Raw genomic sequence first — 251,975 nt, 5'->3', positions numbered from 1 at the left:
AGACAAGGAAGGACACTACATAATGATCAAGGGATCAATCCAAGAAGAAGAGATAACAACTATAAATATATATGCACCCAACATAGGAGCACCTCAATACATAAGGCAACTGCTAACAGCTATAAAAGAGGAAATTGACAGTAACACAATAATAGTGGGGGACTTCAACACCTCACTTACACCAATGGACAGAAAATCCAAACTGAAATTTAATAAGGAAACAGAAGCTTTAAATGACACAATAGACCAGATAGATTTAATTGTTATTTATAGGACATTCCATCCAAAAACAGCAGATTACACCTTCTTCTCAAGTGCACACGGAACATTCTCCAGGATAGATCACATCTTGGCTCACAAATCAAGCCTCATAAGTTTAAGAAAATTGAAACCATATCAAGCATCTTTTCTGACCACAACGCTATGAGACTAGAAATGAATTACAGGGGAAAAAACGTAAAAAACACAAACAAATGGAGGCTAAACAATACGTTACTAAATAACCAAGAGATCACTGAAGAAATGAAAGAGGAAATCAAAAAATACCTAGAGACAAATGACAATGAAAACACGACGATCCAAAACCTATGGGATGCAGCAAAATCAGTTCTAAGAAGGAAGTTTATAGCTATACAAGCCTACCTCAAGAAACAAGCTAAATCTCAAATAATTAATCTAACCTTACACCTAAAGGAACTAGAGAAAGAAGAACAAACAAAACCCAAAGTTAGCAGAAGAAAAGAAATCATAAAGATCAGAGCAGAAATAAATGAAATAGAAACAAAACAACAATAGCAAAGATCAATAAAACTAAAAGCTGGTTCTTTGAGAAGATAAACAAAATTGATAAACCATTAGCGAGACTCATCAAGAAAAAGAGGGACAGAACTCAAATCAATAAAATTAGAAATGAAAAAGGAGAAGTTACAACAGACACCACAGAAATACAGAGCATCCTAAGAGACTACTACAAGCAACTCTGTGCCAATAAAATGGACAACCTGGAAGAAATGGACAGATTCTTAGAAAGGTATAACCTTCCAAGACTGAACCAGGAAGAAACAGAAAATAAGAACAGACCAATCATAAGTAATGAAATTAAAACTGTGATTAAAAATCTTCCAACAAACAAAAGTCCAGGACCAGATGGCTTCACAGGTGAATTCTGTCAAACATTTAGAGAAGAGCCAACACCCATCCTTCTCAAAGTCTTCCAAAAAATTGCGGAGGGAGGAACACTCCCAAACTCATTCTATGAGGCCACCATCACCTTGATACCAAAACCAGACAAAGATACTACAAAAAAGAAAATTACAGACCAATATCACTGATGAATATAGGTACAAAAATCATCAACAAAATACTAGCAACAGAATCCAACAACACATTAATAGGATCATACACCATGATCAAGTGGGATTTATCCCAGGGATGCAAGGATTCTTCAGTATATGCAAATCAATCAATGTGATACACCATATTAACAAATTGAAGAAGAAAAACCATATGATCATCTCAATAGATGCAGAGAAAGCTTTTGACAAAATTCAACACCCATTTATGATAAAAACTCTCCAGAATGTGGGCATAGATGGAACCTATCTCAACATAATAAAGGCCATATACGACAAACCCACAGCAAACAACATCATTCTCAATGGTGAAAAACTGAAAGCATTTCCTCTAAGATCAGGAACGAGACAAGGATGTCCACTCTCACCACTATTATTCAACATAGTTTTGGTAGTCCTAGCCATGGCAATCAGACAAGAAAAAGAAATAAAAGGAATACAAATTGGAAAACAATGAGTAAAACTGTCACTGTTTGCAGATGATATGATACTATACATAGAGAATCCTAAAGATGCCACCAGAAAACTACTAGAGCTAATCAATGAATTTGGTAAAGTTGCAGGATACAAAATTAATGCACAGAAATCTTTTGCATTCCTATACACCAGTGATGAAAAATCTGAAAGAGAAATTAAGGAAACACTCCCATTTACCATGGCAACAAAAAGAATAAAATACCTAGGAATAAACCTACCCAGGGAGACAAAAGATCTGTATGCAGAAAACTATAAGACACTGATGAAAGAAATTAAAGATGATACAAACAATTGGAGAGATACACCATGTTCTTGGATTGGAAGAATCAATATTGTGAAAATGACTATACTACCCAAAGCAATCTACAGATTCCATGCAATCCCTATCAAACTACCAGTGGCATTTTTCACAGAAGTAGAACAAAAAATTTCACAATTTGTATGGAAACACAAAAGACCCCAAATAGCCAAGGAAATCTTGAGAAAGAAAAATGCAGCTGGAGGAATCAGGCTCCCTGACTTCAGGCTATACTACAAAGCTACAGTAATCAAGACAATATGGTACTGGCACAAAAACAGAACCATAGATGAATGGAACAAGATAGAAAGCCCAGAGGCAAACCCATGCACCTATGGTCAACTAATCTATGACAAAGGAGGCCAGGATATACAATGGAGAAAAGACAGTCTCTTCAATAAGTGGTGCTTGGAAAACTGGACAGCTACATGTAAAAGAATGAAATTAGAACACTCCCTAACACCATACACAAAAATAAACTCAAAATGGTTTAGAGACCCAAGCGTAGGTCCGGACACTATAAAACTCTTAGAGGAAAACATAGGCAGAGCACTCTGTGACATAAATCACAGCAAGATCTTTTTTGACCCACCTCCTAGAGAAATGGAAATAAAAGCAAAAATAAACAAATGGGACCTAATGAAACTTCAAAGCTTTTGCACAGCAAAGGAAAATATAAACAAGACCAAAAGACAACCCTCAGAATGGGAGAAAATATTTGCAAATGAAGCAACTGACAAAGGATTAATCTCCAAAATTTACAAGCAGCTCATGCAGCTCAATAACTAAAAAACAAACAACCCAATCCAAAAATGGGCAGAAGACCTAAATAGACATTTCTCCAAAGAAGATATACAGACTGCCAACAAACACATGAAAGAATGCTCAACATCATTAATCATTAGAGAAATGCAAATCAAAACTACAATGAGATATCATCTCACACCAGTCAGAATGGCCATCATCAAAAAATCTAGAAACAATAAATGCAGGAGAGGGTGTGGAGAAAAGGGAACACTCTTGCTCTGCTGGTGGGAATGTGAATTGGTACAGCCACTATGGAGAACAGTATGGCGGTTCCTTAAAAACTACAAATACAACTACCATATGACCCAGCAATCCCGCTACTGGGCATATGCCCTGAGAAAACCATAATTCAAAAAAGAGTCATGTACCAAAATGTTCATTGCAGCTCTATTTACAATAGCCAGGAGATGGAAACAACCTAAGTGTCCATCATCGGATGAAGGGATAAAGAAGATGTGGCACATATATACAATGGAATATTACTCAACCATAAAAAGAAACGAAATTGAGCTATTTGTAATGAGGTGGATGGACCTAGAGTCTGTCATACAGAGTGAAGTAAGTCAGAAAGAGAAAGACAAATACCGTATGCTAACACATGTATATGGAATTTAAGGAAGAAAAGGTCATGAAGAACCTAGGGGTAAGACAGGAATAAAGACACAGACCTACTAGAGAATGGACTTGAGGATATGGGGTGGGGGAAGGGGAAGCTGGGACAAAGAGAGAGAGTGGCATGGACATATATACACTACCAAATGTAAAATAGATAGGTAGTGGGAAGCAGCCGCACAGCACAGGGAGATCAGCTCGGTGCTTTGTGACCACCTAGAGGGGTGGGAGGGAGGGAGATGCAAGAGGGAAGAGATATGGGAACATATGTATATGTATAATTGATTCACTTTGTTATAAAGCAGAAAGTAACACACCATTGTAAAGTAATTATACTCCAATAAAGATGTAAAAAATAAATAAATAAATGTTGAAAATTCCAAAAAAAAAGAAAAATTGTACAGATTAACAGGTTTGCAGAGCCGAAATTGAGACACAGATGTAGAGAACAAATGTATGGACACCAAGGGGGGAAAGCAGCGGGGGTTGGGGTTGTGTTGTGATGAATTGGGCGATTGGGATTGACATGTATACATTGATGTGTATAAAATTGATGACTAATAAGAACCTGCTGTATAAAAAAATAAATTAAAAAATTTTTAAAAAAGAAAACAAAGACTAAAAGCTCAGTAACAACCTATTTGTCCATCTGGACGGGTTTGGGTTCTATTATGGTACAACCACAGGCAGCTAGTGAAAAGAATGAGGCAGCTCTGTATCAGTGATAGATAAGGAAAAGAGATAGATAAGGAAAAAGCAAGGTGCAGCCCAATGTCACCACGCACAATGAGTGGGTTTCTTATTTGTTTGGTTTAAGAGATATGGGGATATATGTATATGTATAGCTGATGCACTTTGTTATAAAGCAGAAACTAACACACCATTGTAAAGCAATTATACTCCAGTAAAGATGTTAAAAAAAAAAAAAAGAAAATGATTCATGGAAAGAAACTAAGGATTAGCTGGATTTGATGGGATTTAGAGTGGCAAGAGAGAGAAGAAGCAGGAGAAAGCACAGGGGGAGTTTAGAAAACAGTAAGGGAGTCTGGTTTGGCTGGAAGAAAGTGTAGAGTGGAATGGTGGGAGAGATTGCTAGAAAGTTAGGACCATTAGGAGATCCTAAATTCTGCCACATCTTTAATAGGAAGCAACATAATTGGAGCCCTGTTTTAGTACAAATAACCTGGCAATGGACACTAGGACAGAGTCAGATGGGCAGAAAGTAGAAGCAAAGAGACCTGTTAGGAGGCATTGAGCAGAATCTAGGCAGGATGTGATTATGACCTGAACCAGCACCATCTTTCTGCAGAAATGAGAATTCCAGAGGGAAAAAATTGGTAGCATGCCATCAGCATTCATAATCAGCACTCACCTCCATGTTTCTACTGCTCCTTCCACTCCTCTGGCTCCACAGTCTGTGATGAAGGAGCCAGCATGGCAGAGCCATTGGGCAAGAGAACACAGATGGCCAAGTTACGGACCCAGCCGCCAACAAGGTGTTCTGCTAAAAGTCATCCCGGAAAACAGTACACTCTTGCAAGTCAGCTAAAGTATTTTAATTACCAACTCTTAGTAATAACTATTACCAAAATTTATTCTATATACCCTTTAAAAATTAAGTCAAGGAACACTTCCCCTATCCGGCAGTGTCACACCACATCAATATCAAATATATAAAAGCTAAATTTACTTTTTTTTGAAGGTGAGCCAAAATCACCATAAATGAGTCTTTGGTGCCCCCTTGTGGAATGTTTAGTGTGAGCTTTGAAATATTTACCCTCCTCCACACAGAAACAATAATGGGTATTTTATTTCCATCTTTTAATATATTATACTATTTTTAAGAGACACAATTTAAAATAAATCCATATAAGTAACTTAATGCAAACCAGGAACATAAGAGATCAAATGTAGAAATGTTCAGTAGTTTTTTCAGTCATAAATTTTTGACGGTTTTGCTTTGTGTCGTAAATTGAGGAAAGGTAATTTAAAAAACTTAGCTTTACGCAGTGCTACATAAGTATCAAAAATGTTTTCTCGGGCTTCCCTGGTGGCGCAGTGGTTAAGAGTCCGCCTGCCGATGCAGGGGACGCGGGTTCGTGCCCCGGTCCGGGAAGATCCCACATGCCGCAGAGCGGCTGGGCCTGTGAGCCATGGCCGCTGAGCCTGCGCGTCTGGAGCCTGTGCTCCGCAACGGGAGAGGCCACAACAGTGAGAGGCCCGCGTACAGCAAAAAAAAAAAAAAAAAAAGTTTTCTCAGTAGTACTTCTACCATTAAATTATTGATAAGAATTCCATAAGACCTTATTAAGCCTTTAAAATAGCTGGAATAGATTTTAAAATCTATTATTTTCGCCCGTAGAAATGCTATAATAAAATGATCAGATAGCTCTTAAAGTGTTGTTTCACTTTATATGACTTATCACAAGTTTATCACCATTTTTTTCCAAACTAGGGGGTCAAAATAAAAACATATCCGTCATTCCTGGAATCAAGTAGAAGTCAAATAGAATATTCTTGCCCACTTGCTAGCAAGGCTGCAAGGGGGGCACACAATAGGGGAAAATGACAGAGACTGTTATCCTAAATCAGTAGAAGGTAAAGAATTTATTGGTTTTCCCCAGAATTAATACTAATTATTTTCCTAATGTCTTCATTAAGAAGTGAAACAGAAGAATAAAGTGCCAAATTTAATCATCCTTCTTGTTTTGGAATCTTCTTGGGAACTGAGTAGTCCCATCAAGAAATGATCGGTGAGCTTCTTCTTCTTACTTACTCTCACACAATAATCAGAACCTATAAGAATGTAGTCATTACTGGAATGTGGTAATACTTATTCTTGTCTTCATGCCTTGTATCTTTAGATTACACAGACCTTGGGATGGAACCAGTGGCCTTCCTCTGGAACTGAGTTCTCAAGATAATTGTATTCATGCAGTTCATTTAGTTTATCAAATGAGATAGTTGTTTAAGCCACTCATGAGCTAAGGAACTACTCTATTCAGGCATAATTGTTCTAACTTAGAATTTTTTTCCTGGTATACCAAAAGATTTTTCTTAAATGGCAAAACAATCTTCCATTAAAGACATGGTAATTATATGCATCTTGAATTTATCAACAAGGGTTCTGCAAAGAGTTTTGTCACATACAAGTGGCAGACTACCTCTGCTAGAATCCTGGCTCCCCACACTTGCTATCTGTGTGATTTTAGATTATTTAACCTGATTCTTGGTTTCCTGATAAAAAAAAGGAATGATAACTGCATTATAGAGTTGCTTTGAGGAATAAATGAGTTAACTCATGTAAAGGACTTAGAACAGTGCCTGGACATAGCAAATGCTCAATTAATTGTTTGTTGAATTTTTTTTCCAACCAAACAATTTTCACAAGCAGGTTAGAGGTTGACTTTACAGTTTCATTCAGCATAGTGTTAATGATATCAAGATCACATGCTCTATCCCCACAAATGTTATTTCACTTTATTGTATTCACATACAGCCAAACGTGTAGTAACACTGATTGGTGTTAACAGGGTAATTTCACAATACATCATTTCTTTTAACTTCCCTTATTTATAGTTAAAGAAATATACTCAGAATCAATAAGTGACTTGCATAAGGGCACAGCTAGTAAGTAGTTCAGGATACCAACCCAGGCTTTTTGATTCTTGGCCTAGTATTCCTTGCATTACACCCTAACTAGTTAAAGAAAAATCAGCTAAAAGAGTGAGTAGACCAAACAAATCTATTGATTAGATTACACGTTTAAAATCAATTTAAGAAATCATTTAGATTCTACTTTTTCATGTAATCAAGCATTAATCAATGAAATCAAGCATTAAAAATTAACAAATTATTAGGATAGCGTTATAATGGTTTACTTGGATAAAAAGTTAACACTGATAGCACTAAAAAAAATCCACTCATTCAATAAATATTTACTGAGCACCTGCTGCTTGCCTGGTACCAGGCTAGGTGTTAGGGATACAACGGTATTTAAATCAAATATGACAGGCCTTCACAGAGCTTACAGTCTCATGAGGAAAGAAAATTAAAAAACAAGTTAAAGTGAAACTAAGTGCCACGACAGAGGAAGCACAGGACGCTATTGGAACATACGGCTAGGGTAGCTGCACCAGCCAGTTACTATAATACATAATAATTTACAACAATTAGAATAATGATGATTATTTTCTGGATATCTGGAGACTTTAATAAAGTTATTCATGAATACCATATGATTTTCTTCCAGTTAACCTACCTACCTCTTGAACTCATCACATATGTAAAACCTACCAATAAGAAGCTTGGAATTAGCTTCACTCATTAACTTTTGAATTTCTACTCTGATCTTTTGTCTTCAGAAAGTTTTATTTTTATTGTAAACTCATTTAAATATGTGGTATTAAGTCCTTATACTATTTCACTCATATTGACTTTATTACAATACTCATCCCAATTTAAAGCCAGAAATTTTTTTTTTAATTGAACTTCCATCGTTTAACAGTTCCTTCAGTAGAGAGGAACACATGTCGATTATTGATTTCTAAAACTAAATGTGGTAAAATCTTCTTTTTCACCACCAGAGTGAAATAAAATACTACTTTCTTAATGGACTGAGCAACCATAAGATGACAAATGTGACACACTGAGAGGGCAATGTGACTGCAACATACAAAGTGCCTCCTCATGGACCAGAGGTAGGGTTCCAGATTTCTACATTGCACTACTGACAATTTCATGTGTAACAAGGTAAAGGAAACTTACGTGTGACTTATGGGTGTTTATTACCTAAGACTCTCATGGTGAATAACCACATATATCTAATAATTTACTTTTTACATCTTAATTATCAATATTAAGTAAATTTTATTTAACCAGAAGTCTGCCCAAATATGACATTAATTAAATTAAGAGAAAGATTGAGATTATAAATTCAACAGAACTTCTGAAAACATTTTATTTACATTTCATTTCAGTCAAATATTCAAAGATTTTGAAATCTATAAGGCCATCTATCTCAAGTTCAGAATTTTTAATACTATTTGGAAAACTACTTTTGAAAAGTAATCGAAGAACATTTCAACACATAGTGATGAAATGCACAATTTTTAAATGTTACATGAAACAGTTAAATACATATATATAACACTGAAAATTCTTTATTTAAAAACACTAAATTATTAAAATGAGTAAAAATGACATTGTAAAATAAGATTTTTTCAAAGCTCACTACTTTAAAGAAAACATACAATGACATGGATCACAATATATACAAAGTAGGAAATAAATCATCATCTGTCATTGATGGGAAGACTTGCATGCTTTCAAAATATTCATAATTTTAAGCCAAACAAAATGTTGCTTAGAGGGAATCCTTCTTTTATATGTGAAGTCTCTTTAGAGGCGTTTTAAATTCCTCTTACTCTGGGCACTTCCTGGAAGAGCATCTTTTCTATTTCTTGGCTTTGCTGCTCCTCTACTACATTCTTCAGACCCATGATAAGCACACAAACATAACACACAAAAGTCAAAACCACAGGCTGTGCTGCTACATAGTCCCCTTTTCTTATAAGGCTGGTACTTAGCAGGGGATTGGCACCTTGGGCAAGGTTTTAATGCTTCATCAATAAAAAGTGTTTTGGCAACCTGTAGTAAAAGCACACAAACTAAATCTTCCATTTTCGCATAGAGAATTGCTTTATTTCAAACTCTGTAAATATTTAATAATTATGATACTCACCTTAACATATTCTTCCTGTTTACTACTTAAGTGAGTAACAGAAGAACTCGCTATAGGTGTCAAAACTTCTCCCCAGGGAGAAAATGTTGAAACTTGTTCTTTCTGAAAACCTGGTGTCCTAGCCTGTGCTTGCACAGATCTTAAAGCTGATCGATTTAAAAGATGGAGCCGAGTGGCAGCATCATCAACATTTAATATAGCCCCCTGTGGTAAAAGACAAGAGGGGTCAACACTGTAATATCAAAAGTTCCAGGACAGCTTTCTGATGCACATGTATTTAAATGTTTGGAAGTGGTTTTACACTACTGGAATTTTCTCCCTAAACCTTTCCTTTTTAGAAAAAAAGGGAAAAAAAAGAAAAAACCCTCTCATCTAGCATTTAAAAGTCAAAGAAAAAGAAAAAGAAAAAATTAAGACAATAAATGCTAGCTTTAAGTTTGCATGCTTGGTTATTTTTCTGTTTAGAGCATGGGTTTGCAAACTTTTCCTGAAAAGGACCAGATAGTTACAAGCTACTTAATTGTTGTTTTAGCAAACACAGCTATGGATATATGTAAATGAAAAGAGCAGGGCTGTGTTCCAATAAAACTTACTTTAAAAACACAGGTGATGGACAGGATTTGGCCCACAGATCAGAGTTTACCAAGTCCCCTTTTAGGCCAAGGTGTAAGAGGAGGTGAATCAAAGCTTACTATGGGACATCATGGAATTCTTTGAAGGTTTCTTACCTTAGCCGCATGTCAGAAAAATAATGGGCCTGGTTAGACCATGAAACCCAATTTGTTTGGCTGGTTTATACAAATACCAGATACTTGCAATGCTTGATTAATTTTTACACTTGAGTTTTAAACAGCTTTGATATTTTAAAAGAAGAAAAAAAAAGTCTCTTATTTGAACTGGATTTCCACATTACTCAAATATTTAGCCAAGAAATATTTTCAATGAATAATCCTTATAGCCTTCTATTTTGTTAAGGTTGGGAATGAGAAAAAATAGTAAGTTTTTTTTTTAACAAATTGGCATTTGTAACCAATTATCAAATTAAAATGTACTACAGGTGAATTTCCTTAAGTGTCCAACTATAATTGTGTTTCCTCTCCCTTGATAGTCTCCTTTTGCCAGAGTTGGCTCCTAAATGGGGAGAGTTAAAAATATGAGAAATGACAGTAGGATAAGTATAGGAATGAAGTTAGCTGGCCATGAAAAATTATGCCATTAACAGTTTAACAACATATGCATAAGTGTGATGGATGAATATTGGTTTTCAGAAATTAGAATTAATACCGTTGAACTTATTCAAGGACTCAATACATCTCTTAATGTTACACTTTATAAATGATTTGCAGCCTAAGCTAGAAGCGTATGACACAAGAGCATACTAAAAGAAGACACCCACTGGATTTCGATGCAGTTGGCAAACACAGTGATGCTGCATGCACCAAAAAATGAATAGAGATATGTTGTTGAAGCAAATTTCATCCACAGAAGAAACATTCATTCATTTAACAAACATTCATAAAACATCTACTAGGTGTCGAGTGAATAAAACAGTCGAATCCCTACCCTGTTGGAGCTTAAAATGTGTGCTACTATCTCTGAACAGTATAAGGTCAAGCAGTCAACAAAGGCACACATTCATGAGCACCAACATTTTTCAAAATATAATCTCCATCACGTTACCAGAATAAAGTTAAATGTGACAGGGGAGTCACCTTACTGATGTTCATTTCCATGATTATAAGAAAACAGTGAAGACTACAGTAAATTAAGAAATTCAATGGAAAAAGTGTGATATTCTGATTTTAATGGTCATTCTCACTGCTGCAAAGCAAACAGATTAAATAGAGATCCTATCACACATAGCTGGTGTGTGCGTTTTAATTTTTACATATAAAGGGCTTTCAGTGACACTATACAAGTATGAGGAAAACCACCAAACAACTGTGTTTTATAATTTTTCTGTTTTGGTTAATGATATACATTAGGATAGTTCAGGTAGAAAGCAACCAGTCCATTTCAGAAGAGGAGGGCAAAAGGCATCTGGAAGGATGTCTCTGAGGAAAAGAGGGAACAGGTAGAATACCTGATACATTCAGAGTTAAGAGGAGATTTCCAGTTCTGGCGGATAACAGGAGATGAGTCAGGGATCTGTATAGAGAAACAATAAGCAAAAAAAAAAAAAAAGAAGAAGAAAAGAAAGAAAGAAAGAAACTGGGCAATTATTAACTCTGAGGAAAAAAGGTATAACAGGTATAATCATACTGTACTACATGTCACAGCTGTCAAAAAGTCATAAGAATCTCAACGCAGTCTTAATAATGTCAGCACCTAATTCTAATTTGCTCCCAAACAATGGTGTAGTTACATTCATAAGATAGGAGAAAGGACTTCAGAGGGAGAGGTGGGTAGATAGGTAGTGGTGAGAGGTTAGAGAACTCACCTAGTCCCTCTATAGAAAAAAACAAAAGAAGAAACAGCAGTAAAGGCATGCCATTCAGAAATATGGAGGTAAATATCAAAAGGAACAACTAAAAAGTGATTGCCTCGATGGGGCAAGAATCAAGAGTAGGAAGGGCAGGAGAATATGTGCTTTCTTATAAGCCTTAAAGTGCAATTTGATGTTTTAAACCATGTACTGTGTCTACTGAAAAAAAAATTTAAAGCAAATCAGAATAAAGGAAAATACTCAAGTAAGGAAAAAGTACAGTCCTTTAAGAAACCAAGTTAAAAAAAAAATTAGTGGCTAGGATATGAGGTTAGAATGCTTTATCTAGAACTACCCAAAGGCTTACCAATACAACATGTTTCTTCCACATAGGATGTAAAGAGTACATGGAGCTAAAAGTTTAATATTAATGGGTACTTGCTTAAAAATGTGCTTTTGGTCTGTCCTTAGCATGTAGGGAGCCACTCTAAAAAGATAAGTTAAGAAGGAAATTTATATCTTCAGTATTATAAGCTCCCAGAGCCAGCAGCTGCAGCAGTAGCCTAGAGCTGTGAGTCAGTCGTGAAGGATTATTATAGGTGAGAAGGTAAAACGTTTCTTCAAATAAAATAGAAAGTCAATACTTTAGTTAATAGCGGTCCCTAATATTTCCTTGGAATGAGAAACTCCCCAATCTGTATCTATGTGTTCATATTAGTTTATACCATGCTTCATCTCAGTTATTATATTTCACCAAATTATAAATTTACTTATGTTATTAAACACTTTTTACTAGAACAAGAATAAGAAAGTTAATTCTCAGAGTTTCTTTTGGTATTGATGCCTAAGAAAGGTCTAAAAGTTGAATATACAGTAAATATGGGTGCCAGAGTCATCAGATACCTGTTATACAAAGTAGTATCCCCAGAAAGAATTAATCAGCTTCTGTAAAACTTTTCTTGTAACTTCAAAGCTGGACCTCAAATCTTCAAGAGAGCACAAGTTTATGATGTCTTACAAGTACCAATCTGCCATGCTCACTCACCTCCAGGCCTCCATATATGCTATTCCCTCTGCTGAAACACTTTCCCTAACTCGTTATTCAGCTCTCAGCTGAGATGCATTTTTTCCTCCTCTTGATCCCCACTCCTTTTAAATGTTCAATAGAGAGAACTCTGGGCTTCCTCTAACACACCTGTACGGTAATCCCCTGTTTGTAACTATCACTCACTGGGTATCACCCACTGGCACTGGGTATGAGTGCCAGGAAAGCAAGGGATCACGTCACAAATGTTCACATTGTAATCTGAGCAACTGCATGTAGTATCTACTCAAAAGACTGGATGGGAAAATGCTATAAGGATGTCTAACTATGAATAGGGTCCAGCATATCCTATTCAAATGGTATTCAAATACTGCTAACAGCATACACACTTAACAACAAAACCCAGTAAGATGTTCTTGATGTCAGTTAAGCTACTCCACTGATGCACTGGGTAGAGATGGAGTTTGGGAAAAATAAAGAGTTTATGAGTGCATGAGTTCCCTGGTGGCCTAGTGGTTAGGATTCCAGGCTTTCACTGCCGTGGCCCAGGCTCAATCCCTGAGATTCCACAAGCCACGTGGCACAGCCAAAAACAAACAAAAAAAGAGTTTATGAGTCAATGTTGGTAAATGGAAAGGTTAAAAGATAGCAGGAAAACCAAATGAGGTTGTCCAGCTATATGGGATTATTAGATATTTATACAAATCCATTTTAGAATAGTATTATATACATTACCTCAGTATCTGTTTTCAGTTGTGTGATATGAAATTTCCTCCTCTGATTTGCTTTTTTATCTTGAATAATAATTTCACGCCAATTTTTGCTCACTTTCCAAATACTGTAACAAAAAGATCAGTCCTTATATTGTATATATTCCACAGAATTAATATTTTTCATACATGACAATAAGAAAAAATCATTTTAAAGATTTTGGATAGTTTATTTAAAGCTAAAATTTTACATTAAAAATATGACTTGATCTGCATAGTTGTGAAAGAATACCTATTAAAATATGCCAGCATCATATTGACAGATTACTATCTCATAAATGGTTAAGGAAAAAACAAAGTTTCATATAAACCCAAATGAGTCCACTGCGAGGCTGATTAAGAGGATTTAACTTAGACATGACACTAAGATTAAAAATTTGGAACATGACATGCAGCAAATGATTATCAACCGTAGTGCAAGAGATTCTATAAATTTCTCCTATTATTGTATTTAACAAATTTCTGTCACTTTGATTAAATAAACACAAAAGCAATCAGTCCTTTATTGGAAGTACTAAGTGCCAAATACAGTTGATCCCTGAACAACATGGGTTTGAATTCTGTGGATCGGATCCACTTACAGGTGGATTTTTTCAGTAGTAAATACTACACAGACTGGTTGGTTGAATCCAGGGATGCCGAACCGCGGATACGGAGGAAACTCGGATATGGAGAGCTGACTATAAATTATACAAAGATTTTTAGACTGCATGGCAGAGGGTCAGCGCCCCTAATCTCTGGCTGTTCAAGGGTCAGCTGTAATAAACATTATTGTGGGTAGCACTACAAAGTTCCTATTTTATAAACCAAAGTTTATAAGACTAAAGCAGCTAAAGAAAAACACAATTTATGTCTAGTGATTGCTTATTTATCAATAACTTGGACTACATTCATTATTAAAGAAAAGCTAATCCTGCAACTGTTAATATGGTCTTTTTTTATTACTTTAACTTAACAAATCACTCAAAGTGAATGAGGTCAGGAGAAGGTTATGGAGGGCCCCAGGTTACAGTTGAGTTGTCAACACTACTATTCTTCCAGTTACCGTGGCCACTTCAATTGCCATTGCCTCTCCTTAAGCCGATACATGTGCCTTATATCAGATAGATGGAGAGATATAGGCAGAAAGTCACTCATTAATGGGGAAGAAATGAAATACATGTTTGGGTATTTGCCTCAGCTATTTCAACTTACCGTAATTTCTCATATTACCAAGAATAAGCGCTGCCAAGATTATACATGCACTCTGCAATACAAATACTATAAATCTAGAGGGATGGCAGCAAAGGCAATTATTGAAATATGACTGAATATCATTTGTTCCTACAAGCGAGCAGAGTCACCCAAGTTTTAATTCTAACTGGTCTGTATCCAAATACTCCAGCATATAAAAATAAAATTCCTATGTCGCAGCCATCTCCTTATTTTTTTAAACAAGTAATTTATCTCATTTGAACATTTTTTTAAAGGCACATGTATGTAGGCCATTAATCTGCTTATCATCCTACTTGGGTTACACCAAAGACATTCCTGATCAAGGCTATTCTGAAAGGACTTAAACCTTAATAAGAGTTTTGGGAAAATATGGACTTAGAAATCAGAGGGCTCAGCTGTAGACCTGGATCTGTTTCTGTCTCCTTGAGTGACCATTGGCAGATCACTTCTCTGGAGCTCAGTTTTCTCATCTGCAAAATACATGATAGGACTAGACATTTCAGAAGACTTCCAGCTATGAGATTCTACGATTCTCTACAATAGCCTACACTTAATTTATGGGGAAAAGGTGAAGAAGGGTTTTAATAGAAGCAGGGGCCATAAAAGAGTAAGGATTCTATGAACCCAACTCTTCACACATACCTATGGAAAAAGAGGCTCACTAACTCTCTTGCATGTCCTTCCCCAACCATGATCTTACAAAAATCCTGTTCCACATGGCTTCCCTCCTTCCTGGTCACGGCATTCCCAAGGGCCTTGTCTTCTGATAGTCCTGCACTTCGCAAAATTGCCAGTATAAACACAGTTTCTCTTTAGTCTTGTAACTCTAGTTCCTACCCTCAATACTCCTATATATGTGACTTCGTTTCTCTTTACTTATGAAGCGACATTCAATATACTGAAATTTCTGTGAAATTTCTGAGACACTGAAGAATTTCACTAAACCACCTTTGACAAAATATAAAGTATCCAAGATAGAGATGCTAAAACAAAATTTCAAAAAAAAGTACTCAACTAACAGAAAAGCTTTCCAACTTAAAAAAAAAAGTGATAAAAGGCAGTTTTATTTCAGAAAAAAAAAATTTCTTACCTGCATAGGCTTTCTGCAGCCAAGGAATCTAAAACCATAGCAAGAACATGCTTTAAGTTTCTGTATTTTAATTCTGTTAAGATGTCCAGTTTTTCTATACCCATTTTCTTGCCAATCAGGCCTGCAAGTACACGCTGTAGTACAGCTATTTTCCCCCCGTCCCTTTCTTCTAACAGTTCACGTGCACCGCTTTGCTGGAGTCTTTTCCTTTTGCTTTTCATAAAGAGCTCATGCACTAACTGCAAGGCTGGGGTCTTTGATAAATTCTTAAAGCTTAAACTCAAATCCCCACTCTTATTGTCACTGCTTGGCTGACTCTCTGAGATGTCTGAAGTGGCCACTGGTGTTGATTCAGAGCCAGAGAGGTTGGGCTGCTTTTCTTCTTCTGTCTCAGATTGTGAGCCTTGCTCCCTAAGGGTGGACAGTCTTCTTAATCTTCCAAGACGCCTTGATCTTCTTACCGTGTCCCTGACTTTGAGAGTTCCCTTATGTTTCTGAAGCAGTTCTTGGAAAGAGCCCTCTTGGTCAGTGAGGGAATCTTCTGATTTATCCAAGCAAAGTGAGTTAAAGCCACTGTCTTCAGGTGTTGAAATATTGCGTCTCACTTCACCTAAAGGAGAAAGCCTTTGACTTACATTAAATTTAACATTTGCTACAAGATTACTTATTGGAGTCACAAATATGTCCTCATCTGTTCCACAAGTTGTTCCACTGACCGAAGAGCCCAGAAGTTCAGGATATGTATTCTCATCATTAATGCACAGACTGCTGTCGCTAAAGTCATGTGTGATAGAGTCTTTAAAACTATTGCCTTGAATTGGAGATATACATTCAACTTCAAATAGGCTACAGTTATCTTTGGAATCATCAACTGTGGACGTCTTCTGTTGAGAAAAATTAAGTCTCAATTTTTGACTGCTGGAAGTCGCTTCTTCTGTTTTCAAAGTGCTAGTAACTAAAGAACTAAAATTATTTTGCCTTGGGAAACCTGAAGCACTGCTTGGAATATTTTTTTCTAAATTGGGAACTTGGCTTGTACTACTTTCGAGAGAACTATTTTGTGATTCAAAGTCCCCCTTTAGAAGAGAGAAAGATACATCCAATCTTCTGCGTAGTAAAAAATTTTTTCCACTGACTTTAGGAGTTTCACAAAGGTCTGGGGTTTTATCCTTTTCCTTCCTGGGGAAGACAAATCTCTTTCTTTGAGTGGGAGACTCTAAACTATGTGTTAAGGCCAGACTTGAAGTTTCAGGATGTTCACGGATTAAAGTTGAGCCTCTTTCTTTCTTTCCAAATGATTCTTTATCTGTATTATCAAAGCTGCACGATTTTAACAGCTCACTGTAGCCACTATCTTGAAATGAAGATGTGGAACAAAAGTCTCCAAAGCTGGACGACTTGATGTTGACAATAGGAGAGTCCACCTCATTTCCTGCTCCAGTGCCAGCTTGACCTGAATGCCTTTCTGACATCTTCAAAATCTCTGTTTCTACAAAGTGAAAACAAATTTTATTCTTCCTTTGAAATGAACAGTCTGGCGGCTTACACCAAAATACATTACTTGTTATGAGCACAAATAATAATGGAAAATTGTATGGCAATAAAAAAGTTACTTTAAAAAACAAATTACTCTACACTATACTCATGTGTCTCTTACATAAAACAATGTTTTAACATCGCGAAGACCAAAATTTCCAGGAAATAAATATTCACAGATTACCTGACTAAGCATAGCCTAGGCACCATGCACAAATATTTTCTTGAACTACACTTGAGAAAAAAAAAAATCTCATGGCATCATTTTTAGATGATTTTATTACTTTATGACTTTTACAGCGCTAAAGTACATTATTGTAGTTTTAATATTCTAGCTTATTTGTGCTGACCTATATTTTGTCAGTTGGATATTTCCTTTTGATATTTTGCGATGTAAATAAAGCTGCTTAAAAAAAAAACTATATGCTGATTTTTAAACATGTATTTGGGAAATGTGTCACGTAAGTGCTGCCACTAGACTAAACTGCAATATGGCTAAACAACTCTAGGATAATGTCATTTATACTTGTAACACGGGCCTGTCTCAGAAACTCAGTCCTCCTGACCATTCACAAGGTCTAAATTGGCAGACTTTCACCTTTGCAAAGACTCTTTGGCTCACTAATAAATTACTAACACATTCTTGAGTTAGCCAAAATGAACCCCTGCCCCACAGATACACGGCCATGTCAAACCTGGCAAGTTATACTCATTCATGCCTCATCTTCTAAATATTTTCTATTTGGGGGAAACCCACCCTTTATAATATTCTTGAAATTGCAAATAAAGAATTCAAGTATATTCCTTAAAGAAGAAATGTGATTCAGTTATTATATTTGTAAGGAATGACACTAGGAAATACTTCACTCATTTGTTTTTAAGGAAATACTTTACTCTTTCACCTTTTCAACTCTATCATTGCATTCCTTCTTTGTGGAAACTTGAATTACATCTTAGCTCAAAGTATAAGAAGAAAAGATAAGAAAGTTATCATAGCATATATTTCTGCAGACTATTCAAGGGACACTAAGAAAATTGTCATTCTTTCAAAGTTTTCTCCAGGCCAAGTACACGATTCTTCTCTATTAAAAAGATCCTGGGAAGATGTATTTTAGTTGAGTATAATGGGAAAGTAATTTATTTATGCTTAAGTTACATCAGTTAAATATGTAAATGAATGAGCTTAAAAAAATTGCTACAATAACCACAAAACCAAATAGTTTCTTTATGGTGTAATGATCATTAGGAGATCATTATTACTGGGCAAAGTATCTAGGTGTTTTTCAGTCTTTAAAACCTATATTCCATTTTGGTAAATCTCACACATGTTCTCTTCTGATTTAGATTCCCTCAGATTGTGACAATCACTGCTCTCTTCCGTACATGCTTACCAGCCAAAATTATCAAACTTTGCTTTCTATAATTCATATTTTATTTTTAAACAATTTGTTTTCAAAATATTAAGTTAATAAGATAGAATGTGTTTTCAAATTACACCTCCATCCACGAATATTTCCCCCTCTCTGAGAATCACTCTATTAAGTTAACAGTTTTCACTCATTTGGTAAAGTTAGGTCCCAGCCTTTTTTTTTAAAGTTGCAACAAATGTAACTATTCTGCTACTTCACCACTAGGTGTCTCACCATGCTAGAATTTGGGAATCTGAGAGGCAAATTGTTAGAAACAAGAGTAGGGGTGCAGAGATCATCCTCTCCCTGCTAAAAACCATAAACCGGTTGCTTTAAACATACAAAAAACTTCCTAATTTTTTCTGTTCATCTACACATTTGAAGTTGCTTCCACCGTGCTTTCTCTGATGTCATCATTTTTTTCACCTTTCATCATTTTCAACCCAAGACATTGGTCTCAAACAAAATGTGGTTATTCAAACTTTAAATTTAAAATTATTTATGCAAAATCGTGGAACGCCTGTTGACTTGTTCAATTTTACTGATTCAACAGTTCACTGATGAATCAAACAAGCCTCTTCAATATTCGTTTTTTAAAACCAGACTCCTGATAAGGATTGAGAACACTTATCTCTATAGCGCTCTTAAAAAAAAAAAAAACTGATTAACTCAATGAAGTACTTACAATATGATAACAAATTATAACCAAATTTCCTTCATTTGTTAAAGTGTAAAATCTTACCATCAGTAAAGCTTGAGTTCTTAGACGTCAACGTTATGTAGGCTTCCAAAAAAGGAAATTTCTCACTCTGCCTTTAAAATTCGTGCCAAAGTAACACCACTTAAAGAGAAAATTTTAATTTGAACAATTCATTAAAACGTGCAGTAGCACGATACCGGCTAAAATTTGTATACGTGAAGTACATGCTACAGGGATTAGTTCTAACACTTGAAAAGGCCTAAATCATTTTGAATTTCCTCCAGCTTTCCGGACAACAGTAATTTTAATATCTTTGTTTTCTCCAGCTAGCCTTGGAATGGAGGAAACTTCCCAAATTGGGGTTTCTGAGATGCAGTGTAAGCTGCAGCGCGGTCATCTCCTCCCCCAGGAGCAGTCGGCGGGTGGGTGGTTAACGGTCTCCGCAAGGCGTCAATCGGGCCTCTCGTCCCTCCGCGGACCCTCCCCAGGCCAGGCTGTCGGAGGGAGGCCCGGCCTGGCCCCAGGGCCCAGGAAGCCACCCACGGGCTGAGGGAGGATGGGCCGTCTCCTGGAGCAGAGCGAGGGGAAAGTGAACGGCGTCGGGGCGCCTCTCTAGTCCCGGCACCCAGGAAGCAGAGCGAGAGCGGTCGCGGGGCCAGGGAAGCCCGGAGGCCACCCAGCCCGCACACACCTGGCGTCCCCCGCTCCCGCCCACCTGGAGACCCGGGGCGGCCGCACCCACGGGGTCGACGGGCGGGCAAGGACCGAGGCGGCTGCCTCTGGAGCGCAGGGGAGGAGCCGCGGCCTCGCCTTCAGCGACGCCAGGCTATGGCAACCCCCACGCCAGCTTCGTGTGGGGCCGCCACGTTTCCCTCCTTCGGTTTGAACGGCCCGCCCTGAGTAACCGCTGCGCGCCGCCCCGCGCCGCCCCTTCCTCTCGCTCCGCGGCGCCCCAGCCGGCGGCCCCGCGACCCGCAGGGCCCCGGCCCAGCCTCCGCCCGAGGAAGTCTGTACTCGCTTTCCCATCCCTCCATGCCCACACCCCTCCGAGGCTCCATGAGGGCTTCCTAATTTGATAGGCTCTTCTCCCCTCCCCATTTTAACTTTGGGGAACACTGTATAGAAAAGTTAACAGGTCCTACAGTGGGATGCTATTAAAAATAATGTAGGAAAACATTCACTTGAAAATGTTTCCGGAAATGAAATCAAGCGTGAAAAGCAGGTTACAAACAGAATGACTCATTTTAGGTTAGAAGTTCAGCTATACACAGGATAAAGTCTGAAAGGTTTGACTAACTTGGTTACAGCGTCTCTAGACATCATTATGCTTGTTTTTTTAGGCATCTAAAAAGGGATGTTTTATGTGCCAGGCTCCATCCTTCTGCTCTTGGCAACTTCTTCCTAATTCTTTTTTTCTGGCTTCTTTTCCTCTACTTACTCCCTAAATGGGCGTCCTACCCAACATTTTTCTTACTTTACCATTCTGTGCTTACATAATTCTCATTCAGAGTTAAAAGGATTACTTTAAAGCCAGTAACAGCCACTGCTACCACTCTCCTCCGACAGAACATTTCTCCATGTGGATGCCCCACAGTTATCCTAAATGCCATATATCCAAAATCAAACTCACTAACAATGATTAAGCTCTGACTATGTGCCAATTATTGGGCTAGGTACTGGGAATACAAAGATGGAATGGCGCAGTTACTGCCCTGAAGGGCTCACTGGTGTAAGTGCTATAGTAGAGGAATGGTAGTAACACAAAAGAAAAGGGATCAACTAAATCTACAGCGGAAGAGTGGGCAGAGCTACCTTTATATAGACTGTGATATGAGGTGGATTTTGATGGAAGGGTAGCATCTTTAAAGACAGATAACAGGTGATTCTAAACTTGAAACAAAATGTACCAGCAGGAAAATTGAAACAGTTGGGCACATTAGAGAAACTACAAATAATTTGTTACAGCTGGAAACTAAGACTGGTTTGAGGAAAGGGCAAAGAAAATTCTTGACAAGGGGAAGAAGCTAAGCCGTGGAGAGTTTTGGATGCACATTAAGAGTCTGAAGTTTATCCTACGCGCGAGCTTTCTCTAGTTGCAGTGAGCGGGGGCTACTTTTCGTTGCAGTGCGCAGGCTTCTCATTGCGGTGGCTTCTCTTGTTGCAGAGCACAGGCTCTAGACACGCGGGCTCAGTAGTTGTGGCTCGTGGGCTCTAGAGCGCAGACTCAGTAGTTTTGGCGCACAGGCTTAGCTGCTCCGCAACATGTGGGATCTTCCCGGACCAGGGCTCGAACCCCTGTCCCCCACTGGCAGGCGGATTCTTAACCGCTGCACCCCCAGGGAAGTCCCAGGCAATGTAGGACATTTTAGAAGGACCACTCTGGTGGCAGAATGGAAGACAGAAGGAAGAGAGGTGAGGGTGGCTTAGGAAACTACTGCATTACTCTGGAAGATAATGGGGGTGGAGAAGAACCTACACCTGATTCAGTTGGCTGAATGAACTGCATGCAGCAGGGGGTGAGGAGCGAAGAGTACAGGTTTGGGAGAAAAGATGAATTTAGTGCGAGGTTGTTACGTTTGTGGTACCTGTAGGACTTAAGGCAAGGAATTGGTGAATTACACATTCTTCAAGATGGCACCTCCCTGAAACCTCCCTCACACGTTCAGATAGAATGAGTAGTGTCCTTTCTAGGTCCTCAAACCAGTCTCTATTACAATCAAGCCTCTATTTTGCCACTCCCTGCCCAGCACTTGCAAGCCTCCTCTCCTGAATTTTCTCCATATAATTTATCACCTTATAAAATACTGTATTATTTACTTACTTTGTGTAAGGTCTGCTCCCCACTCCACTGTAAACAGGGCAGGGGATTTTGCCTATGGTTAAATAAAAGCCACACGACCCCAAAACACGATTAAACATTGCCCTTTTCTCTTTCTCTAGTAATTTTTCTTTAGATATTTTGTTACAACTGAAGAGTAAAAGAATGTATCATAACTCCCTTCTATTCACTCGAAGAATAATTTTACACCCCTCCCCACCCCAAAAATGGCAAAAAGACACCTAGTTACATGTAGCTTGCCCTAGCTTTACTCATATACCGCAAATTTAAGCCACTGAGCTATATTTTCCTATTCTTTACACATCACAGTCTTTGGCCTTTTCCCTTCCCTTTCTGGATTGGGTGTAATCTCATTACTGACCTCAGAATTCTAAAACCCATATGTTTTCCACAGAGCTAACACTTCTTTTGGAGACCATCCAGGAAAACATACTGAAAGGGTTTTCCATCACCATGATAGTCAAGCTATGCAGGTATACTTAAATGAGTATGATCAAGAAAAAGGAAAACAGATACTCAGGGGGAAAATAGTAACTTGCATCTCCATAACCATATTATTGCAATGTAAGCATTTAAAAACACTAGTATCCAAGTTGGCAAAACAAATGCCCTCATTAAGAGAGAGCAATGCGATGATGTCCGGCACATAGCAAATGCTCAAGAAAAGTTAGCTGTCACCATTGATAACAGCGTCCACAGACCATGCTCCAAAATGATCCTAAAATTACTGGTTCCTGCTGATAGGAAAGAGAATGTTGCATTGGGAACTAGCCTCGACATGAACTCTTGTTGAAATACTGGATCTCCTTGCTATAACTTGTCTTTACCCTGACCCTCTGTAGGGTTCCAGGACCCATTTGTATTCTACATGTGTTGATTCATTCTGATCTCCACAAACTGTGTTATGTACCAGCATCATCTTGATAACCTCAAGCTGCATAGTCAGAACCCAGGTCAGTTTGCAATGATTAAAGTTACACTTTCTGGATCACTCCATAATCTTTCTCTTATCATGACAATGGTTTTACCTAGTATTTCTTGAGTGAAGCTAATTTTGACTGTTCTATTGGATTACCTCTTCCCTTTGGCTAAGAGGAGGGGTATTTCGTAAGAGAGCTGATGATTAAAATATTTATGTTCTATCTTAGCCTATCTGTGGAGAAAGAAGCAGGACAGTCCACTGTGTTTCCTGAAAATTTAAAAATCGGCAGCTAGGAAGACTGAGAAAATCGAGTTAAATCTCTCAGGCTGGTCTGTGGAGGTGCAACCAGTTGGAATTCCTTCTGGAAGTGAAAGGTGAGGCTCAAGGTTCCCAAGTTGCTGGATGGAAGACCGAAAAGCGGTATAGCCTGCTTAATAAAAACCAAAGGAGTGCATGTTGGGCAGAAAGAAACCTGCTTCTCAGATTAACTAAAATAGTTATTAACAACTGGTTAGTTTCTAAATTTTAATAACTTCATTTTCTTCTCTCTCGTGATATAAGTAAAATACCTGCTGTGAAAGAAGCAAACAAATGCAAATGTTGTGAACCCAACTGTTACTAGTCTCACTAAAATTTTGATCTTTGAAAGAACACGCCTCCACTGGACAAGTCGTTTTGTTCTTCTGGGGAGGAATTAATACATGGGATGAAAGGAGGGTCAATGGACAGCTACCACTACCTAAATCCCTTAGCTTTAAGTGGGAGTAATTGGCATAGCTGCCCGCAAGCCCACCTGTGCTTTAAAACGAGTAAAAGGAGGGGATTACAGGGATGACGGGAGCCTAGGAGAGAAAGGGGCGAAAAGCAAAAACGAAATGATTCTAAGGAAGGATAGGGGCGGCTGCTCCACTGCCCCGGCACAGGTATCAAACGACTGGAAATGCATAATCTGAAAAGTGCTTTTCTACGTGGAAATCAGCGGTGGAGCCGATTCTTCTACGTTCCTCGGAGTAACGGTCAGCCTAGGATTCCACGAGCACTTCACTTGGGTTTCTCTTCTAACCCTCTGCCCTTCTGGAAAAGTGTTACTTTCTACCGACTTCATATGTCAGAGAAACAAACCTCCTTCGACTTGAGGAGCTTCTAAAACGCTTTACTTCCCTGAAAAGTGAAAACAGGTGAGACCGAAACAAGCACTTTTGTCCGGAGTCTGAAATACAGAAAAAGCAGCAGCTGGGCTTCCCTGGTGGCGCAGTGGTTGAGAGTCCGCCTGCCGATGCAGGGGACACGGGTTCGTGCCCCGGTCCGGGAAGATCCCACATGCTGCGGAGCGGCTGTGCCCGTGAGCCATGGCCGCTGAGCCTGCGCGTCCGTAGCCTGTGCTCCGCAACGGGAGAGGCCACAGCAGTGAGAGGCCCGCGTACCGCAAAAAAACCACAAAAAAACAAACTAAAAAAAACAAACCAGCTTCACCACCGGTACTCAATTCGGCTTTCTCTGCCACACCTGGGGCGGAAGGGGCGGGGACTCCGCTTGCGTCATAAGCCAGCGCCGGAAGTTGGCTGCCATACAGCGGCGAGGCGGAATCTGTTCGGAGAAGCAGGGAAGTTTCTCCGTGTTGCGTGGGTAGGTAATTGGCGGATTGGGGGGGGTGGGTATTTGGGCCAAAACTGGAAAGACGCTAGGGGCTAAACAGGTCTGGTGTGGGGTTAGAGTCGGGAGAGACTGGGGATAGAGTCGATGCTGTTAGGCCTTTGCCTCTTTAGCTGTTGGGTTGTTTGCCTCTTTAGCTGTTGGCGTTTTAGCTGTTGGGAGTTATTTCTTTGTTCTTCCCTTATCTTCGGTTCGCATGTTCTCCTGTTGAGGGATACAGTTTTTTGGCAATCTCTTGCTAAAGTTTGGAACTTGTGTTAAATGAAGACGCGAGCTTTGCAGTCAGATCTAAATCTCTGACTCTTAACAGATGAATAATCCTGCCCAAATTAACTTCTTTAAACCCCAGTTCCTTCATCTGTAAAATAAGAGTAATACCTCCTAGAATTGTTGTAAAGATTATAATGAAATAGCATGCATAATTGAAATGATGTATGTAAAGTGTTTATTACTGTGTCCAGTTTGGGGGTAAATGCACAATACGTTGTTTTTTTTGTTTCGTTCCTTAGACCCACCTATAGGATTTGAAAAAAGCACAGATTAGGAATTGGGACCTTTTTAGCTTTCTCCGAGAAACATGAGGCCTGGTTAGATTTGTGAGGACGCCATTTGAGATATTAAATATTTGAGTCTGTGATTTCAGGGACAACAATGGACACCCAGAAGGACGTTCAACCCCCAAAGCAGCAGCCAATGATATATATCTGTGGAGGTAAGAGTAACGCAAAAGTAAGAGTATTTCACCTCAGTTTTAAAAAAATTTTTGCATTTATCTTTGGCTTAAATGAGTCATCTTTAAAGTTAGAAAGCAGAACAACTTTAACAATCTTTAAAAAAATCCTCTTATTAAGATTTCATTTTCTTTCCTAGGAAAAATGCATTGTCTGCCACTCTTTTTCTTTCTCCCTTAATATGTTGGTAATGGCAACATACCCTTGAGACTGAGTATACTATACTTTAGTGCTTTGGGTGAAAAGTATGCTTAAGATAATTTGCTCGTCTGTAATATTTCTCTTTTAGGCATTGAATAAACGTGTTTTGTTTCTAGAATGTCACACAGAAAATGAAATAAAATCAAGGGATCCAATCCGTTGCAGAGAATGTGGATACAGAATAATGTACAAGAAAAGGACTAAAAGATGTATCCTTCTAACTAAGCTTTATGACTATGAGATAAGAGGAAGTGAAAAATAATGCATGGTTTGATAGTCAAAGACTAATTTCTGGTAAAAATGGTAACAACTTGGATTACTTACCAAAAAAACAAAAGGCATGATTAGCACTTTCATGGACCAGTACTCCAACGTATAGACATATACTAAATAATCTAAATACTAGTTGATTTTGGCTTTCATAAGTGTATTTTTTCAGGGATTCTGTATATAAGTACTCATTCTTGAGCTTCAGTTTATGGGCAAACTAAATGATACAAGGAGAAATACAGATATTGAGTTTGTATGCTACCTAATGGAATAAGTGAGGCTTACAAATTAGCTGAAAGACTGAGAGTAAATTGTTATGTAATAACTACCAGTGTTTTTTAGATCACTAAATTATCACTTTTAACACTGCTTTAGTGTTTCTTGGTGCATTGGTCTCGTATCATGAGGGGGGCTAATAATTAAAATAGTTTATTTTTTTAGTTCATTTCTAATTATCATAGTAAATAGTGAACTTCATTCTTTTGTGCATTTTAGATTAAATAACTAGCTTATTGCAAAGAGAAAGTGACTTGGAAGTATTAAATTTTTAATATAATTTTGATGTACTTATTTTGTCCTTAACTCAGTTTTTGTATAGTGGTGGTTTTTGATGCTCGATGAAAGATGAAATACAGAGGAATGTCTTCATTTGGATTTGGATTTGCTATTAATGTTGTCATATAGCTTTTGATTAGTGTACTTTATGAATACAACTATATACACATGATTTCATTTTAAAAACCATATTGTATTTAGGTATCTATTAATAGCTTATATAAAGATATTTTTGTTCAGTTACATGGTTTGTAATTTAATTTTATCGTATATGTAATCTGACACACAATGAAGGTTAAAAGTGATTCCCCAAACTACACTTTAATCAAAACCTAGAATCATCTGGGGCCCTTGTTAAAAATGAAGTTTGCTAGGGCCCTTTAAAGGTCTGATTAAGTAAGTTCCTAGGAAACCACTGTTTTACATCACCAATTGTTTGTAAACTCTCCAGCCTCATTTTGTATAGAGTATACCAACGCACTTACTATCAGTGTGCATACCTTATTTTGAGTTATAATTTATTTGTTAACTTGGCATAGGCCTTTCTGTATTTGTATATAATGCTTGACTGTTTTTTAAATCTTTGGCAAGGGAAAAGAAACTTTAATGATTGCTTTCTCTAAGGCAAAATCAACCCCAAGTAAAGTGGATGAAGCAGACTATTAAGGCAGGTGCAGTTTCCCATGTGTAATCATTCATTAAGGTAAAAAACTCTGCTTTCAGGATATAGAAAAAATAGGAGTTGGTTTACACTAAATTGGATGAATGTTTAAAGCTTTTGCCTTGATAGGGATATGGATGCTCAGATACTCCATCTGTTCCAGGATTCGATTAGATATATTTCAACTTTGTTAATAGTTTTGTGTGTCTCGCACATTGAAAGTATTAACTGTGCAACTGTGCCGTTTAAAAAAGAAAACAAAACATTGTTTCTACTACCATCCTCAAATATTAAGTTCTGTAACTTTATTATGTGCTATACAAAGTACTACCATACTCAAGATTTTTCTTTTTAACATCTTTATTGGGGTATAATTGCTTTACAATGGTGTGTTAGTTTCTGCTTTATAACAAAGTGAATCAGTTATACATATACATATGTTCCCATATGTCTTCCCTCTTGCGTTTCCCTCCCTCCCACCCCATACTCAAGATTTTTAAAGAGTGCTTCCTTGGTCCAGGTTTTCCTGGACTGTGGCTTTCATAATTTTGTAATTCTGCATGTTCCTTTTTTTTTGCGCTATGCGGGCCTCTCACTGTTGTGGCCTCTCCCGTTGCGGAGCGCAGCCTCACTGGCCATGGCTCACGGGCGCAGCCGCTCTGCGGCACGTGGGATCTTCCCAGGCCAGGGCACGAACCCATGTCCCCTGCATCGACAGGCAGACTCTCAACCACTGCGCCACCAGGGAAGCCCTGCCATGTTCCTTCTTCAGCTGGTCCTTTTTGTACAAGAGTCCCAATAAATATCTCTTTATGACAGCCTCCTGAACCACAACTCATTGGGTAATGTTGCTCTTAACTATTCTAATTTCATCATAGGTCCTTTTTGTATCAGTAGTTTAATTGAATACTATTATTTGGTTAACTAGACAGTGGTTTAATGGGAAAAGTATTAACCACTGGAACTCAAGACCATCGTTTCAGTTACCTCTTCGTGTCCCCATCATCTATAAAATGGATGTAATTTTACCTCTTGCCTACCTGGACAGTTTTAGGAAAAGGTAAAATAGATATAAAATTGCTTTTAAAAGATCCTTTTGAATAGTACTCTATAAATATAAAAATCAGTAAATCTGAGCTTGAAGCTAATACATAACTTGTCCCCTACTAAACTGCTTACCAATGGCTGTAGACACGCAGGTCCATCAAAAATATCAATACACGGAAATTGGTTCAAATCCAGCGCTGCTACTCAATTACTGGCCAGTTTATTTCTTTTGACTTCAGCTTGTCAAAGTCAAGGAATTAATGATAGTTCAGTGCTTTTAGACTCTGAAGCTATCCTCAGAGATTGAAGTTAATGACATTCAAAACCAGTAGATGAAATCATAAATGACCAATTTTAAGAAGATTAAAATATCACATAAAGTGAGAAAGTGTAAACTGAGAACACGTAAAAACAAGTTGCCTCCTTACGTGTACAAATACATGCACATCCATCCACCCTCCACCCTCCACCCTCTGCCCAAACTTAAAAGATTACTGGATCTGTTCTGTGGGAACGGACAATATAGGGACGGGATGGTGGGAAGCCAGTTAGGGGCCACCTGTAACAGTTCAGGCTAAGAGTAATGGTGGCTGGGCCAGGGTAGGCGTAGAGGGAGTGAGAAGTAGCTGGTTGTGAGATATGTTTTGAAGTTGAATAGGACTTGTGAATTGGTTAGTACTTAAGAGCACAGTAAACAGTATGGACTTTGGCAAAAGGCTTTGGGTCCGTATTCCCAGAGTGTCCCTTGTTCTATGTCAGTGACTACCAAGATTCACTTTCCTTATTTGTAAAATGGGCATGAAATAATAGCACCTATGTCAAAGGTTTGCTGCAAGATAAAATTAAATACTCCATAAAAACTCTTAATCTAATAACTGTTAACACCATTACAGAAAGTATTAGCATTTTCTGCACAGGTGCTTGTATCAGTCTTAGGATTAGTCTCAGTTACTGGTCTTGCTGTTTTCCATACTCTTTAGCTTGCTCATTGTAGAGTCCTAACCGCTGGACCACTAGGGAATTCCCAGCTTGCTCATTGTAAAATAGAAATTGCACAGCACTGTCTTGCTGAAAATTCTTAGTAGCTTCCCATTTTGATAAAACGAAAACTATTGGGAATAGTATATTTGGGAATAGTATATTTGGTAATAGTATAGACTCCTTTCCTGCCTCTGTCACCACTTCAACCCACCTCTCAATCTTGGTTTTAAGGAGATGTTTGCAGTTCCTTAAGCAGATAACGGACCTTTTTGCCTGTGCTCCTGCCTTTCTCTCTGCCTGAAATGACCTGTCTTGTGTTCTTCCCCAGTGTCAGAATGTCATCTAGTTTTCTGTATTACTGTGGGGAAGTCCAAAACTATTCTTCCTAATGTTTTGTATGTGACCTGTTTTCGCTCTAGAAACTTAGAATTTTCTTTGCCAGTGTCCTGAAATTTTGCAGTTTGTGCCTTGGTATGGGTCTGTTTTCCTTCCCTGTTTTGGTCACTTGGTGGGTGCTTTCAGTCTGGAAACTCAAGCTCTTCAATTCTGGAAATTTTTCTTAAATTGATAACTTCCTACCCTCAGTATTCTCTCTAGATCTTTTAAATCTAATATTAGACCTAACTTTTTCATCTTTTTCGATTTCCTTTTTTTTCTTTATCTGCTCTGTGAAAGATTTCTTCAACTTTACTTTCTAATCCATCTATTAATTATTGGACGCAATATCTTTATGAAGATGATAGTGGTAATTTTCATTTGCCTGCATAGTCTATTTCCTTTGAGTTAGTTTTTATCCTGCTTGTTTATCCAGCATAATTGTATATGTACATAATTGTAACCAGAAAAAAAACCAAAGTGTGCGTGAAAAGAAAATTACAGGGCACGTGGAATTGCAACTCTTATTTCTCGGCTAACGTTCTTCTGTTCGAGTGAAGCTGGGTCTGCAAGGCCAATCAGCCGGATGGCAAACCGGAGACTAGCCTGTCATCACGCAGAGGCCCTAATCCCCGCCCCCGGCGGTCCGCCGCAAGCCCTCGGGTGCCACAGTGGGGTGAGTGGGGCGGGGCGACACGCCCCTCCTTGGTTACGAGCCGCGCGACTGGTGGTGTGTGGCTGCGGCTTCCGCAAGGCTTGGGGTCTGAACCAGGTGAGTATCTGCAGGCCAGGAGTAAACTACGTATCTCCATCGCAATCCCTTCCTCTGGGAGCCGGGGTGGAAGACGGACCCGGAGGAGCAAATGCACTATCGGACTGCAGTTGGAGGGATGTCCTTGTCGGCCGGGGCAACAGCCTGGGGGCCTTGTGTTTCTCGGGGCTGACGGTGGCGGATGTTGGGGCAGAGCGGCAACGCGGAGGTGGTGGTGCGGCGGGGAGGTTCCCGGGCTCTGGCGGCGGCCACCGGTCCTTGTGAACAAAGCAGAGGAATGGGGAGAAGTTTCGTAGAGTCCTAAAGTGCCCCTTGACAGTTGCGGGTTGGCTGTAGAACTCCCGGATCTCAGGCAGTCCCTGACCCGCGCTGTACATAGAAACCGTTGCTACTGCTGGAGGATGCCGTTTCCTTCCGGTCTCTGGCTGCAGGTGGCGCCCAGCCCTGTGGATGCTGGAAAGAACGTGCCTAGGTGGAAGAAAACCATTTTTCGTGTTACTAGCCCATTGCAGTTTGTGCTGGAGGTATTACTGATATACTGATTAGGAAATATGGGAAATGGATGTGGGTTAGGACGGTGGAGAAGAAATTAACGCCAATTAGGACCAAAGTTTTTTCTAATCAGAGGCAAAGAAATTGCAAACAGATGTGGAAGAGTTCTAACTAGAGCAAACAAAGTATTGTATGACTTGTTTTTTGGAGTTTGAGAGTTAACGTTTAGTGGTCTTGAGAATCTCTCCTACCCACCCCCCCCCAAGTGGTAGTTTTCAAAAAGGATTCTCAGAAACGTTGAAACAGTGTTCAGAATAAAATTCGCTTGATTAGGTAAGAGGTGTCTTTATCATTTCAAATGTTTTTCACCATATTTTATTCAAATCATAAAATCTCAGGGGCTTCAGGATTCCATTGGCAGGCAGATTCTTAACCACCACGGCACCAGGGAAGTCGGTATATAGTAATTTAGCCCGATGAATGTTAACTGTTCTTATCAGGGAGAGAGAATTTACAATGAGTAGCTTCCTCCTTAGAAGAAATACTCCATCTCCTTTTCTATAGAAATGAAAAATAAATATTACAGAAGTACCTAGATGGTTCCTACTATCCAAATTGAGTATTAATGTATATATTAGATTCATAACTATTTTCCTACACTATATTTCAGCCATGACTGCCAAAGATTATCCATCATTGTGGGGCTTTGGAACAACAAAAACATTTAAAATACCTGTTGAACATTTGGATTTCAAGTATATTGAAAAATGTTCAGATGTTAAACACTTGGAAAAAATTCTTTGTGTGCTCAGGTAAGCGTTTAAAAATCATATCATGTTTCAGTTTGCCAATTTTAATTATATTGTTGACTTCTAAAATTCAAAGCTACATTAGAAATTTTGGAGCAGATTTTCCAATATTGAAATTGTTGTTTTTGTCCATGTTGGGTTCCAAAATAGTGGTTTCAATCCTGTGGTTAGTTTGGCGGGTTCTGGCTAGATCTACTTCCAGCACAAGACTTAGGCTAATTAGTATCCAAGAGGGCATTTTTCTTGCTTCCTGGCACTTTCTAGGAACCGGTAAAGCAGCCGTTAGGAGGCACCTGCGTATGCTGATAAAGTGCTTTGGCCCTCTCCCACTTCACACTATCTGCCAGCAAAGGTGGGTGACTCACTGGGAGCCGTCGCATGGGGGATGGGGTGGGGGGGACCCCGGAAGTCAGGGAATCAAGGCCTTTTCTGGGTAAGAGCCCTGTGGCTGTGATTGTCAAACTTTAATATTTGCCAAACATGGTGGTTAGAAAATGCAAATTTGAGGGCCCCACTCCTAGAGATTCTGCTTCAGGAAATCATGAGTGGAGCCCAGGAACGTGTTTTTAACGAGCACACTGGCTGATCATGCAGGTGGTCAAGGGAACTCTACAAGAAACACTGCCCTGTGGCCTACCAACCTGTGCCACCTGTTTGGGGTTTTTTGAGGGATTTTCATTTGGAAGATCGCCTCATTACTGCAGAAGCACTTGTGAGCACAAACTGCCCATTTCCGGGACATCAGTAGTATTCCTTTTGCTCGGCAGTGGTTCTCTCTTTTCTTTCCTCTGATGCCCTTCCTTACTGCTGTGTCCTTTCCTTTTTCTTTCTTTTTTTCCTTTTTCTTTCTTATCACCTTTAGCCTCCTGTCCTTCCTAAGCATCCCTGCTTGTCCCCAGCCAGTGTTGATGTAATAGCCTCATCATATCATTGTTTTCCCTCTCGCTTTTCTCAACATATAAGAACGTTTTCATTTTTATTTGATTAAAGACTAAAAGAAAATGGGAAGTTTATGGGATGAAAGAGTTTGAAAGACGTTTTATGAATAGCCTAATTAAATTGTATTGACTTGGGATTATTTTTTTAATTTACTTTGAAAATGGGATTTATTTTTATTTTTCTAAAAATTTAGAAGTAAACAGATTCACAAGAAATGGGGAAAAGATTGATTTTCCTTAAAAAAAAAAAAAGCAGAAGAGAACACATGTCTCTGTATAACTAAGGAAGGAATTCTGTTCCTTGAGTGGTTGAATTTAGAGGTGTGTTGTTCTAAACTGTTCTTCTGCCATTTTCTTCCTATCCCTTTGGGGGGAAAAAGAAAATGAGCTAGAACAGTAACTCCTCATTGGAAAGTAAGTCCAAAGTCTCACTCTTTGCCTGTCTCTAATAATGAATCTCCATTTATAAGTTTAAAATTACCTTATATGCAAAATGAACATATGTGTGCTAAAGAGGAGAGAAAATGTTCCCTATTCAACTTTTAAAGTGTGTGATGGAAATTGATGTCTTCTTTGGAGCTCCTTTTTCCCCCTTCATCGCAGTACTCCATAGATTAGCATGTGAAAGTGGAGGTTGCTCTAATTGAGAACGGTGAGGAGAAGGCAGCAGCTCAGCCTTCATCCTCGTTCAGGGCAGACTGTGAGATCTCTGTGGAACCCCTGGGCTCTATGGAACCCAGCTTGCAAACCACTGGTCTATATGATCTCTAAATGAAGTGGTAACTCTAAAATTCTGAATTTTTTAAAAGGTCTGGTGAGGAAGGATATTATCCTGAACTTACTGAATTTTGTGAAAAGCGCCTTTCAGGCTTGGCTCCTGGAAGTAGAGCTTTGAGGAGAGAGAAACCTGCAGCGACAGCAGCCAATTTCACAGCAGAAGAATGGGAAAAAATTGACGGTGATATAAAGGTATAGAGTAACATCACTTTTTGTGACATTGTCGTGGATATATATCTACTTTACTTATCTGAAATCCTAGGCTTCCTTTTTTTGTCAGTAAAGGGCTTTTAGTAGTAATTACTTAGGTGGTACTGGTTGCTTTTTACACCAAGGAGAATATTGTGAATGTGTGTGTGTGTGCGTGTGTGCGTGCGTGTATGTATGTCTGTGGATTTGTTGGTGGAGGGTGGGGAGGGCATGCTCATGTATTTTATTTATTTTATTTTTTTAACATAAATTTATTTATTTATTTGTTTTTGGCTGAGTTGGATCTTTGTTGCTGTGCGCAGGCTTTCTCTAGTTGCAGTGAGCTGGGGCTACTCTTCGTTGTGGTGTGCGACCTTCTCATTGCAGTGGCTTCTCTTGTTGCGGTGCGGGGACTCTAGGCGTGCAGACTTCAGTATTTGTGGCACATGGGCTCAGTAGTTGTGGCTCGCGGGCTCTAGAGCGCAGACTCGGTAGTTGTGGCGCGTAGGCTTAGTTGCTTTGCGGCATGTGGGATCTTCCCGGACCAGGAATTGAGCCCGTGTCTCCTGCATTGGCAGGCAGATCTTTAACCACTGCACCACCAGGGAAGCCCTGCACATGTATTTTAAATGACTGAATAATATCCCATCCTATGAAAGGAACATAATTCAGTCAGCATCTATAAATAGTGTTATGTTTGTTCATAATTTTTTTGTACCATCCTGGTTGTTTCCTTGGGATAAATTATTAGAATTCAAATTACTTGATCAAAGGCTCTAAATATTTTTAAGGCTGTTGAAACACATTTCTGTGTTCTCAGGAAGTTGTACCTTTGTACTCTCCCACCAGCAGTGTGTAAAAATGCTTACTTCAGGTACTCTTCACTGGAAACTGTAATCATTCTTTACATTTTAAAGTCAATTAAACAGTTAAAAAATGATAGTACGTAGTGTATTGTTTGTTTACTAGTATCGTTAAATTTTTAAAAATCTGTCACTTGAATTTCATATTTTGTTAATGACCTGTTTGTGTCTTTACTGATTTCTTTTAATCAGCTTTATTGTTATTATTCACATTCAATAAAAATTAGCTATTTTATAAAACAAACAAATGTATGCAACAAAGCAGAAACAGACTCACAGACATAGAGAACAAAATAGTGGTTACCAGTGGGGAGAGGGAGGAAGGAGGGGCAGGATAGGGGTAAGGGATTAAGAGATACAAACTACTGTATATAAAATAAATAAGCAACAAGGGTGTACAGCACAGGGAAACAGAGCAATTCTTTTGTAATAACTTTAAATGGAGTATAATCTATAAAAATATTTAATCACTATGTTGTATACCTGAAACTAACATAATACTGTATATTAACTATACTTCAATTTTTTAAAAATTAGCGATTTTATGGTAATTTCACTGAGTTTTGACAAACTGCATTTGCTGTGGAATATTTCCATTATCCCTAAAAGTTTTGTTTTGCCCCTTTGCAGTCAGTGCTGACTCCATACCCTGGCTCCGGGCAACTGCTGAACTGCTTCCTATCATTATAGATTTGCCTTTTCTAGACTTTCATATAAATATAATTATATAGTATATCTTCTTTCATGTCTGGGTTCTTTCACTTAGCATGATGCTTTTGAGATTCATCTATGTTGTTGCATGTGTCCACAGTTCATTCCTTTTAATTGCTGAGTAGTAGTGAATTGTATGGATATCTCACAGTTTAACCATTTACCCATTGATGAACAAATGCCAAAATGTTTTCCAAAGTGGCAATCAATCCTGCCAATAATGGATAAAAGTTCCAGTTGCTCTATATTGTGGTCCATACTTAGTATTGTCAGTTTTGTTAATTTTAGCTATTCTATTAGGTATATAGTGGTATCTCATTGTGGTTTTCATTTGCGTTTCTCTAATAACTAATGATGTTGAATGGCTTTTCATGTCCTTATTTGTCATCCATATATCTTCTTTTGTAGAGTGTCTTTAAATCCTTTGCCCATTAAAAGAAATAGATTTTTCGTGTTCTTATTGAGTTGTAAAATACACGTCTTTCATGTATTTTACACACAAAGATACATCTTTGCAAATATTTTCTGATATTGTGTGGCTTGCCTTTTCATTTTTTTAACAGTACCTTCGAAAGAGCAAAAGTTTTTACTTTTGATGAAACCGATTTTTCTTTTTATAGTTTGTGCTTTTGTGTCCTATTAAGAAATCTTTGTCTAATTCAAGATCCCTAAATTTTCTCCTATGATTCTTCTAGAAAGTTTATAGTTTTAGCTCTTAAATATATGTCTAAGATCTGTTTCATTTTTTAAACACACACACAAATATATACATACATACACATACATATATTTGTACATACTAATATGGATATCCAAAAGTTCACGTGTCATTTAATGGAAGATTATCCTCTCCTCATTGAAATTCTTGGTACCATTATCAAAAATCAACTGACCATGTATGTTTAAGTCTATTTCTGAACTCCTTCTATTCTGTTCATCAATCTAAATGTGTGTCTTTACACCAATACTCCATTGTCTTGATTACAGTAAGTCTATTTTTTAATTTTAATTTTATCAACATATTGGAGTATAGTTGATTTACAGTGTTGTGTTAGTTTCAGGTGTACAGCAAAGTGATTCAGTTATACATTTTTATATATATTCTTTTTCAGATTCGTTCCCATATATGCACTAAGTCTTGAAATCAGATAGTGCGAGTCCTCCAACTCTGTTCTTCATTTTCAGAGCTGTTTTGGGTGTTCCAGGTCCTTTGCTCGCGAATTTCTCTCTTTTTTTTTTTTAACCTCTTTATTGGGGTAAAATTGCTTTACAGTGGTGTGTTAGTTTCTCCTTTATTACAGAGTGAATCAGTTATACGTATACATATGTTCCCATATCTCTTCCCTCTTGCGTCTCCCTCCCTCCCACACTCCCTATCCCACCCATCCAGGTGGTCACAAAGCACCGAGCTGATCTCCCTGTGCTATGCAGCTGCTTCCCACTAGCTATCTATTTTACGTTTGGTAGTGTATATATGTCCATGCCTCTCTCTCGCTTTGTCACAGCTCACCCTTCCCCCTCCCCATATCCTCAAGTCCGTTCTCTAGTAGGTCTGTGTCTTTATTCCTGTCTTACCGCTCGGTTCTTCATGACATTTTTTTTTTTCTTAAATTCCATATATATGTGTTAGCGAACGGTACTTGTCTTTCTCTTTCTGACTTACTTCACTCTGTATGACAGACTCTAGGTCTATCCACCTCATTACAAATAGCTCAATTTCATTTCTCTTTATGGCTGAGTAATATTCCATTGTATATATGTGCCACATCTCCTTTATCCATTCATCCAAAGATGGGCACTTAGGTTGTTTCCATCTCTGGGCTATTGTAAATAGAGCTGCAATGAGCATTTTGGTACATGACTCTTTTTGAATTATGGTTTTCTCAGGGTATATGCCCAGTAGTGGGATTGCTGGGTCATATGTTAGTTCTATTTGTAGTTTTTTAAGGAATCTCCATACTATTCTCCATAGTGGCTGTACCAATTCACATTCCCACCAGCAGAGCAAGAGTGTTCCCATTTCTCCACACCCTCTCCAGCATTTATTGTTTCTAGATTTTTTGATGATGGCCATTCTGACTGGTGTGAGATGATATCTCATTGTAGTTTTGATTTGCATTTCTCTAATGATTAATGATGTTGAGCATTCTTTGATGTGTTTGTTGGCAGTCTGTATATATTCTTTGGAGAAATGTCTATTTAGGTCTTCTGCCCATTTTTGGATTGGGTTGTTTGTTTTTTTGTTATTGAGCTGCATGAGCTGCTTGTAAATTTTGGAGATTAATCCTTTGTCAGTTGCTTCATTTGCAAATATTTTCTCCCATTCTGAGGGTTGTCTTTTGGTCTTGTTTAGGGTTTCCTTTGCTGTGCAAAAGCTTTGAAGTTTCATTAGGTCCCATTTGTTTATTTTTGCTTTTATTTCCATTTCTCTAGGAGGTGGGTCAAAAAGGATCTTGCTGTGATTTATGTCATAGAGTGTTCTGCCTGTATCTTCCTCTAAGAGTTTGATAGTTTCTGGTCATATATTAAGGTCTTTAATCCATTTTGAGCTTATTTTTGTGTATGGTGTTAGGGAGTGATCTAATCTCATACTTTTACATGTACTTGTCCAGTTTTCGCAGCACCACTTATTGAAGAGGCTGTCCTTTCTCCACTGTATATTCCTGCCTCCTTTATCAAAAATAAGGTGACCATATGTGCGTGGGTTTATCTCTGAGCTTTCTATCCTGTTCCATTGATCTATCTTTCTGCTTTTGTGCCAGTACCATACTGTCTTGACTACTGTAGCTTCGTAGTACAGTCTGAAGTCAGGGAGCCTGATTCCTCCAGCTTCATTTTTTTGTTCTCAAGTTTGCTTTGGCTATTTGGGATCTTTTGTGTTTCCATACAAATTGTGAAAAATTTTTTTCTAGTTCTGTGAAAAATGCCAGTGGTAATTTGAAGGGATTGCATTGAATCTGTAGATTGCATTGGGTAGTAGAGTCATTTTCACAATGTTGATTCTTCCAATCCAAGAACATGGTATATCTCTCCATCTATTTGTATCATCTTTAATTTCTTTCATCAGTGTCTTATAATTTTCTGCATACAGGTCTTTTGTCTCCTTGGGTAGGTTTATTCCTAGGTATTTTATTCTTTTTGTTGCAGTGGTAAATGGGAGTGTTTTCTTGATTTCACTTTCAGATTTTTCATCATTAGTATATAGAAATGCCAGAGATTTCTGTGCATTAATTTTATATCCTGCAACTTTACCAAATTCATTGATTAACTCTAGTAGTTTTTTGGTAGCATCTTTAGGATTCTTTATGTATAGTATCATGTCATCTGCAAACAGTGACAGCTTTACTTCTTCTTTTCCAATTTGGATTCCATTTATTTCCTTTTCTTCTCTGATTGCTGTGGCTAAAACTTCCCAAACTATGTTGAATAAGAGTGGTGAGAGTGGGCAACCTTGTCTTGTTCCTGATCTTAGTGGAAATGCTTTCAGTTTTTCACCATTGAGGACGATGTTGGCTGTGGGTTTGTCATATATGGCCTTTATCATATTGAGGAAAGTTCCCTTTATGCCTACTTCTGCAGGGTTTTTATTATAAATGGGTGTTGAATTTTGTCAAAAGCTTTCTCTGCATCTATTGAGATGATCATATGGTTTTTCTCCTTCAATGTGTTAATATGGTTTATCACATTGATTGATTTGTGTATATTGAAGAATCCTTGCATTCCTGGAGTAAAACCCACTTGATCATGGTGTATGATCCTTTTAATGTGCTGTTGGATTCTGTTTGCTAGTATTTTGTTGACGATTTTTGAATCTATGTTCACCAGTGATATTGGCCTGTAGTTTTCTTTCTTTGTGACATCCTTGTCTGGTTTTGGTATCAAAGTGATGGAGGCTTCGTAGAATGAATTTGGGAGTGTTCCTCCCTCTGCTATATTTTGGAAGAGTTTGACAAGGATAGGTGTTAGCTCTTCTCTAAATGTTTGATAGAATTCACCTGTGAAGCCATCTGGTCCTGGGCTTTTGTTTGTTGGAAGATTTTCAATCACAGTTTCAATTACAGTGCTTGTGATTGGTCTGTTCATATTTTCTATTTCTTCCTGATTCAGTCTTGGCAGGTTGTGCATTTCTAAGAATTTGTCCATTTCTTCCAGGTTGTCCATTTTATTGGCATAGAGTTGCTTGTAGTAATCTCTCATGTGATCCTTTGTATTTCTCATGATCCTTTGTATTTCTGCAGTGTCAGTTGTTACTTCTCCTTTTTCATTTCTAATTCTATTGATTTGAATCTTCTCCCTTTTTTCTTTGATGACTCTGGCTAATGGTTTATCAATTTTGTTTATCTTCTCAAAGAACCAGCTTTTAGTTTTAGTGATCTTTGCAATCGTTTCCTTCATTTCTTTTTCATTTATTTCTGATCTGATTTTTATGATTTCTTTCCTTCTGCTAACTTTGGGGTTTTTTTGTTCTTCTTTCTCTAATTGCTTTAGGTGCAAGGTTAGGTTGTTTATTCGAGATGTTTCCTGTTTCTTAAGGTGGGCTTGTATTGCTATAAACTTCCCTCTTAGAACTGCTTTTGCTGCTTTCCGTAGGTTTTGGGTCGTTGTGTCTCCATTGTCATTTGTTTCTAGGTATTTTTTTTCCCCCCCAATACGTGGGCCTCTCACGGTTGTGGCCTCTCCCGTTGCAGAGCACAGGCTCCGGACGCGCAGGCCCAGCGGCCATGGCTTACGGGCCCAGCCGCTCCGAGGCACGTGGGATCTTCCCGGACTGGTGCGCGAACCCGCGTCCCCTGCATTGGCAGGCGGACTCTCAACCACTGTGCCACCAGGGAAGCCCTCTAGGTATTTTTGATTTCCTCTTTGATTTCTTCAGTGATCACTTCGTTATTAAGTAGTGTATTGTTTAGCCTCCATGTGTTTGTATTTTTTACAGATCTTTTCCTGTAATTGATATCTAGTCTCATAGTGTTGTGGTCACAAAAGATACTTGATACCATATTAATTTTCTTAAAATAACCAAGGCTTGATTTGTGACCCAAGATATGATCTATCCTGGAGAATGTTCCATGAGCACTTGAGAAAAATGTGTATTCTGTTGTTTTTGGTTGGAGTGTCCTATAAATATCAATAAAGTCCATCTTGTTTAATGTATCATTTAAAGCTTGTGTTTCCTTATTTATTTTCATTTTGGATGATCTGTTCATTGGTGAAAGTGGGGTGTTAAAGTCCCCTTCTATGAATGTGTTACTGTTGATTTCCCCTTTTATGGCTGTTAGTATTTGCCTTATGTATTGAGGTGCTCCTATATGTTGGGTGCATAAATATTTACAATTGTTATATCTTCTTCTTGGATCGATCCCTTGATCATTATATAGTGTCCTTCTTTGTCCCTTGTAATAGTCTTTATTTTAAAGTCTATTTTGTCTGATATGAGAATTGCTACTCCAGCTTTCTTTTGGTTTCCATTTGCATGGAATATCTTTTTCCATCCCCTTACTTTCAGTCTGTATGTGTCTCTAGGTCTGAAGTGGATCTCTTGTAGACAGCATATATATGGGTCTTGTTTTTGTATCCATTCAGCCAATCTGTGTCTTTTGGTGGGAGCATTTAGTCCATTTACATTTAAGGTAATTATCGATATGTATGTTCCTATTCCCATTTTCTAAATTGTTTTGGGTTCGTTATTGTAATTCTTTTCCTTCTCTTGTGTTTCTTGCCTAGAGAAGTTCCTTTAGCATTTGTTGTAAAGCTGGTTTGGTGGTGCTGAACTCTCTCAACTTTTGCTTGTCTGTAAAGGTTTTAATTTCTCCATCAAATCTGAATGAGATCCTTGCTGGGTAGAGTAATCTTGGTTGCAGGTTTTTCTCCTTCATCACTTTAAATGTGTCCTGCCACTCCCTTCTGGCTTGCAGAGTTTCTGCTGAAAGATCAGCTGTTAACCTTATGGGGATTCCCTTGTGTGTTATTTGTTGTTTTTCCCTTGCTGCTTTTAATATGCTTTCTTTGTTTTTAATTTTTGACAGTTTGATTAATATGTGTCTTGGCGTATTTCTCCTTGGATTTATCCTGTATGGGACTCTCTGTGCTTCCTGGACTTGATTAACTATTTCCTTTCCCCTATTAGGGAAGTTTTCAACTATAATCTCTTCAAATATTTTTCTCAGTCCCTTTCTTTTTCTCTTCTTCTTCTGGAACCCCTATAATTCGAATGTCGGTGCATTTAATGTTGTCCCAGAGGTCTCTGAGACTGTCCTCACTTCTTTTTATTCTGGTTTCTTTATTCTGGTTTGCAGTAGTTATTTCCACTATTTTATCTTCCAGGTCACTTATCCTATCTTCTGTCTCAGTTTTTCTGCTATTGATCCCATCTAGAGTATTTTTCATTTCATTTATTGTGTTGTTCATTGTTGTTTGTTTCATCTTTAGTTCTTCTAGGTCCTTGTTAAATGTTTCTTGCATTTTGTCTATTCTGTTTCCAAGATTTTGGATCATCTTTACTATCATTATTCTGAATTCTTTTTCAGGTAGACTGCCTATTTCCTTTTATTTGTTAGGTCTGGTGGGTTTTTATCTTGTTCCTTCATTTGTGGTGAGTTTTTCTGTCTTCTCATTTTGCTTATCTTACTGTGTTTGGGGTCTCCTTTTTGCAGGCTGCAGGTTCGTAGTTCCCGTTGTTTTTGGTGTCTGTCACCAGTGGCTAAGGTTGGTTCAGTGGGTTGTGTAGGCTTCCTGGTGGAGGGAACTAGTGCCTGTGTTCTGGTGGATGAGGCTGGATCTTGTCTTTCTGGTGGGTAGGTCCACGTCTGGTGGTGTGTTTTGGGGTGTCTGTGGACTTATTATGATTTTAGACAGCCTCTCTGCTAATGGGTGGGGTTGTGTTCCTCTTTTGCTAGTTATTTGGCATAGGGTGTCCAGCACTGTAGCTTGCTGGTCGTTGAGTGAAGTTGGGTCCTGGCGTTGAGATGAGGATCTCTGGGAGATTTTCGCTGTTTGATATTATGTGGAGCTGGGAGGTCTCTTGTTGACCAGTGTCCTGAAGTTGGCTCTCCCAGCTCAGAGGCACAGCACTGACTCCTGGCTGCAGCACCAAGAGCCTTTCCTCCACTCGGCTTTCGCGCCACCGTAGTCTCGAAGCTCCTGCCACTGCTCCTCAGGCCGGGTTCCTGTGGGAGCTGCTTGCCAATTTCTACAAAATAGCTTGCTTGTATTTGAGTTGGGATTGTGTTGAATTTGTGGATCAATTTTGGAGGAATTGATATCTTAACAATATTGAGATTTCTGATCCATGAACATATATTTTTTCTGTTCACATAGGTCTTTAATGAAGCAGTGTCTCATAGTTTTCAGTGTATACTTCTTATTTTTAATGAAATTTATTTCTAAGTATCTAATATATTTTATGCTACTGTAAAAGTTAATGTTTTAATTTAAATTTTTTTTGCTCATTCTTAGTCACTTCAGTTATGAAATTTTATTGGTTTATATAAAATTTATTATCTTAACCATTTTTTTTTTTGCGGTACGCGGGCCTCTCCCTGTTGTGACTCTCCCGTTGCGGAGTACAGGCTCTGGATGCGCAGGCTCAGCGGCCATGTCTCACAGGCCTAGCCGCTCCACGGCATGTGGGATGTTCCCGGACGGGGGCACGAACCTGTGTCCCATGCATCGGCAGGCGGACTCTCAACCACTGCGCCACCAGGGAAGCCCCTATCTTAACCATTTTTAAGTGTACAGTTCATTAGTGTTAAGTATATTCATATTGTGCAACCAATCTCAAAAACTTTTTCATCTTCCAAAACTGAAGTTCTCTACCCATTAAATAACAACTCTCCAATCCCACCCCCACCACCAGCCCCTGGCAACCACCATTCTACTTTCTGTTTTATTTCTTTTTTGATCCGTTTACATTCTTTTTTATTTTTTTATTGCAGTATAGTTGATTTACAATGTTGTGTCAGCATCAGGTGTACAGCACAGTGATTCAGTTATACATACATATATATCTATCTTTTTTCTGATTCTTTTCCCTTATAGGTTATTACAAAATATTGAGTATAGTTCCCTGTGCTACACAGTAGGTCCTTGTTGATTATTTTATATATAGTAGTGTATATATATTAATCCCAAACTCCTAATTTATCCCTCCCCCCCTTCCCTTTTGATAACCGTAAGTTTGTTTTCTATGTCTGTGGGCCTATTTCTGTTTTGTTTATAAGTTCATTTATATCATTTTTTTTGGATTCCATATATAAACAGTATCATATGATGTTTGTCTTTCTCTGTCTGGCTTTTCACTTAGTATAATCATCTCTAGTCCATCCATGTTGCTGCAGATGGCATCATTTCATTCTTTTTTATGGCTGAGTAATATTCTGCTGAATAAATATACCACATCTTCCTTATCCATTCACCTGTTGATAGACATTAAGGTTGCTTGCATGTCTTGGCTATTGTAAACAGTGCTGCAATGAACATTGGGGTGCATATATCTTTTCCAATTACGGTTTTATCCAGATGTATGCTCAGGAGTGGGATTGCAGTATCATATGGTAACTCTATTTTTAGTTTTATAAGGAACCTCTATACTGTTCTCCATAGTGGCTGCACCAATTTACATTCCCACCAACAGTGTAGGAGAGTTCCTTTTTCTCCACACCCTCTCCAACATTTATTATTTGTAGACTTTTTGACGATGGCCATTCTGACCAATGTGAGGTGATACTTTATTGTAGTTTTGATTTGCATTTCTCTAATAATTAGTGACGTTGAGCATCTTTTCATGTGCCTTTTGGCCTTCTGTATGTCTTCTTTGGAGAAATGTCTCTTTAGATCTTCTGCCCATTTTTTTGATTTTATATATATATATATATATAACTGTATTAGCTGTTTGTATATTTTGGAGATTAATCTTTTGTCATTTGCATCATTTGCAAATATTTTCTCCTATTCTGTAGGTGTTCCTTTCGTTTTGTTTGTGGTTTCCCTTGCTGTGCAAAAGCTTTTAAGTTTAATTAGGTACCATTTGTTTATTTTTGTCTTTATTTCCATTATTCTAGGAGATGCATCTAAAAAGATATTGCTGCAATTTATGTCAAAGAGTGTTCTGCCTATGTTTTCCTCTAGGAGTTTTAAAGTATCCAGTCTTAAATCTATTTTTATTTATTTATTTATTTATTTTTTTTTTTGCGGTACGCGGGCCTCTCACTGTTGTGGCCTCTCCCGTTGCGGAGCACAGGCTCCGGACGCGCAGGCTCAGCGGCCATGGCTCACGGGCCTAGCCACTCCACGGCATGTGGGATCTTCCCGGACCGGGGCACGAACCCATCCATGTTCCCTGCATCGGCAGGTGGACTCTCAACCACTGCGCCACCAGGGAAGCCCTTTAATTTATTTTTGTATGTGGTGGGAGAGAATGTTCTAATTTCATTCTTTTACATGTGGCTGTCCAGTTTTCCCAGCACCACTTATTGAAGAGTCTGTCTTTTCTCCGTTGTGTATTCTTGCCTCCTTTGTCATAGATTAATGACCTAGGTGTTTGGGTTTATTTCTCGGCTGTCTATCCTGTTCCGTTGATCTATATTTCTGTTTTTTGTGCCAGTACCATACTGTTTTGATTATTGTAGCTTTATAGCATAGTCTGAAGTCAGGAAGCCTGATTCCTCCAGCTTCATTTTTCTCTCTCAGGATTGCTTTTGGCTCTTTGAGGTCTTTTGTGTTTCCATACAAATGTAAAATTTTTTGTTCTAGTTCTGTGAGAAATGCCATTGGTAATTTGATAGGGATTGCATTGAATGTGTAAATTGCCTTGGGTAATATAGTCATTTTGACAATGTTGATTCTTCTAATCCAAGAACATGGTATATCTTTCCATCTCTTTGTGTCATCATCGATTTCTTTCATCAGCCTCTTATAGATTTTGGAGTACAGAGCATTTGCCTCCTTGGGTAGGTTTATTCCTAGGTATTTTATTCTTTTTTATGTGATGATAAATGGGATTGTTTCCTTAATTTTTCTTTCTGATCTTTTGTTGTTAATGTATAGAAATGCAACAGATTTCTGTGTGTTAAGTTTGTATCCTGCGACTTTACCAAATTCATCGATGAGCTTTAATAGTTTTCTGGTAGCATCTTTAGGATCTTCTATGTATAATAAGTATCATGTCATCTGCAAATTGTGACAGTTTAACAACTTCTTTTCCAGTTTGGATGCCTTTTATTTCTTTTTCTTCTCTGATTGCTGTGGCTAGGACTTCAAAAACTGTTGAATAAAAGTGGCGAGATTGGACATCCTTTTCTTCTTCCTGTTCCTGTATGATGTTAGCTGTGAGTTTGTCATTTATGGCCTGTGTTATGTGGAGGTATGTTCCCTCTTTGCCCATTTTCTGGAGAGTTTTTATCATAAATGGATGTTGAATTTTATCAAAAGCTTTTTCTGCATCTATTGACCATTCTACTTTCTGTTTCTTTGAGTTTGGCTAATCTAGATACCTCATACCAGTAGAATTTTAATTTCAATTTCTACTTGTACATTGCAAGCTTATAGTTATCTAAAATTGGCCTTTTTATATTGACTGTGTATCCTGTGTCTTGTTTAATTCAAACTAACACATTCGTTCTAGTAGCTTTTTTTGTAGATTCCTTGGATTTTCTTTATGGAAGATTATGGCATCTGTGAATATTGAAAGATTTTCTTCTTTTCCATACTGGCTGCCTTTTATTCCTTTTACTTGCCTTATTCCATTGGCTTGGACCTCTAGTACAATGTTGAAATGAGAGCAGCTATCTTTGTCTTGTTCCCAATCTTAGGTGAAATCATCCAGCCTTTCATTATGTTACTTTCAGATTTGTATAGATGTCCTATATCAGGTTGAGGAAGTTCCCTTCTGTTCCATGTTTGATGGATGGAGAATTTTTATCATGAATGGATATTGAATTTTGTGAAATGCTTTTCCTGCATTTATTGAGATGAACATATGGTTTTCTTAGTAGTCTGTTAATAAGGTAATTTATGTACACTGTTTTTGAGTGTTATAGTAACCTTGCATTCCAGGATAAACCCTACTCATCATGATGTATCTTTTTCATATGGATTGGATTGCTAAAATTTTGTCAAGGACTTTTTGTGTCTATGGATCATGAGAGATATTGGCCTGTAGTTTTCTTGTAATGTCATTGTCTAGTTTCTTAGCAGGGTACTGTTGACCTCAGAGTGAGTTGGAAAGTATTCTCTCTTCTGTTTCCTAGAAAAGCTTGTGTATAATTGATATTATTTCTTCCTTAAATGTTTTCTAGAATTTACCATTGATGCCATCTGGGCCTCAAGTTTTCTTTATTGGTAAGGTTTTAACTACCAATTAAGTTTAATTTAATTCAGTTTCTTTAGTAGACTCAGGGCTATTCGGGTTATCTTCAGAGCTTTCTCTCTGTCCAGATCTCTCCTCTCAGAAATCTTGCCTCCTCAGTTCTTGCAATCTTGGTCTCCCCAAAGTCTGACCTCCGTTCTTCTAAATTCATTGAGACCCAAGACTATTTCCTTTCCCTATGCTGTAGCCTGGAAACACTAGGCAGTCAGTTTGGAGCAAACGTAGGGTTTACCTCATTTGTTTTCCTTCTTTCAAGAATTACTGTCCTGTGCCACCTGTTGTCCAGCGTCTGAAAACTATTGTTTCATATATCGGGTTTTCTAAAGTTTAGGCAGGAGGGTAAATTTAGCCCCTGTTACTTTGTCAGAGCCAGAGCTCCTTTATTGACTTTTCTATTGATATGTTTCTTATTTATTTGTAAGAGTTCTTTCCTACATATTTTAATTTTTCCCTCAATTTGTTAATTTGCCTTATAAGTTTTGTGTGTGATGTTTATTTATTTTTATGTAACCACACCTCTTGATTTTATCCTTTATGATCTTTACATTTGTTTTATACTTAGGAAGACTCTGTCTCCACCAGATACATATTTACCTATATCGTCTCATAGTTCCTTTGTGGCTTCATTTTGCTTAAGAAATATATATATTTTTAAACAGACTCTGGGAAAACAAATTTTTTTGGTTTTACTTTATTTTATTCAGTGTATTTTTTTCTGAGGTAAATCATACACTTGAAAACAATTTTAAGTTATGTGTATTCTCTAACTCAGAATGCTAATTTTTAAAAACTTTCAGCTTTCTCATTTTGTCATTTTATTGACTTGAGTTTGAAAATTTGGTAATTAATTTACAGGTTAAAATAGCAGTTTTTGTCCAGCGTTCTTTGGCTTTATTTTCTGAGGGGTAAACAGCCGTTTTAATTGCAGGGCCTGTTTGTTCTTTCTCGGTCAATTCTTAAGTTAGTTTCCTTCTCATCTCCTTTCCTTCATACTTTTTCCCTTGTTTTTCTTTTTCTCTTCCTGTTTCTCCTGTTTGCCTCCTTTTCATCCTCCCTGCCTCCTATATGGGTAGGACAGTTAATATAGTTTATCCTAGCCCCTGTTTGAAGAGTGTCTGACAAATATTAGACCCTCACTATATATCTGCTGAATAATAAATAATAGAATTTCACAGATAATAAGGAAATATCTTACTCAGTTTTTCTGGCCTCTGTGACGATTCAGTTTAATAAACATTATTGTGAACCTAGTATGTGCCAGACACTGTGCTGGGTTTTTTTGTTTGTTTTAAGTACTTCACCTTTTCTTGTATCTAAGTTAAGTTTTTCAGGGAATTTGTTTATTTTATCTAACTTGCAAAGTTATTGGTATAAATTTGTCTAAAACATCCCCTTATTTTTTTAATATCTGTAGAATTATTAGTGACGTACCTCTTTTATCCCTGATACTAGTAATTTGTATTTTTTCCTTTCACTTTCTTTTGACTAGTCTTGCTAAGTGTTTGTCAGTTGTATTAATTTATTTCCAGAAAAACTAGTTTTGGGCTTCCCTGGTGGCGCAGTGGTTGAGAGTCCGCCTGCCGATGCAGGGGACATGGGTTCGTGCCCCGGTCTGGGAAGATCCCACATGCCGCGGAGCGGCTGGGCCTGCCAGCCGTGGCCGCTGGGCCTGCACGTCCGGAGCCTGTGCTCCGCAATGGGAGAGGCCACAACAGTGAGAGGCCCACTTACCACAAAAAAAACAAAAAACAAAACAAAACAAAAAAACTAGTTTTGAATGTTGATTTTCTTTATTTTTCTATTATCTGTTTTACAGATTCCTACTTTTATTTTTTAATATTTTTATTTCCTTCTACCTACTTTGGCTTTAATGTGTTTTCTCTCTCTTCATTAGTTTTTTAAGGTAGAAGCTTAAATAATTGGATCTTAAGCCTTTTTTCTTGTTTAAAGTTGTATATTTCCCTCTAATACTTTATCTGAATCCTACAAATTATATGTCATATTTTCATTATCACTTAGTTCAAATTATTTTCCAATTTCCCATCTGATTTCCTTTTTTAACCCATGATCTCTTTATAAGTGTATTGTTTAATTTCCAATTACTTGGGGATAATTTAAATACTTATTATTACTGAATTCTAGTTTAGGTCTGTTGTGGTCAGATACCATACTTTGTATAATTTCACCCCTCAATAAATTTCATCAAATTTATTGAGACCTTTTTTGGCCTATGTTCCATGTGGTCTTGAAAATAACATAGAAGTTTTTAATATTGATTAGGTCAAGTTGGTTAATGTTCACATCTGCTATAACATTACTGATTCTCTTTTTGTCCACGTTTTCCCTGTGTCCATTCTACTGTTAATCAAATAGATTCATTTTGGATACTGAGTTTTTCATTTTCAGGATTTCCATTAAATCTTTTTAAAGTTTCCATTCTTCTCCCAAAGTTCTCAGTTGTTCATGCATGTTGTCCACCCTCCTTACATATTTACTGTAGCTGTTTTTAAGTCCCTATTTGTTACTTCCAACATCCATCCACTCTATGAGTCTGCTTCTGTTGACTGTGGGTAATGTTTTTCTGCTTCTTTGTCTTTCTTGTTATTTGTATATTTTATACTGACCACTGTATATTAAAAAAATCAGTGGAATCTGAAGTAATTAATATTTAACTACAGAAAGCATGTTCCTTTTGTCAAACTGCTAGAGTTGGAGACTGGGTCAATCTAATCTGTATGTTAGGTTGCAGCTGATGTGCTAAGGTTCTTGATATTAAGACATAGGCTCTGCCCTCAAGGAACTTACAGTGTGGTAAGAGGGACAAACAATAAATAGAGGATTTAAAATCTATGCTAAACACAGAGGAGGAACACTTTTAGCCCAACCAGGAAGTTCAGAGAAAGCTTGCTGGAAGGGATGATGAAAAAGATCTTGTAAGATAAATAAAGTAGGAAGGGCACCAATGAATGTAGGAAGGGCACCAATGAATATACTGAACAATACTGAACTGTACACTTAAAAATAGTTGAGATGATACATTTTATGTTATTGTATATTTTCCTACAGTTGAAAAAAAAAACCAAGAGGGTAAGAAGGGCATTTCAGGTAGGGAAAATGGCATGATCAAATTGTCACCTAAAAATTGACCCACAGTAAACTATGATGATGTACAGTCCTTTCTAATGCCTGGTTAATTATTTCAAACTGTATATTTACCTTCTTTTTTCCTCTCTTCTTCTTAGAGTTGGGTATCAGAAATTAAAAAAGAAGATGATAAAATACACTTTCAAGAAAATGAAACATTTCCAGCAATGGAAGATAATTTGCCTCCAGTTCGTGGTTCAACCAGCCATCTTCATGTTGCCAAGGTAGGCCTTTTTGGTGTGGGGTGTGAGTGGTAGGGGGAGAAAGTTGTTGTTTATTAAGAACATTATCTTGGTTTAATCAGTGTAGCCGAAGTGTGATGTCCTGTAGGCAGCTGGGGATTTTTTTTCAGGTGATCGTGTGTCATCACCTTCTGGAGTAGGCCTCACCTGGAGATCAAAATCAAACATTTTCATTTGAAGGCTTGCATCTTGGGTTTACCACCTTCCTCATTTTTTCTTTTGCTGTTTTGTCTCTTCTACTCTGACAAGTTTTGATGAGTACTTAAGATCCAATTCAGTGTGTAAGAGTTTCAGGGAGTAATTTCATGTATCCAATAGAGGTATAGAGGGAGTAGTTTATTACACAATTAAGTATGATTTAAAGCGTTAAACAGATGAATTAATCTGTTTAACCCATTAAACATGGATTTCAAGCAGTTATAGATGTCATTTCTCTGTTTAGTGCATTTCTCCCCCCATCTCCAGCCCCTCATTTTTATTCCACTGAGATTGGTCCCTATTTTGCCATGCAGATCTCTCCTTGGTAACCCATGGCTTCCATAGAGAAGGGGCCTGTTGGAGTTCCAGGTTCACTTAACTTCAAGTTAAAATTGAGCTTCTTGGCATCCACCTGACCCTGATATTATAGAACCCAGCCCTTGTCTCCAGTGGGCTTTTGCTTGGATCACACATTCCATTCCCTCTGCCCTCCTTTTTTTTTGTTTTCTTTTATTCCTATCATCTTTAAGAGGATGCTTACCTAAGTCTCTTCATTTCGGGTTGAGTCATTCTTGTTTTTCTCGTCTCTTCTTTGAGTCCCCAGTTTTATTCGAAAAACATTCATAGCCTTTTCATCACTCTGCTCCTTGGTAATTTACCTTCCTGGGTCTTTTATTCATTAGCAATTACTCAGGTAACTGAGGTACAAAGTAAGTAAGTAAGTATAGGAAGGCTACTACTGTCTGTAATCAATGAATTCGTATTTATTGAACACTCATTATGTGTTAAGTCTGTGTCCTGAAACTATAACAACAAAAAACATTTGGTCTCTGTCCTCAAAGAGCTTATAGTCCAGTAGGAATAGACAGACTAGTAGTACAGTGGTTCTCAAAGTATGGCCCGTGGATGCTGATTGTCCCAGAGATCCTTCTAGGGGATCCAGAAAGTCAATGTTATTTTAAAAAATAATGCTGATGCTTTTGTCTCTTTCACTCGGTTGACATTTGCACTGAGGGTAAACCTGCTGGTGCCTTACCATGAATCATGGCAGTGGCACCAACTGGACTAGTGGTCATTGTTTTCTCCACTGCTGTGCACTCATAGTAAAAAATTCCAATTTAACTTAAAAGTTTGATGAAACAATAAAACTTTTTTTGTCATTAAATCTTGAATCTTGAGGACATATCTTTTTAACATTCTGTGTGTACCAAATGTAAAATAGATAGCTTGTGGGAAGCAGCCACATAGCACAGGGAGATCAGCTCCGTGCTTTGTGTCCACCTAGAGGGGTGGGAGGGAGTCGCAAGAGGGAGGAGATATGGGGATATATGTATATGTATAGCTGCTTCACTTTGTTATACAGCAGAAACTAACACACCATTGTAAAGCAAGTATACTTCAATAAAGATGTTAAAAAAATATTCTGTGTGACAAAATGAGGAGTACACAGAAGGCACTTCACTGTGAAATGAAATATGATGGTTATCATAAGAAAAAGCACTTGTGTGATTGACTGCCAGCCGAATTAGCAACTCTTTCCTGGAACAATTTTTACTTGAAGAAATGACTGACAGACAAGCTATAGTTATTCAGAGTTGAGTTTCTGGCAGACATTTTCTTGGAAATAGTGCAATGGTCTATCACTTCAAAGAAATCAATGAACAGTATTTGTTGCCAGTGCTAAAACCTGAGCTTTCAGGTAAAATTCAGAGTATTTCATATTATTGGGGGCTCTCAAATACCTACTTGTGACAAAAAAAATTTCCCCTTAAGGGAGACGCTTAGTGACTTTTATGATGAGCTCCATGAGGATTTTTTTTTTTTTTTACTTTTAAACAATTGAGATATAGTTGATGTACAATATTATACAAGTTACAGGTGTTATAACAGTGATTCACAGTTTTTAAAGGTTATACTCCATCTATAGTTATAAAATATTGGCCATATTCGCTGTGTTGTACAGTATATCCTTGTAGCTAATTTATTTTATACATAATACTTTGTACCTCTTAATCTCCTACTCTGGTTTTGCCCCTCCCCCTCCCCTCTCCCCATTGGTAACCACTAGTTTGTTCTCTGTATCTATGAGTCTGTTTCCTTTTTGTTATATTCACTAGTTTAGTTTTTAGATTCCACATATAAGTGATATCATATAGTATTTGTCTTCCTCTGTCTGACTTATTTCACCTAGCATAATACCCTCCAAGTCCATCCATGTTGTTGCAAATGGTAAAATTTCATTCTTTTTTATGTTTGTATACACTACTTCTTCTTTATCCATTCATTTGTTGATAGACACTTAAGTTGCTTCCAGATCTTGGCAATTGTAAATAATGCTGCTGTGTACATTGGGGTGCATGCATCTCTTTGAATTAGTGTTTGCATTTTATTCAAATATATACCCTGGAGTGGAATTGCTTGATTGTAGGGTAGTTCTATTTTTAGTTTTTTTAGAAACTGCCATACTGTTTTCCACAGTGGATGCACCAACAGTGTACAAGGATTCCCTTTTCTTCACATCCTCTCTAATATTTGTTATTTATGGTCTTTTTGATGATAGCCATTCTGACAGGTGTGAGGTGATATCTCGTGGTTTTAATTTTTATTTCCCTGACGATTAGTGATGTTGAGCATCTTTGCGTGTGCCTGTCGGTGAACTCCATGAGGATTTTAACAGATATGATTTTTTAATTGTATAATGAAATGTAGGAATATTTGGAAGATCTGTGTAACTCCTAATGACCAGTGGTACAAAATCGTGCCATCGGGCCAAAATGACCCATTCAAATGGTTTCAAATTATGACTTTTAAGAAATCATTTGAGAAACTATTTGTGAGCTGTTGTTTGCTTTCCTCCCATTCCCTTCAAGGTGCTTGCAGTGGACATGTGACGTGGGTTGAGCCACTTAGTAGCACCAAGCTAGTGCTTGGTCAGTGATGGGCCCATAACTGAAGCTAGCCAATCAGAGTCCTTCCCTGGGATTTCTCTAACTAAAGATGGAGAGAAGAGTCACTCTCCTTTTCCTTTCTGATTGGGAGGCCTGTGAGGTTATAATCCCAGACTGTGTGTGGCCACATTTGCAACTACATAGAAAAAGCAAGCAGACAGCAGGGAAAACAAAATCAGGGAGAGAGAAGCAGAGACTTCTGGGGGAGAGAAGGAGAAAAGGGGAGAGAGGGAGAGCTGTAGAAAGAGGGTATATGAACCCTTTATCCAGAAATACCCCTGCCATTTCATCAGTTTGGTTACATAAGCCAATAATTTATTCTTTTTAACTAAAATTAATTCAAGTTGGGTGTCTGTCATTGCAAGCAAAACAGCTCTGTCTAACACAGCAAAGTAGTTATTCTTATTTCTTCAATGCCTAGGTTTTAAAAGAATGAATGATAGTTTAGTACTTTTCTATTATAAGAAAAATCAATAATAATCACATTTCACACATATAAGTTTTAAAATTTTATATATGTACTTAAAGTCCTGCCCATCACTCTCATAATTAACTACAAATTTAAAATTACTTTTTAACCTACTGTATATTAGTATGTTAAAAAAATTATAATACTGGAGTTGTAACGTCAAGGGTACCTATTTTTCTTACCCATTCAATTTGTGTACCTTAATCCAGTGCTATACATTTATAGGAAAATCTGCTAATCTTATATTAAATATCTCATAAAACATAATTTTTTCTTTCAGGAAAAAAATTCTAAAAGTAGACCAGCTAAAAAGAAAATTCCGAGGGATTATGCAGAGTGGGATAAGTATGTTTTATATTTCTGTATATAAAAATTCTCTACCATAAAATACTGTAATAAATTCTTTATTGTTTTAAACCTGAACATATCAAATATCGTTATGTCAGTAGAGTACTAAGAGTATTTGGATTAAGCACTCTTGATTTTGTTTTTTCATTAAATAAAAAACTATTGCATCCTTTTATTTATAAGGGTAACCAAAAATAACTAATGTAATACTTATAGCCATCCAAAATAAAAAATAACAAATTTTTAAATTAAGAGAAATTGGTCACAATTTTAATACCAAAGTTCCACACAGTTTACGTCTGATTAATATTTAAGTTCTCACTAAATTCCATGTTTTCTAGGAAACAATAGAGATGACTTCTAATACAAACCTATCATATATTTTTGGAATATTATTTCTAAAGGCACGGTGATACAAATACAAGAATATCAATAATAAATTTTACTCTCGTTTGTATTGAGCTTTTTTTTCTAGTTTTATTATTCTTTCATTTAAGATTTGACGTGGAAAAGGAATGTGCGAAAATTGATGAAGATTACAAAGAAAAAACTGTAGTAAACAACAAGTTGTATTTGTCTAAAATTGAGACAAGACTAGATACAGCAGGTAATTGGGGGAAAATAAGAATAATTTAGTAGTCTCTAAATTTTTTGAAATACAATAAAAGCTGTTGACCCAAAGACATTCTCTTTTAAGTGCTGCAGATTTCCATGAAAAATTTATGGATTTTCTCCTAGAGCTTACCACCTCTAACAAATTCCATTCTATCCTTTAACTTCTTAATTTTATGAGTAAGAGTTACGATATTTAAATTTAGTTAGACTTAAAAATATATATGTAAACCTATTTTTTTTACTGTAATTCATTTTTCATTCCCTTTTTCAAATCATCTTTTTCCTCCAAATCCCTCAAATTTTTTTCTTTTTGCCTCAAAACAAAAAGATGGAGCAGGTTGTTTTCACTTGAAGTCCACAGGTGTATAGTACCATTAAAGTAAAACAAAACAATTATTCAAAAAATCTAAACCTTCAAAAATTCTGATAAACTAAAAAAAAGAAAAGAAATATCTCTAAACTTAGGAAACTTTTATCTTCTTTTATTTATTTTATAATTTTCTGCTTCTGTTAAAATAAGCATTCTTGGATTTAAATTTGTTAAAGTTATACTAAGTTATGTTTTTACTTATAGCAGGTAACATTTATTTCTAGGTCTAACTGAGAAGGAAAAGGATTTTCTTGCTATTCATGAAAAGGAGAAAGGTAACGAAGCTTTTAACACAGGAGATTATGAAGAGGCTGTGATGTATTATACTCGGTGAGCAGATTTTCGTTGTGGTTTATACTTGCCATTTATTTATTTATGTTTTAATTTATTTATTTTATTTTTTTGGCTGTGTTGGGTCTTCATTGCTGTGCGCAGGCTTTCTCTAGTTGTGGCAAGTGGGGCCTACTCTTCGTTGTGGTGCACGGGCTTCTCATTGCAGTGGCTTCTCTCATCGTGGAGCACGGTCTCTAGGCACACGGGCTTCAGTAGTTGTGGCTTGAGGGCTCTAGAGAGCAGGCTCAGTAGTTGTGGTGCACAGATTTAGTTGCTCTGCGGCATGTGGGATCTTCCTGGACCAGGGCTCGAACCCATGTCCCCTGCATTGGCAGGCGGATTCTTAACCACTGCACCATCAGGAAAGCGCAAAACTTGCCATTTAAAAAAATGATAGTGTTTAAATTTAATTGTTGAAATGATGTAAATAAGCTAAATAATCAGTGTCAGAACCACTTAAGATATTGTACTTGTGATTTATCATAAATTCACTTGCGTTTGCCTTGTTTTCTCAATAATTTCCTTAAACCTCCAAGCTCCCACTTCATCCCCACTTTTGACAGAGGTTCTAACTTTACTGTTTTACAGAGAAAATAGAAGCTGTCTGAATGGAACTCGACAGAAAGTTCGTATAGCATAGAGGTTAAGAACTCAGGTTCTATAGTCAGACTGCCTGGATCCTAGTACTTATGGTGCTACCTCCCACCACAGGGCCTTTGCATATGCTGGGTCCTCCATCTAGCATACTTTCCCCTCTTCTCATGATTTAGTTAATTCTGACTTATTCTTCAGATCTCAGCCCATGTCTCACTTCTTTGGGGAAGTCTGCCTTTACTTTTCAGACTAGGTTAAACCTCCACCCTACTCAGTTTAACCCCCCCCCCCCAATTTACATACCCATATAGTAATCTTAACTCTACTTTGTTGGAGGTACAATTCAAGTGTGTGTGATTTGGCACTAACTGGACTGTAAGCTCTGCAAGAATATAGCCCACTTGTCATTTTTTTAATATCATTGTATCCCTAATACCCAGCAGAGTACCTGGTTCATAGTAGATGTTCATTGTACGCTTGCATGAACTTATGAAGCTCTTACAGTCTATGAAAAGTAAACTAATTTCCTAAAATATTGTTAGAGACAAACTGTGCTTATACAACCACTAATGCTATCTTAGAGCTAAGCTCTGTACGATCTTGCTTCCACCTTTGGAAAGAAAATTTTTTTTTAATGTTGTTGGTGTCTGTAAAGAAGTTTGCTCAACTGTTTAAGTGAACATACAAAGTAAAGAGGATATTGAGGTATCATTCATTCAGTACAGCCTCCCCTGTTCAGGCAGGTGGATGTCAGCTCTGGAATTTTGTTTGTCTTTTTGTAGATTTCCACCAGTGGAGAATCTCTTGCCTATTACAGGGAACAAACTTTTCTTGTCTTCCTCTTTGAAGAAATCACAGAGGTGCAGAATTAAAGCAGCATATTGCAATGGTTAAGGGAACTCAAATTGCCACTTTTCTGGCCTTGGGTAGATTCTTCACCTCTCTTACCTCAGTCTTCTCAGTGCGATGAGACTATAACTGTGCCTACCTCAGAGCAGCTGTGAGGATTAAATAAAACAACATGCTGAAAGGCAGGGTAACACGATGGTAAAGAGAACAGGTGCTGGAGTAGACAGTTGGGATTTAAATCCTGACTCTACCATTTCCAAGCTTGTGGCCTTGGGCATGTTACTTAACCTTTCCGTTACATCTATTTTCTCATCTGTAAAATCTAAGAGCAGTAATGCCTCCTCCGTGGATTATAATGAGGATTAAATGAGTTGACTGTTTAGTGCCTGGCATGTGGGAAGTACTCAGTGTCAGGTACTCGTGTTATTTATTCTTACATGTATTTTCCATGTTTGGTCTCTACCCAACTGTGTAATTTCTTTATATTCATCTTTAATGATCTTAGTAAATTGACACTTTTTGTGACTTTCCCATTTTTTTTTCTGGATTTAGAAAATTTAGTGCATCGATACCCTTATGTTTCCTATATCTAGGAATACATTATTTTACAGCATTCCAAATCAGTTTTTTAAGCAACAGCCAGGTAGGTTTTAAATTCTTTTCATTAATTATTTTGCATTCATACCCTTAATGTAGCAAAATTTACTCTCTTAAGGTCTGTATTCTTCAATTACTACTACTCTTTTGTTTCCTTCAATTAAATTCCTTTGATAAAATTATCATTTCCTTAGATTTAAATTTACTTTTAGATTACAGACTAATTTGTATCTGTTAACACAATAACAGCTTAATAAAGGATATTAGTTGTGGTTGGTTGCTCCTTTTTTTTTGTGCTAGAAACTTGTCCCTAAAGAGTAAAAAAAATACGTATTTGATATTTGATGTTAACTAGGTTTTTAAGAGATCTGTGGGTATTTAAGTGATCATGTCACTTCTAAAGCCGGAGTCAACTTTAAATCTCTTAACTGGATATTTAAGCTTCTGTCCAAACATTGATTTAATATGTTTATAGAATTGTATGTTATTATTTTTGATGATGCAAGCCATATTCGTTTGCTAGAGCTGCCATACAAACTGTCACAGACTGAGTGGCTTAAACAACAGAAATGTATTTTCTCACAGCTCTGGAGGTTAGAAGTCTGAGATCAAAGTGTCTGTAGGGTTGGTTTCTTCTGATGCCTCTCTCCTTGGCTTGTAGATGGCCATCTTCTCTCTGTGTCTTCAAGTGAGCTTTCCTCTGTGCATGTCTGTGTCCTAATCTCGTCTTCTTATAATGACACCAGTCATATTGGATTAGGGAACACCCTCGTGACCTCACGTTAACTTAATTATCTCTTTAAAGACTATCTCCAAGTATAGTTACATTCTGAGGTGCTGGGGGTTAAGATTTCAACATATGAATTTGCGGAGACACAATTGCACCCATAACACGAGCTGTGATTGTTTTACTTACAACTTTAGATGAGTTTCTCTATCTTATGTTTTCCTGTCATCTGCTTGTTGCCATTAAGTGTTTCTTTTACAGGAGCATATCAGTGCTTCCCACGGTAGCAGCCTATAACAATCGTGCTCAAGCAGAACTCAAATTACAGAACTGGAATAGTGCTTTTCAGGATTGTGAAAAGGTCTTGGAGTTAGAACCTGGCAACTTAAAGGGTAAAAGTGTTTATAGAATACCTTTAAATTTGCAACAGGATCTGTTAAAGACCATTTGTAGACACTTATATTTACACTAAAAATATTTCAGATAAACTCAAATTTCTATATGTGAATCATTACCTTCCTCAAGTTACTTTTAATTTCAAGTTTAACTTGGAATTTAAGTTCCTAATTATTTGCATTGAAGTAGCTAATAATCCCAGATGACTGATTGAATAAAGTGTTCATGTGTTTTAAAAGAAATATCTCATGCTTGCATTTGAATTGTGGTTTGTGTTTTTTTCTTTCAATTTTTTTTTTATTGTGGTAAAATTGACATAACATAAAATTTACCACCTTAATCATTTTTAAGTGAATAGTTCGGTGGTATTAAGTACATTCATATTGTTGTGCAGTCATCACTACCATCCATCTCCAGAACTTTTTAAATCTGAAAGTGCACCCATTAAACCGCAACTCTCTATTCTCTCCACCCACCCCAGCCTCTGGCAACCACCAGTCTACTTTCTGTCTCTGTGATTTTATTATTTTAGGTATGTCATATGAATGAAATCATACAGTATTTATCTTTTTGTGACTGGCTTATTGAACTGTATCTTTTTATTCAAAAATAAATTTAAGTATAATTTAATATAGATTTAAAAATATGTATTAATATAATACAATAAGTCCACACCAGAGCTCTAGAACTTTCTACCAGCTGCTTTGTGGGCTTTTCCACCTAGATGTCCATAGACATTTTAAATTAAATGTGTCTAAAACTGACTACGTCTTTCCACCAACACCTGTCCTCTGTTCTGATTTCCTGTCTCAGTGACTGCACCACCTTGCTGTGGTCCGAGCCTGAAGTATGCAAGTCAGACTCCACTCTCCTTTTCTGTTATCAGGGAGTCATTCCAAAAGGAAGTGGCATAAATTATAACAGACTCATTCTATTTCTTTAAATACTTACAGATTCAGATAAATATAACCACTTAATTTTTCTTCACATGCCTACAAACATGGATGGGCAGAAACCATGGTTGTGCTGAGGGTGGATCCCGGTGCATCAGACTGACTGTCATCATAATGGATTGCTCTCCTTTCCCCAGTAGAGTTCTCCCATGCCTGTATGTTGTCTCTATCACAGAGTACCAGTGGGCTCCCAGCTTTAGGCAGGTGCCTGGTAAAGGTTTTACGATCTCCTGATGGGCCCACACCATCACTGTGCCAGGCCCTGTGCCATGTAGTACATGTATTAACTCCATTAATTTTCACAACAGCTCAGTAAATGTGCAGGTACTATTATTAGCACACTCATTTTACAAAAGGACACTGAGGCATAGAGAGATTGAACAACTCACCTAAGATCACACTGCTAGTAAGTGACAGAGCCAGGACTCAACACTGGATGAGACATCAGGAGCCCACATTCAACCACTGTGCTACTCTTCTGCCAGTAGAATGGCCTTCTGTTTTCATTCTTCCTTGATTGAATAATTCCTTAAGCACCAGAATCTTCACTATTTAAAAAAAAATTTGACAGAGCCACTATGGCCATCATTATGGCCATAAAGCATTGAAAAGTCTTAGGTTTTCTTAAGTGGATAAATATCTTCCTGTTCAAAATTTTATTTTTTACTCAAAAAATAATTGCTCTGAATGCAATGTGGTATTTGATTACATCCTGGAACAGAAAAAGGACATTAGTGGAGAAATTGGTGAAATCCAAAGAAAGCCTGTAGTTTAGTTGACAGTATTGTACCAATGTTATTTTCTTAGTTTTGGCAAAAATACCGTAGTTACATATAAGATGTTAGCATTAGTGAAAGCTGGGTGAAGGTATATGAGAACTATCTGTATTAGCTTTGCAACTTTATGTGAATCTAAAGTATTTTCCAAAGTAAAAAGTCTTTAAAAATGGTAATTGTTATATCATGAATATTTCTTTATGGACAATCCCTTCTAAAATCTGAGTAGTAATAGTAAAAGCTAAACTTGTACTTACGCTACAATTTTGATTACACTTATGATAAAATGATTTATCCTCTAGATTTTCGTGGCTCATTCTAGGACTAAAATCAAACTAGTGAAATTTATGTTTTAAAATAGCATATTGGGACTTCCCTGGCAGTCCAGTGGTTAAGACTTCACATTCCAATGCAGGGGGTGTGGGTTCAATGCCTGGTTGGGAAGCTAAGATCCTACATGCCTGTGGCCAAAAAACCAAAACATAAAACAGAAGCATTATTGTAACAAATTCCATAAAGACTTTAAAAATGGTCCACATGAAAAAAAAAAAAATCTAAAATAAAAAAATAGAAGTGTATTAAATCAGATATAAATATCTCACTTTTCAGAATTACCAAGACTGATTCTTTTCAAAATCATGTCTAACTACACAAAATTCTCTCATTATATAATTAATAACAATTGGACTAGGAAGGCATTCATTTCAGTATTAAAAAATGATCAAATTAGATATTGTAACCTATAAAAAAAAAAAAAAAAACCCTGATACAAATTGCTAAAGTATTCAATTTCTGAACCTAGTTGACATAATCACCAGGATTCCTTCAGTTCCCTGTGCTATAGAGATTTCACTAACAGCCCAGATTCTGGGTCAGGTGCTGGTCAGTAATGTACTAAATTTAAAGGAGGGGTTTTCTAAATGTTCATAAAGTGGAAATAATACTAGTGATGATTATAAGGAGGAACGTGTTACTGTTTAGTGAAGACCTTCCCATTATTGTAGCACAGCATGGTGTTTCTGAGGGGTGAGGTACCGAGTCTCTCAGCCCTTGGAGGAGCTGGCAGGGACTGGAGCACCCAGAGGGCCAGGTCGTTGGAAGTTGGTGTAGTTTGCACAATTGCATTCTAAACTGTTCTATGTTACATATGTACTTACACTTGAAAAGTGTGTTATAACCATAATGCCATATGTTAAAGTATGTCTTTTATTTTGGTAAATTTTCAGCTCTTCTGCGCCGTGCCACTACGTATAAACATCAAAACAAGCTCCAGGAAGCTATAAAAGATTTGAATAAAGTACTGACTGTTGAACCTGATAATGAGTTGGCCAAAGTAAGTACAGAAAGTGATACCTCACCTAATTCTATAGTTTGCTATTTCTGTATTTATGTTAAAATGATATCAGTCTTGCTGGAAAAATGATGTCGAGGATTAGGACACAGCTTTAAGAAATAGGTATGAGGAGCTTCAAGATGGTGGAAGAGTAAGATGTGGAGATCACCTTCCTTCCCACAGATACATCAGAAATACATCTACATGTGGAACAACTCCTACAGAACACCTACTGAGCGCTGACAGAAGAACCCAGACCTCCCAAAAGGCAAGAAACTCCCCACGTACCTGGGTAGGGCAAAATAGAAAAGAAAAAGCAGAGACAAAAGAATAGGGAAGGGACCTGCACCAGTGGGAGGGGGCTGTGAAGGAGGAAAGCTTTCCACACACTAGGAAGCCCCTTCGTGGACGGAGACTGCACGTGGCGGAGGGGGGAAGCTTCGGGGCCACGGAGAAGAGCGCAGCAACAGGGGTGTGGAGGGCAAAGCAGAGACATTCCTGCACAGAGGATCGGTGCTGACCCGCACTCACCAGCCCGAGAGGCTTGTCTTCTCACCTGCCGGGGCGGGCGGGGGCTGGGAGCTGAGGCTCTGGCTTCGGAGGTCAGATCCCAGGGAGAGGACTGGGGTTGGCTGTGTGAACATAGCCTGAAGGGGGCTACTGCACCACAGCTAGCTGGGAGGGAGTCTGGGGGGAAAAGTCTGGAACTGCCGAAGAGGCAAGAGACTTTTTCTTGCCTCGTTCTGTGGTGCGCAAGGAGAGGGGATTCAGAGCACTGCCGAAACAAGCTCCAGAGGTGGGCATGAGCCGTGGCTATCAGCATGGACCGCAGAGACGGGCATGAAATGCTAAGGCTGCTGCTGCAGCCACCAAGAAGCCTGTGTGCAAGCATAGGTCACTATCCACACCTCCCCTCCTGGGAGCCTGTGCAGCCTGCCACTACCAGGGTCCTGTGATCCAGGGACAACTTCCCCAGGAGAACACATGGCACGCCTCAGGCTGTTGCAACATCACACCGGCCTCTGCCACCGCAGGCTTGCCCCACATTCCGTACCCGGCCTGCCCCCGGCCTTAGGGAGCCAGAGCCCCCTAATCAGATGCTCCTTTAACCCCGTCCTGTCTGAGCGGGAACAGAAGCCCTCAGGCGACTTACACGCAGAGGCAGGGCCAAATCCAAAGCTGAACCCCAGGAGCTGTGCAAACAAAGAAGAGAAAGGGAAATCTCTCCCAGCAGCCTCAGGAGCAGAGGATTAAATCTCCACAATCAACTTGATGTACCCTGCATCTGTGGAATACCTGAATAGACAACGAATCATCCCAAATTGAGGGAGTGGACTTTGGAAGCAATGATATATATATATATATATTTTTTTCCTTTTTCTCTTTTTGTGAGTGTGTATGTGTATGCTTCTGTGATTTTGTCTGTATAGCTTTGCTTTTACCATTTGTCCTAGGGTTCTGTCTGTCCGTTTTTTGGGGGTTTTTTTAGTATAGTTTTTAGCATCTGTTATCATTGGTGGAACTGTTCTTTGGTTTGGTTGCTCTCTTCTTTCTTTCTATTTTACTATTCTCAAATTTTGTTTTTATTTTTAAAAATTATTCTTTATTTTATAACTTTATTTTATTTATTTTTTACTTCCCTTCTTTCTTTTTTTCTCCCTTTTATTCTGAGCTGTGTGGATGACAGGGTCTTGGTGACCAGGCTGGGAGTCAGGCCTGTGCCTCTGAGGTGGGAGAGCTGAGTTCAGGACATTGGTCCACCACAGACCTCCCAGCTCCATGTAATATCAAACAGCAAAAATATCCCAGAAATCTCCATCTCAACGCCAAGACCCAGCTCCACTCAACGACCAGCAAGCAACAGTGCTGTACACCCTATGCCAAACAACTAGCAAGGCAGGAACACAACCCCACCCTTCAGCAGAAAGGCTGCCTAAAATCATAATCAGATCATAGAAAATGCAAAACACACCACCAGACACAGACCTGCCCACCAGAAAGACAAGATCCAGCCTCATCCACCGGAACACAGGCACCAGTCCCCTCCACAGGGAAGCCTACACAACCCACTGAGCCAACCATAGCCAGTGGGGGTAGACGCCAAAAACAATGGGAACTACAAACCTGCAGCCTGCGAAAAGGAGACCCCAAACACAGTAAGTTAAGCAAAATGAGAAGACAGAGAAACACACATCAGATGAAGGAGCAAGGTAAAAACCCACCAGACCAAATAAATGAAGAGGAAATAGGCAGTCTACCTGAAAAAGAATTCAGAATAATGATAGTAAAGGTGATCCAAAATCTTGGAAATAGAATGGAGAAAATACAACAAACGTTTAACAAGGACCTAGAAGAACTAAAGAGCAAACAAACAATGATGAACAACACAATGAATGAAATAAAAATTCTCTAGAAGGAATCAATAGCAGAATAACTGAAGAAGAAGAACAGATAAGTGACCTGGAAGATAAAATAGTGGAAATAACTACTGCAGAGCAGAATAAAGAAAAAAGAATGGAAAGAATTGAGGACAGTCTCAGAGACCTCTGGGACAACATTAAACGCACCAACATTCGAATTATACGGGTCCCTGAAAAAGAAGAGAAAAAGAAAGAAAATATTTGATGAGATTATAGTTGAAAACTTCCCTAACATGGGAAAGAAAATAGTCAACTCCAGGAAGCGCAGAGTCCCATACAGGATAAATCCAAGGAGAAACATGCCAAGACACGTATTAATCAAACTATCAAAATTTAAATACAGAGAAAAAATATGAAGAGCATCAAGGGAAAAACAACAACATACAAGGGACTCCCCATAAGGTTAACAGCTGATCTTTCAGCAGAAACTGTGCAAGCCAGAAGGGAGTGGCAGGACATATTTAAAGTGATGAAAGGGAAAAACCTACACCCAAGATTACTCTACCCAGCAAGGATCTCATTCAGATTCAACAGAGAAATTAAAACCTTTACAGACAAACAGAACCTAAGAGAATACAGCACCACCAAACAAGCTTTACAACAAATGCTCAAGGAACTTTTCTAGGCAGGAAACACAGGAGAAGGAAAAGACCTACAATAACAAACGACAAAAATTTAGAAAATGTTAATAGGAACATACACATCAATAATTACCTTAAATGTAAATGGATTAAAGGCTCCAACCAAAAGAAACAGACTGGCTGAATGTATACAAAAACAAGACCCGTACTTACGCTGTCTACAAGAGACCCATTTCAGACCTAAGGACACATACAGACTGAAAGGGGATGGAAAAAGATATTTCATGAAAATGGAAATCAAAAGTAAGCTGGAGTAGCAATTCTCATATCAGACAAAATATAATTTAAAGTAAAGACTATTACCAGAGACAAAGAAGGACACTACATAATGATCAAGGGCTCAATACAAGAAGAAGATATGACAATTGTAAATATTTATGCACCCAACATAGGAGCACCTCAATACATAAGGCAAATGCTAACAGCCATAAAAGGGGAAATTGACAGTAACACAATCATAGTAGGGGACGTTAACACCCCACTTTCACCAATGGACAGATCATCCAAAATGAAAATAAATAACGTAACACAAGCTTTAAATGATACATTAAACAAGATGGACCTAATTGATATTTATAGGACATTCCATCCCAAAACAACAGAATACACTTTCTTCTCAAGTGCTCATGGAACATTCTCCAGGATAGATCATATCTTGGGTCACAAATCAAGGCTTGGTGAATTTAAGAAAATTTAAATCGTATCAAGTATCTTTTCCGACCACAATGCTGTGATACTAGATATTAATTACAGGAAAAGATCTGTAAAAATACAAACACATGGAGGCTAAACAATACACTGCTTAATAACCAAGAGATCACTGAAGAAATCAAAGTGGAAATCAAAAAATACCTAGAAACAAAGGACAATGAAAACATTATGACACTAAACCTATGGGATGTAGCAAAATCAGTACTAAGAGGGAAGTTTATAGCGATACAATACTACCTTAAGAGAAATAAGAAACGTCTCAAAGAAACAACCTAACTTTACACCTAAAGCAATTAGAGAAAGAAGAACCAAAACCCCCAAAGTTAGCAGAAGGAAAGAAATCATAAAGATCAGATCAGAAATAAATGAAGGAAAAAATAGCAAAAATCAATAAAATTAAAAGCTGGTTCTTTGAGAAGAAAAACAAAATTGATAAACCATTAGCCAGACTCATCAAGAAAAAAAGGGAGAAGACTCAAATCAATAGAATTAGAAATGAAAAAGGAGAAGTAACAGCTGACACTGCAGAAATACAAAGGATCATGAGAGATTACTACAAGCAATGCTATGCCAATAAAATGGACAACCTGGAAGAACTGGACAAATTCTTAGAAAAGCACAACCTTCTGAGACTGAAACAGGGAGAAATAGAAAATATGAAGAGACCAATCACAAGCACAGAAATTGAAACTGATTAAAACTCTTGCAACAAACAAAAGCCCAGGACCACATGGCTTCACAAAAAAATTCTATCAAACATTTATAGAAGAGCTAACACCTATCCTTGTCAAACTCTTCCAAAATATAGCAGAGGGAGGAACACTCTCAAACTCATTCTACGAGGCCACCATCACCCTGATACCAAAACCAGACAAAGAAGTCACAAAACTACAGGCCAATATCACTGATAAACATAGATTCAAAAATCGTCAACAAAATACTAGCAAACAGAATCCAACATCACATTAAACGGATTGTACACCATGATCCCGTGGGGTTTATCTCAGGAATGCAAGGAAACTTCAATATATGCAAATTAATCAATGTGATACACCATATTAACAAATTGAATAAAAACCATATGATCATCTCAATAGATGCAGAAAAAGCTTTCAACAAAATTTAGCACCCATTTATGATAAAAACCCTCCAGAAAGTAGGCATACATGGAACTTACTTCAGCATAATAAAGGCCATATATGACAAACCCACGGCCAACATCATACTCAGTGGTGAAAAACTGTAACCATTTCCACTAAGATCAGGAACAAGACAAGGATGCCCACTCTTACCACTATTATTCAACATAGTTTTGGAAGTTTTAGCCACAGCAAGCAGAGAAGAAAAAGAAATAAAAGGAATCCATATCGGAAAAGAAGTAAAGCTGTCACTGTTTGCAGTTGATATGATACTATACATAGAGAATCCTAAAGATGCTACTGAAAAACTACTACAGGTAATCAATGAATTTGGTAAAATAGCAGGATGTAAAATTAATGCACAGAAATCTCTTGCATTCCTTTACACTAATGATGAAAAATTTGAAAGTGAAATTATGGAAACACTCCCATGTACCATTGCAACAAAAAGAATAACACACCTAGGAACAAACCTACCTAAGAAGACAAAAGACCTGTATGCAGAAAACTATAACACACTGATGAAAGAAATTAAAGATGATACAAATAGATGGAGAGATATACCATGTTCTTGGATTGGAAGAATCAACATTGCGAAAATGACTATACTACCCAAAGCAATCTACGGATTCAGTGCAACCCCTATCACACTACCACTGGCATATTTTCACAGAACTGGAACAAAAAATTGCATAATTTGTATGAGAACACAAAAGATCCCGTATAGCCAAAGCAATCTTGAGAAAGAAAAATGGACCTGGAGGAATCAGGCTCCCTGACTTCAGACTATACTACAAAGCTACAGCAATCAAGACAGTATTGTACTGGCACAAAAACAGAAATATAGATCAATGGAACAGGATAGAAAGCCCAGAGATAAACCTAAGCACATATGGTCACCTTATTTTTGATAAAGGAGGCAAGAATATACAATGGAGAAAAGACAGCCTCTTCAATAAATGGTGCTGGGAAAACTGGACAGCTACATGTAAAAGGATGAAATTAGAACACTCCCTAACACCACAAAAATAAGCTCAAAATGGATTAAAGACCTAAATGTAAGGCCAGACACTCTAAAACTCCTAGAGGAAAACATAAGCAGAGCACTCTATGACATAAATCACAGCAAGATCCTTTTTGACCCAGCTCCTAGAGAAATGGAAATAAAAACAAAAATAAACAAATGGGACCTAATGAAACTTAAAAGCTTTTGAACAGCAAAGGAAAACATAAACAGCACGAAAAGACAGCCCTCAGAATGAGAGAAAATATTTGCAAATGAAGCAACTGACAAAGGATTAATTTCCAAAATTTACAAGCAGCTCTTGCAGCTCAATATCAAAAAAACATACAGCCCAATCCACAAATGGGCAGAAGACCTAAATAGACATTTCTCCAAAGAAGATATACAGATGGCCAAGAAGCACATGAGAAGCTGCTCAACATCACTAATTATTAGAGAAATGCAAATCAAAACTGCAGTGAGGTATCACTTCACACCAGTTAGAATGAACTTCATCAAAAAATCTATAAACAACAAATGCTGGAGAGGGTGTGGAGAAAAGGGAACCCTCTTGCACTGTTGGAGGGAGTGGAAACTGATACAGCCACTATGGAGAACAGTATGGAGGTTCCTTAAAAAACTAAAAATAGAACTACCATACGACCCAGCAATCCCACTACTGGACATATACCCTGAGAAAACCATAATTCAAAAAATAGTCATGTACCACAATGTTCATTGCAGCTCTATTTACAGTAGCTAGGACATGGAAGCAACGTAAGTGTCCATCGACAGATGAATGGATAAAGAAGATGTGGCACATATAAACAGTGGCATATTACTCAGCCACAAAAAGAAACGAAATTGAGTTATTTGTAGTGAGGTGGATGCAGAGAATGGACTTGAGGACACGGGGAGGGGGAAGGGGAAGCTGGGACAAAGTGAGAGAGTGGCATGGACATATATACACTACCGAATGTAAAACCGATAGCTCACGGGAAGTAGCCACATAGCACAGGGAGATCAGCTTGGTGCTTCGTGACCACCTAGAGGAGTGGGATAGGGAGGGTGGGAGGGAGTCGCAAGAGGGAAGAGATATGGGGATATATTTATATGTATAGCTGATTCACTTGTTTATAAAGCAGAAACTAACATACCATTGTAAAGCAATTATACTCCAATAAAGATGTTAAAAAAAAAAAAAGAGAGGTACATCTCAGATATTCCCAGTGTTAACGTCTATTTGAAGTGGAAGAAAGCTGGCTCTTAAATTGTCCAAAATCATAAACCTACTCCTGAAGGACAAATAATTTTCTCTTTCCTGAAGCTTTGTAGGCAGTTCTTTTCTTTGAGCCAAGTTCAATTTATTATGCAAATGGTGTAGAACTTTCCTAGGTAGGATTAAGCAGGAGCTTGATGGCCATAAAAGAGTGTTTATTCCTTAATTTGCGTGGTAACCATAGCATCCCTAACAGTAAACTGACTCAGATATGCACTTAGGGGATCTGTATTCAATCCTAAGGAGTGGAGGTAAGTGTCAAGAGCTGTGAAGGGCCTGAGAGTTTACCCTACATGTAAATTAGCAAGGTGGCCTAGAAGAATATACAAGATTCCTGGGTCAGGCACAAAAGACTTTGCTACTCATGGCATGGCAAGCTGATGAGCTTGAAGCTCATGTCCGTTACCCTGGCCACCAAGTTCCGTGTGGGCGGCAGAATGCCCAGATAGGGCATTCTCTATTTCCCAGGGCTGTTGTCAGTACAAACATCCTTAAAAATATAATCTAGGTCCCTTTCACCAAGTGCAGATACAGCAGGAACACAGCTGTCAGTGAACCAGAAAGCAGGCCCTCACCAGAAACCAAATCTGCTAGCACCTTAAACTTGGACTTCCCAGTCTTCAGAACTGAGAAATAAATTCCTGTTGTTATAAATCAAAGAAAAAAAAAAGTCTAGAACAAAGGTGGTTTAGCTCCTCTGCTTACAATATATTCAGAAATATGGGAAACCCCTGGAGAACTGTCTTCCACCAATAAGTTGTCACTGTTTCCACATACCTTTCAGGTTATCTAACTCTTTCTGAGAGGCAGCTGATGTCCCTACTGTATCAGCTGCATTTATCAAGTCAGCATTTCAGTGGATTAGGTTTAGGGTGCAGCTTAGGAACACATCTTCACCCCATAGTATTTCCTTTTTATAATGGTATGTTCATTAAAAAGTTAGCATTTTAATATTCTAAAAAAAAATTGAAACAAGGAAAACCACTTTTAATTTTACTATCCAACGTAAGTTCATGTTTACGTATTAACTTTAGACCTTAACCAAATGCATTTTTACCTTAACCATATGTAAAGATTAACTCAGAGCGGATCATATACCTTAATATAAGACTTGGAGTATGAAAGTTCTAGAAGAAGACGTAAGAGAAAATCTTTATGACCTTGGATGAGACAAATATTCCTTAGGTGTGACACAGAGGCATAATCTATAAAAAGTTGATAATTGGGCTTCATCAGAATTAAAAAGTTTTTATTTATTCTATCAGAAGAATAAAAAGACAAGCCATAGACTGGGGGAAAATATTTGCAATCATGTATCCAACAAAGGGCTTGTGTCCTGAATATATACAGAACTTTAAAAACTCAAGAAAACAAACAGGTTGATGAAAAATAAGCAAGATATTTGATCAGACACGTCACCAAAAGTTATGTGAATGGAAAATAAGCACATGAAAAGATGCTCAATGTCATTAGTCATTAGAGAAACATAAAATCACAAGAGATACCACTACAAACCTGTTAGACAGCTAAAATGAAAATGATTGACCATACTAAGTTTTGGTGGGCATGTGGGAGAACTGAAACTTGGGAATATAAAATGATCCCACTGCTTTGGAATACAGGTAAAAAGTTAAACAAAACAATCATACGCCTACCGCATGACCCAGTCATTCCACTCCGAGTATTCACCAAGAAAAATACAAGCATATGTCCATACAAAGATTTAAGCACGAATGTTTATAATGGCTTCATTTATAATTGCCAAAAACTGAAAATAGCCTAAAATGTCCATCAATAGGTGAATGGATAAACAAATCGTTTTATAAGCATATAATAGAATACTACTGAACAATAAAAGGGAATGAACTAATAGGTTCATAAGACGACATGGATAAATTTCAAAATAATTATGCTAAGTGAAAGAAGCCAGACAAAAAGAGTACATGTATTATGATTCTACTTATATAAAAAACTGGAAAATACAAACTAATCTATCGTAACAGAAAGAACAGTGGTTGCAGGGATGAGCAAAAGGGAATCATAACAAAAAGATAGGAAGAAGCGTTTTGTGAATGATGGATATGTTTATTATTACATCAAAATCTATTAAAACTTGTGCTCTTTAAGTATGTGCAGTTTATGTCAATTATACCTCAGTAAGGTGTTAAAGATGAGGAAGGAAGCAAAATGGTTTGATATATTTTTTTAAATTTCTAGTTGGCATAAAATATTAAAGAACTTTCAACATGACTCTTAAAAAAACATGTATAGTATGGTTTAATTTGTATAAAACTGGACACCTCTGTTTGTATATGCATACAAATATATCCAGGAAGATGATCATCAGAATGTCAGTAGTTTATCTGAGTGGCAGGATTTCAGATGATTTTTTTCTTCCTTCTTTTATACTTGTTATGCTTTAAGTTTTTTACAGTGGACATGTATAGTTCTAATCAGACAAAGCAGTGAAGTTGTTTGAAAAGAAAAATAAAGACCACCATAAGAAGCTTTATCTTAGTTATCTTTATTCACTTTTTAATATCTTGATATTCTTACTTGCAAGAATGGTTATACTTTTTACTAAAGGTAAAAGTTTTCTTTAATGTGGCGATTATGTTTCAGAAAACCTTGTTAGAGGTTGAAAGAGATCTGAAAAATTCTGAACCTGCATCTGAGACTCAAACCAAAGGGAAAAGGATGGTTATTCAGGAAGTAGAAAACTCAGAAGATGAAAATGAAAAGGACAGTGGAAGAAAACATGAAGATGGCATTGGAGATAACAGTAAGACATCTTTTCTCTTTGGTTTATGCAAAAAAAAAAAAAAAACCAACCCTATCTTGTTATATGATGAGCGGGCTCAAATTTTCTCTTTGTACAGAAATTCTTAGTCTACCAAATTTTTCTAGCCTTTACCTTGTAAGTCTACAAGCAGGTTTTTCCTTCATCTTTTTCTTAACACAGCTCATTTCTTTTTATTTTTTTTTCTTATTGCGGTATAATTGACTTATAATATTATGTTAGTTTCAGGTGTACAACATAATGATTCAATATTTGTATGTATTGTGAAATTATCACCACGATAAGTCTAAATCTTTTTCTTGGGGCTTCCCTGGTGGCGCAGTGGTTGAGAGTCCGCCTGCCGATGCAGGGGACACAGGTTCGTGCCCCGGTCTGGGAAGATCCCACATGCCGTGGAGTGGCTAGGCCCGTGAGCCTAGCCTGGCTGGGCCTGCGCGTCCAGAGCCTTGCCCTGGGCCTGTGCGTCCAGAGCCTGTGCCCTGCAAAGGGAGAGGCCACAACAGTGAGAGGCCCGCATACCGTAAAAAAAATCTTTTTCTTAATACAATCTCCCAAACCCATTTTCCTTCATAATCTGACATCTTTTCTAGTGCTCAATTTAATTCCTGATTATCACCTTTAAACACAAATGGCTGCCTCTGTGACACCAACCATTTGCAAGTTAACTTTATGTCCATCTCTTAGATGATTGTTTTATATATAGCTACTTGGTTGCAAACAAATATGTTGGCTTCAAAGGGGTTGTTTGCCTAAAAATGAATGCACTGTTGGAATTCCCTGTAGCTATGCGTGCCTCTCAATTTTTTAAAAAAATATGCAATTTCACTTTTGATGTAATTTAAAAAAAAAGAATCTAGACTATATAAAGCTTAATCTTCATAATATAAGACAATGAAAATTACATCAACTTTAAGGGGAAAAAATCTGCCTTTTCATTTGACCGGGGGGAAAAGTTTTTCTTTTTTCTTGAGAGCCCCTGAGCAACTGAAGGGGAAATGTCAGCTCTGAAAATCATTCACAGGTAAAAACCAACTTTAAGTAATTTGACAGAATATTTTATTTTAGGGAAATATAAAATGTTCAAGTCATTCAACTTTAAAGAAAGAACAAGGAGTATAAGTTTGTTTTCATTCGTGGCAAAATATATAGTGTAAAATATATACATCAGCTTAAAATATGATCAGTTAAGCTAGGATAAAGAAAAAAGCACAGAAAAGAAGGGGGAAAGAGATGAGGCAGAGTAGAGCACCCAAGAAAGATGGAAAAGAAAGTGAGAGCATCAAAGGGATAAAAAGGAGAGTTTAAGGTAAGCAGATTTTCAAGGATTGAGGCTCACCTTTTTTTTCTTAAATAAATTTATTTATTTATTTATTTTTGGCTGTGTTGGGTCTTTGTTGCTGCATGCGGGCTTTCTTTAGTTGCGGCGAGCGTGGGCTCCTCTTCATTGCGGTGCGTGGGCTTTTCATTGTGGTGGCTTCTCTTGTTGCCAAGCACGGGCTCTAGGCACGCAGGCTTCAGTAGTTGTGGCACACGGGCTCAGTAATTGTGGCTTGCCGGCTCCAGAGCGCAGGCTCAGTAGTTGCCGCGCACGGGTTCAGCGGCTCCACGGCATGTGGGATCTTCCCGGACCAGGGATTGAACCCATGTCCCTCGCATTGGCAGGCGGATTCTTAACCACTGCGCCACCCAGGGAAGTCCCGATTGACGCTCACCTTTAAGCAAGTTCTGGGAGCAAATGTTTTTCTTATGTTTATATTTAGCTTAAGATAATTAGCCAAGCATCTTACAATTAAAGGAAATCATTTAAAATCTTATCTGGAACAAGATATAATATAAACTGTATCAATTGCCACTATTTTTAAATTATTTTTTAAAATTTACATATAGTAAAAATGGACTTTTTGGTATACAGTTCTAACACGTGTATAATTTCATGTAACAGCCACCACCGTCAGGATCCAGAACAATTTTATCACAAATTGTTGGCTAAAAGGAAGGCAAAAAAGAACACCTCTTTTTGCTTTCCTTTTAGCCAAACCCTTCTATCACCCCAAGCCTTGGTAGCCGTTGATCTATTCTCTGTTCCTGTAGTTTCACCTTTTCCAGAATGTCATATAAATGGAATCAGAGAGTATATAACCTTTTGAGACTAGCTTCCTGCACTTAGTGTAATGTCACTGAGATTCATTCATGTAGTTGCATGTATCTTTGATTTATTCCTTTTTATTACTGAGTAATACACCATTATATGGATATACTGCAGCTTGTTTATCCTTTCATTTGTTGAAGGACATTTGGGTTTTCTCCAGTATTTGGTATTTATGAATAGAGCTGCTATTAATATTCATGCACAGGTTTTTGGGTGAACGTACGTTTTCATTTCTCTGGGGTAAATACCAAGAGTGGGACTGCTGGGTCATATGGCAAGTGTATGTTTAACTTTATAAAAAATCTCCAGACTGTTTTTCCAGAATGGTGGTACCATTTTTCAATCCATTAGCAACACATGAGAGTTCTAGCTGTTTCACATTCTTGCCAGCATTTGGTATTTTATTTAAAAAATTTTTTTAGCCATTTAGGTGTATAGTGGTTTCTCACTGTGGTTTTAATTTGCATTTTACTATTGGCTAGTGATGTTGAACATTTTTTCTTGTGCTTATTTGCCATGTCTATATCACTTTTGGTAAAGTATCTGTTGAAATTATTCCACCAGTTTTTTTTTTTTTTTTTTTTTTTTGCTTTACACGGGCTTCTCACTGCTGCGGCCCCTCCCATTGCGGAGCACAGGCTCCGGACGCGCAGGCTCAGCGGCCACGGCTCACGGGCCCAGCCGCTCCGCGGCATGTGGGATCCCCCCGGACCGGGGCACGAACCCGTGTCCCCTGCATCGGCAGGCGGACTCCCAACCACTGCGCCACCAGGGAAGCCCTCCACCAGTTTTTAAAGTTGGGTTGTTGATTTCTTACTGTTGAATTTTGAGAGTTCTTTTCATATTTTTGATACAAGTCCTTTATTAGATATGAGATCTGCAAATATTTTTTCCCTATTTGTAGCTTGTTTTTTCTCATTCTTTTATCAGTGTCTTTCACAGAAAAAAAGGGTATTAGTTTGATTAGAGTCCAGTTTATCAAAATTTTTTAATGGGCTGGTGATTTGGTGTCATATCTTAATGCTTTGACTAAGCTAAAATCATGAGGATTTTCTCCTGTTTTCCTTTAAAAGTTCCATAGTTTTATACTTATGTACCATTCTGAGTTAATTTTTTTATTGAGATATAACTGACATATAACATTCTATTAGTTTCAGGTGTACAACATGATTCAATAGTTGTATATATTGTGAAGTAATTGCCACAATAAGTCTAGTTAAAAACCATCACCATAATAGTTAAAAAAATTTTTTCTTGTGATGAGAACTTTTAAGATCTCTTTTAGCAAGTTTCAAATATATAATAGAGTATTATTAACTCTAGTCACTATGCTGTACATTACATCCCCATGACTTATTTTATAACTGGAAGTTTGTGCCTTTTGACTCCCTTCACCCATTGCACACATGTGCACATGTACACACACACACAGAAACACACACACACACACACACACACACAGATATGCCTCTGGCAACTATCAGTCTGTTCTCTATGAGTTCGGTTTGGTTTTTCTTTTTAGATTCCACATATAAATGAGATCATGTGGTGTTTATCTTTCTCTCTCTGACTTATTTCACTTAGCCATACTGAGTTAATTTTTCTATGAAGTGTGAGGATTAGATTGAGTTTCACTTTTTTGCATATGGATGTCCAATTGTTCCAAAACCATTTGATGAAAACTATCCTTACTCCTTTGAACTGCCTTTGCACCTTTGTAAAAAAATCAGTTGGCCATATTTGTGTAGCCAATAGAATCTAACGCTGGGTTCAGTTCTTCTCCACTGACCTATGTGTCTGTCCCTTTGTCAATACCACACTATCTCGAGTGCTGTAGTTTTATAGTAAGTCTTAAAATCAGGTAGTGTGATTCCTTCAGCTTTATTTTTTTTTTCAAAATAGTTTGGCTATTCTAGTTCCTTTGCCTTTCACATAGTTTTAAAATCAGGTGTTTTTCAATTGTATTTTATTTTTCACATGCTGCATTCCTCCAACTTCTCTTAATATTCAAGTATATTCCTTTATTACATAAAATCACTTAACAGTCACGTATATTTGATGACTATTTTACCACAAGCCTGTTTGTTATATTACTAAAATCTATATTTCTACTCACTGCAAAACACAAGGAATTTCCCACTGTATATCGCTATAGTATATAGTAGAGTATAATTGGACAGCAAATATGAGGTAGTTAAATCAGTTCTTTTATACCTAAAAAAAGTCATGCTGGGAATTTGATTGGAACTGCATTGAATTTATAAATCAATATAGGGAAGAAATGACTATATGAATTTTTAACTATATGGATTTTTCCAATCCATGAATGTGGTATATCTCTCCATGAACATGGTATATCTCTCCACTTATTTAGGTCTTCTTTGATTTTTTTCATTAGTGTTTTTTAAGTTTTCAGCACACAGATACTGCACATACTTTGACAAATTTATACTTACGTATTTAGATTTTTTGGAGCTATTGTAAAGAATATTTTTTTAATTTCAGAAAATTGAAAATTGAATTGTTCATTGCTAGAATATGAAAATTCATTTATTTTAAAAAATATGTTGACCTTGTATCTTGCAGTCTTGCTAACTCACTGATAAGTTCCAGGATTCTTTTTGTAGACTCCTTGGAATTCTTTTCATAGACAATTACATGGTCTGCAGATAAGAACAGTTTTATTTTTCTAATTTCCAATCTATACCTCTTTTCTTTCTTTTTCTTACTTTATTGAACTGGCTAAGGGCTATGGTGTTGAATAAACATGGTGAGAGTGAACAACCATGAGCTTTGTTCTTAATCTTAGAGGGCAAGCATTCAGTCTTCCGTCATTAAGTTTTCTGTTAACTGTGGGTTTTTGAGAGATGGGCTTCATCAAATTAAGGAAGTAACTTTCTATTTCTACATGACTGTGACTTTTAATCTCAAATTGATGTGAACTTTTCATCTCAAATTGATGTAAACTTTTCAAATACTTTTTCTGCAGAAATTGATTTGATCATGTGGTTTTTCTTCTGTAATCTGTTAGTATATTGGATTATGTTGATTGATTTTCAAAAGTTGAGCTAGCCTTGAATTCTTGGGATAAACCCCATCAATCATCATGTATTATTCTTTTCAGGATTTTGTCTGTTATTATCTTGTTGAGGATTTTTGCATCTATGTTCATGAGAGACATTGGACTATAGTTTTTCTTTTTTTTTGTATTGTACATGTCTGGTTTTGGTATCAGGATAATGGCAACGTCAGAAAAGTTGGGAGCTGGAATGTGCTTCCACCACTTCTGTTTTCTAAAAGAGATTGTGTAGAATTGATATTACTTCTTTTAAAATTTGGTAGAATTTGCCAGTGAAATCATCTGGGCCTGGAGGTTCTTTTGTGAAAGATTTAAAATTACAAATTTAATTTCTTTAGTAGACATACAACTGTTTAGGTTATCTGTGTTTTTCTTCAGTGAATCCTGAGTTTAGTAGTTTCAAAAAAATTGGTCCATTTCATCCAAGTTGTTGAATTTATAAGCACAGTTCATAGTACTCCCTTATTATAGCTTTAATGTCTGATTGACCTGTAGTGATATCCTCTCTTCCTGAGAGTGGCAATTTGTGTTTTCTCTCTTTTTTGTTTGTCAGTCTAGTTCGAGGTTTATCAATGTTATTGATTTTTTCAAATGTTTCATTGATTTTTCTCTGCCTTTTTAAAAAATATCTTTATTGGAGTATAATTGCTTTACAATGCTGTGTTAGTTTCTCCTTTATAACACAGTGAATCAGCTATACATATACATATATCCCCATATCTCTTCCCTCTTGCATCTCCCTCCCACCCTCCCTATCCCACCCCTCTAAGTGGTCACAAAGCACAGAGTTGATCTCCCTGTGCTATGCGGCTGCTATCCACTAGCTATTGATTTTATATTTGGTAGTATATATATGTCCATGCCACTCTCTCACTTTGTCCCAGCTTACCCTTACCCCTCCCCATGTCCTCAAATCCATTCTCTAGTAGGGCTGCGTCTTTATTCCTGTCCTACCCCTAGGTTCTTCATAACCTTTTTTTTTTTTTTAGATTCCATATATATGTGTTAGCATATGGTATTTGTTTTTCTGTTTCTGACTTACTTCACTCTGTATGACAGACTCTAGGTCCATCCACTTCACTACAAGTAACTCAATTTTGTTTCTTTTTATGGCTGAGTAATATTCCATTGTATATATGTGTCACATCTTGTTTATCCATTCATCTGTCGATGGACACTTAGGTTGCTTCCAAGTCCTGGCTATTGTAAATAGAGCTGCAATGAACACTGTGGTACATGACTCTTTTTGAAATACGGTTTTCTCAGGGTTTATGCCCAGTAGTGGGATTGCTGGGTCATATGGTAGTTCTATTTTTAGTTTTTTAACGAACCTCCATACTGTTCTCCATAGTGGCTGTATTAATTTACATTCCCACCAACAGTGCAAGAGGGTTCCCTTTTCTCCACCCCCTCTCCAGCATTTATTGTTTGTAGATTTTTCGATGATGGCCATTCTGACTGGTGTGAGGTGATACCTCATGGTAGTTTTGATTTGCATTACTCTGATGATTACTGATGTTGAGCATTCTTTCATGTGTTTGTTGGCAGTCTGTATATCTTCTTTGGAGAAATGTCTATTTAGGTCCTGCCCATTTTTGGATTGGGTTGCTTGTTTTTCTGATATTCAGCTGCATGAGCTGCTTGTAAATTTTAGAGATTAATCCTTTGTCATTTGCTTCATTAGCAAATATTTTCTCCCATTCTGAGGGTTGTCTTTTGGTCTTGTTTATGTTTTCCTTTGCTGTGCAAAAGCTTTTAAGTTTCATTAGGCCCCATGTGTTTATTTTTGTTTTTATTTCCATTTCTTTAGGAGATGGGTCAAAAAGGATCTTGCTGTGATTTATGTCATAGAGTGTTCTGCCTATGTTTTCCTCTAAGAGTTTTATAGTGTCTAGCCTTACATTTGGGTCTTTAATCCATTTTGAGTTTATTTTTGTGTATGGTGTTAGGGAGTGTTCTAATTTCATTTATTTTTACATGTAGCTGCCCAGTTTCCCAGCACCACTTATTGAAGAGGCTGTCTTTTCTCCATTGTATATTCTTGCCTCCTTTATGAAAGATAAGGTCACCATATGTGCATGGGTTTATCTCTGGGCTTTCTATCTTGTTCCATTGATCTATATTTCTGTTTTCGTGCCAGTACCATACTCTCTTATTTACCGTAGCTTTGTAGTATAGTCTGAAGTCAGGGAGCCTGATTCCTCCAGCTCCGTTTTTCTTTCTCAAAATTGCTTTGGCTATTTGGGGTCTTTTGTGTTTCCATACAAATTGTGCAATTTTTTTTTCAGGTTCTGTGAAAAATGCCAGTGGTAGTTTGATAGGAATTGCATTGAATCTGTAGATTGCTTTGGTAGTATAGTCATTTTCACAATATTGATTCTTCCAATCCAAGAACATGGTATATCTCTACATCTATTTGTATCATCTTTAATTTCTTTCATCAGTGTCTTATAGTTTTCTGCACACAGGTCTTTTCTCTCCTTAAGTAAGTTTATTCCTAGGTGTTTTATTCTTTTGTTGCCATGGTAAATGGGAATGTTTCCTTAGATTTTTCATTAGCGTATAGGAATGCAAGAGATTTCTGTGCATTAATTTTATATCCTGCTACTTTACCAAACTCATCGATTTGCTCTAGCAGTTTTCTGGTAGCATCTTTAGGATTCTCTACGTATAGTATCATGTCATCTGCAAACAGTGAAAGCTTTACTTCTTCTTTACCCATATGGATTCCTTTTATTTCTTCTCTGATTGCTGTGGCTAAAACTCCAAAACTATGAATAATAGTGGTGAGGGTGGGCAACCTTGTCTTGTTCCAGATCTTAGTGGAAATGGTTTCAGTTCTTCACCATTGAGGACGACGTTGGCTGTGGGTTTGTCATGTATGGCCTTTGTTATGTTGAGATAAGTTCCATCTATGCTTACTTTTGGAGGGTTTTTTATCATAAATGGGTGTTGAATTTTGTCGATAGCTTTTTCTGCATCTGTTGAGATGGTCCTATGGTTTTTCTCCTTCAATTTGTTAATATGGTGTATCACATTGATTGATTTGTGTATATAGAAGAATCCTTGCATTCCTGGGATAACCCCACTTGATCATGGTGTATGATACTTTTGTATGTGTATGATCATGGTGTATGACACTTTTAATGTGCTGTTGGATTCTGTTTGCTAGTATTTTGTTGAGGATTTTTGCATCTGTGTTCATCAGTGATATTGGCCTGTAGTTTTCTTTCTTTGTGACATCTTTGTGACGTTTTGGTTTTGGTATCAGGATGATGGTGGCCTTGTAGAATGAGTTTGGGAGTGTTCTTCCCTCAGGAGAATAGGTGTTACCTCTTCTATAAATGTTTGATAGAATTTTCCTGTGAAGCCATCTGGTCCTGGGCTTTTGTTTGTTGGAAGATTTTTAATCACAGTTTCAATTACAGTGCTTGTGATTGGTCTGTTTATATTTTCTGTTTCTGCCTGGTTCAGTCTCAGAAGGTTGTGCTTTTCTAAGAATTTGTCCATTTCTTCCAGGTTGTCCATTTTATTGGCATAGAGTTGCTTGTAGTAATCTCTCATGATCCTTTGTATTTCTGCAGTGTCAGTTGTTACTTCCCCTTTTTCATTTCTAATTCTATCGATTTTAGTGTTCTCCCTTTTTTTCTAGATGAGTCTTGCTAATGGTTTATCAATTTTGTTTATTTTCTCAAAGAACCAGCTTTTAGTTTTATTGATCTTTGCTATCGTTTCCTTCATTTCTTTTTCATTTATTTCTGATCTGATCTTTATGATTTCTTTCCTTCTGCTAATTTTGGGGGTATTTTGTTCTTCTTTCTCTAATCTCTTTAGGTGTAAAGTTAGCTAGTTTATTTGAGATGCTTCTTGTTTCTTAAGGTAGTATTGTATTACTATAAACTTCCCTCTTAGTACTGATTTTGCTGCATCCCATAGGTTTAGTGTCATCGTGTTTTCATTGTCATTTGTTTCTAGGTTTGTTTTTTTTTTTTTTTTTTGCAATAAGTGGGCCTCTCACTGTCGCGGCCCCTCCCGTTGTGGAGCACAGGCTCTGGATGCACATGCCCAGCGGCCATGGCTCGTGGACCCAGCCGCTCCACGGCATGTGGGATCTTCCTAGACCAGAGCACGAACCCATGTCCCCTGCATCTGCAGGCGGACTCCCAACCACTGCGCCACCAGGGAAGCCCGTTTCTAGGTATTTTTTTGATTTCCACTTTGATTTCTTCAGTGATCTCTTGGTTATTAAGCAGTGTATTGTTTAGCCTCCATGTGTTTGTATTTTTTACAGATTTTTTCCTGTAATTGATATCTAGTCTCATAGCATTTTGGTCGGAAAATTTACTTGATATGATTTCAATTTTCTTAAATTTACCAAGGTTTGATTTGTGACCCAGGGTATGATCTATCCTGGAGAATGTTCCATGAGCACTTGAGAAGAAAGTTTATTCTCTTGTTTTTGATAGGAATGTCCTATAAATATCAATTAAGCCCATCTTGTTTAATGTATCATTTAATGCTTGTGTTTCCTTATTTATTTTCATTTTGGATGATCTGTCCATTGGTGAAAGTGGGGTGTTAAAGTCCCCTACTATGATTGTGTTACTGTCGATTTCCCCTTTTATGGCTGTTAGTATTTGCCTTATGTATTGAGGTGCTCCTATGTTGGGTGCATAAATATTTACAATTGTTATATCTTCTTCTTGGATTGAGCCCTTGATCATTATGTAGTGTCCTTCTTTGTCTCTTGTAATAGTCTTTATTTTAAAGTCTATTTTGTCTGATATGAGAATTGCTACTCCAGCTTACTTTTGATTTCCATTTGCCTGGAAGATATTTTTCCATGCCCTCACTTTCAGTCTGTATGTGTCCCTAGGTCTGAAGTAGGTCTCTTGTAGACAGCATATATACGGGTTTTGTTTTTTTATCCATTCAGCCAGTCTGTATCTTTTGGTTGGAGCATTTAATCCATTTACATTTAAGGTAATTAGTGATATGTTTGTTCCTATTACCATTTTCTAAAATTTGCGTTTGTTAGTGTAGGTCTTTCCCTTCTCCTGTGTTTCCTGCCTAGAGAAGTTCCTTGACCATTTGTTGTAAGGCTGGTTTGGTGGTGCGGAATTCTCTTAGCTTTTGCTTGTCTGTAAAGGTTTTAATTTCTCCATCAAATCTAAATGAGATTCTTGCTAGGTAGAGTAATCTTGATTGTAGTTTTTTCCCTTTCATCACTTTAAATATGTCCTGTCACTCCTTTCTGGCTTGAAGAGTTTCTGCTGAAAGATTAGCTGTTAACCTTATGGGGAGTCCCTTGTATGTTATTTGCTGCTTTTCCCTTGCTGCTTTTAATATTTTTGCTTTGTATTTAATTTTTGATAGTTTGATTAATATGTGTCTTGGCATGTTTCTCCTTGCCTTTATCCTGTATCGGACTCTCTGCACTCCCTGGACTTGATTTACTATTTCCTTTCCCACGTTAGGGAAGTTTCAACTATAATGTCTTCAGGTATTTTCTCAGTCCCTTTCTTTTTCTTTTGTTCTCCTGGGACCCCTATAATTTGAATGTTGATGTGTTTAATGTTGTCCCATAGGTCTCTGAGACTGTCCTCAATTCTTTTCATTTTTTTTTTCTTTATTCTGCTCTGAAGTAGTTATTTCCACTATTTTATCTTCCATGTTACTTATCCATTCTTCTTCCTCAGTTATTCTACTATTGATTCCTTCTAGAGAATTTTAAGTTCATTTATTGTGTTGTTCATCATTGTTTGTTTGCTCTTTAGTTCTTCTAGGTCCTTGTTAAACATTTCTTGTATTTTCTCCATTCCATTTCCAATATTTTGGATCATCTTTAGTATCATTACTCTGAATTCTTTTTCAGGTCGACTGCCTATTTCTTCTTCATTTGTTTGCTCTGGTGGGTTTTTTACCTTGCTCCTTCATGTGCTGTGTGTTTCTCTGTCTTCTCATTTTGCTTAACTTATTGTGTTCAGGGTCTCCTTTTCGCAGGCTGCCGGTTCGTAATTCCCATTGTTTTTGGTGTCTGCCCTCAGTGGCTAAGGTTGGTTCAGTGGGTTGTTTAGGCTTCCTGGTGAAGGGGACTGGTGCCTGTGTTCTGGTGGATGAGGCTGGAACTTGTCTTTCTCGTGGGCAGCTCTGCGTCTGGTGGTGTGTTTTGGTGTGTCTGTGACCTTATTATGATTTTAGGCAGCCTTTCTGGTAGTGGGTGGCGTTGTGTTACATCTTGCTAGTTTCTTGGCATAGGGTGTCCAGCACTGGAGTTTGCTGGTCGTTGAGTGGAGCTGGGTCTTGGCGCTGAGATGGAGATCTCTGGGTGATTTTTGCCATTTGATATTACATGGAGCTGGGAGGTCTGTGGTGGACCAATGTCCTGAACTCGGCTCTCCCACCTCAGAGGCACAGGCCTGATGCCCGGCCAGGGCACCAAGACACTGTCATCCACACGGCTCAGAATAAAAGGGAGAATAAAGGAAAGAAAGAAAGTGATATAAAATCAAGTTGTAAAATAAAAAATAATTATTAAAAATAAAAAAATTTAAAAAGTAAAAAAAAGCAAAGAAAGAATAGAGCAACCAAACCAGAAAATAAATCCAGCAATGATAAAAGTGCTAAAAACCATGCTTAAAAAAAAAAAACAAAAGGGCAGACGGAACCCTAGGACAAATGGTAAAAGCAAAGCTATACAGACAAAATCACACAAAGATGCATACACATACACACTCACAAAAAGAGAAAAAGGAAATACATATGTGTATATATATATATATATATCATTGCTTCCGAAGTCCACTGCCTCAATTTGGGATGATTCGTTGTCATTTCAGGTATTCCACAGATGCAGGGTACATCAGGTTGATTGTGGAAATTTAATCCACTGCTCCTGAGGCTGCTGGGAGAGATTTCCCTTTCTCTTCTTTGTTTGCACAGCTCCTGGGGTTCACCTTTGGATTTGGCCCCGCCTCTGCGTGTAGGTTGCCTGAGGGCATCTGTTCTTCGCTCATACAGGATGGGGTTAAAGGAGCAGCTGATTGGGGGGTCTGGCTCACTCAGGCCAGGGGAACAGATGGGTACAGAATGTGGGGCGATCCTGTGGCAGCAGAGGCTGGCATGACGTTGCAACAGCCTGAGTCGTGCCGTGTGTTCCCCCAGGGAAGTTGTCCCTGGATCATGGGACCCTGGCAGTTGCGGGCTGCACAGGCTTCTAGGAGGGGAGGTGTGGATAGTGACCCGTGGTTGCACACAGGCTTCTTGGTGGCTGCAGTAGCAGCCTTAGTGTCTCATGCCCATCTCTTGGGTCTGCACTGATAGCCATGGCTCACACCCATCTCTGGAGCTTGTTTCGGCAGTGCTCTGAATCCCCTCTCCTTGTGCACCGTGAAACAACAAGGCAAGAAAAAGTCTCTTGCCTCTTTGGCAGTTCCAGACTTTCCCCCCCAGACTCCTTCCCGGCTAGCTGTGGCACACTAGCCCCCTTCAGGCTGTGTTCATGCTGCCAACCCCAGTCCTCTCCCTGGGATCTGACCTCTGCAGCAGGATCCTCAGCTCCCAGCCCTCACCCGTCTTGGCGGGTGAGCAGACAAGCCTCTCGGGCTGGTGACAGCTGGTTGGCACTGATCCTCTGTGCGGGAATCTGTCTGCTTTGCCTTCTGCACCCCTGTTGCTGCGCTCTCCTCTGTGGTTCCGAAGCTTCCCCCCGTCACCCCCGTCTTTGCCAGTGACGAGGCTTCCTAGTGTGTGGAAACCTTTCCTCCTTTACAGCTCCGTCCCACTGGTGCAGGTCCCATCCCTATTTTTTGTCTCTGTTTTTTCTTTTGCCCTACCCAGGTATGTGGGGAGTTTCTTGCCTTTTGGGAGGTCTAAGGTCTTCTACCAGCGTTCAGTAGGTGTCCTGTAGGAGTTGTTCCACATGTAGATGTATTTCTGATGTATTTGTGGGTGGGAAGGTGATCTCCACGTCTTAGTCTTTCACCATCTTGAAGTTCTCCTCACTTCCCTGCTTTTTTATATTTTTCAGTTTCATTGATTTCTGCTCTTTATCATTTCCTTCTTTTTGTTTGTTATGGGTTTATTTTTCTTCTCTTTCTCTAAGATAGTTTCTCAAATGGAAGCTTAGAATGTTGATTTGAAACTTTTTTCCCTAACATAAGCATTTGATGCTATGCTTTCTTCTAAGTGTGGCATTAGCTGCATCCCATACATTTTGATATGTTGTATTCTCATTGTCATTCAACTGGAAATATTTTCTAATTTCCTTCAAGGCTCCCTCTTTGACCCATATGGCATATTTAATTTCCAAATTTTTGAGACATCAGTAATCTTTCTGTTATTGATTTAAAGTTTACCTCCATGTTATACAGTAGAAACTAACACACCATTGTAAAGGAGTTATACTCCAATAAAGATGTTAAATTTTTTTTAAATAAAAAAATTTTAAAAAGAATGGAAATAAAAAAATAAAAATAAAAACCCGTAAGGTTTACCTCCGTTAAGGTCAGAGAATACACTTTGTGTTACATTATTACTTTCAAATTTGTTGAGGCTTTTTTTTATGACATAGGATGTATTATTTCTTGATGCAGATTCCACGTGCCCTTGAAAAGAATGTTATTCTGCTGTTTTTTGGTGGAGTGTTTTATAAATGTCAATTAAATTAAGTTGGTTGATGGTGCTGCTTAGTTCTTTATCCTTGCTGATTTTGTTTACTTGTTATATTCCTTACTTTTATATTCCTTATTGAGGAGTATTGTTGTCTACAGTTGTGGATTTGTCCATTTCTCTTTTTAGTTGTACCAGTTTTTGCTTCATGTGTCTTGAGGCTCTGTTAGAAATATTCACGTTTAGGATTTCTGTGACTTGTTGGTCAGTTGATCCTTTTATCATTATATAATGTTTCTCTATCTTTGGTAATTTTACTTGCTTTTAAGTCTTCTTTGTCTGACAGTAATATAGCTATTTCAGCTCTCTTGGGATTAATATTTTCACAGTATATATTTTCCTAGGCTTTTACTTTAACCTACCTATATAATTAAGGTGGTTTTCTATTAGACAGTAAATAGTTGGGTCTTGTTTTTAATCTTACTATCTCTTGTCTTATAACTGGTATATGTACACCATTTACAATTAATTATTGATGTTTGTAGTAGGTCTAACATTGTATTATTTGTTTTTCTGTTTCTTCCCTTTGTTTTTTTTCAACTTTTTTTCTTTTATACCTTCTTTTGAGTTATTTAAATATTGTTTAGTTTTACATTTTAAAATATTGATTGTGTTTTTTACTGTATTTCTTTGTACATTCTTTTAATGGTCCCACTAGGAATTTATATATACATACTTAACTTTCCACATTTTACTTAGAATTAATATTTTACCACTTCCAGTGGAATGTAAAAAAAAAAATCTTACCACCAAATCAGTCCCTTTATCCACTGTCTTTATGTTGTAGTTATCATATGTGTTATATCTACGTTCATTGGTATTCCCATTAGACAATGTTATGCTTTCTGCTTTCAGCCTCTCTACATTTTTTAAAGAATTTAAGAGGAGAAAAAAGACAGTCCTTTATTTACTCAGATATTTATCATTTCTACTGTTCTTCCTTCATTCCTAATGGTACATGTTTCTTCCTGCTATCATCTCCTTTACACATGAAGTATTTCCTTTAGCATTTCTTTTAAAGAATGTCTGCTAGAGATGAATTCTCTTAGTTTTCCTTCACTGAGGATGTCTTTATTTCACCTTCATTTCTGAAGGATATTTTTGCGGGATATAGAATTATGGTTTGACAGTCCTTTGTTTCAGCGTTTTAAACATTTTGCCCTGCTGCCTTCTATCCTTCATGATTCTGATGAGAAATCCATTGTTATTCAAATTGTTGTTCCCCTATATTTGATGCATTGTTTTCCTCTGGATGCTTTCAAGACTTTTTCCTTTGTTTTTATTTTTATTTTTTTTATTTTTATTTTTTTGCGGTACGCAGGCCTCTCACTGTTGCAGCCTCTCCTGTTGTGGAGCACAGGCTCCGGACACGCAGGCTCAGCAGCCATGGCTCACGGGCCCAGCCGCTCCGCGGCATGTGGGATCTTCCCAGACTGGGGCATGAACCCGTGTCCCCTGCATCGGCAGGTGGACTCTCAACCACTGCGCCACCAGGGAAGCCCTGTTTTTATTTTTTAGCAGTTTGATTATCATATGTCTTGATGTGCATTTCTTTGAATTTATCCTTTTCGAGTATGCTGAGATTCTTGAATCTATAAGTTCATGTCTTTGCCACATTTGTGAAGTTGTCAGCCCTAAGTTTTTCAAATTTTTTTCTGGACAACACTATTTTTCCTTTCCTACTGGGACTATTATGACACAATTGTTAGACCATTTGGTATTGTCCTACAAGACTTTGAGGCTCTGTTCTTTCTTTCCCCCAGTTACTTTTCCTCTCTCTTGTTAAGATTGAGAAATTTCTCTTGATCTATATATTCAAGTTCACTGACCTTTTCCTCTCATCTCAATTGTATTATTGTAGCCGTTTGGTGAATTTTTTTATCTTGGTTATTGTATTTTTCCATTGTAATGTTTCCATTTGGTTCTTTTTTTTTTTAAATCTTCTATTTTTCAGCAAAACTTTTTAATCTTTCTATTCATTTTAAGAGTGTTTGCCTGTATTTCTTGGAGCATGGTTAGTATGGCCACTTTAAAGTCTTTGAGAATTCATAACATCTGGTTATCCAGGGTTTAGTATTACTTAATTGCTTTTTTCTTTGCCACATGTTGAGATTTTCTTTCTTCTTCACTTGTAAGGAATTTTGTACTGTATATTAGCAATTTTTAATATTATTATATGTGATTTTCAGTTTTGTTTAAATCTGATGGGGAACTTTTACTTTAAAGCAGTTAATCAATCTGGTTAGTTTTGGGTAACAGTTCTCCTACCTGACTTCCGTGGACTATGGTTCTAATGTCAGTTTAGTTTCAAAACCTTCGCAGCACTATTTGGATCTGTCCCACTTGTGCACCACCCCATGACCAACTGGGGCCTGGGTAATGGTTTCCCCCGGAATTCACTTCTCAAAATTTTTGGTAGGATGTTTAAGGTCAAATTTATGCACATGGATCACCTGGTGGGTAAGCTCATTTCAGTTACAATTTTATGCAATTGTTTTCTTAAGTTCCCTCCTCTCTGTGATTCTTCCCTACTCCTTCTGGATGCCAGATGTTTTCCTTCCTCTTCCTTTGGCTAGAAAGCCACACTTTAATTCTACTGTACACTTCCCATGACTATGTGCCTCCAGTAGTGAGCAGCAAGAGGAAAGAGAAAAAAAAAAAAAGCAATGGGGATATCCTTAGGACCACAGTTTCTCTGACCAGAGATGAGTTCCTCTCCCTCAAAGTTTTAGCTATCTACTTGGCTGCTACTGCAGCTGCTGAAGGATTGCCTGGGAGCTGGGATTGGAGAGAAAGGAAAAACAAAACAAATAAACAAACAAATAGAAATAGGGAATTTCCCCATAGGGACCAACTATTTCTTTTTTTTCTTAAGATAAATAATAAAGGGGACCTCCTAAAGCTCTTTTTCTCCATACCCAGTGCAGTTTTGGGTTTTAAACTGACTTTGACCCAGGCTAGGAGATATCAGAGGAAAGAAAAATGAGAAACTCACTGCTGTTTGGGAGGTATTTCCAATTCTAGTTCCTTTCCCCAATCAGCCTGCTACCATTTACTTTTCAGTGTCCTCATATAACTGCTCCATGAATTCTGTCCCAGGTTTTTAATTGTATTCAGTGTGAGAGACAGGGTGGATTATGTTTACTCCACCTTGACAGGAATTGCTCTTCTCACTACTTTTTTTTTTGGGGGGGGGGACAATTAGCACACTTGAAGAACTGTGAAAGTGCTTTACTTATATTATTTCACTTAATCCTCAAGGAAGCTATAATATCCATACTTTTATAGATTAGGAAACAGAAGCTTAGAAAGGTTATTTGCCACATTTGCATAGGTTATAAGTCATATGGTTAGGATATGGCCCCAAATCTGTGAGATTCCAAAGTGTATCTCTTAAACATGGTTATTAGATACCAACTAAGGAAGTACAGGTTCTATAAAACCCAGGCTGAATATCACCGGGCTACACTGTAAAAGAAACAGATATAATTTGGTGTTTGTCCACTCTTGTGCTGACGCTGTACTAAGAACTCTTATCAGAGGTTGAACATATGTTGAGAAACAAGTGGGTTAATGACTAATATGATCATTTTTGATTAAAGAATGGGCAGAGGAACTCAATAGACATTTTTCCAGAGAAGACATTTATATGGCCAACAGGTACATGAAAAGGTGCTCAACATCACTAATCATCAGGGAAATGCAAAGCAAAACCACAATGAGATATCACCTCACACCTATTTGAATGGCCGTCAACAAGAAGACGAGATCACAAATGTCAGTAAGGATATGGAGAAAAGGGAACTCTTGTACTATTGGTGGGAATATAACCACTATGGAAAACAGTATGGAGGTTCCTCAAAAAATTAAAAAATAGAACTACCATATGATCCTGCCATCCCACTTCTGGGTATATGTCCAAAAGAAATGAAATCACTATCTCGAAGAGATATCCATTGTTCATTGCAGCATTATTCCCAATAACCAAGATATGGAAACAATCTAAGTGTCCACCAAAGGATGAATAAGTAAAGAAAGTGTGATACAAACACACACACAACACAGACACTCACATGAACATTATTCAGCCATAATAAAGAAGAAAATCCTGCCATTTGTGACAACATGGAGGGAACTTGAGGGTATTGTACTAAGTGACATAAGTCAGACAGAGAAAAATACTCTGATCTCACTTACGGTGTGGAATTTTAAAAAGCCAAATTCATAATAATAGAGAGTAGAATGGTGGTTTCTAGGGCGGAGGGGTTGGAGGTATTGGGGAGAAGTTGGTCAAAGGGTATAAACTTCCAGTTATAAGATGAATAAGTTCTGGGGATTCAGTATAGCATGATGACTATAGTTAACAATACTGTATTATATACTTGAAAGATGCTAAGACAGTCGATCTTAAATATTTTTATTACAAAAGTAATAGTAGTTCTGTGATGGATGTATTAAGTAACCTTATCGTGGTAATCATTCTGCAGTATATATGTGTATCACATCACCATACCGTACAACTTAAACAGTGTTATGTGTCAACTGCATCTCAGTAAACATACTAAAATGCCCTCTTCACAAATAGAGATAAACAGCAAAGGGCTAATCAAAAATTAGTAATACATATGGTTCCATGATTAAAACTCTGAGTTAGTATTACTGTAGTGTAATATCACTTAACAGATTGTTATGTTTCTCTCTGAATTAGGTGGTTATCCCTAAGGTAAGTCCCATAGGGAAGCAATATTCCCATTCAGATTTCCAAGCAGGCAGAGCTTTAAGAGAACCATTTCTGATCCTGTCACTCATGCCCGCCCCCCCCCATAATTATTTTGTAGATTAGGGAATATATAAAAGTATGCAAGATTCAGAAAACAAAAATGTCTTGATGAGGAAGGATATAAATTTTAAGACCAGTTAGTTCCCTTTTATTAGAAGCAGATCAAGATTAGGTAGGTTAAATGGCTGGAAGCTCGAAGTAGTGCTTTTAAGATGAAGTAAGAACAATGGGACTATATTATGTTCATTTTTACCAAGTTCCATTGTTAGATAATATGTAAAACGAGGTCCTGGAGCCTTGGACAAGACAGGAGAAATCCAAGTCACTTTTAGGAAAATAATGTGAAAGCCCAGAGGGAGGTTATCAAACTGGAATCTTTGCCTGTGGTTCCCCTCCCACCACATTCCAAGAAAGAATTCTTAGTCATTATGGGGTATGATGCAGGGAGCCCTGAAGACCATGGGAAAATGCAGCAATTAGTGTTACTGCTGATTGATACTGCTGATACTGCTGCTTCCCTGTGGGCTCCACCTGGGTTGGCCAGGCCCAGGTCATCCAGACTGAGGTACAACATAACCAATGGGTTTAATCTAACAGCTGACAGTTACTGAGCACCTACTCTGTGTCAGGTACTGAGATAAGACAATTGATAGGCTTTCTTCACCTGTCCTTTTGAGGGCTGCTATGAAGAAATACCTGTCCTCGCCAGGCTGACTGGATCTGGGATTTGAGTTCATGGGCTTTCTTGGAAACCTCCCTATTTGTGTTTTCCTTCCCTAGTAGAGAATATTTAGAAGTGGCCATCAGAGGAAAGTAAGCCTCTAGACTCCCTTGTAGTGTTGTTGCTTATTCTCCACTTAAAAATGAAATATAAGAAAATTAAACAGTCATTGACAAACAGAAGAATAAAATGTAAATATTCCTCTTGTCCTAGAATTGGTGGGATCAGGAGGTTGGAAGGGTGGGGATTTCAAAGAGTTAAAACAACAGACAAAATCATAAAGAGAAAGATGAATTATTTTGATTATGTAAAAATTAAAAACTTGTATAAGACACATGCCATAAAAAAATAAAAGGCAAATGACAAATTAGTAAAATGGCAAAGGGTTTATGACCTTAAATATGAAGAGCTTTTACAAAACAATAAGACCAAGTTAAAGAGCCTAGTACCAAAATGAACAAAGCATAGGAACAGAGAAATCACTAATGAAGAAATTAAATGATCAATACTTTTTTTTTTTTCTGCGGTACGCGTGCCTGTCACTGTTGTGGCCTCTCCTGTTGTGGAGCACAGGCTCTGGACACGCAGGCTCAGCAGCCATGGCTCATGGGCCCAGCCGCTCCGCAGCATGTGGGATCTTCCCAGACCGGGGCACAAACCTGCGTCCCCTGCATCCGCAGGCGGACTCTCAACCACTGTGCCACCAGGGAAGCCCCGATCAATACAGTTTTGTATTGCTAATAAAAAGATGAAAGTTAAATATAGATTTTTTTTTCTCCCATCAAATTGACTGAGATGGGAAAAAAAAAAGTATTCTTTGTTGTCAGTGGTAAGGTAAAATAAGGATTCTTTTTAAAAACTTGAGATATAATTCATATATCATAACATTCATCCTTTACAAATTCAGTAGATTTTAGTATACTTACAAGGTTGTACAATCATCACGACTGTCTAATTCCAGAACATTTTTATCATCACAAAAAGAAATCCCATTCCCATTAGCAGTCACTCCCATCTCCCTTTCCCCTGGCAACTACTGATCCACTTTCTGTCTCTACAGATTTGCTTATTCTGAATATCTCATGTAAATGGAATCATACAATATGTGGCCTTTTGTGTCTGGCTTCTCACTCAGCATAATGTTTTCAAGGTTTATCCATGTTGAAGTGTTGAAGTATGTATCAGTACTTCATTCCTTTTTTATTCTTCCAGTTTTATTAATATATAATTGACATTAGCACTGTATAAAGTTTAAGGCATACAGCATAATGATTTTCCTTACATACATCATGAAATGATTATCACAGTAAGTTTAGAAAGCATCCATCATCTCATATAGATGCAACATTTTTAAAATAGAAAAAAAAATTTTTCCTTATGATGAGAACTCTTAGGATTTATTCTCTTAACAACTTTCATATATAAAAGCGTTAATTATGTTTATCATGTTGTACATTACATCCCTAGTACTTATTTACCTTGTAACTGGAAATTTGTACCTTTTGACTGCCTTCATCCATTTCCCCCTCCCCTCATTCCCTACTTCTGGTAACCACAAATCTGATCTTTTTTTCTATGAGCTTGTTTATTTGATTTCGAAGTATAATTGACTGACAACATGTTAGTTCCTGCTACACAACTTAGTGATTTTGTATTTCTATACATTTCAAAATGATCACCACAGTAAGTCTATATGATCTGTCACCATATGAAGATATTACATAATTATTGACTACATTCTCCATACTGTACATTTCATACCTGTGACTCATTTATTTTTGCAAGTGGAAGTTTTTACTTAATGTCCCTCACCTTTTTCTCTCTTTCCCTCAGCCCGTTCCCCTCCAGCAACCATCTGTTTGTTCTCTGTATCTATGACTCTGTTTCTGTTTTATGTTTGTTCGTTTGTTTTGTTTTTATATTCCACATATAAGTGAAATCATACAGTATTTGTTTTTCTCTGTCTGACTTATTTCACTAAGCATAATACCCTCTACATCTATCCATGTTGTCACAAATGGCAAGATTGCATTCTTTTTTATGGCTGAGTAATATTCTATTATATATTTTATGTACATTTATTTATATATGTATGCTACATCTTCTTTATCCATTCATCTATTAGTGGTTTGCTTCCATATTTTGGCTATTGTAAATAATGCTGCAATGAACATAGAGGTCTGTATATCTTTTCTAATTAGTGTTTTTGTTTTCTTCAGATAAACACCCAGGAGTGGAATTGTTGGATTGTATGGTAGTTCTGTTTTTAATTTTTTGAGGAATCTCCATACTGTTTTCCATACTGGCTGTACCAATTCACATTCCCACCAAGAGTGTACAAGGGTTACACTTTCTCCACGTCCTCACTAACACTTATTATTTGTTGTCTTTTTGATAACAGCCATTCTGACAGGTGTGAGGTGATAGCTCTTTGTCGTTTTAATCTCTGATGATTAACGATTTTGAGCATCTTTTCATGTGCCTGTTGGCCATCTGTGTGTCTTCTTTGGAAAAATGTTTATTCAGATGCTATGCCCATTTTTTAACTGGGTTGTTTGGGTTTTTTTGCTATGAGTTATATGAGTTGTTTGTATATTTTGAATACTAGCTCATCAGATATATGGTTTACAAATATCTTCTCCCATTCAGTAGGTGGCCTTTTCATTTTTTCATAGTTTCCTTTGCTGTGCAAAAACTTTTTAGTTTGATGTAGTCCCATTTGTTTGTTTTTACTTTTGTTTCCCTTGTCTGAGGAGACATATCCAAAAAAATATTACTAAGACCAGTGTCTTAGTACTTCACTCCTTGTTATGGAAAATAATATTCTTACATTGATAATATCACATTTTCTTTATTCATTAATCAGTTGATGGACATTTGGGTTGTTTCCACTTTTTTGCTATTATGAATAATGCTTTTGTGAACATTCATGTACAAGTATTTTTGGTTTGTGTTTATGCATGTACATATGTTTTTAATTTTGGGGGGTATATACTTAAAAGCAGAATACTGGGTTATATGGTAACTCTATGTTTAACTTCCAGAGGAACTGCAAGACTGTTTTCCAAAGTGTTTATACCATTTTATATTCTTACCAGCAACATATAAGGATTCCAATTCCTCCACATTCTTGCAAACACTTGTTATGGTTTGCCTCTTTGAGTATAACCATCCTAATGGGTGTAAAGTGGTAACTCCTTAAGGTTTTGATTTGGATTTCCCTAATGACTTATTATGTTGACCGTTTTCCATGTGCTTATTAGCCATTTGTATATCTTGTTTGGAGAAATGTTTATTCAAGTCCTTTGCCCATTTTCAAATTAGGTTGTCTTTTTATTGTTGCATTGTAACCATTATTTTTGTATTCTGGATATTAAACCCTTATCAGATACTTGATTTGCACATAATTTCTCCCATTCTATGGGTTTTTTAACTTTCTTGATAATATCCTCTGATGCACAAAAGTTTTTAATTTTGATGAAGTCCAATTTATCTACTTTTGTTACTTATACCTTTGGTGTCATATATAAAAATCCACTATTAGGACTTCCCTGGCAGTCCAGTGGTTAAGACTCCATGCTCCCAATGCAGGGGGCATGGGTTTGATCCCTGGTCAGGGAACTAAGATCCTACATGCCACGTGGTGTGGCAAAAAAAAATCCACTGTTAAATCCAAGGTCATGTAGATTTACTCCTATGTTTTCTTCTAAGAGTGCTACGGTTTTAGCTCTTATATTTAGGTCATTGATTTATTTTGATTAGTTGAGGTAGGAAGGAGTCCAACTTAGCTTTGATTTTTTGTTTTTGTTGTTGTTTTTTGACATGTAGAAATCTAGTTGTCCTAACACCATTTGTTAAGGAAACTATTCTTTCCTCATTGAATGGACTTGGCACCTTTGTCCAAAATCAGTTGGCCATATCCACACACTTATGGTCAATTAATCTACAACAAAGGAGGCAAGAATATATAATGGAGAAAAGACAGTCTCTTCAATAAGTGGTACTGGGAAAACTGGACAGCTCCATGTAAAAGAATGAAATTAGAACATTTTCTAACACCATATACAAAAATAAACTCAAAATGGATTAAAGACCTAAATGTAAGACCAGGAACCATAAAACTCCTGAAGAAAATGTAGGCCAAACATCCTTTGACATAAGTTGTAGCAATAGTTTTTTGGATCTGTCTCCTCAGGCAAAGGAAGCAAAAGCGAAAATAAACAAATGGGACCTAATTAAACTAAAAAGCTTTTGCACAGCAAAGGAAACCACCAACAAAACAAAAAGACAACCTATTGAATGGGAGAAGATATTTGTAAATGATAAGATCAATAAGGGGTTAATATCCAACATATATAAACAGCTCCAACAACCCAGGTCAAAACAACGACTCGATTAAAAAATGGGCAGAAGACCTGAATAGACATTTTTCCAAAGGAGATATACAAATGGCCAACAGGCACATGAAAAGATGACCAACATCATTAATCATCAGAGAAATGCAAATCAAAACCACAATGAGAGGGCTTCCCTGGTAGCGCAGTGGTAGAGAGTCCGCCTGCAGATGCAGGGGACACGGGTTCGTGCCCCGGTCCCGGAGGATCCCACATGCTGCGGAGCGGCTGGGCCCATGAGCCGTGGCTGCTGAGCCTGCACGTCCAGAGCTTGTGCTCCACAGCGGGAGAGGCCCGCCTACCGCAAAAAAAATACAAATAAAATAAAATAAAAAATGGTCAGGGGAAAAAAAAAACCCACAATGAGATATCACCTCACATCTGTCAGAATGGCTATCACCAAAAAGACCGCAAAGAGCAAATGTTGGCAAGGATGTGGAGAAAATGTAACCCTGTGCACTGTTGGCGGGAATGTAAATTGGTATAGCCACTGTGGAAGACGGTATGAGGGTTTCTCACAAAACTAAAAATAGAACTACCATATGATCCAGCAATTCCATTGCAGGGTATATATTCAAATAAAATGAAAACAAATACTGTATGCTAACACATATATATGGAATCTAAAAAAAAATTGGTTATGAAGAACCTAGGGGCAGGACAGGAATAAAGATGCAGACGTAGAGAATGGACTTGAGGACATGGGGAGGGGGAAGGGTAAGCTGGAATGAAGTGAGAGAGTGGCATGGACATATATACACTACCAAATGTAAAATAGATAGCTAGTGGGAAGCAGCTGCATAGCACAGGGAGATCAGCTCGGTGCTTTGTGACCACTTAGAGGGGTGGGATAGGGAGCGTGGGAGGGAGACACAAGAGGGAGGAGATATGGGGATATATGTATATGTATAGCTGATTCACTTTGTTATAAAGCAGAAACTAACACACTATTGTAAAGCAATTATACTCCAATAAAGATGTTAAAAAAAAGAAAACACTAATTTGAAAAGATATATGCACCCCAGTGTTCATAGCAGCATTATTTACAATAGCTAGGATATGGAAGCAACTTGTGTCCATCAACAGATGAATGGATAAAGAAAATGTAACACACACACACACTGCACTACTACTCAGTCTTAAAAAAAGAGTGAAATTTTGCCATTTGCAACAACATGGATGGAATTGGAGGGTATTATGCTTAGTGAAATAAGTCAGAGAAAGAGAAATACTATATGATAAAACTTATATGTGGAATTTAAAAAATAAAATAAAATAGTGGATATAACAAAAAAGAAACAGACTTACAGACATAGAGAACAAACCAGAGGGGAGAGGAAAGCAGGGAGGGACAAGGTAGGGGTATTGGATTAAGTGGTACAAACTACTATGTGTAAAATAAATAAGCTACAAGGGTATATTATACAGCACAGGGAATATAGCCAATATTTTATAATAACTATAAATGGAATATAACCTTTAAAAATTGTGAATCAATATTTTGTACATCTAAAACATATAATATTGTAAATCAACTATACCTCAAAAAAAATAATAAAGGTGTATTAAAACAAACAAACAAACAAAAAAACTACCTGACTGACATGGTCCAAAGCTGTGGTTTTTAGATGTTTCATTGATTTGCATTTGATAAAAATTCAAACATATTTTACCCTAAGAAAACAATCACATGGCCATAGATGCATGGGTTTATTTCTGGACTCTCTATTTCATTGGTTTATATGTCTATCCTTATGTCGTACCACGCTGTTTTGATTACTGTAGCTTTCCATAAGTTTTGAAGTCTGAAGTGTAAGTCCTTTGATTTTGTTCTCTTTTTCAAGATTGTTTTGGCTATTCTAGGCCCCTTGAAATTCCACATGAATTTGAGGATCAGCTTTTCCATTTCTGCCCAAAAGGCTGTGGAGTTTTGATAGGGATTATGTTGAATCTGTAGACTGCTTTGTATAGTATTAATATTTTAACAACATTAAGTCTTCCTATCTATGATCAAGAGATGTTTTTCCATTTATTTAATTTCTATTTTTTAAAGGATCTTTTTTTTTTAGATGTTGGGGGTAGGAGTTTATTAATTAATTTATTTTTGCTGTGTTGGTGTTGGGTCTTCGTTTCTGTGCGAGGGCTTTCTCTAGTTGTGGCAAGCGGGGGCCACTCTTCATCATGGTGTGCGGGCCTCTCACTATCACGGCCTCTCTTGTCGCGGAGCACAGCCTCCAGACGCGCAGGCTCAGTAGTTGTGGCTCACGGGCCTAGTTGCTCTGCGGCATGTGGGATCTTCCCAGACCAGGGGTTGAACCTGTGTCCCCTGCATTAGCAGGCAGATTCTCAACCACTGCGCCACCAGGGAAGCCCTATTTAATTTCTTTCAGCAATATTTATTATACAAGTCTTTCACTGCCTTGGTTAAGTTTATTCCTAAATATTTTATTCCTTTGGATGCTACTGTAAATGTAATTATTTTCGTAATTTCCTTTCAGGATTTTTCATTGCTAATTTATAGAAACAACTGATTTTTGTATGTTGATCTTGTACTCTGAAATCACTGAATTTGCTTATTAGCTCTAGTAGTGGTTTGTGTGTGTGTGTGTATTCTTTGGGAATATATGTACATTTATATATATATAGGTATAGATAGATAATCTATATATAATCATGTCATCTATGACATAATCATGTCATCTCTGTAGATAATCATGTCATCTATGAATAGAGATAGTTTTACTTTTTCTTTTCAATATATATGCCTTTTATTTCTTTTTCTTGTCTAATTGATCAGGCTACAACTTCCAGTACAATGTTGAGTAGCTGCAGTGAAAACAGCATCTTTGTCTTATTCCTGAGCTTCAGGGGAAAGCTTTCAGGATTTCACTATTGAGTATGATGTTAGCTGTTTTTCATAAAAGTACTTTATCATGTTGAGAAATTTTACTTCTCTTCTTAGTTTTCTGAGTGTTTTTATCATGAAGGGGTGTTGGATTTTGTCAAGTTCCTTTTCAATGTCAGTTATGACCGTGTCAGTTTTTCCCCTTGTCCTTTAATGTCATCTGTTGCACAGATTGATTTTCTACTGTTGAACTACTCTTCCATTCCTGAGATAAATCCCACTTGGTCATGATGTATAATCCTTTTAACAGTTTGCTAGTATTTCATTGAGGATTTTTGTATCTACCAGCTACCCAAACCACCCCACCCCAGGGTACTGAAGTCTTTGTGGTCTTCAGATCTAATGATTTTCTTTAATCCTTATGCAGTCAAAACTCTTGGCCATTCCTTCCTTTGATATTGGTTACTGTTTACTCCTTTCTCCCTGAAATACTCTTTCTTCTTGGTTTCTGAGGCAGTACACCCTCCTGTTTTCTCTCTCATTTCTAGGTACTCCTCCATCTCCACTGGAGATTCTGATCATCCTTTAAGCGTTTTGCTTTTGTTTTTGTTGTTGTTTTTGTTTTTGCGGTATGCAGGCCTCTCACTGTTTAGGCCTCTCCCGTTGCAGAGCACAGGCTCCAGACATGCAGGCTCAGTGGCCATGGCTTACGGGCCCAGCCGCTCCGTGGCATGTGGGATCTTCCTGGACCGGGGCACAAACCCGTGTCCCCTGCATCTGCAGGCGGACTCTCAACCACTGTGCCACCAGGGAAGCCCCCCTTTAAGTTTTTTATTTCTTAGGATCCTTTGGAAGATCTCGGTGACTCCATTCACACTCAAACTTCAGTGATCCTTTTTTTGCCAGCAATTCCCAAGTCAATGTCTCTAGATAAGGCCTCCTCTGACCTACATTTGGAGCTACCTCCTGAACAAGTCCTCTGGAATGTCCCACAGGTAGTTAAATACCCAACAGGACTCACAGGTCTTTCATGTTCAGGCCTCTGCTTACCTTTGCAGGAAAATGTTAAGGGGCATTTCAGTCTTAAGGAAAGAGGTACAGCGTTCATTTCATTTGAATCTCAGTTATGTTGGTTTCTAGCTCTTCATGCTTGAGAGAATTCCTTAGCTTCTTCCATGTGTTTCTCTTGCTTCATTTGTAATGTGGGGACAATACTTGGTATGAAGATTAACGATAATGAAAATGATAATGTATGTAAAGGTCTTGACCCATGTTAAGTTCTAAATAAATGGCAGCTATTTAGTAATAGTATTGGTCAGACATACAAGGGAATAGAAAATAATATTAGCTGTCTATCGTTTCTACTGACACTGACTTAAGCTTCCATCCATTTTTATGCTGGGTGGGACTTGAGCAGCAGATTCCAGATGAAGAGTACTGGAGCCTTGCTCTGGGTCCCATTTGGGGATTTATCTCTATAATAAGATCATCTTTTTATTGTTAAGCCCCTTTTGGTAAGTGATCCAAAACTGGATGTTATTCTGCTGTATAGAAAGCTGTATTTATTAATTAGTGTGTTTTTATACTCATTGCTTGCCTTAAGGTGATCATCCATCCACTGATTTTTATTTAAGTACTAGTGGTTTTCTACTTCCTCTGTCTTTGTGCTTCAAATTCTGGCTTTACCATTCATGAAACAGAATGGGAAATAGATTCATTAAAAATCAGATTAGAATTTGTTACAAGAGAAAGCTGGGAAGTTTCTGCATTTAGTGCTTTGAAATGATGAATTGCTTTGTTTTAAATATTAAGACACCCATCAATGAAATATTTATGCATCATTTGCCTATTTAAATATCAATTCAATAATCAATTATTTAAGCTCTGATAAGTACCTGAAATCTTTCAATCAAGATCAAAGGAACTTTTAAGTTTGAATAAGGTATTGTACTGGAAATTTTACTGTCTTTTTAAGGTTCACTTTAAAAACCAGGTGCCTGTTTTATGTGAGTTCTTTGCTAAAATCATTTTTAAATGGCTTAAAAATCACTTGGACTTTTTTTTTTTTTCAAATTATCTTCTCCCAGTCCCTTAACATAAGGAAAGGGTGCCCTAACTTTGGGTGCAATTATTGTATTCAAGTTTTAGTAACTTCATTCATTCATTTCTAAACTGTAAATGGAAGAAAAGTACATATTTTGTAAGACCTACCTCGATACGTATGCGTTGATGAAGGGAATGATTTTGAAATGCCGCTTTTCACGTCCCAAGCTCTTCAGCGTTTGAAGAGTTAAATCCGGGGTTGGCTTCCGTCCCTAGCCCGGGAAGCCACTAGGGCTCGGAGCGCGACCTCTGCTGTTAACCCTCTGGGCCAACCGGCCCCCCAGAGGCGCCGGAACCGCCGGATTCCGCCCGAGGGGCGGGCCCACTCTGCCTGGCTTCTCCCGCGACCCCGCCCCTGCGCCGGCACCGCCGCGGCCTCCCTGGTAGTTGCTCGCGATGATGCAAACACTCACTTCCCGCATCCACTCCCCACAGAGGCCGCGGAGCCGGCGCCTGCCGGGCGCGCCGCCGAGCCGCGCGCCATGGGCAACATCCAGAAGAAGCTGACTGGCAAGAGCGAGGGCGGCAGGCGGCCGCAGAGGGGCGCGCCGCGGCGGGGCCGGGCGCCGGAGGCCGGCGCGGACAAGCGGGACCGGCCGCGGGCCCCGGCGACGGCGGGCGGCTCCAATGGGCACCCGGGCGGCGGGCGGCGCTCGGGGGGCCCCGCGGCCAGCGCGTCCCCTGGTCCCGGCGCGTCCCCCGGACCTGGCGCGCCGCCGGCGCCGGCGCCCGCCGCCCCAGTCGGCCCCGCCGGCCTGAAGAGCCAGGGCAACGAGCTCTTTAAAAACGGGCAGTTCGCTGAGGCGGCTCTCAGGTACTCGGCGGTGATCGCGCAGCTGGAGCCTGCAGGTGAGTGAGCTTCGCCCACGGGGTCCCTGGCCCCTCGGGCTGCGGCTCGCGGGACCTAAAGGGGCCAACGCGGGAGAGGCGCGGGCCACCTCCCGATTGACAGGCGCTCGCCCTGTAGGTTCCTTCCCAGTAACCGAGGGCAGGGCGGGAGCGACTCCACCTCCGGGAGCTGTACCTTGGAACGCGTAGCGTGTGCCCGGGCGGGGCACGGTTGACGCGGTCCCTTACGGGCTTGGCCTCTCTGGCCACTGCGGGCACAGGGAGGTCCTCGGAGCTGCATTAGCAGCGGGGTGTAGGACTGCAGTGCCGCGGGAGACCTCAGTTGTCTGTTGAACTGTGATTTCGCTAATGGATTTTAACTGTATTTAATTAAATGTGATTTTAGGAAGTGGAAATGCAGATGATCTAAGTATCTTATATTCAAATAGAGCAGCATGTTACCTAAAAGACGGAAATTGCAGTGGCTGCATTCAAGATTGTAACAGGTAAACTGCCCGTTTTCAGCTTTGTCAAGAGATTATCATTTCACTGTGATGAATGCAGTATTTAATATACTAAATTTTCTGCATAAGAGTCTAAGACATTTAAGATGTGTTAATTGGTTAATACATAAAACTTGTAAATCCTTTCACATATATGAAGACAATTATAGAAGATTGTGCAAACTTTTTTCACTTCCACTGCTATCACCTTAATTCATACTCTTTTTCACATCAGTCTCAGAGTACTGGAGAAGCCTTCTAACTAGTCTCTCTGCTTCCTCCAATCCACTGTGGCATCAGAATAGCTTTTCCTGAAGCATTATTTTGTGCAGACTGTTTCAGCGGGTGTTCAGTGGCTCAGTATGGTCTTCTAGATAATTATAACCTCCTCTGTCACCACACTGCCCCCCAAAAAAGCTTTCTGCTCCCATTTGGTTCATATCTATAATGCCCTCTGTACATCTTTGCTTTTCAGAAATCCTCCCTCTTCAGCTTCCCCATCCTCTCTGCTTTCCTGATCACCTCGGGCTCCCTGGTCATCTGCATGGCTGTAATGCTTGCACTGTCACTCTCACACCTGTAGGTACTTATGTCATCCACTGCATTGGATTTTAAGCTCCCTGAGGTCAAGAATCATGTATTATAGGGTTGCATCCCTCAAGCACATTAGTCACCCATGGTACTCAACAAGTTACATGCTGAGATGGATGAATATATTTACATGAATAAAAAGTATCATTTTACCATTAAATAATAAGCCTGCTTCAGGAGCCCTTTGGAAAGAAGCTACTATTAGTGCATCTAAAAAATAAGAAGCCATATGTACTGGTTTAACCTTCACAGTTTTGGTTTACTCCTGTAGTCTGGTATAATTGTTAATATCATCCCCTTTCACTCTCAGAAGCCCTAGTTTGGACAGTAGCATGTGTGGACACCTTGATTATAAGGTAAACAGTTTTTTTTTCCATTGATAGTATCAGTTTATTGATATGGATAAAATCTTGCTGGTATCTGTGCCTGCAGTTTAAAAAGAAGGCCGTGAGCTGCTTGGATTTTTTGCCGATTTTACATTCATATTTAAAATCAATAATATTTATATTCACATTGGTCTGACTCTAGACCCCACCTACTGCTGTGCTATCTCACACTAGCTAATTGTTAGGTTTTCAGGATCTTGTGAGTTGGTTGAAGTCAAGTTGGTAGTTGAAATCTGCCATGGTTGGAGTACTACTAATACCATGAAAATTGGCAAATGACCCAAACCTGGGCCTCTTTACTCAGGAGAGCCGGTTGTTAAACATTTACCGCTGCCCATAACTAACAACAAGACCACGTGTATTTGCAGATTATCAGACACGTTGTGATTTGCAGCTAAGAACCTTCCAGTTCAAGTGTGTGATGGTAATATATTACCCTTCAGACTTGTCTGAGGTCTTCCTTCAGTGAGTGAGTTCAGGACTTTAGTTACAAACAGTGGACTCACTTTATCCTTAAGTGAGAGTAAGGTGGCAGACATTTTCTTGCTAAAATGTGTTGTTTCAGTGTAGACCCAGGAGGAAGTCACAGAGGAGACTCTGGGGTCAGGAGTGGGGGTGGGCACTAGAATGGAGGTTTGCCCTGGAGGAGAGCGGGAAATTGCCTGCAGGGGAGGGAGGGAGGGAGGGAGGTGGGTGGTGGTTTAGGTAAGGTGTCCTTAGTTAAAAGCTGTGTTCTAGGCTGAGGAATCTGGTTCTGCTGGTCAGTACTGACCTTTCTAGAAGCCGACCTACTTAGATGTTTTCTTTGATACCTGGTGTATGAGTCTCAGCATAAGGAGCATGGTGTGATTTTACGCCAAAGCAGCGATTCTCAAACTCATTTCAGTGCCAGGGAAACCATGATTTACTTATGTGAACATGTTGAACTATGGCTGTACTTAAATATGTATAAACTAGGAACCAATTATTAGCAGAAGGATGTCTGTTTTCTCTTCACCTGAAAAAGATTACATACATTTTAAAGGGAGCCTATTTTTTAGTTTTTCAGTTAATTATCTTTGCTCCTTGGAGAGTTGTTTCCTGTTGCAGGAGCGCTTATTACAAAACAAGTGGTAGCAGGATTCAAACAGCGGAAAAAGAAAAACTGCCCAGGGCAAAGTTTAAAATAAGGGAGAGGGGGAACCTATGAAATAACTTTGTATGCATTTTTGGGGGAAAGTCTTTGATTTTAAGTGTCTACACTCCTGGGGCCTACTCTGAAGCACTTCCCTTGAGCTCTTTCCCAGGGGCTTATGGAGAGCAGCTGCTGGGAGCATGAGGCTGTTTGAGGAGCTCAGTGGCTGCAGGCCCTGCCCTCTCCTCCCCTCAGCATCTCCAGGTTTCTAGGTTAGGCTTCCAGGTGAAGCATGAAACAGGGTTATGACACCTAAGAAAAGTTTAAAACCAAATGATTTTAAACAATAAAACAATTTCTAGAAATAATTCTAGAATTATTTCTAGAAATTCTAGAGTTATTTCTAGAAATTACTTGTCATTCTCATAATTGCTTATCAGCTAAAAGAAAAATCTTCACTGTTCCCATCTGTCAGAGAATCTTTTTGGGTTATCTAAACCACATCAAAAATCTTTCAGCTGATTTTCCATTGAGGGTATTCTGACAGAATCAAGACGAATGAATGTTGCCTAGTAATTCTCTGCTTTTTCTCATCTTTGTTGCTCACAGACGGACTTGAAATTAGAAGACGATTTAAGAGTCTTAACTGTGTTAACTTGAATAGTAAGCTTTTGTAAACTCTGGTTTAAAAGTGCTCTGTGTTTGTTTTTATGAATGGATGTGCTTTTTTTTTTTTTTCTTTTTTTCTTCTAGTGGAATTCTCACTTAAAAGCTCACATTCATTTTCAGGATTGCGGTTAAAGAGAAAAAACCTTGCATTTACTTGGCTGGGCAATGCTAAAAATTAAATGCATCATCTCATTCAGTTTTAGATTCCACGCCTACCTCAGGTCTCTCTTGTGGATAAATAGCACCTTGGGTGTTGGAAGTCTTTGGTAAAATGGGGGTAGTCTTGTGTTTGTGACCTGTATTTATAATCACTGTGTAGTTAATATTCCCTAAGCATTTAACTAAGGTAGATTTAAGGCAGTGGTACAGATGCCCAGAAACCTGTTTTCTAGTGTTTGAGTGTTTTTAATAGACTTTAATTTTATTTTTAAAATAACTTTTACTGGTCACGAGTAATACATACCTATTATACAAAAAAGTCTTAAAACCCAGTACAACGCAAAGAAGATCATTAAAATCATCCCCAATCCTAACACTTAGGCAAAGCAAAATTGGTTATTTTTCAAAGAAATGAAGCTAATTAGGTTTAATGACATTTCTAGAACAAATTCTATGATACACAGCTGAGGAACACACCCAGTTGAGTATCTGTACGATGTAGAGCAGCGGTCCCCAGCCGTTTTGGCACGAGGGACCAGTTTCGCGGAAGACAACTTTTCCTCGGATTGGGGGGATGGTTCAGGAAGTAATGCAAGGGGCTGCGAAGTTGGGGAGCGGCAGATGAAGCTTCACTTGCTCACCCACCGTTCACCTCCTGCTGTGCAGCCCGGCTCCTAACAGGCCGTGGACCGGTACCGGTCCGTGGCCCAGGGATTGGGGATCCCTGAATGGCAGGTGACTCTGAGTTCCTTTATCTGTGGTGCTCTTGTTTCTGTTCGTGGTAGAAAGAGTGTAGGCCCTGCAGGTTCATTTGGGAGGGGTTTGCCGAGTCCCTCCAGTGGCCTGGCAGTGATCCAGGCACTGGGATACAGTGGTGATCAGCTCCCGCAACGCCAGTGCTTTCCTGCAGCTTAAATTCAGAAGAACGGGCACGTGGGCAGACTGCTCCCTGTGTCTCTCCGTTTCCTCACCTGCAACATGAACATGTTACTATTTACCTTGCAGGCTTGTTGTGACATTAGATGAGAATGTCTGCAGAGACTAGCAATGGCAGATGTTGTCGGAGCTTCCTCCTTCCAGATCACTGTAGACAGGTATAGACAGCAGATCTCTAGGACTGTTGGGGAAAAAGTCAAGAAGCCCTCACTTGTGCTTTTCCTGAAGCAAGTTAAATGTCTGATATATAAACTGCTCATGCATAAGAATTACCAGAAGAGCAAACCTTTATCCCCGCTGTGGGCAGTCTGGCACGGAGATTTGTTAGTGGCTTATTAGCTCTTCATAGGATCTCTGCACGGAGTTCTTCTTTACAGTTTCAGCTGATTTTGTTAAAACTAAGAGTACAATAGTTTTCATTCATAAATACAATCTTTTGATTGTATTCTTTGTTTCAGAATATAATGAAGTGCCTTAAGTAGTGAGGTAGCTTTAAGCAGTTACTTCAGACAAAACCAAGGAACATAACCTTGAAATACATCTCTAGTGATATTGGAAATGCTTCATAGACTAAAAAGTACAAGGTGAAAATTCATGACTTACAAGAAATCATTGGGTACTTACTCCCTTGATTTCCTCGGGTCTATGTTTGAAGCCCTTTGGCAGCAAGTAAATCATAATCAGCTGTATTAAGTTTTGGAGAGCTTATTTTCAAAATGCAGTGTAGGTTTTGTGGTTCTGTGCTAAGTGCCTTATTAAATACATAGGTGCAATAAAAATTTTCCTTTTAATCTGTCAATAACAAGAACCTGGTGAAAGCCTACTCTGTGCTTGGTGCCATGATGGGCTCTGCTAGTACACAGGGGAGTGGGAGGGAGGGCACCAGCTGCTGTCGGGGAGTTCAGTCTCACCGGGGGAAAGAGCAGATGCCAAAGGGCTTCGATACTGTTTTAAAAGAAAGGAGGTAACCACAGATTTGATTGCTCTGCTACTCTGGGTTTGCCTTTCTGGTATGTTGCCAGATCCCCAAGGTAAAATATCAGATATGAATGCATGTGAGAGTCCAGTCCTATCGGATACATTCAGTTAGCGTAAGTAAGGGAGTAATTTTCAAAACAAATGACAGTGTAATATTTCTGTCTCCTTTAGGGCTCTGGAACTTCGTCCATTCTCAATCAAGCCTCTTCTTCGACGAGCAATGGCCTATGAAGCTTTAGAGCAGTATCAGAAAGCTTATGTGGATTATAAAACAGTGTTGCAAATAGACTGCGGAATCCAGATAGCAAATGACAGTGTTAACAGGTAACCTGATCAGAGGCAGCCGCCTGAGGTCTAGTTGTTTTCTAATGGAATGAGATTTTATTTTCCTCCCCTCCTTCAAGAACGATGTCAAAGTGTAGACGTGTTCTTCGTTATTGGCATTACATGAATGATTGTCTTCTTTCATTCCTTCAAAACCAAATGGTTTTGATGGATATCTTCATGGGCCTGCTAGATATTTGTGTTATGTGCCCTTTAAATAGACACTCACCTAGGATGAGTATTAACTTAAAATGGCAAAATAGCACAGAATTTAGTTCTAATTTATATTATGACCTATTTACCCCCTGGGTGAGAATGGGAAGGTAAGAATTTCCAGACTTCATAAATTGCTTTCAGGTGAACTTTGAAAATTACTACTTGGATAACATTTCTAGGTATGTAGAATATTTTCTGGTCCCATTTGTCCAAAGTGTAATTTCTTCCAAGTATGTGTATATTACACTGAGCCTTGTGTTGGTCTAGTGTACCATGCCCCACTCCCCACAAAAAGACAGAAAGGGAAAAAAAAAAATGACATAGCCTCTGTCTTTAAGTAAACTAGAACATAGCTAGGGGGAACAACTTAACATAAGACAGATTCTCCCCAAGTGTGAACATTAGTGAGGTGGGGATCACAGAGAGGTGAGGCTGCCTTTGTCTGTGTGGGCCACAGTTGTTGGAGAGGTGAAGGGCGTTGAGAGACCACGAGGGGACCTTGAACAAAGCTATGGAAAATGAGAATGGCAGGTTTCGGATTAATTCCTTTTTTGAGATCCTGCCTTACCTCCCCACGTGGTCCCACTGTACTTTGGAGAAAAACTCTTGGAAAGATTCGTGTGGAGAGTGGGCTTGGTGCTTCGACTCTGTGGTCGCTCAGGACCTGTCTGGTCCCAGCCTGTCCGGAAGTAAAGGGTAGATATTGGTTATTGGATCTGAGTGGGACCAGATGGAACCGTGGGCATTCACGGCTTGGTCTCCATCCTGTAAAATCAGGCGTGTCACTGAGAGCTCTCCAAGCCTTTTCTCCTGCTGCACAGCTGCCTTGCTGCACGTCATCTGCTGCCTCCTCATATGTGTCTGAAGGCTCTTCTTCCCCCTTTTTGTCTGGTTAATTCCTTCTTGTCCCGAAGAAGAGGACTTTCCCTGATCCACCATCTCCCCAGCACACGTGCCCTTCAGGCTCCTTTCCTACCACCTATGCCTTCTTTCCATATTGTTTGTAAATTCTCTGCCTTCTCTTTTTGTAAAGTTCTTTTTCTCTTATTCTTCTAGGAGTTCCTGGAGGTCGGGGTTGTGTTTTATCTGTCTCTGTAGTTGCGGTACTTTGTACAGTAGGCATCCTCAGTAAAATTGTGTGGAATGAATGCATTCTCCAACAGACAGAGCGTGGCTCACCCATGCTGTGGAATTCTGCTCTTAATTTGCCCATCCTCTGTGTGGGAGTCTCCGAGATGGTTGGGGAAAGTAGGATCTTTTCCCAGGGTTAGGGGTTCTCATGAAACAAAGAAGCATCTGACAGAGAGACAGGGGGCCTGTTGAGGAGGTGTTTTAGGAAATCTGGTTCATAATGATAGGCTGAATGGTCTGAAGGGAGGAATTTATGTCTGAAAGACTGGGCATTCACATTTCTGAACCTTCTGCATTATACTTTGTTAAAATATTGAAGTAAAATTCACGTAACAGCTAAATTAACTATTTTAAGGTGTACAGTTTAGCGGCCTTAAGTACACTCACAGTGTTGTGCAGCCACCACCTTTAACTAGTTCCAAAATATTTCATCCCCAAAGGGAAACTCTGTCCCCCTTAAGCAGCCACTCCTCATTCTCCCTTTCCAAGCACCTGATCTGCTGTCTCTGTGGATTTACCCTTTCTGGATAGTTCATATAAATAGAATCATACAATATGTACCTTTGGTGTCTGGCTTATTTCACTTAGCATAATGTTTTCAAGGTTGGTCCGCGGTGTGGCATGTGTGTTGACGTTATTTCTTTTTATGACTGAATAATATTCTGTTGCATGGATGTATCACATTGTGTTTATCCATTCATCCGTTGATGGACCTTTCCGCTGTTTGCACCGATTGGCTGTTGTGAATAGTGCTGCTCTGAACATTCACGTGCAAGGTTTTGTTTGCATACGTGTTTTCAGTTCCTTTTGGCGTACACCTAGGCATGGAATTGCTGGGTCATATGGTAATTCTGTTTAGCTTTTTGAGGATTGTATTGTAATCTTTATATGTACTCAAGAAGGTTCTTTTACACAAATTGACGTTTAAGACTCATTCATTTTTTTTAATTGAATGGCTCTTGCTGATACATCATTTTAAAGATGAGGAGGCTTTGTCTGGTTTTGCCATATATATCTTCTATAAAATATCCATTTAGAAAATTTCACTATACCTTTTCATGAATCTCATATTTATGCTTGCTTTGCCACCAAAGCCACAGCAGCTTTTTTTTTTTCTTAAATTTAAACATCTGTGCCTATTTTGTATGTGTCTTCCATTAACCATATCCCTCCCCAGGAATCTTACGTGTTACATTTCCCTGCATATACTTATTTATTCCCAGGCAACACATCATCTCTTTTCAGCTGCTTCTTCCTTACCTCTCTGCTGGTAATACAAGTTTTGCTTGAAAATTCTTTTTTTCTAAAATTTTCTTTCTTTTTCTTCTGCTATTGTGGGTGGTTATACATTAATTTTTTCAAATTTATTTTTTACACTAAAATATATGAGATGTGGTTATCATAGCCAAAGATCACTATTGAAATTTCAGTTTATGAAATTGCAGGGAAAGTGTATGTATTACATTTGCCTCTATATAGATATAAAATTTTTTTCACAGAAAAAGTACTACTGAGCTAACTAATTGGAATGCATTCTACTAATTACCAGTAACTTTATCAGTCTTGGGGACCACCTTTTTTAAATTATTTATTTATTTTTAACATCTTTATTGGAGTACAATTGCTTTACAATGGTGTGTTAGTTTCTGCTTTATAACAAAGTGAATCAGCTATACATATACATATATCCCCATATCTCCTCCCTCTTGAGTCTCCCACCCTCCCTATCCCACCTCTCTAGGTGGTCACAAAGCACCGAGCTGATCTCCTTGTGCTATACAGCTGCTTCCCACTAGCTAGCTGTTTTACATATGGTAGTGTATATATATCCGTGCCACTCTCTCACTTCATCCCAGCTTACCCTTCTCCCTCCCCGTGTCCTCAAGTCCATTCTCTACTTCTGCATCTTTATTCCTGTCCTGCCCCCAGGTTCTTCAGAAGCTTTTCTTTTTTTTTTTTTTTAATTTAGATTCCATATATGTGTGTTAGCATATGGTATTTGTTTTCCTCTTTCTGACTTACTTCACTCTGTATGACAGACTCTAGGTCCATCTACCTCACTACAAATAATTCAATTTTGTTTCTTTTTATGGCTGAGTAATATTCCATTGTATATATGGAATATTTTATCCACATCATCTTTATCCATTCATCTGTCAGTGGACACTTACGTTGTTTCCGTGTCGTGGCTATTGTAAATAGAGCTGCAGTGAACATTGGGGTACATGACTCTTTTTGAATTATGGTTTTCTCAGGATATATGCCCAGTAGTGGGATTGCTGTGTCATATGGCAGTTCTATTTTTAGTTTTTTGAGGAACCTCCGTACTGTTCTCCATAGTGGCTGTATCAATTTACATTCCCACCAACAGTGCAAGAGGGTTCCCTTTTCTCCACACCCTCTCCAGCATTTGTTGTTTGTAGATTTTTTGATGATGGCCATTCTGACTGGTGTGAGGTGATACCTCATTGTAGTTTTGATTTGCATTTCTCTAATGATTAGTGATGTTGAGCATCCTTTCATGTGTTTGTTGGCAATCTGTATATCTTCTTTGGAGAAATGTCTGTTTTTTTTAATTTTTATTTTTATTTCCAGTTCTCTAGGAGGTGGGTCAAAAAGGATCTTGCTGTGATTTATGTCATAGGACTGTTCTGCCTGTGTTTTCCTCTAAGAGTTTTATAGTGCCTGCCTGGCCTTACATTTAGGTCTTTAATCCATTTTGAGTTTATTTTTGTGTATGGTGTTAGGGAGTATTCTAATTTCATTCTTTTACATGTAGCTGTCCAGTTTTCCCAGAACCACTTATTAAAGAGGCTGTCTTTTCTCCATTGTATATTCTTGCCTCCTTTATCAAAAATAAGGTGACATAGGTGCGTGGGTTTATCTCTGGGTTTTCTATCCTGTTCCATTGATCTGTATTTCTGTTTTTGTGCCAGTACCATGCTCTCTTTGATTACTGTAGCTTGGTAGTATAGTCTGAAGTCAGGGAGCCTGATTCCTCCAGCTCCATTTTTCTTTCTTAAGATTCCTTTGGCTATTCGGGGTCTTTTGTGTTTCCATACGAATTGTGCAATTTTTTGTCCTAGTGCTGTGAAAAATAACATTGGTAGTTTGATAGGGATTGCATTGAATCTGTAGATTGCTTTGGGTAGTATAGTCATTTTCACAATGTTGATTCTTCCAATCCAAGAACATAGTATATCTCTCCATCTGTTTGTATCATTAATTTCTTTCATCAGTGTCTAATAGTCTTCTGCATACAAGTCTTTTGTCTCCTTAGGTAGGTTTATTCCTAGGTATTTTATTCTTTTTGTTGCAGTGGTAAATAGGAGTGTTTCCTTAATTTCTCTTTCAGATTTTTCATCATTAGTGTATAGCAATGCCAGAGATTTCTGTGCATTAATTTTGTATCCTGCTACTTTACCAAATTCATTGATTAGCTCTAGTAGTTTTCTGGTAGCATCTTTAGGATTCTCTATGTATAGTAGCATGTCATCTGCAAACAGTGACAGCTTTACTTCTTTTCTGGTTTGGATTCCTTTTATTTCTTGTTCTTCTCTGATTGCTGTGGCTAAAACTTCCAAAACTATGTTGAATAACAGTGGTGAGAGTGGGCAACGTTGTCTTCTTCCTGATCTTAGTGGAAATAGTTTCAGTTTTTCACTACTGAGGATGATGTTGGCTGTGGATTTGTCATATATGGCCTTTATTATGCTGAGGTAAGTTCCATCTGTGCCTACTTCCCAGAGCGTTTTTATCATAAATGGGTGTTGAATTTTGTTGAAAGCTTTTTCTGCATCTATTGAGATGATCATATGGTTTTTATTCATTTTGTTAATATGGTTTATCACATTGTTTGATTTGTGTATATTGAAGAATCCTTGCATTCCTGGGATAAACCCCACTTGATCATGGTGTATGATACTTTTTTGTTGTTTGTTTGTTTGTTTGTTTTTTTGCTGTACGCGGGCCTCTCACTGTTGTGGCCTCTCCCGTTGCAGAGCACAGGCTCCAGACGCGCAGGCTCAGTGGCCATGGCTCACGGGCCTAGCCGCTCCGCGGCATGAGGGATCTTCCCGGACCAGGGCAAGAACCCGTGTCCCCTGCATTGGCAGGTGGACTCTCAACCACTGCGCCGCCAGGGAAACCCAAGTGTATGATACTTTTAATGTGCTGTTGGATTCTGTTTGCTTATATTTTGTTGAGGATTTTTGCATCTGTGTTCATCAGTGATATTGGCCTGTAGTTTTCTTTCTTTGTGACATCTTTGTCTGGTTTTGGTATCAGGGTGATGGTGAACTGGTAGAATGAGTTTGGGAGTGTTCCTCCCTCTGCTATATTTTGGAAGAGTTTGAGAAGGCTAGGTGTTAGCTCTCCTATAAATATTTGATAGAATTCGCCTGTGAAGCCATCTGATCCTGGGCTTTTGTTTGTTGGAAGATTTTTGATCACAGTCTCAGTTTCAGTGCATGTGATTGGTCTGTTTATATCTTCTGTTTCTTTCTGGTTTAGTCTCAGAGGGTTGTGCTTCTCTAAGAATTTGTCCATTTCTTCCAGGTTGTTCATTTTATTGGCATATAGTTGCTTGTAGTGATCTCTCATGATCTTTTGTATTTCTGCGGTGTCAGTTGTTACTTCTCCTTTTTCACTTCTAATTCTATTGACTTGAGCCTTCTCCCTTTTTTTCTTGATGAGTCTGACTAATGGTTTAACAATTTTGCTTATCATCTCAAAGAACCAGCTTTTAGTTTTATTGATCTTTGCCATTGTTTCCTTCATTTCTTTTTCATTTATTTCTGATCTGATATTTATGATTTCTTTCCTTCTGCTAACTTTGTGGGGGTTTTTGTTCTTCTTTCTCTAATTGCTTTAGGTGTAAGATTAGGTTGTTGGAGATGTTTCTTGTTTCTTGAGGTAGGATTGTATTGCTATGAACTTCCCTCTTAGAACTGATTTTGCTGCATCCCATAGGTTCTGGGTCATCGTGCTTTCATTGTCATTTGTTTCTAGGTATTTTTTGATTTCCACTTTGATTTCTTCAGTGATCTCTTGGTTATTAAGTAGTATACTGTTTAGCCTCCATGTGTTTGTATTCTTTACAGATTTTTTCCTGTAATTAATATCTAGTCTCATAGTATTGTGGTCAGAAAAGACACTTCGTGCAATTTCAATTTTCTTAAATTTACCAAGCCTTGATTTGTGACCCAAGATATGATCTATCCTGGAGAATGTTCCATGAGCACTTGAGAAGAAAGTGTATTCTGTTGTTTTGGGATGGAATGTCCTATAAATATCAATTAAGTCCATCTTGTTTAATGTATCATTTAAAGCTGTGTTTCCTTATTTATTTTCATTTTGGATGATCTGTCCATTGGTGAAAGTGGGGTGTTAAAGTCCCCTACTATGATTGTGTTACTGTTGATTTCCCCTTTTATGGCTGTTAGCATTTGCCTTATGTATTGAGGTGCTCCTATGTTGGGTGCATAAATATTTACAATTGTTATATCTTCTTCTTGGATTGAGCCCTTGATCATTATGTAGTGTCCTTCTTTGTCTCTTGTAACAGTCTTTATTTTAAAGTCTATTTTGTCTGAGATGAGAATTGCTGCTCCAGTTTTCTTTGGATTTCCACTTGCATGGAATATCTTTTTCCATCCCCTTTCAGTCTGCATGTGCCCCTAGGTCTGAAATGGGTCTCTTGTAGACAGCATATATATGGATCTGTTTTGGTATCCATTCAGCCAGTCTGTGTCTTTTGGTTGGAGCATTTCATCCATTTACATTTAAGGTAGTTATCAATATGTATGTTTCTATTACCCATTGTTTTCGGTTTGTTATTGTACGTCTTTTCCTTTCCTTGTGTTGCCTGCCTAGAGAAGTTCCTTTAGTATTTGTTGTAAAGGTCATTTGGTGGTGCTAAATTCTCTCAGGTTTTGCTTGTCTGTAAAGGTTTTAATTTCTCTGTCGAATCTGAATGAGATCCTTGCTGGGTAGAGTAATCTTGGTTGTAGGTTTTTCCCTTTCATCACTTTAGATATGTCCTGCCACTCCTTTCTGGCTTGCAGAGTTTCTGCTGAAAGATCAGCTGTTAACCTTATGGGGAGTCCCTTGTATGTTATTTGTTGTTTTTCCCTTGTTGCTTTTAATATTTTTCTTTGTATTTAATTTTTGATAGTTTGATTAATGTGTGTCTTGGCATGTTTCTCCTTGGATTTATCCTGTATGGGACTCTGTGTGCTTCCTGGACTTGATTAACTATTTCCTTTCCCATATTAGGGACGTTTTCAACTATAATCTCTTCAAATATTTTCCCAGTCCCCTTCTTTTTCTTTTCCTCTTCTGGGACCCCTATAATTCAAATGTTTGTGCATTTAATGTTGTCCCAGAGGTCTCTGAGACTGTCCTCAATTCTTTTCATTCTTTTTTCTTTATTCTGCTCTGCGGTGGTTATTTCCATCAATTTATTTTCCAGGTCACTTATCTGTTCTTCTGCCTCAGTTATTCTGCTATTGATTCCTTCTAGAGAATTTTTATTTCATTTATTGTGTTGTTCATCATTGTTTGTTTGCTCTTTAGTTCTTCTAGGTCCTTGTTAAACGTTTCTTGTATTTTCTCCATTCTATTTCCAAGATTTTGGATCATCTTTACTCTCATTACTCTGAATTCCTTTTCAGATAGACTGCCTATTTCCTCTTCATTTGTTTGGTCTGGTGGGTTTTTACCTTGCTCCTTCATCTGCTGTGTGTTTCTCTGTCTTCTCATTTTGCTTAACTTACTGTGTTTGGGGTCTCCTTTTTGCAGGCTGCAGGTTCGTAGTTCCCGTTGTTTTTGGTGTCTGCCCCCAGTGGCTAAGGTTGGCTCAGTGGGTTGTGTAGGCTTCCCTGTGGAGGTGACTAGTGCCTGTGTTCTGGTGGATGAGGCTGGATCTTGTCTTTCTGGTGGGTAGGAACCACCTTTTTTTTGAAACCAGATTTTTCCCATTGTTTTAAAATCTAAGTATGATATTTTGTAAGTTTAAGTTTAAGTTTAAGAGAAAGTGATAATCAGGGATGTTATCTCAATATTATGATAGCCATTAGCAAATGTCATTAATACAAGGGCCCTCGTAGTAGACTGCAATATCCTATTCTTTCATCTTTATGCATATGAAAACAAAAAGAGTGAATAATTTTAGAGATGTAAAAAAACACAAGGTAAAGAGTATCTTAACCACAGGTAAATGTTTCCAGAAGAAGCACTATTCCATGTAACTGCTGCTCCTCATCGCTTTTAACAGCCAGTGTTATATACCTGTGTTTCGTATACACTTTGGGCATAGAAATTCCAAAGTAATTCTGATTATTCTCAAGAGTAGTACGTTATCAATTTCGTAATTATATGAAATGTTATGCAGGGGATATTTCTTCTAGGCCTCCTAACTTTCAGTTTTATACTTCACTTTTTTAAAAATTAAAATTTTATTGCATATATATTAAAAATTTTTTAAACTAATTAGAAATGTCTTAATTTTTTCTTGTGATGCAAAAAGGATCTAAAGTTACATAGTTTGGGGCAATTTTTTTTTTTTTTTTTTGTGGTGCGCAGGCCTCTCACTGTCGTGGCCTCTCCCGTTGCAGAGCACAGGCTCCGGACGTGCAGGCTCAGCAGCCATGGCTCACGGGCCCAGCCGCTTCGCGGCATGTGGGATCCTCCCGGACCGGGGCACAAATCCGTGTCCCCTGCATCGGCAGGCAGACTCCCAACCACTGCGCCACCAGGGAAGCCCTGGGGCAATTTTTAAGAGTCCTTTTTAAGACTGTTTATGTGGATAGCAAATGGCTTGATTGTATGCTTTCTACAGGGGAGTACAGAAATGCATCGCATTTGTACATTTTACTCTTGATATGACCTCCAGTAATGTAGAAAGCAAATTGCATGATCAACAGAGGAATCTGATTTTCTTTTTAGGATAACAAAAATCCTAATGGCCCTGGATGGACCAAGCTGGCGGGAGAAGCTGTCGCCCATTCCTGCTGTGCCCACTTCCGCACAGTTGCGAGCTTGGCGGCCTGTGGCAGAGACGCTGCCAGACCAAGTGGGAGGTTCCTGCAGCCATCACCAACCGGGCATCACAGGTAGGGGAAGCCTACACTTATTTCTTTTGACGGTTATCGGGAGCTGTGCATGTATTTTCACAGTAAAGCAGAAGGATAAGTGCCTGAACTCAGGCGTCTGCTATGGGTTTAAGTTAAGACCCTGTTCTCCCTCTTTCTAACTGCAGTCTTAGGAAGTTGCCACATACCTCCAGTGTTTGTATATGAAAGGGGGAAATATGAGGTAACTGTCTCATGGAGTTATTCTCAGGAATAAATGGAGAGTTGCATATGAAATACTTAGCACATGTGCTGACTGTGTAAGCTTATAGTAGCCTCTTAATAAACGTTAAGTCAGCATTATTATTAAAAATAAGAAAAAAGAATTGAGTAGCATATAGTTCTCTACACACCATGTATGTGGCAAGGCTAGTTTAATGAGATTGATGTTTTTGAAATAATCAAGCAAAATAAAGCCCTACGAATCACCCTGGCTACTGTGATGAGATTCAGTTATAGAAAGCCAAGGAAGGAAGAGATAGGGGCATTAAGAAACTACCATAATAATCCAGTCAAGAGATAAGGGTGGCTTGAATAAAGAGGGTAGTAGAAGAGGTAGTGAGAATTATTAGATTCTAGTTACAATTTAAAGGTAAAGCTGACTAGTTGGATGTGGGAGAAGAGCTACAAATAATTTCAGGGTTTCTGTCTTGAGAAAGTAGAAGGATGGAAGTGCCATTTATTAGATGGGAAAACCGCAGAAAAATTAGATTTGGAACAATCAAGAGCTCAATTGTGGACACATCAAGTTCAGAAAACCTACTAGACATTCAAAAGAACTTAGAGTTTGAGAGGGGAGGAGGTTGTATTGACATATAAACTTGGAAGCAGGCAGGTTATAAATGATATTTCAAGTTATGAGGTTAGATGAGATCACCAAGGTTTTACAAAGTATAATTGAGAGATCTAAAGATTAAGTCTTAGGGAATGCCATCATTTATTATAAGAACTTCTATGTACTTCCATATGAATTTTATAAATCTCACCATGCAGAAATTCTAGAATGTCAAAGATGCAAGGCTTTAATTTAAAACATTGTTTGGTTGTTTACATTTAAGGTTGCGGATAGGGCTATATAACATCTGACTTTGGTTTTACAAAGCAGAGAGGGAGTAGGAACAAAAATTGTTACTCTGTAGTAGCACCTTTCTCCCATCCTGTGGAGTGTTTTGGGGAACATGCCCAGGAAGATCTCTATTAAGTAACAACAAGAAAGTATACATTTTTTTCAGGCTGTGCCACCATGCCAAGGGAAGGGACCAGAGCCTCACAAATCATGAAACGACTGACAGAAGTTGGGGTCACATGGATCCTTGTAATTTAATCCTAATTTTCTTATAAAATAAACTATAGGTTTAAAAAAAAAAAAAAGCCCTACAACATATATCTAGCAGTACCTCCTTCTGCCTTGTATCGTAGTTGTTCACATCCATACATACATCCTCACAGTGCTTATCTCAGAACTTTGTGCAGAGTGTTTAATGTGGCTTCACGCTTGCCTTCTGCTTGAAAGCTGGCTGAGGCTCCATTTCTCCTGCCTGCTTAGCAACCCCATGTGTGTCTGTGTCGAGCTTCATCTTGCAGACGTGCTGAGCCATGATGTCCCAATGGCTCACCCTTTTCATTGCCTAGAAGGAAGATGCCGGGAACTTCTGCCAAGGCTTTTAGATGGTTCAGCAGTCCTGGGGAAAACATGGAGATCTCTAGCTTCTAGAATCCATTATGAATGGGGCCTGGCACAAAGCGTTTACTCAGTAAAGGGTAGCTATTCATTACTAATAACTTGCATATACTAACCATACTATAGATATGTGATAGTGAATCATAAGCACAAGAATAATCAGCTCTTTCTGTTCATATTTGTGTACTAATTATTAGTGAGACTGGATACCAAAGGCTTAAAAACAATGTAGGAAGAAAAGCTTGAGGAAAGTTTTTCAGCAACTTGGAAGAAAAAAAATCCTCTGTAATATTCTGTTTTAGAGCTTAGATGTACCAAGATTTATGGGGACTGTCATTTGGCCACATAGTGTGAGTTCTTTTGAAACATGAACCATTAGGCAGAAATATTCTGTAATTTGAAATAAAGGATGAAAAGTTAATATGTCATGCCATTTGTGCAGAGGGACAAATAAGATTATTTTTTACATTCCAAGTTTATACTATAAATTCAGTACATCTATCAAGATTTTTAGATCACAGAATTTAAAGGCATATTTTAAAATTGTTATGCAATTTTATTTTATATCAAGATACTCCATAGAGTAAAGTTATTACATAGATTTAAAACTTTAAATTTTAACATTTTATGTATGTTAGAAAACTTTGGTTGCAAGTAACAGAATATCTGTTGACTTATAACTGTAAGGAATAGTTTTGGCTCAAGTAACTGAAAGGGCCCAGACAGGCTCTAAAATCAGGCACAACTTGTCAGGGCTCAGGCTCTGGCCAGAAATAATAGAAATGTAGCGGTTTTAGACTTCATGTCTGCACATATCAATGTCCAAAAGGAGAGAGGCACCATTGCTTTTGGTGGCATTAATTTAAGAATGAGGAGATATGTTGCCCCAAAGACCCAGCTTTTTTAGCCTGTTATTCTGTTGGCTGAGCTCTGTTGGTATTTATTCTAATGGGTCATGTGCCCATTGCTGAACCCCTCCCTGTAATGAAGAAATGCCATGCCATGAGTTCCCGATCAGTGGGGTCAGCTTCCCCTGGACACATGGGCTGAGTAGGAGAGGAGTGATAGCTGAATGAATGTTGAGGTACCCTTAGGAAGAAGGAAATGGATCCTGAGTGAGGAGTCAGCCATGCTCACTGCAAGATAATAGGCAATAGTAATAGTTGGGACTCTGATCGCAGATAACAGAAAACCCAACCATTAATGTCTTAAGCAAAAGAGGTTGTTTATTGGCACCCCTTGTGGAAAAGGCCACAAGTAGGATAGCTGCAGGGATGACTGGATTCGGCACTCAGAGGTTATTCGTTAGCTGTCTGTCTTGGCCTCTCTCTTGCTCTGTTGGCCCCATTCTCAGACAGATTCTCCCCTTGCATCGCACGATGGCAAAATAGCTCCTCCTTTTATCCTCATGTTCTACGGCAAAGAGCAAGAATTACCTTACCAGAAGCTGCCACTAAAATCTTATTGTAGCTCATTGGCTCTCATAGGTCCATTCCTGACCAATTAGATTATTGTGGCCAAGGGAACATAGTGTGCTGGTTAGTAAAACAAAGATTACTCCGAAAGGTAGGGCTAGGGTGGGATTTGCTTTACTTAAACCTTAGAAGCAGAGAGTGGAGGAGGTGTGATTCCAAGGAAACTCGGACTGTTGGAAGGTGTCTAATTCAGGCTTTAATGGGTTTGTTTGTTCACTTTTCATGAAATAGTTACTACACCAAACACTAGATATTTCTATCTCCAGCAGAGAAAAGAAGGCGTGCCAATATGGATAGAAGGATAGAATCACTTGTATTTTATTTTCTAATTTGAAAAAATAGTGTCATAATTGTATAATCATTTTTACTTATAGCCAATTTATCTTTTTAATTTGTATACAACGTTTTGTTCCATTTAGACTTCAGCTCTGTATGGTTTGTGGTCACTTAACTTACAGTTTTGTAAAGGTGCTTATATGAATACTTGCTCTTTTTTGTGTGTGTCCCATAGATGAAGAAATGTTTAAAACCCTTAAAGAAGAAGGAAATCAATGTGTAAAGGACAAAAACTATAAAGATGCCCTTAGTAAATACAGTGAATGCTTAAAAATTAACAAGGAATGTGCCATTTATACAAACAGGCAAGTTCTTTGTAACTTTCTATATTTCTTATGTTCATAGTTTTGATGAAAAAATTATAGATAAATTACTTGCCAAAGTTTATTCCCATGATTCTGAGACTCTATATAGCAAATTGTTTTAAATGAGTGTTTTTTAAAGAGGTGGGGCTATCGGAGAGATTGAAAACATGATGTGTCTCGGAGCTGGGAGGTCTGACGTGGACTGCGTTAGGTTCCCGCGTGGCCATGGCTGCCCTGGCTGGTGCTGCTTTGATTCTCCGTGGTGTGTGGCCTCGCCGCGGCTCGTGAGGAGGCCTCAGCGCGGTCCTCCAGAGTGGGAGCAGGAATCAGCTGCTTTCAAACTAGTGTCTTAAGGGCCCCTTTTCTCTTGAAGTGCTAAGGGAAGGGCCCAGCATCTTCTAATGTGTAGTAGGAATGGGCAGATTTTTCCAGAATGCTGCTCAGGTGCCATGTTTAACACATGGTAAGAAAGATAGTTAACCTAGAATATGGTGATTTGGGGATTTTTAGGGTGTAGATGGAGTCTGCAGTGACAAGGAAGAATAAGGTATGGTTCCTAAAGAATAGGGGCTCAGCATGGGTTCTCCTAGCCATTTCAGAAAAAGCTTTTAAACTTAATCTCTCACTGCTTTGTTTTTGTACATGTTTTCCTCTTTTGGCAGCCTTTTTTGTGAAAGATTCTGTCACTGAACCCAACAGGTACTTTTCTGCCCTTCTCCTGTTCAGCCTCGGTGGCCTTGGGCATCACTGGCCACTCAGTTTTTCCTGGAGACCACCTCTCCTCTTGGCTGCGGTGCAGACAGCTCACTTGCCTGGCTCTCCCCTTCTCACTTTTCTTTTTTCTTTCCCTGGTGTTCTCGGGCTTCTAAAGGCATAGATCCCTTGTCTGCTCTAATGTTCTCTGGGCCATTTAATCCTCTCCCCAGCTCCATTTACCACCTTCCAATTATGTCCCCCAAATCTTTGTCTCTGAGCCCCGGACCTGAGCACCTCCCTCCCTTGTGCACTCATGGTGGGTTATCATCCCTGACCCACGCCTCCCTCTCCAGTCTGTCAGCAGCTCAGATGTCCTACCTTCTAAATTCCTCTTGGGCGTGAGCCTTTCTGTCCACCCTCACCGTCAGCCCCTCCTCTGGCTGACACCGGCTCTCCCTGGACGTCTGCAGTGCCCTCCCAGGTATCCCCGCACAGTCATGTTCCCTCTGATTCTCCATGCTGCAGCTGGAGCGATCTTCCTAAAACATGGTGAACAGATCAGCCTCTGCTTACAAACCCATTACTGGACTACCATTAACCTTGGGATAAAGCTCAGCCTCCTGCCGGGACCTTTCTGATCTGGCCTCCCACTCTTCCCAGCCTCATCACCACCATAGCGCTCTTTTCTTAGTCCATCAAGAGCACCGTGTTCTCTGTCACCGTAGGACTTTGCACGTGCTGTGCCCTCCCTACATATTAAATCTCAGCCCAGTGCCTTCGCACTGGATAATTCTCAATTTGTACTCTGGGCTTCAACTTAAACGTCACTTCTTCTGGGAAGTCTTCCCTGACTATTCCTCCCCTTGCTTCAGCTCCACCAAATGTGATGAGAGTCTCAGCTGTGTGCTACCAGAGCATCCTCTACAGATTTTATTGTGTTTGCTTCTTTTGACTGTCTCTTCCCCTAGACTGCAGCCTCCTTGAGGGCCGGGACTGTTTTGATTGCGGTTGTATCCCCAGGGCCCTAATTTCAAGTATTGCAAGAAAATGCCATAATTGGAGGAAAATGTTAGGTTTCAATTGCAGCAGCTGTGGTATAGAAACGGACTTATTTATCTATTTTCTGATTTCTGTTAGTTGTCCAAGTTTATAGATATGTTGTTTTTACTTCCATAATGCTGAGTTCCATTACATACCAGAGCCCTCTGTTACTTGAAGCTGGGCCAGTTTGAAGAGGCAAAGCAGGACTGTGACCAGGCGCTTCAGATAGATCTCGGGAATGTGAAGGCATGCTATAGACGAGCTCTTGCTTACAAAGGACTCAAGGTGAGGAAATCTTCGTTTTAATATATAAATGTCAGCTCTGAACAGATCATGTGGTTTTCATGAACATAAATTGTGGGCTCAAGGAATGGCAGTGACATTATCCTGGGATTTAATCCCAGTTCTGTACTCAGCAGTCCCAAAACCTTGGAAGGTGCCTCAGATTTCCCCGGACTATAATGTGGAGCTAGATAATTTCTAAGATTCCTTCCAGCTCAAAAACGATGATTTATTTCCTGATTTTCTAAGGAGTGTTGTTAGTTATAATAGGTCCACTTTAAAGGACAGGAAGGTTTGTTTGAATTACTGAAGGCCATCATCACCGCCACTGGATTCCTCTAGCAGGGGACTGGGGTTGTCTGTAGGGTGGGAGGGAGGTATCAGACGGAGAATGTGTTCACCCCATGGACGTTGGTAGAGACATGGCAGAGGCTGGGAAGTTTGTTGTGATTTGGGCTGTAAACTGGCCGGTGGTCAGTGTGAGGCTATAGGATGGCATTCTTCTCTAAGAAAACCACACCATTATTTTCAAGGAAAGTATTGTATAATTACATTTTTCTTTATGATGATTCTTCTGTGTGGAAAACTTGAGTGAATGTTCACATTTGTAGAAAATAACATGACAAGGAAAAATCAGAACATACTGGGAAATGGCATTTCCTGAAATGGTATTTTTAAAGAATCAAGTTGATTAAGGTTTAATACAATGAAATTCACACATTGTCAGTGTACAGGTCATTGACTTTTTTTTTCCTCTTTAAAGTTTTTTTTAACTGAGATATAATTGACATTTTATATCAGTATCAGGTGTACAACATAGTGATTTGGTATTTGTATATACTGTGAAATGATCACAATATGTGTAGTTCACCACACATAGTTACAAATTTTTTGTGTGTGACGAGAACTTTTAAGATTTATTCTCTTAGAGACTCTCCAATATACAATACACGATTACTATCTCGAATCACCATGCTGTTTACATCTCCATGACTTATTTTATAACTGGAATTTTGTACCTTTTGAGGGTCTTCAACCTTTCCCACCCATCCTCCACACCCCAACTCCCACCTTGCCTCTGGAAACCACCATTCTGTTCTTGATGTTTCTGTGAGTTCAGGTGGTGGGTTTTTTTGTTGGTGGTGGGTTTTTTTGGGTTTTTTGGATTCCACATGTAAGTGAGATCATAAGGTAATTGTCTTTCTCTGTATGACTAATTTTACTTAGCATGATGCCTTCAAAGTCCATCATGTTGTCACAAATGGCGGAACTTCCTTCTTTTTTATGGCTAAATAATATTCCATTGTGTAGATATACCACATTTACTTTCTCTCCATTCACTGTTGGACACTTAGGTTGCTATTGTAAATAATGCTGCAGTGAGCATGGGAGTATCTTTTCAAGTTAGTGTTTTCGTTTTCTTTGGATAAGTACAGGTTTCTGTCTCAGGTGGCTGAGCAGTACAGTGTGATACGGGAGGGTGTACAGCAGGAGGGAGAGATTGAGGGAGGAGTGTTGACCTTATTGAGTTTGAGAGAGTTCCTGTAATTCCCTGCCCATCACTGACAGGGAAATATCTAAAAATATATTCCATAAAACCTAGGTTTTGTTGAGAGAGGGTGGTCATGTTTTTGTGTCCTGTATCAAATGAGTACGACCTGTGTGCACTGAGTGCTCAGGCTTTTCTAGGTCCTAGATCCCCTCAGGCTGCAGTGGAGCCACACCTCTACCCCTGACCAGGGGGGCCATGCAGCTGCCCTCCCTTTCCTCCCCTCCCCCGCCCTTCTAAGTTTGTTATATAGCACACAGATGAACAGGCAAGTGAAGAGGTGTGTAGGACGAGGTCCAGAAATGTCTTGAGCGCAGGAGCTTCTGTCCCCATGGAACTGGGCTGCGTCACCCTCCCAGCATGTGGATGCCCCACTCACCAGCCCAGCAGCTCCACAGCTGCACTGTGTCCTGTATTCACAGTGTGTTCACTGTATTCCCAGGGCCCAGGCGACCTGACCAGTCCCCTCCCCTTTCTTTTGTTAGCAACATACTCATTTGTAAACCTCATGTAAAGATTTCCTAGGTGGTGTGTGGCACCATGAATTAAAAGAGGCTTCTTGAAAATTTACTCAACTGTTTTTGAACTTGATGGATTTGGGTCCGTGAGGTACTCATGATCTGCATGACTCATGAGTTTATATCCAGACCCTTAGAACAGGTTTATCCCATACTGGCTGCCTGACTCTTTGAACTTGTTTACTTGATTCAAAGTCAGAAGTTGTACCTAATGAAAGACCGGAATTTTATACTTGCTTGGAATGAATTCTAGAAATTGTATTATGATGCAGAAAGATAATCCCAATTTTTAGTAATGCTATCCCACTGGAGTATGAGGCTGGCATCTTTCCTGGTTTGACTTCTTATAACTTGATCTGTATACCCTGTAGTTTATGTGCCAAGTGAATTTAATTTCAGGATCTTCAAAGGCTACCACTGCTTATAAAACGCATCAGAACTCACACCTGGATTGGCTTCCTCTGTGTGACTGGTGAGGAAGTGGCACAGAGGCTCACAGGGAGCTGGGGCCCTGCCTGTGCTTTCTCAGATATTTTGTTCGTTTTCTAGCTTGCTTTATTTTTATTTTTTCTGTGTGCCAGGTTTGAAAAATATAGGGCTTTCCTTAATGTTCTTCATAAGAAAAGATAATTGAACATTTTGCTTTTACTTACAATTTATATCTTCTGTCGAGTGCCACTCACGTGCTAGGCCTTGGGAGCATAGAGGTGGTAAGACATAGTGCCTGCCTTAGGGAATTCACAGCCAACCGGGGATGCTATCAGGCCAAAAGTATCAAAAACAGTAATATCGTCTGAAATAATTGCTGTTATTGGAGTTTAAGCACATTTATTAATAGTAAATGTTATCACTAACACGTGATTATACTTTACCTTTTTTTTTTTTTTGAGGCCTGATAAGGTCATTAGCAACTTTTAACGTCCTCGTTTTTGCTGGAGCCGCACTTTTCTCTCTGTGTGAGCTCTGCTCTGCCCCCCACTCTGCATGGCTGGCTTCCCTTCAGGTCCTTTGTTCTCTGACACCCGTGTCAAAGGAGACTCTTTCCCCTCGTTAGCATCCGTCTCCATCCTTGCTTCTCTTAATTGCATAAATGACAGTGCACGCTTACTTTATTTATTCATTTGTTCACTTGTTTTCTTACTGTTTCCCCTCATAAGACGTAAGCTTCCACGAGGGCCAGGGCCCCGGCTGTCCTTTCCCTCATGGTGTCCTAGCCCCGGCCCACGGAGGGGCCGGATCTGGTCTGATGCTGTGTTGACCCGGCACCCCGGCCCCTCCTCTGCCACCGCCTCCCTGCTCCATGGCCATCCCCGTGCCTCCTGCTGTCGGGCCCTCTCTTCACACTTGCCTGCCTCTGTTTAACATTTATCAAAGTGTATTTCTTGCTTTCTTAGGTTTCTTCCAACCAGACAGATTGGTCTTTAGGCACAGTTGTTCCTTGAATGGATGAAAAAATAGTCATGTCAACTCCTTGCCGGTGGCCTTCTATTTCCAAGGCTGCAGCTCACAAATCTCCATTTTCAGGCCTCTCACTTGAGCTCCACAACTGTCTTATCATTCACCTTCTGCTCATTGCTGCTTGCATCATCTCAAAGATTATCTTTCTATGCCTCAGTTTCCTCATCTTTAAATGGGGACAGTAACAGTATTTATAGGGCTATTGTGGGACTAAAATAAGAATACTTGCAAAATGTTGAGACGGGTAAGAGTTAGCTATTATTACTCCCTCAGCTTGCCCCGCTGCCCCCCCTTCTTGCCTTTCAGTATGATTCCGTGCCTGGAACACCTAGGATGGAAATACAGTGTCATTTGCCTTTTGTAGCAGGTTTTCCAACTGTGCTGTTGTGGCAAAGTGCTATGTGGAGATTGTTGTTAATAGCGCTGATGTACTACAGTTTGTAAATAATTTACCTTTTTAAAAAATACGTTAGAGCAGGTTTAAGGTTATCCCTTTTAAACACATCACTCTTGCTCTAGTATGTTGCTGGGTGGAGTGGGAAGGGCCGCGGCATTACAGCTCGTCCCCCAGGAGTGTCACGTAACCACCAGCTTATTTTACCTGTGCTTCAGCGTCCAGTGCATGCTGTTATTATATGTCGTGAGTACTTGAGAGGTGACACGTCATTGGAATTCCTGGCCTCCTCACAGAATTAATTTTGGCTTAATCAAAACACGGGTCTAGTCTGTAGTTCTAGAATGTGGCTTGTCACAGCAGACTGTGATTCTGCGGTGTCCGTCTCTGCCAGCAGGTTCTGTGCAGTGTCTGGTTAAGCGTAGATCCCTTCTCCTTCCCCTCAACCTCTCCAGTGTATTGCCTGACTCTTTATGGAGGAATAATGGTTGACTCTAGGCTGTTTGAGCAGTAGGCAACCAGAAGGGTGTTACAGAACAGGGCATCATGGTAACAGCTAACACTGGCCCAGCTCTTTCTAAGGCTAAGCCACTCCCATGTTATTTTATTAATGAGCTGATTACTCGGCACAACCTCGTGAAAACTAGAGTAGAATCTCTTTTCATCCTTACTTTCAAGATGAGAGAACTGAAGCTCAGAAAGCTGAAGTGGGATCTTGCTCAAGCTTTCATTACTAGTAGGTGCTGATGTGAGTCTGTTCGCTCTTTCATCTATTCATTCAGCAGACCACAAATGCCTGTGTGTGCCAGGGACTATGAAAGCTGTGGTGGTACAGAACTTAATTTGCCTTCTAACCCCAGATTCCGTGCTCACTCTTCTGTAGAGGATGGCCACTGTGTTGTGGGCTACAATATTTTAGCCCAAGACTTATCTCATAGGCCTAACTTTACTACTGTGGTACTAATGGAACCCACTACACACACTCTTGTGTACTCATCTCACCAATTTCACTCCCACCTGGGCTCATCTGTGCCCCTTCTCCTTTTATGTATGAAAATTATTTTCTCTGCCTTCCTGCTTTCAGAATTATCAGAAAAGTTTAAACGATCTCCATAAAGTTCTCCTACTAGACCCAAATATTATTGAGGCAAAAATGGAACTGGAGGAGGTAACCAGAACCCTGAATGTTCAGGAGAATGCAGCATTATTCAACAAAGAAAAGGAGAGAAGGAAAATTGAGATTGAAGAGGTATGTGTATTTGATTATCTCTGAAAGTACTCTTTTGGAGATCCTATACTCATATGGGATTCTGAGGTCATATTCCTATGACTTTAAAAATTTTCATGTTTTTATTCTGATGATCAATGAAGACATTTTAACAAATTAATGACAAGATTTTTCTTTTGTTGTGACAATTAGCCATTGCATTTCCCAGCTTGGGTCCAAGGACCCTTGGGTGTCTGCATTCTTCCTTTCTGTGCTCCCCTCCCCTGGTACCACCTGGCCTGTGGTTTTATTGCTTCCACTCCAGGTTGCCCTGCCAGCCTGTGGCCGCTGAGCTTTGCTTCCTGGTCGACCCAGGGAACCCTACAGGACTGATTCAATTTCAGTGGTCCTGCACGCCACACCCCATAGAGGGTTCGTGATTGATTTAGACTTTTTTAGTAAACTTGTAAACAAGACCGGCCTCATTAGGGGTCCTGGACTACCCTAGAATCAGACCTACCTTTGTGATTTCAGACAACTCAATGCGTTGTGCTGTAGCCTTTTGTTTTGCCTTTAGTGAAGAATGTCAGCTCTTGGATTCCTGTGTATTCATGAATACTATATCAGCTACCTATCATCTTACATTTCTACTAAGAGTTAGAGGCTAATATGTGAAAGAAGCTAGGGAGTTTTTTCCCTCTAAGGAGGGAAGGAAAAAGCTGTTTTAAGAGAAGTGAAAAATGTAAGTTGACTTCTCTATCAAATGTAACGAAACAAGTAAATGTAAAATTTATCATGAAGAAGAGATATAAAGCTGTTACAGGTCTTCTTCCATGCAGCAGCTTTTACTTGTGGAAAATTATAAAATTTCACTGTCATATTCTCAGTGTCAAAATTTTTTTTAAACTTTAAAAATGAATGCTTTTATGAATGGATACTTTAAAAGTTCTCTTCCTAAAAAAAAAGATTTTATGATTATTACAAGTTATATATTTTTCACTTAGAACGACTAAACTACAGTCCACTTGTGTTTTTCAGTTCCTTCCCGTTTTTTTTTTTTTTTTTTTTTTTTTTTTTGCAGTACGTGGGCCTCTCACTGTTGTGGCCTCTCCTGCTGCGGAGCACAGGCTCCGGACGTGCAGGCTCAGTGGCCATGGTTCACAGGCCTAGCTGCTCCGCGGCATGTGGGATCCTCCCGGACCGGGGCACGAACCCGTGTCCCCTGCATCGGCAGGTGGAGTCTCAACCACTGCGCCACCAGGGAAGCCCCCTTCCCGTTTTAATGAAGGTAACTTGGGGTGTGTGCAGTGGCCGTTGTGTCACAGTGTAATCTGTCTCCCCCTGAAGGTGAATGAAGGCCAGAAAGAGGAGCCTGAAAGGACCTCGGAGGACGTCTCCACTGACTCCCATGCTTCTGAGACGGGGGACACAAGCAACGGGCCACGAGAATTCTATGAGAAACTACCAATCCCCAAACCTAACAATGCCTACGAATTTGGCCAGGTTATAAACGCAGTCAGTACTAGGAAAGATAAAGAAGCCTGTGCACACCTGTTAGCCATCACTGAACCGAAAGACTTGCCAGTGTTGTTGAGCAACAAACTTGAAGGGGATACATTCCTGCTCCTCATCCAGTCTCTGAAAAATAATCTTATTGATAAAGATCCTTCTTTGGTATATCAGCATCTTTTATATCTGAGTAAAGCAGAAAGGTTTAAAGTAAGTGTCAAACTATGTTATTCATGGAGATTGATTTTTTTAGGGTTTTTATAACAACTTTAAAATGCCAGTTTGTATGCTAATATAATTTTTCTCCTTCTTTCAGATGATGTTGACACTGATTAGCAAGGGCCAAAAGGAGCAGATTAAACAGCTCTTTGATGACCTCTCAGACACACCAAACAAACATTTTACTTTAGAAGACGTGCAGGCCCTCAAAAGGCAGTATGAGCTTTAAATAAAGATTATTGTTAGATTTCTTCCATGCATATATGTGTCCCAGTAATGCTAATGAGATGGTATTGTAATAGAGTTGCATGGATAAAACCTGGCTTAGAAAAGATCCCTTGGTCTGGACTATAAACTATTTTACTTATTTTTATACATAGAACACATATATTCTACAATCTGCTTTTTATTAGTTGTAAATATTTTCTTATGTACCAGAGCTAACATCTTTATATTTAATAATAAGTATATCTGGAACTCGTTAAGATGCATTTTAATTTATATTATACATTTTCTTTTAATAACTGACTTGTTAAAATTTTGAGTTAAATTACACTTCTTTGGGTATGAAGGAGTCCTGTTAAGTTTGATAGAAATGTATTTCTTTACAGTTCATTTTTAAAAGTGAAAATCATTAAGTGATTATTACATCACTTTTATTTCCTGCTAAGATATATATAAATCCCATTTTATACTACTTGTGGATTACAGGCCTCTAAGATGAAATGTAACACTTAAGTCTATAATATGAAATGATTATTAAATAAATTGTGATTATTAATTTAGAGCTATAAGAGGAACTTATTTTTTTCTAATATGGAAGCATTACCTAATAATTAAGAACAAAAATTGCCTGAAATTCTACTACTTTTTACTAGATTTTTAAAGGCAAGTTTCCCTTATGTGTTGCTTATATAAGCAATAACGAAACAACCACAATATAAAAGCAACTAAGCCTGCATTTCTATTTGAATTGTCACTCCCACACTTCCCCCAAACATTTTAAATGACTTCTCCCTCTTTTTTTCTTTTTTTCCCCCCTCCTTTAAGCATAATCATATTTATTCCCTTCCTGCAAAAGGGAAAGTGAAGAACTCTTTATATTGAGGGCTCCCTTGTTAACTGGGTCAGAGTAAAGGTGTTTCTTACGATAAAACCTTCAGGTCTCTATCAGTGTGCTGTCATTTATTCCTGTAGTCTTTAGTCAGGTTTCTTCTTCTGAAGCATTTTCTTGCTCTTTAGAAGAGCAGACGAAAGATGACTATCACATTCATTATTACCATATCCATTATTATCTAATATTTAATAATTAAAGAATATTTAAAGTATTGTGGGTAAATGGTTTCAAACTGTGCCATTTTTTAAAAAAACTATTCTTTCCTAAGCTCATAAATGAAAATCTGCTGTGATGGGTATTTAACTCTAGTCTTCAAGCAAATGAACAAAACAGTCTTCTCCTTTTGAATGATACTAAGTTTCTGTGCAAGTACATGATGGAGTGTGTTAGTAACTTTACAGTAGAAACATAAAAAGGAAACGTTCTCTTTTGTTGACAGTTACATACCCAGTACTAGCTGCATGGGGCAGCCTCTCCCGTGGAGGAGGTGGTAAGCAGTGAGCAAGTGCCGGGCTGTCCCAACTGTTGGGTTCACACCTGGAGAAACTTGTTTCTCCCCAGCCGGAGTCCTGAGGGAGGACCTCCATGACTGAAGGAAGGGAAGAGAAAGTGAAGGAAGCAGATAAGAACATCAAGGGCATTAAAGGAGCACAGTTCCTGCAGACAGCTTCAGGACTTCAGCAGGAAGTCTGCCCACAAGCCTCTGGGAGTACCCTACTTAGGGATCTCCCCACTGGGTCCGTGGGCATCCCCAACACCCCAAGTGCTAAACCCACACCTCCTGCCATTCTGTGACCAGATCCTTCTGCATGCTCCTGAGTGCTGCAGCAGTGAGAGCAGGCGCAGTAGTTGGAGTATTCTCAGAAGGATGGACCAGGGTCTGTGGGTAAGGGAGAAATTGCAACTGGAGCTATAACACCACCTTCTGGAAGACAAAAGAGAGGTTTCCAGCAGCCGGTCTGATGAATTCTAAGAATAAGGAGAAACATAAAAGGTTAAGGATTCTGCCACAAGGCAGAACAAGAAGAGTGGAGCGGGTCTACCCATTCAGAAACTGAGGAAACCCCTCATATAGCAACACCAATGATTAGTATCCCAACTGAAGGCAACCAGTAAAGATTTAAGGAGGTGCCTGCTACTTCAAATGCAAAAACAGCAACACAAAAATACAAGGAACATGAAAAATCAAAATATGTCACCTCCAAAAGATACCAGTAATCCTCCAACAATCGAGCTCAAAGCGACAGAATACTCTGATGTAGCTGATAAAGAGATCAGAATAGCTGTTCTGAAGAAACTCTTCTGAAGAAGCTGTTCTGAGGTGAGCTACAAGAAAACTCAGAAAGACAGCTTCATGACAATAGGAAGGAAAATACGTGAACAAAATTAACTCTTTACCAAAAAATAACAAAAAAGAACTAAACAGAAATTCTGGTGAATGAGATGAAGAATGCACTGGAGAGCCTCTGCAGTAGCTCAGAGCAGATGGAAGACAGAATAAATGACTTAGGGGATGAGAATTTTGAAATAAATCAGAATAAAAAAGAGCAAAGAAAGCATGCATGCTCTATGGGACTTGAGACAGAGAGCAAATATCAATACTAGAAGAATTGGGGATCCAGAGGGAGAAGGAGACAGAAAGTTTACTTAAATAATAGCTGAAAACTTCCCAAATCTGGGGAGACTTGGACATCCAAATTCACAAAGCTAATAGATCACCCTGTTATCTAAATGTGAAAATACCTTCTCCAAGACACGTTGTAATGAAACTACCAAAAATCAAAGATAAAGAGTTCTAAAGGCAGCCAGGGGGGAAAAAAAAGTGTAACCTACGAAGGTACATCCATTGGGCTATCAACAGGTTTCTCACCAAAACCCCTGCAGGCTAGGAGAGAGTGGGATTACATATTCAGAGCATTGAAAGATTAAAAACTCCCAGCCAAGAATATTCTATCTAGCAAAGTTATTCTTCAGATATGAAGGAAAAATAAAGACTTTCTCAAGACAAACAAAAGCTGAGGGAGTTTCTCACCATTAGACCTGCCTTGCAAGAAATGTTGAAAGGAGTTCTTCAAGCTGACATGAAAAGAGGCTCATCAATGACATGAAAACACCTTTATACCTGTAAAGGTGAAAAATACATGCTCAAATTTAGAAAATTCTAATTCTATAATAAGACGGTGTATTAGCCACCAATTACAGATAAAGGTTAAAAGAAAAGAGTATTAAAAGTAACTATAGCTACTATAATTAAATATACAACATAAAAAGATAGATTGTGACATCAAAAATGTAAAAGGGGGGCTAGTGAAGGGAGGAGTCTTCATAGGTGAATGAAGGTGCTGTCAGTGTAAAATGGACTGTTTCATCTATGAGCTGTTTTAGCTAAGCCTCATGGTAACCACAAAGCAAAAGTATAGGGCAGATTCATGAAAGATTTCAGAAAGGGAAAACAGCATATCACCATGGAAAATCACCAGTTTACCAAGATGAAACAAAAGGAAAAAGAAACATAAGGAAAAAACAAAAACAAAGGGGAAAGAAACAATGGAAATAGAAACCAGAAAGCAATCAATAAGATGGCAATAGTAAGTCCGTACATATCAATAATTACTCTGAATGTATGGATTGAATTCAGTTAAAAGGCACAGAGTGGCTGGATTGATTAAAAAAACAAGACCCAACTATATGTTTCCTTCAGGAGACTCACTTCAGCTTTAAAGACACACAGGCTCAAAATGAAGGGATGGAAGAAGATATTCCATGCAAGTGGAAACCACAAAAAGTGGGGATAACCATACTAATATCAGACAAAATAGACCTTAAGCCAAAAACAATAACAAGAAGCAAAGAAAGTCATTATGTAATGATAAAGGGGGTCAGTAAGCAAGAATTTATAACAATCATAAAGATGTATGGGCTCAACGTAGGAACAACTAAATACATGACTAAGTGGGATTTATCCTTGGGATACAAGAATGGTTCAACACATGTGAGTTAATAAATCTAATATACCATATTAACAGAATGAAAGAAATAAATCACATGATGATCTCAATAGATGCAGAAAAAAGCATATAGCAAAATGCAACATCCTTTCATGATAAAAACCTGCAACAGATTGGATATGGAAGAAACATAACCTCAACATAATATAGGCCATACGTGACAAGCCCACAGCAAACATACTCAAGAGTGAAAAATTGAAAGCTTTTCCTCTAAGGAACAAGGATGCACACTCTCTCACAATTCTTATTCAATACTAGTATCATTAGTTCTCACTAGAGCAACTAGGCAAGACAAAGAAAAGGCATCCAAATAGGAAAGGAAGAAGTAAAATCTTCATTATTTGCAGATAGACGATATGATTTTATATACAGTCAGCCCTCTGTATCCATGGCTTGAATTCTGGGGTTGACTGAATCTACAGATTTAGAATCCATGAGAGGTTTATATAAGGGACTTGTGCATCTGTGAATTTTGGTATTGGTGGGGATTCCAGAAACCAGTCCCCCACAGATACCAAGGGACGACCATATAGAAAATCCCAAAGTTTCAACCAAAAAAACTCTTAGAACTAATCAACAAATTTAGTAAATTTGCAGGATACAAAATCATCATACAGAGATCAGTTGCATTTCTGTACACTAACAATGAAACACCTGAAAAATAAAACTATCCCACTCACAATAGCATCAAAAGCAAAATACCAGGAATAAATTTACTCAAGGAAATGAAGGATCTGTACAACGAAAACTACAAGACTTTGTTTAAAGAAATCAAAGATGATGGGCTTCCCTGGTGGCGCAGTGGTTGAGAATCCACCTGCAGGGGACACGGGTTCGAGCCCTGGTCCGGGAAGATCCCACATGCTGTGGAGCAACTAAGCCCATGTGCCACAACTACTGAGCCTGTGCTCTAGAGCCCGCGAGCCACAACTACTGAGCCTAGAGCCCATGTTCTGCAACAAGAGAGGCCACCGCAATGAGAAGCCTGCGCACCACAACGAAGAGTAGCCCCTGCTCACTGCAACTCAATAAAACCTGTGCACAGCAACAAAGACCCAACACAGCCCAAAATAAATTAATTTTAAAAAAAGGAAATCAAAGATGACTCAAACAAATGGAAAGATACCCCACACTCATGAATTGGAATAATTAATATTGTTAAAATGTCCATATTACCCAAAGCCATCTATAGATTCAGTGCAATCCCTATCAAAATTCAAATGGCATTTTTGACAGAAATAGAAAAAGAAATCCTAAAAATTTGTATGGAGCCACAAAAGACCCCTATAACCAAAGCAATTATGAGAGAGAAGAGCAAAGCTGGAGGCATCACACTTTCTGACTTCAAACTATACAATAAACCACAATAATTAAAACAGTATGGTACTGGCATAAAAATAGACACAGACCAATGGAACAGAATAGAGACCCCAGAATTAAACCTCCACATATATGCCAACTAATATTAGACAAGGGAACCATAAACACCCAATGGGGAAAGGGTAGTCTCTTCAACAAATGGTATTGGGAAAACTGGGTAAACAAATGCAGAAAAAAGAAATTGGACTCCTCTTATACCACTCAGAAAAATTAACTAAAAATAGATCAAGGACTTATAAGACCTGATACTTTAAAGTGCCCATCAACTGATGAATAGATAAAGAAGATATGGAATATATATACTCAAAGGAATATCATTCAGCTATGAGAATGAAGGAAATCCTGTCATTTGTGACAACGTGGATGGACCTTGAGGGTATTATACTAAGTGACATAAGTCAGAGACAAATACTGTGTGATACCACCTATATGTGGAATCTTAAAGCTGAATTCATAAAAACAGTGTAAAATGGTGCATGTCAGGGGGTTAGGGGTGGGGGAATAGATGTTGTTTAAGGGTCCAAACTAACAACTAGTAGATAAATAAGTCCTGGAGATCTAACACAGCGCAGTGATTATAGATAACAATATTGTATTATAAACATCAAACTTGCTAAGAGACTAGACCTTAATTAGTCCCACCACAAAGAAGAAATGATAATTATGTGATGTGATAAAGGTGCTAGCTAGCAGTACCACAGCAATCATACTGTAGTATAGAAATGTATCAAGTAACATGTAGTACACCGTAAACTTATACAATGTTATATGTCAAATATATTTCAATGTAAAAATAATTGCAGGTGATATTTTTTTTAGCTTCACTTTGTGCCAGGCACTGTGCCTAGTTTATCATACATTGTCTAGTTTAATCCTAATAACAACTCTGTTACAGATGAGGAAACCATGGCACAGAGAAAATTAAAAACAGAAAATTTAAGTTAAATTAAATCCTTATGAATTAACAAGGATTACAAATGCAGCAAATGGCCAGTCCAAGATTCAAACCTGGGCAGTCTTTCTTTTGAACTCATATGCACTGTGCTGTGTAAAGGAAAATTTTAAATATATGAATGGAATAATGAGTAAGGTGCCTGGCCTTTAAGAATTACAGCTTAGTAGAGGCAATAGATATGTAAATTTACCAACTTTGGTACCCCAATAGAGGTATTTAGAGTGATTATGCAGGGCAAGAGGAGTGCCCAGCCCTGCTGTGAGAAGGTTAGGAAAGGTTTCAAGGAGTTAATGTTGCAGCTCGAGTTTGCCATTTGGATGCGAGAAAACGATGTGCCAGGCAGAGGAGACACAAAGGCATCAAGACGCATAGTGATGGTGCGTGTTGAATGAGAGGGTGAAATATCTGGACCTGTTTGGGGAACTGCATTTCACCTTAGTACTAGTGGAGCCTAAGCTTTGTGTGATAAAGCCTGAAGGAATTAGAATTGGATATAGCTGCATGCTGCACATGAAATGGTAGTGATATCAGAGTTTTAATTATACAAATAGTTCTTTTCCTAGTCAGGCATTACCACTCTTAACCAGTACCTGGTTTTCTTCCCCTTCTGGGCATACCCAAAACGGTACTTTTCAGCCTCTTTGTGATTGGCTGGAGCCAGGTGACCTCTTCTGCCAATAGGGTAGAGCAGGGGTCCCCAACCCCTGGGCCGCGGACCCGTGGTGGTCCGCGCCTGGTAGGAACCGGGCTGCACAGCAGGAGGTGAGCGGCGGGCGAGCGAGTGAGGCTTCACTGCCGCTCCCCACCGATCCCCGTCACTCACACTCAGCACGCCTGGCTCATCCTCTCCGTTCGCTCACGTTACCGCCGAACCACCCCCGTCGGTGGAAAAACTGTCTTCCACGAAACGGGTCCCTGGTGCCAAGAAAGTTGGGGACCGCTGGGGTACAGGTAAAAGCTGTCCGTCACTTCTGGGCCAGAGTATGCACGAGCTGGCACAAAGCCCTCACACAGCCTTTTCCCTCGCTGCAGTGACTGAGGCGGCCTCATGTTCCAGTTAGTGGGTCACAAGATGATGACCCCTCCAACAGCCTGGTGCTTTGAGTGTGGGCCTGAAGCAGAGGCCTGCTAATCTGCCCTGGACGGAGAGCCTAAAGAGGAAAGAAGCTTTTTTGTGTTGGGCCACTGAGATTTTGGATTGTTTGTAATTATATCCAAAGACTTAACCTCTCACAGTCTGTTTCTGTATCTCTTCCACCTTAAGTCCTTAAATCTTCCATGAGTTCCTGGTCTGTAAAGCCAACTTCAAATGGTTCATCTCCACCTGGATGTCTCATTACTACAAATGTAATGTCCCCCAAACTAAACTCTGTTCCCTCAAACTTAGGCTTCACTTGTTTAGTGAAAGTTACCAGCATTCATACACTGGCCTCGGCCAGGAACTTTGGCTTCATCCTAGACTTTCCTTGCTCTCTCAAACTCCACATCCAATACTTCATCCAGGCAACTTGTTTCATTACCGAGTATGGCGCACTCACTCAACACTGTCTGCTTTCAGGGCTTCCCTGGTGGCACAGTGGTTAAGAATCCACCTGCCAATGCAGGGGACACTGGTTCAAGCCCCGGTCCGGGAAGATCCCACATGCCGCAGAGCAACTAAGCCCGTGCACCGCAACTATTGAACCCGCGAGCCACAACTACTGAGCCCACGTGCCACAATTACTGAAGCCCACGCGCCTAGAGCCCGTGCTCCACAGCAAGAGAAGCCACCACAATGAGAAGCCTGCGCACCACAACGAAGAGTAGCCCCCGCTCGCCGCAACTACTGCCCACATGCAGTAACAAAGACCCAACGCAGCCAAAAATAAGTAAATAAAATAAATTAAAAAACAAAACAAAAAAACACTGACTGCTTTCACACGGAATGTTTCCCTGCTCCCGATGCTCTTCTCTCTTCCTTCTTCCCTCCAGAAAAACCCACAAGAGTGAATTCTTAGTCATCTTTTAAAATCCAGTTCAAATGGATTTTAAAATCCAGAGGGTTTTCCTCACCTCCCTTGGCTGAGTTAGATGATCTGTCTTTGTTTCCTCGTGGTGCCATGTGCACAGCTCTATCATAGCTCTAAGCACTGCTGCGGTGTTCTGAGTTGACTTGTCTTATGACAGAAAATGTCTCGTTTAGTTCTGTTCCCTACCTTGATCAGCAAAATGCCTGACACAGTAGGGACTCAATAAATCTGCATGGAATGAATGAGAAGCATTGCTAACTTTATCATTATATGTTAGGGTACATATATTAAATTATTTCAGCAGGATGTTTGCACTTGTTATATCTGATGGGTTGCTGTAAATCATGCATCCAGAAGTAGAAAAGTGTCAAAGTAATTCTCTATTAGAGTGAGGGTGATTTATCATCAAAGTTTAAACTCATGCCTTAGGGACCTTTTTAAGCAGTTTCTAGACTAGAAGTGAAGGACAAAATAGTAAAACAGAAAAGGAGAGAAAAAAAAATACACAGGCTCTGAAAACTATACATGACAATATACCTGAGCAAATCATAATCATTAAGTTTGCATATTTTTAAATGATTAGTAGATACCGTCTCGCTGACAATCATGTTTGTTGTGGAATAACCTATGAAAATACCTTTTAAGCTATACACGACACAAGAGACTATCATTATTTCTGGTTCATGGACAATATGAAAGCTCCCTCTGTATAGAACCTGAGTCTAGGATTCTCCTGACTATGGCCCATCAGTTAATGTCCACCCTCTGCAGTTGCTACCACATGATCCCATGGTCCACTGCCCTGGCTGCCCTCAGCCTCCTGACCTTAGCAGAAATAACTGAGGCCATCCCATATGACTGCTCCAATCGGCTTCCCTTCCTCTTGGCTTATGACCAAATGTTCCCTGCTCCTTCTCTCTCCCAGAAAGCAGTATTCCTCTCCTTCCTAATGCTGATCCTTGATCCCACCCCCAAGAATAACACCTCTTTTGCATCTGCAATATGTCCCTTTCTATTACTGCCCCCACTCTCAGCCTACAAACTGACTCAACTATTCCCACCTAAAGAAGAGTCCCTCTTTCAACATCCAAGCTTCCATCCTTTTCTACACCATCCTGTTTTCAAAAATAGATAATTTTCTCCATTTTCCCCACCTCCCAAATTTCCTGTTTTGAAAAAAATTTGGCTTCTACCTCCCATCACTATTGAAACTGCTCTCAACCACCTGGATCAAATCCAGAAGGCTTTTTTTTTTTTTTTGTGGTACGCGGGCCTCTCACTGTTGTGGCCTCTCCCGTTGCGGAGCACAGGCTCCGGACGCGCAGGCTCAGTGGCCATGGCTCAGGAGCCCAGCCGCTCCGCGGTATGTGGGATCCTCCCGGACAAGGGCACGAACCTGCGTCCCCTGCATCGGCAAGCGGACTCTCAACCACTGCGCCACCAGGGAAGCCCCAGAAGCCTTTTCTTAGTCATAGAATTGTGTTACACTCTTGTAGCCTAAAGAAATTTTTTAGAGATAGTCTCACCTAAAGCTAATCCCTTTATTTATACTGAAGCCCAAATAAGAACACAACAGAATATTGTATAGTATGAAACGCTGAGAAGTGGTGACTGCATTGGTTTTGCCCTTTTGCTGAGATTTGTGGGCAAAGGAGGTGAAACTGAAAGGTGAAGAAGCAAAGCTGTAAGGGCAGCTATAATACCGAATCTAAACTGGCTATTATACTTCTGAATTGCCCAGAATGAGCGCTAATCTATTTAGGCATATACAGAGAGTACCTCCTTCATAAGCAAGATATCAAGATTAATCATGAGTTATAGCAAAACTTACATTAGAGTGAGTTCAAAGATAGTTTATTATACTTGCCTTTCTATTATTTCATGGGTTTGCTATCTAGAAACAGGATGAAGCAAAGCGGGTTCATTAGGAATTTGTTTTACTCTATTAGCCAGTTGGCACCACCCAGACCAAAAGGACCCCTAAGGACTGATGTGGAAGTCATGGGCTGCTGCCTCTCTCAATTCCCCACACGAGAGACGTCTGTTAGTGCGAAATCTGTCTCCAGAATACAATGCATTTCGTCAAGTTTATCAGTTTTGATACCTTTTGCCAAAAATCAAATAAAAGAGATGGTTGAAGGTTAATTAATAAAGATCAGTGAAAAAGCAGCAGGAGACAGAGCTGCCCCTTCTTTTTTTCTGGAAAACTGCTTTAGTGCATAGACTTTGGCATTAGATAAACCTAGAATTAAATCCCAACTCAGGATTTAATTGATACTCAGGAGCTGTATAACCTTGAAGACTTTAGATTCCTCATCTGCAAAATGAGGAGGGATACCTTCCTACCACTCAGGGTTGTAGGATTATGTAGTTCTTGTAAAATGCCTGGTGTTACTTCATAAGTTCCTTATCTTACCTTCTATGTATAGAACTCCTTTCTTCCCATAAGTATAATGATCTCATCTATATTGATAGAAAAGGATAATAAAGCTATTTTCAAATATTAGGGACACCTTTATATTTACTTACTGGGTAAGTCACACACATTAAGACCACGCCAATAGAAATGGGATAGCCAGAGAAGTGGTCTGGTGCCATCTCCTGGAAATCAGTCATGTCACAACAGCCAAGAGATGACTCCACATGTTGAGTTTAACAACCTATTTGTAATAGCATGTGTCTTTTCCAACGTGTCACTGTTTTGAGAGTGAGCCAACACAGATGTATATTCAGAGTCTGGCATAGGTTGGTAGGTGCTTAGCAAATGTTGAATGAATGAATCTAAAAGAACGCTGCCCTAAAAGGTACCCTGGTTTCCAAAATTCAGATTAGAGAAGTTCCTATTACTGAGAACTTTACAGTGACACTCTAAATATTTCTCAAACAGTAGTTCTTGGAATATTTGCATCAGAATCACTTGGAAATCTTAGAGTCCAGGGGTTGGGAATCTAAATTTTAAAATATTTCTTGTGATTCTTAGGCAAGTTGGAATATACACCCACTGTCCTAGAAGCTGAGTGTGTAATAACTAATTAATATCTGAGTTGCATAAGCATCTAAGTGAACTAAACTGTTTATGACCCTCTGAATAAAGTATTGTAGGGGATAAATAAAAAGATAGCTCCTGCTTTTAATGAGCTTATGACTAATTTGGAAGAAACGGAAAATAAAACCAAGTTCAAGAGACTCTAGTAGGAAAAAAAAAAAGCATCAATATAACGTTCAACTGTCAAAGTTATTAAAAGGGCCAAAGTTAATCAAGAACATTTTCAGGAAGAGGTAGAATCTAAGCCATATTTTTAAATTGACTTGCGTTGATGAGAAGAAAGCGCTCTGTCTGATAGAATTACTTTACTGTAGAATTTCCAGTGTCACAGTGCACTGGAAACTTAGTTTGAAACTCTGCCACTGTCGGCATGCTTCACTGCGAAGTGGTCAGAAACCAGTCAGGATACTTACAAACCAAACTCGGTTTTCTATTTTTCTTATTTTATATGTGAACTATATCTCAATTTTTAAAATTGAGGGGGGAGAAAAGCAAACCATCCAATTCAGACAACAACTTAGGGTCAAATTCCAATCATTTCAAACAGGTCACCCCCTTTAAGTGTGTCACCCCTTTAAGCATGGTCACCCCTTTAATTTATCAGAAGGAATAAAAGCTATGGATGTGTGAAAGACTAAATACTTCCATGCTACAATGGGAAATGAGCATGTCTAGTCTTAACCATTCCCATTTAATGCTGTATTGGAGGTTGAAGCCGGTAAAAGAAGGAAAAAAAGAAAAGTTACTAAAGGCTTCCAGACTGGAAAGGAAGAAATAAAGCTGTCTTTATTTGTAGACATGATCGTCTGTGTAGAAGAATCCTAGAGAATCTGCCAAAAAATTATTAGAATTAATAAATGACTTAGAAGTTTGTAGGATTTCCAGATCAATCTACAAAAATTGTATTGCTATACAGGCAACCTTGGAGATATTGCAGGTTTATTGTGAATATCACAATAAAGTGAGTCATATGAATTTTGGGGTTTCCCAGTGCATATGAAAGTTACATTTACACTATACTGTAGTCTATTAGGTATGCAGTAGCATTATGTCTAAAAAAGTGTATGCACCGTAATTAAAAAATACTCCATTGATGGGCTTCCCTGGTGGCGCAGTGGTTAAGAGTCCTGCTGCCAATGCAGGGGACACGGGTTCGAGCCCTGGCCCGGGCAGATCCCACATGCCACGGAGCGACTAAGCCCGTGCGCCATAACTACTGAAGCCCGCGCGCCGTGCTCCGCAATAAGAGAAGCCACTGCAATGAGAAGCCCGCGCACCGCAACGAAGACCCAACGCAGCCAAAAATAAAAATAAATTAAAAAAAAAAGTCCATTGCTAAAAAATGCTAACCATCATCTGCCACAAAACTTCAGTTTATTAAAACACCATATCTTCAAAGCACAATAAAGCAAAGTGCAATAAAACAAGGTATGTCTGTATACTATTAATGAAAAATCAGAAATTGAGATTTTCTTTAAAAAATCTACAAAAACAGTTTCTGAAAACTACAAAACACTGTTTAAAGAAATTTTAAAAACTAAATGGATAGATACAATGTATTCATGGATCAGAAGAGTCAATATCATTAAGATGCTAATCTTCCCCCAATTGATCTATAGATTCAATTGAATCACAATAAAAATCCCAGCAGGCTTTTTTGTAGAAATCTAGAAATTCCAGTATAAAAACAGTATTCAGATCACAGGGAAAGGATAGATTATATAACAGTGTCATCACAAACAACTTTCTAAACGGAAGAAAATAAGATTGGACCTCCATATTACATACTAAACATAAATTCAATACAGATTAAAGCAAAGGTAAAAAATTAAATAACTATCTCTCAAGAAACCTAGGAGACTAAGTATCATTTAGGAGCAGGGGAGACCTTAACCACGATTAGAGGCCTGAAATATACCATTAGACACATTTGAAAATTAGAGCTTTCATATGGCAAAATAATATATATGAGTAAAAAGTGTATGGGGAGCCTCTGAATTATCTTTGCAACTCTTCTTTAAGTTTAAAAATATTATAGGGCTTCCCTGGTGGCGCAGTGGTTAAGAATCCACCTGCCAATGCAGGGGGCATGGGTTCGAGCCCTGGTCAGGGAAGATCCCACATGCCGCGGAACAACTAAGCCCATGCGCCACAACTACTGAGCCTGCGCTCTGGAGCCTGCGCGCCACAACTACTGAGCCCACGTGCCACAACTACTGAAGCCCGCACACCTAGAGCCTGTGCTCCACAACAAGGAAGCCTGCGCACCGCAACGAACGAGTAGCCCCCTAAAGCAGAAACTAACACACCATTGTAAAGCAATTATACTCCAATAAAGATGTTAAAAAAAAAAGAGTAGCCCCCACTCACCGCAACTAGAGAAAGCCCGCGCACAGCAACGAAGACCCAACGCAGCCAAAAAAAAAAAAAAATTCTAAATAAAGTTGAAGAAAAAAGTGCACAGCAAGAAAAGTTAAAGTCAATAATCAAATACTAGATTTAGAGAAAAATATAATAAAAATATAACTTAATAGTAATATATATAATATATAGCTATTATGATAGCTATAATATATAATAAAGATATCTTTTAAACTGACAAGGAGAAAACAACTCAAAAAATATAGGCAAAAAATATTAAAGTCAATTTAGAGAACAGCAAATCAAATACCATCATTTCCCTCCCCTCATAAAAAAGAAAACCACACAAAAAGATGTACAAATTCACTCATAGGGATATGAAAAATCAAGTAGTAGGTATTACTTTATACCAAACAGCCTTGCAAAAACTATAAAGCTCCTAATATCTATTGTCGGTGGAATACAGGGGAAAGAGGACTCGTGTATTGTTAGTGGAATTGGAAATTGTGACAACCTTTTTGGGAAGGCAATCTGATAATCTTATTAAAGTTAAAAATACATATACTTTTCAATGTAGCTATTTGATTTCCATGAATCCATCTCCCATACTCCAAACCACCAGAAAACAAGGACTTATGTATGAGGATGTTTCTTGCAGTGTTTGTAGAGAGGAAAACAAAACAAAAGAGACACAAAGTGAATACCCATGAACATGCAGCCATCAAAACGAATGAACTGGAGCTATATCACGTGACTCGGACTGATTTCTGAGATATTGAGAAAATCGCGACAATAATCAATAGATATTGAGAAAATCGCGACAATAATCAATACATATACGCACTGTGTAAGATTATATGAATGTAGAGAAAGCTATGCTATCACACACACTTGATCATTTTCAGTGGTTATGGGGGAAGGTAATGTGGGAAGAAGGGTAGAGAAGGGAAAGGGGGAGCAAAGAAAAAAGAGAAAGGAAAAAGGGGGACGGGGAAAGAAAGTCTTTTGTGCACAGTTTATTTAAACTCTCAGTAGTACTTGTCTCTAAAACATCAGTTTGCACATTACCTCTAAAGCAACGATGATTCTTTATTTAGTTGAACGTATTACATTTTCCTTAAACAGAAAAAAAAGCCCCCGGAAACAAAAGTAAAATGCCTTGGCTATTCCAACCCTGAAAAAAGATGTTCCAGTGGCTGTCATACATCCTAGAATATTTATGAATTAACCTATTTGGCATAAAACCTTGTTAAAAGTTTCAGCCACTGTCTTGTTTCAAAACTTATTCTAGTGGACAATGTAATGAAGTGATTGGTCACCAACTCTGAGGCCTTGGTCCACAAATATTCTCATGTCTTTGCTCAGCTGTTCTGTCCCATCATAGCAAGCTTATCCTCAATTCCCTCTCCGTAGATGAAGTACTTATTAAGCGCACACATAGGAAAAAGTAAAGATATGGTTCTTGCCCCCGAGAGCCTACAGTTTCTTTCTTTTTAAGGTTTCTGGTTTCCTAGTATCCTGAATTCAGAATTTGGAGGCACCTGGTACGCATGCGGTTGTGAAATATCTAAGTTTTACCTCCTTCATGCAGGCCAAAAGGTAGCAGAAATAGGTGCTCCAACATTATTAGGCAAAAAGCTGCAAAGAAAAACAATAAAAGCAGGAATATGTCAGCACCAGACAACCAGCAAATTGCCACACTCTAGGATTAGCAAACTCTGTGATCACAGAGGAAAGAGCTTACCACGCCTTGCTGCTCCTATTATGTAAATAAAAAGGAATTGCTTACTAACCCTGAAAATGTGGACCTCCGTGGTATTAAAAAAAAAAAATTCAGAAGGTCCAGACAGCCTTAATAACAATTTCTACCAAACATTCAAGGAAGACATAATTCCAGTCTTACATATTCTGATACTGAAGTTTATCCCAGGAGGTTAGTTTAACATTTAAAGAATCAAATTCACTATGTTAACACATTAAAGGAATAAATCACAATTACATGATAGATGACCCTCCCCCCAAAATAGCAGCCAATAAAATTCAGCATATTTCCCAAGGTAAACATTCTTGGCAAACTAAGAGTTAGAAAAGAATTTAATAATTTTGATAAAGGGTATCTACAAACATATCTACAAATATATCTGAAATATAAATATCGTAATTAATGGTTGAAATGTTGAAAGGGTTCCCTTTGAGATTATTAACGAGTTAACAATGCCCCCCAAACCACTGCTATTCAGCATTATGCACTTGAAGTCCTAGCCAGTCCAAATGGGCCAGAAAAAGAAATATATGATGCAGCGATCAAAGAGAAATATTTGAATCCCTGTTCTGCCACTAACCAGCAATGTAATTCTGGGCAAAATGCTAACCCTGTGTCTCAGTTTCCTCATCTGTAAAATGGGGATAATGAGTACCTCCTTCACAGGGTTGTTCTAAAGAGTAAACAAGAATATTTTAAAAGTACATAGAAAGTGTTTGACACTACAAAGCACTGTAAAAGTGTTTGTTAAATAAAAAAATAATTATTCACAGATGACGACTGTGTATAGAGAAATCTCAAAGAATCTAGCGGTAAAGTCTTGGAATTAAGAGTACCGTTCCCTAGATGCAAAATCATTACATAAAAATTAGCCACATTTCTATATACTAACAAACAGAAAATGATACCTAAAAAATCAAGTACCCGGGAATAAAACTTAAAAAAAGATGTGAAAGATCTCTAGAGGAATAAGTATAGGTTCAATGCAATCCCAACCAAAATTGATAGAATGCAACGAGGTTATTCTAAAATGTTTATGGAAATGTAAAGTGCTAAGAACAGTCAAGACACTCTCCAAGAAAAACAAGGTGGCCAACATATTTCTAGATATCAAACAAATTCCAAGACTGACGTCTAACTCGTCCATTAACTCACCTGGGGGAAGATCTCTTTCTGGAATGCTCATCCAATAGGTATGTCTTCATAGTTCCTCCCTCACTTCCTTTAGATCTTTGTACCAATGTCACCTAAGAAGACATCTTTCCAGTTTTCCCTGTATAAAACAGCACTACCCAATACTTCTGGTCACTTTTCCCCCCATCCCATATTTTCATAGCAACCATTATCTGACATTATTTTAAGGTATGTGTATATGTTTTATTTATGTCACTCGCTTGACTATAAGCTTGCTGAAACCAGAGAATGTTTATTTAGTACAATGCTGTATCTCCAGATTTACTCTTTGTTGAATGAATAAATAAATTGGCAGAAATCACAAAGATTCTCACTGGCATAGGAAATGTAGTGATTAAATTTGAACTAAACTTATAAACTGCAAACTCTCCTTCACTATTCATATATTAAATGATGGCTACCAAAATGCTATAACTCTCCCAGGTTTAGAATACTATTTTGGGCATCCAGAAACAACCAGTATGTAAATACTGGCTTTAAGCAATGATATCTCATACTTAATTAAGGGAAATAAATGAAACAAATTCATTAAAAGAGCCATATAAAATGTAGCTGAAAATCTTAATTGACTCTAAAATTGGCAAAATGATATAAGGAGTAGGAGTTTAGGTATTTTGCTCATGTTATGTATGAATTAATAGCTCTGATGGTTTTCAACATATATTTTATCCTTTGGTGATCAAAGTTTTTTTATTTTTAATTGAAATATAGTTGACATACAATATTATGTTAGTTTAAGGTGTACTACATAGTGATTTGACATTTACATACAAAATGATCATTATGATAAATCTAGTAACCATCTGTCTCCAAAGTTATTACAATACTATTGACCATATTCTTTTTGATGTATATTACATCCCTGGGGCTCATTTATTTTATAACTGGAAGTTTGTATCTTTTAATCCTCATCACTTACTTTGCCCAAAGCACCCTCCTTCCCCTGAATCTGGCAACCACCCATTTGTTCTCTTTATCTGAGTCTGTTTTCATTTTGCTTTTTTAGATCCCACATATAAGTGAGATCATATGATATCTGTCTTTGACTTACCTCACTTAGCATAATGCCCTATACATCCATCCATGTTGCTGCAAATGGCACAATTTCATTCTTCTTTATGGCTTATATTCACATGGAAAAACCTGAACTTTTGGCCAACACTATGTGTATGTGTGTGTGTGTATGTGTGTATATACACACATACACACAGACCTTCTCTATCCATTCACCTACTGATGGGCACTTAGATTGCTTCCATATCTTGCCTATTGTAAATAATGCTGCTATGAACATAGCGGTGCATATATCTTTTCAAATTAGTGTTTTTGGTTCTTCAGAAAAATACCCAGAACTGTAATTGCTGGATCATTTGGTAATTCCACTTTCACTTTCTTGAGGGGCCTTCATACTGTTCTCCATGGTGGCCGTACCAATTTACATTCCTACCAACAGCGCAGGATGGTCCCCTTTTCTCCACATCCTCGCCAATACTTGTTATTTGTTTTTGTTGTCTTTTTGATTACAGTCATTGTGACAGATGTGAGGGGCTATCTCACTGTGGTTTTGATTTGCATTTCCCTAATGATAGTGATGTTGAGCATCTTTTCATGTGCCTGTTGGCCATCTGTATGTCTTTTCTGGAAAAATGTCTTTTCAGGTCCTCTGTCCATTTTTTTAACGGAATTTTTTTTGATATTCAGTTGTATGAGTTCTTTATATATTTTGGATATTAACCTCTTATCACACATATCATTTGCAAACATCTCCTTCCACTCAGTAGGCTGCCTTTTCACTTGATAGATGGTTTCCTTTGCTGTGCAAAAGCGCATGGGTCTAGTACCTGGGCTCCTTTCGAATTTCTCCCTCTGCATTGGGACTCTGAGCACGTGAGACTTTGCATGTGCTCTCTAAGAGCAGAGTCTCTCTATCCTACAGCCCTCCAGCTCTCAAACATAAGCTCTGCTTTTTAGAATCAGCATGTTTTTAAAAAGCCCTATTTTCAAAACCAGATGTCCTGGGGGCTCATCTTTTGACGTAGAACTCCTGGGCTAGGAGCCCAACATGGGGCTCAGACCCCTCATTCCTTGGGGAGGATCTCTGTGCTTGTGATATTCCTCCCATTTGTGGGTCACTGACCTGGGGGTGTGAGTCCTGACTATACCGAGTCTCCACGCCTTCTACGCATCTGTTGTGGCCCCTTCTTTATATCTTTAGCTGTGGAAAATCTTATCTGCTAGTCTTCGGGTCATTTTCATAGATAATTACTCTGTAAATCATTGTAATTTTGGTGTGCCCGTGGGAGGAGGTGAGTTTAGTCTTCCTTCTCCATCATCATGGGGAAGTTCTCCAAAATTTGTATTTAACTAGACAATATACTATGGAAAATCTTACATATTTACAAATTAACCCAATTTCTGGTGAAAATAAGATGAATTGTATAAATTTAACATAAAAAGCTTACTAACTCAGTGCTCTGAAGCTGGAAATTTGTACATTTAAGAGAATTCAGTTAAACTGGTAGCCCACACAATAAACAGTAGGGTATATGATCACTATCTGTGTATTCTTTCTCTCACAACTATGCGATTTTCCCCTTAAAGAAAGCAAAGTGTAAAGGGCTTTTAAAAGATTTTGATGTGTTAAGGCCTGTCTTGAACTGTGGAGTGTTCTCTTATGCTATGATAGCCCAAGGTTGAGCTCCAGAGGAATCTGGTTTGGTCCTTAATTAATCCAAGTTTGAAGGAACTTCTTAAGTCAGTTGAAAGGATTAGGTCATTTTTAAAGTGAGACTGAGGCAGTACTGGTTGGGGTACAACCAGGAGAGGGATGGGGTGCACCGACTGCACAGACCTCCTAACTCAGCACTGCCTTTGCTGTATTCCTAAGATCATTTAGCTTTCCATTTACTCTTTAGCTTTTTTACAGAAATGTCAAGCAGGCAGTCAACATATTCATATATATTATTTTCATGAAGTATTAACTATGTAACAGGAAAACAGAAAAACCATCTATGTATTTTATAGAGGCTATCAGAATAGAAAGCGTTTCATTACAATTATTAGCTTGAATTTAAATGGCTCTAGTTTCATAATCTAATGTTGCCAGAGTAGAATCTCTTAAAAGTCTTTTAAGACCTTTTTACTTTTCTTCTTTTTTTTTAATCTTTGTTTTTATTTTACAAATTTATTTATTTTTGGCTGCATTGGGTCTTCGTTGCTGCACACGGGCTTTCTCTAGTTGCGGCGAGCGGGGGCTACTCTTCGTTGTGGTGCATGGGCTTCTCATTGCAGTGGCTTCTCTTGTTGCAGAGCATAGGCTCTAGGTGCACGGGCTCAGTAGTTGTGGCACACGGGCTCAGCAGTTGTAGCTCACGGGCTCTAGAGTGCAGGCTCAGTAGTTGTGGTGCACGGGCTTAGGTGCTCCGCGGCATGTGGGATCTTCCTGGACCAGGCTCAAACCCGTGTCCCCTGCATTGGCAGGCAAATTCTTAACCACTGCACCACCAGGGAAACCCTACTTTTCTTTTAAGATGAGGATTTATAATGCTTATCTCTTCACAATTTAATGACAGCTCTATTTACTTTTCAACCAACATACTTTAAAGAAATGAATTTATGTTGATGAATAAAGCAGCTTCTTTCTGGAGGAAAGGCAGGTATTCGACATGAAGAAAGGATAGTTTCTAATACTGTTTGTTGAGAAGTTCAGCAGATGCTTCCCTCTAGGCTGAGACTAGAATGCAGAATCCTCTCAGTGGCTTGCAATATTTACGAATTTGCCACATGGCAAATGAATATTCCTGTTCTTATAAAAATGTCAGTGCACAAACCATAGGCAGCGATACATTAGTATTTACATTTATTTCATGTATGCAGTTTACACACTCACTATTGAACAAAATTGGAATGCAGACAAATATACAAATACCATAATAAGCATTATAAAATAAAATAACTGGCACTAGTGTTATAAGCATATTAATGGGCCTGGTGAGAAAAATGATGAAAGAAGACTGCAGCCCATGGCATTTTTCTTTTTATCAAAAGAAAAAGCTCTGTAGCACCATAATGGTAATACTTAAAAGAAACACATAAGATGGAATATTTTAACTGAGGTTAGCCTGTTTTATTTAAGTGAATTATACTGGAAGTTAACAGTATAGGCAATATTTTGGCCAACTTCTGTTTATGTCAGCTGAACATCTTCCATAAACAAAAGCAAAGGAAAATAAAGCCAGCCATATACAGACCCCTCCTTAGTACTTGGTACAAACTCTGCACCGTGCTTTGATTTCATGATTGGAGAAGATATACATGTGCTAAAAACTGAGGTTATGTAAAGTTATTCACTAAAGCCTGAGTGTGTCTTTGGTAGGCTAATACTTTTTCAGCATTGTTACTGTTAATCATATTTATGTTTCTCTACCCTGTATTTTTCTACATAATCCAAGGTGGCTAGAGAGGACATTATGGAAAACAATACAGCAAAACCCTCAAACAAGTAGGCCCTTAAAATCTACTCTATTCTGAAGGCACCAAGAATCAGTGGGGTGCAAACTTCCCCTTAATGAAAGGTGACTTTTTTGTAATACTTATAAACTAATGGAATTTTATTTTGCAGTTTTATATATTTTATTTGGTGCTGTCAGTATACTTAATTACCTACTTTTACACTTTTCTTCTAAGATGGCAACAATATACAAGATATATAGGGTACCAGGTGTTTCTATTTCAAAGTTGTGCAAAAACTGCCACAATCTTGCTCAAAGTGTCTAAGTATCCAAATGGTAGCAAATGGGCTGCATTAAGCTGTATATATCCACACTGCATATGAAGAAAAAAATGAAATTTATGCCCAGTTATGAACATAAATGTTACAAAGTGTATCATATACTGCGAGTAACCTGCAAGGTTCTTTAAACAGTATCTTTTAGTGGTTTCAATAAAATGTCACTAACCACTTAGCCCTAAGCCTCAAGTTCTCTTCATAAGAATGCTGTAGAACTGCATTAGTATTTTATATTGATTATAAATTAAGCCAAATTTCTATCTAAATACACAAGTATGTGCTTCAAGCAATGTTTTGTGGCGAACACACAAAACATAATTCTCTTAAGAATTACTGTCCTTACAATAATGCACTTTTAAAGCCTTCATTTCATAGTTTGGTAATTAAGATCCACATGAAACACAATGCTTTGTTGAACACAGAAAATGTATCTGCATTATGATGATGCAACCCAGCGTTTGCTGGCAACTTGAAACTTAAAATAGTCACGTGCAGTTCAACCAGCTCCAAACAAGGTTTTTCAAGTGGTAATTATTTTGCAGCATTTGTAGGTCTATATATCAGTCTGAATTGCAACTTTTAATTCCACTGTCTGATGTGAGTGGTTGTTATTTGCTTCTTTTAGTGCACTGCCAAAATATAAATCAATATTGGTTTTTATACCACTGTTGCCATGTTCTTCAGCAATATGATTCAACTGTGGAACTTCTGAACATGAAGCAGTTTTAGTAAGCACAGAAATGCTACACTGATGGGGGGAATTTTCCAGACGGTCGTTTTCTACCTCAGGAAGAATGTTAACAGTAGCAAAGCGGGTGTGATAATCAGTGGAACCATGACTACAAGAAGTTTTCATGCTTTCTAGGTCAGAACAACTAAATTCAGAAAAATGACTAGAGTGGGAATCTGCTACAGAAGGCATACTGTCACTGAGGGATGGTGCCTCGAATTCACTTGAGTTCGTACTCTGCTGTTCTAACAACTGTGCATCCATGTCCTCTCTGGTCTCATTTATCTTCATGTTACTCTTTTTCCTCAATTTACCACTTTTTGATTTCTTTCCTGCTGCTGCTTCTTTGGACCACTTGGTGGCACTGGATTTACCTTCAGGCAAGCCACTGGATGAACCCCCAGGATGACTTCGGGTGGCACTGCCATCCTCCACACTGCTGCTTCCACTGTTGTGCCTGAATTTGGATGGCTTTGACTCGATATCTACCTGAACCTCCATACTGTTGCCTTCTCTGGAACATAAGAGTAACACATATAAATTTCTGACTTCCTCTTTTGAAAAAGAAAAATGCAAATGACAGCAAAGGGGGAGAGGCTTCTGTGTGAAAACTTCAAAGACTATATAAAAGCTATTAGAACAAATTAATGCAGGATACATTCTACTAATAGAAAAAAGTTGCTTGAAATAAGAGGACTATCTTTAAAATAATACTTCAATTTAAAATAAAACAGAAGCAACTACACTCATTGCTTATACTATTCCAGGTACTATGCTACCTTCTCCATTTTTTTTCAGAACAGTTGTATTGAGATATAATTTGCATTTCATAAAATTCACCTGTTTCAAGTGCACAATTCAGTGGTTTATAGTATATTCACAGAGTTTGCAACTATCACCACTATTGAACTTCAGAACATTTTCATCATCCCCAAAAGAAACCCATTAGCAGCCAGTTCCCATTCTTCCCCCTCCCCAACCCCTAGCAACCACTAACCTAATTTCTGTCTCTATGGATCTGCCTATTCTGGACATCTCACCACTTTCTTCTTGCAGAGAACCTAACAGTAGATAACCATTATTCACAATAATTTTGCCTAATGATAGGGATAATTCTTTACAAATTAATTTAAAAAATACTTCTGACTTTATAACAATTTTTTTCCTTACTTGTCCAATGGGATGTAGGAATTCAGAATGGATCCTGCCATTGCCTTGGTGCTGGCATTATCACTAACTGTTCCCAAACTGACTGTGCCAGATTCTCCACTTAGGCTGTACCGTTCTTTCTGTACATCTGCTTGTACTTCCAACCTTAAAGAGAGGGGTATTAGAAAAAAAATCAACTACATATAATATCAACACTACTATGAGAATGTATCTTTAAATAATTCAGTAACAAGAAGCTATTTTAGAAACAACTATAAACATTATTTTTCTAAGTTTCCTTTTATTTGATTATTCAAATTCTACTGCAGCACATTGAACAGTACCAGCCATCCAGATAAAATGGTAAAATTAGCTGTCCGCCAAGTAAGGTAATAACAGAGTAATACAAAAAGAACATAAAGGATTTTAACTTAAACATGCTCCAATATTCTTACTTATGATGCGGTGCTTTGCTTGCCACACTTCAGTGCAAAACACCAAATCGGAATACATTAAAAACCATTCTACATGACAAATCAGTGCCTCAAAAAATCCTGGGCATCTATATATTAAAAATAGTTCCAAATTTAACACCTGACTCTTTAAAAAAGACATAATAGGGACGTCCCTGGTGGCGCAGTGGTTAAGAATCTGCCTGCCAACGCAGGGGGTACGGGTTCGAGCCCTGGTCCAGAAAGATCCCACATGCTGCAGAACTAAGCCCGTGTGCCACAACCACTGAGCCTGCGCTCTAGAGCCTGCGTGCCACAACTACTGAAGCCCGTGCACCTAGAGCCCGTGCTCTACAACAAGAGAAGCCACCGTGGTGAGAAGACCGTGCACTACAACAAAGAGTAGCTCCCGCTCACTGTAACTAGAGAAAGCCCTTGTGCAGCAACGAAGACCCAATGCAGCCAAAAACAAATAAATTTATCAAAAAAAAGAGACATAATATACACCACTATAACTTAAGAGTTTGTGTTTAAAAGCACAGTACCTAAAAATAAGATAAACATAACTGATTTATCTTTTTTTTTTTTTTTTTTTGCGGTACGCGGGCCTCTCACTGCTGTGGCCTCTCCCGTTGGGAGCACAGGTTCCAGCCGCGCAGGCTCAGCGGCCATGGCTCACGGGCCCAGCCGCTCCGCGGCACGTGGGATCTTCCCGGACCGGGGCACGAACCCGTGTGCCCTGCATTGGCAGGAGGACTCTCAACCACTGCGCCACCAGGGAAGCCCTGATTTATCTTTTAATTCATGTACTCTCCCCTGCGTTTAAAAAAAAACCCAAAGCTAGTAAACAGAAGTAAAGAAAAGTAAATTAAAGAGGAAACAAAAGAAGATAAAAATGCTTTAACTTATCCTACTTATCTACATGGCTTTGGGTAAAAGACTTCGTGAGAATTAAATAGCCATTAATACATAAAAGGACCCAGGCAGACTCTCTCGGCCTCAGTTCTTGCATTTCCGGATATCCTGACTCCACCTGCTCCCCCAGGCTTCAGCCAGCGTCTCATTTCCTAACAGCTGTGGCCACCTCCAGAGGTAAGGTCCAAGCTTAATCACTGCCTTTACAGTATTCACCAAGGCAGCTCCAGCACTGACTCATAACATAAAATCTGACAAGTGCAGTGAAAAAAATGGCATGTTATCCCTTAGACTTGGTTTTTACCTCATCAAATCTCCTTACTGTTTACCACTAAATTTCCGTTTTTGAAACCTTACTGTTTTCAACCCTGACACAGTAAGATTATATGTCATCATCATGCTTTGTGTTCAAAACTCTCCTCATCTATAATAATTAATAATTTGTAGTTAAGGCAAAACCAAACCAAACCAAAACAAAGCACAGTTTTCTCACCTGTGAAAACAGTTTACCATGGCACTTCCTGACAGACTCCCTGTGATACTGGCTCCAGCGAGCGCCATGGTGCTGGCCGTTTCACTCAGGTTGTCCCGGATGGCTCCTATTCGATCCATGTGGCTTCCACTTGCACTCAAACTGCCGGTCAAACCACCAACACTTCCCTCCCCTATGCTAGGGTTGTGTCTTGCTTCTGCTACTGAAGTTGTGTCTAAATGCAAATATTTCAAAGAAATTAAATAAGTGTGATTATTGATTTCCCTCTCCATAAAGTCTGTCATGATTTCAGATAGGACATATTTTCATATAAAGTATAAAACATACACAGGAATAGAAAAGGTGTCTGGAGTCAGGAACACATAACATAACCGTGGGATAAGAGTAAACGGAAATATCTCACAGGGTAAAGTTGGATTAAGGATGCCCTTAGTTTTAAATGGTCACTACAGGCATACCTTGGAGATGTGTATTGTGGGTTTGGTTCCAGACCATGGCAATAAAGCAAATATCACAATAAAGTGGGTCACATGAATTTTTGGGTTTCCCAGTGCATATAAAAGTTATGTTTACACTATACTATAGAAAAGTGTGCAATAGCATTATGTCTAAAAAAAATGTATATACAGTGATTAAAAAACACTTTATTGCTAAAAAAAAATGCTAACCATCATCTGACAACTCAGGGTTGCCACAAGCCTTCAATCTGCAAAAAATGCAATTAGCTGCAAAGTGCGATAAAATGAAGTATGCCTGTACTTTACAAGAAAATCAAGAAGATTTAGGAATTCTATAAAGAACCTGATGGTTGAAGAATTTAGCTGCCTTTGAGAAAAATTATGTGACAGTTTTCAATAAGGGTGTTATTTAAAGAGCTTAGTATTCTCTAGGACAATAAGAATGGGCCAAAAGTTGACTTCTTGATATATTCCACAGTTCCGACTGTCTACAAGCTATTTCAAGATCTGATACCACTATATTCCAATCTTACAATACTTTTCACAGGCTTTATATTGGAGGATTTATTTATTTGCTCCAATATTTGAGTTCCTATTATATAACCCAACTCTGTTTCTAAGTACTGGGGACACAGTGGATCAAAGAGACGAACAACCTGCCCTCAAAAAGCTTACACTCTAGTTGGGGAGAGCAATAAATAAAATTATATGGTGATAAATGCTGTGAGAAAAAATAAAGCAGAGTAAAGGGGAGTGAGTAAAAGGCAGTGAGAGTGATGAGGAGTGCGTGTCTGTGTGTGCACACGCAAGCGCCTGTGTACTGTTTTATATAGTATGATCAGAGAAGGCCTCTCTGATTATGTAACACCTGTAGAGACTCAAAGGAAGTGAAGAGGTGAGCCATGAAATTATCTGGGGGAAGAGTATTCCAGGCAGAGGAAACTGCAAGTTTAAAAGCCTATAAGTGGAAGTATGTTTGGCATCCTCAACATTAAGGACAGGTGATATAAGGGAAGAGTTCAGAGATGTAGCTCAGGAAAGACCAGAGGGGGACTTATGGGCCATGGTAGCAACTGTCGATTCCATCCCCCCGCCCCTGGTACAGTTAGAAGCACTGGGAGAATTTTGAACACAAGTTAGATCTAACTTATGTTTTAGAAATATCATTATGTGGAATGGTGAGTGGAAGCTGAAAGCTGATGGATCACTTAAGAGGCTATTACTATAACCCAGGATAAAAGAGAGTAGCTTGGACTAGTGGAATAGCAGTAGAGATGGTGAGAAATGGTGGAATTATGGCTAAATACTGAAGGAAGCAGCAGAACTTGCTGACGGATCAGACGTAGGGTAAAAAGGGAGAAGGGAGAGTCATCATCAGCAAAGGTTTTGGCACAGCAACAGCAAGAATGAAGAGGCTACTACTAAACAAGGGAAGGATGACTGAGAGGACAACAGGTTTTAGAGTGAAGAGTCTGGTTACAGACTCTTAAGCTTGGAATTCTTGTTAGACGTTCCAGTGCAGCTTAGGTAGAAGAGTTAGATGTATGAATTGAAGTTTAGAGGACAGTTCTAGCCTAAACATAAACTGAAGAGTGGTTTGTCTATATATTATTTAACAGAGGAGATTACCTAGGGAGTGCATGTAGATAAAGAAGAGAAATCTGAGAACTGAGAGCCCTGGGAAACTCCAAAATTTAGAGGTTAGGAGAGGAAAATGAACTAGCAAAGAAAGCTGAGGAGTGGCCAGGAGATATGATGAGATGAGAAGTGGTTATCCAGAAAACAAGTAGAGAAAATGTTTTAAGAAGGAGGGCATGCTCTACCATGTCAGGTGTACTGTTACAGTAAGATGAAAATCAAGAATTGACCACTATATTTGGTAACATGGAGGTGACTGGTGACTCTGCTTTGGTGGAGTGGCAGAGAGGAAATTTTGGAATGGTAGGGACCAAAATCTGATTGGAGTGAGTTCAAGCGAGAACGGGAGGTAAGGAAGAGAACATTATCTTTGCACATATGCCTGATTACAGGCAAACCTCAGTTTATTGCGCTTCAAAGATACTGTGTTGGGACTTCCCTGGTGGCGCAGTAGTTAAGAATCCACCTGCCAATGCAGGGGACACGGATTCGAGCCCTGGTCTGGGAAGATCCCACATGCCGTGGAGCAACTAAGCCCGCGCGCCAGAACTACTGAAGCCTGCGTGCCTAGAGCCCGTGCTCTGCAACAAGAGAAGCCACCGCAATGAGAAGCCCATGCACCACAACGAAGAGTAGCCCCCACTCGCTGCAACTAGACAAAGCCCGCGCGCAGCAAAGAAGACCCAACGCAGCCAAAAGTTAATTAATTAATTAATTAATTTAAAAAAGATACTGTGTTTGTTTTTTAAACAAGTGAAAGGTTTATGGCAACCCTGCTTTAAGCAAGTCTACCAGCGCCATTTTCCCAACATCATTTGCTCACTTTGCGTCTCTGTGTCACATTTTGGTAATTCTTGGAATATTTCAAACTTTTTCATTATTATTATATTTGTTATGGCGATCTGCGATCAGTGATCTTTCATGTTACTATTGTCATTGTTTTGGGGTGCCATGAACCGCACCCATATATGACAGCTAACTTAATTGATAAATGTGTATGGGTTCTGACCACTCCACCAATGGGCTGTTCCCCCATCTCTCTCCCTTCTCCTCGGGCCCCCCTATTCCCTAAGACACAACAATATTGAAATTAGGCCAATTAATAACCCTACAATGGCCTCTTAAATGTTTAAGTGAAAAGAAAAATTGCACATCTCTCACTTTAAATCAAAAGGTAGAAATGATTAAGCTTAGTGAGGAAGGTACATTGAAAGCTAGGGCAGGCTGAAAGGCTAGGCCTTTTGTGCCATTTAGCCAAGCTGTGAACACAAAGGAAAAAGTCTTGAAAGAAATTAAAAGTCCTACTCCAGTGAACACATGAATGATAAGAAAGCAAAACAGACTATTGCTGATATGCAGAAAGCTGTAGTAGTTTGGATAGAAGATCAAAACAGCCACAACATTCCCTCAAGCCAAAGCCTAATCCAGAACAAGGCCCTAACTGTCTTTAATTCTACAAAGGCTGAGAGAGGTGAGGACACTGCAGAAGAAAAGTCTGACGCCAGCAGAGTTGGTTCATGAGCTTTAAGGAGAGAAGCCGTCTCCGTAACATAAAAAAGCAAGGTGATGCAGCAAGTGCTGATGTAGAAGCTGCAGCAAGTTATCCAGAAGATCTAGTTAAGATGCTTAATGAAGGTGGCTACACTAAATAACAGATTTTTAATACAGATGAAACACCTTATATTGGAAGAAGATGCTGTTCAGGACTCTCATAGCTAGAGAGGAGAAGTCAATGCCTGGCTTTGAAGCTTCAAAGGACAGGATGACCCTCTTACTAGGGGCCAATGCAGCTGGTGACCTGAAGTTGAAGCCAATGCTCATGTACCATTCCAAAAATCCTAGGGCCCTTAGGAATTAGGCTAAATCTACTCTGCCTGTGCTCTATAAATGGAACAACAAATCCTGGATGACAGCACATCTATTTACAACATAGCTTACTGAATATTTTAAGCCCACTGTTGAGACCTACTGCTCAGAAAAAGAAAAGATTCCTTTCAAAATATTACTGGCTCATTGACAATGCACCTGGTGACCCAAGAGTTCTGATGGAGATGTAGGACAAGATGCCTGCAAACACAACACCCATTCTGCAGCCCACAGATCAAGAAGTCGTTTCAAATTTCAAGTCTTATGATTTAAGAAATACATTCTGTAAGGCTATAGCTGCCACAGACAATGAGTCCTCTGATGAATCTGGACAAAGTAAATTGAGAACCTTCTGAAAAGGATTCACCATCCTAGATGCCATTAAGAACATTCACAGTTTCATGGGAAGTGGTCAAAATATCAACATTAACAGGAGTTGGAAAGAAGCTGATTCCAACTGTCATGGATGACTCTGAGGAGTTCAAGACTTCAGTGGAGAAGGTAACTACAGATGTGGTGGAAAGAGCAAGAGAACTAGAAGCGCAGCCTGAAGATGTGACTGAATTGCTGCAATCTCATGATAAAACTTTCATGAATGAGTAGTTGCTTCTGATGGATAAGCAAAGAAAGTGGTTTCTTGAGATGGAATCTACTCCTGTTGAAGATGCTATGAAGACTGTTGAAATGACAAGAAAGGATGTAGAATATTACATAAACTTAGTTGATAAAGCAGTGGCAGGATTTGAGAGGACTGACTCCAATTCTGAAAGAAGTTCTACTGTGGGTAAAATGCTACCAAACTGCATTGCATGTGAAATCATTCGTGAAAGGAAGAGCCAATTGATACGGCAAACTTCACTGTTGTCGTATTTTAAGAAATTCCCACAGCCACCCCAGCCTTCAGTAACCACCACCCTGATCAGTCAGCAGCCACCAACATCCAGGCAAGACCCTCCACTGGCAAAAAGATTATGACTTGCTGAAGGCTCACATGATTAAAATTTTTTAGCAATAAAGTATTTTTAAATTCAGGTAGATACTTAATATACAGTATAGTGTAAACATAACTTTTATATGCAGTGGGAAACCCCAAAATTCATGTCTTGCTTTATTGTGATATTTGCTTTATTGCGGTGGTCTGGAAGCGAACCTACAACATCTCCAAGGTATGCCTGTACTTCCCTAAGACAATTTCTTTAACGAGAACTGTGGGAATTTCTTTAAAAAGAACATGCACATTTAAAAAAGCTTATTAACTTGTACTCCTAATGGTAGTCTATGAGGGCCTTTATATGTTCCAGTTTTTGTTATAATTCCTATTTCTTTGAATAACATTAGGTTAAAGATATTTTCTACTCATTGGGCATCTGCATTTCTTCTTTTATGAACTGCAGTTCTCTTCTGTCCTTTTATTACTGATTTGTAACATTTTACACAAAATAATCTAGAATTTCTAAGACATTACATTTCCATCGGAGGTTATAGGTACCCAGAACCATCCCACCCTCTTTCATCCATTCACCTTTCCTCAGCAGCTCATTTCTCTGATGTACTTCTGGGTGAATACTATTAGGGCTAGTAAGAGACCAATGGGAATTCTGACTTGCATGTTACCTACAGCCTTACACTATTACTACTAGTACGTACATTTTCTTCCTTTGCTGAAAGGACTTACCTACAGCTGTGTTTGTCCCACCAACATTTATATCATTTTCATCATCAAATTCAATCCTGACTCCTTTTCCATTGCCTGCTGAGACCCCACAACCTCCGCTTCGACAGAGAGAAATCGGAACAACACCATAGACATAAGCTAACATAATAGGAACACCAATACCTAAAGAGGAATTAAATTGGTCATTACAAACCAAAAAATAAATTACAGAAACACACATTTCAGAAAGTCTTTTCAAGAGAAGGTGTACAAGAGAAAAGTGTTAGGGTTCTGCAACTCTTGCCAAAAGCGGATTTACCCAACTATTAAAGGATGCAAGCAGATTCAAAGCTTCTAGCCTCAGGTGACACATATGAGGTTAAAAAAAAGACGTAAATCTTTTTTCTTTTTCAGTGCCAGGGATCTAAACGGTGTTTTGGTGGGGAGGAAGGGATATTAACCACTAATAATTTACCAACTATCCCTAAGGCTAGGCTCTTGAGTTTATATTACTTTTAACCAATATAGTTACAGAATGAGAGGCTATCTGTAGGCTCAAACTGCCCCTAAATAAATAAATGAAGTAACTCTCTTATCTTCAACAATATAATCCTCTGTTTTTCAAAATTCTTCCACAAAACTTTAATTCTATAAAATTTGAGGTAATTAGAATTTTTAAGCATTTCTTACCTACAGTTACTGCAGCTACAACTGGAGATACGATTACAGACAATGTTACACCACCTGCTATGGCCAAATTCCGTTTGTGCTTTGAAACATCCTTGCCTTCATATCGATTGTGAATCTTGAATTAAAAAGAAAAATGGGGGTGATGGGTTAAAGAAAAAACACATTACATATTTAATTTAAATGAAATAGACCTACATTTGTTAGAAGTTTAAAGTGATTTACCTTATAATTTCATAGTTAAGTGTCCAAATTCAAGGTAAACATATTATTGTTCTTAAACCATATTCTTATAATTTGCTCCTTATTAATAGTTTGGTTACATAAGACAGTGATTTAATAGATTTTACTCTGTGTTTAATCAATCTTGAGTAAAAGTAGTCCTTATAATCTTATTCAAGAACAGTATAAATCATGTTTTGAGCAAAGAAGAAGGAATTAAGAACATTATTTTCAACATAGTTATGAGTTGGATGTTAGATCAACAGGATTACTTCTAAGAAATGTATCATTCCACAGAATTCTAAATAAGCATCCCTAATTAGTTGGCTCCTAGGAGAGGTTTACACAGTCTCTAAAAAAAAAAAAAAAAAAAAAAAACCTGACCTTAAAAAGCAGTACTAATAAGCAAACATCACTAAATAAATCAATTTTTTTCTCAGATCCCTTTTTATGAAGAAAAATGTTATCAAATGACTCAGGATCCTGGGCTCTCATTTACAGCTCAAATTAAGGGGTACAGAGAGAAAAAAAGAACAAATAATGTTGCCAGAGGACAGGAGTTAGATCTACTTGGCATCTTTGTAGAGTACAGGTGTTGTTAATAAACAGAACTTAATATCACCATGAAAGTTACTTGTGAGATTATTATATGAACTTCAGGAAATAGCTCAGTATCTTTGTTCTTGTGATTTTCAAGGGCTAAAGCTAATAAAGTACATTTCCCCCTGTTTCAAGACAGATTCAAAACAGCCTCAAAAGGGTACAGGTAGTCTCTAAAGTAAAATACTTGACTTAAAAACAATATTACAGATGAGGCATAATAAAGTAATCTATCATTATTATGTGGTTATTTTGAAGGCTGTAAAGTACAATGAGTCTTACGGGATGTATTAAACAGTGAAAAAGCTGGGATGGGGAGGTGGGCAAAACATGCATGGGGAAAGGAACATTTCTATTTCCTAGTCAGAATTCTGTTTCCCAGAACTGACTATATGTTCCAGGGAATGGGTCTCTACACTTCCTAAATAGTCCATACAGGCAGAGATGGCAGACCTTCCCAAAGTACCTTTCATTATCCTTCAGTACTCTAGCTAATACCTGTTCCTCACCACCCCCATTCCTACAAAACTCAGCACTGAAGCAGAAAAAAGACAAAGCTACAAACTGATGGAGCAAACTTGCAAAGGCAGGCTGCCAGGAGAAAGAGTCTTCCAGATAATTCCACATCCTCAAGCACCAATGTTCAATTACAGTGATCATATCATCCCACTACTTCTGGTTCAACTTAATTTTTTCTGTTTTACTATTTTGTGCCACATTTGCTATTTGTTATTGTAAAGAAAGGTTCAGCTTTTAGGTACTTTATCAATTTAATAGGTTTTCCTGGGCTGGTTTATACCCTACACACCCCAGAGAACACTGTTTCAGTGGAAAACTAATTCATCAACTTGCATCCATTTGAGTACAGGTTTGAAAAAAGGAGACTCGTTACTGCACCTAAGACTGAACAATGAGGTAAATAATCTCTCCTCTATAAATTATTTGTAGGTGTATGCAGTACAACAGTCTTTCTTTCCCTTCTACTTCTAAGTATCTGAATAGTTTTGTTTTCGGCAAAACTTTGCTTTGGACAACTTACGAAAAATTATTATAATCAGTATTATGTTTGGGACCTTAAACAATTATCTTCTGAAATAAACATTCGGCCCATAAATATGTTTGTCCTCAGTCTCAAGCTAATTTAAAAAATAGTATGTACTGTTATTTCTGATTATAAAAGTAATATGTGTTGAACATAAAAAAACATGGCTGTTGTATGAAAGAGGATCAGCCTTGTCTTGAGTCCTGAAAGTCAGAACTAGAATTAAATGAAACAATTAAAAGGGAAATGGATTCTGACTCAACATAAGAATTTTCTAACACTTACAGCTCCCTGGCAACAGAATGGGCTGCCTCATGAGTTGGTGGTTTCCCCATCACTGAAGTGCCCAAATGGATAGCTTGAAATTTATCAGGGATCTTATATAAAGAATTTGTGCATCTGGGTTTAAATCCCAGCTCTGCTTCTTCCTGTGTAACTAAAGATAAATTACATAAATTTTCCTAAACTTCAATATTCTAACATATAAATTGTTGTGAGGTTAAAATGAGTCAAAGTATATAAAACATCTACCACACAGTTAGAACTCAACAAATGTTAGTTCCCCTTTTTAAAATTCCTATACTTTGTTCTGCTTGGCTACAGGGTTGGGATTAGATAATTTCTGAGGTTACTTCTCAATTCTGATATTCTACTAATTTAGGCAGCAGCAGACTTCTTAGCCACTTTGTAAATTATCCCTTTAATCTTTCAAAAAAGAATTATTTGCTTAGCCAATGAAGTATCACTCAGGCCAGCAGCCAAGTATTGGGTGTTCAGACTTTCACAAAATTGTTGTAATCTACAAAATAGTGTATTTACTAATAGCAGTAATCTGAAGAAAACAAAAGCTTTGAATTCAAGTTGGAAATAATTCAGGAACTGGCTAATTATTCTTTGCCTGAGGGCATATGTTATTTCTCTATTAACCTTATAGACCTGACTTTACAAGGACATACCCATGAGAAAAAATGTCAGGTGTGGATTCTTTAATATTTTATATGTAAAGTTTATAATGCAAATGTACTGAAGATTCAGATAATTTTAAAGCAAGTCTACTTTTTATGCATACATATAAGCTTGCCAAACACTGAAAATTTATTACCTTATGAAAAAACAGTAACCGTTTTACACTTAAGATACCAAAAATGACCTTTGTCTTTCAAAACAAATAAATAAAAAAACAAAACAAACACAAAGCAAAACCATCAATCCTAAATCTAAAGATTTAAAATAAGATAATAAATTAACAAGGAATCAAGCATTTTACCTTACGGCCCACATATACAGGAATGCCAATAATCATGGCAGGGATAGCAATGCCAGCTATTAAAGCAATTCCTACGGGAGCACCAACAAGTGTTCCCAGCTGCCACAGTATTTTCTTCTTTCGGCTCCAGGGTTTCTTCCCCCAAAAAGTACATCCTGATGGACTAAAGGAAAAAATTACAGTGTAAAGTAACTGTTGCAAAACATCACAGTAACAATTTACTACAATACATTCAGCAATAACTATAAAAGAATTCTCAAATTTAGGAATGAGGATTTTTTCCCCCTTTCTTTGAATTCTGAGTTTACTAAAAGCTAAAATATCAAGGTAAGCACCACCATAAATTACATTGAAAGGATACTGATAACTGGGATTCAGGTTAAACATTTATCCCTAGTCCTCCATTAGCCTCAAAACCTTAGGTTAGTTTTGGAAGAGTAAATTAATGCAAAATATGCTTATTTTATCCCTGTTTTAGGCACATAATTATCTGATTATATCATAAACTCACTTAGTGGCCTAAATGAGGAAATTTATGAGAAAATTAAATGGAAATATTTATGACCTACCATAATTACATGGGGTATTAAATGCTAACTTTCTAGTTTAACAAAAAACAAAGCCGGGAATTCCCTGTCAGTCCAGTGGTTAGGACTTGGCGCTTTCACTGTCAGGCCCAGGTTCAATTCCTGGTCGGGGAACTAAGATTCCACAAGCTGCGCGGTGCAGCCAAAAAACAAACAAACAAAACAAAGCCAAACAAAAAAAAAGAAGAAATTTCCATTTCCTATTTTTGACTAGTTATTAATCTCAAATGACTGGCACAATAATTGGGTTCCTATTAAATTTATATAGCTAGAATAAAATAGATCTCTTCAAGTATCATATAAATTCCAAGCTTAAGAATACTAAGGATAATGCTGTTTCCAAAAAAAGTCCTTTTGTCTTACAATATAAAATTATATTTAGATATAAATAACCCCTTCTATAAGCTTACCTTAGATAATGTAAATCCGAGATTTCTTTCATACACAACCAACAAAACTCACAACCACAGACAGCACATGTCATGTGATTACAGCTCCCATCATTCATCTTTATTATATAAGCAGCACACCGTGGACATGGTTTTATATCATCAGCTATTAAGAAAATAGACATGTTTAGTATACAAGACTGGTCTAAAAATAACAATTTCTAGTAGATAATTATAGCACTGCCAAAATATCTTAACATGTATGGTTTGTTAACCGATAGCTTTAGCCTGCTAATTTTAGTATATAAAGCACTTTTTTTTTCCCTTCCAAGGAAAGGAACATATTTTACATTAAATTTTCAAACTGTAAACATTTTTCCAACAGTAGCAGAACAATGAGAATAAAGAATAACAAAATAATAAAAAGAGAAATGAGAACCAAGGGCAGCTCGAGGCAAACCGGGAACTATATAAAGTTTGTCTTTGTCCCCACCCCATAGCTGTCTTCAATGAGCAGCACTTCAAGTTCTAGGACTTTTCTAACCATCTCCACTTAAATTAAATGTAGATATTCTGTATACTATTCCTTTAGTGAATGAATACTAACAGCAAGTGACAATTTGATAGTAACCTGAAGCACTACATAAAAATAGCACTATGAGTTTACTCCTCTCTTCTAGGTAACATCAACTATAGGCACTGTAAAAATAATACAGGTATCTGTAGAAAAGCAGCCTTTTTCTCGTATTTTAATTCATACAATAGATAGATGAGCCTTGCAAAGAATCAGAACTCAGATAAAAGGGAGGAGGTAAGAGGTTAAGTACGGGTTGTATGGTTATAAACACTTAATGGAAAATAGTTTCAGAATTAAAGCAACCATTTGTTGGTTATGCTCATGACTGTTTTTAATTAGTTAACGTCGTCCATTTTATTCATTTATTCAAATGCTGTGGTATGCTTCGTGTATAGTAATATGGTTACAATGCACAAAGATGCCAAGTTACAATCAAATGGTACATAACTTTAGGAATCGCTGACACAGAATAAGAGTTATCTCAAATTATGCAACTATTTTGAACTTTGGCATCTATTTAAATAGCAACCAGTAATTATTTACTGTTACTAGTAATCACCTGTATTTTCGAACTACACATAAGACAGTTAAGAAAAGATATGTATAGTGCAAGCCACTGAATTCAAGTATTTGTTTCAATTTCTTACATGATAAGCATTAAGCTATATTCTATTTTCCTTTCTACAAGTTTTATGGTCAAATTTTACCTGTGCTTTATCAGTGAATTCAGGTTTCCTTAGCGCTTCATTTAGGGCCAAAGCTGTTTTTTAACTTAAGAACTGGTCGATGCTCACAATTACTGTTTTAACGATTCAAACAATTTTGAGCAAACTGACAACTCTATGCAGCCAGACCAAAACACATAATTACTAGAATATAAAAATTTAAAAATCCATAAGTCATGATTTAAACGATCCAAAGAACACAAAGTCTGCATGAAAATGTTTTTAACACTGGGCATGAATGAAAAAAAGCTGGCTTTTATAGCTAATATAATAGCTAGTACATTAAAGAAATGCTAATACTCTGCTTAAGTGGCATATTAATTGATAAACTTCCTCATTTCAGAGTATTCTCAAATAGTAAATATCCCAATTAGTGGTGAGAGTAAAAAGACTCAGGCTTTGGCTCTGACATATGCAATCTTCAGAACAAACTGACAGGTGATATTCCCATTCATTTTCATGGTTCTAAAAACACAAAAAGGCCTTTTAATATGCTAAGATTACATGTTAGAGAATTAACACCATAAGCAATCTAATGATATGTGTCTCTTTTATATATTTGTACTTGCATGCTTTCACTCTCTGCATACTTGTTTGTCTACAAAAAGCTGTTTTGTCTGCTTTGTCTCGTTTCTGGAACAACAAACTGGAAAAAAAAATTTTTACTGTGCACATTAGATAATGTATTTCTCTCAAAATAGTCTCCAAATGCAAAAATCCTAAATAAAACTGTTTTAATGATTAGATGGTCAAATGATGCCCCACTCCCCAAGCATCAATTAATCCACAGCTCCTTTATACAAAAAAAAAAAAAAAAGTTTTCCATTTCTATTTAAAGTGTTTGGCAAAGCTTTTGTCTTTTTAAATTACTATATTTCTATTTGTTGTTAAAATATGTGCCATTGTCATATTAAGAAAAAAACACTGGGTTACCAAATATTATGTTCTCAAAAATTGTTTTAAAACTCCCCTGCCCCTGCAACATTGCCTATAAAGACTTAAAACAAAATGTTAACAGTGAATATCTTTAGGGGTGGTAGTAATAGGGGATAGGGGTAGGTGGGGAGCTGAGCCAATTAAATATATTTTTATAAAGGGGGAGAAACATGGTAACAAAAATGAAAAATATGTGTTTCATTTAAAATGCAGTAACTCAAAGTGTATTAACTCCCTGGTAGCTATAAGAGTCTCATGTAGATGCAATACTGTCAGAGTTTAAAGACAAATACAATCATAATAGAAATTATTTAATGTACCATATAATTAAGCATACTTAACTTCAGGTAACTGATTAGAAAGAAATAGCCAACCAATTATTATACCAAGCAATTATTATTAAAAGTGCAGACTATTTTTTAATGTATCATGACAACGAGAGACCAAAAAACACCACGATACCCAGAACAACAGGAATTAATAAAACTATTTCAGATGGTAGTTTACTTTCCTCTTGTCTTTCCACAAGTCAGTGAAAAGCCAAGTTCAAAGTTTTAATTTTTTTATAGATTACATCAAGGAAACTACCACTAAACTTTTGTTCTGAAAGCTTTTATTTTTGGAACACTGTAGGTGAAAATGCATGTACCTTATATTTTCAGAACAATGAGATAAGATTTTTAAATAAACATGGAAAAATTCCAAATGAAGTTTATTTTTTAAAATAATCACCTTGGGAGGGAGGCTATTCCAACAATGCTACTATTTAACTCAATTCATTTGGAAGTTTTTCTTTCATAATTACTTTCAAAGCTACTTTATATATATAAAAAGTCACACTCATGATCATATAAGCACATCTGACTTTGGATCCACACCAAACCAGTGATTCAACTTGGCATGTTACTCTAGGTGTTAAACTTAGCTGCAACGGAACTTTTGGTTATCCCCAGAAATCAAACTCACATTAAAGGGATAATTTTAAGTGAACGTATAAGGGTTATGACCAGTAAGGCATTCCAGGACAGCACTGCTAAATAAACATAAAATCCCCCACGATGACTATAAGGAAGACCAACATTCTCTGGGATGTGACTAAATCATGATGTTTACTTTAAAATTAATAACAAAAGTCATCTCTTAGCCATTTCTTTTCTTTTTTTTTTTTTCCTTTAATGATGGTTCAGATATATGCAAATCTCTAGCAGGGGACTGTGGTTTGTCTAAGTTTCCCTATCTCATATAGCCAAAGCACTTACTATGAGCTAGGAAATGTTTCAACCTTATGGATTTAAGTATTATTAGTATCTTTATCTTATAGATGAGGCAAGTAACTTGCTCAGGGTCACACAGAGAATAAGTGAAGAAGCTGGAATTCGAATCCAGACGATGATTCCAGAGTCCATTCTCCTACTCTATATGTCTGTGTGTCCTGTAAGCAATAAATATCCATCCCCAGTTAGAGAAGAGGGATATCATTTCCAAGGGGACCACTTAATAGCTATAGCTGACTCTACAGAGGACAGTTTAGGTATACTCAGGTCCTCTCTGAATTGCTTCTGAACCAATATCTACAGATTATTATTAATACCTTTGGAGTTCTACCCCAAATCTTTAGGAAAGGAAATAAAACAAGTCAACCAGTGAACAAGCAAGAAAATCCATGTCCATTGTATAAAATATTAAGTGTTGAATTTAAAGTTTATTTAATTTTAAATTCAACTTTAAATATTAAGACTTTTTTTTCTAGTAGCATAAAGTACATGACTATTTTAATACACTGCTGGTAGGAATGTAAATTATTTTCTTGATAAATTTCTGTATTTTCCAAGTTTTTTCCTTTTATAATCAATGAAAAAAGTTAATATTTTTCTAAAAATGACTGAAGTTCCAATAAACAGTGAAAATTCTACGAAATATTAGTTTTTTTGAATTTTTATTCAAAGAACATTAAGATGGTCAGACTTTTTAAAAATTTTTTTAAGATTTATGAGATGTATATGTTTGCTCATGTACAGATCTCCAAGTAATTTTTAAACTCCTAGCCAAAGACACAAAGTTCTTAGTGTACTCCTCACCAAGGTATGATTCTGAATCCCTGATCCTGGAATTGGTAATATCTGTAAATAAAAATTGTATTTCACAAAACATGTAAATGAAAAGGATTCCAAAAATAAATACTGTTTTAAATCTGTAACTGGGTGATATTTATACAATGAGAAATAATCTCTAAGGGTAATATATTCAAAATTAATATATTTTTTAAAATAGTTGCTAAGCTTTGCATAAAACACCTTTATAAACATCAGTTTCAGACCACCTTCAGCTATCAGTTATATAAATCATCACTGACACTTCCTTTCTTCCTTTTTTTTTGGACAATAAAATCTTTCCAACTCAATACCACTTTCTTCTACAGAAAGAATGAGTGCTTCTGGGACAGAAATGCTAACACGTAAAACACTTTAGAAAATTGAAAGGATATAAGGACTGAATATTACATTTTTAAATTAAAATAACTGGTGTTCTATATGTGTCAAATATTTACTAGAAGAAGTTAGATGTAAATACCTGCTGCTCCAGACTCTTGACTATAACTAATGGACGAAGAACGTATAGTTCTCAGACGTAAACTCTGGGCTCTCTCCTGTCGAGCAGCATCACAGGTCTGATTGGGGTGCCAAATCTGTTTACAGTGGTAGCAAAACTCTGTTCCACAGCCTTCTCGCCCACAAGTTAATTTTGGACAGCTAGCACATCCGAATGCTATCACAGCATACCTTTACAGAACAAGAAAAAAGATTTAAAATGTGATGTAAAATAAGAGATACTCATTAAGTAAAAATACTATCCAATTTAAATGCTATTTCAGAAAAAGTTTTCTATTTATGCATGAGCTAACAGTCAGAAACCCTAAAACTATCTATCTCATCAATATAAAAATGGGGAAAAAATAAACAGTTCACAAATGAAGACATATAAATGCCTAAAAAAATTATTAAAGTTTAATTTTCAACTTTTAACTTTCAACTTTAGGACACCAAACTGTATATATAGCCTAGTCCTAATTTTATAAAAATTCTATTAAGTTAGTATTATATGCACATAGAAAAGACTAAAAAGAAATATACCAAAAGTCTTAACAGTAGTTTCCCTGGTATTAGGGTTTTTTCTTCTTTATATACTTACATATTTCTAATTTTTACAACTACTTGTTAATGCTAAAATCAGAAAGATAAAAAAATTACCTATTTAAAATTATAATGACTATGGATCAGCTATACCTATCAGCAAATGAGGCCAATTCATACATTTTGTGAATATCTTGTGTTTATGCATAAATTCTCATATTTTTGTTTTTAAGATGCATGGCAGAAGTTGTCTTTGGTGCCAATCTCCTAATAAAAGGTACACAAACTCTGATTTCTCCATCAGGAAATTTGTTACTTTGCTTCAGAAAAAAAACCTGAGAACAGCAGATTTGTGACTAATATCTATTTTCTGAGTTAGTATTTTTGGCACTTTAAGAATTTCTGACTTAAAATAAATTCTGGGCACTCTTAGACATTTATCCCAGAGAAATGAAAACTTAAGTTTACACAAAAGCCTGTATACAAATGTTTACAGCAGCTTTATTTGTAATAGCCCCAAAACTGGAAACAGCCCAGATGTCCTTCTTCAACAGGTGAATGGTTAAACAAATTGTGATGCATATATACCATGGGATACTACTCAACAACAAAAAGGAACTACTGATACACTTAACTTGGATGAATCTCTGGGGTATTATGCTGAGTGAAAAAAGTCAGTCTCAAACAGTTACATACTTTATGATTCTATTTTTTTTTTTTTTTTTGAGGTACGCGTGCCTCTCACTGCTGTGGCCTCTCCCGTTGCGGAGCACAGGCTCCGGACGCACAGGCTCAGCAGCCATGGCTCATGGGCCCAGCCGCTTCGCGGCATGTGGGATCCTCCCGGACCGCGGCACGAACCCCGTGTCCCCTGCACCGGCAGGCGGACTCTCAACCACTGCACCACCAGGGAAGCCCTATGATTCTATTTATATAACATTTTTGAAATGACAAAATTTTAGAAATGGAAAACAGATCAGTGGTGGCCAGCAGTTAGGAATGGGGTGGGGTCAAGGAGCAGGCAGGAGCGAGGTGGATGTATTTAAAAAGAGCAATATGAGGGATATTTGTTGTGACAGAATTGCTCAGTACCTTGACTATGGTGGTAGATATGGATACACAAACCTACAGGTGATAAAATGGTATATAACTAAATACACACACAAAGATAAATACAAGTAAAACTGGGGAAGTCTGAATAAGATAGGTAGATTGTATCAATATTGATATCCTAGTTGTGATATTGCTTTATAGCCTTGCAAAATGGTACCACGGAGGAAAACTGTTTGAAGGATATAAAGAATATCTCTGTATTATTTCTTACAACTACACATAAATCTACTATCATCTCAATAAAACTTTCAATTAAAAAAGCCTAGTGTTTGAAAGAGAAACAAACAAGTCATCTATGCATAAGAGGCTTTTGTAAATATCAAACATTTTGCCTAGAAATTTAGGCGAGTTTTTCAGGGCTCCTCTTCTTACTGGAATAAAATTTAAATAATAGTTGTAACAGAGATTTTTATTGAATTTCAAGATAATCTATTAAATTATGCAAAATGTTAGGAGTAAGGAAGTTCCTCCAATTTTGGACCTCTTGCTTCCTTAGTATCTCACCCTTTAAACTTAAATTTTACATATGAAATTCCAATTTATTTATTTATTTTTGCGGTACGCGGGCCTCTCACTGCTGTGGCCTCTCCCGTTGCAGAGCACAGGCTCCGGACACGCAGGCCCAGCGGCCATGGCTCACGGGCCCAGCCGCTCCGCGGCATGTGGGATCCTCCCGGACCCGGGCACGAACCCGTGTCGTCTGCACCGGCAGGCGGACTCCCAACCACTGCACCACCAGGGAAGCCCCCAATTTATTTTTGATAGGCCATTTTCCAACTACCATTGTCTATCATAAATGTGTTCTAACACGACTGAATTAAAGGCAATTTAAACCAACACAGGGTAATCTAGGAAAGTTCCATTTCCCTGACCGCTTATTCATTGGAGTCTCAATAAAAAGAAAGTAATTCTTGAAAGACTCTTTATTTTCTCCCAAGTCATAATCTAAAGCAGTCTTTATAATAGTAGTAATTTCAGTAAAAGGGAAATGGCATTCTCTTCTAAACCTCTTCTCTATCCTACTTTTTCTTGAAAAAAGGAGGGAAGGCGAGAGACAGAATGCGGAAACCCGTGTGTGTGTAGGGGACTATGTTATGACCAACTATTTTTTTAAGTCAGTCACAATTTATAAAAGCAGAAGAAAAGTTTAGACTACCAAACTCCACTTCTACCACTTATTACCTGTATAATTTTATGTAAGCTACGCAATCTCCCTACAACTAAGTTTTCCCAAACATAAAATAGGGATTCACTAAAGTTTGGCTTAGCCTCAGTATTCAGCCAAAAACAGCTTCAGCTTTGGCCTTGACCTTTAGAAGGCCAAATAAGCAAATGACTGCTTCAATGACATTTCTAGTACCTCTGCATTTATGCTTGATTAATGACCATTATCATTTCTACATCTATATAAATAATGTAAGTAAAAAGCTTACTGCTTTATATGGTGAAATCTTACTGGACAACTGAAGTGTAAATGTACACCGTGCTGCAAGAATAAAATGCAGTAATTCTTAGTGATGATTGTGAAAGCCAAATTTAGACACAAGCTTAAGAACTTCCAAATAATTAAATAGGGAAACAGATTTACAGTAAATATGAACATCGAGATTGCTTTAACTAGATAAATCTAGGAAGAAAATATTCTTTCTGGGAAAACAAATATTCATAAAAATATATGAGGTAGATTAGCAGAAATTGGGCTATATCATAATTTTAACCTTTGTAGAGGCTGTTCAGTGTACTAGTATATCACTAAGCAAAACTTTTAAGAACTGACTTAATTTCTAGTTAGTGATTTAGGCTATCTAGAGACAGCCTTTCAAGAAAAAGCCCTTTTAGGGAATTCTTCACATCTTGACAAGAAGAATTAAAAGCAGAATGTCAATTTTGCCATTTCAAAATTTCACAAGTTCCAAAATCTGGCAAAATACCCATAAAAACATGAAGGGTTATGGCGAAAAAACTGAGGACTCATACTTTCTTTTCAATAATCAGATTTCCAAAGAGCTTTATAAACTGCTTTAAGATAAAAATTACTTAAAGTTTTGAGTCTAGAGACTTAAGCTTGTTGAAAATGACTGCTTATAGATATCTATTTAGAATTTTTAAAATATGCAGTGTAATTACCGGGAGCAAACTAACAGCTGACATGTTAGCTAATTAGTTAATTACCATTCCCGCATCATGATGTCAAACATTTAATATGATGGCTAATTTTAAAAAATTCTTAAAATAAAATTTTATATTTATTCCTGTATCTCATAAGTTCATCACTGGTGATATTTGACTTTGACCTTGGATGAATACTGATTAAACATCTGGCCACTTGGCTTTTGTGAAAATGTAGATTTTGATGTATCTCAAAAATTAGGACATAATAGGGCTTCCCTGGTGGCACAGTGGTTAAGAATCCGCCTGCCAATGCAGGGGACACGGGTTCGAGCCCTGGACCAGGAAGATCCCACATGATGCGGAGCAACTAAGCCCATGCGCCACAACTACTGAGCCTGCACTCTAGAGCCCGTGAGCCACAACTACTGAAGCCCACGCGCCTAGAGACTGTGCTCTGCAACAAGAAAAGCCACCACAATGAGAAGCCTGCGCACCACAACGAAGAGTAGCCCCTGCTCGCCACAACTAGAGAAAGCCCGCATGCAGCAACGAAGACCCAACACAGCCAAAAATAATAAATTAAATAAATTTTTTAAAAATTAGTAATAACAAAAAGTTATGTTGTTTAAATAAAACAGTGTGTGTGTGTGTGTGTGTGTGTGTGTGTGTGTGTGTGTGTGTAGGGAGGGAGGGAGAGAAAGAGAGGAGAGAGAAAGAGGAGAGAGAGGTGGGGGAAAGGAAAAGAGAGAATTAGTTTACAGCACATCATATGTACTCAAATGTTAGAGATAAAGTACATCAAACTTGTTTTATGCTACTCTGCAGTATTTTTTTTTTTTTTTTTTTTTGCGGTACGTGGGCCTCTCACTGTTGTGGCCTCTCCCATTGCGGAGCACAGGCTCCGTACGCGCAGGCTCAGCAGCCATGGCTCACGGGCCCAGCTGCTCCGCGGCATGTGGGATCTTCCCGGACCAGGGCACGAACCCGTGTCCCCTGCATCGGCAGGCAGACTCTCAACCACTGCGCCACCAGGGAAGCCCTGCAGTATTTTTTTAAATAGAAAAGCTAAGATGTCCTACCCCAGAGCTAAACATTTAAGTCCCATTCAATCTAAGCAAATTCCAAAGAAAAACAGGATTATCTTTAACAATACTAACCAAATATTTTCATGACTGTGAATTTTGATAACTATAAAAGTTAGGGTATTTTGTCTAGAACCTTTTTCTTATGCTAACAATTATTGAGAGTTTACTATGTAAGTGTTCCGTTTTCATACACATTCAATCTTAGTAACTGTGTTAAGCACATTCTATTATATATCGAGCAATTAAATGTACCTAGCGTTCACATATTTTGAAAACAGAATGTCAGGACTCTTGAAGATGATTTTCATTGTGTGGGAGCCAAACTTATTTTCCACTGGAGAACAGCTCTCAAATTATAATGGAAGCAAATGGTAAAACTAAATTAAATACAAAATATTTGCTTTAAAGAAAAATTTCAATGCTCTAATGCATTAGGTATTATTTGAGAAAATAACAGGCTCAGCAGAAGGTCACAGAAATAACTGAATAATACTAGTTAACTAAGTAAACATCTCTGGCTTAAAGAGTACACAAATCTTGGTTCAGAAGATAGTTCCATTTCCTTCTATGATCCCTTATTTAACTCAGGTCTTACTTTCTGTCTCTATTTTTCAGCTGAAGATCTCTAGTTACTTGAAATGTTTAAACATTCCTACTTAGCAGCAGTGGAGGGATAGGAAGAAAGTGGGAAAGACGGAAAAGGACTGAAACAGGCAGTTTTTCCAGAAATATTTTCTATTTGTTGGATTGTTAACAGGTGAAACATACTAAGAAAGAACTCAATGGTCAAGTTAGGGACATGCTAAGCAAAATTAAAGTACTTTTTTGTTTGTTTTTTTACTATAGGATTTGCTAAAATAATTTTTAACATACCAATAATGTACATATATAGTAAACATTATTTTCCAAATTTATTTGACCATGACATGTGTTTCCTGGGAGTGTTTCACAGTACTAGAGTTCCACAAATTAGTAGTGAGGAGGTAGGAATACCAACTAGGGTCGTATACTCTGCCTAGAGCAAATTCCTCATGAAGGAACAAGAACAACAAACTATACCAAACATCAAATGGAATCCTAAGAAAGATATAATAGTCTCAATAAAATTTTTAATTAAAAAATGAGAAAAAAGAAAAGAAAGATTATCCAGGAGTCCAAGATAACTTTTCCCCCAAAAGCACAAAGCTTCAACACAACCTTTAAAGAACAAAGAAAATATAATCAGAAATACCAAAATTACTTGATCCAGTTAAGGGGAAAAGTCAAGTTTTATATTCAAATCAACAGGCTCATGATCCCATTAGCAAGAAGTTACTATTATTCCGTGGAAAAGGAGTGACTTAATTAATATATTTGAGAGACGGTTTAGACAAAGTGAGGCTCATCTCCTGGTCCCCCCTTTCAGGATCTGCTTTCCTAGAGAGGATGCTTTCTGTTCTGCTTTCAAGTACATGCTGTAGGGGAGGGGAGGTCTACGGTTGTAGAGAACCGCCCAGATTATTTGCAGAAGTCTGTCTAATTTCAGGGTGGAGTGTTAGGCCATTTGGGATGCATATCTAAAGCTAACTTCTTTAGCTAATTAAAAGAAGTAAAAGAAAGCTGATATGTCTCCTGTGTCTTATGTATCAACTCGGTTCTTGTTTTCTCAGACACATGTATTGTTTCCTCGGGAGAAAATCAAAGTTGGACCTGTTCTCTGTTCTAAAAGGTTAGCCTACAAAAGCATTTCCAGCATGTCAAAAGACGGGCAAGTTATGGCTAAAACTCTTCTTTGGAGGACGGGAATGAGAGTCATATAGATAGAATAAAATTCTAAAAATACATGTTCCTTAGTTCCTAAGCCTATGGTGCCACTCCATTATGAACAGTGTCCATTATGAACAGTATCTTCCACCAGAGTAAGTTATTATTTAGAGCCATTTAAATGTCAGTAAATCAGCTCAAAGCTTAACAAACCTGATTATAGTTGAGCACACCGCTTAAAAATGGTTTATTAACTGTTCCTAAGACATACGATTTACATTAATGGCATATATTCAGATTTGTTCATTCAATAACACTTTATCGAGCATGTGGTTAACCTGTGGTTATAAAGAAAAAAATACTTTTTATTTTTACTCTTGAGGGGCTCACAGACATTAAATCATTAACTATATTCTAGTATAATAAATGTTCCTGCATATTCAAATCTCCCCTGTAAAGTCAAAAGCACTCACATGAGATGACATGGATAATGTGTGCTAGTAGAAGGGTAGTCTTAGCCAATTGAAACAAGTGATGACAGAAACCAAGGTGCCAGTTTTTTGCTATCTGCCTAGACAATGTACAAACTAAGCCTCCTAGGCAGAGGTAATAGATATTTTTATCCAAGGCAGGTCTTATGCTTCCCCTCCTACATGTCCCTCACTGTAATTCTTTTCCTCAGCCATGGCCAGATTTTTCTCTGAACCTGTATAAACTGGCATGTTCTAGAAGCAGTCCAGATAACTTCACCCCGGTTAAATCACAGCACACAGGTTTGGCCTCCTAGACCCCTTCGCAAGAGGGGTTTTCAGAAATACATACTGTCCTTTAAACAAGCTTAATCTGCCCTGGCCCTCAGAAGAGAGGAAAGACTATTAGGTCAGAAACCCTCAGAGGTCTCAAATAGAAACCAGGTCCAGGTTTTCTTTCTACTCTGAGCTAAGGGCAATATTTCTCAGTGTGTTAAACTACATATTTAAGTAAAACTGGTGTCAGATACAGAAAATGGTCATTTTGGTAAGTATCAAAAGCAAGAGGAAAACATAATTTCACATTTAGCATTTCTAGAAAAAAGTCTTTTAAGTGTGTTGTACAATGAAAGGGATTAAAATACTACACGCATGCCTGTGGTCCTAGTACGTACTACTGGCTATGCATTGCTATGAATAACTGTCAAACAGTCAGATATTTACCAGTATCCTCTGTGCCAGATTTCAGTAATAAATGGAGTTTAAATAAGAAATTTCTCTCTGTGAATCCAAAGATTTTAATAAGTTCCAAGAGGGCAGAGATTTTCATCTTTTGTTAGTTATTAAAAATTCCCAGTACCTGGCACACAGGTGCAGTAAATATTTGAAGAACTGTCTGATTTAAAAAAATAAAAACAAAACTTCAGAAATGGAGATGAGGAGTGATAAATAAGAACTATAAAAAGCTTACTGTGTGCTAGGAATTATGCTACCAATATTAAAAACCTTCTCAATCCTTAAAACATGATAGGATAGAGATTCAAAATCAGGTCTGTCCACACTCATGCCAAGTACAATTGTAATTTGTAATGAGGTCTTATGCAGTATTCTATGTTTTCAAAGCATATGTATAAATTTTGTCACAGGTGATCTTTTCCACATAACACAACCATAAAACCTATAACATAATCAAGTATATAAAATATGCTCTTACTAATCTAGTGAGCCAGCATAAATTGAATACAAATGAAAATACACAAAGTGATTAATCTCTGTGACATGTTTTCTTTGTCCTTTGTGCGTAAGACTACTAACAACCACCAAAACCAAAAATTAATTTATAGCCAAATTAATCAAGACTAATTCTCTGTTAAACTTATGTAACAATCAAGTGGTTTTCATGATAAAGGAATCTATTAAAGTAGGTGTTTCTATTAAGATTATTTTATACTTGAGTTAACATTCATGTATTCCTCTCCAAAATACTTAGAATACCTAAGCCATATTATTTTTTAACAATGATGTCTCAATAAGAAGAAAATGTGCAAAATACCTTAGAGTATGAGATTATGAAAAAAATTTAATTTACTGAGAAATGTCATATACTCCAAAGGATTTATAAAGAATAATAAAATGAATACCCCCTGAATCTACCACACAAGTTAAGAATAGTATCAGTAGGGTGATCATATAATTCACAACCTGACTGGAACACCTGAAAAAGAAAGGTAATGCTATTAAAATTTACACCAGTACAATAAGCATGAATTGGAACTATCTTGGGCAAACCAGAACCTATGGTTACCTTGTTTATCTGTGGCTTTAGAAGTTCCTTGATTGCCCCTTTGAAGTTCACATCCCTTCTTCTTCCTCACAAGAGGTAACCATGAGACTAAATGCATTTATCCATTTTATTGTTAATGAACTTTTTTGTTTGTTTCTTTGCTATTATGAACATTCTTAAAAATGTCTCTTAACTAGATGTCTCTTGGCACACAAGTAAAGAGTTTCTCTGAGGCATTTAACTAGGAGTGGATCTTCTAAGTTACAGGATGTGTGTTCAATTTTACTAAATAATAATAGCAGTAAGTGATCTAATCAATCTATATTTTCTTTTAGTTTAATTTTGTCCTTTTATTTATATAACTTACCTCTGTAATCTGTTTTGATTTTGTTTTAATTTATTATATGTGGTGACAATCTAATTTTTTCCCCTTAAATAGCTAATTTTCACAATTCTCTATGGTGAATAATCAATCCTTTCCCAGTTGGTTTGGCATTCTTCCCCCCAAATCAAGTTCTTTTTTTTTTTTTAATAAATTTATTTATTTTATTTATTTTTGGCTGCATTGGGTCTTCGTTGCTGCGCACAGGCTTTCTCTAGTTGTGGCGAGCGGGGGCTACTCTTCGTTGCAGTGCACGGGCTTCTCATCTCGGTGGCTTCTCTTTGTTGCAGAGCACAGGCTCTAGGTGCGCAGGCTTCAGCAGCTGTGGCACGCGGGCTCTAGAGCGCAAGCTCAGTAGTTGTGGCGCACGGGCTTAGTTGCTCTGTGGCCTGTGGGATCTCCCTGGGCCAGGGATTGAATCCGTGTTGCCTGCGTTGGCAGGCAGATTCTTAACCACTGCGCCACCAGGGAAGTCCCCAAATCAAGTTCTTAGACAAGTGAGAATCTACGTCAGCCCTATCTATTGTGTTCTATTAGCTTGATAGTGTTGATATTATCCACTATGATGACATGATCCATCAACCCAGCACAGGAGAACATACCTATTTAGTGACCAGAAAGCTTGTGCTCCTGGATTTACTCTCTCAATCTCTCCTGGTCACAGGTTCTGACACGAAAGCCTCCTTTTAATTTGTTCCATCATTTTCACACATTTTCTTTTAAAGCTATTAAATGCTTAAAGGAACTTGTGAAACACCTCTTATCCTGGGGTTCCATGAAAGACAGTTAGAAAATCACACTTTGTCCAGATGAAATGTAAAATACTTCTGTTTGAACTCTTGCTATAGGGTATTTGCTATAATGACTTGCAAAAGGCTTTTTTTTTAAAACCTAAAATTTGTAATCAACTTGAAATCTACTCTAATGAATGTACACACCTGCATTAGTGAAAATATTCTGCAGGGGTCCACGGGATCAAGAGTGATACAATCGTACCTAAGCTCTTCTTCTCTAGCTCAAATTATTTAAAGGCACTGTTCATTATCCCTATTTTCTCCCCATCTTTTTCTTGAGAATTTAACCCTTCACAGGTCCAGAGTTTGCTTCTACCATACACCTGGAAGCACAGCCAACCTTGGCCCAGTTTAGATAGTATCTTTAATATATTATTTTGTTATTTATGTTACAGTACAAGCATCCTGCAGTATAGGAGATCATAATACAAATGTGATACTGAACAGTACCTCCGAGTCCTTCACACAACTAATGAATTCATAAAATGTTAAATAATTAGATAATCTAATATTTTTAATGCTTTATGTTTCACAGAAATCCCTGGTGGACAGTCAAGTGCCAGTGATACCTGGGAAAACTGGTGGAATTTGCACAGGCTAGAAACATACTATTACCTTTCTCACTTAAAATTATGGAATTGGTAGACTAAATACAATCTGAAAATTTGCTGCTCAATAAGTTTTTAATAATGGATTTGATCAGAGTCCTGAAATTGTCATTTGATAAATCAAACTCACATTTCAGCCTTGTCTCTGATTATACCCAGATAATCTTGGAAGTTCTGGGTTTTCCCAAACTCTTATTTATAATCTCTGGCTTACTAATGGTACGCTAAACTCATCCAGGGTTTATGGCTTTCCTTATTCGTGAAAAGCATATGACTATTTTTTTCTAGTTCTGACAACCATACGTGGTAAATACCCTATTAACCGGAGCTGCTGTTAACATAATAACCAAATATACAAGCAAAATTATTTTACTTTAAATATTGGGAAAATGGTATTTGTAATTCAAAAACTTGAGGCAAATGAAGTATTACATAACCTCTAGATCTTGTGTCTCAAGAACACATCAACTCATGAACACATCATACTGTGGCACGCATTAAGGTGCCTTTCAAAAGGGTCATTTAAGTTTAAACGAGTGACTCCCCCACCAAAAGCAAACAAACAAAATGTCTGCTCATTTCATCTATTATAACAAAATAAAAATTCTCCAAATGGATGGGGAAAATAAATAGGACTAGATCCTGCACTCTACCATCTTATCCTTTTCTTCTGAAAACAGTCTTAAGTGAATATATGATGCAAAGACAATATAAAAATGAGTAAGACAAGATTCCTGCCTTTAATATCTAACATTGTCCCTGACACATGGTACATACTCAACATATTTTTGTCTACTGTCTACTGAATGAATGAATACCTGGCATGTTAAGATTTTTCTTTTGAGTAACAGTCAGCAAATTCTTATTTTATCCACAGAGAAAAAAATTAACTCAAGAAAAATCAAACAAAATCTTCTTACCCACAGTCTGGAGCTGGACACCACCTACAATCAGGATCTGCAACGAGCCACCGTCTAAGCATAAATTCTTCATATTTTTCCATCAAGACATCATCACTTAATATCAAGCGAATATCGTGGGGATTAAACCGTTCAGTACATTCTGGGCAACTGATATTAACCCTACTTTCAGAAATTTCTATCCTTAGGTATTGTCGTAAGCAATCCACACAAGATCTATGATGACAAGTCATTATCTCAGGAAATCTGTCTTTAGAATGCCGTAAAAGGCACAAGGGGCACTCTATAAAGTCTCCAACTTGTTTGCTGATAGAAGTTAATCCATTGTCAGAGGAGGTATTTGTAGAGAAAATGGAGTTCTTATCAGTACATATTTCGGAATGTATACTTTCAATACTCGCAATTCCATCCACCCCGCCATTTAGCTCCCTTGATTTACGTTTGTTATCCTTTTTCCTCCGAAACAGAGAGCCTATTGAAATTCTTCTTTTTTTGGGTGCCTTTTTGACTGAAGGCAAGCTCACAGATGAAGCAGAAGACTGAAGATCTCGATCTGAACCCATTTGCCGATGTAAACTCATGTCTAAAATGCTCATTAGAATTGAGTCAGGGTCTGTGTTTACACACAGTCCTTCATTATATTTAGAGATAAAACCTGTTTCTTGTTCTTGCATTCAGATTAAGTCATGATGTAAGAAAATCCTATTTGGTTCCTTCAGAGAATTCTTGAAGGAGTTCAATTTATGGTAGACTTATCACAGATGTTCTGAAAAGCAAAACAAAAACACCAAGATTATTTAATTGCATGTTTCTTAATAAACTTACAAACTCTCTATGAAACTTCAAACAAGTATGCTCTTTAATCATTAGTTTTTGGTTTTGATTTTTTTAAATAAGGCCAGTTTATTGAGTAGTCTACAAGAGAATACAAAACCAATGCTGATATAACACGGATATTACTTAATCTTAAGAGTCTAGATTTGAGCTGACCTTATTCTTAAAATCTTGTACAGGGCTTCCCTGGTGGGGCAGTGGTTGAGAGTCCGCCTGCCGATGCAGGGGACGTGGGTTCGTGCCCCGGTCCAGGAAGATCCCACATGCTGTGGAGTGGCTGCGCCCGTGGGCCACGGCCGCTGAGCCTGCGCGTTCAGAGCCTGTGCTCCGCAACGGGAGAAGCCACAGCAGTGAGAGGCCCGCGTACCACCAAAAAAAAAAAAATCTTGTACAAAACTTATGATTTTTATCACACTCAAACCTCAATGATTCCCACTGCCTTTAGGAGTTAAAAAAAAATTGACAATAAAATGGACATGCAAATACAAATGGCTAAGTAGAGCTTACACAATTGTGAAGAACAAAGTGTCGGGGGGGCAGGGGATGCTCTTACACTGCCAGATATAATGACTCATTATAAAGTTACAGTAATTAGGAAGACAGTGTGGTACATCACAAAGATGGATACAAAGACCAGTGGAACAGAACACAGTCCAGGAAAAAAGTCCCACATATACACATGGATACTTAACTTATTGCCAAAAGTGACACTGCTGAGCATAAAGAATGGCCTTGTCAAAAACAAAACAAAAACAACATAGTACTGTTTTACTGGTTACCATCTGAGAAGAGAAAAGGAACTTGACCTATAGCTAACCCCCTGCATAAAAATCAATTCATGGTTCATAGATCTAAATGTGAAAAGTAAAATCATAACGCTTCTACGAGTTGACAGAAGAGAATATTTCAACAAAAATATTTCTTAAACCAAACATACTAAAGTACTTACCATAAAATGAAAGATTGTTAAATTGGACTACAATAAAATGAAGAGACAGTATTAAGGGAGTGGGAGAAGACATTTGCCACATAAAACTAATAAAGGACCAGTATCCAGAATATGGAAAGAATACTTAGACGTCAACAAGACAAAGCAGACAATATAATAGAAAAATGGGTGAGGGACATAACAGGCACTTCACAAAAGAATATGAAAAAGTGCTCAACATCATTTGTTGTACACATTAAAGCCACACTGAGAGACCACTACACACCCAGCAAAATGGCTAAAATTCCAACTGACATTTCCAAATATTAGCAAAGATGTTGACTGCTGGTAGGAGTTTGGAAAACTACTTTGAAAAACTGTTTAACAGTATCTACCAAATTTGGACACATGGATACTCTATTATCCAATTTATACTCCTAGATATGAATGCACGAGAAATGAATGCACACATGCACCAAAACATCTACATAACTATATTCACAGCAACACTAGTTATAATAAGCCCAAACACTGGATACAACCCATATTTCCATCAACGGTAGAATGGATAAACAGGTTGTGGTATATTCATTCCACATTCTGGTATATTCTGGTATACCAGAAAGCAATGAAAATGAACAAAATACTGCTACTCATAAAACAAGAATGAATCTCTCATAAAAGGATGTGTACTGTATAATTCCATTTAAATAAAGTTCAAAACCAGACAGAGCTGGGCTTCCCTGGTGGCGCAGTGGTTGAAAGTCCGCCTGCCGATGCAGGGGATGCGGGTTCGTGCCCCAGTCCGGGAAGATCCCACATGCCGCGGAGCAGCTGGGCCCGTGAGCCATGGCTGCTGAGCCTGTGCATCCGGAGCCTGTGCTCCACAACGGGAGAGGCCACAACAGTAAGAGGCCCACGTACCGCAAACAAAACAAAACGAAAACAGACAGAGCTAATCTATGATGTTATAAGTCAGTACTGTAGCTACCTTTTGAGGAGAGGCACAAAGGAAGAGGCACATGTATAGTGGTTACAAAGGTATGTTCACTTTGTGATAAATCACTGACCCACAGATTCATGATTAATGCATTTTTCTCAGTGATTGTTATACCACGATTAAAGGTCAAAGAAAAAAAAAACTCCCTGAGGTGATATCCACACAATTTCACTCAGGCAAACTTTACTCATGTCTATCAGTTTATATTTTCCCATCATCTGCAGCATATTCCCTTAATTCTGAGGGAAATATAGAGTGTGATGGTAAATGAACTAAAAATTTCTGCATATTTTCTTCTTTATAGTTATTATTTTCTCTTGCATCTCAAAATGCTTTCTGTACTCCAGGGTTCAATATATGTATCAATGAACAGAACTGTAGAGGGACTCTATCTTGGGGATTCTGTCCTAAGAATTTATCATTTAAAACATTAAACCAGTGGTATTTAATGAATATCAGCTGGAGAATTTTTCAAAACACACTTTTAGAAATTTGATACCCATATAATTCATTATCCAAAAAAGAACCTAGTAAGAGTGAATGGAGGTGCTATTAATATTTAAACTAGGATAACAGGGGCAAACCAGAACATACTGTCATCCCACTTAGGAAGACTTTCTAAAACATTCTGCAAATAAACAGGCATCAAAGGAAAAGAAACAAATTTGAATACTAAAAAATTTAATATTTTTATATGGTAAAAAATACTACAGAGTAGGATGATGTGATAAATTAGTAAAACATGTATAACAATGAACAAATTTCCTTAGTATACAAACAGCTTTTACACATAAGTAAGAAAAAGATGTACAACCTAGCAGTAAAATGAGCAAGGATATAAGGAGGAAGTTTGGAGAAAAAGAATTACAAAAATTAGGAAGATAGGAAACAGTGTTCAACAACACTAAAGAAATGAAAATTCAAACACTAGATACACCATCTTTGTACACATCAGACTCACAAAGGTTGAAAGGGTTGGTGAACGTGTATTGAAAGAAGCACCTCACATATTGTTGGGAGGACCGCAAATCAGCACAACTCTGGGGAACCAATTTGGCACTATCTATTAAACTTCAAAATTGCTTTGACCAGCAATCCTACATGTAAAATTTATCCTTCAGAAAATATGACACAAGTGTGCAAAGAAATACTGTGCAAGGAAACTCACTGCAGCCTAGCTGATACAAGCAAACAAAACAAAACAAGGCAAACAAGCCCCACACAAAACCTGGAAATAACTTGTGTCCCACAGGGAACTGGTAAAAATAAAGGAGCCAACCACAATTTACATGTAATGATAAGGAAAAGATCTCGCTACATAATACTGAGTGAACAATAATAACTGCAAAATAGTATGTATAGTATGAACCCATTTGTGGAAAAAAACGCACCCACAGAGGTTTACATGTACCTACACAATTTCTGGAAAAATGTTAAACCATTAACAATGGCTACCTTGGGGAGAATAATCTTTAGTATTCACTTTCTGCTTTCTGCATAGTTTACAATTGTATCATGAGCATCTATTGCGTATAGTTTTAAAAAAAAAACAGCTAAGGGCTTCCCTGGTGGCGCAGTGGTTGAGAGTCCGCCTGCCGATGCAGGGGACACGGTTTCATGCCCGGGTCTGGGAAGATCCCACATGCCGCGGAGCGGCTGGGCCCGTGAGCCACGGCTGCTGAGCCTGCGCGTCCGGAGCCTATGCTCCGCAATGGGAGAGGCCACAACAGTGAGAGGCCTGTGTACCGCAAAAAAAAAAAACCCAGCTAATTGAACCCCACCAACGACAACAAAAAATGTATTCCACTCTAGAGCTACCCAATCAAATTGAGGGTGTGGTCCAGAACTTGTATATTTTGAAAATGTTCCTCAGTAATTTAGTTGCACACGCTGGTCAAGAACCACTAATTCTAAAGAGTCTGCTAAACACTTTCACTTAAAAACAGAATTCTATAGGCTTGGCCTCCAAAACAAGGCTCCTTGCTTTTCATTAGTTTAGGCACTGAAAATAAAAGTGCCATTAAAAAAAAAAAAAAAAACCTCAGTTTATAGTCATTTTCAGCCTATGGGGCTATAGTGAGGTAGTACTTAAAACCCTATGTATAGAGATACGAGAGACATTAAAAAAACCCACATAAATTAATGACTATCTGTAGAAAAAATCCATGAAAGGTGTCTAAAAGCATGTGACTCAACAGTATTGGGAATGCCTCAATCAAGGGGACTTTGGCTTAATTTCAAAGTTAAAGTCTAAGCCTAGCATGTGCTAAACCTCAGGAGGTTACCACCATAAACAAGATAGACACGGGTCTCTGTACTCAATGAGATATGTCTGGAGAAGAAATATATATCACAAAACCAATAGTTATAAACTTATATATATTAAATTTGTCTCTGTTACTACAACTCTTGAAAACAGCGGAGTCCATTTTCACCAGATTTAGAGGGAGTCTTTCAGACATTATGACAAACTATAGGCTATTACAGAATTCATCTTAAAAAGAAAGGAAGCCATCTTGCAAGCCACCTACAAGATTAATAAGAGGCCCTGCATAACAGCAGATTCAAAAGATATAGTCAATATTTCACCCCACCACCCTGAAGTGTGGACATATTCGTCCCTCCTTCCCCTCCTCTCAGTGATTTACAATATACAAGTTTTAGCCATATACATAAAGTTTACTCTAACTTTGCAGATGGGAAATCAGAGACTCAAGAGTATTAAGTAAAGAACTAAACCTAATTATTCTAGTGGTATATGAAATTAAGATTATGTGGTTCACCCACAACAAAGAGTTTTTAATCAAACTGTTTATTTGCATAAACACTTAGAAACTAGTAAACTAACTTGGATTTCTGAGACTACCCTTAACCACCAAAAAAAAAAGCACTACAGAAATTCTGCCAATTTGAACAGATGACAAAAATGTGTGAAATTATAAAAAAAAACTTTCAGTGATTTAGAAACTTTACTTATTTTTAGAAAAAGCTGATTTTATTCTCCAATGAAAAATAAAAATCTATTATTTGCATCATTTAATATAGTACTATTCTTTTTGGGGTTTTTTTTTTTTTTTTGCGTTATGCGGGCCTCTCACTGCTGTGGCCTCTCCCGTTGCGGAGCACAGACTCCGGACACGCAGGCTCAGCGGCCATGGCTCACGGGCCCAGCCGCTCCGCGGCATGTGGGATCCTCCCGGACCGGGGCACGAACCCGTGTCCCCTGCATCGGCAGGCGGACTCTCAACCACTGCGCCACCAGGGAAGCCCCAGTACTATTCTTTTTGAACTCAACTTTTTAAACTATCAACTGTATCAATCTGTAAGTACTACTGTTATGTTCGGCCTCATAAATGCACACACCATTAAGACAAAAATATTATTTGAGTTCTAAAACAAAGAGCTGGGTTGCTGGTTGGAAAAATAAGGGAAAATATGTTGTATATAATAATACCACTACACAGTAGAGTTTTAAAGTGCTTTTAAAGCACTTTTGATTTAAACTTCATTGCCCTATGGAATGGGTATTATCCTGATTTGATAGATGAGAAAACTGAAGTGCAGAGAGGGTTAAACGTTGCACAGTTAGGAAATAACAGGGTTCAGGGTCAAATTCAGGTCTTCTGATATCTCGGCCTCAGTACCATCATCTGTCTGCAGCTGCCTTCAAGAAACAACTCCAGTCACTATCAGTATCTCAAAAATTGTCGCAGAAAACAAAAGACAATTATATTTTACATATCATCTAGGGCTGGTCTTAACTATCCCTCAATTCCATGCCTTATTCAAGCCATTCCCCCGTCTGAAATGCCACTCCCTTTTCTCTCCTCCTAACTAAACTGTACTCACATTTTATAACTCAGATAAGAAATTTTTACAGTGTTCACTTGTTTTTCTGCCCTGATTACCTTCAATGTTTTAATAAGGTTTTAAATGTAGAACTTGAATATTGCGATTTCTTTAATACCACACACAGCCAAGATGAAGTGAGAAACATAGACACTGTGAATAAATACCAAATGAGTATTTCTTAAAATGACACAATGTCACTGAAGTGATGATACTATTTCATAAGCACAAGAAAAAATCTTGTTATTTCACTGTCATGCCTCCTAGGCATATACATGCTCTACTTTTTAAAATGTCCAATTAGTTCACACCAAGTTTACAAAGACAAATATGAGGTCTACTGGATCAAATGCAAAATAAATTATGTATTAAAAACCTAGAGTAGTTTACATCATTTCAGAGCAGGAACAGAAGATGAGAGGCAGTAAATATACTTAATGATATAATTTGAAATATATACAACTCCTAATAATCCCCAACTTTGGATATTCTTTAAACTGATTTACTATCACAAGGATTTGTCGAAGTACAACACATCGATAACATGAAGAAAAGCAGTGGGGGAAAAGATAACTGAGGTTGGCCTCCATGATGTTATGGCTGTTGGCTTAGTGGGGATACCTTTCCCCTCTAAATAAAAGTATAGATCTGTAACTGCAGATGCCAGAAGAGCTTAGTGAAACAGAAAAGGAGAGTAAAATACAAGTAGACCCCATATTATGTATTTTCAACCAAGTATCTAATATCATATAGGAGGCAATTCTCTTAACATCAATGTCACAAGAAATTCCAATCACTGGCTAATTAAAATATGAGAAATGGCTCTCTTTCCCCCTCTTTTCCAGTCTAGCACAACTCCAACAAGTAACGAAGACTCTCTGCCAATTGCTGCTACACACTTTCATCCCCCTGAAGAAACTGGTTGAAAAATTAGTTTTTATCGCTGGCAAAGGAGCCCCACCTCCTGACCTTTTTATGTACTTAAATTGAAGACTAGCACCTGAGACTGGTATGAAGGACAAAGACCTGAACCTGCTTACCTAACCTTCTCTAGCCCACAGTGTTTATACCTCTTTAAAGTCAAGATCTCTTTGATTCTAACTTTTTTGTACCTCTTGAGGAATACAGAATTAAGAAATAGGAATAGCCCACAACAAAGGTATTTCTACGACGTGTCAAAGCTTTATGGACCAAAGATGTAGTAGAAGTGCTGATAACTTCGTACTGATGCATCATAAAATACATCTAATTTGGCAGCACGCTATTTTTTAATTCTTCGTAAAAACTATGGAAGTTGACCATTCCAGGTGAAGCACCTAATAAACAATTACAATATTGTTTGACATGAAAATGTGTTGCAGATTTTAAATGCTCAACTTATAAACACAGGATAAAAACAGTTAGAAAACTCAAATCCATACAAAATAGTAGCCCATGTTTGAAAAGCTGTTATGTATCAGTCAGGGTCCTGGCAAAAAAACAAAGCAGTTTCAAAGAGATAACTGAAGGGCTCATTTACAAAGGTGTGGGTAGGGTTAAAGGAACTAACAGGGATGGCAAAGTCCTCAGGAAGCCACTGCCAGCTTTCTGAAAGAAGGAGCAGGGAGAGAGCTGTCAAATGGCAACTGGAAGAATAAATACCCAGCTTCTCTCTTCTCTGGATCTCCAATATCCGCCAATGCCTCACACTGGCTAAATCCAACAAGAAACCAAAAAAGGAGCCCAAGTGAGGCAGTCCTTAGACTAGGTCAACCTCCTCTGGGGCACAGAGAAAGTCAAGGAAGGATGAGGAGTGGATCTGGAGGGGCAAATAAAAAACACCCAGTCTGGATGTATAAAGAAGAGAATTTGGGAGTCAAGATCTGGTCAGCCACTGTTAGTTATAAAATCTCAGATAATGTCCATTCCTGAGTCTGTGATCTCCACTACAAAATATGGATGATACCACTTACTTCAAATAGATGTTATGAGAAGGAAGTGAAATTGGCACGTGCTAAAACCAGGCACTATGCTAAATGTTAGCTGAAGTGAAATGTAAGACAAGCTTTGTATCTCTAGTACCTAATACAACTTGTAACTTATTGTAGGTGCCTAATAAACACTGGATAAATAAATTATGATGCAGAACACACATAAGTGGAAGTGAGGAACTGAGGATTCTGTTCATATCTTTGCTTTTGGCTTGTTATTGCTGTAAGATTCTCTGTAAGTGATACAATCTTACTACATCCAGCTTTTTAAACTGTGAAAAGAATCTTTACCCCACAAGCACTACAGCAGCCATCCCCAAGCTTTTTGGCACCAGGGACTGGTTTCATGGAAGACAATTTTTCCATGGACGGGGGTGGGGAAACGGTTTCGGGATTCATTGCATTCAGTGCATTACATTTATTGTGCACTTTACTTCTATTATTATTACACTGTAATATATAATGAAATAATTATACAACTCACCATGATGCAGAATCAGTGGGAGCCCTAAGCTTGTTTTCACTTGCCACTCACTGATAGGGTTTTGATATGAGTCTGCAAGCAATTGATTACGGTCTCTGTGCAGTCAAACCCCTCTGCCAACGATAATCTGTATTTGCAGCCGCTCCCCAGTGCTAACATCATATTCTCAGCTCCACCTCAGGTCATCAGGCACTAGATTCTCATAAGGAGCGCACAACCTAGATCCCTCGAATGCGCAGTTCAAAGTAGGGTGTGCGCTCCTATGAGAATCTAATGCTGCCACTGACCTGACAGGTGGTGGAGCTCAGGCGGTAATGCGAGCGATGGGGGAGCGGCTGTAAATACAGATGAAGGTTCGCTTGCTCACCTGCCATTCACCTCCTGTTGTGCTGCCCGGTTCCTGCTGTGCTGCCACTGGCAGTGGTCCGTGGGTTAGGGGTGTTGGGGACCCTTGTGCCACAGGATAAATAAGACATGTTGAATATCCTGACATTATACAACTTCAAGAATTACAGATTTAAAATATTCAACCAATAAACATCTCCTAACTACAAATGTTTTAGTAGCATCTACTAACCACCCACGTGCCTATGTGATTTAAGACTCATGAAAGGGTATTTTGGAGATAGAAGGCTAGGCAAAATAAAGTTTATAGACAATAAAGAAATTAATTTACCAAGAGAAAACCCCATTATACTCTTGAATATCTGTTTCTGCCTCTGTTATTCAGCTAAAACTAGGTTTCTTCTGTTACTTCTCGCAAAGGTAAGACAGAGAAAATCCAGTAATTTTGTGTTGATAAACGCTAAGTATAAGAGCAAAGAGTACCAACGGTTTCTGATTTCAATTTCTTTTACTGATGTCTGACACCCAGATGTTCAGCACCTCTAAAACATGAATGTAATAAAAGTAGAATGCAAAAACACTTAATAGCACTGTTGAAGAGAACAGAAAGAGGACTAAGTATAAAGTTGTTTCTGTTTGTTTGAAGTGAGGAGGGAATAGGTACAGAGATTCCCAGCACAGTCTCTATTGATCATTAATTCTGGTCACTAGTGAAGCCTGAGCTATCTCATACTCAAGTGAGAATCAAGAACATAAAGAAACGAGACTTTCTATTTTAGATGCTACTAAAATACTATTTTATATTACAAAAGCATAACAGGCCATTAAACTTTTTCAGCCATATATACTTATGTTGAGAGGTTGAGAGAAGATGAGGAATAAAGAAAAAATTTTAATGACTATATATTTGGTATTATATGTGGTTCTCAAACGTTTCCAAGTCACATTTCATTTTCTGTGAACTAACCACATGTTCATATCCTGCTGTTGGTATAAGGCCTTTTATGTAAAGGAACTTTGTTATTATGTGTCAAATAATTTTTTTTAAAAACTATGGTAATTTTCCAATGTAGGAATTTAAAATTTTGTGTGTGTGTGTTCAAATTAACATATCTTTCTCTTTATGACTTTTGGATTCTATATCTGTCTTGGAACATCTTGCTCACTCCAAGATTATATTTTTAAAATTTGCTCATGTTTCTTTCTGGTACTTCTATGATTTGTTTATTGTTTACATCTTTCATTCATTTCAATTTATTTTCATGTTAGGACTAAGTAGAGATCAAAATGTGAGTTTTTCTAAATGGCTAGCTAGTTATCTCAACACCACTTATTGAATAATGATCTCCTTTCTACCTACCTCTGACCTAATTTGGTAGGCTACTTCTTGGTGTATGAATTTCTTGCTACCTAGGTGGTATGGACTTCCAAAATATGTTCTTGAAATAAACTACCCAACAGTTTCATTCCAATTTATGCTCCCACCAACTGGAAAGGTGCTTACTTCCCCGAATTCTCATCAACACCCTATATCATTTCAATAGTTTTTTCTAAGTGGCAAAAAAAAGTAAGTACTTTCATTTCCATTTCTTTGATTACTAAACAAATTGAACGTTTGTTCACGCTTACAGCCCTCTTTATTTTTTCAATGATTTATCTGTTCATATTTTTTACCCATTTTAACACTGGAACATTAATGGTCCTCTTTGATTTTAAATCTTTCATATTTACTTCCTCTTAATATTTGCCCTTTAATTTTGTGATTTTTGAAGAAGTTTAAGATGTTTATTTAGTCACATCTACCAAGTTCTTCTTTCATTGCTTTATATGCTTACAAAGTATTTTCTGAGGATAAAATCTATTTATAGACATATTTACCATTTCTGGTACTGTTCATTCCTTCTTGTGGATCCAAGTTTCATCTGATGTCATTTCCCTCCAGCCTGAACAACTTCCTTAAGCATTTCTTGGTGTTGCAGGTTTCCTAGCAATGAATTCTCTCAAGTTTTGTTTATTTGAAAAATGTCCTTATTTCACGTTCATTTTCATGGATATTTTGTTCTGAATATAGAATTCCAGGTTGATAGCTTTATCCTTTCAGAACTTTAAATAGGTCATTCCATTGTCTTCTGGTCTCCAATCATTTCTGATTAAGTCATCCTTCATTGATATTGTAATTCCTCTGTAGTAATGTGGGTTTTTTCCCCCTTTGGCTGCATTAACATTTTCTTTCCATCTTCGATGTGCAGCAGTTTGATTAAGATATGCCTAGATGTGGTTTTCCTTTTATTTATCCTAGCTGGGGTTCAATGAACATATTTTTTGCCCGACTATCTGCTATGTCTGTCTCTTATCTCTCTTTCTGCTATTCATATGTTAGTTTTTTTTTTTTTTTTTTTTTTTTTTTTGCAGTACACGGACCTCTCACTGCTGTGGCCTCTCCCACCACGGAGCACAGGCTCCGGATGTGCAGGCTCAGCGGCCATGGCTCACGGGCCCGGCCGCTCCGCGGCATGTGGGATCCTCCCGGACCGGGGCACGAACCTGTGTCCCCTGCATCGGCAGGCGGACTCCCAACCACTGAGCCACCAGGGAAGCCCCACATGTTAGTTTGATACTGTCCCACTGGCCATCAAGGCTCTGTTCATTTTTTGTAATCTTTTTTATCCATTCTTTGGACTGGCAAATTTTGTTGATCTAGCTTCAAGTTCATCAACTTTTTCCTCTTCCTTCTCCAATCTGCTGTTAAATCCATTCAGTAAAATGTTTATTTCAGATATTGTACTTTTCAGTTCTAGACTGTTTATTCTTCTTTATAGTTTCTATTTCTCTGTTGAAATTGCCCATCTATTCAGTCATCATGATCATGCATCTCCCTTAAGGTCACTGAATATATTACAGTTACTTTAAAGTCTGCTAATTCTGCTAATTTTAGGGTCAGCTACCATTTTGGGGTGGATAGTCTTGACATTAAATCACATTATCCTGATTCTTCACATGTCTAGTAGTTGTCTATTATAAACTGGATTTTGTGGATGTTATGCAGTAGAGACTTTTACAGCTTCTTATCTGCTCCTAAGAGTGAGGATTTTTATTATACCTGGCAGTTAAATCACTGGCTAATAAAGTCAAACTTATGGAGGCTGGTTTTGTGTTTTAGAATGGGTCTCTGGGCACAAATGTTTAAAACCCCTTAATTTGGTGGGAATCAAACACCAAATTGTCTCCCCTGCAGAGAGTAGCAGGTAAAATCTCTATAGTCAGCTTTTTCAGCCTAACTGCTATTATTTTCCATTGAGCTCCTTAGAATCTTTCTGCAGAGTTCAGGGGTCACCTAGGTATTTCAGGGGAGTTTTTTCATAGATTTTAGGGCTATCCTACTACAACTCCCTCCTTTCTGGGATTTATCCACTCAATTTCCAGCCATTCCGGCAGTCCCAAATTCCGTCCCTTGACACCTTAGGCCAGTAAGACTTTAGTTTTCTGCTTGATTTTCAGCTGCCCTGTGCTGCATGAACTTTTCCTCAAGAGGAAAGCTGTATACACTTTGGGGGAAAAACATTTGGCGGTTTTCCAAAGGAGACCTTTACCAAAGGATCTGAGATACAGTATTCTTGAATCTGTATACGATGCTGTCAAAGGAAATTTTAACTTAAGCATGCATTAATTCATTATTCTTTATAATCATTAATTCATTTACTCTTTCAACAAATATGTTCAGTGCCTATCATGTGCCAAATACTCTTCTAGGTGGTAGACATATAATAGTGAACAAGACAGACAAGGCCCTTGTTCGGTGGAACTTTCACTCTAGTGCATTCTAACCAAGCACTGAATAAAGACATTTCAGACTATGTCTTCCCCAAACAGTAATATTAGTGACTTGGCAAGGATATAAATTATAATAAAGTGATTCCCTTTTTTCATAAGCATAATTTTGAAAGAAAAAAGACTTGATTTTATATTTGAGCATATATGATAGTCCCATAATCTGAACAAATATTTATCAATATCCCATTTAAAGCTTTTTTTCTAAAAGACTATAAATATGTGCTTCTGACAGCACTCTATTTTTCACAGTAATAATGGTTTTCTAGTATAATAAAGAGCAGACAATTTAAGTTGTACAAAGAAGAATCACTAGTTATCTGACCAAATGATCTAGTATAGAGAAATTAATTTAGCTCACTGTGCATAACTTCAGAAACAAATATGGTAAATAAATAGTGGGGGATATCCTTGAAACTTAATTCACTTTTTTGGCCTTGCTCTTCCTCTAGTGTTAAATAAAGGTTCCAAAGGCACTGAAAAAAGGAAATATTTATCTTCCATAGCATTTCCTATATACAGAGTTGCAAACAACATAACAAATTTAAATATGCCTAGGTACAATTTGGTAGTAGTTGATCACCAAAAAACAGAATTAACTATCATAAGCCATCCTTTGATCGACCACAACTAGAAGTGATGTACTAGAAATGATGTATCTGCACACAAGCTAATTTTGGCCCCAAATAAACAGACCTTTGTACATCTGAACAAGCAGTTCATTAAGAGAAATTTGAGGCATTAAATTACTTGGATTTTCATATACAGCTTTCTCTGAACAGTGATAAATCACTAAAGTTCATTATAATGAAGTTTGATATTGCTCAAAAAGGTTATTTAAATGTTTAAAGTTATTTTATGTCATTCATCTTGTCAATGTCAAATGTGGAAATGTCATATTTTCCTCTAATAAATCTATTCCACAATATAGTTGGAAATTCAGCTACAGCAGCAGTGCAGGCTCTGGGCATAATTCTTGCTGTCCACATAATATTAAGGAGACAGACTCCCCTTATAAATCTTATAAAAACTCTGACTCATTAAACATCTCTTTATACAGTCTGTTAAAGTAAAAATATAATAGGCATGGTAATAAATTTTTGGAGCAGGATAAAAATGCTTAAAAATAGCAGCTAATGCATGGATAGGCTTCAGAGAAATACATGAAATTTCTAAAACTGTGTACTAAATTGTGAATATAAGTATATTCTAGAGATAGAATCCGTAGCTTTCAAGAGATTCTCCAAGGAGTCTGAAGTATAACAAACGGTTAACTGCTACTGAAGAGATGGCAGAATTTAATTTGCCAGTAAAAGTTACCATCAGTTTCTGTAAATTGTGTCTGTTCTCACTAATTTATATTATTAGTACAATATTCATAACTATTAGCTCAGTTAGAACATACTTTTATTCCTTTAAGATTTGAAGTTGCAATTCCTTCCAAAAGAGTTAAGTTTGGGGGAACATTAAAAAACAACGTTCATCCCTAAACAAATGTCTCAGATTCAGAATGCAAGAATAAATATAAGGTATGTAGATAGCCTAGAATAACTCATCACATGTTTAAAAAACAAAATCTAACAAGTAAAGGCTAACTGTTGTATATTCAAAGGACAATTGAGTATAAATATAAAGATATTATAAAGCAATAATGTCATCTTCACTTAAAATGGCAATTACCACGGAAAAACTTTTTTTTAAGTTTATCATTCCTCATAAGGTAAGTCAATAACAATATTCCTATTTAACAGGCACAAAGAAGTAAAATGTTTGATGCCCAATGAGAAACAGTCAGCAACGGTGCTAGAAATACAACCAAAAAGCCGTTTAATAACTGGAATGTCTCCTCAGAAACATGAGCCTATTATACGCAGATCTAAGAAATCTAGGTTCTATAGATAGCTACCAAGTGGTTTTGTGGCTTTAGTTCAGCAATAACCTTTCTGTATCATCTGTGGCAGAGATGATGTTTTATACCCACCTGTTTCATTTTCCTTCCATTTGCAGCTAGATGCAGCCACGTATCCAGTCCTGGCCAGTGCAATGTGAGTACAATGATGTACGCCCTTTCCAGGACTAGTCCCTAAATCATCCTTTCAATCAACCTTTAAGCTCTCTCTCTTCCCTCTTCCCTAGCTGGCTGAATATAGTAATTTTAGTGATTGACTCCAAGTAGGCCTCTGGGGACAGCTGAGTCACAAGATGGAAGGAATTGGGATACCTGAGTCATCCACACGGTTCTCTGTGTAAGTGAGAAATTAACTTTTATAGTGTTCCGCCTGAGATTTTGGGGTTGTCTGTTTCAGACACAACTATCTTACCCAAGATAAGATAAAATGAGGGAATAAATTACGAGTAGCTTGGACGGGAAATTTTAAAAATACTATACAAATATGGGGTAATGATAGCATCTTTTTATTCAGACCGTAAAGCACAGACTTTGGAGTCACAAAGTTTGGGTTCAAGTTCAGATTCTGACACTTATTAGCTAGCTGTGTGACATTGCATTAAATTACTAAGATGGTTTACTCAACTGTAAAATAGGAATAATAAATAACCTACAGTCCACAAGATTATTACTAGGATTAAATAAAATATATAAAGAATCCAGCATCAGTATGACATATTAATCACTTAACAAATATTAGCTATAACTATTACAAATATCTGAGGAGATGGCACAAATGTAACTGAACCATTTACTGGATAGAACTGTTTAAAAAGAGATTATCATGCTTAAGCTTAGAAATAAAATGAAACAAACTGTTGGCTCTGAAATGGCTTGTCTAATGTCATCAGAATAGTTAGCCATTTGCAAGTTTGGAATACATCATTATAGTACACAAATTTCTCCAACATAAATATAGTTTTCAGCCTTGTTATGTTTATATAGCTACAGACCTATGACAAGTGGTCTAATATTGAAAATGGGGTAAATAATTTCAACTTAACTACTTTTATATATGGGGGAGGTGGAGGTAACTCAACAGAGCATTAACATAGGCACCTATCAGTTTCCAGCAAGTTTTTTGGAAAGTGAATGCTTATCAAGACTCAAATATACTACCTTGAGCTCTATCCTTAACATAATTCCTATGATCGCCTAGAAACATAAACTAAAAGTTCAGAATAAACTATTCCCATATGCCACAAAGCCTCCCCAAAGAGATAGTTCTTAAACATCTTCACAAACATACACCTGCTACATTTATCTATTTAAGCCTATTCTTGTTTGGGAGGTAGAAGAGAATGGTACTACGTGGTTTTAATAATACTCATTACAAATAATACTCATTACTCAATCCATTACAAAAATAAGCTGCTGGGGCTTCCCTGGTGGCACAGTGGTTGAGAGTCCGCCTGCCAATGCAGGGGACACGGGTTCGTGCCCTGGTCCGGGAGGATCCCACATGCCGAGGAGCGGCTGGGCCTGTGAGCCATGGCCACTGAGCCTGCGCGTCCGGAGCCTGTGCTCCGCGGCGGGAGAGGCCACAGCAGTGAGAGGCCTGTGTACCACAAAAAAAAAAAAAAAAAAAAATCTGCTGCAGAAAGAAAAAGCATTATTCATTCCATTTTCCAATTAAAGAAAAAAGATTTAAAACATTTTGACTAGCCCATTCCAGGCACTCTTTGTTCAGAAGGGCAAACAATACACCAATAGGGAGAAGGTAGGAAAAGCACAGTGCAAAATGATGGGTATAAGAGGGCCCAGAGACATGAAAAAATTTTTAAATAGGTTTAAAAAAGATATCCAACTGTCAAAAAAAATTTTTTGAACTGGTTAAAATACTCATTGCTATACATCAACAGAAGGGAAATATTAACCTAGTCTGATATTAGTCAAGTCTGTCTACTTTTTGAATTTCAACTTCCTTATTTGAAAGCTAAAGTGATTGGATGAGGTAATGTCTAAGGCCCCTTAGTTCTGAAAGACTATGATTCTAATATACAAATATATAGACAGCTGTAATACATACCATACTCTAGGGTTAAAAGTGGACAATTTATATTTCTTTCTGTTCTTTTAAAAATATCTCCAAATTCTCTACAGTGTTGGTATACTCTTTGGTCTTAGTAAATCCAGTGTAATGAGTATTATCTTTGCAAACTGAATTTTACCAGTTTCATCACTAATCTGAATAATTCTACTATTTGGACAATTACAAATATTAAATGTTTGGGCTAATTTTGTCCTGACCATTTTTTCTAGAAGTTGTTTTTTGTTTGTTATTTTTAATAAAAAGTATTGATAACAGCAGTATCCTGCCTCTCCAATTTTGGAATTTCATTTGTCTCTTTCTCCTAAAGAACATGAGGGGTGGGGGAAGCGGAAACCTCTGGTTAGGGTAAATCAGTGTGTGTGTGTGTGTGTGTGTGTGTGTGTGTGTGTGTGTGTGTGTGTGTGTGTGTGTGTGTGTGTGTGTGTGTGTGTGTGTGTGTGTGTGTGTGTGTGTGTGTGTGTGTGTGTGTGTGTGTGTGCTTAATTTTATGACGTATGTACATAACTAGGTAGGGCACAGGCTGGAAAAGCTATTTGATTATAAGTTCTAAAAGCTATTTTTAACACTTTCTTCAAATGATAAAGTAATTCTCAGAAGGAACAATATCTCTTGGGAAACAAGAGGCACAATAAGCAACATGTGTCTATTTTCCTTTGGATACACAGCATTCATAGAGCTTCTCTCTAAATATGTCCCCCGAAAATAAACTCAAAACTGAAATACAAATGAAATATTTCTTAATTTTATAGGGGAAGAAAACAAGTAAGGGAGTATTTTCTAAGGAAAGCAGAAGAATCTAGGTAAGAATTACACAACAGGTAAACAATCATAAAGGTTTTTCATTGTTATGGCTTTCTCATTAAGAATTCAAAAGAAACAAGATAGATTTAACTATAATTATAAAACATACTATTAAATTAGATGTATTAGATATTTAACTATAGGAAGCATCAACCTGAAGACCAATTTAAAAAATCAGCAATCAAGAGACAGAGGGGATCTCAAATAAGTCATGGAGATACAAAAAATGAAAAGGATACAAACCTGGAACTGTTTCACAAATACTAGTCATGCACAGGTGCATCTGCTAGCTAGATACCCATTTGCTTTTCTCAGAACACTGCATCTTTATTTGGCTGTGGAACCTATCCTTCTAGTGCCACTAATGTTCCAATCTAACCTTACATTTTATAAGTGAGAAAACTGTATTCTAGAGCTACTCAGTCGAATGTATCATCACTAGCCATATGAGACTATTTAAGTTTAAATTAATTAAAATTAAAAAAATTAAACTCCAGTTCCTCAGTTACACTAGTCACATTTCAAATACTCTACAGCCATATGTGGCCACTGGCTACCATACTGGACAGTGCAGGTCTGGAATGTTTCCATCACTGCAGAAAGTTCTATTGGATAGTGCTGGTCTGGAGATTATTTGATTTATCCATACAGCTAATGTGGCAGAGCCAAAGTCTCAGTCCTCTTTCTACTACTTTACTTCCTCCACAAGACCTTCATTAATCACCTGGTTTCTGAATTATCACGTTGGTCTTTTGTTAAGTTCTGCTTACAAACATCCATTTGCTTCCCACAGGTAAACAAACTTTAAGCTTTACATGGCATTCCGCAATCTTACCTTAGTCTCTCACCATTCTCCTACATAAAAACACACTCTAGCCAACTGGTCTACTTGTTAAATATATCAACAAAACATAGTTTCACCTCCGTGATGTTTCCTATGTCTTTGTCTCTGCCTGAATACTCTTTTCCACCTTCTCTGCTCTGCTTATTTGAAGTCCTACTCTTCTTTCAAGGCCCAACACCTACCTTATTTCCACAAATCATTCTAGGTCAGTAATTATAGATAAACTACTAAAAATTGTTTCATACTTTTATATAGAAGTTTACAATTTTCTAAATACTTCACTTAAATATTTTACTGTGATTCTTTGCTAGAATGTGGGCAAAAAGTTAAACAGAGTAAAGGTAATCAAGAGTGTGTGTACGTGTGGCACTGATTACAATTTTTTAAAGGGTGATCAGAGCTTACTGAAAAGATGACATTTAAACTAAGACTTGAAGGGAGTTAGCCATGAGGAAATCTGAGGAAAGGGCATCCAAGGCAAAGGCAACAGCCACTGCAAAGCCTTAAGGTAGGAATGTGCCTGGTATGTTCAAGGAATAGCCTAGAGGCCAGAATGTGGCCAGAGGGAAATGAGCAAAACAAAGAATATACGAGATAGGTCAGAACGTTATGGGACCAGGTTGTGTATGGCTTTATAGACCACTGTAAGAACTATGGCTTTTATCCTAAGCGAGATGGGCAAACTTAGGGAGCTTCTAAACAGAGACAGTTTAGAATCTGGCTAATTTTAAAGGATAATTCTAGTGTTAAGAATAGAATGAGAAGAAAGAAGTAAGGACAGTAACATGGAGAACAGTTTAAAGGCTACTGCAATACTCTAGGAGAGAGACGATGATGGGCATAAGGATATCTTTTGAAACTAGAACTGACAGAATTTCCTGATGGATTCCAAGAGGATTTTGCCCTGATTAACCAGAAGGCTGAAACTGCTGTCCATTGAAATGGAGAAGGCTGTGAAAAGAACAAGTTCTGGGAGGAGTTAAGAGCAGGGGTTCATTTTCAGACATTTAAGTTTGAGATGCCTTTAAATCTTAGGTGAGAATGTACAGCCAAATACCCACATGACAGGCATGGAGTTCAGGAAAAAAGTCTGGCTTAGAGATAAAATTTTGGGAAGAGTTGTTATACCAATGGTGGGTATAATCACAAGCATGGATGAAGTCCCCAGAGGAATAAATAAAGAAGGGTAAGGACTGAGCCCTGTGGCATTCCAACTTTAAGTTATAGGGTAGAAGAGGAGGCTCCAGTAAAGGAGATAGGGAAGGTGGAAGGAATCACACCCTCATGAGACAAAACCTCTTGGTCTATCCCATCAGTATTACACTTGCCCCCTCCCCTAAATATAAACTGTATCTTAAGAACGACCTGAGAGACAATAACAGTGTATCTTACATGATATAAGCTATTTCTTAGGCCTGTTCAGACTTGAGAGTATTAAGACACTTCCTCTGATACTTCTCAGAACGGATAAGAATTCTAAAGGAAGGGCTGTCTGGTCTCTGAGAGTCACAATGCATGATACAAAACAAAGGTAAGCACAGATCTTTTTACTTTTGACTGTATATTAGTTTCCTGTTAACAACTTACTACAAAGTGGGTGACTTAAGACAACAGAAATTTACTTTCTCACAGTTCTGGAAGGTAAAAGCCTCAAATCCAGCAGTGTTACGATCCCTTTGGGGGTTCAGGAGAATCTGTTCTTTGCTTCTTCCAGCTTCTGGTGATTACAAGCATTCCTTGGCTCGTGGCCACATCACTCCAGTCTCTGCCTCCATGCCTCACATTGCCTCCACCTCTTCTGTGCATCTTCCCCTCTTCTGTCTATCTGTAATTTCCCTCTGCTTTTCCCTTATAAGGACAACTTGCCATTGAATTTTGGACCCCTCAGATAACTTGGGATGATCTCCTCATCTCAAGATCCTTAACTACATCTGCAAAGACTCTTTTTTCAAATAAGGTATCATTCACAGGTTCCAGAGATCAGTATGTGAACATCTTTTTGAGGGCCACCACACAATCTACTATATGACTCCAGAAATTTTTACTAAGGTCATCAGTAAAGTGTGTTATGTTTATGGAAAAAGCCAAAGGATGTTCATCTATAATTTTTTAAAAGTTACTATTATTATTATGTTTAATGAAAGGATATGGCCATAAGGAGATACCTATTTGATTTGGCTACGTATTTGATTTAGCTATATTTGGCTATGTGTAACTGCTTACCAGGTAACCACTGCAACCCCTGGTTTGGATAAAAGAATCAGTTATTGTGCTATATAGTACATATCCTGTACTATAGGATGTGATGACAGACTTTTCTAAATGTTTGCTTTATTTTCCCCCACTTAAATGCACTTAATCAGTCCCCACCCTCTCTTCCCAAAGGACCTTATTTCATGATTTTGATTTAAGGATGCCTATGTAAGAAGTGTAGGTTATTCATGCAAACAAAAACTGAAGGATAAATTAGTTAAGGCAATATTTAAATAGATCAGAGGTTTAAAATCTGGTTCTGGAGCAGACCTAGTCACCTCTCCTGACTCAATGTTACAGGAGCATCGTGTATTGATTCATTCATTGTAACTTATTCCAGTGTGGGATGTAACAGGACCTCCGCACCAGTAGTCTCGTGGGTACTTTTTCCTTCTGTTTTTATACTGAGATTTGCTATGACAAGTTACTAATAATTTAAAAATCTATTTTGTAATAGTCTTGTCTGAGTAGTTAAGAGTGTTTCAAAGACATAATTTATACTAATCAAATGAAACAGATGATAGCACATTCTCCCTCATTTTACAGACAGGGAAAGAGAGTGAGGCAGAGCCATTTTGGCAAAGTTGTACAAACGAAAGAAGTCAGGTATCCTGACTTTCAATCCAACTCAGTAATTCCAATTCAATGACATATGTGCTTCTGTATTCGGACTCAAAAGACATGTTAGAAAGAGACTATCAAAAAAGACAAAAGAAGAGACTATCAAAAAAGACTAAAGAATTTCTGTGGAAAGGAAAAAACATTTCATACAAAATACTCCTAGAGCTGTGCTGTCCAGTGTTAACCACATGGTGGATTGAAGACTTGGTATGAATAAAAGAATGTAAAGTCATTCACTAATACATGCTGAGACAATAATGTTTTGTATATGTTGCATTAAATAAAATATATTATGAAAATTAATTTCACCTGTTTCTTTTCACTTTTAATGTGGCTAACGGGAAATCTTAAATTAATTTATGACTTACATTATATTTCTATTAGATAGCCCTGCTATAGAGAGAGTTATGAAATAGTTACATTACAATACATAACTTTATTCAATTAGCAAATACTTATCCAACACCTATCATTGTCAAGCCTTATGCTAAGTGCTGAGACCTTAAGAGTGAACAAAGATTATGGTCCCTGGCATCATACAGTTTACATTATCTCCTACACTTCTACTGCACATTTCATATGTATTATCTCATATGCATAAGAATAACTTAGAGTACTTCACCATTTGGGGAGCAAATGCCAATACCTGACTTAGAAATCACAAAATATAAATCATCAGCAGATTTATAGTAATGGCCATCTACTTTTGTGATACATTAGTTATATTATTATGCTATATACGATTCATCTGGAAGCTTAACACTATCTCACTCCCTATAGCTTCTCCTGGTTTCTTGTTCCTTCCCTCTAACTAGTTTGCTCCCTCCTACGGCTCATCTCTACCAGAAGTCTCTACAACTGGCAACCTTGCTTGCTATTCACATTACAGCAGGGCTGTTTATACTTTCAGGGGTCTCCAGAGGAGGACAGAGGTCGAAAATCTTAAGTGTACATAATTTTAAGGGGCTAAGTTCAGTTTTTTTGAACCCAAGACTGAGTTTTGAAGTTTCTTTTCGGCTTAAACAAACTAGGGTGATTTCTGAGGATTTTGCTTCAAAATTCAACGCACAAATTTATTTGAGGGGTAAAACAACTCCTTATTAGTTTTATCCTACTGAGGATTTCACAGAAGAAAACTCTACCCGGGGAGGGGGAAGGGGAAGGTGGGACGAAGTGAGAGAGTGGCACAGACATATATACACTACCAGATGTAAAACAGATGGCTAGTGGGAAGCAGCCGCATAGCACAGGAGATCAGCTCAGTGCTTTGTGACCACCTAGAGGGGTGGGAGGGAGACGAAAGAGGGAGGGGATATGGGGATATATGTATACATATAGCTGATTCACTTTGTTGTACAGCAGAAACTAACACACCATTGTAAAGCAATTTACTCCAATAAAGATGTTAAAAAAAAAGTGCTGGTATACTCACACACAAAAAAGGAAACTCTACCAAGAAGGACTTCAAAAACAAATTAACAAGTAGCATTTCTCAAGTAAATGACTTTTGAAAGAAAATAGTAGGTAACATCAATAGAACAAGAATGTATAATGCTTTTTAGGCTAATATCCTAGCTTTCGAGAAAATGTCATTAATAAACAAATTAATTGTTCAGGTTTTATTGACAGCTACAAAGAGAGCAATACAAGCAAAAACTACTTTACCAAAAGGTGCTAATTTTTCTCAGTTTAATACAGAAAGTATTACTGACATATGACAGCTATTGAGAAATGAACGAAGTATCCAAGTTTTAAACACCCAAAATGATTTCACTGCCTTTTTTCTACCGTCATCTGAAATACAGATGTGTTTAGCAAAGGAACAGTATCCCACAGTCTTTAGCTGTGCAGGTGTGGTTATATATATAGTTGTTTCAGGGTTATACAAAACTAACAAAAGCTGGTACCTCATGACTTAAAAATTAAAAAGCCAAAGAAAAATAATAATTACTCCTGACTGGAGAAAAAAAATCATCTAAGGAAAATTTAGGTGATCTCCATAAGTAATCAGATTAACATTTTGCTCAAAACAAGATCAAACCAAAACCTTTAAGCTAAAGTACTTCATGTACGACCATGGGTCCTTTCAGACCATCATTAAACTACTAGTGCTAGTTTGCCAAACACAATGCCAATATAATCAAATATAAATTTCGAAATTCAACCTTTTTTTGGCCTTCAGCCTAAAATGGCCTAATTTTTACATGGGCCTTAAATGATAAAAGATCATAAAGCTTAACACGAAACCAGCCTGCATTTGACAATCAACTGTCACTTGTTAGAAGCATCAGAAAAACAAATAACAATTCTCTAAGATTTCCTTTATAACCTGAGTAGGGAAGAAATAGAAAGAGGCAATTCAGATATAAATGCAACAAAATTTATCCCTAGCTTACTCTCTGCCCAGCACCTGACCAGGGATTTTGACGTGTTATCACAAATACTTGTCTTCCTTCTCCTCCTTGAAAAATTCAGAAAACTACGTTTTTCAATCCTCAGCGCCCTCCAGATTGTGGGGGTGGGGGGTGGGGCAGCGTGGGCAGGGATGATTAGAAACCAAAGAATTTCTGTGATAAATCTAAGGAAGTGTTAAGGATAAAATCAGAACCTGCCATAATATACAAGAGAGTCTTTCAAATGATAAAAAGAGTTTGTTTTAAATTACCTATATTTAATTCCATCTAACAACCCCGTGAGAATAATATCTTTCAATCTGATCCCATTGAAGAGAGGCGACCCCAAGCGTCTTAATTCACAACTGCAAAAATATGACCTTATGACTTCCTCTATTTCAAATGTGTGAAGTGCATTTATTTTCCACTAAAATGCTGAAGTAGCTTTAAAAACAGACAATAATCTTAGTATCTTTCATATGTTAGAAAAAAACAGTTTCATTTAACCAAGTAAAAAGGCACCCAAAATTCTACAAATCACCACCAAAATTTAAAAAATTCCAATACTGAAGACAGTAAAATGGACCGTTCTTTATATAAACTCTAATGCTCAACTGAGGCGTCATTCAAACGAAACAACAATATTTCAAGTAGCTACTATCTGGAGACTAAAAATTGAGTTGTGTTTCAATTCCTAAAATAATGTTACAGTTTTAAAAGTTAATCTTACTGGAATCCTCCTGGAAGTCACAGATATTGAAAAACTACACTAACATTAGTTGCCAAATGTAATTTTTTCCTCAGAAAGACACCTTGTGGTGACATTAAAATAGTTTTTGAGGACACATGAAATTTAAATTTCAGTTACACTGTATACAATAAAAGAGGAATAAAACTAACAAATAAAAAGGGTTTTTGTTGTTGTTGTTGCATAATGTGGTTTAGGTCCCAAGACTTAATTCTAGATCTTTACCATGGAATTGCATATAGCAAGCAAAGAACATTTGAAAATAAGCGTCAACAATAGATCATCGCCATTTTCTAAATAGAAATATTTACATTTTGATTCAGTTCTGACAGTTGGGTGTTAAGGAAGCATAAACAAGCCAATACGGTAATAACAGTTTGACTCATAAAGATGCTCATTAAGATGGTTAATGGCAAAACCGAAAATGAAACTTGGGCATACCGTCAGACTTCACATAACAAAAAAGGTCAAGGAATTAGGTTAAAATAAAAAATACATACGTATAAATAAAAAGACAGCCATGTTACTACCAAAAAAAGAAAAGAAAAGTGGAACGCTAAGGAAAAATCACATTTTAAGGCAACCGATCAGAGGAAAGGATTGCTTTATTCCTCCACCGTTTACTAACATTTAATACTAGCGTTTGCAGCCAACACCTGGGTGTGAAAACTGCAGAGGCATTTAAATGCTGTTCTTTCCAACGTCCACCCAACAGGACGTTCCGCAACATTTTGAATAGTAAATATTAACCAGAATAAAACATCGTTCGTGTATTTCTACCTTCAAGAGCTAATGGGAAAAAATAAGACCTTTCTTTCTCCCATATGTAGCTTTAACCATTCTCTCCCCTCTTTTATTTACTGCCCTTTGTCGCGAGGTTAATGAACCCTGAACTTATTTTCCTTCTTCCCATTAATGAAAAGGGTGGGGGGGGGGGAGGGCAACGGCAGAGAGGAAGCCAAATGATAGGAAAAACTGGAAATTAAAAATAGTGGCATTACTGGCTGGATGAAGAATGAGAACTCCCTGACGGTTTAGTGTGAGGGAGACAACCCTGGAGGACCCCTCTTAAGACATACTTCACCCCAAGACCCCACCATTTTTCGTCTGTTTAATTTCTGCTTTTGCAGGGGGTGGCAGTCCCCCGGATGAACGTTCCCCAGTGCCTGCCTCTCTTTTCCCCGAGGCCTCCAGCCGCAGGGGGTGGGGGGCGCTGGCCCCGGCTCCAAATTTGCAGCGAGGCCCGGAAATCAGTCCCGTTAGAGCCGATTTCACCCATCAGGAATGCGCTCCGCCCCCGCCACCTCCCCGCCGCGGCCGCCCTCCGCGTCGCCTGCTCCAGGGGCTGGGGAAGTGAGGAGGAGAGCGCCGCCTCCGCCCGTCACAACACCGCCGGGTCGGCCGCCCTCGCCCCAGACTGCTCGGGCCAGGAGGACAGAGCCCGGGGCGTATCCCACGCCTTCCCTCCGCCCGCGCGGCCGAGGGAACGCCAGCGTCGGGGCCAAGCCGGGGACGCGGAACCAGCCCGAGGCCTGACCCCCGGGCCGCCCCGGCCCCGCGCCGAGCACGAGCAGGGGCGCCTTTCCCGTGGGATTTCCGAATCCATTTCCGTCCCGGGGAGGGGCGCAAGGGTAGCAGCCGGAGCGCCCCGTGTCGGAAACTGGAGCCGCCCCTGCCCTCTGGCTCCCGGGCGCAGCTTCCCCCCGTACCCGCCCGTACCTTCAACTCCTCAGGGAGACGCCGGGCGCAGGGCTGCGGGCGAGCAGGCCCATCTCCTGGCGGCGGCAGCAGCCAAAGGAAGTACGGAGGAGGGTTCCTCAGACCCGCCAAGGCGCCTCTCAGCTGGGGCGGGGGGAACGGAGAGGAGGGGTCCAGACTGCCGCTTTCCCGGACTCCTCCTCCGCAGTTCTGTCTTGACTGCTGTTCCCGGGAACCAGCGCCGCAACTGCCATTCTCCCCCTCCCTCAGCCCCCGCTGTCTCCGCCCCCTCCTCCCACTCCTTCCTCCCGCCCCCGCCCCGCCCCTGCGCACCGCCCGCGTGCCTTGCGTCATGGCGTCACGCCCACCCGGCCCGTCGCGGGCGGCTCTGGGACGCAGCTGTTCGCCCGCTCGTGTTCGCTCCGCGCACGCCCGGGAGCTCCCCGCCAGCGACTCGGGCTGCTGGGAGTGTGGCCCCTCCCGCCTGTCTACCCGCCCGGGGCTATCAGCGGCCCTTCCTGCCCATCATCCCGCAAGACTTCCCCGAAGCGGGCCGGGCTGTGGGGCAGGTGTCTCCTCCAAGGACGGGTGGGAGTGGCTGGAGGTGTAGGGAGATGCAGGACTTGCGGAGTCCGGCTTTCGGCGTTTCGCACGCCATTATTCATTCCTTTGTGTTCTCACGGTTCACCTGCTAGATTGGCAGCCCCAGGGAGAGCAAGGCGGTGGTGCTGCAGCGAGTTTCAAATCTCTCCGGGAGGAAATGTCCTTCCCTCAGGGTGGCGGCGCCCCACCGCACCCTTCTTTTAACAGACCTTAGTTTTCCGCAGGGGCTGCTAGGAACAGCCCTTAGCCACAGGTGAACACCTTGCGTGAGGGTTCGGAGAATATCTTCCACTCACCTCTTTCTTTCCCACTTGATATCACAGAGTCCCTTAAGAATTCAGAATTCATATTTCAGTTATGTTTGATACCTTCTGAATTACTTTAATCCGCTTTATCCGTTCCACCCCCCATATCCTTGAAGCCAGCCATACCCCCTTTGAATTTTTTAACCTACACATGACTGGGCATCAGTTCAGCTTCGTTGAATAAACACATTCAGTCCATTCCTTCCTAGTTGATTTCAAGATTTAGTCACTCTTTGGAATACTGAGAAACAGGAATGTGATAGATGCTGGACAGAAATGTCCTTTCGCCATCTGTTACTTAACTAAATATATCCCCCTATCAATCCTTGTTTTAGTGTATCTAATTTAAATTAGAAACAAACCAAGAAGCCATGGTCTTTCAGAGGGTACTTGGTATCTTTGGTAACCCAGTAAATATTTACCAATTAAAAAACTAAACAAGGTTTCTAAGCAGTTTAGGTCTAAGTATATTTGACCACAACTCTTAAAGGAAGTAATGATGGGTATGTTCATTTTCATTTATCAGAAAGTTTTAAAGCTGTTATATATTCCTTTAAATGCTATTTGGAGGCTGCCAGCAATTTAATCAGTGGGATACTTTAAGCCTACAGGTAATACAAGAATAGTAAGTTAAATGGATTTATAGGATGGTACCCATCCATAATATAATCCTTCCTGTAAATATATCAACATGTTGAACAACATTTCAGAACTGATGGGGCATTGTCTTGGAAGGGAGTTTTGAGTAAAGAGTCTGTGCAGAGTGGGAATGGTCTTGTACTCTGTCATAATTTCCGGAGATGCCTTTCCCTGTCATCTTAAAAACTAGAGGGATTTCCTTTTCTTCACTAGGGCAACGTAAATCTATTAAAGAAATATCTATTGAACATCTCCACTCAAATCCCCACAGGCACTTCAAACTTAGCCTGTCCAAGACGTAATTTGTTATCTTTTTCTCAAAACTTGCCTCTCTCTTTTACCCAGGCCCAAGCCAGAAATCTAGAATTCTTCCTAGGCACCCTCCTTTTCATCAGTTCCAGTTTGTAGTTAACCACCAAGTCCTGCTTATTGCATGTCCTAAACATCCCTGCACTTACTCTCTTCTATATCCCCCTTCTGCCTTTGGGCAGTGGTTTCAGCTTGGGCTGCATGATAGAATCTCCTCTGGAGCTTTAAGAAATATCCTGACACCCAGGCTGCATCCACCAATTAAATCAGGGGCCCTGAGGATGATGCTCAGGCATCAGTAATTTTTAAAACTCCCCAGGTGATTCCAATGCAGAGCCAAGGTTGAAAACCACTGGAGGGCCTCATCATTTCTCACTGGATTACTGCAAAAGCATAATAATTGGCCCCAGCTGCCTTCATTTTTGGCCGCATTCTCCCTTCTTTCCCTACTCTCTTTTAATTCATTCAATATCAATTCAATAAATATTTATTGGGTGCCTAGTTCAGGCAGAGAGTTTTGCTGTTATTGAAACTGGGAATACAGCAATGAAAAAGACAGGCCTTGTTTCTGCTCTCATAGAACATATATTCTGGGGCACAGAGTTGGGGAAGGCAGAGTAAATAACAAAAGAGACATAAACAAAAGGAAATAAATTTACCAGAGTAACATATAGAAACCAGGGAGCCTGTTACTTCAGTTTGGTGTCTCAAACTAAAGTCCACTCCTCTGACATTTGAGCTGGTTCTATTGGGTTGGCCAAAAAGTGCCTTCGGTTTTTAAGTTTAAAAAAAAAGGCATTTTTCATTTTCACCAAGAACTTTATTGAACAACGTATTCACCCTTTTGTTCCACTACCTTCTGCCATTTTTCAGGCAACTTCTTAATTCCATCTTCCCAAAACTTATTATCTTTTTGAGCAAAGAACTGTTCCAGGTGCCTTTTACAGTCTTCCAGGGAATTGAAATTTTTTTCCATTAAGAGAATTTTGTAAAGACCTAAATAAGTGGAAATCCGAAGGTGCAATGTCTGGTGAATACGGCAGATGAATCAGAACTTCCCAGCCCAGCTGTAACAGTTTTTGCCTGGTCATCAAAGAAACATGTGGCCTTGCCTTATCCTGATGGAAGATTATGCGTTTTCTGTTGACTAATTCTGGATGCTTTTCATCGAGTGCTGCTTTCAGTTGGTCTAACTGGGAGCAGTAATTGTTGGAATTAATCATTTGGTTTTCTGGAAGGAGCTCATAATAGAGGACTCCCTTCCAATCCCACCATATACACAACATTACCTTCTTTGGATGAAGACCGGCCTTTGGCGTGGTTGGTGGTGGTTCATTTCGCTTGCCCCACAATCTCTTTCATTCCACTTTATTGTACAGTATCCACTTTTCAGCGCCTGTCACAATTTGTTTTAAAAAGGGAATGTTTTCATTACTTTTAAGTAGAGGATTGCGTGCAGAAATACGGTCAAGAAGGTTTTTTTTGCTTAACTCATGTGGAACCCAGACATCAAAGCGATGAACATAACCAAGCTGGTGCAAATGATTTTCAATGCTTGGTTTGGTTATTGTGAGTATGTCAGCTATCTCCCACATGTATAACATTGATTGTTCTCAACCAGTGTCTCGATTTGATTTCTGTGACCTTCAACTGGTCTACCCGACCGTGGAGCATCGTCCAGCAAATCTCCAGCACGAAACTTTGCAAACCACTTTTGACACGTTCGACCAGTCACAGCACCTTCTTCATACACTGCACAAATCTTTTTGTGCATTTCAGTTGCGTTTTTACCTTTCTTGAAATACTAGAGCATAATATGCTGAAAATGTTGCTTTTTTCTTCCATCTTCAATATTAAAATGGCTACACAAAAATTCACCAATTTTGATGTCTTTTTTTGAAATGCACGCTGATATGACAGCTGTCACATACAATCTAACAAAACTGTTTCGAATGAAGTTAAAGACAACTAAGTGCTACTAGAGTCATCTAATGGAAAAAACCAAATGAACCTTTTGGCCAACCCAGTACAAGACAAGAAGGAGGCAAACAAGTTACAGGGTGGGGAAGGCAGAGAGAACAGCAGATGCAAAGGTTCTAGCAAGACAAACTTGCCAAGTTCAAGGCAACTAGAGGCTGAAGCATGGTGAGTAAGAGGGAATGTGATGTAGGTTTAGAGAGGTAAGAGGCAGCCAGATTATTTAAGACCTTTTTTTTTTTTCTCTTTCAGTACGCGGGCCTCTCACTGTTGTGGCCTCTCCCGTTGCAGACCACAGGCTCCGGAAGCGCAGGCTCAGCATCCATGGCTCACGGGCCCAGCCACTCCGCGCAGCATGTGGGATCTTCCCGGACCGGGGCACGAACCCATGTCCCCTGCATCGGCAGGCGGACTCTCAACCACTGCGCCACCAGGGAAGCCCTATTTACGACCTTTTAAGGTCATGATAAGAATTCTAAATGGTTGGGATGATGTGTGATGAGAAACAATAGATTTTTCAGTGGAGTGACACCCAATTTACCTTTGAAAAGGATCACTCTAATTGTTTTGTGGATCAGATTGTAACAGAGCAAGAATAGAAACAGGGAGAGCAGTTAGGAGGCTACTACAAGAATCCAGGAAAGAAATCATAGTTCTTTGGACCAAGGTGGTGACAAAAGAGGATGGTCTTGGTATTTGTTTTAGAGGTAGAATTGATAAGACTTACTTGGAATGGAGTAAAAGTAGGGAATGAGAGAAAGAGAGCAATGGGGTTACAATAATAACTACTCTCTATTGAATGCACATTATATGACAGGCACTGTTTTAAGTGCTTTATAAGTATTAGGCCATTTAATTATGAGTCCCAAAAGGTAGGTGCTATTATTATCCCATTAACAAATGAGGATCTGAGGCTTGAGAGGTTGTCATTTGCACAAAGTTACATAGCTGGTAAGTGGCAGAGCTGGGATTTGGACCATGCAGGCTGTCTGGCTCCAGAGCTCCTACCCTTCTCCCATCCCCACCCCAGCCCCCTCCATTGGCGACACAGTCAAAGTGAAAACTTCTTCAACCACACAAAGCTGCTTGCAGTACCACAAATCCTCTCTCCTTTCTCCCTTCCTCTCCTTCTTTTCTCTCTCTCTCACACATGAGCATCTTCTTTTCTTTGCACATGCCATCTACTCTGCCTAGAGCGCCCCCTCCCTTCTCTCTGTCTAGCTCAATTTATCAACCTTCGCTGGCCCTCACAGGCTAAGCTGAGCCCATCTTTTCTGGCTCCACAGCAATCCTGTGCCTATCTATAATTTTCTGTGTAAAGCACTTCATTATTTTTGTAGGTCTTTTCCACTACACTTTGAAGTCAGGTAGCTTAATCCTGACACATGAGGAAGAGAAGAAGGAAGAAATCAAAGATGCCTAGCCATGCACATATGGCATGCCTTCCCTGGGCAATGAGAGATACAAATATGGTAAAGTATTGTCCCTGCTTTCAAGAAGCTTGTAAACTTGGCAAGGAAACAGACACATAGAAAATCACTCTAATACAAGGGCCAAAAGTGTGATAAAAACATGTTGTAGGAACACTGGACAGGACATTGGAAGCAAGAAGCTCAGCCTTAGGGTCACTTCATTGGAAAATATGCAACCAGGAAGGGGAGCTTAGGTTTTTTTTTTCCACCATCATCATTTAACACGGTTTGGGGAGGCAGTCTTGGGACCTCATCCAGGAAGACTTGGGAGATTCTTAGTTGCCACAATTGGTTCACTGGAATGTGCTACTTCCTAACTGCTCACTGTTACCTATCCTTTTGTGATTACATATATTGATTCCCAAATTGGTCCAGTTCCCTTCCTGGCAGGTCATAGAAATGTCTTCTTAGCCAGTTCCCTCCTTTTTCTCATCTATGAGATTTCAGAACCTGGGTTCTAGCTGCGGGACCTTGGGAAATTTACCAAACTTCTATGACCCACAACGTTGGGCCCAGTGTGTAAGACTGTGAAGGTTGTGGCCTGCATTACCACAAGGGTGCCTCAGACAGAGACCACACTGTGTACATTTCCCCTTGGGTGTGCTCAACATGCCCCACCATCAAATGGGGGTGAAAACAGTACCTCCCCCATTGGGTTGTTCTCAGGACTAAATGAGTAAATGCAGATACGACACTTAGGCTTGGCACGTAGCAAATCATCAGTAAATGTTAGCTACTATTTCTAGGTAAAGGGAAACTCACTAGAGTGGGAGATATTCCAGCTAGGATTTAAAAATTGGGGTCGTCTGTGTCCCGGCTTGAGTGGTTCTCTTAATTGTTAGGACCATATAGAGAATCCGGAGAGGAGAGACCTTTTCTCTTCCAAATTGAGAACCTAGGCCTCTCAATGGAAAAGTCATTCAGGTAGCTGAACGCTGAGCGCCTCTGATCCACCTATCCCACTGCTCTGACCTTGCACAGGGAACTGGCACTGTATCCTCCCCAAAGCCCACCCAAGGTACTCTTCCTTGTAGGAAGGTTAGACTCCCTGAAGGGCTATTTAATAAGCCTTTAGGGTGGCATTTCTCAAAGCCTAGGCTAGAAGCATCATTGCTAGAATCACCTGGGGTGCTTACTGAGATAGATTCCTGGGTAATTCATACCACATGTTTGAGAACTATAGCTTAAGTGCTTCAGCCATTATGACATTGCCCGTTGCTTACTCCAGTCTTTCTTGATTACCTTCCCTCTTTGGCTGACTCATGAGCAAGCCAACCCCATGCTGGTGACCTGGGCCAGAAACCCCCAGAGTCGCCTATAACTAGAGCTGGTTAGACTCACTCCAGGTTGGACAGAATGAGTTCAGCTGACAAGGTCCACAGTGGTGGGCTGCAATGGGAGCAGGATGTCACTGGGTGAGGAACAAGGACTTAGTGTAATTGTATGTCCCAGGTGGCTCAGGACACTCCAGGCTTATACCTGTGTGTGGGCTTAATTAATAGTACCACCTTTCTTTTTTTTTTGGCCATGCTGCAGGACATGCAGGATCTTAGTTCCCCAACCAGGGATCGAACTCGTGCCCCCTGCTGTGGAAACGTGGAGTCTTAACCACTGGACCACCAAGGAAGTCCCAATAGTACCACCTTTCACTCTCAAAGGGGCCTGGGTTAGACAATAAATTATATGGTCATCCTGGTAATGAGCCTCATGTCAAGACCAACAGTTGCAATGCCATAGCCCCTGGATTGTGCCTATGCTACCCCCGTCCTACCTTCCCAGCCTCCAATACCATGCCGTGGTTCCTTTCTTCCCTCTGATTTCTTAATGAACTTACTTTGGTATCATACTTTGGGCCTATAGTAAAGGATTTATAAGAAAGCACCATGAAATTTATTGCTATATTTACTCTAACAATATCTGGAAAATGTTTTTCTTTAGTTTTCGCACCTGGTATAGTTGTGTTTCCCTTGTGTATTATCCCCATTTGTTTTGCTTTCTGGCTAGCCAATTGTGGGACTGACAGTATTTTCCTTGGCTGCGAGGAAGCGTAGAGCCATGTATGAGGCATCCTTCCGGCCTGTGTATAATATTGAACAGGATGCACTTTACATACTTAACTCACTCCTGAATTAAATCCTCTGTTTCCATGTCTTCACTGAATTCAGATTTAATTTTTCTGGTGTTATTTATATCTCTATCTATCTATCTATCTATATCTGTAACCCAGCTTTTATGCTATTTGAAACAAGGCAGGTATAAAAAATATATATGAACACATGCCCACAAACAAACTGGTACTGATTGCTAGTTATATAACTGAAGGGGATTATTTTTAAATGTACACGAGGAATACTTTTCTCACTTACAAAATATAATGTTAACAAATAAATAGCACTTTAAGTAATGCTGGGTATAGCATTCTTCAACTACATTATTGTCTAAAAAGCGAAAATATTCTAAACAAAAGAAAACAAACAAGAGATTAGATTAATTTTCAAGCTGAAATATTTTTAGCTATGACCCAGAACCTTATACCAAATCATGTAATGAAGAACGCTCACTACTGAAACCACATGGCCTAGTTAGATAGCAATCAGGAGTGCTTACCTTCACAGTGAAATCCTGTGCTGTTGGAGATGAAGAAAGGGAAAGGAAGAGGGGTGGCCAGGGAGTCAGATTTGGGGATGTACAGTCCAGGAATAATGATGACCCATGAAGAGGAGTCTTTGGCCAGAAGCGTGTGGCCCGTAACAGTCCCCAGACAACTGTTCTTTCTGTTGGCCTTGATAATATTGCAGGGATCTTGCGGTCTGGCTCCTTCGGTTTGCAGCTAATATGAAACCACAAAATTCACCTTAATGAAATTACTGAAGAATACATTTTATAACTAGTTTGGTTTGGAGGTTGCACTGAATTTATAAGACTCAAAGCTAGCTGTTCTATGGATGGTATACTGAGTTATTTTATAAATAAATTGGGCACCTAGTCAAATCTGCTTCAGAAAAATTTTACCCCCAAATTATGGAGATAATGTCCTGTATAGTGATCCCTGCCCTTTTCCAGCGTGAATATACCTATTTGTGTTTCTTAAGATGGAATTATTTTTAAAATATAAAAATTTTTCAGAAAATAAGGTAGCAGACTCATGTAGTTCTTGACAGAACAAATGTTAACATATTCTCATATTTGTATTATTTTCTATAGCAAAAGAAATGAGACAAAGAGTTGAAGCCTACTTTGTCCCTTCCCCCCATCCTATTCCTTTCCTCCCAAGGCAACTGTTATCCTGAAAATTCTACCTTTCTGGCTCACATTTTTATCCTTTTACTATAAAAATGCTTATTTCCAAATAACATATTCTGTTGTTTTATGTTCCAAACATCAGTTTTACTAAATGATATTATATTTTTTACATAAATGATATTATAAATTCATATCATTCTATAGTCTTTTTTTTCCCTATACAACATTGTTTTCAAGATCTATCCATGTTGATACATGAAAATCTAGTTTATTCATTTTAACTACTATATAAATGAGCATTCTTATACATATCTCTTTCGGTATAATGGGAGAGTTTCTCTGGGGTATATACGTAGAAGCAGAATTACTAAAGATACTCTTTTAAAAGTTTAAAAATACTATAACCCATCTTGTGGCCCACTTCCACTTTGATTATACTTGTAGGTATTCATATTCAGCGGGTGAAAAAATACATGTGTGCACTTGAATTCTCAGAGACCTTCCAATAAAAGGAAGGTCTAAAATTACTCGTACAGGCAGATAAATGCTCATAGATCAAGGTTCCATTATATCTGTTTCATCTTTATAATGAGGGTAATAAAAATATCTCCCTCTTAGAGTTTCTGGGAGCATTAGATGAAATAATAAAGGTAAAGCATTTAGCACTGTACCTGGCACTTAGTAATAGCTCAGTAAATATTAGCTGTTATCAATAGTATTATTTTAAGATGAGTGGATATTGGATTCAGTGGCTTTTATTGAAGATAGTCTGTCGTAGGAAAATAGAATTGTAAGGAAGAAAGAAAATGTTATTCCTCCCTGTAATACCATGTTGGGAAGTTTTATCTCTATGTTTTTCTTTTCCTTTCAAATCGTGTTTAGTATTTTTGGCAGAATCTCAGCACTGAAACAGTAAGAAGATACAAAACATTTAAGCAGGGAGAAAACACTGGGGAGAGACAACTAAGTCCGAACGAAGCCCTGCTGGGAGTGGACAGCTTCTGCAGGTGCCATCTTTCACCCTTTTCTGCCATCCATGCTGTTCAATGGAACTGTCACTTTAGCTCCATGTATGCTAGCCAGGAAACTCATCAGCAATTACCAAAAACAATTCTGTTTCTAGTATGGTTCCAATTTTAAAAATCCCATCTACCTTTGCCAGGGGAATCCCATCAGAAATGTGTTAGGAGAGGACGTATTTAAAGTTATTTCCTAGCAAATGTGGCTGGAATTCAAAATGGCTAATTGAAAAGTCTATACGATATAAAATGATGGACAAGAGATGACATGTCATACCTTGAATGCATCAAATGACATTTAGGGCTAGAGGGGAGAATTTAACTTTGTTAACTTGTTGAAATTCATACTTGGGAGTTGGCAAAAAAAAACCAAAAAAAAACACAAGTTTGGAGCTAAAATAACTGTGCCAAGCCAACATTCTTGTCCATGATCAAAGAGAATAAGATTTGAAACCAGTTGGATAACTGAGCGAGGGAGAAAAATATCTGAAGTCTCAGGGCCAGAGATCTGTATTCAATCTCAAATTGTTTTATATCCTGTGATAAAAGCAAAAATTTTAAACAATATATCTCAAGGACATGAGGGGGAAACTAAACAATTGCTACAGTGCAGTGGCTTTGTTCAAATAAAAATTCCCACACACTAAAGTTGTATGATAATTCATTTTTTACCGAGAACAGGAGGGTGCCCGATCCAGATTTTGTACAATGTTGGTTCCATACATCACATGAGATCTTTGAAATTATCTTCTCTGTGATTCAGCATTGAATAGAGGAAAAATAATTTAGTAGCAAGCACTTTGGGATTTAGAAAGAATACTTGAGACATACTATTTTTAGAAGCATAAATCTGCAACACAATCAAATACGAGGACTTGTATGACTGAAGTAGATGATCAATTGCAAAGAGGTATTTCTTTTGTTTCCACCTTAATATTTTACTGATTTATAGACCCAATAGGAAAACAAGTGTAGAGTTTTTGTTTTCCTTTTAAATGAACAATGGATTCCCTTGAAACGTTGAAACATTCAAAACTTTCCTAAGTTTTGAAGACTTAGGATATCTGGAGGAGAGTGGAAGTTCCTTTCATTCTCTTCTCCCACCTCACTCCCATCTGACAATGAGTCACTGTTTCTCTTAATTAGGCTTCTAATGTACCTTTGCATTGGTATTTCACAAGTGAAGAATTTCCAGCCTGAGAATCCTAAGTATATGAGTACATGTATTTGCAGAAGGAACGACATGAACAAAATTAAAAGAATTTATAATAACATTTCAAGAAGAGGTGATAAGAAAATTAATTCCAAAGATTCACCTTTTTTTTTTTTTTTGCGGTACATGGGCCTCTCACTGTTGCGGCCTCTCCTGTTGCGGAACACAGGCTCCGGACGCGCAGGCTCAGCGACCATGGCCCATGGGCCCAGCCGCTCCGCGGCATGTGGGATCTTCCTGGACCGGGGCACAAACCCGTGTCCCCTGCATCGGCAGGCGGACTCCCAACCACTACGCCATCAGGGAAGCCCAAGATTCACCTTTTAAATAGAAAATCCTAGAAGGGAAAATATTGATATGTTTGATACTGAAAGCAGAGAACTTAAACAGCTGACGGGTTTTAGCAAAGGGTTTGACGTTGGGGCCTTCCAAAGAGGCAAATACATAGTAATTCTGGATTTTGACTTTCTATATGGTACCTGCCAATTGGTCCCTCTGTTTGACCTGGCTGGTGCCACGGTCTTTGATCCTGGTGAAACTGTGTCATTTCTAGGCCCTTTCCTTTCAGTAACTGGGCTCTGGACAAAGGAATTTGGTTCTGGTTCTCTGTCCTCAGCAATTCCAAATCTCCAGCCTGTGGCCTGGGTCTTCAAGCCCAGTATTTACCAGATCTTGGCTCCATCCTACCACACAGAAGATAGAGCAGAACTCAATTAATTGACAGATTTTCCAATCATTGCTATCAACCCCAATACTGCAGAAACTATCTGGGGATGTTTATGATGGAATGTGTATTTGTGAATAGTATTACCCATACACCCCCAAATACTGATATACACTTATAGACACAAAAAATCTGAGTAGCTCATAATTTTAATAGACATAACACATGTCAATCATGTCTTCTTTCTTTTTCTCCTCCCTTTTTTATTCATTTAATTAACACACTGGGCTACAAGAATTTGGGCTATAAGATACAATTCATGTCTGAATATTCACAGCATTTAGAGTAAAAATTTGAACTGGATGCTCAGCCTGTTACAAAGCTATATGCTACACTGGTGTTTTAAAGGGGCTCTTTGCCTAAAGCACTCAGAAGTATTTGTAATCTTGTGACCTTGGCAATCTATTGTTGCTTTCAGTCTGTCCCCATCCTTGACCCCATTTTCAGCCTGACCTTCAGCACTCTCGCAGGCATACTAGACCCTCTTATCCTTTTTCCATTCTGTTCTCTTGTTACGCCAGTTCCCGTCTGTCTGCTTTTCTGTTCTTGCTTCTGAATTTCAGAGAAATGCTGATTCAATTTAAATGCATACCACCTAACCTCAGATTAGCAACCACATTATTCATTTCTGGTTGATTCCTAACATAGCCATTCCCAGCATGTCCCACTCTTCTAAGTCCCTAGTGCCCACACTCTTTCATTCATTTTATTCAACGAATACTAATTGAGAATCAACAATGTGCCATGCACTGTGCTAAGTGGCAGGGTAATACGGTAGGGTACAAAACAGATCCTGTCCCTGCCCTAACAGATCTTACAGTCTAGCGAGGGAAAAAGGTAGCTTCCTGCCCTTATTGCTTTACTGGAAACTTCCAGGCCTTTAGGGAATCATCAACTCTCTCATCTTCCCTTTCTCTGTGTCATCTCTCTCTGTCTCTTACTCAAGTATTTCTTATTTTTCCTCCTGTCTCAGAAGACGAGCCAATCTTACATCCTTTCCCATGAGTCCTTGAATTCATTCCCTTCTTCCTTCTTCTAAGACCTTACTCCCTATCATTCTCATTAGTTTTTATTCTGAAATAAATGATATTTCTCTTAAATCCTTTAAACAGTCTGTATTAAATCAAAGCTGTACTTTGATGAAAAAACACTGAACACATTTGCTAATATCTTCAAATTCAGGATTGGCAGAGTTTCTTTGAATGCTATCTTGTGTTTTTTCCTTTTGAAATTTGTGTTCTGTCCCAAAACAATCAGAATAGGAGCCAGCGGATTGACATTCTTGGACCTGGTCTAAACATTCTGGTGAACAGTTCCTCGGCAGATATGTCAGCATTACTTCTTTTTAAATGATTTTATTTGGATTGCCTTCCAGGTACTTTCTATTTTGCTCTGAAAAAATCACACACATCTAAGCTTGGTTTTTCAGTTTTAATCTTAGACTGGCTAGCAAATATAAAGAAAAATTATTTGAATTTTCTGATCTACTAATTTTGGATTGGTAAGGAAGATTGTTCCAGTATCTAGGAACTAGAAAATTTCCTGTTAGATTTAGTAATTACTTCTTATACTCTATTTACTGCATTGATTCATGAAAACCTCTCTCCTATAGGTGATGTCATCCATTACTTTATTGTGGTCATAACCTAGAAAATCCCTAGTGTATGGTCTCTCAATTCCAGTGACTTGTTTTTCAGAAAGAAGGTGTTAGAAATTTCCCCTTAGGAAAACATCTGGTTCCTCTTTTTAAAGTAATACGAAAAGAGCATCACACGAAACAAGTTTGGAAAGGTGATGAGAGCATCACTGATGGTTTTGCTTTACCATTGCTCTTCAAGCCAGCATTTCTTCATCAGGGACACAGAATATGTGAGCCAGAAGCACAAATATATCATCTCTTTATTGCTGTTGATACAGTCTGACAATGAGCTATTATAGAGATTTGTGGGAAAACTGAGAACTAAATCCTAGCAAACAGGTAGGCCCTTCAAATGTTTGAGGTGTGAATCCTATACTGTAGTGAGAGTCTGAGACCTCAGTCCTTCTGCTTTAAGGGTGACTGCACTGGGTCTTGAATGCATGCATTACAGGAGACAGGATGAAAGGGCAGCTGGTATCTACCCCTGGCACAATGTACCCCCTCCTTCTTTGGGTCAGAGAAGAGGCTCCACTTTTGACCACACCCTCAGTGTCACAGCTGCACACTTTCTTCAGTTATCATAATTGGCACTTTCCCAGAGCCTCAAGTACTTAGCACCTCCTGGTGCAGAAGCAGGCTCAAGCTGATAGGAGGGTGGTATTGAGGCTGAGAGAGCAGTGGAGATGAATTAAAGCAAACATGGAGATGAATTAAAGCAGTGGAGATGAATTAAACCTCTCCCTGATAGAGGCAAGCTAGCCTCTATCAGGGAGAGGTCAGCAGTCAAAATCATCAAGTCCAAGGAGCAAGGTGAATGCTAGCTCAGTTTGGAGGGTCTATATGCAAAGGGTCTAGTCCGGGGGGCCTGGGGTGATGTGTAGGAAAAGACTTCTAGATATTAGCTTCTTAAGAAAATAAGTGGTGAGCAAATCTTAGATCAAGGAGGCCTTTCCAAATTCTGGGGGCAGATGTATCGTTCCTTGAAAAGTGTCTTCTATGAACCAGATGAGGGATTCATAACGGAATCTGAACCTTAGATGACACAGCAAAAGTAAAGAGGGCTTTAGTTCCAATAAGGACTGGGGCAGGGTGGGGGGACATCTAGGAATCTGGGACTTTGGTCGAACAAAGACTCATCAGACAGTTTGGCTACAGGGTGATGGTTAGTTAGGCCTCTCACAACTCTGCTTTAAAGCACAGGCCAGATGTGACTAATTCTAAATCTTTCTGGAGCTGACCTGGCTGCTACTGTTTCATTGGCCATGGGTGTCGGGGAGGGGACAGCTTATAGGCACTGGTGTCTGCTCATCTAGAACAGCTGGAACAAAGCTGACTGACCTGAAACACAGGTCAAAGCTCATCAACTGTTACACACACACACACACACACACACACACACACACACACACACACACACACAAGCTATGGGCTAGAAAGGCTGCCCACTTATTAGTGGTGCAACATATGACCAAGGCATCAGCAAAGAATAGAAACCAGATTATCAGATTATTTAGGAATCAGGCATGAGAACTGACCCACGCATAAGCCAAAAGACCTGTTGGGTTAATGGAACGCCAGAGGGTTCTTCTTTTGAAGCAAGGTCTATAGGCCTTATACCACCCGGTTATGAAGAGTCACATTTTGGCAGGGAAGTAACAGGGTGGAGTCTGAAAGAAACAACAAGAAGAGACTGAAAAGAAAAAATTAGGAAGTTCCATTCTTCTGGCTCAAAAAAAAATACCACTTGCATAGTTACAAAACCTGACTTGGCAACCATTCATGAGAAAAAAGACCTGGGGATTTTACTGGTAACAAGCTCAAAATGGGAGAGTTTGTGCAGTGTTGCAAAAAAAGCCAATGAAATCTTAAGTTGCATTAGTAAAGTATAGTGTCCAGATAAAGGGAGGCAATAAAGATAAAGACATAGAGAGACACATATAAATCAGTGTGAATCCAGAGAAAGACAATTAGGCTGTAGAAAAAGCTGGAAACCATGTTGCCTGATATGTGGTCAAAAGAACTGGTTGTGCTTGGCTGAAAGGGAAAAGACTGGGGAAGGAATGTAAGTGTCTTCCAACTCTTAAAGGATCGTCTGATGAAAAGAGTAGCCTTGAGGTTTGTTAACCCAGAGGGCAAACTGAGAACTAGATTTCAGCTCAATGAAAAGCAGACATTTTAAAGAATCAAACCTGTATGACAATGAAATTAAATACTTTCTGAAATCATGAGCTATCCATTACGAATATGTTCAAGTAGAGTTCGAATGGTCCTGTAAGGGAGCCTAATTCATGTGTGGAGGCTCGCAGAATAGAAGAAAGGGAGCTGCATTAGGTGGCCTCCATGATCCTTCCCAGCCCTATGAGTCCATAATTATTTTCTACCACCAGTGTTTCCATCTGAACACCCTCACTTCCCATTTCTTCCAGAGTTTGCTCCCACAATTTCTCTCACCATCTCTAGCATCTTGACTTTTTCTCCCTCCAAAGATGCTTTCCAATTTTTATTATTAAAGAATGGAAAAATATTCATTTGATCTTTTGTTTTTGCTTAGAGTGGAGTGCTATTATTGTTTTTACTTCTTCAGCACTTTGTGTTTGGAAACAGCATCCTGATTTCTTTGGAGGACTACCCTCCCTCACTCTTGGTTCATAAGATTAAAGTGGTGTTAACCCTTTAGCGGTGATCTATGACACTTGCCTGGTCTTCTAGTAGTTTGAACAGGATTATTTCAGGGATGGGCATGCGATTCAAGTTGTCCAATAAGTATCATTTCTAAGATTTTACTAGAACTGTTAGGAACTACTGGGACCACCTACCGGTTAATTATAAAACTGGAGTTGTCAGAAGCCAGCACGTGTAAAGAGTCTACAAGAGAATAAATCCAGCACAGAAAAGTGGGTGTGCTGGGTGGAGAAAGAAAGAATATCTTAACCGATACTGTCAAATCTCTGGACTTCCCAGTTACACAAGCCAATAAAGTCCCTCTTTGGTTTTGATCTGTTTCTTGAAGCCAAAGTAGTCTGAACAATATGTCTGGGCTTTCAATTTCTTTCTGACTTCTGTCATTCATTCTTCTCACTCCATTGCATCCTGTCTAGGGCCTGTCACAATTCGGCCCTGCCCACCTCTCCAGCTTCCTCGCCACAGCTTTGACATTGCTGTGGACAACAGTGCTGGTACAGGAGGAGCAGGCTGGCACTGACCCACTCCTTCTGAAGTCTGATAACCTTGCAACATTTTTGCAAGGTATCTTCTTTACACTCCTAAATGCCTTTGTCTCTGACTCTTCCTTTCACATTGACCTGTTTCTTTCTATGGCAGCTTCATTTTTCTGTTCTTTAGATTAGAATCCTGGAACTCATCTAAGACATGTTTATTAAACACCTCCCATCTGGGCTAGATGCTGGTGATTCAACAGGGAAGTCAACGTTGACAGCCTCTGCAAACTTGGGCTTACAGTCCAGGGTAGAATGCTAACAATACAGTTTACTCCAAATCACAACTTGGAGAGAATCCAAGCAGCTGCCTTTTTGAACCTTGGTTTTACACAATGTAGAAAAGCCATACTCTTAACAGTCACATTTTCCCATTGTAGATATATGACACAAAATTCAAAAGGAACATAAGGATAGAGTGAAAATTCTCTTTGTAAGCCTCTGCCCTTCAGTTCCCACAGTGCCCCTCCCCCATGCAACTATTATTGTCAGTGTCTCATGTATCAATGCAAAACAAGTTTGTGCACATACAAGCAAATGAATATCTATCCTGCCCACCCTCACCCCTTTTACAGAGTGGTAGTCTTCGCACCTTACTTTTTTTTTCAACAAAATACCTTGGAGAAATGCTATATCAGTACCCACAAAGGCACACTGTTCTTTTTAATGGATGCATAATATTCAACTGTACAGATACACCATGCATTACTTAAATAATCTTCTATTGACGTATCTTAGGTTGTTTCCAATATTATGCTCCTATAAACAAATTTGCAATGATTATCTGGGTTATATAGTATTTTGTGCAAATTGTGAATTATCTGTAGGATAAATTCCAAAAGTAGAATTGTTGGTCAAAGGATATGTCTACTTTCCACATTGATATCTATTGTCTAATTATCCCCCAAAGTGATCACATAAATTAACAGTGTATCAACCATGGATGAGTGCCTGTTTTCCAACAACTCCTTGAGAAAGTCTGTTATTAAACATTTTGGTCTTTGCAAATCTAAGTGAAAATGCCATCTCATTTTCATTTTAACTTGCATATTTTATTGGGAGTGAGGCTGAGTATCAGTTTGCGTTTAAAATCCACTTGTATTTCCTTTTCTAGAACTACTTGTCATGTCCTTTGCCCATTTTTCTATTAGATTGTTGACCTGTTGATTGGTATAAGCTCTTTCTATTTTTTGGAAAGCAGACTTTTTTCTGCCATATGTGTTGCAACTTTTCTAGATTGCTATCTGACCTTTCATTTTGTTTATTTATTTTTTTGCTTTCTCTTGTTTATTTTGGCCAAGAACTTTGAATCTTCTCTCTTTTTCATCCTCAGTATATTACTAATTCTAAAATTTGTTTGTTCTTACTATTTCTAGATGGGAAAAGAGAATGGACAAATCATTCATACAAGTGGTTAATAGACACATAAAAAGTTCAACCTCACAAATTAAAACAATACAAATTAGATTTCATTTTTTTACTCTAGCAAATTAGGAAAGATAATTAGAGTGAAAACAGCATTGCTATATTCTGTTGGCAGGAGTGCAAATTAATTCAATACTTTGAAATGCAAATTCTCAGTAAGTAGCAAGAGCTTTAAATTAAAAAAAAATTTTATTCAGTAATGGCATATCTAGGAATTTATCTTATGGATATAACAACCAAGATGGGCACATTTAATATATAGAGATATACTTCTACTCAGCACTGGTTTTTTTTTTTTAATTTTATAAATTTATTTATTTAATTTTGGCTGTGTTGGGTCTTTGTTGCTGTGCATGGGCTTTCTCTAGTTGCGCCCAGCGGGGGGCTACTCTTCATTGTGGTGCGTGGGCTTCTCACTGTGGTGGCTTCTCTTGTTGCGGAGCACGGGCTTTAGGTGCGCGGGCTTCTGTAGTTGTGGCTCGTGGGCTCTTGAGAGCAGGCTCAGTAGTTGTGGCGCACGGGCTTAGATGCTCCGCGGCATGTGGGATCTTCCTGGACCAGGGCTCGAGCCCAGGTCTCCTGCATTGACAGGCGGATTCTTAACCACTACGCCACCAGGGAAGCCCTCAGCGCTGTTTTAACAGGGGAAGAATTGAAAGAAATTTGAAATCTATTGTCCTACAAATAAATCACAGTGCATCCATACCAATAGAGACAACACAGCTAATGTAATAATAAAGTTTAAAGCTATTAAGGATGTAGAAAAATTCTCACACATATTATATTAAAGATGGGATACAGGGCTTCTCTGATGGCGCAGTGGTAGAGAGTCCGCCTGCCAATGCAGGCGATATGGGTTCGTGCCCCGGTCCGGGAAGATCCCACATGCCGCAGAGCGGCTAGGCCTGTGAGCCATGGCCGCGGAGCCTGCGCGGCCGCGGAACCTGTGCTCCGCAGTGGGAGAGGCCACAACAGTGAGAGGCCCGCGTATCGCAAAAAGAAAAAACAAAAAAAAAGATGGGATACAAAATTGCTTAGACAGTGAGATCACAACCACATAAAAATATATGAAAAACTGGAAAAAATATGTCAAAGCAGTGGTTGCTTGTATTTAGAGAGATTATGCATTTTTCTCCTTTTTACTTTTCTGTGATTTCTCAAATTTTATAATGTGCATATATTATATAATCCGATAAAAATCAAAATAAGCACGTACAAAAGGAACGTACAGCTATTTCTAGGATTTACTCTTCACCTGTTTCTATGATAACCGATAGGCCTTCAGGGTTTTCTTTTCCACACTGGGATTATTGAAACAATCAATATTACTCAGTCTTGCTATCTCTAGTCTCCTCCAATATTCTGTTAGATTACTCAGAAACACTGCCTATTATTACTGAAGACCCCAGGACAGCATTCCTATTTCATGACATTTAAATGACTCAGGCTAATACACCAGCCCTCTAAAAGTTGGCCCCAGTCTACTTAAATCATCCAAGTGCATTTCCTACTACTCCCCAGGAATATCCTGCATCCTCGATAGAGTGGGTCTCATCACTGTTTGTGCCACCCCACGCCCTTTCTTTGTTCGTTCTGTTCACTGTTCTTGTAACTGCCTTCCCCAGGCTCCCTTTGTGCCCAGATCTGATTCATCCTCAGGAGGTTTCTGTCTCCTCCATGTTGACCTTCACCTCACCCTTGGCTGAACTCTCAGAGCATGCCCCTTCAATCACAGCCACAAAGTAATGCTTCACAGTTCTGCGACCATTTCTTGTGTGCTAATATTGACTCCCCAACTGTTCTGAAAGCTCTGTGAAGGCAGGTGACGCTAATCACAATCTTCTTGTCTCCTCCCACTTGGTTTCTACCCAGTGCTGAGCAGAGGGTAAGGCCTGGCCAACGCCTGAGGTGGCTGCAATGATGAGCAGGTTCTTGGGCAAGGTCTTCTTTTCGCCTTTCCTCTGTTCTTGCCCGGAAGCCTCTCTTCTGAGGAGGGCCTGCCCAGTGGCAGAAGAAAATTAGCAGAAGCCCTAGTGGGGTTCCAACCCTGGCTACACATTATAAGCATTTGGGGAGCTCTAAAAATATGGCTGCTTGCAGGGAACTCTGCTCAAAACTCTGTAATGACCTATATGGAAAAGGAATCTTAAAAAGAGTGGATATATGTATATGTATAACTGATTCACTTTGCTGTACAGCAGAAACTAACACAACATTGTAAATCAATTATACTCCAATAAAAATTAATTTAAAAAAATATGGCTGCTTGCCCTCTCCCATCCCCTGCCCTACCCCTGAGGTTTAGAATTTAATTGGTGTAAAGTGGGACCAGCAGTGATATGTTTTCTAAAGCTCCCTCACTGATTCTAATGGTTTCATTGAGTGCCACTTCTTTCAGGTCTCAGCCCTTTTGGCGTGCACCCATTCCAGCACTTTCCTGTCTTATTTCCAGGCAGGAAGTCAACCTAGAACTGGCCAGAGACGCCAAAGAGACTGACTTTAGATAAATCCTTTGGCGTCAGCTATAGCCTTTGTTGTTTTTCAAAGGTGTTTACTTTTGAATTGACAGCTATCCACGTAGGGGCCTGCTCTGAAGGTTGCCTTGCCAGGGTTGCCTTTCAGTCTAGGCACCAAGATAAGCTAATGGATAGACAGACCAGCACTAGGGTTAAAATAAACTCAGATCCCCTCAAACAAAACACTGTTGTTATAGAGTATAGCAAGTCAACTGAAGCAGTTTGTTTCATGTGGAAATACAATACATAATTTGTGTGACAGAGCTAGAACAAAATGTTAAAGAGAATATATATGTACAAAGAGGAAAATCTCGACAGTTATCAACCATTATAAAAATCCTGCTAATGTATTAGTACATAACTCCCTTATTTATATAATAACAAAACAATGGCAGCAATAATAATAATAAATTTTTAGCACTAACTATGCACCAGGTACCCATTCTAAAGGTTTTATTTGGAATATTTAGTTTAATCTGACAACTCTACAAGATAGGTACTGTTATTACCCTCATTTCATAGATGAGGCAGTTGAGGAAATGAATTACTAAAGATTTTGCTAGCTGGTAAGTGGCAGAGCCAGGATTAGAAAACGTTCCGAGCTTCTGTTCTTAACTTTGTAGGACAAATTCCTATTTCAATGGAAAATGAAGTTTTTTTGGTTGTTGTTGTTTTTGTTTTGTTTTTACCATCCAAGGTTTCTCAAATATCTGAATACACATTAAATACCTTCCATTATTTTTACTTTCATGATTTTCAGAATTCTTCCAAAGCGTACTATACACATCACTGTTTCCTTAGACAGAGAGCACTGAACACAATTTAACCTTTTCTTGAAGACTCCACGTTAGGATCACAGACTTTGAGGATGCTAGATGGAACCTGATTCTCTCAGTCTTTTTAAGGTTTTGCCTAGTTAGGTCCCTCAGACTTCACTGGGCTGGACAATTACTGCAGACACCTTTCCCTCAGCCCCAACTAAAGGTACCTGCGCTGCTCATGGGCACTGCTGAGGTGTCAGCCCCAGACAGCTGTGTTCTGTTCTCCGCAGGCCCTGCAGTTCCTCAGCCACACCTGATAACACAGAGTGGACTCCTGTCCTAAAGCAGCCATGCTCTAGGCTGGCCAGCAGTCTACAGCATGGACCAGTGGAAAAAGTTTAGCCACAACTGGGTGGTGCGGTTCGGATTCTCCCTTTGGGGAATTTGAGCTGGGAATTACTGGTGAACAGTGGGAGCTAGAAACATGTACACAGAGAGCCAATGGGGTAGAATAAGCCAAAGTTATGAGGAAGCAAGTCTGATGCTAAGCACAAGCTGTGAGGTAGAAAAGAGGTAGAGAGCAGGAATCACCAACTCCGACCTTCAGCAGCGGGGGTGGGCTATGCAAATGAGAGAAGGGGGCGTGGCGAAGGTAGCCCGGGCTTGGCAAAGATTCGGGTGACGGCCAAGTTCATGCCCCACCCTAAGACTTTGGAACTCTAAACGTGAAGGCACCACACCGGCCAAACAGAATGAGTCTGCAGGTTGCAATAGGTCAAGAGCTGGCAGCTTATAAATTCCTAAGAGGGGTTGAGGAAGTGGGTCAGGGGAGACAGAGAAGACGCAAGACACTGCTAAGCGCAGCCAGAGGGGAGAGCTGAGGCCGTAAATAACTGATCACTGAGGTGACGATGTGCGATGTTGAAGTCCCGGGGTAACCTTGGATTCTCGATGGCGTCCTAGTCCCAGTCTTCCTGAGGTCTGGCGCTGCTACAGCGCCTGGTGTTCCAGAGGTTTGGTGATTTGGCCCTTGTTGGTTCCCACGAGGCCCTGAGGGGTTGAGATCCTTGTTTTCTTCATTCCTTACAACTCCTTCCCCTAATATTAGATGTAACTTGAGCTGTTCCTCGGAACTAGAAAAGCCTGATGAAAACACTCTACGTGGCCCCAGATTGCTCCTTTTTCCCCGTTTGGAATTATTGTTCTCCTATTTATAGTTCTTCTATTTCCTCCTTGGCTGCTAGGTCGTCAACTCACTTTATTGCTGCAGTGTGCTAGCTTCTACTAGCCATTCTCTCTTCGTTATTAAGGCTACTCATAGAGTTAGACATGAAATCTGGAAGCTTGGTGGAATTAAAACAAATTTAAAGTAAACAGGTAATTAAAGAGGGGTGCATTTTATATTATGTGAATTATATCTTAATAAAGCTGTTATAAGAAATTAAATAAGCAATGAAAGACTTTTAGTGTCACGTGAACTTTAGTAGATAGTATTTTCGAAATGTAATTTGACTGTTCAGATGCCTTTCTTGTTTACTTTTGGCTCTAGTCCAATCAGTGAATGCCTTATTAAAGTATCCCTTGATTCTCAGGAACCAAAACATACAAGGAAAGGAAAGAAGACTTATTTTAAGACATTATTCAGAACCCAACTGAAGGAAGTATGCATGGTCAGAGAGCTTCTCTCTCATTCTCTTTCTCTTTCCCTTTCTCCTTCTAGCTACTTGGTTCCCTAATCTCTTTGTCCTGTTTCACATCTGCTCCACGTTCTTCTCTGCAAATTAGTTATTTTGCTTCTCTGTAGAGTTTTTACTTTCTTTTCCTTCATAACACCGGCTTTGGGCTGCCATGCTGTCAATTTTGGCAATGCATGACCTTGCATCATGACCTTGCATCTTCAATGCCAGCACCCTCCAATTCAGCCTTCCTGTCTCTGAAAATCTGATTGACTCAGTTTGGGCCAAGTATCTGTCTCTGGTCAAATTAGCTGGTCAGAGAGCAACAGGCTCTCTGAGGAGACTTCGTCAGGGGGAAAATGATTGGCATTTCAGCCAAAGTGAAATTTCTATATTTCTGAACTCTGATAGGTGATGTGTTATTACATATTTATATTCCCTCTTTGTTATTCTCCATTCAGTGCTTAGAGTCCTGCTAACAATAAACAAATTGTTGATGATATTACTTCACTATCTGGAGTCAGATGATCTAGCCTAGTCAAAAGTCACTATCTTGGTTTTCCTTCATGTATAAATACAAAATATATTAAAGGCAATTCTTCCCTTCAATGCTTGCCTGTCATCTCTCAGGATCCTATTACTGGATTATCGTTGTAAAACTTTAGTTCACGTTAAACGAAACATAAGGAAAATTTAATTTTTAACAACGTAGCTAAAAGTTGTTGTTGATGTTTCTGTGAAAAAACACTTTAAACTCCACATTGCATCTACAAGGAGATGATTTCCTGACCCAAAAGTTGTCACAAATGTAGGGGCGATTTGACAATTTGTCTAAGATCACTACTTTTGAAATCATGTTTCTTTCTTTTCACAAAAGTATGAAATGATTACAAGTCAATCATGGGTGAAAGAGTTTATTATTGGTTTTTCAAAAGATGCCAAGTGTTGGAGGAAATTTTTCTCCCTGGCCAAGACAAGAACAGTTTCATTTTAAAAACAATCAAATGGGGCTTCCCTGGTGGCGCAGTGGTTGGGAGTCCGCCTGCCGATGCAGGGGACACGGGTTCGTGCCCCGGTCCGGGAAGATCCCACATGCCGCGGAGCGGCTGGGCCCGTGAGCCATGGCCGCTGAGCCTGCGCGTCCGGAGCCTGTGCTCCGCAATGGGAGAGGCCACAGCAGTGAGAGGCCCACGTACCGCAAAAAAAAAAAAGAAAGTCAAGTACATGGAAGGCCTAATGTTGAAATCATTTTTTCAGAAATACTTGCAATGTATTTGGATGTATATTAGTAAGAAAGACAAGAGATTAGATAGGAGGATTTTTTTTTTTAAGTAAAGGGAAAAGACAGAAATTTAGCTATCCTGAAAAGGCAAATGTTTTAGTAAAGGTTCAAAGGATTTTGTGCATTTTGGTCATCATCTCCATCAGGCTAAGTGCCTTGGACTTGGAAAGTCCTGAGTGACCCTGGGCAAGTTCTCTCCCTTCAATGGGCTTCATTTTCCACACCTGATAAATGGGAAAATTATTCCTTACTGTATTGATGTAAAGATCTCTAGGTAAAATACACGAAGCGCTCATGCAGTGACTGTCACTTAGGTACTTAATAAGTGGTGGCAAGCTTTTGTTAGATGGGTATTCTAAAGAATAATGACTTCTGATGACCACAGACCGCTCTTCACTGTCATAGTTAGCAGAAGGCTACTCCAGCTGGCATTAGGGAGGAAGCCTACACCAACAGCAGCAGGAATCACTCCATGGTTTGTTTAGGTCTCCCAAGCCTGGTTTAGGGGTAGTGCTTTACAAAGACAGGAATCCTATGGTAATAATATTTTCAGGACACTTTCCCTTCACCACCCTCTGCAATGGTTCTTGAATTCATCCTCTTCCTTTCCCTCCTACTGCCATTGCCCATATTTATGCTCATGCTATTTAGCCACAACCATGGCAAAATCTTCTAAGTAATCCCCATCACTAATTTCTTCCCCCGATACCTGGCCTCTAGTCACATCCTTATAAAACATTTATAGTAATCACTTGCCCCTTAAGAACCTGTGGTAGCTCCCCAGTGCTTACAGAAGAAAGTCCGTCCTCTCTGCTGTTTTATGCAGCCTTCCACAGTGAGGCCCCAGCCCACCTCTGAAGCCCTATCACCTTACACCCAAGTCTCTAAAACTCTATCCTACCACCACCAGAAAAGTGAGATGTTTCAAGAGTAAATCCTATACTTTATAACTTCTAAATCTTTGCTTTTTCTGTTTTCTTAGTCTCGAATGTCCTTTTCATGGGGGAAATTCCAATCATCTTTCAAGGTTCAGCTCAAACCTTATATCCTCCAATTAGTACATCAAGCTGAAATTAGTTCCTTTTTTCACGGCTCCTATCATGTACCGATTTTTAAGTCCTATAATATGCTATATATTGTGATTATGAATTTCTGTTTTCCTTCTAGACAGTAAGCTCCTAAGGGCAGAGAATTTTCTTATTCATTTTTGTAAAATGTTTTTCCTGGAAACCACTGAAAATGAGCATTTTAATAAAAGTCTTCTTGGTAAGTGACCAAAGACCTGTAATGGCCAAACTCAGTGGAGGCTCTTCAGTTTTATCTCATTTGAACTCTTACGATATTTGAACTGTTCATGCCATTCTCCCTTCAACCTCTTTATTCCCTTGATTTTGGAAGCACCACTCTGTCCTGATATTTGATTTTTTCACAGATTTCTACACTGGCTCCTTTACTATTCAGTATTCTTCAGGGCCCTAATCCTTAACCCTTCTCTCTTCTTACTTCATGCTCTACCGAGAAAGCTGCCCATACTTTCTCAAAGATTCAACTACTAAGTATGTATCTAGCTAGAAGCTTTTGTTCATCTGTAAGAGAGATCCCCAAAATAGTGGCTTAAACAAGATAGAAGTCTGGACGTAGGCAGTCCAGGGCTGGTTGGAAGTTTCACAGTGTCAACAGGGACCCAATTTCTTTTCTTTGAGGATGTTATGGCATCCTCAAAATCCTCAAAATCCTGTTTGAGGATTTTATTTGCAAGATACAAGGTGGTCTAAGTTGACTGACAGATCTCCAGCTATCATGTTTGTGTTATAGGCAGCAGGAAGGAGGAGGGAGGGAGATAAACACCTGCCACCCTCTCACCCCCGACCCCTGTGCTTTTAAGGAGACTTCCCGGAAGTCCCACAGAACAGTTCTATGAGAATTTAGCCACAAAACCACAACTATATATCACATATATATTTCATATACATATATATAGATTTCAGGCAACACTATGTCTAGTTAAAAAAGGAGCTTCTGGAAAAATGACCATTTTTCAACCAACATGGTAAAAATTCATCTGGACAGGAATCATCAGAGAATGTTCAATCGGACTTCCCTGGTGGTACAGTGGTTAAGAATCCACCTGCCAATACAGGGGACATGGGTTTGAGCCCTCGTCGGGGAAGATCCCACATGCCGCGGAGCAACTAAGCCTGTGCGCCACAACTACTGAGCCTGCGTGCCACAACTACTGAAGCCCGCACACCTCAAGCCCCTGCTCCGCAGCAAGAGAAGCCACTGCAATGAGAAGCCTGTGCACCACAATGAAGAGTAGCCCCCGCTCGCTGCAACTAGAGAAAGCCTGCGCGCAGCAATGAAGACCCAATGCAGCCAAAATTTAATTAATTAATTAATTAAAAAAAAAAGAGAATGCTCAATCCAGGGAGGGACGTCTGCCACAGAGCTGAACATTTATATGGTAATAAAGTATTTCCCCACGGATTGCTTATTGGTCAAAAAGGGAGACAGTAACTGTACAATGGAGTAACCAGACAACACCCTGACCGGGTGATCAAGATGAATATAACCAATGAGGAGCAGGCAGACATCATGTGGCCTCCAGATGTGACCCTGTGAAGGACATGACATTGCATATGTGGTATTCCATATGGAAGTGCATAGCCTGAATCGAATCATGAGCAAGCACCAGACAAACCAAAACTAAGGAACGGTCCATAAAAGAACTGACCTGTACTTTTTAATAATGTCAGTGTCATGAAAGATAATGGAAAACTGATGAATGTTTCCCCATTAAAGGAGACTAAAGAGACAGCAACCAAATACAATACGTGATCCTGGACTGGAGGAAAGCAAGATGCTCTAAAGGGCATTATTGAGACATTTGACTAAACTGGTAGAGGTACTTCAGAGAGAGAAAGGACAAGACCTGATGACTAGTCTTGAATCTGTTTTCTCCTTTCTATTCCCAGAGTCACTGTCTTAGTTCAGTTTCTCAGCATTTCTCCCCTCAGCCTATTTCTAGAATCTTCCAAGTAATATCACAAAGTCCAATGTCTTTCCCTTCCAATCTGTCCTCCATATTGTCACCAGAGTGATTTTTTTAAAGCACAAATCTGATTATGCCAAATTCCCTGTCTTAGTCCATTTGGACTGCTATAACAAAAATGCCATAAACTTGATGGCTTTTAAGCAACAAACATTTATATCTCATCATTCTAGAGGCTGGGAAGTCTAAGATCATAGTGCTGGCAGATTTGGTGTCTGGTAAGAGCTTGTTGTCTCATTAAGGGCTGCCTTTTCCCTGTAACCTTACATGGAGGAAGGGGCAAGGGTACTTTCTTGGCTTCTTTTATAAAGGTGATAATCCCATTTATGAGGACTCAAACCACATGGCCTAATCATCTCCCAAAGTCTCCACCTCCTAATACCATCCTCTTGGGGGTTGGGATTTCAACACATGGATTTGGAGACGGCACAATGCTTCAATCCATAGCACTCTTAATTAGAAATCAACTGTGCGGGACTTCCCTGGTGGCACAGTGGTTGGGAGTCTGCCTGCCGGTGCAGGCGACACGGGTTCGTGCCCCGGTCCGGGAGGATCCCACATGCCTCGGAGCAGCTGGGCCCGTGAGCCATGGCCACTGAACCTGCGCGTCCGGAGCCTATGCTCCGCGGAGGGAGAGGCCACAGCAGTGAGAGGCCTGCGTACCACAAAAAAAAAAAAGAAAAAAGAATCTGCCTGCCAATGCAGGGGACACGGGTTCGAGCTCTGGTCTGGGAAGATCCCACGTGCCCCCGAGCAACTAAGCCCGCGCGCCGCAACTACTGAGCCTGTGCTCTAGAGCCCGCGAACCACAGCTACTGAGCCCACACGCCACAATTACTGAAGACCGTGCGCCTAGAGCCTGTGCTCCACGACAAGAGAAGCCACTGCAATGAGCAGCGTGTGCACCTCAATTAAGAGCAGCCCCCGCTCGCCACAACTGGAGAAAGCCTGCGAGCAGCAATGAAGACCCAACGCAGCCAAAAGTAAATTAATTAATTAAAAAAAATCATCTGTGGTCTAATCCTAGCCATTTAAGATACTTCTCTACATGGATTCAGAGTTCCTTATGGGGCATTTCCTTCCTGCACTCCCATCTCAAATGGTTCCAGTTCTTGAATGTTCCCTCCACCTTTCGTAGTCATGACACAATGCCCAGGATGACATAATGAGGACAAGAAGGGGATGTAGCAAGCCAGTAAGATAGGGAGTTATTTTAAAGCTTTTACCTAATTTAAAATATAGGCTGGACTACCATGTGAAATGACTCCATTAAAAATTTTTTAAGGAGTTAATTTTTCAAAGAAATAAGTAAGTGTCTACTGTTTATGCCAAGTCAAAGGAAAGGGCAAATGAAGATGGGCTTGTTGGCTGACTTCCACCCTAAAATTTCCTGTGAGGCTATTAAATGTGGCCAGCCAAGGATCTTATTATCTTAATCAGAATTATTCTATCAACAGGCCTTTTTCTCTGTCACAGCTGGTGCTGAGAGCCATATGTCATAAAACTCCCGTACTCCCAAAGTTTAGAAGCTTTGCTGAAACGAAAATATATCACTGTTGTTGAATCAAGTGACCTATGGAGTTCCCAAAAGAATTGTCCTTTATATTTTCTAGTTATATAGTGAAAACTCATGATTTTTCTTACCCATGTGGCTTTTCTCCCATTTCCCATCTGTTTACTCCCTATAATTTTTCCAAAATATTATTCCATCAATCTGTTCAATAAAAAAAGATTGCTTACCTCACTTGCTCTCAGGAATAAGAAAGCATCACCGGAATTGCATTTAGTGAGGAGCTGATATAATTCTTTTTCTCTGGACTTGTCAAATAAGATTACCAGCAAACAAATACCCATCTAGAATTCAATACAGAAGATCCAGCTATTATATATTAATATCTATTCCATAGATCTGTATCTATACCCAAGCTTACATTTTAAGGCATTAGTTTTAACCGTTGTCAAGCATTCCCTTAAAAGTCAAGTCTGTATTAATATAATGAACAATGAGAGAGGATTAGGAGTATAATTGTGAATTGCTTGAGTGAAGATTATTCATTCTGCACCATGTATTCTGTCAAGTGGATTTTTAATTTGTGACCAAACACCATGTTCATTTCCATAAAGGAGAGGTGGTCTATAGAGCTCCTGATAGATTTGTATTTCAAAGGTATCCTGCTACATCATTTTATACCTAATCTATGAATTTGGCATGTCTATTTCTAGTTTGCTCTGTGAATTTAAAAAGTTACTTACCTTGTATTCTTGAAGTGAAGTAATATATTATTTGTGACAGCAACAATTTCTAAGCTATGGATCCATTTAATATAAGTTATTATACTTAGACTCTAAAATCATCCAAGATTTACAATTAGATTCCAGGAAATTGATGGAGAGAATCTGAGTTACTCTGCTGATTCATCAATGTCCATGTAAGTTTCCAAAGCATTGCCAAAAATCTTACATGTTTAACACTCCTAAATACAATAGATTAGTGATCACTCTTTAAAAGAGCAGATAATAACTTCTTTACCCATCTCACAGGATTGTGAGAATCTTATGAAAAAAAAAATAAAGTGTTATTCTACTATTAATTACTATTATTAAAAATAACAGTTTCTTAAGTTGCAGATATGATCAGAGAAACATAACTCTTGAGAAACCACCTAATATTATTTTCTGATAAAAAGTAGACAGAGGAAGAGTAAGTTCCACAGCCTGGTCTCATTATTTATTGCCTGTGAAATCAACAGAGCTTGGAAACCTGTCTTGGGGTGAGCCTTCTAGGACCTGGACTTGACCTGGATTATGCCTCCCCCTTTGCCTATTGAAAATATCTATTGTAGTATCTTTTACTAAAACCTTATTTTTCCCATTCTCTAAAACAGTCAACAACCACAACACACTCAGCATGGGGTGGGGTAGAGTCCTATGTCCAGGAAGGCTGGCATTCATTCTGATTGATCAGAACCTGTCTTCGACACTCTATGAGGTAGATGCAATTTATTATCACCATCATTATCATCATCACCATCATCGTCACCATTTGAAAATTAGGGAATTGAGAGGTTAAATAACATTCCCAAGGTCATATAGCTAATAAGTGCTAGAGCCAGTATTTGTATTCAGACAGTCTGTCTCCAGGATCTGTGCTCTTAACCTTGACACTACTGACAAGTAGCTGAGTGCAAGGGCCTGTGGAAAAGAGTCATATCCAGGATGTGCAGGGGAATCGGATGCATGCAGAGGGTACAAAGAGGAGATGGCAGAATCCCAGAGGTAACTCTGTCTGCCCTACCCCTAGAAAAGATCTGGATGGAATATCTGTAACTAAATATTATACATTCAAGGAGCATTTGAACTGGATGGGAACTTGAGAAAACAGATGGATGCCTTCCTTTTACAGATGAAGAAAATGCAGTACCAGAGAGTTTGCATGAGGTACCTAGGGACATTAATTCAATTAATCATTTATTTAGTCAAATACCATGCTAGGTGCCCAAGAAATAAAGATAGCAGGTCACGTTGCCTGCCTTTGAGAAAGTTATATTTTAGTCAGTAAACCACGTATGGTAAACCAAAATTATGAAACAGCAAAAAATACTCTAAAAGAGACTGAGCAAAGTGTATAAGCACCCAGAGACTCTCCCTGGGGGTGTCCTTGAAGGCTTCCGAGAGGAAGTAGCACTTGAGCTGAGTTTTGAAAGATGAGTAGGAGTTTCCCAGATGGAGAATGAAAAGAAGGTCATTTCATGCAGTCCAGCTGATTGGTGGTAAAGTGCAAACTGACACTCCCATATCTTCACTCAGTCCAGCCCTCATCCTTCCATACCACCAGGGAAAGAAATCCCCAGTCTTGGGAAACATTCTTGACAGGACTGTTCTAGAGATCACGGGAGAATACAAGCCAGGAAAATACACAAAATCGGTGGTAACTGTTAACATTTTAAATCATTTCTTCTCTCCTAATCCAAGGGTTTCACGTCTCTTACTACTGACTTCATTATACCTTGCAGCTATATGTAAATTACATGTAGAGGATATTTTAATGTATCTGCTTTCTCCCTATTTCAAAAAGGCAGAGATAACTTACTATACAACTTTCTCAAATTACTCTTAGGATTTTTTGCTTAAAGAATTCATGAGGAAAATTGTTTTATTACTATTGCTACGCTTCGTATATGGCGGTGAGAGTAACCATTAGTTTTCAATTCCAATCTCTGTTTGGCAAACCATTTACTAACACTTCCGTCTAAGAATGATCATATATCTTGTTTTCTGCTTAGGATCCTAATTCTCTTACAAGAGTAAGACTGGCCCTGGCTTTCAGGATTCAGTCTTCCTGATCTTGAATATTTGCAAAAATTTATGTAAAATCCATAGACTTTATTATTTTTTAATTAAATGACATTTTTCTTCCAAGTTTTTTTCCCTTCAAATTAAAATATTAACTACATTGGTTAACTGTGCTCAGATTATATGCGTTAAGGTTAGGTGCTGAACAAGGGCTCCTGGAAAGAGGGGGAATTGGGAATAAAGTCCAGCATGAGCCTTGTCAGGTTCAAGAAATGAAGACTTTTCCTGACTAGCACGTAGGTGCCTATTAGGCTAGCAGACTTTTTGGTTATTCAAACATAGATTTGGTCTTCCATGAGAAATTAGGAGGACTTAGAATCCCCAGTTCAACTTTGCCCTTTTAGAAAGATTATCACTCATGGTTGAGTTCTAATTACACCATTAGATTAGCTTTGACCACATGATAGACCAGGACTTGAATTCAGTCTGACTCTAGAACCCTTGCTTATGTCCATCAAGATGTGTTGATGCCACTGTGCAACTCTGCCTCTAATAAAAGTAGTGTCAAGTCACATCATAGCATCGGTGCCTGAAGTTCCTGTGCCTGCAGGCTGTCAACCCCCAATACCCTCTCACCCCAAGGCCCCACCAAGTAAAGAACCCTCCTTTCCTTGGCTATTTTGGGCAATTTGCTAAGGTAGGGGAAGAGGCATGGAAGTGCTCACACACTTGTTGATTGGCAGCATCCAGTCTTTTCCTTCTCTTCTGTTCCTGTTCCCTCCATCAACGCTTACTGTCTGGGAAGGTGCTTGAAGGGGCCTCATTATTGCCACAGGCAATGGTGTCCTTCCAAAGAGGGTTATAATAAGCAGCAAATACTTATAAAGCACTCACCATGTTCCAGGTACTGTTCTAAGGGCGTGACACATAAAACTCCTTTGATCCTTTAAACAGCCCTGTGAGGCAGATACTATATTATCCCTCCATTTTATAGATGAGAAAACTAAGACACAGAAAGATTAAGTAACTTGCCCAATAAGGTAATAATGAACTAGTCTGACGGCAGTGCCCATCGTCTTAAGCCCACTGCTTGTACTAATGCCTCAAGACACACTCCTGATGCTTCTAACAGTTGAGGTAAAAGAAAGGCTCTGGGTTCCTTTCAGGAGTGATAAGAAGGGCCTGCTCCCTACTGGGGCTACACTCAGTCCTCTCAACTCTAGGGTATCATATGTGCTCAGATTCTCTCAAGCCCTTTAATGTGAACAGCCCCTTGGTTTTCTTGAGTAAATGCTTCCTAAAGAATATTCATGTTTTCATAAGCACAGGCAATGGTTTACCTGCACTTAAGGGTCAGTTTCCTACAGAGAAAACTTTTTTTTAAATTGTTTTACAATGTTGAGTTAGTTTCTACTGTACAGTGAAGTGAATCAGCCATATGTATACATATATTCCCTCTTTTTTGGATTTCCTTCCCATTTAGGTCACCACAGAGCACTAAGCTATACAGCAGGTTCTCATTAGTTATCTATTTTATACATATTAGTGTATATATGTAAATCCCCATCTCCCAATTCATCCCACTCCCCCTTTCCCCACTTGGTGTCCATACATTTGTTCTCTATATCTGTGTCTCTATTTCTACCTTGCAAACAGGTTCATCTGTACCATTTTTCTAGATTCCACACATATGCGTTAATATACTACATTTGTTTTTCTCTTTCTGACTTACTTCACTTTGTATGACTGTCTCTAGGTCCATCCACGTCTCTATAAATGACCCAATTTTGTTCCTTTTGTGGCTGAGTAATATTCCTTTGTATATGTACCACATCTTCTTTAACCATTCATCTGCCAATGGACACGTAGGTTGCTTCCATGCATGACCTGGCTGTTGTAAATAGTGCTGCAGTGAATATTGGGTGCATGTGTCTTTTTGAATTACGGTTTTCTCTGGGTATATGCCCAGTAGTGGGATTGCTGGGTCATATGGTAGCTCTGTTTTTAGTTTTTTAAGGAACCTCCATACTGTTCTCCGTAGTGGCTGTATCAATTTACACTCCCACCAACAGTGCAAGAGGGTTCCCTTTTCTCCACACCCTCTCCAGCATTTATTGTTTGTAGATTTCTTGGTGATGGCCATTCTGACCAGTGTGAGGTGATTCCTCATTGGAGTTTTGATTTGCATTTCTCTAATAATTGGTGATGTTGGGCATCTTTTCACGTGTCTCTTGGTCACTACAGAGAAAACTTGGAAGCAGACACAAGTCTGTAACGACACAGCTTCCTACTGCACACGTTATTTTATGCTTGTTTATTCATATTTTTCCCCCAGCAAATATTTAGTGAGCAGCTGCTCTGTATTCACTGATATGGTGATAAGCCAAACAGTCCAGATTCTTGTCTTTACGAAAGTCATGTTTTTTAAACAGCAGTTATGCTCCTTGGAGTCATGTTTCAACCATTTCCATGTGAGAAGCGGTTCCACACTCCACATTTGAGTAATTAAATGGCCCCCTGGCCAGTTTCATGTGGCTGCACCCTGTGCAATTCCACAGGGGCCCATGCTTAGAAGGGGTGTTTGTTTTAGTGCTCTGCTGTCACCATTTTGGAATTTTTACAAATTTATGAACAAGGGTCTTGCATTTTCACCTTGCACTGGGCCCCACACATTATACAGCTGGTCCTGACTGGCCCTTATAGATGTCCTTGCTCATAAGACTGAAAACTGCTTGCAGTCTTGAAATGGCTATTTTTCCACTCACATTTCAGAAATCTCTGGGTCAAGTTTTTAATCAAAAATCAGACTCAATGTCCCAAGATGATGGCCATTGGGTTCCTTCCCCATCTCACTCCAGGAATCATTGTGCCTTTGTTGTACATCACTTGGCTCCTGTAACTCTGAAAACAAAGATCAGTCGAAGACTTGAACTTGCACTGGGGTACGAACAAGAAAATAAGGTTAAACTTAAGGAATCGCACCTCACCCCAAACTATTGACTTGATCTCTTTTTGGCTCCCCACTTGCAATGCATTTACTTTTTCTCCCTCCCATGTCTTAGTGATGAGAGGAGTGAGCTGTTTGCCTTTGGACACCACGTGGGGCCAAAGGGATGTGGCAGAACTGGAAATAGGAATCCCTATTGACCCTGCTTTTGGCTAGACTGTGATGTAGGCACTTGGACTCTAGAGTCTTCCATGACCCTTATTCCCCCTCAGTGTCCATGACCCATTTGCTCTTTTCCCTTTTCTTAAAACCTGCCCTGTGGGAAAGTGGAAAAGAGATACTATCAACTACTTTTTATCAAAATGCAAATGACTGATAAGATTTAATGTGTATCTCTTCTCATGATATTTCAAGTTTAACTTAGTGCAAAACCCATTTGATTACACTCAAGGCTGACGAGCTGATAGGAGAATTCGAGTTCAGTCAGAAGGGCCCTGGGGCTGTGTGGGGAAGAATGCAGAGGAGATGAGAGAGGAAGAGAGGAGAAATCTTTCCCCTGCTCCTGACTCTCATTCAGGAGTAGTCCTGAAAGATCACTCCTGCCTCGAATAAAATGGAATTGCCCTGTGCTTTCGAATACGGAAGCTGTAGGCCAAGTAGAAAAGGTAAACTGAAAACCAGGTCATAGACCTCAAAGCCCAAAGAAATAAGTAAAAGTTTCCAATGGTAACTGGGGCATAAACACCTTTGTGAATTGGAATGGAAGGAGATTCGTCCTGCTGGTGCCCCAGTTAACACGCTTGTAATTGTCTGTTCTGACTCAGACTGTTCTCAAAGTGGAAGCAAGTCTATCCACAGACCTTTCTTTTTCCTGATTGTCCGTCTTCCTTACCTATGAGCCTCCTTTGTTGCTGGCAGATAAATTATGTCTCCATGTTGCTGTTGATCTTTTGACAGCTATGCCTGCAATTTAAATAAAAAACTAGCACAAAGGAGTTGACTATGATGGACCAATAGTCTAAGAATATACATTAGAGAGACAGGGCTCTTCAGTTAATTCAACAGAGTCAGCTTGCTGGAGAAAGTTCCTGGGAGCAAATGAATTGGATTATCATGACATTTTTGGCCACAATTTTGTTGTGTAAGTTTAGGCAAAGTGCAACTGTAATGAGAGACTCTAAAAAAGAGGGGGCAAATGTCATGGGGCTGAATTTATTCACTGAGCTTGGAGAGCTCCTCTGGGGGAAGAGAGGAAGCAGCTGGAGGGAGAGAAGGAAGCAGTAGGCAGTGGAGTATTAGAGTTGATTTGAGGGCCAAACTTCCTCCTTCAGGAGGAGTAAAGCAGGGTGCACAGGACCAAATAGCATGGCTGTGAGAAGAAGCCTCACCCCAGTTCAGGCCGAGTGGTAAGGGGCAGCCTGGACCTCTCATGAAGAATGGTGTGGCTTCCTAAGGGACAGGTGTTGGGGATGGGTGTCAGGGATGAGTGGCACAGAGATGGGATTGCCACATCTATTGGACACATTCTTTAGTAATCAAACGAGGCCAAAAGTTAGATGTTTTACCTTTTATAAAAGAGAGGCAAATGTGAAAATATGGATAACATCAAAAGACAGACTCAAAACGACCCTATCAAACCCTCACATATTCTTTGGGGGCATCTGAGGTTCTAGTTCCTGAATGGAACTACAGGCATGTTCCTTCTCCCTGGGGCAGAAGGCAGGGGTTTGATGGCAACAGGGACATCTAGAAGGTGTTCCAGGAATGCAGCAGAGCAAATGGACAGGTTGGATACGGAAGAAAATAAAAGAAATGCTTCACCGGGGTTGGCATGTTCACTAGGCAGGGTCATTGGGGGTGGGCATGAATTGTAGGGGGGATACTGGTTCCCTAGACACTTAGGAGTAAAATAGACCCCATCTGTAAGACCTTGACGTCTGGAGCCCCACTTTGAAGCAGGGGGTCCATTTGGGTCAGGCAGAAGTTTACAAAGTTGGAAAACCCATGCCATGAATATTTTGTGGGAAACTGTATCATCCCCAATCCATTGATCTGAAAACCACCTATTATACAATCTTTTACTCTTTTTACTCCCAATCAGAATAATAAATTCAAATCTTCCTCCTAAGATAATGTATAAAAAATGCTTAGCAGATATTTGTTACTTAGAAAGATTTTTTCAGAAATTCAAAAGCCAGTATGTAATTAAACCACAAATCAAAACTTGCACTCCCCCCTCTCGTCGATAAGGAAAGCCCACTGGGGAGGAGAGAGACATGCAGAACTCTGACCATAGTTCTTCAGTAGTTGTGGCACATGGGCTCAGTTGCTCCGCAGCATGTGGCATCTTCCCTGACCAGGGCTCGAACCTGTGTCCCCTGCCTTGGCAGACAGATTCTTAACCACTGCGCCACCAGGGAAGTCCCCAAAACACCCTCTTATACAGTCCCTATTTCATGCTCCCAAGGAGCCTCTGAAAGCAGGTACCAGCATTTCTGTCTTACAGATAAGGACGCTAAACCTCCAAAACCTTGTGGCTTGCCCAGGATATCACAGCTGATTTGTGGCAGCCCTGGGACTCAAATCCTGTCTCCTTGTCCCTGTATTCTAAGACATCACTTTAATTCACAGATAACAAGCGGTATTTTAAACAACAAACTAGGATTCTGAACCTCAGGGTTCCTGTTTTTGGCCAAAGTTGAATGGGATACGTGGTTACTTATTGGGCATAAATATTCCATGTTTGTTTTGGTGACTAGGATGGGGGAGGGAGGAGGATGGGTCAAAAGTCGGCTGGAGTGGCGTGGCTCAGAAATGTGAGACAAAGGGCATTTACTTTCTCTTACTGTGAAGCGTAGCTAGAATAGCTGCTGTTGGCAGCATCAGTCTCTTAGTAGGTTAACTAGAATTTATTGAGTATCAGTAGTATGCCAGAGTCCAGAGTGCCAGCAAGCCCCCATCTAGCAACAGGACGGAGAGTGAGACAGATTTATCCTATAAATATACACGTGCGCTAGTTAGTTGCAAAACTGCTTAGAAGAAATGTCACTTAAAGGTTGTTTTCGCAATGTCTGGCACATAGTTTTTGTTCTAAATGAGTGGATGTTGGTTGAACAAAATTATCAAATGAAGGAATGAGAAAGATAATGAAAAATTCCTGGGGCTTCCCTGGTGGTGCAGTGGTTGAGAGTCCGCCTGACGATGCAGGGGACACGGGTTCGTGCCCCGGTCCGGGAGGATCCCACATGCCGCGGAGCGGCTGGGCCCGTGAGCCATGGCCACAGCCTGCGCGTCCGGAGCCTGTGCTCCGCAACAGGAGAAGCCACAACAGTGAGAGGCCCGCGTATCGAAAAAAAAAAAAATCCTGGAATTAAGTGAGTTCAGTGGTGAGTTGAAGAAGAAAAAGCATAGAAGGTGTATGTATGTATGTGTTGCAGGTGGTGATAGGGAGGTTGGGTTTTGTAGAAAGAAGACGATTTCTCCAGGGATCTGGGCAGCTTGCACAAAGACTCAGCGGTGGCGGAGTATAGAACAGATGTCGGAAGGCATCAGAAAGGCATCTTGGAGATGAAGCCTGGGGTTTTGGATAAGAGAGACATGGAAGAAAGCAATGGAAGAAGCTCAATCAGTAAGTAGCTAGTTGCCACATTTTCTTCTTTTCCACATCTCTGAGAGAAGCTCACAGGCATACTGCTCACGTTTGTAATGGGAATTATAATTCAGGCACACATCCAAGCCAACTAGCCTGCTCTTCTGATGCAGTTTTTACTCCATCCCCCTGTGCTAGTATCCTGTGAAACCCTGGCACAGGGTGAGAGTGATAATATGCCTTTGTATGCAGGAAATTTTTAGGGTAAACAGCACCATCAGTTTCTGAGAAGACTATACTTTGTGCAGCCTGTAAGGCACAAAACATTAGGTTTGTGAATGTTAGTTAGTCAAGCAGGACCCTTGAGCTTAATTTTAAAACAAAAGATCAAAGAAATGTCACCTTTATTATAAAGCATGAACTGTTACTACCTTATCCTTTTGTGTTCTGTTTAACAGATGTATGCCTTTATTTTGTGAAGACAAAAACCAAATTCTATTGAAATCTTCCCTCATTTCTCATATAGACTTCAATTTTCCCCACCAGAATAACTTAACAGAAATCGAAACAAAAGAAAAAGGTATTTTTTTTACGTGACATAGAAATTCTAATGGCAGTTATACACCAAAGTGGTTATTGAAGATATTTATATTTTATCTTGACGTCAAACCACGTTGTTTAGACTACTAAAGAAAATGTTTATGGGATGTGTAATATATGGTCTTCTCTAATTGCATCATTTTTCTTCTTGATAAAAATTTAAATGGGCATACAGCAGAATAACGAACGTCTATTGAACTTGGAAGGACGGGGTTTTTGTCTATGATGACTTGTTCTACCTTATAACCTTTCATATTTTATCAAACCAGGTTTGACTGTAGGCTGATTCTTCTTGATTATATTATTTAGTTCTGCCAAAATATACAGCTATTTAGAGTGCAATAATAAGTTCCTCTTATACCATAGTTCTTTGCTAGAATATCTAGTAGTATTTGAATTGGGTTCCAAATAATTGTGTTCTAGTAAGGGACTCCATGCATTCAAGAAAGCAGTATGGCATAGTATAGCACTTAAGAACATAAGCAGTGAATTGGTTAAGAAATAGGACTCTGAATTTGGATGGCCTGAGTTCAGATCCCAATTCTGCCGTTTACTATTGTGTGATTTTAGGCAAGCCACAGTTTCTTTATGTGTGGGGTGCTTATCTTATAGGGTTATTGTAAGGATTAGATGAGTATTTCTAAGAGAATACTTAGAAAAATTCTGGTCCTTAATAAGTACTCAGTACATATAAACTGTTATTGAAAAGCCTAGTCTTACTTAAATGTGGAAGATCTACCACTTATGAGTCTCTGAACTTTTTTTTAGTAACATCTTTATTGAGATATAATTCAATACCATAACTCATGTACCATAAAATTCACCCTTTTTCTTATTTGGTGATGTATCTGCAGTAAACTCTATTCATCATTGTCTTTACATATTTGGGCAGCTTTAAGCATAACTTTGTCTTCAGGGAAGGAGGGAGTAATCTCAGTGGTATTATGAAGAAGCTTCCCAGTTGGCTAAGAAAAGGATAATGCTTTGCTGATTTTAAAATGCTTTATAAGAATTTTTCCCCTCTGGTTTTATGTTATGGGTATTTTACATTTCAAAATTTAAAACGTGGGTACTATGTAATGCTATGGTTATATTGTATATGATTAGTACTGTTGCTGGGAGGATATAATTGAAATTAAGCAATGGGGAATTTTTCCTGAATTATTCAAAAATAAATAGCCAGTTTGTAAAAATAACCTGATTTTTTTCCAATAAATTTCTTGCCTCTAAATTAGGGCTTAGCCTACAGAGAGACTTACCTTTCCATGTCCATGTAAACTGTCTCCTGAGCATTTCAAACATTTAAACTTTAGAATTTATACATTTGGAGTATTTCAAATGTCAATCATCTTTTTGATGGTTCAGGAGAAAATGCTGATGCTGTCTTTTTTTTTTTTTTTTTGGTGAAACAAAGAAACATCCAAAATTTATTCTCCAGCAGACAGACAGCATCAGCAGGTAAAAACTACAGGGGTTTCTCTGTAGATAATACATTCACAAGGCATTATTATCTTAATAAGTGAGAAAGCCTCTGGTGTATTTTCTGTAACAATATCCACTTCACAGTGTAAACAGGTCCTATTACTGTGTTCATTTACAATTCCAGAAGGAAAGGCACAACTTGGCAAAACAAAAAAAAATTTTTTTGGATCCTAAAATCAGGTGCAATTACCGAGAGACAGACTTGAGAACAGTCCCAATCCACTTTTCCACATTGAGGGGCAAAGACTTCACCTAGAAATGTGGGTCTTTCTTTCTCCTTCCTTGTTAAATCCTCAAGAGTAAAGCTTCATTGTCTGCTTAATATCACATATACAAAAGGGGGATTAAGAAAAAAAGAACCACAACAACATCTTGAACTTCCAGCTGCTCCACGAATACATCAACTCTTAGGTTTACAACAGGGCCTAGGAACACTTCAGCGGTCATCAAATAAGAAAATAGAGACTATAGCTACAAAAATAACACATGAGTGATGTAGATAAATTAAAGCTTTCACACCCAAGACTTGCCTGTTCCAACTTGGTAGCCTTCATGCAATACTCAGAAAAAAAAAAAATCTTCATAATTACTTGGCATAAGTCACAATCAAGGAACTTCTGGTACAAATTAGTATAAGAAGTTATTAGTATATAATAAGAAAACATGCCCTTCTGGTGAGCTTGTTTCTTCAAGAACGGATACCCAGCTCTTCAGAGTAGGCACTGGTGAACTAAATTAAGTCACCTGAGATTCCCTGCTCAGGTGCTCCTCTCTCCTGGTTTTAGGAAGAAGAAGGGCATCTGGAAAGCATAGGGAGGACCTTGGCACTCTTGGGGCTCCAACTGAACTGCATTTAAATAAGCAGCAACACACATGTTGACTCTCTAAGGACTAAAATCCGTCCACTTTAGGGCATTCTACTTAAGCTTCCAAGGTTGAAAAAAAATTTGGAATTCTACAACCTTGGTTTAAAAAAAAAAAAAGTACATTCAAAAAAGAAGAGAAAAATGGGTGTAGTGTTGGGAGAATACAAAACAGGTCCCTAAACAGACGTCCATTTACCAGCATACAGTCACCCCAGAAGTAAGTACACAGTACCCACCTACCCACTCCCAACCCCCAAACAGGCAAAACAGTTGTCTTCTCCATGGTGGTTCAACACCTTCCAACTTGAAATAGGTGACAGTCTTTGGAAACAGTTACTCTAGGTTGTACAAAGGTTTTATGTATATAGTTTGTTGCAAGTAACAAAAGTACTCTGCAAGACTCGCTTCTTTCCAAAATTAAAAAAAAATTACTAGTCTGTATTTGTTTTAGTATGATTTTTTTTCTTTTTGTTTGTTTGTTTTTGCAAAGCAGCATAGCAACATTGTGACTGTAGGATGTGCCTGAGGTTGCGATCACAACTCAAAACATTATTTGCACATCAGGAAGAAAACTGGAGGAGATGGGGATCTTTAAGGAAAACAAACAAAAAAGGTACAGTTCTAGAGAGGTCATTGCACTGCTCCTTCGACGTGCGCTCTCCTGTAGCGTAGCTGGTGGCCATCTTGTTTTCCTCTGGGAAGTGAGGGAACTGGTGTTTGGGGATGCTGTCGGCAGCTCCCGGCTTCTCCATCTCGGCACTCATGGCCGACTGGGAGCCGTCCATCTTGGAGGTAGCAGTGTTATTCACCACAGACCTGGCCCCCAGCGACACTGGGAGGGTGGGAACGCCACCACACTGGATCACGGAGATTTCGTTGGTCTTCATGGCCAGGTCACCGTTGAGCATCGTGGTGTACTGGTTCCACACAACAGGGTCCACCGTCACTGAAGGGGCCAGGATTTCCTTGGGAAATATCTCGGGGACCCTCTTTCCGTCCGTTCCTAATAGAGCCATGGTGTTCTCCATGGCCAGCTTCCTGCCACGGCGTGCTGAGCTCTTGTTGGCCCCATGCGTCATATAATGGACCTTCAAGTTGCCTTTGGTGGTAGAAGCTCGCCCACAAATGTTACACACGAAAGGCTTCTCCCCAGTGTGAGTCTGCTCGTGAATCTGAAGCGCGCTCGCAGGTGAGAAGTTCTTCCTGCACCTTGTGCAGCTGTGCTGCTTGGCCTGTCTTCGGGGCTAGACCGCTAACAAGGGTGTCATACCTGCAGACATGGTCGCAGGACCAACAAATGCACCAGGAACTTCAACTTTGACATAGGTTGGCTGGGCTCAGATAAATGTCGGTGGGCCACTGCTCTGACCTTTCATCTCCGTGCGGCTGTTCTCGGAGCTGTCCACTTTGCCACCAGCATCAGGAGACTTGGACTTGACACTCTCCGCTTGGCTATTGGCTGGGGAGACTGCCTGGAAGGACGTGGTCTCCAGGACATCTGGACCTCGGCTCAGATACTCCTGGTGCCCCATCACCGAGGAGGAAGAGTCGTTGGTCAAGCCATCACTCTCCACGGAACCATTTTCTCGGCTGCTCTGTCGCTGCAGGACAAGACCAGCGAGACCCGCCTTCCCCAGGGCATCTAGGGAAGCCACCGAGGCCAGCCCTAGAGTAGGTGATGGCGAGTGGATGCTGGGAAGGGGCATGGGGAGCTTCGAGGGGCTGCCGGGGCCTCCTGGGAGCAGACGTCATCTACATCGATGCTCTCGACATCATCACGACAGACAATGCTTGTACTGACATTTTCATCGACCATCATTGGCTCGGGACCCGCAAAGTCACAGGGATTCTCCGGCAGAGGCGTGTTGGGAATCTGACCGCCCGTGTGCATCCGAATATGCTGCTGCAGCGTGACCGCGTTGGTAAACTTCTTCTGGCGGATGGGGCACGAGTGCTGCGTCTTTATGGACGTGTTGGTCCAGTGCACCCCAAAGTGCGTCTTCAGGTTGCCTTTGGTGGAGAAGGCTCAATCACAGATCTTACACTGGAACAGCCTCTCCCCGGTGTGGGTGCAGTAATGCATTATGAGGGAACTTTGGCAGCTTAAGACACGGTGGCATATGAGACATTCATTGGGATCGGTGGTGGTCTTGTTGATGTTCTCCACCAGCTGCTGAAATTTCAGGGTCTCTGACCCCAGCTCAGGTGTCCCACTCCCTTGGAAGCCACCAACCCTCAGGGAATTATGGTTTAACCTCACCCCGGGTAGGATGGATCCATCCTCACTTTCCGGAGAAGGCCTGGGCTGCAGATTGTTGGGCAATGGGCCACCATGAGGTCCTTGGGGTTAGTCCCCAAAGAGAGATTCTGAGGTAGCCCTACATTGGGGGTCCCCATCGCAAAGATGGGCTCTCAGAGAGATTCGTCTATGGAGACAGGGCCAGAGAGCGCGTAGGGAAGGCCACTGCCTGCCGTCATCTTGTCATGAACTTGGCAAACAGCTGGGGGTTTGCCTTCACCTGGGGATGCCGATGAAAGTGCACCTTGAGGTCGTCCTTGGTGGTGAACCAGTGGCCGCAGGCAGAGCACACGAAGGGTCTCTCTCCAGTGTGGGAGCGGAGGTGGATCTGCAAGGAGCTATCAGTCCCCAAAGCCTTGCTACAGTACTTACACTTGTGCTTGTAGAGGACTTTGTCCTTGGGTTTGACATGTACTGGGGAGACACTCGGTGGCTTCCTTTCCCTTTCTTGGACGGGTCTAATGCCACGGCGGAGAAGGGGCTCTGGAAGAGCACAGAGCCTGGGGCCTGAGGTAGCAACACCCCCGAGGGGCGCGACAGGACACTGGGGAGCACCTGGGTCCCATCTGGCTTCAGGGAGAAGGGCGTTAGCACCGGGGACGCGGAGCTGGCAACGGAAGGGATGCTGGTGTGAGGTAGCTTGGCTGGTTTCAAGGTGTTCAGGGGGCAAAGCTGGGCTCCCCGCTTTCCGGATGAGTAGAGCCACAGCCGCCGAAGCCTGCTGGGACACGTGGCCGCCCAGCGTCTTCAGGGAGTCGGCTCCGGCCACGCCGCTGGAGTGGAGGGCGTGGGAGGTCCACAGGTTCACCTGCATGCAGATCTGCTCCGCGAGCTGGATCGGCTGCTGCTGCAGACACAGGATCTGCTCGAGGACCCAGGGGATGCTGCTGGCGCCGGGCAGCAGGGCTGGGGGCGCGTCCGCGCTCCGCCGGTTCACGGCTGCCTCGGTGCCCCGTAGTGCTTGATGCGTGACATTGGTGTTGGCCACTTTGCCTTTGGGTAAATAGCTTATGTCCTGAGGTGTGGGTGGCAGGGCGGCCTCCGTCTTGAAGTACACGACGGACTCTGCCCCGGCTTCTCCTTCGTGTCCCCTGAGCTGCCATCATCCTCTCTGTGACCATCCTTCCTGCTTGGGCTGTGTGACTGGTGGCTCAGCACAGCCCCGGAGAAATCTTCTGAAGGCACCGGCCCCT

General features: G+C 38.8%; 4 protein-coding genes and 1 pseudogene across 7 annotated transcripts in view; 2 read left to right on the top strand and 3 right to left on the bottom strand.

Moving 5' to 3' along the window:
• Nucleotides 1-8,946: 8,946 nt before the first annotated feature.
• Nucleotides 8,947-19,564, bottom strand: FBXO43 (F-box protein 43; the record flags this gene model as incomplete). The annotated part of the gene is made up of 5 exons (XM_082674972.1): nucleotides 19,522-19,564; nucleotides 15,835-17,323; nucleotides 13,495-13,597; nucleotides 9,290-9,493; nucleotides 8,947-9,195 (listed from the first exon to the last, which is right to left on the bottom strand). The coding sequence occupies exons 2-5, from the start codon at nucleotides 17,304-17,306 to the stop codon at nucleotides 8,947-8,949; spliced, it is 2,028 nt and encodes a 675-aa protein (XP_082531098.1). The 5' UTR covers nucleotides 17,307-17,323; nucleotides 19,522-19,564.
• A 5,200-nt stretch (nucleotides 19,565-24,764) lies between these two features.
• Nucleotides 24,765-28,129, top strand: POLR2K (RNA polymerase II, I and III subunit K). 2 transcript variants are annotated; one of them, XM_082674880.1, is made up of 4 exons: nucleotides 24,765-24,866; nucleotides 25,537-25,605; nucleotides 25,942-26,034; nucleotides 26,694-28,129. In XM_082674880.1, exons 2-4 carry the CDS (start codon nucleotides 25,545-25,547, stop codon nucleotides 26,714-26,716), a joined length of 177 nt encoding a protein of 58 aa, XP_082531006.1. In that variant the 5' UTR covers nucleotides 24,765-24,866; nucleotides 25,537-25,544; the 3' UTR covers nucleotides 26,717-28,129. The 2 variants fall into 2 exon arrangements, with proteins under 2 accessions (XP_082531006.1, XP_082531007.1); XM_082674881.1 differs by having other exon boundaries at nucleotides 24,798-24,846; nucleotides 25,540-25,605.
• Nucleotides 28,130-31,148: 3,019 nt separating this feature from the next.
• Nucleotides 31,149-130,094, top strand: SPAG1 (sperm associated antigen 1). Its single transcript, XM_082674824.1, has 18 exons — nucleotides 31,149-31,790; nucleotides 33,535-33,694; nucleotides 49,870-49,995; nucleotides 53,909-53,973; nucleotides 54,474-54,583; nucleotides 55,186-55,291; nucleotides 58,323-58,453; nucleotides 61,413-61,519; nucleotides 71,335-71,494; nucleotides 100,689-101,102; nucleotides 101,488-101,587; nucleotides 106,589-106,741; nucleotides 116,036-116,202; nucleotides 119,888-120,017; nucleotides 121,913-122,039; nucleotides 127,040-127,204; nucleotides 128,510-128,881; nucleotides 128,988-130,094. Exons 1-18 carry the CDS (start codon nucleotides 31,651-31,653, stop codon nucleotides 129,117-129,119), a joined length of 2,865 nt encoding a protein of 954 aa, XP_082530950.1. The 5' UTR covers nucleotides 31,149-31,650; the 3' UTR covers nucleotides 129,120-130,094.
• Nucleotides 130,095-149,379: 19,285 nt separating this feature from the next.
• On the bottom strand, nucleotides 149,380-207,892 carry RNF19A (ring finger protein 19A, RBR E3 ubiquitin protein ligase). Of its 2 annotated transcripts, XM_082675198.1 has the most exons (11): nucleotides 207,658-207,892; nucleotides 181,040-181,805; nucleotides 169,470-169,678; nucleotides 168,977-169,018; nucleotides 164,682-164,826; nucleotides 163,685-163,847; nucleotides 160,557-160,671; nucleotides 159,888-160,049; nucleotides 154,251-154,464; nucleotides 152,412-152,555; nucleotides 149,380-151,755 (listed from the first exon to the last, which is right to left on the bottom strand). In XM_082675198.1, the coding sequence occupies exons 2-11, from the start codon at nucleotides 181,711-181,713 to the stop codon at nucleotides 151,065-151,067; spliced, it is 2,559 nt and encodes an 852-aa protein (XP_082531324.1). In that variant the 5' UTR covers nucleotides 181,714-181,805; nucleotides 207,658-207,892; the 3' UTR covers nucleotides 149,380-151,064. The 2 variants fall into 2 exon arrangements, with proteins under 2 accessions (XP_082531324.1, XP_082531325.1); XM_082675199.1 differs by lacking the exon at nucleotides 168,977-169,018.
• A 41,151-nt stretch (nucleotides 207,893-249,043) lies between these two features.
• The window catches only part of LOC309835224 (sal-like protein 4), a 19,800-nt pseudogene continuing 16,868 nt past the window's right edge, over nucleotides 249,044-251,975 (bottom strand). The window contains exon 4 of the transcript in view: nucleotides 249,044-251,975. This exon is cut by the window's right edge and continues 311 nt beyond it. The product of the transcript in view is annotated as a sal-like protein 4 (transcript).

This window comes from Grampus griseus (genome assembly GCF_964374135.1).
Source record: "Grampus griseus genome assembly, chromosome: 17".
NCBI classification, from domain to species: domain Eukaryota; kingdom Metazoa; phylum Chordata; class Mammalia; order Artiodactyla; family Delphinidae; genus Grampus; species Grampus griseus.
Note: the sequence above shows the minus strand (reverse complement) of the source record. Positions and strands in the feature narration are given on the sequence as shown.

What these genes read in the sequence shown, in the direction of transcription:
- SPAG1 (XM_082674824.1), top strand. Translation starts at nt 31,651, where the DNA reads ATGACTGCCAAAGATTATCCATCATTGTGGGGCTTTGGAACAACAAAA. An exon ending in CGCGCAGCTGGAGCCTGCAG is followed by an intron (nt 101,103 to 101,487) that starts GTGAGTGAGCTT and finishes ATGTGATTTTAG; the next exon opens with GAAGTGGAAATGCAGATGAT. An exon ending in TCACCAACCGGGCATCACAG is followed by an intron (nt 116,203 to 119,887) that starts GTAGGGGAAGCC and finishes TGTGTCCCATAG; the next exon opens with ATGAAGAAATGTTTAAAACC.
- POLR2K (XM_082674880.1), top strand. Translation starts at nt 25,545, where the DNA reads ATGGACACCCAGAAGGACGTTCAACCCCCAAAGCAGCAGCCAATGATA. An exon ending in AATGATATATATCTGTGGAG is followed by an intron (nt 25,606 to 25,941) that starts GTAAGAGTAACG and finishes TTTTGTTTCTAG; the next exon opens with AATGTCACACAGAAAATGAA. An exon ending in CAAGAAAAGGACTAAAAGAT is followed by an intron (nt 26,035 to 26,693) that starts GTATCCTTCTAA and finishes GTTTTTGTATAG; the next exon opens with TGGTGGTTTTTGATGCTCGA.
- RNF19A (XM_082675198.1), bottom strand. Translation starts at nt 181,713, where the DNA reads ATGCAAGAACAAGAAACAGGTTTTATCTCTAAATATAATGAAGGACTG. An exon ending in TGGGACAAACACAGCTGTAG is followed by an intron (nt 154,465 to 159,887) that starts GTAAGTCCTTTC and finishes ATTTGCATTTAG; the next exon opens with ACACAACTTCAGTAGCAGAA. An exon ending in TCCTACATCCCATTGGACAA is followed by an intron (nt 151,756 to 152,411) that starts GTAAGGAAAAAA and finishes CTTATGTTCCAG; the next exon opens with AGAAGGCAACAGTATGGAGG.